At 38.4% G+C, this 247,240-nt stretch overlaps 5 protein-coding genes and 1 long non-coding RNA gene across 9 annotated transcripts; 3 read left to right on the top strand and 3 right to left on the bottom strand.

Moving 5' to 3' along the window:
- Nucleotides 1-7,447: 7,447 nt before the first annotated feature.
- Nucleotides 7,448-21,399, top strand: LOC137254167 (uncharacterized). The gene is made up of 5 exons (XM_067791899.1): nucleotides 7,448-7,481; nucleotides 7,545-10,796; nucleotides 10,859-12,322; nucleotides 12,380-12,433; nucleotides 21,230-21,399. Exons 1-5 carry the CDS (start codon nucleotides 7,448-7,450, stop codon nucleotides 21,397-21,399), a joined length of 4,974 nt encoding a protein of 1,657 aa, XP_067648000.1.
- A 7,345-nt stretch (nucleotides 21,400-28,744) lies between these two features.
- Cep135 (Centrosomal protein 135kDa) lies at nucleotides 28,745-192,738 on the bottom strand. 3 transcript variants are annotated; one of them, XM_067787681.1, is made up of 16 exons: nucleotides 192,197-192,737; nucleotides 180,612-180,738; nucleotides 180,397-180,543; nucleotides 179,599-180,339; nucleotides 178,874-178,954; nucleotides 175,245-175,369; nucleotides 170,443-170,993; nucleotides 170,166-170,376; nucleotides 169,983-170,098; nucleotides 65,180-65,305; nucleotides 64,898-65,051; nucleotides 40,571-40,677; nucleotides 35,612-35,702; nucleotides 34,160-34,336; nucleotides 29,281-29,466; nucleotides 28,745-29,207 (listed from the first exon to the last, which is right to left on the bottom strand). In XM_067787681.1, exons 1-16 carry the CDS (start codon nucleotides 192,368-192,370, stop codon nucleotides 29,046-29,048), a joined length of 3,276 nt encoding a protein of 1,091 aa, XP_067643782.1. In that variant the 5' UTR covers nucleotides 192,371-192,737; the 3' UTR covers nucleotides 28,745-29,045. The 3 variants fall into 3 exon arrangements, with proteins under 3 accessions (XP_067643782.1, XP_067643783.1, XP_067643784.1); XM_067787682.1 differs by lacking the exons at nucleotides 40,571-40,677; nucleotides 64,898-65,051 and having other exon boundaries at nucleotides 192,197-192,738; XM_067787683.1 differs by lacking the exons at nucleotides 40,571-40,677; nucleotides 64,898-65,051; nucleotides 65,180-65,305 and having other exon boundaries at nucleotides 192,197-192,738.
- Nucleotides 84,844-167,514, top strand: LOC137252249 (uncharacterized). 2 transcript variants are annotated; one of them, XM_067787693.1, is made up of 6 exons: nucleotides 84,844-84,984; nucleotides 129,205-129,664; nucleotides 148,834-148,993; nucleotides 149,055-149,232; nucleotides 155,747-156,452; nucleotides 162,936-167,514. In XM_067787693.1, the coding sequence occupies exons 2-6, from the start codon at nucleotides 129,222-129,224 to the stop codon at nucleotides 162,958-162,960; spliced, it is 1,512 nt and encodes a 503-aa protein (XP_067643794.1). In that variant the 5' UTR covers nucleotides 84,844-84,984; nucleotides 129,205-129,221; the 3' UTR covers nucleotides 162,961-167,514. The 2 variants fall into 2 exon arrangements, with proteins under 2 accessions (XP_067643794.1, XP_067643793.1); XM_067787692.1 differs by lacking the exon at nucleotides 162,936-167,514 and having other exon boundaries at nucleotides 155,747-156,579.
- mrn (general transcription factor IIH subunit 4 marionette) lies at nucleotides 84,859-211,934 on the top strand. Its single transcript, XM_067787694.1, has 3 exons — nucleotides 84,859-84,984; nucleotides 210,036-210,471; nucleotides 210,533-211,934. The coding sequence occupies exons 2-3, from the start codon at nucleotides 210,197-210,199 to the stop codon at nucleotides 211,731-211,733; spliced, it is 1,476 nt and encodes a 491-aa protein (XP_067643795.1). The 5' UTR covers nucleotides 84,859-84,984; nucleotides 210,036-210,196; the 3' UTR covers nucleotides 211,734-211,934.
- On the bottom strand, nucleotides 211,800-214,965 carry Ufsp2 (UFM1 specific peptidase 2). Its single transcript, XM_067787688.1, has 4 exons — nucleotides 214,806-214,965; nucleotides 214,313-214,729; nucleotides 213,664-214,260; nucleotides 211,800-213,603 (listed from the first exon to the last, which is right to left on the bottom strand). The coding sequence occupies exons 1-4, from the start codon at nucleotides 214,842-214,844 to the stop codon at nucleotides 212,800-212,802; spliced, it is 1,857 nt and encodes a 618-aa protein (XP_067643789.1). The 5' UTR covers nucleotides 214,845-214,965; the 3' UTR covers nucleotides 211,800-212,799.
- Nucleotides 214,966-235,198: 20,233 nt separating this feature from the next.
- Nucleotides 235,199-242,309, bottom strand: LOC137252142 (uncharacterized). Its single transcript, XR_010953455.1, has 3 exons — nucleotides 242,138-242,309; nucleotides 241,835-242,065; nucleotides 235,199-235,687 (listed from the first exon to the last, which is right to left on the bottom strand). It is a non-coding gene; the product is annotated as an uncharacterized lncRNA (long non-coding RNA).
- Between the last annotated feature and the right edge of the window lie 4,931 nt (nucleotides 242,310-247,240).

The raw sequence follows: 247,240 nt of genomic DNA, 5'->3' as shown, positions 1-247,240 counted from the left end.
TCCAATCACCTCCCAATTTGTTTTAGTAATGACGCTGTGGGAATGCAAGTGATTCCGATCAGCAACAGCAAATACCGGCTGAAAGTACCGAGTTCCAGCGAAATTTAGTTGTTGGAACGTTCTGGAATGACCGTTGGCGTCGGATTTTCGTTTCCTTAAAGCCGGATGCATTGTATTTTGCTGCTTCCATTCCCTTTTCGTTCTCCAGTATCGGATATGTCATGCAAAAATAGAGAAAAAAAACTTTATCTTATTACAAGGGTTTTACAGTGCTCCAATAAACTTCTTTTTAAAGTGTTCAAGTAATCAAGTTATGCACGCGCGTCTTTCCCCCTCCCCCCCCCCCCCCCTCCCCTTTAACTGAATAACAAGATGTGTTCAATTTTAATTGAATGATATCTGGCAATTCTTTTTATTATGAAAAAAATCTTGAGAACTTTTATTTTGATATAAACCGACGTGTCCTAGTTTTAAGGAAAAAAATGATAAGTCCCTTTTTCATTGCCGTTTTAGTTTCGTGCCGCACTCTTACGAATATATTTATAAGTTTCGCTTTTAGTCACTCTAAGGGCTTCATTCTGTATTGCGAACGATAGCTCAGACGAACGATTCGCCTCCAAACGATTTCGTCTAGCAATGGTACTCTTTATCATTTTCGTTCGGCCTTTACGGTTCTTACTTTATGTCAAACAGGAAGGCGGAGGCAATTGTCAAATGATATGTTACCATCGTTTAACATAGTGCAAATACACTTGCGATTTGTCTCTAAGGCGAAACGAACGTCCGTTTCGTAATAGAGAATGAGGGTCTAAAATAAATATGTAAATTTTGTATCGGTTATGGAGATGATTTATTGTGGAATTATTATGTCAGAAGAGAACAAAAGCTACTATTTTTGGCATCGGCATTAAAACCGTTATGATTATACATATTGTAAACAATGCAACACTAAATAAATACAAGCATTCATATATACTTATGTATGTACGTATATATGTAAAAGGAATTATTTTTTACAGTATTTATTTAATAATATCACAAAAGTCTGCAATTGGTATTAGAATATCCGCTTATGCCGAATCACATACGCTCGCTATTAAATTGCTTAATTAATAAATGTGAACTTTTAAAATAAATTAAAGCAATAAATGTGGTTGTTGTTTATGTTAAATGTATCCTTTACATACATACTTACATATGTAACTAGCAAACCACTTTGAATCATTGAATAGATAGACTTTGACCTTTCAACTCTAAGGCAGTTATAATTCAAACGTCAAAACATTATTTTGTAGAGATTCATCCGCAAGAAAAAAGTTATTTCCCGTTTTTCGAAATTAGCCTCCAAACCATATATGTATATGCCCATATAGGCTTTCGAAATTGAACCCGTCTAATATATGTATATTTTTTTGTTATTGTGTTTAAAAAATTAAAATAAAAATAAAATTGTAGGGAATGGGATTGGTTTTCCTAAGGGAAGCTTAATAGCATCTGCCGACAGAGCCACGAATGTCTTCTGTCGTCATAACAATTAGAAGGGCTGTGAAGAATAATAAAATACGCGCAAGCAAAATTATTAATCCTCTTTATTTGCCAGTGGTTGATCAACTGACTGATGTGCAAAATCTTTTTACAATGCAAAGCTCGAATTTAGCTAAAGAATTGAGTGCATATTCAAAATATGAAAATATGTTACCGTTAAGTTTGCATTCTTGAACGATAGTGGCGAATGTTATTAGGATTATAGCAACTTAATCTTCGTGTTCCAATGACACATGAACCAGATAGGGATAGAGATTTAACATGCAAATGCAACAACAATGTGAACCATATGGAATTTGCATGTTAAATCTCTATCTGGTTCATGTGTCATTTGAACACGAGGAATATTACATACAGTAAAGGTTATAAAAATTAACTTCCCGAGCGTTAAATGTTTACAATGCACAAATATCAATAGAACATAACAAAATATAACATTTGCTTAAATATTAATAATTGTATTTAAATAATAGTATGTGCCGTTAAAAAAAAAATTAAGCACTTCCTTTATATAAATGAACAAAAATCAGAAAAATTTCTCTTGCTTTCTTGTATTTTTGTTAAGCTTTGATTTTTAAATTTTGACATAGAAATTGTATTAACTCTTTATGAGAAGTAAAAATATAAATGTGGAGCACACATTAATTGGATTGGAAAGTTGGTAGGAAAGGAGATATTATTAGTCAATCAATTGCGCTCCACCTTTATATTTTTACTTATCATAAATATTTTTGCAATTTCTAAATCAAAATTTAAAAATCAAAGTGTAGCAAGAATACGTCTTTATATAAGGAGACACTTTTCGCTGATTTTTGTCCATTTATATAAAGGAAGTGCTTAAAATTTTTTTATTTTATTTTCTCCTTTTCTTACATTTTCTCGGTGTCTTAACCTATCGGTTAAGTTTGACGCTTGTAGCTCAATGAGTACTTACATAAAAATCAATCCCAAAATTCCCTCCGTTTCGTACGATTTTTCTAAATATCTCATCCCGTGCGCCCCTAGCGAATCTGTTGTCATCGACCTCTGAATTAAGTTTGAAATTTCAAGTCTCTAGCTAATCGAGAATTTACTTAAAAGCTGGTTTCAAAATTTTCAAATTCTTATATAATTATTTCGATCCGTGCGCCACCTAACGGATTTTTTGTTTGTTGCATAAAGTTTCACGTTTGTAGCTCAATGAGAAGTTACTTAAAAGCGATATCAAGATTTGTATGAAAAGCGGACAAACATTCAACCGACCTAATATAAAGGAAATAAAAAAATAAATAAGAGTTTTACGTTCGTTTATCGATCAAGTCAAATATTTGGGAGTCATTCTGGATAGGAAGCTATTATGGAGTGACCATATAGTGAAGCGATCCAAGAAGGCAGCAGCAAAGCTGTTCACCTGCAAGAGGGCAATTGGCACCTCCTGGGGATTCTCCCCTAAGGTGACCTACTGGATTTACACAGCCATTGTGCGCCCGATTCTTCTTTATAGTGCCTTGGTCTGGTGGCCTGCACTAGCTAAAAGTACATATCTTAAAATGCTTCAAAAGGTGCAACGGAGTTCGGAGCTCTGCATTACCGGGGCTCCCGGCTCCACTCCAGATTCCGTTACATACATACATGGATACAGTATGCTCTTTCGTAGATGTGCCATGCATCCACTTCTATCATTAATAAAGGAATGTGTTTTTCGCATTATGTGCAAGGTTTCAAATCTATGGCCATTTGGGCCGGTCATAAGTTCAATTGACCTTATGTCACCCCACCATCACATTAATGCATTGTCATTGAGCCTTGATACGTGCGCAAAGTTTCAATCAAACTTATGGCCATTCAAAGTGTTAATAAGGCCAATTGACCTTATGTCACCGCACCATCACATTAATGCATTGTCATCGAGCCTTGATACGTTTGCAAAGTTTCAATCAAACTTATGCCCATTCAAAGTGGCAATAACGTCAATTGACCTTATGTCACCACACCATCACATTAATGCATTGTCATCGAGCCTTGATACGTGTGCAAAGTTTCAATCAAACTTATGGCCATTCAATGTGGTAATAAGGCCAATTGACCGTATGACCGTTGACCTTATGTTACCGCACCATCACATTAATGCATTGTCATCGAGCATTGATACGTGTGCAAAGTTTCAATCAAACTTATGGCCATTCAAAGTGGTAATAAGGCCAATTGACCTTATGGCCGTTGACCTTATGTCACCACACCACCACATTAATGCATTGTCATCGGTCCTTGATAAGTATGCAAAGTTTCAAATTAATCAGACTTCTAGAAACCGGTGAAAATTAAGCTCAAAGATTCCGTTACGTACATAGATACAGGCCAAGCTAATAAAAGCTTGTCAAAAAGGAAAATGTAGGCCTGCTCGCCTTCTTTTCTTATTTCAGAGGTATATTTGTTTCTATTCAAGCTTATTTTAATACCTTGTCAAAGGATTAATTTAAAAGCGATGAATTACACAGCCGAACTCGAATCTCCTATAAGAATTGAACTATCGGGTCCAGTTCGACCGTACCCCCAAAACATGCTCAATCACCAACAAATTAAATGGTGTTAAATAATATTTAGAAAATTTAATAATTTCAATTGGAGTTCAATTGTAATTTTCTGAGCTTAAATTGAAAATTCTGGCCTTCAATTGTAATTGTAGCTAAGCTCGTCCAAAAATGTCGGCAGGAGTATCAAAAGACGCACTTTAATTTATTTTCAATCTTAAACGACGCGTGGACTCATTGCAGATTAGAGCATTTGTAAACGTTGTCTAAGACTATGTGAAAACTTAAACTAGACTATTTTCATTTTCATATTTGACTTCTAATCGTTAATTAAATAACTAGATTCCCCATATAAATGTTTTTTTTTTTTCGATAATCGGTAGTTATGAACAAATTTTAAGTATAGCGATTGTTTTTCCTAGTCTTAGAACAATTTAGGGTGTAATCTCTAAAAGGGAAACACGAAAAACAAGATAAACGTGAAAATTTTACAACTAAAAATCGAGTTCGTATTGTGAATTTTTGGTAGATTGGGGCATCTAAGACGGGACCACGTTTACACCTGCCCTAACCTACAATAACTCCTCAATAGGTAATCTACCTGATTAAATATGTTCCAGCCCAAGGATTTCGCACTTCCCTTTTATTTTGTGATTCCAGTTAGAGATTACACTCTACCGGGGGTATTTTTTCTATGAAAAAAATCCGCGTCTCTAAATTTGTTCTTACCCCTGATTATCGAAGTTGAAAATAGGAATCTAGTTATTTAATCAGTGATTAGGAGTTAGTACGAAAATGAAGATAATTTCTTATATGTAAACTATTTCTAACACTAACTCCAGAACGTTTTTAGCAATCGCAGAATTTTTTAAAAATTATAGTAATCCTATATGACACTACCTTATTTTTGCTTGGATTCCAACCTGAAAAAACTGACGAAACTTTATCGGAAAATCAAATTACAAAAACAATTTGCAACAAGAGAAAGAGAGACCAATATTGTTCACAAAATTAAATTATTTGGCATGTTTTTGTTTATTTTTTCATTAACATATTTCAAAACAAACACAATGCAAATAACACAGACAAATTATTTCGCGTTCTGGTGGGTCACTTATTTCACACGAAAATTCATTTTCAAACTAAAAACAAAATTTTGATTTGTAAGAAAATATTAAGAAAAAACAACCGAATGTCAAAAAACCTAACGAAATACAAACTGGTTCGATTGTTTTTAACCAACTAGATTGTATTTTCTTTGTTGAAAATTGAAGAAAAAATACACGAAAATAAAGCAGTGTCATATAGGTATAAAAAAGCGTTTCCAATAATCGAATCTGTCATTAATAGAATTCCAAGAACTAGTCGATGAATCATAATCGATTATTTTACTCAACAACTTTACGAATAGATTCGAATAGTCGATTATCAAGTGCTCTAGTACTTAACGAATTTTTCATATTTGTCCTCCTTTACCATTCCTGAAAATTTCAAACAGGCAAGGGTTCTGCCGCAGTTTAAACGTGTGAAGCCAAAAAGAAGAATAATATCCCTTCAGACGGTGTAGCCATGCCGATGCTTAAAAACCCTCGCAATGAGGGATTCAAATATATAGAGCATGTCTTCAACCTGTTTTTGTCCACCCTCGTCATCCCCGAAAAGGGATGAGACGAGGGGGGCACCGCTACTAAAGCCTGGTGAAGCAGCTAATGTATGAGACTCATATCGTCCGCTATCTCTCCTATCGCCAGTAGCCAAGAAACTCAAATCCTTCCTGCTCCCCTATTTCAACACAAACCTGCGACTTGCCAATCATCAGCACAGCTTACGAAAACTACATAGCACCATCACCGCGCTAAACCCCATCAACACACAGATAAATTGCGGATTGAAACAAGAACCCCACCACAGAAGATTACTCGCAGCGCTAGAATTATAAAAAGCTTTTGATATAGTTAGTCACTTCTAGACTTCGAATTCAGTACAATTCAGGAACGTAACAGCTAAGACCACAAGAATTAAAGGGGTGTTAAAAGGTGGTGTTCTATCCCCGCTTTTGTTTAAGTGCTACATATCGAAGCTCCGTTCTCCACCTGAAGCAGTTACTATTGTATACTACTCTGATGACTGGACGATAATGGCAGCAGTTCCCGACCCTCCCATAGATGAGCTATGCAATGAAATAAACGACTGTCTCTCCAGTTTCTAGACATTGAAACAAAAATAATCCTCGGCGACCTTTGGCCGGTCCCTTGTATGCTACGCGTCCCCAATATTGTCGCCGAGCCTAAGCGATATACACTGGAAGAAACGGCAGCTCTGTCAAAGCACCGCTCTCACAACTGATACGGGTTGTCTCCTTATGTCCCGAGAACAGCTTCTACTTAGTGAGGTGAAAGTACTCCCCATAAGGAGAGAAATGAAATGCTGAACAAATAGCTTCTGATGAGTACGCAGAAACCTGGGCATTCCAACATACCACTGATTGAAGAGGCCCCGCCTGCCAGGAACTTAAGAAGTCATCACCGCAAGCATCATGAGGAAATACGACCCCTTACAATTCAGCCGTATGTAGAAGAAACGCACAGTCCTCCGTGATATTCACAAAAAGGATTCGGACCTCTATTCCAGGAATTGCCCGGCGAACCCCATTCTCAAAGTAAAATATCAGTGGTAGAGGAAAGCAACCTCCACAGGGAGACGTGCGTCACTCTAACTCAACTTCGATCTGTATACTGTAACAGGGTAAACTCCGACTTATCCAGAATCAACCCCGACATACATAATGTATGTCCTGCTTGCAACGTGTCCCCACTTGACACCAACCATCTTTTCAATTGCTATGTGGAACGAACGCTTCTAACACCTCTTTCCATTTGGGCCACCCCTGTTGAAACTGCAAGTTTCCTCGGACTGCTTGTAGAGGATATTGATGACCATTAGTGAGTAGTCGTACCTATGGGATGAGGCGAAGCACTACCACACCAACAACGAAAATAATATCGACTGATATTTTAACATTACAGCGAAAATTGTGGAAAACAATTTAGCAGTAATCATTCGGAAATTCAGTACAATAAAACTTACCGGATGAATAGGTGTATCCATTCAATAATTGCTCCGAAATTATCAAAATTAAATCGAATTCTCTGATTTTACGATATACGTATGTTTACTTGAGTTCTATGTTATCTCCAATTTGTGTGACAATTTTGATTCAAAGAAAAATTTTTAAAATTTTATTCAGTTATTTTTGATTTGTTATATTTTTATTTGAAGAAGTCGGTTGGTGAAATTTAATTGAAATTTGTTTTGAACATCCATCGTTTATTTCTTAAGATTTCTTTGGATTTAAAGAAAAAATAAGAAAGATAAGTTAATTTTATGTGTTGATGGGCTTTCGTTATCAGGAGCTCAAAGAAAGGGGTAAGACTCAAGATTTTTTTTTTCTAAATCTCAATTATATTTCTAAATGATACGTACGTATAGGGGACAGCATTGAACTTGAGCGCAGGGAAAGCTTTACCACTGAACGTAGTCATAACGGGTATATAAAACGTAAGAAGACCGTCGTGCGTGAACGATTCCAACATCCGGATGCAAAAGAATTAAAAAATAATCGAAAAAAGCAAAGGCCGCAAAGTGAAGTTCTAACAACGCAACGGCGAGGTACTGAATCGGTACGAACCACCACCGAAACTTTCGGTTATTCACCGGACAGCAGTACGTTAATAAGTCATTGCCGTGATAAATCGCACTTGGAGCGTGCAGTCAATCGTACTTCAGTGCAATTGAAACGTTTGGCACATGAAATTGATAATGAAATTGCTAAATTGAAACGTGAACGCGACAAACTAATGTTAAGACCGCATCCGCATCCGTTGATGCGTAACGCAGCCATACAAAACGATCTACAGTGTGACATCGGATCAAAAACAGCAGCAACAACAAATGCAAATCTCAAACATTTTAATGCAATCGCTGATAATATTGAATTCACAGTAGAAAAATTCTCAAGTCAGCATAAATTTGTTTGTACCTCACCACGTTACGCACGCGACGAACAGACGTCGTGTCGACCGCGTATGCGTACCATAGGTTTGCAAAAGGATACACAACGTAATAGTAGTGTTTTCTGTGATAGCCTACAGAATCTCAAAGCAAAACTCGATACTGCACTGCAAAAGTCTGAGACCAATCTGGCCAATTTGAAGGCAAACGATGTACTCAATCCGGCACCACCAAATTTGTATGCTTTCGACTATGGTGGTACTGGTGATGGTCAAAATGCATTGAAAATTTATCATTCACAAAATTGTCGTTACGCCGGCGGATGTAATGCAAATGCCAATTGTGATTGTCAAAAAATTTGCGAACGCTATAATGCCGTTGGAAATTACAATGGAATGTTATGTAACAAAAATACCTATGTGGAGAAAGGTGTAACACCGTGTAGTGAGTATAATTATTGCCGCGATGAATATCACTACGACTATCCGAGACCGAATTTACCTTATAGACCATGTACGCCATGCCTACCATATCAACCAAGTCAGCAACCGTGTAAGCCGTGTGTTGTCCCCTGTTTACCACCTTGCCCAACATATAGTGAAACTCAACCATCGAAGCCTAAGATGCAAGTCATTTATGGACGTCGCATGAGTGATCTGAATACGGATGAGTTTTATCATCCCACCGGCGGTTCGTCACCTAGAAATACCAAGCATGGTACTGCGAAGCGTGCAAGCACCAAAGAGTGTATAACCGTTGATGTACCAAAAGATGGTCGCACAACTGTCGATATTGAGAGACACGGCCGTGCACCAAGCAAATCACGTCGAAAGCGTGCAGATGAAGATAGCATTAAGCAACGAGGTTCAAAATCGCATGAAGCAGGATCTCCGGATAACTCGAATGCCAAGCGCCCGACGCGTGAACGAAACACACGTCGCAAAAGTGAGTCATCCGGCAGTGCAGACTCCTCAGAAAGGTTGCGACACATAAGTAACAAAGGGAAATTACTCGAAATAACGTTCACAAAAGAGAGACGTCGCAAAGCCTCAACGGGTTCGGGTGATGAAGGTATACCCCACGAGCAGCCAAAATCAGTCCGTGAGTATACACGTGAAGCAAAACGTTCAATGAAGCAGATGACAATTACCGCATATAAACCATGTAAACCAGTGGAAAGCGAAGGCGAATCTGAAGGCGATAGAAGGAAAAGAAAAGCATGGAATAGTAGAGATAAAGCTGCTAATAGCAAATATGAAGATGACAAAACTTGGGATGAACGTTTAAGGCGCGGCGAACAACAACCTAGGGTTGAACAGCCTTATACAGATGAGGTTTGGAGAGAAGGTATTCCTACCATAACAGAATTTTATGATAACTACCGTGTGGGTGATACGTGGGAAGCTGAAGAAAGCAATGTAGCTCAGCAGCATTATGTAGGAGCTTATAGAGATAGTTTTCAAATATCAACACGTGACAGCTACGACATTTTACCGGTACAAAAAGATACCGTTCGAGATCTACCACCCTTACGCAGTCCAGTTCGTGGACGTCGTTTATACCACAATGAACAAAAAGATTCCAATGAAGAGAATATCATACACAGCTCGCAAACACCTTATGGTAGATATACAGCGGAAAGTAATATTGGACAAGATAGTCCAACAAGAGCTGGCATAAGATCGGATTCGTTATCCCACTCTTCTGGCGATAAAGCAAGACGAGGTGCTGCCGCAGTTGCAAAACATAAATCATATTTCCCACGCGAACACGATGCTGGCTACAAAAGTGACCAACGATATATGGCCGACAAAGCGTCACGTGGAGATCGTGAATCTATAACAGCCTCTAAGACTGTTTATGCACAAGATGAAAAGCCTCGCTCTGCTCGCGCTTATGATTATGGTGTTGGACCTGAGTCTAAAAAAAAACCTATGGAGGAGAGTTCGTTACGTGCAGACTACGAACAGGACAGTAAAACACTTTCCGGAACTATTTATGCTTCAGACACTAAGCCACGTTCAGCACGCAATTTTAAGACTGTTGATGAAAAACCGAGTTCAGCACGAGCCTACGATCATAGTAAAGGCTCTAAATCGGCCATCTATGCTTCTGACGAAAAACCTCGTTCACCACGACACTATGATGATAGTAAAGGTCCTAAGTCGAATAAAATTAATTTTGGGGAGAGTCTATCATTTGCACGCGACGAACCCAGTGGCATGACCAAATCTGGTGGACAGTCTATAGAAGCTAGGCCACAGACTGCTAACGGTACGCCGTATGAAACTGCCCCCGGTAATGAACAATTACGAAACGCTGATTTCAGCCCGACTACGAAGCAAACTTCTAAAAAAACGGAAGGGAAGGCTGCCGTGAGTCGCTTTCAAGGTGACAATTCTAATGACGGTTATGTTAAAGATGAGAAAACGCTTGAAAAACTCAATGAAGGAAAGAGTGGTAAGCCCCAAATCAAGGAAGGATATGCGGAAAAAGTTAAGGTAGCACCTTCAGGCGAATATGGAGCGAATGTTTCTAGTGCAGATGAGCATAAGAGGGAAGTTGAGAAAAGTAAATTAGTACCACAAGAAATGTCAGGTTTAAAAAGTGAAAAATTCGAAATAGATTCTACACGCGCTGGCAAAGATTTAGATTACCATGGTCCAAAAGTTCCGGATATACACATTGAAGACTCTGACGAAAGTGCCAGAAGTGGCAAAAGCGGAAGAGGTAATTTCGGCTTTTAAAGAATCACATTCCTTTATAGTCATTTGCAATTTTTCCTTACATAGACGAAAGTGCTAGAATAAGCTTGGCTGAACGAGCTAAATTCGCTATCAAAGGAGAAATGGTTTTGGAGCCAAAATATTCTCACGATGCAAATCAGCCAGAAAACACGGAAGATCGCACAACGCATGTTGGTAAGACAGGTAGTCCAAGTGGTTCGTATCGAAAACCGGATACTATTAGCGCAACAGGGAAGGACAGTGGAAGTTCTCACGATACCAATCAGCTAGCAAACACGGAAGATCGCACAAAGCAAGTTGGAAAGACAGGTAGTCCAAGTGGTTCGTATCGGAAACCGAATACTATTAGCGCAACAGGGAAGGACAGCGGAAGTTCTGCACGCCTTAAAAATACAGACACATTCGGTGACTCTCAGACATACGGTAGGATGTGTGAAACGACATATAAAGATAACCACCAACAACTAAGCCCATTTCCAAGTCTTGAATCACCAAGAATATATATGCGTCCACGTACTAAATGCCCAGATTATAGTACTGTATGCTTACCTCCAAGTGTTTGCATTAAAAAGTCAAGCGCACGTGGAAACTGCGTTGAGAATGCTGGGGATATATATATGTGCAAGCCAGAGTTATTCAACACTTGTCAGCCATTATCACCTCGTCCATGTCTCACGCCGAATCGTAGCTCTAACGAAATACCTTACGAGAAATTAGGCGACCAATACACCCATTCGCCGGTTAGACAATTAGCCGCAAGCTCACATTTAGCTGTCGCTTTACAACCAGACGCTGCGTCAGGAAACTTTATACCCTCGCCATCACCAAAAATGTCTAAAAACTGTATATATCTGCGATCGACCGGAACACAATATTCAGCGACAATTATTGAAAACCACGAAGAGCGGTGCGCCCCACAATATATTCCACTTCCGAAAGACTGTAGTCAAATGTCCTTAACAGAGCAAAAGGATCCGCCAACGCCAAGCCGCCCTCAATCATATGATGCTCCCTGTGAAAATTTTCAAACAGTTGCCAGCACTCCACAAAATAATTATAAATTTCTTTGTGACGCGGAATGTGAAGAGTATGATGATAAAACAAATCTCAACAATGATCAATGGTGTCAACGGGTAGAAATCACAAACTCTGGGAAAACACAGATTTGCATGGGATTACAACAAGCAAAAGACAATGTACCGCTGTTGGATTGTAAAAACTACTTTTTACCATGGCAGCACGACCAAAAATTTATTCCCGGTCAACCGATGAGCGATTGCGATGTGCAAGATGTTGGCATTAAACAACGTGCGCGCTATCAAAGCCTGACAGACCGACGAATGCCACGTTTCAATGCAACTATGCCGCCGCATCAGGAATTGCCCGAAGAAGAAGCTAGATGTGCGGAGGAAATACCACAATATAAGCCGCAGCCTCGTGTTAAATTTATGGAGCAGAGCTTACGGCACTACGAGAATTCTAATTCATGCTGTCATCCCCAAGCGGAAGGTGGTAATAATTGTATTATAAACTTTCTCCTTATAATTTTTTTTTCTTAATTCAAAGAATCAAACTTTCGAGCCGCACCATTAGAACCCACGCTTGAATATGGAGCAAATGGTAAGTTACAAAGACCTGTGAACTGTAGGATATTTTTGATCATTGCGTATACTGGGTTGGGTTCTCTCTTTTTTAGTTTTACGTAATAAAAACAGTTACAAATGTTGGCAAATTTATTTGCGTGGGGGAGGTTATGGCGTAGAAGGGTTAATGTGGTCATATAAATCGTTCCCGAGATGGTCGGGCTAGTACCATAATGTTGTTTTGTTACCGGAGCGTACCGGATCTATACCCGGCAAAGGACCATCAAAATGATAACACTCCCCAAAACCTTCGGGGAGTGTCTTTATCGTTAATACAACAACAACATCAACAGGAATCCCTCAAACAATGTCGAATCATATTCAATAACAGCTGCGCATCATAGAAAGATAGTGTGTTACCAAAGGATTGCCTATCAATCCTAACGAAACTCTTGTTGGTGTTTTTGTTGACGTAGCGATAAGGACACTCCCCGAAGGTTTGGGGAGTGTTATCGACGTTGATGGTTCTTTGCCGGATGCATATCCGGTATGGCCGGTAACAAGCACCATTAAGGTACTTGCCCGAGTCTCGGGAACGATTTAGTTTGACCACATGAAACCTTCTAGTCCATCCCGCCTCGCCAGAGCCTCGCCTGCTAAAGAAACAGGATTCGCAACGGGTAGGTGAGGTTGACAATCGGGTTGGAGAAGCTATAAATTGCACTGGCAACCCCTTGCCGCGGGTATATTTTAAGCCCCCTAATCCATTGGGTATCCTAGTGCCTTTTATACGGAGAAGAAAACTATCCATGCTAGAACCATCCCTGGGTGGCACAAAACCCATTTTTCAATGGATACAAAATACTTAGGGGTTGCAAGGACAAAACCTTCACCTGGCATTCTCATCTAGGTGCTACCGTGACCAAAGCAACAAGAGCTTTTTTTGTCTCCACTCGACTTCCTGGTAAAACATGGGGGTCAACTCCCAAAATGTTATACTGGACATTTAATACCATTGTGAAGCCAACACTCACCTATGCTTCCTTAGTTTGGTGGTGGAAGACCACGCATAGAACAGCAATAACAAAACTAAGCAAACTGCATCGACTAGTTTGTATTGGCATAACGGATGCGATGAGAACGGACCCTGCTGATGCACTTTGGAACATCTAGGGACTACCTCCCTTGCCTATTGTAGTAGAGAAAGAGGCAACGGTTCCCCCATAAATTCAGAAAACAAAAATTCAGAAACACATTTTTTCAGAAAACATTAGTCAGAACCCTTTTTTCAGAAAGCCAAAATTCAGAAGTCAAAACTCACAAACAAAAATTCAGAAATCAAATTTCAGAAGCCAAAATTCGGAAGTCAAATTTGACTTCTGAAATTTTACTTCTGAATTTTTTTCAGCCAGGAACACAGTAACGTCGCAAGAAAGCGTTATATTCAATCGAATTATGGAATATGTATAATATCACCAAATTCGATGAAGTCCGTACAAATAATTCCATCGAAAAGTGGCACAACGACACTCGAAGTGCGTTTGGGACACACCCTAACATATTTAATTGCATAAATAAAACAAGTAAGGACGGGACTGTCTTCGGCTGTGCCGAAGACTTCATACCTTTCATGAATCGGGCTGAACAATAATCTTATCCCGTTCGTAATCTCCAAATAATCGGATGTATAAGATAAATATAAAATAAACAAGTAAGGAAGGCTAAGTTCGGGTGTAACCGAACATTACATACTCAGCTGACAGCTATGGAGACAAAATAAGGGAAAATCACCGTGTAGGAAAATGAACCTAGGGTAACCCTGGAATGTGTTTGTATGACGTGTGTATCAAATGGAAGGTATTAAAGAGTATTTTAAGAGGGAGTAGCACATAGTTCTATAGGTGGACGCCTTTTCGAGATATCGCCATAAAGGTGCACCAGGGGTGACTCTAGAACAGGCATGCTTAACCAACGAACCGATATCATTTCGTTACGATAATTAACGTTAATAAACGAAACAAAGTCATTTCGTTTCGTTTATTAACGTTAAAAACGTCAAATTAGCGAAATGATTTCGTTTCGTTTTCTGCCATATCAAAACGAAATCAAATCGTTTATGTTGATTATTAATTTAAAACTATGCTGGCAAAGCTGATTGATGGCGGAGTCATTAAAGGTGAAAGCATTCGCCAAGCTGATTGCAACTTTTCTCATGAATTTTGACAGTACGAACATTTCTCAGAGTATTTTTGACATTACCACCAACGAATTACACAAACAAATTACATGGAGTTTGTGTGTGTATGTGCCCTCGTTGTTACCACCTTACGGCTTCACCATGGCTATAGCATTGCCAGCACAATTCAAACATAAAGTATCACGTTTTTGTTAACGTTTTTAACGTAAACGAAAGCTTTTCGTTTCGGTTAAAAACGAGATACAATTTATCTTGATAATTTCTTTATCGATAATATTTCGAAGTGTTTCAACGGAAACGGTGGAAATTTTTTGATAAACGATTAGCTTAACGTTAAGGTGCATCCCTGCTCTAGAATTTGTTTGTACGATATGGGTATCAAATGAAAGGTGTTAATGAGTATTTTAAAAGGGAGTTGGCCTTAGTTCTATAGGTGGACGCCTTTTCGAGATATCGTTATAAAGGTGGACCAGGGTTGACTCTAGAATGCGTTTGTACAATATGGGTATCAAACGAAAGGTAATAATGAGTATTTTAAAAGGGAGTGGGCCTTAGTTCTATAGGTGGACGCCTTTTCGAGGTATCGCCATAAAGGTGGACCAGGGGTGACTCTAGAATTTGTTTGTACGATATGGGTATCAAGTGAAAGGTGTTAATGAGTATTTTAAAAGGGAGTGGGCCTTAGTTCTATAGGTGGACGCCTTTTCGAGATATCGCCATAAAGATGCACCAGGGGTGACTCTAGAATTTGTTTGTACGATATGGGTATAAAATGAAAGGTGTTAATGAGTATTTTAAAAGGGAGTGGGCCTTAGTTCTATAGGTGGACGCCTTTTCGAGATATCGTTATAAAGGTGGACCAGGGTTGACTCTAGAATGCGTTTGTACGATATGGGTATGAAACGAAAGGTAATAATGAGTATTTTAAAAGGGAGTGGGCCTTAGTTCTATAGGTGGACGCCTTTTCCAGATATCGCCATAAAGGAGGACCAGGGGTGACTCTAGAATTTGCTTTTACGATATGGGTATCAAATTAAAGGTATTAATGGGGGTTTTAAAAGGGAGTGGTGGTAGTTGTATATGTGCAGGCGTTTTCGAGATATCGACCAAAATGTGGGCCAGGGTGACCCAGAACAGCATCTTTCGGGTACCGCTAATTTATTCATATATGTCATACCACGAAAAGTATTCCTGCCATGATTCCAAGGGCTTTTGATTTCGCCCTGCAGAACTTTTTCATTTTCTTCTACCTAATATGGTATGTAGGTGTCACACCCATTTTACAAAGTTTTTTTCTAAAGTTATATTTTGCGTCAATAAACCAATCCAATTACCATGTTTCATCCCGTTTTTAGTATTTGATATAGAATTATGGCATATTTTTAATTATTCGTTTTTTCGAAATCGAAAAAGGGGGCGTGGTCATAGTCGGATTTAGGCCATTTTTATATCAATACAAAGTGAGTTCAGATAAGTAAATATGTATCGATTTTTGCTCAAGTTATCGTGTTAACGGCCGAGCGGAAGGTCAGACTGTCGACTGTGTATAAAAACTGGGCGTGGCTTCAACCGATTTTTCACAGAAAAGAGTTATCGTCCTAGAATCTAAGCCCCTACCAAATTTCACAAGGATTGGTAAATTTTTGTTCGACTTATGGCATTAAAAGTATTCTAGACGAATTAAATGAAAAAGGGCGGAACCATGCCCATTTTAAAATTTTCTTTTGTTTTTGTATTTTGTTGCACCATATCATTACTGGAGTTGAATGTTGACATAATTTACTTATATACTGTAAAGATATTAAACTTTTTTTTAAAATTTGACTTTAAAAAATTTTTTTTTAAAGTGGGCGTGGTCGTTCTCCGATTTTGCTAATTTTTATTATGCACACATATTGTAATAGGAGCAACGTGCCTGCCAAATTTCATAATGATATCTTCAACGACTGCCAAATTACAGCTTGTAAAACTTTTAAATTACCTTCTTTTAAAAGTGGGCGGTGCCACGTCCATTGTCCAAAATTTTACTAATTTTCTATTCTGGGTCATAAGTTCAACTCACCTACCAAGTTTCATCGCTTTATCCGTCTTTGGTAATGAATTATCGCACTTTTTGTGTTTTTCGAAATTTTCAATATCGAAAAAGTGGGCGTGGTTATAGTCCGATTTCGTTCATTTTAAATAGCGATCTGAGATGAGTACCCAGGAACCAAGATACCTCAAAATTTACTCAATAAATCGTGTTAAAGGACGGACGGATGGACATGGCTCAATCAAATTTTTTTTCGATACTGATGATTTTGATATATGGAAGTCTATATCTATCTCGATTCCTTTATACCTGTACAACCAACTGTTATCCAATCAAAGTTATTATACTCTGTCAGCTCTGCTCAACTGAGTATAAAAATGGCAAAAAAACCCCTTATCTGAACGATCGGTTGTATGGGATATATATTATATATAGCTCCGATTGAAATGGTTTTTACAGGAAATCTTCTATGATATATTAGAATATATTACCGAGTTTCACGTTTATACTTTCTAAATTGCGGCAGGAATAACCAAAGTCGGCTTATCTGAACGATCGGTTGTATGGGAGATATATGTTATAATGGTCCGATACTACCGGATCCGACAAACGTCTAATATAATACAAAAATACATCCGTGTGCCAAAATTTCATTGAGATATCTCAAAATCTGAGGGACTAGTTTGCGTTCAAACAGACAGACGGACGGGCAGACGGACATGGCTATATCAACTCAGTTCGATGTTGCTGTTGTTGTTGTAGCGATAAGGTGCTCCCCGAAGGCTTTGGGGAGTGTTATCGATGTGATCGTCCTTTGCCGGATACATATTCGGTACGCTCCGGTAACACAGTACCAATAAGGTGCTAGCCCGACCATCTCGGGAACGATTTATGTGGCCACATTAAACCTTCAGGCCATCCCTCGCTCCCCACCCCAAGTTCCATGAGGAGCTTGGGGTCGCCAGAGCCTCGTATTTTAGTGAAACAGGATTCGCCGCGGATAGGTGAGGTTGACAATTGGGTTTGGAGAAGCTATATATTGCGCTGGCAACCTGGAGAGTTGCGCTACACAGCCCCTTGAATCTGGATCGCCCTGATCAATTCGGTATACTTAATGGTGAGTATATCTTCCATATTTCTCAACGTTATAAACATCGGACCAAAGTTAATATACCATTTGATGTTCATGAAAGTTATAATAAACAAGTAAATGTGTCTATGTTCGGGTGTAACCGAACATTATATACTCAGCGTGAGCTTCAATTGTATATTTCATTTCAGATAAATTACTCTTCCACATAACATGTGGCACCGCCCATTTAAAAAAAAAATTTCTCCCCATTTCCTTTTACAATAAAACTTGATAAGTGAAATATCATTGATTCAAAACAATTTTTTGCTAAGTTATAGCTTATTATTCTAGTCTACGACCCTTTTAAACTTGTTTTATATCTAATTTGCCGTGGTCTTTAACCGATCCCGTCCATTTTTACTAGAAATATTTTCTGCTATAAGGAAAATATATGTACACAATTTCATTACGATATGTTAATTTTTATTCGAGCTCCCGAAACATAGAAAATTGCTTAGTCATAAAAGGGGCGGTGTCCACCCATTTTCAAAAATTTTAGTGTTTTGAAATTTAATGTTGTAATTCAATTTAGAAAGTAAATTGCTATTGACACAAAGCTCTTTTTCGTCTACGGCCCTTTTTAAAAAGTTTTATATAAAAGTGGGCGTGGTCTTTAACCGATCTCCTCCATTTTTCCCAGAAATATTTCCTGCTATAGGGAAAATTTGTGTACCCAATTTTATTACGATCCGTTAATTTTTCTTCGAGTTATGGCTCCCGAAACATAGAAAATTGCTCTTAGTCATAAAAGCGGCGGTGCCACGCTCATTTTTTTGAAATTTGAAATTTTTCCTATTTATTGTTATAAATCCACTTGGGAAATGAAATACCATTGATATAAAGCTCTTTTTTGTAAAGATATAGCTTCTTTTATTCGTCCACGACCCTTTTAAAAATCTTTTATATAAAAGTGGGCGTGGTCTTTAACCGATTTCGTTCTTTTTCTTCAAACATTCCTTATAGTAAAGGCAACCTCTCTGCCGAATTTTGTTACGATAGGTTTAACGATTTGTGATTAATAATATTTGTAAAATTGATTTTATCATAATTGGGCGGTGCCACGCCCATTTTAAACAAATTTTTTTCAAGAGTCTCAATATCAGTCCACATGTCAAATTTCAACATTCTAGGTGTATTATTTACTAAATTATCAGGTTTTTTGTTTTCCAAAATTTTTTAAATATATAAAGAGTGGGCGTGGCTATCATCCGATTTCGTTCATTTTCAATACCAATCAATTTTGGGTCCAGATAAGCTAGTGTACCAAATTTGGTGAAGGTATATCAATATTTACTCGTGTTATCGTGCTAACGGACGGACGGACGGGCATGGTTCAATCAAGTTTTTTTTCGATGCTGATGATGTTGATATATGGAAGTCTATATCTATCTCGATTCCTTTATACCTGTACAACCAAACGTTATCCAATCAAAGTTAATATACTCTGTGTGCAAAGCACGCTAAGTATAAAAACGAACAGGCAATAATAGAAACAAAACTGCAAAATTTTCAGCTGGAGGAGAGCCATATCGGAAGCGCAAGAATAAATATAAAGACTTCGTTTTTTAATACTGTAAATTCAAAAGATCGCGGATTGGAATCGAGCTCAAGGCCTAACAATAACTATTTCATCATTATTATTGTTATAATTAATTTTTTCTTAGTTGAAACAACAAAAATTGTTAATACATCCCAGAGCACGGGGAAAAAGTGTCAATAAAATATGACACTATGGCATCATTGCCATGAAACAAGTCCAATTTTCACATCCATTCTGCAACAGATGTCGCAGTGCTGTGAATATCAATTGGCAAGAAACAGGGTAGAAGTAGAAATAATGAAGACAAACAAATAACCGCTGTGATAGCTGAATGGTTATAGCAGCGGCGCTTAAACGTTGCCGATGAAGGAATTTAGCAGTTCCCGAAATGGATCTATACAACGATCTTTGGCAGTTGTCTAAATTTTTTCTTTCTTCTATTCTAATTTAAAATTTTTTTAATTAAGAAAAAAATGTATCATAACAATAATAATGATAAAATAATTATTGTTAGGCCTTGAGCTCGATTCGTACCCGCGATCTTACAAATCAGTAGGCCGATATAACACCAAAAAATTGTAAATTCATTTGAAAAAGATAAACGCGAAAAAAAAATAATTAACTACATGCTTGCTATTGCATACAATTCAAAATTTTAGATTGTACTACTTTTTCTTTATACATAATTCCTTCCAAATAAATAAACGTTTTTGAATTTTGAGAAAAATTTTGTTTTTTCTGTCGTCTGATTACTTTCTGAATTTTGACTTCTGAATTCTGCCTTCTGAAATTTGACTTCTGAAATTAGACTTCTGAGATTTGACTTCTGAGTTTTGACCTCTGAATTTTGTCTTTCTGAAAAAAGGGTTTTGACAAATTTTTTCTGAAAAAATGTGTTTCTGAATTTATGGGGGCACCAGAGGCAACACTTGCTGCACTAGGACTTCAAAATATTTCTTAACTATAGAGCGGAGACATAACACGGCGCATGAGGGTTATAATAAAATGCATAGGAATTCCCATATAGGATGTATCGAACTTTGATGACGGAAAAACTGGAGCTGATGTCTATGGGTCGAAAATAAAGAAACCGATACCAATAGGATGCTACTCCACTATTTTTCAGGAAGAAATTCATTAGCGTCCTAAACGATCTGGGAGCCAAAAACAAAGCTTTTTAGGGTGGACTCCTGGGCATCGGCGACATGAATGTAATGAACAGGCAGATTAACTAGCCAAGCAGGGTTCTTTAACAGCATTCTATGGTCCAAAGTCCTTCTGTGGACTCACAAAGATACACACTAGGGGAACCATAAGTAACTGAGAAACAGAGCAGTTCAGACAACACCTGATTAATAGATCTGGGTAAAGACAGGCTAATTGTGTATACTTCCAGCAACAAGAGTATCAATCAAACTTATTAATCTAAGCAGAGAGGACCTACGAACTCTGAGTGGGAGCTATACAGGACACTGGCTCACTTTCGTGAACTTGAGGATGAAATCGCGGTTAACATTCAGAATTACTTCATTGCGAATGTGTCGCTATGGCAAGGCAGAGGCTCTCCCATATACGTTTCGCGACTCTTAATCCCTTCGTTATAAGCCTTATATACAATAATAGACTGAAAGGTCAAACACAATAGGTCGACATAAAGCTCGCAGTGCGTCGAGGCCTAATAATAATAAAATAAAATCTACGCCTAATGTTGAGCTTATTTTAACAAAAAATCTGGCTGCTCATATTAGTTTACAGCTCTAGAAAACTCTTTTGTTTTGTAAAATTGGTATCTATATTTTGAGTATTTTTGTCTCGAAATCATTGCGTTTTGGGAGTAATATTTGAAGAGTACAAAGTTGACAAATTTCATTTAATATATTTTCCCTAGTTCAACCTCACTTAAACTTTTCCACTCCTTTTTCTATCCTACAGAACGTCCTGGCTTTAATAACTGCCGTGAATTTCAACAAATACCTCAATTTACAGGGTGTCCTTGTATGTTTAAAACTTATCTGAATATGATAACGCTTTACTATCCAAATTGTCGTATTCCTGACGACGTTGCTGCTGAACATGAGAATGGTTGTTGTAATGTTGAATGATGCAGATAAGCACCCGTATATACATATATATGTTAGTCTTATGTATTTAAATGTATGTATGTAAATATTATCATCATATTAATTATTTCTAATTGCTGTTTTTATGTACGGGTCCCTTTTTCGCTCTTATTTGGAATCCAAATCTATAAATAAAGTTTTGGTTGTAAAGATATGTATGTAGATATTCGGGCTATTAAAGAGCTTTGGGCAATTTTGGTCGTAGTGCTTTTGTTTAGCTAAATTTTATTAAAATAATTTGTTAACAAGTAAGGAAGGTTAAGTTCGGGTGTAACCGAACATTACATACTCAGTTGAGAGCTATGGTGACAACATAAGGGAAAATAACCATGTAGGAAAATGAACCGAGGGAAACCCTGGAATGTGTTTGTATGACATGTGTATCAAATGAAAGGCATTAAAGAGTATTTTATGAGGGAGTGGGCCACAGTTTTATAGGTGGACGCCATTTAGGGATATAGCCATAAAGGTGGACCAGGGGTGACCCTCGAATTTGTTTGTACGATATGGGTATCAAATGAAAGGGGTTAATGAACATTTTAAAATGGAGTGGGCCTTAGTTCTATAGGTGGACGCCTTTTCGAGATATCGCCACAAAGGTGGACCAGGGGTGACCCTAGAATTTGTTTGTACAATATGGGCATCAAACTAATGGTGTTAATGAGTATTTTAAAAGGGAGTGGGCCTTAGTTCCATAGGTGGACGCCGTTTCGAGATATCGCCATAAAGGTGGACCAGGGGTGACTCTAGAATGTGTTTGTACGATATGGGTATCAAATTAAAGGTGTTAATGAGTATTTTAAAAGGGAGTAATCCTTAGTTCCATAGGTGGACGCCGTTTCGAGATATCGCCATAAAGGTGGACCAGGGGTGACCCTAGAATTTGTTTGCACAATACGGGCATCAAACGAAAGGTGTTAATGAGTATTTTAAAAGGGAGTGGGCCTTAGTTCTATAGGTGGACGCCGTTTCGAAATATCGCCATAAAGGTGGACCAGGGGTGACTCTAGAATGTGTTTGTACGATATGGGTATCAAATTAATGGTATTAATGAGGGGTTTAAAAGGGAGTGGTGGTTGTTCTATAGGTGGTCGCATTTTCGAGATATCGCCATAAAGGTGGACCAGGGGTGACCCTAGAATTTGTTTGTACAATATGGGTATCAAAAGAAAGGTGTTAATGAGTATTTTAAAAGGGAGTAATCCTTAGTTCCATAGGTGGACGCCGTTTCGAGATATCGCCATAAAGGTGGACCAGGGGTGACCCTAGAATTTGTTTGTACAATATGGGCATCAAACGAATGGTGTTAATGAGTATTTTAAAAGGGAGTGGGCCTTAGTTCTATATGTGGATGCTGTTTCGAAATATCGCCATAAAGGTGGACCAGGGGTGACTCTAGAATGTGTTTGTGCGATATGGGTATCAAATTAAAGGTATTAATGAGGGTTTTAAAAGGGAGTGGTGGTTGTTGTATAGGTGGTCGCCTTTTCGAGATATCGCCATAAAGGTGGACCAGGGGTGACTCTAGAATGCGTTTGTACGATATGGGTATCAAATGAAAGGTGTTAATGAGTATTTTAAAAGGGAGTAATCCTTAGTTCCATAGGTGGACGCCGTTTCGAGATATCGCCACAAAGGTGGACCAGGGGTGACCCTAGAATTTGTTTGTACAATATGGGCATCAAACGAATGGTGTTAATGAGTATTTTAAAAGGGAGTGGGCCTTAGTTCTATATGTGGATGCCGTTTCGAAATATCGGCATAAAGGTGGACCAGGGGTGACTCTAGAATGTGTTTGTACGATATGGGTATCAAATTAAAGGTATTAATGAGGGTTTTAAAAGGGAGTGGTGGTTGTTGTATAGGTGGTCACCTTTTCGAGTTATCGCCATAAAGGTGGACCTGGGGTGACTCTAGAATGCGTTTGTACGATATGGGTATCAAATGAAAGGTGTTAATGAGTATTTTAAAAGGGAGTAATCCTTAGTTCCATAGGTGGACGCCGTTTCGAGATATCGCCATAAAGGTGGACCAGGTGTGACCCTAGAATTTGTTTGTACAATATGGGTATCAAAAGAAAGGTGTTAATGAGTATTTTAAAAGGGAGTAATCCTTAGTTCCATAGGTGGACGCCGTTTCGAGATATCGCCATAAAGGTGGACCAGGGGTGACCCTAGAATTTGTTTGTACAATACGGGCATCAAAAGAAAGGTGTTAATGAGTATTTTAAAAGGGAGTGGGCCTTAGTTCTATAGGTGGACGCCGTTTCGAAATATCGCCATAAAGGTGGACCAGGGGTGATTCTAGAATGTGTTTGTACGATATGGGTATCAAATTAATGGTATTAATGAGGGTTTTAAAAGGGAGTGGTGGTTGTTGTATAGGTGGTCGCATTTTCGATATATCGTCATAAAGGTGGACCAGGGGTGACCCTAGAATTTGTTTGTACAATATGGGATTCAAAAGAAAGGTGTTAATGAGTATTTTAAAAGGGAGTAATCCTTAGTTCCATAGGTGGACGCCGTTTCGAGATATCGCCATAACGGTGGAGCTGGGGTGACCCTAGTATGCTTTTGTGCAATATGGGTATCAAATGAAAGGTGGTAATGAGTATTTTTAAAAGGCAGTGGGCCTTCGTTCTATAGGTGTTCGCCTTTTCGAGATATCGCCATAAAGGTGGACCAGGGGTGACTTTAGAATATGTGGTATCAAATGAAAGGTGTTAATGAGTATTTTAAAAGGGCGTGGGGCTTAGATCTATAGGTGGACGCCTTTTCGAGATATCGCCACAAAGGTGGACCAGGGGTGACTCTAGAACGAGTTTGTACGATATGGGTATGGAGGTTTTAATGAGAGTTTTAAAAGGGAGTGGTGGTAGTTGTATATGTGAAGGAGTTTTCCAGATATCGACCAAAATGTGGACCAGGGTGACCCAGAACATCATCTGTTGGATACCGCTAATTTATTTATATATGTAGTACCTGCCAAGATTTTAAGGGTTTTTTATTTCGCCCTGCAGAACTTTTTCATTTTCTTCTACTTAATATGGTAGGTGTCACAACCATTTTATACAGTTTTTTCTAAAGTTATATTTCGCGTCAATAAAACAATCCAATTACCTTACCATGTTTCATCCCTTTTTTCGTATTTGGTATAGAATTATGGCATTTTTTTAATTTTTCGTAATTTTCGATATCGAAAAAGTGGGCGTGGTCATAGTCGGATTTCGTTCATTTTTCATACCGAGATAAAGTGAGTTCAAGTAAGCACGTGAACTAAGTTCATTAAAGATATGTCGATTTTTGCTCAAGTTATCGTGTTAACGGCCATGCAGAAGGACAGACGGACGACTGTGTATAAAAACTGGGCGTGGCATCAACCGATTTCGCCCATTTTCACAGAAAACAGTTAACGTCATAAAATCTATGCCCCTACCAAATTTCAAAAGGATTGGTTAATTTTTGTTAGACTTATGGCGTTAAAAGTATCCTAGAGAAATTAAATGAAAAAGGGCGGAGCCACGCCCATTTTGAAATTTTCTTTTATTTTTGTATTTTGTTGCACCATATCATTACTGGCGTTGAATGTTGACATAATTTACTTATATACTGTAAAGATATTAAATTTTTTGTTAAAATTTTACTTTAAAAAAATTTTTTTTTTAAAAGTGGGCGTGGTCATTCTCCGATTTTGCTAATTTTTATTAAGCGTACATACAGTAATAGCAGTAACATTCCTGCCAAATTTCATCATGATATCTTCAACGACTGCCAAATTACAGCTTGCAAAAGTTTTAAATTACCTTCTTTTAAAAGTGGGCGGTGCCACGCCCATTGTCCAAAATTTTACTAATTTTCTATTCTGCGTCATAAGATCAACTCACCTACCAAGTTTCGTCGCTTTATCTGTCTTTTGTAATGAATTATCGCACTTTTTCGGTTTTTCGAAATTTTCGATATCGAAAAAGTGGGCGTGGTTATAGTCCGATATCGTTCATTTTAAATAGCGATCTGAGATGAGCCCTCAGGAACCTACATACCAAATTTCATCAAGATACCTCAAAATTTACTCAAGTTATCGTGTTAACGGACGGACGGACGGACGGACATGGCTCAATCAAATTTTTTTTCGATCCTGATTATTTTGATATATGGAAGTCTATATCTATCTCGATTCCTTTATATATGTACAACCAACCGTTATCCAATCAAACTTAATATACTCTGTGAGCTCTGCTCAACTGAGTATAAAAATAAACGATTGTGAGCACATAAAGAAATCTATATGTACTACTGCACTATTGTGAATATTTGCACTGGATTGCCGGCAGTTGCTATTGTACGCTAGATGGCAGCGCAAGCTGTAAGTTTTGATTGATTGATTGATAGAACAGCTGATTTCTGTTGATATTTGATAAGAGATTTTTATATTGGTTGCGCAAGATGCGCACGGGTCAGGCTCGTTTTAATGAAATTTACAAACAGTTTGCTCAGCTTACAAAGTTTTTTCACATTATTTTTGTTTTAAAAAATTTATAAAAACTAGGAAACATACAAAATATAAATATAAATTATTTAAGAGTAAAAAATATAAAGGTCGTATATTAACTCGGCCTTGAAGAACAATACTAACTTTGTTTAAAATCAGCTTTCGATTCGAGTTCCGGAAAAGGAAATTACTTACTCAGTTGGCGCTTAACCGTTAAAATGGTTATGGCCGTCCAATAAGTCGCTTCTTCGCTGTGCTAACTGGCGCCAATTGGTCACACCAAGGGAGTTTAAATCCACCTGGTCCTTCCAGCGGAGTGGGGTTGCCCTCTCCCTTTTTCTTTTGTAGGCGGGTTCCGATAAGAATACTTTGTAGGTGGTGTTTTAATTCGCTGGACTATGTAGTATCTGCGTGGTTTTTTGGTACCATTCTCTGCCTACCACACGGAAGATCCTGGGTTCGAGCCCTGGACAAAGCCACATCAATAACTTATAAACAAGTTTTTTCAATTAGAAAACGGATTTTCTAAGCGGGGTCTCCCCTCGGCAGTGGTTCGGCAAACACTCAGATTGTATTTCTGCAATAAAAAGCTTTTCAGCTGCCTTGGAGTCAGCAAAAAACATGTATGTGTTAAAAGGAGGAGAGTGATTTCAAGGCTGACGTTGTTGTTTGTGTTACTGATGGCTTTTACTATTTCAAAACTTTTGCTGCCAACAGTGACGTGGTTGCCAAGGCGCAAAAGCGTTGATTTTTTGCTTGATGACAGCAGGTACTTCATTATGTCCTCTTTCACCATCAAACCCATCTTTTCCGCTCCTTTTTTTCAGTTTGAAATAAGCAGAACTTACGGCGTGGGTGTTTAGGCTGATGATATCAATAGCGTCAATATACGACAGAATTGCACGCTTTCATAGAATATTGTTCCAGAGCCGGTAAGTTCTGCAGCCTTCTTCAACATCAAATTAAAGAAATCGTTCGTTGAGTTCCCAACGGCTAGTAGAGGTCCTTCCCATTTCTGACTGCGCTAATACTGTCGCTCAACGTCATTTTGCACAGCCGTATAAGTTGTGAGGGGAAATCAAACTCAGACATAGCGACATGTAGGCAGCTCTTTTTCGTGCTGTCGAAGGTGGCTTTTAAATCTACGAAGATGCAATGTGTGTCATTCATTGTTCGCAGATTTTTGCCAAGATTCGGCGCGAAGTGAAAATCTGGTCGATGGTCGATTTACTAGGTCTGAAGCCGCACTGATAAGGTCCAACTAGCCGATTCACGGTGAGCGTAAATTTTTCGAAAAAAACAAACGCTTGACAGGACCTTATATGCGATACTGAGAAGACTGATTCCACGGTAGTTGGCGCAGTTTGCCAGATTACCCTTTTTGTGGACTGAACAAAGAACACTTAGATTCCAATCGTCCGACCATATCTAGCATTTAAGTTGATACAAGCGCCTTACCTACTTCTCGCCGCCGTGTTTGAATAGCTCTGCAGGCAAATAGCGGCATTGTATTTTTTAATCTGGTTAGGAAGAAGTTTTCCTTCCATAATCTAAGCACCTCGGTTACCAGGTCGCCGTTTTCGTTTTAACGGGAGTTTGTCCCGGATTTAAAATTCTGTCTGTCGCCGATTTTTTTTGGTAACATTTGCGGGAGTTATTCCTGGTGGCTAGCAGTTCAAGCACCTCGCACTCACAACTTTCTGTCTCTTTCTTTTCTTCCTGTAAAGGCATCCTGCTTCTCTTTTCAACACGCGGTAGCGTTCGATCCTCGTTTCGCTCGCTTTTAACGTATCCATATAGGCAGCTTCTTTTCTTTCGATTGCAACGTGGTATTCTTCGTCGTACCAGTTGTTTTCCGAGGTCGCCGTGGTGCATTAGAGATATTCTCCCACTGATCATTCTGTCGGGTTAACTTGTGCCCTCAGAGTGTCAAGTTGCGAAACCATTGACAGTCTGTTGCGATTGCAGCCTTCGTCGTCTAACTTTCAATGGGATAAAACGAGTTTATTTTGGTCATTTTTTTTATTAAATAATAGAAAAATGTTACGAATATTAAAAAGAAAGTAGCAGCGGTTCTTAAAAGTATTAATGAGAAAATTATAGTTTTTGCCTTGAACTATTCGTTGCGTAGTTTGGAGTAAAGTATGGAGTAACCTGCACACTCCAGTAAATCTTGCAGATGTTAATGAGGGATTCTGTTTCGGAATTTGTTCTTAATAAGCTTCTTGTTAGAAAAGGCTGTTTTACAGGGTGAGAAGTTTCCATGCTAGCTTTTTTCAATTCTGGGTACTTAGTAGCACCGGCCAACTTTTTAAAAACTATTCTGTTTTTGGTTTTTAAATTTGTTTTTTCTTGGAAACGAACAATTTATAGCTCCGAGAGTATATCGACTGCCGAAGGAATTATCACTCTATCTCGGTTACCGTTTCGAATACGCCCTATCTCGGATAACCTTTGAATAACCTGCTTTTTGCTTCAAAAACGCCCTATCTTAGATTTTTTTATAAATACCAAAGATAATGCCAAAGTGTATTGAATTTGAGATCAAACAGAGAGTTTTCGGAACAAATTCTAGGATAGGGATTTCCTGAACCGAATTCTGAAATAGGGCATTTTTGAAACAAATTTTGAAATATTATTAATAAGTCTGGAAGCACTGCGACCTTTGTGCAATTTTGAAATAGGACGTTATTCAATAGTTTTCTGATGTAGGGCCTTTTCGAAACGGCAGCCGAGATAGGGTGATATTACACTCAGCTGTCGATATATTACTAAAGATTCTCAATATTTTTCAAAACCTGTAAAGGTTTTTCCAAATTCGGAATAAAGATCCTCAATGAACGTTTTATATTGGCCGGTATAAAGCTCGTACAGTATATTTTGACGTTTAAGATTCAGATGATTGTTTAAAAGTATCTGATAAAAAAGCAGTATACCTTTTCTTTAAAAAAAAAAAGAATATACTTGTTTTGTTAAAACAAGGCCCGCTAGAGACAGGTCCACGGTACGGAACCGGACCGCCGTCCGTCGTTTGATGACCCCTGTTCTAGACCTTTAGTACTTGCGATACAGCATTTGTTTTCCTCTTTTTGTCGTGAAAGTGTTATGGACGGATAAGACGTGACCTAAGAAGCTCACTCTTATAATGTTTGCGTTGGATAGCGCGGACTTTGTTCACGTGAACGTGCTTGTCGAAAGCGATCATCAGTGAGATTATGACGTAGCTCTTGATTTTGAATTTGATATTCTTGGGCTAATGTCTCTTGCTGATGACGACGTTGACGCTCAGCGTCTAGTTCACTCTGCGTGTAGAAGATATTAGTTAAAGAAGTTGAAAAACGTTTTGAGCGAAAAAAAGCTATTTATTAAATTTACCAATAGTCCATCGTTATGTTGCCGCAGACGGACCAATTCCTGACTCAATTTACTATCAACTTTAATTTGCTCCTCCAGGTCGCGACGCGTTTTACTTAAAAGTTCTTCGAGAGTTTCGGAGGAGACTTTTTGTCCATTTGATGTTTTCTCCATATCCGCACGTAATTTTTCATTATCACGTTCAAGCTAAGAAATAAAAAAAAACAAATAAAATCTCAGTTAGGGTGAATGCGAACATTATATTCCCAGGTTTGGTTTTAAACAACTCCTCACCCTGACTGGGTGGTATCATGCAAGCTTTTATAGCACAGTTTCAGCTTCAATTAATAAAATTAATTGCATATTTAGGTTCTTTGCTATTTACTTTTTAAGCATCTCAACTGGAAAACTGCAGCTTAAAAGATGCGGTACCATAAGATTTAAACTAAAGGCGCGAGTACCAAGTACTCGTGAAGCTCTATGTGCAAACATAAAGGTGTACGTCCAGGAGACTAATATTTTTCAGCAAAGTAGAGCTCGTCCAAAAGTAGAAGTTAAACCACGACAGAGGTAACTTTACCAAAAACAAGTAGTTTTGGGCGTTTTGAGAGGAGTTTCGTCGGCTTCTTATCGGTAACAACCTATACCGACAATTTATTGTTTTATTATCGGTTTATTATTGATAGCTAGTTATAATTATCGTGTTTTCGATTTGGTATCAGCTCATCATCGTCTTCTTGTTGGTTCTTCATCGGCTTGCTAGCGAAGTGTTACACATGTGTCATCGATTTTATATTAAAGCTTTTCAGGTATCTGTTTCATAACAAACCGATGAGTCTTCCTAAACAATTCCGTAACGCGCCGTTAGCAAATTTGCAACACCCGGTAATAAATGTATAGCTTCCTAACACAAATGTATATTCTTTTGATAACAAATCGATAACTTTTCGATACCTTTTTGATAACAAATCGAAAACTCCGATAGAAATTGACATCAATCTGATAACAAATCGATAACATATTGATAACATATCGATAATTTTTGGATGATATATCCAAATCTTTTCGATAACAAACGGTCAACTCGTTGATTAAAAATTTATTTAATTTAATTTTATTTTTATTTATTTATTTTTTATTTTATTTTTTTATTTTGCTTTATTATAATTTATTCCATTTTATTTTATTTAATTTTTTATTTTACTTTATTTTTCTTTATTTTATATTGATTTTATTTTATTCTACTTTATCTATTTTTATTTTATTTTGATTTATTTTATTTTATCTTATTTGATTTTAACTAATTTTATTTTACTTCTTTTATATTATTTAATTAAATATAATTTTTTTAACTTTTTTTATTTTATTTTGATTTAATTCTTTTTATCTAATTTCATTTCACTTTATTTTCTTTTATGTTACTTAATTTAATTTTAGTTGAATTATTTATATTTTTTTGCTTGCAATTTATTATCTCATATTAATTTAATATTTTTAAAAGATGTTACAACCGTAAAACGAAATAAGTTTAAATTTAAACCTGAATACCGTAATATGTGCCTCGTTTTTGCAAACACTTTGTGTATCAGTAATAAAAATAACGCATTTGCTTATGCATTATAACAAAACAGCCGTACAAACATTTATTCGTGCACTTGCATGCATACACATTGTGTATATGCCCAGATACTTTAATTTGTATGTAGGTGGCGTGTTTCCCTTGAGTTGCTGCGTCGCTCATATCAACTCTACCGAATACTTACATGTTCTGTAATATGTACTTCAAACAGTATACCTACACCACACTCCGCCTACGCTTACACATTCTCTAGTACAGTTCAGCCATACAGTAAAAAAATACACCACACTACGCCTGCGTTAACATTCTACATGTATGCCCCATATAGCTTACATTCAGGATTCCACCATACCTCGATCAAAAATGCTTACATATCAAAAACAAGTAAGGAAGGCTAAGTTCGGGTGTACCCGAACATTACATACTCAGCTGAGAGCTTTGGAGATAAAATAAGGGAAAATCACCATGTAGGAAAATGAACCTAGGGTAACCCTGGAATGTGTTTGTATGACATGGGTATCAAATGGAAGGCATTAAAGAGCATTTTAAAAGGGAGTGGGCCATAGTTCTATAGGTGGACGCCATTTCGGATATCGCCATAAAGGTGGTCCAGGGGTGACTCTAGAATGTGTTTGTACGATATGGGAATCAAATGAAAGGTGTTAATGAGTATTTTAAAAGGGAGTGGGCCTTAGTTCTATAGCTGGACGCCATTTCGGGACATCGCCATAAAGGTGGACAAAGGGACTCTCGGATGTGTTTGTACGATATGGGTATCAAACGAAAGGTATTAATGAGTATTTTAAATGGGAGTGGGTCTTAGTTCTATAGGTGGACGCCTTTTCAAGATATCGCCATAAAGGTGGACCAGGGGTGACTCTAGAATGTGATTGTACGATATGGGTATCAAACGAAAGGTGTTAATGAGTATTTCAAATGGGAGTGGGCCTTAGTTCTATAGGTGGGCGCGTTTTCGAGATATCACCATAAAGGTGGACCAGGGGTGACTCTAGAGTGTGTTTGTACGATATGGGTATCAAATTAAAGGTGTGAAGGTATGTGAAGACGTTTTCGAGATATCGACCAAAATGTGGACCAGGGTGACCCATAACATCATCTGTCGGGTACCGCTAATTTATTTATATATGTAATACAACGAACAGTATTCCTGCAAAGATTCCAAGGGCTTTTGATTTCGCCCTGCCGAACTTTTTCATTTTATTCTACTTAATATGGAGGGTGTCACACCCATTTTACAAAGTTTTTTCTAAAGTTATGTTTTGTGTCAATAAACCAATCCAATTATAATGTTTCATCCCTTTTTTCATATTTGGTATAGAATTATGGCATTTTTTTTTTCATTTTTCGTAATTTTCGATATCAAAAAAGTGGGCGTGGTCATAGTCGGGTTTCGGCCATTTTTTATACCAAGATAAAGTGAGTTCAGATAAGTACGTAACTAAGTTTAATAAAGATATATCGATTTTTGCTCAAGTTATCGTGTTAAGGGCCCAGCGGAAGGAGAGACGGTCGACTGTGTATAAAAACAGGGCGTGGCTTCAACCGATTTCGCCAATTTTCACAGAAAACAGTTATCGTCATAGAGTCTATGCCCGTACCAAATTTCACAAGGATTGGTTAATTTTTGTTCGACTTATGGCATTAAAAGTATTCTAGACAAATTAAATGAAAAAGGGCGGAGCCACGCCCATTTTGAAATTTTCTTTAATTTTTGTATTTTGTTGCACCATATCATTACTGGAGTTGAATGTTGACATAATTTACTTATATACTGTAAAGATATTCAATTTTTTGTTATAATTTGACTGAAAAAATTTTTTTATTTAAAGTGGGCGTGTTCGTCATCCGATTTTGCTAATTTTTATTTCGCACACATACAGGAATAGGAGTAACGCTTTTGCCAAATTTCATCATGATATCTTCAACGACTGCCAAATTACGGCTTGCAAAACTTTCAAATGACCTTCTTTCAAAAGTGGGCGGTGCCACGCGCATTGTCCAAAATTTTACTAATTTTCTATTCTACGTCATAAGGTCAACCCACCTACCAAGCTTCATCGCTTTATCGGCCTTTGGTAGTGAATTATCGCACTTTTTGGGCTTTTCGATATTTTCGATATCGAAAAAGTGGGCGTGGTTATAGTCCGATTTCGTTCATTTTAAATAGCAATCTGAGATGAGTGCCCTAGTGGAACCTACGTACCAAATTTCATCAAGATACCTCAAAATTTACTTAAGTTATCGTGTTTACGGACGGAAATGGCTAAATAAATTTCTTTTTTCGCCCAGATCATTTTGATATATAGAAGTCTATATCTATCTCGATTAGTTTATGCCGTTACGGATTACCGTTATGCGAACAAAGTTAATATACTCTGTGAGCTCTGCTCAGCTGAGTATAATAAGCAGGCGTGGTCGTCAAATGATTTTGTTGATTTTCACTAAGGTGTATATACCAGCAAGGACAATGTCCCTGGCCTGTTGTAAAAGTTTAAGCATTTCTTCTCTTAAAAGTGGGTGGTGCGACGCCCATATTCCAATATTTTACAAAATTGTGATTATTCATCATATCAGTTTTTGGTGATGAAATGTTGAATTTTTTAAATTTTTCGATATCTAAAAAGTGGGAAGTGGTTCGGTTTCGCTGATTTTCAAATTCCAGTCAACTCTTGCTCCAGTATACCGAATTTCGTAAAGATGTCTAAATTTTTACTCAAGTTATCGTGTTAACGGAGGGACATGGTTTAATCAAATTATTTTTTGATGCTGATAAATTCGATTCCTTTATGCCATTACCGTTATCCAATTAAAGTTATAATACCCTTAAGTACAAGTACACGCTGGGTATAAAAATAGAATAAAATAAATCATGAAAATAAAATGAAATGAAATAAAATAAAAAATAAATTAAATTGAATAAAATCGGTGTTTAATCGATGATTTGTACGTTTGTTATGGAAAATTTATCGATTTATTAACCAAAAGATACCGATATGCTATCAAAATGTAATGTATATATGGACTTATTTGTTTCTGGTAAAGTTACCGTTGTGGTTTAGCTTCAACCTTTGGGCGTGCTCTAGTTAACTTAAAAACTTTAGTTTCCTACACGTCCACCTGTATGTTTACACATCGAACTTCACGAGTACTTGGTGCTCACGCATTTTGTTTAGAGTTTTTCTGAGCAGGCATAATTTTTTGTCAAGGGGGTTACAAGTTTTCTCACATATAAAAATAAACCATCCTCCCAACAAGTTTGAATGAATCCCCTACCCATTTTTACTGAACTGTATAGCATACCTTTTGTTTAATTTCATTCAATTCTGTTAATTCAGCATTTAATTTGTCTTTCTCAATGTCCAATTTTTCGCAAAGTTCTTTGCGTGCAGCCAAGTCAACCTTCAGTAAACGCTGCTCATCGATAGCTTCTTCGAGTTGTCGTTCTAATTTTGAATTTTGCGTATTTAGCGCTGATATCTAAAAAAAAGAAAATGTGGTATATTTATGTTTGTGATCTTAGTTTTAGTTATACTGCGATTTTTGGGATCATATTTCATTTCATTCCTTCAATTTTCCCAGTGTGCCATAATTCCGATGCTTCCGTTCCATAATAATACATACCAGAGATTGTCGAGTGGTTGAAACTCAACTACTACGGACGGCACTATAACTCCTCTCCTCTCCTCACCTCACCACACCCCACTTCTCTTTCCACCGCCTCTAATCTATTGTGCTCCCCTCTCCACACCGCTCCTCACCTCTCCTATTCTTTCGACTCCTCTCCCAACCTTTCCTTTACTTTTCTTTCATTTCCTTTACTTTCGTTTGCTTTCCTTTCCTTTCACCCCCTTTGCTTTCCTTTTACTCAATTTTCTTTGCTTTCCTCTTCTTTTCTTACCTTCTTTTTCCTTTGTTTATTTCATTTTTTTATATTACTAGCTGACCCGGCAGACGTTGTTCTGCCCTAAATTTTGTCTATCTGCATACATTTTAATAAGCTTTTTCCGTCTAACTCTGCCCTCCCCCCTCTACACTTTTTCTTAATCTTTCTATTCACTCCTTCCTCCGTCTTTTTGCTTTATCTATCTCATCTTCTCATTCTATCTCTTTCTCAGTCTCCTTCTCTCTTTTCTCTTCTCTCAAGGACGTATGTAAATAGATATGTGGGTATTATTAATTCATGTCTTTATTTCGGCTTCGCATGCATATTTATCAGTTTTGCCAGGTTGATGCGACTAAATCGAATATCACAATGAAAATTACTTTAAAGCTCTCAGGAACAGCTTTCATTTGATATCCATATTCTATAAACACATTCTAGGGGTATCCGTGTCCACGTTTTGGCCTATATCTCGAGACCCCTAGTCATCCAGGGGTATGAAAATTACCCTCTACTAAAGCACTCATCAACAGCTTTCATTTGATATCCATATTCTATAAACACATTCTTTGGGTACCCGGGTCCACAATTGAGAAATCGTAAGGCGGGACACGAAAGAGAGAGGAATGGGGTTATAAAAAAACCTTTGGTGAAAGTTTGCCCCTTTCCTCCTTTCTTACATAATATTTCGTGTTTGTTGAACCTCGATTTTTTTTGTTTTTGTTACGAAACATCGATATTTGGTGGCGTTATATTGGCCGGTGTGATCAAGTATACAAACTTTTATAATTTTGATGGGGAAAGGTGCAATTTTAATTATTTGCAGTGTTCTAATGTTTTAAATATTTTTTGTATAAAAAGCGTTTGCTCACCTTATCCTCCAATTGTTCGATGACTGCATTTCGACAGCATATTTCCTGCTTTAGCGTTGCTATTTCATCTTCTAGTTCCGTGATTTGACGTCTTAAAATAAAACATAAAACAAGTTTAATAATAATAACTAATGTTTGGTGGCCAAATTTCTTCGAAGCTATCTTTTGGCTTGCTTATAAGTAATTTTAAATACAAAATCTAAATGAGTCAAAGCTACTTTTGTTTACTCTAATGCAGCTCCTTTAAACAGCAGTAACAACATCTACGTATGGAAATCAAGAAATTAATATAAATGATGAGGAAGAAGAGAAAATTAAAAAACTTTGCTTTATTAAATAACCAATACGATTCATTTCATTTCAAGCGCGGTATCCACATAATAAGAAAACGCTCAAAAAAATTTCATATATCGTTAGCTTAATGTGAAAATGTGCTAAGTCACTTTTTTTTGAAAAAATTGTATTTTAATGCAGTTTTAAAACTGAATTCAAAATACATCGATAATTTTTATTTTTCGCTAGTACGTGCTGTGGGCAATGATGTGTAAATGTGCTAAGTCGTCAGCTGTTTAAAAGAATGTGCTAAGTCAACCTGTCAATAATATCAATCTGAATTACTAGTCACTTCTTTGTGCGCACATTTTATTTATTTATTTAATTCATTCAGTCTAAAAGTACATGCTTTGTTGTTGTTGCATTAACGATAAAGACACTGCCCGAAGGCTTTGGGGAGTGTTACCGATGTTGATGGTCCTTTGCCGGATATACATAGATCCGGTACGTTCGGGTAAGAAAGCACTATTAAGGTACTAGCCCTACCATCTCGGGAACGACTTATATGACCACATTAAACCTTCTAGGCCATCCCGCCCTCCCCACCCCCTAGTTCCATGAGAAGGTGAAGTTGACAATTGGGTTGGGGAAGCTATATATTGCGCTGGCAACCTCTTGAGAGGGTTGCGCAACACAACCCCTGGATTCACCCCATTGAGATATGCCTTTGGTGTTTGATAAATGCTTTACGCTGACCATAATCTACTTCAATTCTTACATGTCGATAACTACATACTTTCTTACAGACTAGTTAAAAATAGAAAACGATTTAAACTTAAACTTATATAAGCTGTTATTAAAATTAATAACACTACTGAATCTATTTGTATAGGGGGTATTCCATCCCATTTCGACCAATTTTGAACCCGACCCCTTTAGAATTGGCTGAAAGTTTTTCTTCTTTTTCTAGCTTACGAAAGACGTTTTTCAGAATTTTTTCAAATTTTTTCATCCAACTCAAAAAAAGTTATGAATTTAAAAAAAAAAAACACCGTTTTTGTTTAAATAAACAATGGAAAATCTTGGAAAATTGGAGCAGATGTGGCAATTTCGCGCGTTCGTTGAACGAAATATTGACAATCTATTGATCATCGCTAGGAAATTAGCGACATTCCATCATCTAAGCAGCACTTTAGCAATGCTACTGTTATTATTTGGCTGCTCAAACACACCCATATTAATTGTGCATTAAATCTAAAATATAAAACTCAAAAATGACTCCGGTTGTTATGTCCGCAGCATTTATTTGGTTCAAATACACAACCAATAATAGCCAAAGCCATAATAATTTACACGGGTCATCAATTCTTTCTCTGATTCAAAAGCTGAACTACCAGCGCTAACGTCATCAGCTCAGTGTCATCATTGCCAGTAGCGCCAATAACACCAAACTCGTGCCTGACACACAAAAGTCGTTTCACTCAATAGCGCAAGTGAAATCTACTACGCACTCACTACTAAGTAGCGTCAAAAATTCGCTTGGAGTCATTGCGTCAATGAGCTACCATTGAGCTGGCACCGCATTGGCGCTGGCGCCATGCGATTTACATCACTAAAATTGCCCGAATGCCCAGGCTCATGACTTTTTTAATCCAGACGGTGAAAACGAAGCAGGGGCAAAACGTATGGTGTATTCCTGGCGCAGCCGTCCCACTTTGTGAAGAATGAACGACTCTACAATGCTCCCTCTTATTAATCTACTCTCTTTAGTAGTGAATTCCTCGCGCAGCCGTCCTACAAATTCCACAAAGTTTTACAAGTCTACAGTATACCATCTTATAATTTTTAAAATCTTTGGTAGTACCTTGAAAGAGCAGTGGGTGAACCAAAAAATGTTTTAACGGGATGGGAATGTGCGGGAGCAATACCGCAGATACCTACATTTTAAACAGATATTTTATTTTAGTTGATATACAAGTAGAGACTTGAATGTACAGTGAAGTTTTTCATTTAGATGCGTTCAACGCAATCTTATGCATTCCAGTAACACCGCCACCCAAAAACTCTGTACAATATAATTTCCGTATTTGACCTCAAGCTTTTAAAATGCCTCCGAGTGCTTTAAACAACACTATATTTTAATTGTCTTAATGCTGTATCCCCGAAATGTTGCAGAAATGGCTCACCGACTCCAGATCAGATAAATTGCAAATTTTCAATTTTAAAATTTTATATTTTATCTTTTCTCATTATCAATTCATATTTCCCATTATCCATTTATGTATTCTCAATATGAAGTAACATTTCTCACTATCAATTTATATTTTCTTAATAAGAAGATACGCTTCTCATTATCATATTTTATTTTCTCATTATAAAGTTGGATTTCCCATTATCGATTTGCATTTTCTCAATATAAACTTATATTTCTCAATACAAAGTTATATATTCTCATTATAAACTGGAAAACGTGTAGTGCGTAAACGAACTGTAAAATTTTGTATGAAAAATCATTTACAACATTTCATGGTGTAAACGCGATAAACTCAAAGGAATGCAACCTTGTAAACAAAATCCGTCATTTTCATGTGTAAAAATTCTGTGATACAACGAACGCTAACGCGGTTAGGCTGTTATCGGTAAGTGTTGCATACTTTTCTGCGCACTTGATTTTGTTTTACAGATTTTTGGCGATGGAATTTTAGCTAAGCGAAAGTTGGAATTTTATTTTAAAACAGATTTAACCCACAGAGCAGATATCTGCAATGAGTGGTTGTAAACTGAACGCGACATAGGCAAAGTCACAATAAAATATGATTTTAAGTTAGTTAACACTCGAATAGAAGAACTTGACTATTCAAAGTTGACTTCGAAGAAATCTTGTAATGTTGATGCATTAAAAGAAATGGATAGGTTGAGAAACGTTACAAATAACTAAGTAAAGATTACATAACTAATTTAAACAATATTTTACCCTACTAAAAATTAAAAAAAAATCATATTTAAATTAAATTTAAGAAAAAAGCTTTTATAAGAACAATCTTCTATTACTTGTTAATAAAACGAAATAAAAAGTAAAAAATAAAATTAAAGAAAAAACTTTTTTAAAAATAAGCTTTTATTATTGGTTAATAAAATTAACTAAAAAGTAAAAAATAAATTGGCTGTAAAGAAATATAACACTTTATAAATTCATTGCAACTTTAACGATAATTAGGCTTTTTCGTTTGCGACAAAAAAATTCTATATTGTACGTAATTATATATTTTTAACATTAAAACTTTACACCTAAATTATTAAATCTTACAGTTTATATTACAGTCCTAATTGTTCTAATAAAAGAGTGTTACATTATGATAGCAAGAAAAGGAGATCCTAAATGTTCTTAATTATACCATCAAAATTTAATAATTTAGGAGTAAAGTTTTAATGTTAAAAATATATAATTATGTAACACTACTTTTTAGTTAATTTTATTAATCAATAATAAAAGCTTATTTTTAAAAAAGTTTTTTTTTCTTTAATTTTATTTTGTATGAAAAATAAGTAGCAGCCAAGTATATAATTTTGATATTTTCTTTATCTCTCTGTTCTCCATGAAGCCGCGTCACTTCTCTGCAAGACACGAAAATCAGATATTGCAATGCATTAGAAGAAAATTTGTTAAAATTAACGTATTCGAATTGAAAATAGACCTAAGTAAGAATACATTAAAGAAGGGAAAAAGAAGACTTGAGCGCAAATATCATTGCAAATCGCATTCAAACAACTCATAAATACCAACAGTGTTATCCCTGGTATCTAATCGACTGTGTGCTTACCCTGCAAAAATTGTTGGATTACGTGTTCCATTTTCTTCATGTTGGAGTACTCTAACTATACTCCTTTGCAATGGGTTTGCGGACCACCATCAGCCGATCATTGCACGTTTTTTAACGACACGATGACGATCGAACAGAGTTGCCAAAAGTAAAATATTGCATACAAATAACTGATAATAAAATTTTACTATGGCAACTCTGATAAAATGCAACCGCGTACTGGTTTTATGTATACATACTATAATATAGAGAAATATTAGTTTCTTTATTCACGCAAATGCTAAATAACATAGAAATATTCGTAGTAAAAAATATAAAAGTTGTATTGCCCTCTTCATTTACTTTCATTTTAAATTAAATTCACTCCGATAATTCTTTCCGACACAATTCCTCTTTAGTACTTTGGAAAGTACTCTCACGTATGTACTGTATGGATTACTCACAAACAAAGCAAGAGTGGGATCACCTACTCCTCTCCTAGGACATCGCAATGGTAATTGGAGCACATTTTTTGTATGAATACAGATTAGTTTTGGAATACTCCTATACTCCCAAAGGAGTATTCCTTATATTATTTATGGAGTACTCGCGTTTTTTGAAGGGTATATATAATGTGACGCACATATATTTCTTGGCAAAACCAGAGCTCCTGTACTTAAAAATCTTTAGAAAAAGGTAGCAGAAAACGCATGAGTTTTCTTGGGCGGTTGATACTACTTGACAACCGAAATTTTCCTTGAACATTTCTGGAGCATTCTTTTGTATAGAATTTTTCATTTCTTGCCATGTGGATACCCCGCTTTAGTTAGTATTTATAATGTTGTAAATAAGGGCAATGATTGTTAACAATAGTTTTGGAAATTACTTGTGTTCGGCAGCTTCAACTTCTAGACTTTGATTATTGCCCTCTAAAATGACGGCGTCATGCGAAAGACTACAATAATGCTCCAGCATTTCTTCACGTTCTTTCTCCTATAAAATGTAGGCATTAGCAAAGAAATAATTTATTTGTAAAATAAATACTATCATTTGAAAGTGCATCATATTTTAGTTAATATATTTTTTCTCGAAAAGTATTCTGTCGTCCGAATAAGGAATATGGCTATCTACACCGAAAGAAATAAAGAGGGTAAATTAAAAAAATTGGTTTTCCGATCTTGAATTAACGAAACTTTCAATCGATTTTTTAAACGGTTTTATTTAGCTTGACTTGACAGGCTGGCTGGTTGGCACGAATTTTGTAATTGAAATTTAAGTAACTTGCCGATAAGCTACAAGCTTGAAACCTGGAATATAGTTCGGAACCCGATGACAAAGCAATAATAAGAAAAAAAACTCTGATAGGTGGCGCATGAATCGAGATATATCAAAAAATCGTATTAGTGGTACGATTTTTATCGATTTTGGAAGACATAGTACATATGTACATGAATAGAAAGCGATTGGGTCCATATTTGGAACACATAATACATACATGAATAGAAAGCGACCCATGAAAAAATCGCCGATAGGTGGAGCAAGGATCGAGATATTAAAAAAATCGTATTTGTGATCCGATTTGGCTCATATTTGGAACACATAATACACACATGAATAGAAAGCGATCTATGAAAACAAATCGCCGCTAGGTGGCGCAAGGATAGAGATATTCAAAAAAACGTATTTGAGGTCCGATTGGGTCCATATTTGGAACTCATAATACATACATGAATAGAAAGCGACCTATGAAAACAAATCGCCGATAGGTGGAGCAGGGATCGAGATATTCAAAAAATCGTATTTGTGATCCGATTTGGCTCATATTTGGAACATTTAAAACCAGGCATGCTTAACCAACGAACCGATATCATTTCGTTACGATAATTAACGTTTTAAACGAAAGAAAGTCATTTCGTTTCGTTTATTAACGTTAAGAACATCAAATTAACGAAATGATTTTGTTTCGTTTTCTGCCATATCAAAACGAAATCAAATCGTTTATGTTGATTATTAATTTCAAACTATGCTGGCAAAGCTGATTGATGGCGGAGTCATTAAAGATGAAAGCATTAGCCAAGCTGATTGCAACTTTTCTCATGAATTTTGACAGTACGAACATTTCTCACACTATTTTTGACATTACCACCAACGAATTACACAAACAAATTACATGGAGTTTGTGAGTGTATGTCCGCTCGCTGTTACCACCTTACGGCTTCACCATGGCTATAGCATTGCCAACACAGTTCAAATATAAAGTATCACGTTTTTGTTAACGTTTTTAACGTTAACGAAGGCTTTTCGTTTCGGTTAAAAACGAGATATAATTTATCTTGATAATTTCTTTATCGATAATATTTGGAAGTGTTTCAACGGAAACGGTGGAAATTTTTTGATAAACGATTAGCTTAACGTTAAGGTGCATCCCTGTATAAAACACACATGAATAGAAAGCGACCCGTGAAAAAAATCGCCGCTAGGTGGCGCAAGGATAGAGATATTCAAAAAAACGTATTTGAGGTCGGATTAGGTCCATATTTGGAACACATAATACATACATGAATAGAAAGCGACCTATGAAAAAAATCGCCGATAGGTGGAGCAAGGATCGAGATATTTCAAAACATCGCGTTTGGGGTCCGATTTGGCTCATATTTGGAACAAATATTACATATAGTCCGGCAGAAGTGACATCAAAATATTTTGGAGTTCGAGGAGGGACAAGCATACGTGGCGCAGAGTCGAGTAAAGTCTTTGAAGGGATTATGTATTGAGGACTTAGATTGTAACAAATTGTCAGGAAGGAGTCCGTGTAATAATGAGTGACTAATGAACTAAATAGAATGAGAAATAATAGGCAATTAAATAAAGACTAAAAACTTGAAAATAAAATAATTAAAAAAACATTTTTGGTTAAACTGTTTTATTGAAAACATACTTACATGAAGTAATAATAATACTAAAAGCTAGAAAATAATAAGGTAGGTCCTAGGTACTAGTCATCACACTCCTCATCAATCTAGGTCGTTGATCAGACAATTAAAGTGTTGGACGCGTCAAATTTCTATTGATAGTCATATATAAGACCAACTGAACTTTAATAAGGTTATGCTACGCATCACATTTTTAGAAATTTCACGCGCCCAAAGCTTTTATTTAATTGTCTGAACAACGTCCTAGATTGATGAGGAGTGTGATGACTACTACCTAGGACCTACCTAATTGTTTTCTAGCTTTTAGTATAATTATTACTTCATGTGAGTATTGTTTTAAATAAAACCGTTTAACTTAAACAATTTTTTTTAATTATTTAACTTGTCAAGAGAACAAATTTGTTTAATTATTTCAAAAGAAGGAAAAATGTAGGACCAAGTTAACAATTATCTGTAAAAATGACAGAGTCTCAATTAACCTAGCTGATTTTTCTGTTAAAATAACTTATTTCGTTGGTCATTTCAAAAGCGAAAAACTTTCAAGTTTAAAGAGAAACTTACGCTTACTACTTTCTTCTTATGACTGTTGTGCGATATAAATATCTGTCATATCAATAGCCACTGCTATATTTTAACAGATTTCATTGGTATTCTAAGGGTGTTATTAAAAATGGATAGTGCATTAGCGTGCTATGCGAAAAATCCGCGGCTCAAGGCTTGGAAAAAGCAACATAAAAATCTCTAGAAAAAATGTTTTGCAATCAAAAACAAGTAAGGGCGGGACTGTCTTCGGCTGTGCCGAAGACTTCATACCTTTCATGAATGGGGCTGAACAATAGTTTTATCCCGTTCATAATCTCCAAATAATCGGATGTATAAGATAAGAAATATATAGTGAACAGATGTACATACGATTTTAAGATAAATATAAAATAAAAAATAGGTAGGTACTTTGTGTGAGGATGCAAAGTTTCAGGTTTTTTGTGGTATGCGTGTAAAAACTATGACTACGAATCACGTATTTCAACAATATATGACGTAAACGTAACTATTTAATGAAATTTGATGAATTTTGAAGCACCTAGCCGTAAAAAACGGGCAAAAATGACAGTTTATATGGGGTATATAATATATATACCACCGATCTCTATGATTTTTTCAGACAACAATATATGCTATATACGTAAGCATTTGGTGAAATTTGAAGCTTCTAGCTGTTAAAATGGGGCTGAAATTGCGAAAATATATATATATATATATATATACTATATATACCACCGATCTCTATGATTTTTTTACACAACAATATATACTATATACGTAAGCATTCGTTGAAATTCGAAGCCTCTAGCTCCTAAAATAGGGCAGTAATTACGAAAAGTTTCTTATCTGAACAATCGGTTGTGGGGGATATATACTATATATACGATCGATCTCATCAATTTTTCAGACAACAATATGTGCAATATACGAAAGTATTTGGGGAAGTTTGAAGCTTCAATCTGTTAAATTGAGGAAGATATGACAAAAATCCTCTTTTCTATTTTCCTTTAAGGGCTTACAATTTTGGGTTTCGTGACGAAATTAATATACCATTTCATTTTCATGAAAGTTATAAAAAAATATCTGTGTGCGGTTGTAATATTGTATCTTTTTTTCATTAACACAGCTGTAGCTTACACACTCAAATAAGAGTCAACAATTTCTGTGTAGGTCGTTAAATAGCTATTTGCGATGGATAAAAATTGACAAAAATATCGGTTTAATAGACGCAGAATTCGGTTGATTCTACCAGCTTTCTTCATTCAGTGTACGTTTTAATGGAAACTGAGATATTTAACATTACGTGTTTGTATCTATGACATTCATTTGTAACAAATAAATAAATTAGATTAAGTTTCAAATTTAAATTTCTTATACGCGAAACTATCGCCTATGTAAATAACTAATTTTCGAAATATCCGACCATTCCGTGGAAAATCTTGAATTTTTCCTGATTTTCTAATTCTCCTTATTACTTCTCTCCATCTTGCCCGAACTCTTGCCATTTTTATGCCCATGTTAAAGAGCTCTGATTGCCTATTTTACTTCTCTGTTTTCTCTTTTCCCCCTTTTTATCCTCATTCACTGCCTATCACTAATATTTTTTACTCTAGTCTGTCTGCCTATCCCCATCTCTTTCCCTTTTTACACTTTTCATAAAATTGAGATGGTGTATTAATGTTTTTCCGTCTTCCTGAAATGACTGACGGTTAACGGGTATATTTCGGTGAACCCATACAAACGATTTTTCGGATTAGAGGGGTTTGTCATTTCTTCCTAACAGAAATTAAAAGCTAGAAAAAATTGTTTGGAAAAGTAGGCGGTGCTACGCCCCCTATTAGGAAAAATTTTAATTCGCTTTATTTCCGCAATTATTTGAAGAATGTATTCAAAATTTATAAGAGATTATTTATTTGAATGGGGTGGGAGTGATAGTTGGAGAGGGAGTGCGAGTTGGAGTTGGAGTTAGAGGGGGGGTGAATGTGGAAGGGAGAACAGGAGTAAGAGTTAGAGTGGGAGTGAGAGTGAGAATGCCAGTGGGAGTGATAGTGAGCGTTGGAGTATGAGTGAATTGAAGTGCGAGGAATGGAGTCTTTATACCAAATAGCGAACCCGTTCACTGACCGAGCGAGAACGAAAATCGACACTGATGATGGCACAACGCCGAAACCGGTTTGTCTCAAAACCAAATTTGACAAGGGACGACGGAAAATCGTTCCAATATACATGATTTCAATATCCTTGTTGGTATAAGCCACTGCGAATCTACATATATATATTAAAATAACCCAAGTTTAAAATCTAATTCAGGTTTATAAATACACTAGCCTTTACCCGCGGCCCCGTCCGCAAGGAGAAATTTAAATATATGGGCTATTCACGTTAGCCTGCTTATCAGGTTATCTGTTTAAAATTTTGTTTTCAGTCTAATGCATTTTATTTTTGTAATTGAGTAAAAAAAAGAACTAAATGAGCTGATAAACTGATAGGATCCCAAATGATCCCGAAATTATCCAGAAAAAGCTACGAAATGACCCCCACGCTATCGCGGACGGATCCCGAAAACCATCCAGAAATGCCCCGGAAGGGTCTCCAAAAGTTCCCGGAATAGTCCCAAAAAAACCCGAAATGACAACGACACGATTCTAGACGTATCCAGAGAACCACACAGAAATGATCCCCGAAGGTGTTCCAAAATGATCCCGAAAAGGTTCCGAAATGACCCTGACGGGCTCCCGGGCGGATCTCAAAAATCACCCAGAAAATATCCAGGAAGGGTCCCTAAATTATCCCGACATACTCCAGAAAAAGTTCCGAAATGGCTCCGAGGGGATCCACGACGGATCGCGAAAACCATACAGAAATGATTCCGGAAGGATCCCGAAATAGTCCGGAAATGACCCAGAAATGATCCCGGAAGGGTCCAAAAACTATCCCGGAAAAGTAACAAAAAACCCCGAAATGGCTCCTACGGCATCCCGGACGGATCCAAAAATGATCGCGGAAGGGACCCCAAATGATCCCAACATGGTCCCGAAATGACCCTGATGGATCCGGCAAACGATCAAGAATTGATGCCAGAAGGGTCCCCAAATGATGAAAAAGTCATGGAATGATCCCTAAAGGGTTCCCAAATGGTCCCGAAATAGTACCGAAAAAGTCCCGAAATTACCCTAATGGGTTCCCGTACAGATCCCAAAATCCATCCAGAAGTGATGCCGGAAGGGTCCCAAATGATCCCGTATTAGCCCGAAAAAGTCCCGAAATGACCGACGGAATCCCGGACGGTTCCCGAAAACCATCCAGAAATGATCCCGAAATAGTCCCTATGAAGTCCCGAAGTGTCCCTGACGGGAACTCAAAAGGATCCCTAACTGAACCTGACGGGATCCCGGACAGATCCCGAAATCCATCCAGGAATGATCTTGGCCCAAAATGATCCCGAAATAGTTTCGGAAAAGTCCACAAATTACCCTGACGGGATCCCGGACGAATCCTGAAAACCATGCTTAAATGATCCCGCAAGAGTCCCGAAATGACCCCGACGGGATCTCGAACGGATCCCAAAAACCATCTAGAAATGATGAAGGAAGGTACCCAAATTGATTCCGAAAAAGTTCTGAAATGACCCCGACGGGATTCCGGACAGATCCCGAAAACCATCCAGAAATGATGGCGAAAGGGTCCCCAAATGATCCCGTATTAGTCGAGAAAAAGTCCCGAAATAAGCCCGACGGTATTCCGGACGGATCCAGAAAACCATCTAGAAATGATGCCGGAAGGTACCCCAAATGATCCCGAATTAGTTTCAAAATGACCCCGACAGAATCTCGGACGGATCCCGAAAACCATCCAGAAATGATTCCAAAAGGGACCCCATAGGATCCCGCAAAAGTCCCGAAATGACCCCGACGGGATCCCGGACGGATCACGAAAACCATCCAGAAATGATGCTGCTAGGTACCCCAAATGATCCCGAAATGACTCCGTCGCGATCTCGGACGGATTCAGAAAACTATCCAGAAATGGTGCCGGAAAGGTCCTCAAATGATCCCCTAATAGTCCCGACATGACCCTGACGGGATCCCGGACGGACCCCGAGAACCATCCAGAAATGATGCCGAAAGGGTCCCCAAATGATCCCGTGTTAGTAGAGTAAAAGTCCCGAAATGACCCCGAGGGGATCCCGGACGGATCCCGGAAACCAACCAGAAATGATCCCGAAATAGTCCCTAAGAAGTCCCGAAATGTTCCTGACGGGATCTCAAACGGATCCCTAACTGACCCCGACGGGATCCCGGACAGATCCCGAAATCCATCCAGGAATGATCTTGGCCCAAAATGATCCCGAAATAGTTTCGCAAAAGTCCACAAATTACCCTGACGGGATCCCGGACGAATCCTGAAAACCATGCTTAAATGATCCCGAAAAAGTCCCGAAATGACCCCGACGAGATTTCGGACGGATCCCCAAAACCATCTAGAAATGATGAAGGAAGGTACCCAAATTGATTCCGAAAAAGTTCTGAAATGACCCCGACGGGATTTCGGACAGCTCCCGAAAACCATCCAGAAATGATGCCGAAAGGGTCCCCAAATGATTCCGTATCAGCTGAGAAAAAGTCCGGAAATGACCCCAACGGGATCCCGGACTGATCCCGAAAACTATCCAGAAATGATGCCGGAAAGGTCCTCAAATGATCCCTTAATAGTCCCTAAATGACCCTGAAGGGATCCCCGACGGATACCGGAAACTATCCAGAAAGATACCGGAAAGGTTCCCAAATGATCCCCAAATAGTGCCGAAATGACCCTGACGGGATCCCGGATGGATCCCGAAAACTATCCAGAAATGATGGCGAAAGGGTCCCCAAAAGATCCCGTATTAGTGGCGAAAAGTCTCGAAATGACCACGACGGGATCCCGGACGGATCCAGAAAACCATCTAGAAATGATGCCGAAAGGTACCCCAAATGATCCAGAAAAAGTCCTGAAATGACCACGACGGGATCCCGGACGAATCCCAAAAACCATCCAGAAACGATGCCGGAAGGGAACCCAAATGATCCCGAAAAAGTCCCGAAATGACCTCGACGGGATCCCTAACGGATACCGAAAACCATCCAGAAATGATGCCGGAAAGGTCCTCAAATGATCACCTAATAGTCCCGAAATAACCCTGACGGACCCCGAGAACCATCCAGAAATGATGCCGAAAGGGTCCCCAAATGATCCCGTATTAGTCGAGAAAAAGTCCCGAAATGACCCCGACGGGATCCCGGACGAATCCTAAAAACCATCCAGAAACGATGCCGGAAGGGAACTCAAATGATCCCGAAAAAGTCCCGAAATGACCCGACGGGATCCCTAACGGATACCGAAAACCATCCAGAAATGATGCCGAAAGAGTCCCCAAACGATCCCGTATTAGTCGAGAAAAAGTCCCGAAATAACCCCGACGGGATTCCCGACGGATCCCGAAAACCATCTAGAAATGATGCAGGAAGGTGCCCCAAATGATCCCGAATTAGTTCCGAAATGACCCCGATGGGATCCCGGACGGATCCCGAAAACCATCCAGAAATGATGCCAAAAGGGACCCCATATTATCCCGAAAAAGTCCCGAAATGACCCGGACGGATTACGAAAACCATCCAGAAATGATGGCGGAAGGGACCCCATATGATCCCGAAAAAGTCCCGAAATGATCCCGACGGGATCCCAGACGGATAACGAAAACCATCCAGAAATGATGACGCTAGGTACCACAAATTATCCCGAAATGACCCCGTCGCGACCTCGGACGGATCCCGAAAACTATTCAGAAATGATGCCGGAAAAATTATCCCCTAATAGTCCCGAAATGACCCTGATGGGATCCCGGACGGACCCCGAGAACCATCCAGAAATGATGCCGGAAGGGTCCCCAAATGATCCCGTATTAGTCGAGAAAAAGTCCCGAAATGACGCCGACGGGATCCCGGACGGATCCCGAAAACCATCCAGAAATGATTACGGAACGGACCCAAAATGACCCCGAAAGATGTCGTAGTGATTTCAGAAACCATCAAGAATTTATCTCTCAAAGGTACGCAAATGATCCCGAAAATACCTCGACGGGATGCCGGACGGATCCCGAAACCCATCTAGAAATGATGCCGGAAGGGTCCCCAAATGATCGCGAATTGGTCCCGTAATTATCCCGGAATGGTCCCGAATACGTCCCAAAATAACCCGACGGGATCCCGGACGGATCCCGAAAACTATACAGAAATAATCCCGGAAGGGTTCCAAAACGATCCCGAGATAGTCCCGAAAAAGTCCCGAAATGACCCTGGCGGGATCCCGGACGGATCCCGAAAACCATCCAGAAATGATCCCGGAAGGGTTTCGATATGAACCTAACCATGTAAATAAGGCAGCAGGCGCGTTGGAGCGAATGAAGAGTTACATAGAAACATACAGGTAAAGCTAATAAAAGCGTGCTAATAAAAACAATTGAAGGAGGGTGGATGGCGGGAGGAGAAGGAGAGGACCACTGATCGTTTTTCCAAAATTGTTTAGATCTCGATCTGTGTGTGCCAGATACCAAAAACTATTGATTTTGGAGAAAATTTATATTGAGTTATAACAATTTAAAGATTTTACACCAGAGGTGTTGAGAAGGGGGGAGGGGGGGCGGAGGTTGTCACTGCTCATTTTGTAAGCTCTCGACTTATTTGACCTATTGAGTTGTAATATTGGTGAAGATCAGTAAAGGTAAAATTATAATGTGTAAAAATCAGTAAAAAGGAATTGTTCGAAGGGGTCGTGGGATCCCCACCCCCATTTCCATGCTCGAAAAAAATTTCGCTAGTAGACTATTGTCTGTGTCCCAAATTTCATCAAAATCCGTGTAGCCGTTTTGGCGTGATTCAGTCACAAAGACGAAAACATACAATAATTAAATTATAACTGATCCTAGGGGGCGGGGACTTCTCCCCTTTTCAAAAAAATATAGCTAGTAGATCCTTCTAGACTATTGGCTATATGTGTGCAAAATTTCATCCAAATCGGTCCAGCCGTTCTTGTGTGATTGAGTCACAAAGACAAACGTCTGGACAAATATCCAAACATCTTCACATCCAAACTTTGCCATTTATAATATACTAGCCTTTACCCGCGGCCCCGTCCGCAAGGAGAAATTTAAATATATGGGCTCTTCGCATTAGCCTGCTTATCAAGTTATCTGTTTAAAATTTTGTTTTCTGTCTAATGCATTTTATTTTTGAAATTGAGTAAAAAAAAGAACTAAATGAGCTGATAACCTGATAGGATCACAAATGATCCCGAAATTGTCCAGAAAAAGCTACGAAATGACCCCACGCTATAGCGGACGGATCCCGAAAACCATCCAGAAATGCCCCGGAAGGGTCTCCAAAAGTTCCCGGAAAAGTCCCAAAAAAACCCAAAATGACAACGACACGATTCCAGACGTATCCAGAGAACCACACAGAAATAATCCCTGAAGGTGTTCCAAAATGATCCCGAAAAGGTTCCGAAATGACCCTGACGGGCTCCAGGGCGGATCTCAAAAACCATTCCGAAAATATCCAGGAAGGGTCCCTAAATTATCCCGACATACTCCAGAAAAAGTTCCGAAATGGCTCCGAGGCGATCCACGATGGATCGCGAAAACCATACAGAAATGATCTTGGGAGGGTCCCAAAATGATCCCGAAATAGTCTCGGAAAAGTCCAGAAATTACCCTGACAGGATCCCGGACGAATCCTGAAAACCAATCTTAAATGATGCCGAAAAAGTCCCGAAATGACCCTGATGGGACCCGAAAGTATCACGAAAACTATCCAGAAATGATGCCGGAAAGGTCCTCAAATGATCTCCTAATAGTTCCGAAAAGACCCTGACGGGATCCAGAACGGATCCCCACAACTATACAGAAATGATACCGAAAGGGCCCGCAAATGATCCCGTATTAGTCGACAAAAAGTCCTGAAATGACCCCGACGGGATGCCGGACGAATCCCAAAAACCATCCAGAAATGATGCCGGAAGGGACCCCAAATGATCCCGAAAAAGTCACGCAATTATTCCGACGGGATCCTGAACGGATACCGAAAACCATCCAGAAGTGATGCCGGAAAGGTCCTCAAAGAAAAGTGCGAACGTCAAGCTGTGAAGTTGTGTTTTGATTTCTACTGTGCCTTATTTTGTCTTAAATAAATAAATTTGTTTGTTTAAATAATTATTGTGCTAAAAATAAGTGTAAACACGTTGTGTACTGCATTCGCAATTTAAAGTTCTGCTTTCTTTACTAAAATAAATTGTATCTTAAAAATAATTGATAAAGTGTGTATATCCATACATACATACATATTTGCCGAGTCACTTTGCATATTTGTTGTTGCATTTGATTGGCATTTACATATTTTCAGTTTTCAATTGTTATTTGCTCGTGCACATTTACTTCATTTTCTTTTCACTGCCACAGCTGTTTGCATTGTGTGTTGTTAAGCGTCAGTTAATAGCGATCTTAAACTGCACATACAGTGATCTTCAAACTGCTCAAACAGTGATTTTCTTACTGTGATCTCCAAACTATTTTCACTGCCTCCGTCTGTTTAATCAATTTTACTTTAACTTATAATGTCTTGCAATTTTGTTAACTGCCAATTGAAAGGTGATACCGAGCGTTTCGTGTCGTGCTGGCTTTGTGATGAGCTTGCTCATATGAAGTGCGCTAGTTTGACAGCAAGGGTGTGTGATGCGATCAACGATAACAAGGGTGTGCGTTGGTCGTGCTTGAAATGCAGATCCACCGAAGTGGATCTTTTTAAGCTTTTCAAACATACCCGAAACGCATTCTCCGAAATCGGTAAGGAACTTTCTACATTAGGGCATAAATTCAAGTATTATGAAAACTTGTTTAAAACTTTCAAATGTATTACCGATTCAGCTGCTAATGCTAACAGCGACAGTCGTGACAGCAAACGAAAACGAACTGATGTCTCGGCTGGCGTATTGACCCTAGACCCCGTTCAAAACATCCAGAACCCAATCGTTCCTACACCTAGCACGATAGAATTAATAAACTTAGCATCTCCAAGTCCTCTTACAGTAGAGCCTTCAACATCAAAGGCACCTCCAACAAAACTAGCAGCTAGAAAAAATATTGAACCTGCAAACCGTTCTCAGGCGACTGAGCCTGGAACTAAGAAGTTGGTTGTAGTCCCTCCTAAAAAATCGATATTCGTGTCAAGATTCGACAGGGATACTACTGAGGAGGATCTGAAATCGTATATCTTCTCAAAAAGGAAAACCCATGACGTAACAATTCGGAAATTTAATTTTAGTTATGAAAGAAACGTATCTTCCTTTAGATTAGATGTACCTATTGACCATTTTGACACTATCTTGAGTAACGATTTTTGGCCCTCTGGGGCACTTGTGCGGGAATTTGAATATAGGCGGAATAAGAGTGTTCCAAACTTGGCAAAGATCCCTGTTAATAACACTGAGTCAAAAAACTGAACGAAAAATCTGCTTTAGATATACTTTACCAAAATGTTAGAGGCTTAAACACCAAGTTAACAGAACTGTTTTTAAAATCATTTAACTCAAGCTACGATATAATTGCTTTAACCGAAACCTGGCTGAAACCTCATGTTTTTAACTCAGAGATCCTCTGTAATGACTACCAGATATATCGAAATGACCGCCTGAACAGGGTTGGAGGTGGGGTTCTGCTTGCTGTACACTCTTCAATACCATCTGAAGAGATTTGCGTAACCGCCACCGATACAACTGAGTTCTTGTGCATACGCACACAACTAGCAAATATCCGCATTTATTTGGCCATCTGTTATATCCCGCCATCTTCTGAACTGTCCGTTTATATGAATCACATTTCCTTGCTAAGAACTGTTAATTCGATGCTAAAGCCTTCCGATTCCATTATTGTCTTGGGTGACTTCAATATGCCACACATATCATGGTGCATCTCTGACTTTAATATCGTACCAGTTTCGTCAAAGTCTTCCAACAATGAATTTCTAGACGGAATGTCTGAGCTGTGCCTTCAACAAATCAACATCCAATCGAATAAATTCGGAAGAGTGTTGGATTTAGCCTTTGTGGATGATGAATCTAAATATTCCATTAGTCGATGCGAACCCATTATTGAACCTGAAGATGCTTACCACCCTTCCCTCAAAATAGTTTACGAAGTTGTAAATTATGCTTGTAACAGCGGGAATAAACGATACGACTCCAGTTATCGCTTCGACTTTGCGAAGGCCAATTTTAAAAAATTAAATCGTGATCTATCTCGAATAGTGTGGCCAACATTTAATGCTGATGTGGAGCAAAGCGTTTCTCACTTTTACAATACCATTTACTGTCTTTTTGAAAAATACGTACCTAAGCGGATTTGTGTACATTCCGATACAAGCCAAGTATGGTTCACTAAAGAGCTGAAAATTTTAAAGAATAAAAAGTCTCGATCTTTCAAGTTGTTCAAAAAGACGGGTTTACATAACCATTACTTACAGTACTCGATTCTACGCTGCAAGTATTTTCAATTGAACAAAAAGTGTTACAAAGCTTATCTTTGTAAAATGAAAAGAAATATAACTTGCAACCCGAAGGCATTTTACGGATTCGTAAACTCTAAACGCAGGGTGAAAGGGTTTCCATCATCCATGAAATTCCAAGATAATATTTCCAGCGATGATCAAGAGATCGCCGACTTCTTTGCGGAATTTTTCAAATCAAATTACTCTATTGAGACCAACGTTCCACCTAATGAATACCCATACCATATTGATTCATGTTATTCAATCAGAGCTCCATTTATATCTTCAGAAGATGTATTATCTTATTTAAAAACTTTAAAAGTATCATATTCATACGGCCCCGACAGGATCCCGACACACTTTCTTAAAAAATGTGCCGCAAACATCTATCAGCCGCTAACAGATTTATTTAATTTATCTTTAATTTATGGCGTTTTCCCAACAATATGGAAGGAATCTTTTCTTATTCCGCTTCATAAAAATGGAAGCAGGTCTTCAATAGAAAACTACCGGGGCATAGCAAAGTTATCCGCTATCCCAAAGTTATTTGAGGCTATTGTTACCTACCACCTAACATTCCCTATTTCCCCCATAATTGCAAGCTCGCAGCATGGGTTCTGTAAGGGCAAATCACCTATCACCAATTTACTAGAATTTACCACCCACGTTTCTAATGGATTTAGAAAAGGCCTTCACACTGATGTAATTTACACCGATTTCAGTAAAGCTTTCGACAAAGTATCACACCCATTACTTATTCATAAGCTCAGTCAACTCGGTTTTCAACCCCGTCTTATATGTTGGATTTCTTCGTATCTTGGTTATCGTACGCAAAAAGTAATCTTTAAAAATACACTTTCTGGGGTCATCAATGTTTCTTCTGGTGTTCCTCAGGGCAGCCATCTTGGTCCGATTCTGTTCTTGTTGTTCATAAACGATATATCTGGTACAATTAAATACTCAAAAATCTTGATGTACGCAGACGATGTAAAACTTTTCAAATCATGTGCCTCGGCTGAGGAACATTCCTTGCTTCAAATGGATTTAAATCACTTGGTTACCTGGTGCAATGTAAATTATATGCCGCTCAATCTCAAAAAATGTAAATTCATGTGTTTTTCTCGGAGAGTTTCGCCACCAGCTTCATATACAATTAACAACTATAGTCTAGAAACTGTAAATAATTTTATTGACTTGGGAGTCATGATGGATTCCAAACTAAGTTTCAATCTTCATATTAATGCTACAGTGAATAAAGGTAAAGGTGTTTTTGCATTTGTTAAACGGTGGTCAAAAGAATTTAACGACCCTTACATAACTAAAGCACTTTTTACAACATTAGTTAGGCCAATATTAGAATACGGCTCGATAATTTGGAATCCGCGTTATCAAGTCCATGCAGACAGTCTCGAATCAATACAAAAACAATTTTTACTATTTGCCTTAAGAAATTTCCAATGGGACTCTTTAACTAATCTTCCACCTTATACTAATCGATTAAAGCTTATCAATCTTCCAACTCTTGCTAGTCGAAGGGAAATGCTTGGTGTGATATTTATGACAAAACTTTTAAATGGATCAATTTCGAGCCCATTCCTTCTGAATGAAGTGAACTTTTGCGTTCCCTCTCGGACATCGAGACACTTCAAACCTCTTCTGCTGAAACAATGTAGAACGAATTTCGAACAAAATGAACCTTTTCGGCGTTTATGCCAAGATTATAACTCTCACTCAAACACATTTGATAGCTCGGACTCCCTTTTTTCTATAAAAAAGATTGTTCTCACCTCTCTAAATTAATGTATAATACGTTTGCTTCTGTTCTCTTTAAGTATTACGCTTGGCTGATGAAATTTCTTCTGTAGCTGAGCAGTCTCAGATCGTGACGCTTGACAAACCGCTGCCCATCAAAGACTCGGCAAAATAAAAAAAAAAAAAAAAAAAAGTTATTATATATATGTATAAATCGATCGCGTGAACAGGATTAGCCTGGTTTCATTGGGCCACTTGAGGGCAGCGCGCTGCCACAACGTCCATTAAAAAAAAAAAAAAAAAAAAAAAAAAAAAAAAAAAAAAAATGATCACATAATAGTCCCAAAATGACCCTGACCGCATCCCGGACAGATCCCGAAATCCATCCAGAAATGATCTTGGGAAGGTCCCAAAATGATCCCGAAATAGTCTCGGAAAAGTCCAGAAATTACCCTGACGGGTTCCCGGACGAATCCTGAAAGCCATCCTTAAATGATCCCGGAAAAGTCCCGAAATGACCCTGACGGGATACCGAAAGGATTCCGAAAACTATCCAGAAATGATTCCGGAAGGTCCTCAAATGATCCCCTAATAGTCCCGAAATGACCGTGATAGGATCCCGAACGGATCCCGACAACTATCCAGAAATGATGCCGAAAGGCTCCGCAAATGATCCCGTATTAGTCGAGAAAAAGTCCCGAAATGACCCCGACGGGATCCCGGACGAATCCCAAAAACCATCCAGAAATGATGCCGGTAGGTATCCCAAATGATCCCGAAATAGTCCCGAAATGACCTCGTCGGCATCCCGGACGGATCCCGAAAATTATCCAGAAATGATGCCGGAAAGGTCCCCAAATGGTCCCCTACTAGTCCCGAAATTACCCCGACGGGATCCCGGACGGATCCCGAAAACCATCCAGAAATGATGCCGGAAGAGCCCCCAAATGATCCCGAAAAGGTTCCCAAATGACCCCGACGAGATCCCGGACGGATACCGAAAACCATCCAGAAATCATGACGGTAGGTACCCCAAATGATCCCGAAAAAGTCCCCAAATGACCCCGACATACTCCAGAAAAAGTTCCGAAATGGCTCCGAGGGGATCCACGACGGATCGCGAAAACCATACAGAAATGATTCCGGAAGGATCCCAAAATGATCCCGAAATAGTGCGGAAATGACCCAGATGGGATCCCGCACAGATCCAGAAATGATTCCGGAAGGGTCCAAAAACTATCCCGGAAAAGTAACAAAAAATGCCGAAATGGCTCCTACGGCATCCCGGACGGATCCAGAAATGATCTCGGAAGGGTCCCTAAACGATCCCAAAATGGTCCCGAAATGACCCTGATGGATCCGGCAAACCATCAAGAAATTATGCCGGAAGGGTCCCCAAATGATCCCGAAATAATACAGAAAAAGTCACGAAACGACCCCTAGAGGATCCCCAAATGATCCCGTAATAGCCCCGAAAAGGTCCCGAAATAACCCCGACGGGATCCCGGACAAATCCCGAAAACCATCCAGAAATGATGCCGGAAGGGATCCCAAATGATTCCGAAAAAGTACCGCAATGATTCCGACGGGATCCCGAACGGATACCGAAAATCATCCAGAAGTGATGCCGGAAAGGTCCTCAAATGATCACCTAATAGTCCCGAAATGACCCTTAAGGGATCCTGGACGGATCCCGTAAACCATCCAGAAATGATCCCGATATAGTCCCGAAGAAGTCCTGAAATGACCCTGAGGGATCTCGAAAGCATCCCTAAATGACCCTGACGGGATCCCGGACAGATCCCGAAATCCATCCAGAAATGACCTTGGGAGGGACCCCAAATGATCCCGAAAAAGTCCCGTAATGGTTCCGACAGGATCCTGAACGGATACCGAAAACCATCCGGAAGTGATGCCGGAAAGGTCCACAAATGATCACCTAATAGTCCCAAAATGATCCTGATGGCATCCCGGACTGATCCCGAAATCCATCCAGAAATGATCTTGGGAAGGCCCCAAAATGATCCCGAAATAGTCTCAGAAAAGTCCAGAAATTACCCTGACGGGATCCCGGACGAATCCTGAAAGCCATCCTTAAATGATCCCGGAAAAGTCCCGAAATGACCCTGACGGGATCCCGAAAGGATCCCGAAAACTATCCAGAAATGATGCCAGAAAGGCCCCCAAATGGTCTCCTAATAGTTCCGAAAAGACCCTGACGGGATCCCGAACGTATCCCGACAACTATCCAGAAATGATACCGAAAGGGCCCGCAAATGATCCCGTATTAGTCGAGAAAAAGTCCCGAAATGACCCCGACGGGATGCCGGACGAATCCCAAGAACCATCCAGAAATGATGCCGGAAGGGACCCCAAAGGATCCCGAAAAAGTCCCGCAATTATTCCGACGGGATCCTGAAAAGATACCGAAAACCATCCAGAATCCCGTAACCATCCAGAAATGATCCCGATATAGTCCCGAAGAAGTCCTGAAATGACCCTGAGGGATCTCGAAAGCATCCCTAAATGACCCTGACGGGATCCCGGACAGATCCGAAATCCATCCAGAAATGACCTTGGGAGGGACCCCAAATGATCCCGAAAAAGTCCCGTAATGATTCCGACGGGATCCTGAACGGATACCGAAAACCATCCGGAAGTGATGCCGGAAAGGTCCTCAAATGATCACCTAATAGTCCCAAAATGACCCTGACGGCATCCCGGACAGATCCCGAAATCCATCCAGAAATGATCTTGGGAAGGTCCCAAAATGATACCGAAATAGTCTCGGAAAAGTCCAGAAATTACCCTGTCGGGTTCCCGGACGAATCCTGAAAGCCATCCTTAAATGATCCCGAAAAATTCTCGAAATGACCCTGACGGGACCCCGAAAGGATCCCGAAAACTATCCAGAAATGGTTCCGGAAGGTCCTCAAATGATCCCCTAATAGTCCCGAAATGACCGTGATGGGATCCCGAAGCCATCCAGAAATGATACCGAAAGGGTTCCCAATTGATCCCGTATTAGTCGCGAAAAAGTCCCGAAATGACCCCGACGGGATCCCGGACGGATCCCGAAAACCATCCAGAAATGATGCCGGAAGAGCCCCCAAATGATCCCGAAAAAGTCCCCAAATGACCCCGACGAGATCCCGGACGGATCCCGAAAACCATCCAGAAATGATGCCGTAAGAGCCCCCAAATGATCCCGAAAAAGTCCCCAAATGACACCGACGGGATCCCGGACGGATCCCGAAAACCATCAAGAAATGATGCCGGAAGAGCCCCCAAATGATCCCGAAAAAGTCCCCAAATTACCCCGACGAGATCTCGGACGGATCCCGAAAACCATCCAGAAATGATGCCAAAAGGGTCGCCAAATGATCCCGTATTAGTCGCGAAAAAGTCCCGAAATGACCCCGACGGGATGCCGGACGAATCCCGAAGACCATCCAGAAATGATGCCTAAAGCGACCCAAAATAACCCCGAAAAAGTCCCGTAATGATCCCGGCAACCATCAAGAACTTATCTCTCGAAGGTACGCAAATGATCCCGAAAGTACCCCGACGGGATCCCGGACGGATCCCTTAAATCATCCAGAAATGATGCCGGAAGGGTCCCCAAATGATCGCGAAATAGTCCCGAAATGATTCCGGAATAGTCCCGAAAATGTCCCAAAATAACCCCGATCCCGAAAACCATCCAGAAATGATCCCACAAGGGTCTCGATATGACCCTTACGGGATTACAAATAAGGTGAAGCTAATTATAAAACCATGTTAATAAGGCAGCAGGCGCATTGGAGCGAATAAAAGGTTACATAGAAACATACAGGTAAAGCTAATAAAAGCGTGCTAATAAAAACAATTGACGGAGGGCGGATGGCGGGAGTAGAGGAGAGGACCACTGATCGTTCCTCCAAAATTGTCTAGATCTCGTTCTGTATGTACCAGATACCAAAAACTATTGATTTAGGAGAAAATTTAGATTGAGTTATAACAATTTATGGATTTTACACCAGAGGGGGAGATAAAGGGGGGCGGACGGAGGGTGTCACTGCTTACTTTGTAAGCCCTCGACTTATTTGACCCCTTGAGTCTGTGATATTGGTGAAGGCCAGTATACGTAAAGTTATAATGTGTAAAAATTATGAAAAATAATTTCTCGAAGGGTCGTGGGACCCCCACCCCTCTTTCCATGTTCGAAAAAAATTTCGCTAGTAGACTACTGTCTGTGTCCCAAATTTCATCAAAATCCGTGTAGCCATTCTGGCGTGATTCAGTCGCAAAGACGAAAAAATATAATTATTAAATTATAACTGTTCCTAGGGGGCGGGGACCACGCCCCTTTTGAAAAATATATAGCTAGTAGATCCTTCTAGACTATTGGCTATATGTGTGCAAAATTTCATCCAAATCGGTCCAGCCGTTCTTGTGTGATTGAGTCACAAAGACAAACGTCTGGACAAATATCCAAACATCTTCACATCCAAACTTTGCCATTTATAATATACTAGCCTTTACCCGCGGCCCCGTCCGCAAGGAGAAATTTAAATATATGGGCTCTTCGCATTAGCCTGCTTATCAAGTTATCTGTTTAAAATTTTGTTTTCTGTCTAATGCATTTTATTTTTGAAATTGAGTAAAAAAAAGAACTAAATGAGCTGATAACCTGATAGGATCACAAATGATCCCGAAATTGTCCAGAAAAAGCTACGAAATGACCCCACGCTATAGCGGACGGATCCCGAAAACCATCCAGAAATGCCCCGGAAGGGTCTCCAAAAGTTCCCGGAAAAGTCCCAAAAAAACCCAAAATGACAACGACACGATTCCAGACGTATCCAGAGAACCACACAGAAATAATCCCTGAAGGTGTTCCAAAATGATCCCGAAAAGGTTCCGAAATGACCCTGACGGGCTCCAGGGCGGATCTCAAAAACCATTCCGAAAATATCCAGGAAGGGTCCCTAAATTATCCCGACATACTCCAGAAAAAGTTCCGAAATGGCTCCGAGGGGATCCACGATGGATCGCGAAAACCATACAGAAATGATCTTGGGAGGGTCCCAAAATGATCCCGAAATAGTCTCGGAAAAGTCCAGAAATTACCCTGACAGGATCCCGGACGAATCCTGAAAACCAATCTTAAATGATGCCGAAAAAGTCCCGAAATGACCCTGATGGGACCCGAAAGTATCACGAAAACTATCCAGAAATGATGCCGGAAAGGTCCTCAAATGATCTCCTAATAGTTCCGAAAATACCCTGACGGGATCCAGAACGGATCCCCACAACTATCCAGAAATGATACCGAAAGGGCCCGCAAATGATCCCGTATTAGTCGACAAAAAGTCCTGAAATGACCCCGACGGGATGCCGGACGAATCCCATAAACCATCCAGAAATGATGCCGGAAGGGACCCCAAATGATCCCGAAAAAGTCACGCAATTATTCCGACGGGATCCTGAACGGATACCGAAAACCATCCAGAAGTGATGCCGGAAAGGTCCTCAAATGATCACATAATAGTCCCAAAATGACCCTGACCGCATCCCGGACAGATCCCGAAATCCATCCAGAAATGATCTTGGGAAGGTCGCAAAATGATCCCGAAATAGTCTCGGAAAAGTCCAGAAATTACCCTGACGGGTTCCCGGACGAATCCTGAAAGCCATCCTTAAATGATCCCGGAAAAGTCCCGAAATGACCCTGACGGGATCCCGAAAGGATTCCGAAAACTATCCAGAAATGATTCCGGAAGGTCCTCAAATGATCCCCTAATAGTCCCGAAATGACCGTGATAGGATCCCGAACGGATCCCGACAACTATCCAGAAATGATGCCGAAAGGGTCCGCAAATGATCCCGTATTAGTCGAGAAAAAGTCCCGAAATGACCCCGACGGGATCCCGGACGAATCCCAAAAACCATCCAGAAATGATGCCGGTAGGTATCCCAAATGATCCCGAAATAGTCCCGAAATGACCTCGTCGGCATCCCGGACGGATCCCGAAAATTATCCAGAAATGATGCCGGAAAGGTCCCCAAATGGTCCCCTACTAGTCCCGAAATTACCCCGACGGGATCCCGGACGGATCCCGAAAACCATCCAGAAATGATGCCGGAAGAGCCCCCAAATGATCCCGAAAAGGTTCCCAAATGACCCCGACGAGATCCCGGACGGATACCGAAAACCATCCAGAAATCATGACGGTAGGTACCCCAAATGATCCCGAAAAAGTCCCCAAATGACCCCGACATACTCCAGAAAAAGTTCCGAAATGGCTCCGAGGGGATCCACGACGGATCGCGAAAACCATACAGAAATGATTCCGGAAGGATCCCAAAATGATCCCGAAATAGTGCGGAAATGACCCAGATGGGATCCCGCACAGATCCAGAAATGATTCCGGAAGGGTCCAAAAACTATCCCGGAAAAGTAACAAAAAATGCCGAAATGGCTCCTACGGCATCCCGGACGGATCCAGAAATGATCTCGGAAGGGTCCCTAAACGATCCCAAAATGGTCCCGAAATGACCCTGATGGATCCGGCAAACCATCAAGAAATTATGCCGGAAGGGTCCCCAAATGATCCCGAAATAATACAGAAAAAGTCACGAAACGACCCCTAGAGGATCCCCAAATGATCCTGTAATAGCCCCGAAAAGGTCCCGAAATAACCCCGACGGGATCCCGGACAAATCCCGAAAACCATCCAGAAATGATGCCGGAAGGGATCCCAAATGATTCCGAAAAAGTACCGCAATGATTCCGACGGGATCCCGAACGGATACCGAAAATCATCCAGAAGTGATGCCGGAAAGGTCCTCAAATGATCACCTAATAGTCCCGAAATGACCCTTAAGGGATCCTGGACGGATCCCGTAAACCATCCAGAAATGATCCCGATATAGTCCCGAAGAAGTCCTGAAATGACCCTGAGGGATCTCGAAAGCATCCCTAAATGACCCTGACGGGATCCCGGACAGATCCCGAAATCCATCCAGAAATGACCTTGGGAGGGACCCCAAATGATCCCGAAAAAGTCCCGTAATGATTCCGACGGGATCCTGAACGGATACCGAAAACCATCCGGAAGTGATGCCGGAAAGGTCCTCAAATGATAACATAATAGTCCCAAAATGACCCTGACGGCATCCCGGACAGATCCCGAAATCCATCCAGAAATGATCTTGGGAAGGTCCCAAAATGATACCGAAATAGTCTCGGAAAAGTCCAGAAATTACCCTGTCGGGTTCCCGGACGAATCCTGAAAGCCATCCTTAAATGATCCCGAAAAATTCTCGAAATGACCCTGACGGGACCCCGAAAGGATCCCGAAAACTATCCAGAAATGGTTCCGGAAGGTCCTCAAATGATCCCCTAATAGTCCCGAAATGACCGTGATGGGATCCCGGACGGATCCCGAAAATCATCCAGAAATGATGCCGGAAGGGTCCCCAAATGATCGCGAAATAGTCCCGAAATGATTCCGGAATAGTCCCGAAAATGTCCCAAAATAACCCCGACGGGATCCCGGACGGATCCCGAAAACTATACAGAAATGATCCCGGAAGGGTCCCAAAATGATCCCGAAATAGTCCCGAAAAAGTCCCGAAATTACCCCGGCGTAATCCCGGACCGATCCCGAAAACCATCCAGAAATGATCCCATAAGGGTCTCGATATGACCCTTACGGGATTACAAATAAGGTGAAGCTAATTATAAAACCATGTTAATAAGGCAGCAGGCGCATTGGAGCGAATAAAAGGTTACATAGAAACATACAGGTAAAGCTAATAAAAGCGTGCTAATAAAAACAATTGACGGAGGGCGGATGGCGGGAGTAGAGGAGAGGACCACTGATCGTTCCTCCAAAATTGTCTAGATCTCGTTCTGTATGTACCAGATACCAAAAACTATTGATTTAGGAGAAAATTTAGATTGAGTTATAACAATTTATGGATTTTACGCCAGAGGGGGAGATAAAGGGGGGCGGACGGAGGGTGTCACTGCTTACTTTGTAAGCCCTCGACTTATTTGACCCCTTGAGTCTGTGATATTGGTGAAGGCCAGTATACGTAAAGTTATAATGTGTAAAAATTATGAAAAATAATTTCTCGAAGGGTCGTGGGACCCCCACCCCTCTTTCCATGTTCGAAAAAAATTTCGCTAGTAGACTACTGTCTGTGTCCCAAATTTCATCATAATCCGTGTAGCCATTCTGGCGTGATTCAGTCGCAAAGACGAAAAAATATAATTATTAAATTATAACTGTTCCTAGGGGGCGGGGACCACGCCCCTTTTGAAAAATATATAGCTAGTAGATCCTTCTAGACTATTGGCTATATGTGTGCAAAATTTCATACAAATCGGTCCAGCCGTTCTTGCGTTATTGAGTCACAAAGACAAACGTCTGGACAAACATCCAACCATCCAAACATCCAAACATCTTAACATCCAAACTTTCCCATTTATAATATATATTAGATTAGATATAGATTAGATTAGATAATTGATCCGATCTCCTGCTCGATAATATTACTGCATGCATTGTTACAACTCTCCCAGTAAATAGAGGCACTCCCTCTATTCTTTCCTCAATCTCCCTCTAACCTTCGTCTTTCTTTCCTCAATCTCCCTCTATTATTCTTCATCTCCTTCCTTTCACTTGCTTTCGCTTCTTCGTATCTTTCCCTCGCACTTTGTTGACATATTCTTTCTTCTTCCCCTCACCAATTCCTACTCCTATCTATTATTTTCCCTTTTCGAAAGGCTGCCTAAACAATACGTTTCAAAAGAATCGCACCATAAATCAGAATTTTTGGAATAGCTTGGCCCCTGGTCCAGATACCGGGAAGAGAGTTTTCCAAATATTAGAATGTCGAAAAGGAACCTCGTACTAAATTTCACGCAAATCGCCGAATATGTAAGATTGCGTCGGTAGTCGGTCACTGGTCCACTTCCAGGAAAGAAAAGTTTCTCAAATATTAAGCTAGATAAAAGGGTACCCCTTTACAGAACTTTAAGCAAATTACAACATAAATACGATTTATAACAATTGTCGAGTCCTCGTCCACTTTCCGGAAAAAAATTATAAGATAACCAAGGAGGTGTCCATGTACCGAATTTTAAACAAATAGCAACATAAATAGGATTGTTTGAAATAGGTTGGTCCACGGTCCACCGCCGGAAATAAAGCGTCCCAGGAGAAACCTTTGTACTAAATTTCAAGCAAATAGCACGTAAATACGATTTATTTCAGGTCGGGCCCTGGTGCACTTCACAGGAAGAAAAAATGACGCAAAAGTCGAATGTGTTCGGCTCTTTATCGTTTCACTTCTTACTTTGCTTGTAAATTTGAGGCGAATATTTTTTTTCAAAAAGAATTCTATATCCATACAAACCTTATGTGATAGCAAATCTTCTGCTTTCTTCACTTCGGCCACATACTGACGCAGTTGTTGTTTCAATTGCTCAATTTCAAAATCTGAATTTTTCAGTTTCTTTTTAAGCGTAAATATTTCGGCTTGACGTTCGGCTAATTCGTTAGATAGTCGGCTGAATAAAAATTTGTAATATTTGTAGTTAATATTAAAACACATGCTTAAGATAAATTATGTCCTTTTATTTTTTTATTAAATAAGCAAATAAATAATTATTTTATGTCTTTGATTCTTTTTACTCACCCATTTTCCGCGATGGCTTCATCTCGACTAATTTTCAACGCGGTAATTTGTTGACGCAAACTTTTGCTTTCCGTTGAGGTTTCTTGTAATTCAGCGTTATGTTCACGTGTCTTAACAGTTAACTGACTGAAATTAAAGTAATTAATGATTTTAATAATTTGATGAATAGTTCTTGCCTTAACGCGGTATCGACATAAAAAAAAAATTTAAAATTCCATACAAAAAAAGATATGTTCAAGAAAAGTTTCGCCTATCAAGTAGTACCCACCTCTCAAAAGAGTCAGTCACTTTCTACTACCTTTTTTAAACCTTTTTTAGCTAACTGTCACAGGGGATCCCTGATTTCTTAATTTCTTGGCAACGACCCTGTAAAAACACAGTCGGTTAAATGACAGGGATTACCGTGACTGCATTCATCAGTTTTTGAATGTAATTTGCATATATGTAATATGTATTTCTATATTGCTAGTACAGGCTGGGTACACTCGCAAACATCAGAGTGCCGATATATTGCTGTTTAAATGTTTTTATACTCAGCTGTGGACACTGGTCATCAACCAACTGCTCAGGCAATTCGATGAGGGACCCGTAAAACTTACGGCTTACGCAGATGACGTTGCAATTGTCATAAGTGGAAAATGCCTTCCAACGATTAGTTCTTTGATGGATCGGGCACTTCGGGATATTCATACCTGGGCATCTAATGTCGGGCTGAAAGTCAATGCGGAGAAGACGGATATGGTCTTGTTTACAAAGAGGTACAAGGTCCCAAATTGGACCAGGCCTTAGTTAGGAGCGGTGACCTTACAGGAGAAACCTTGCACGAAATATCTAGGAATCATCCTAGACAGTAAGCTGTCATGGAAGCTCAACTTGGAGGAGAGGGTCAAGAAGGCCTCAACGGCACTCTATGCATGTAAAAGAATGCTGGGGTGTACGTGGGGCCTATCGCCCTCTCTTTCTCATTGGGTTTTTACAGCGATTGTAAGCCCTATTCTATACTATGGAGTTCTTGTTTGGTGGAAAGCCACACAAAAAACAACATACCTCAAAAAATTAGAGGGGGTATGCAGACTATCGATGCTTTGCATTACGGGAGCCCTGAAAACAACCCCGACGGCTGCACTGTATGCCATTCTGCACATTCCACCTGTAGACCTGGTAGCAAAGAACAAAGCGTTAACGACCGCAACCAGGCTCGATGCTTCGGGGCAGCTTGAGCGCCGACCATATGGCCATAGTAGTATAGCGTCCTCAGTCACAAGACGAACAGACTACATGATTCCCTACCTGCACTTTGAGGGAGATCTTAAGGCCACAATAGAGGTGGACGGTTGGCGCAAGGGTGCGCAAATGGCGGACGAGGCGATACATGTGTACACCGATGGTTCCAAAATAGTGGAAGGAGTAGGGTCTGCGGTATACTGCGCTGATCCGGAATTAAGCAGATCCTACAGGCTGCCGGATTACTGTAGCGTTTTCCAAGCGGAAATATTAGCTGTAACCAAAGCAGTAGAAACCCTGGAAGAGAATAGCTTAAGCTGCAACCGTGTTAACTTTTATATTGACAGTCAAGCAGCAATTAAGGCAATAATCTCGCATAGCACAGCATCTAAATGCGTGTTAGAGTGTAAGCAGTCTCTGGAGAGAATCGGGACAGGGAGAAGCATACATCTATATTGGGTCCCAGGGCATATGGGAATAGATGGGAATGAAAAAGCGGACGAATTAGCTAAAAAGGGCGCATCCCTTGAAGCTTGCTCCGTAGACGTCCCAATTAGATTGGGCGAGATTAAGCGAATGCGAGAGGTGCACATGATCGACCAAGCAGAAAAGGCGTGGGTTCAAGCGCGGGGCTGTAAAGTGTCGAAGATTATGTGTAGGTCTTACAACCTTAGACTAACACAGTTGCTTCTATCATTAAAAAGAGAGGACTGTAGACTCATGACGGGTATTCTGACTGGACACTGCCTTCTGGCGTCACATGCCTTTAAAATAGGCTTGGTCAGTGATAGCAGGTGTAGGAAGTGCGGGTTGGAGGAGGAAACGATCGAGCACGTTCTGTGCTCGTGCCCTGCACTTGCCAGGCTAAGACTCCAGCTATTAGGAGTGATACAGCTGTCAGATCTAGAAGCAGCAAGTGGCTTAAGTCCTAGGAAGCTTCTAGTATTTGCCAAGAGGACGGAGTTATTTTATAACATAGGTCCTGGTTTTTGATAGGGTTTTTCAGTTTGGTCGTTAAAACAAACTTCTGGTAACACTACGGACTCATCAGTCTATGTGAGGTCCTCATGGACCGGCCAGTTCAACCTACCTACCTACCAGCTGAGCAGAGCTCACAGGGCATTTCGTACGCATAACGGTACCCTGTAACGGCATAAACTAATCGCGATAGATATGATATATAGAAATCAAAATGATCTGGGCGAAAGAAGAAATTCATTTAGCCATGTCCGTCCGTCCGTCCGTAAACACGATAACTTGAGTAATTTTGAGGTATCTTGATTAAATTTGGTATGTACGTTCCTGGGCACTTATCTCAGATCCATGAAACAAATCGGACTATAACCACGCCCACTTTTTCAATATCGAAAATTTCGAAAAACCGAAAAACTGCGATAATTCATTACCAAGGACGGATAAAGCGAAGAAACTTGGTAGGTGGGTTGACCTTATGACGCAGAATACAAAATTAGTATGATTTTGGACAATGGGCCTAGCACCGCCCACTTTTAAAAGAAGGTAATTTAAAAGTTTGTCAAGCTGTAATTTGGCAGTCGTTGAAGATATCATGATGAAATTTGGCAGGAACGTTACTCCTATTATTATCTGTGTCCTAAATAAAAATTAGCAAATTCGGATGACAAACACGCACACCTTTAAAAAAAAAATTGTAAGTCAAATTTTAACAAAAAGATTAATATCTTTACAGTATATATATAAATTATGTCAACATTCAACTCCATTAATGATATGGTTCAACAAAATACAAATATAAAAGAAAATTCCAAAATGGGCGTGGCTTCGCCCTTTTTGATTTAATTTTTCTAGAACACTTTTAATGCCACAAGTCGAACAAAAATGTACCAATCCTTGTGAAATTTGGTAAGGGCATAGCTGCTATGACGATAACTGTTTTCTGTGAAAATGGGCGAAGCCACGCCCAGTTTTTATACACAGTCGACATTCTATCCTTCCGCTCGGCCGTTAACACGATAACTTGAGCAAAAACCGGTATATCTTTACTAAACTTAGTTCACGTACTTATATGAACTCAATTTATCTTGGTATTGAAAATGGGCGAAATCCGACTATGAAAGTTATCGAAAAATTTAAAAAATGCCATAATTCTATACCAAATACGAAAAAGGGATGAAACATGGTGATTGGATTGGTTTTTTGATTCAAAATATAACTTTAGAAAAGTAGTAAGTAGAAGAAAATGAAAAAGTTCTGCAGGACGAAATCAGAAGCCCTTGGAATCATGGAAGGAATACTGTTTGTGGTATTAAAAAAAAATAAATTTAAGGCGCGATAACCTCCGAAGAGATCTAAGGCCGAGCTTCTCTTCCAATTTGCGTCGTGCTCCTCTTGATTTTCCCTACAAATTGGCCGGACGGGACCTACATGTTTTATGCCGACTCCGAACGGCATCTGCAAGGCAGATGAGTTTTCACTGAGAGCTTTTCATGGCAGAAATACACCCGGAGCGCTTGCTAAACACTGCCGAGGGGCGACCCCGCTTAGAAAAATTTTCTTCTAATTGAAAAACCTTATGGTATTACATATATAAATAAATTAGCGGTACCCGGCAGATGATGTTCTGGGTTAACCCGATCCACATTTTGGTCGATATCTCGAAAACGCCTTCACATATACAACTAAAGGCCACTCCCTTTTAAAAACGTCATTAATACTTTTAATTTGATACCCATATCGTACAAAAACATTATAGAGTCACCCCTGGTCCACCTTTATGGCGATATCTCTAAAAGGCGTCCACCTGTAGAACTATGGTCCACTCCCTTTTAAAATACTCTTTATTACCTTCCATTTGATACCAATGTCATACAAACACATTCCAGGGTTACCCTATGTTCATTTTCCTACATGGTGATTTTCTCTTGTTTTGTCTCCAAAGCTCTCAGCTGAGTATGTAATGTTCGGTTACACCCGAACTTAGCCTTCCTTACTTGTTGTTTTTGTATTCAATGATAGAATGTGCCTAAATTTTGATGTTTTCTTGTCGCACTTATGCTGCAACAATCACAAAAATTATGTGGGCTCTCTTTTTTTGATTTCGAATACAAAACTCATTACGAGAATATTGTATTGTATATTTTTTAGTGAATTCTATTTATTTTAAGGGTGTTTTCAATTCGCATATGTGAATTTCAAAAAATTTTCTCCCAATGCATTCCTGAATCTGACTTTTCGTGTCTTGCAGGGAAGTGACACCGCTTCAGATGTCAAAATTACTTGGTTGCTACTATTTTTCACACAAGAAATATATACGTAATTTATGCCTTACTAACGAAAGACGCGAACTTACATAAATATGCAGATGATAAATAGTATTGTGGTGAATATATTTATATATATTAACAATTCCGAGACATCACTATGCCGCTAGTAAATAAAATAAACATGTATACAGAAAAAAACGAGCGCAGACATTTTCCACACATACATATACACGGCTACAAAGAGCGCATATGCAATTGCATAAGCTACAGACACACTTATACATATGTACATATATAGAAAAAGCCAATATGAAATACAGAAAAGAGAAGTAAATAAGTAACTATTCCAGTGCACGGACTTTTAAAAAGAGAATGTTGGTAGACGAAAAATTAAAATAGTGGTAGAAGTTGGTAGATTTTTTTTCCAAGAAAACAATAGCTACAGTTTATAGTTGTACAAAACAATTCATATTTTATTGTAAAACTAATAAAGCACATTTCACGGAAATAACACTTTTAAAAAACATGTAACCAAAACAAAAAATACATGTAAATGTGTATATATGTACATAGCTTATGTCTATACTTGCTTTTTTCCTGTATTTCGAGCTTGAAATACTGACAAAAATTTACCGAAACGTCTAATTACAACAATTTCCCAATGTACCAAAAATACTGCCACAAAATAATCGACTTCGGCATGTTATCGTTTACTTAAAACTTTTTTTCTTTTCGTTCAAAATTATTTACAAAAAACTGATGAAAATAGCGCAGGAAAAGATTTGCATGCTCATTTACTACATCTATTTCATAAACAAATTTAATTCTTGTTTGAATTTGTGCACAAATTTTTCAAAATTGGTTAGTTTGGTTAGTGTCACCTCTTAATGTAATTGGGTGTGCTCGGCAATTAAATACGTTTACCTAATGATCGCAGTATTTGGTTTCAATGCGAATATATTGCAATGTTGGTAGATTTTCGGGCTTTGGTGGTAGAGGTGGTAGAAAATGAAAATGGGCTAAAAAGTTAGTAGATCTACCAATAAAGTGGTAAAGTCCGTGCACTGAACTATTCGGAAAAGCTGTTCTAGAGGAGCTGGGAGAAGGGCTAAGACGAAACAAACTGCGTGCTATATAAGCATCATAGTCTAGGAAGTAATCAGCCAATTTGATTTTAACACGTCATAAGTAAGGGTGGGACTTTTCGAATAATTTTGTTCGAATAAAAGAATTAAAAGTTCCATTATATCCTATCCATTAGCGGTACGCTATTCGAATAAATAAAATTAAAAAATACCTAGTTAAATATGGTAGGGATTTCTCGTCCACCATGAGAAGAAAATTTTAAATGTCACTGTCAATATTTTTTCCGAAGTCTGCCGATTCAAAACTTATTTAAGGTCTAAGTTATCTTAATTGAAAATTTTGGAACGAAATTTCATGAAATAAAATTTAAGTCAATCTATTTTGAACAAAAAACATTTCAGAATAAATAATCGTAAAAAAAAATCTAGTAGGACTAGTTTCAAAAATTGGTGCCTGTCTGTTTTTGCAGCCTTTTTAAATTTTGATCTTGGTCATGTGTGTATATCTATATACCTTAAATAATCCGGAATGAGAAAACAACTATTATTATATCCACTTCTAAAATTTTAATTCAACTAATTGGGTACAAAAAATTGGATTGTATTAATTTGGGTCACCTTAGTATCAAATTTATATTGCATGCATAATTATTATCAACGATAAATAAAAAGAAAATATGCAAAATCATAGTTCAATACCAAGGCTAAGGTGCATTAACATATCGTAAATGAACTAATAAAATCAAAAGTCAAAGTTTTACATATTAAAATAATAACAAGTCGATAAATAAATGTGAGTATAGCTCAAAAGATATACAACCCTGTAGGAAATTGAAGTAAACCACAAGTTCACTAAGCTGAAACTAGCTGTGACTCTGCTTCGACAACTTTTCATTGGCTTTAGCTGACTACTTTTGCATGGTGAATTCAATACTCTGCTCCCGAGAAGCCAGCTGACGGAGAAGTGAAATTCAGAAACATGTCCTAGTAACTAGTTTGTAAATAATTTTGTTATTTTTCTCTAATGTAAATATAAAATTTTAATGTAAGAATTTTTTTAATCTGAAACACTTGAAGACTTCGAAACTAATTCATAGTTAGTAGTAACGTGTCCCCACATGACACCAACCATCTCGTTAATTGCAATGTGTAACCAATGCCTCTAACACCTTTCTCACCCTGGTCCAGCCCTGTTGAAACTTCAAGTTTCCTTGGACTCCCGTTAGAGGATATTGATAACAATTTGTGAGTGGTCGCACCTATTGGAAGGGGCGAAGCACTGCTGCAACAACAAAATAACACCAAGTAAGTTAAATCTATCCGTTACACAATTCTGTCACTTTTGTGAGAGGGAGAATGAAAGGTCGGTTCACATCCTTTGTGAATGCGTCGCTATGGCGAGGCAGAGACCATCCCATCTAGGTGGCATGACTCTTAATTCTTTGTTGTTATTGTTGTTGTAGCGATAAAGTTACTCAGCGTAGGTTTTGGGGAGTGTTATCGATATAGATCTGGATTTAGATGCGGTACGTTACGATTTATTATGACCACATTGAACCAGCTATCCGCCATTCACTAGTTCCATTAGGAACTTGGGGTAGCCAGAGTCTCGCCTGCTAAAGAAAGAGGGTTCGCCACGAATAGGTGAGGTTTCCAGTTGGGTGGAGAAACAATAAATAGCGATTTGCAACACCCTGAATAGGTTGTGCTTCACAAACCCTTGAATCCCTAATCCCTTTGTGAAATGGAAAAAAACTTGAAGAAGTACTTAAACCCACTAAAAGCCCCCACATATAGTAATAGGCTGAAAAGTGAAGCACAATAGATATTTATAATGATCGCAGTGCATCGATGCCTATCCTTATTTTTTTCTAAATGTTGTTCCAAAAGCAAAGTGAAATAGAAGAGCTTTTGCCAGCAACCCCAGGGCTAAAGTGCACTACTCCAAGGTTTAAAAAAACTTGAAAAAGACCAGGCCTGACAGCTCTAATGTACACATATATACATACAGATCCAATAGGTTTTTAATTTTAGAGTTCATTCAATTACAGTCTTACCTTAGTTTCTTGGTTACTACAGCATGTACTAGCACTCATAAGTAATACTCGTCATTCCTCTATTCATGACGACAAACGTTCAGACAACCGAGCGAAAACGAAAATTCTCTATCTAGGCATTTGTATTTACTTTTATAATATTAGTTTAAGAACCATTTCAATGTGCTACCAAATGAGAGGTCGCATATTGGTGATGCCAAGCACGTTCGTCAATGCCAAATAAAACACGTGAACATACACACAAATGTTTTTTGTGTACATTAGAGTGCCACATTCTCCTTAAAAATTATAAATTGTATTTGTAGAAAAACCAACATGAGTTCAAGGAGCTGGAAAGTCAAAAGTCAACACATCCGCGCCAATTCTTGGCGATTTAAATCTATTCGATTTTAATTCGCCGGTTTAAATGATAGCCTCCCAACTGATTAGGGGCTTAAGCCAGTCACTTTATCGGCGGCGGTGGAGTAGGGTCCGTAGGATACCAACTGTTGCTCGCTCCAAAGGGCGCGCAAGATTTTACAGCTACAATCTCCGATGCTCGCGCAGTATAAATTCCGATCATCAGTCCCTACAGCACATCTCCCTTTTTTCAGCAGAAACATACGTGTGAGACAAGATCATAAGCACGTAGCCCCTCACACCTCGTGCACTGTATGTCCGCACAGAACTTATAGGACTGCGACGTCGGCATCAAGCCTTCGTTGACGTCACTTTCCTAAACGCTCTGAGTGCAGCTAAGAACTCTCCCAACGGATGTTCCGCAAGGCTACTAAGGTACGTAGCCTACAAGAGACTAAGCGCACCTCCTTACAAACACCTACAAATTTTAGGGAATAGTTATTCGGTCAGAGATGCCACCCGCGAAATCATAATCTGTCTAAGTGGATATCATTGCGTGACACGTGTGAAAATCATTAGTCCTCGGCAACTCTAATTTCAATTTTGCAGGAAGCGCTGTAATACCTTATGCTAAAATTTAATGAGACCCTAGATACATTATTCGAAATGAATGACAAAATTTGCAGACCTGTCTTCTTGTAAAACTTAAACGATATTTTTAAATGAAAAGATAAAAGTTTTGAATTGGATAATGTTATATTATTAGTATATGTTCAGCCCAAAATGTTCTGTCCAGCATTATAGTCCTGAGTCCATTATGGATGACCGCGTAACTTCGGTCTCCCGACCAGCCGGATTTTCCACAACGTTAGGGTAGTAGCACTACTGTGCACTTGAAGAAGGCTTAGATTTTACCATTTTTAGTCTTCTTGGGTACAGCCTGGTATACATATGTATGTATATGTCTACACATTCACATTTGTAATTGAAATGGTTAGGTCATATTTACACTTTGTTTAGGTAGAATATTGTAACGAATTTAGTGAAATTCCCCTTATTCCAAACTTCTGCTAACTTTCGAATCGCTAAACTGTTGAATAAATAACTCCAATATTCAATAATGCAAAATGGTCTTTATTAGACTACTTTGAGTGTACTTCACAATAACTCTTACTTCACAACTAATTGCGTGTTTAAATCAAACTGCTTACTGACTACTCAGCTTGTGCTGCTTTTATACTCTCTGTTACCTTGTCCGCATATTTCTCCACATGTCTAGACGTTTCTCCTTATAAATCTACTACTTGGTTACCAGCTATATGCATGTGTATTTGTATTTTATAGCCTCTCGCATAGTTGTTGTTGTTGTTGTTGTAGCAATGCTCGCCCCACCTAATAGCCGCGACCGATCACAAATTGTCATCAATATCCTCTAACGGGAGTCCAAGGAAACTTGCCGTTTCAACAGGGGTGGACCATAAGGAAAGGGGTGTTAGAGGCGTTGGTTCCACATTACAAATTACGCATAGTCATATGCGTGTGTATATGTGAGTAGGTTTTTTTTTTTGCGGGGAGGCTGAAAAATGCCTGATGCACCATAATGCTGCCGTCACAGCAACCGTGTGTCCGTAGACTAAAAAACAGCCCCGTTCTGGAACCGTCGCCCACCCCGGCACCACTTTCGCATTACTTCAGGGTGGCGTTCCATATTTCTCATTTTTTAAAAGCCTACTGTTGTCCCTGCGTCCAGGTTCCCGCTATTTGCTCTGAGTGTCCATTTAATCGCCACTGCTTCGCATGCGCATTTCTCTGCGCTCCATCTCAGCATCCATCAGGCGTGTCATTACTATAAATGCCATTTTGCTCACTGCAGTCCAGCACTCTTTCCTGTTGCACATATGTGATACTAAATTTCTCGTGGTAGGTTCCTCCCCAAAGACTCCATGCAAGGTGAATCTTTCTTCGTGGAAACGGGGGCAGTGGAACATGACGTGTTCTGCGTTTTCTAACTCCGTGGTACACATTGGGCAATGAGGATCTTCCTCTATCCTACGCTTCCATAAATACTCTTTGAAACCGCCATGTCCACTCATTATCTGCGTGAGATGGTAGTTCAGTTCGACGTGCTTCCGCTCATTCCATTGAGCTACGTTCCAAACTAGTGTGAAAGTCCAACGCCCTTTACTCGAGGCCTTCCACCGTTCTTGCCACTTAGCTATTGTTTGTGTCCTTGCTCTTTTCTTGTCTTCTTCAGATGGTCGCTCGATATTAGTGTTATACAGATCGGCCATTTCGCTTGCCAGTAAGTCCACTGGGATTTTCCGGGTTAGAACCAAGATCGCGTCGTCGGAAACCGTCCGATAAGCACTTGCTATTCTTAAAGAAGCAAGTCGGTACGCTGCTAATATATATTTTTGATGGGTCTGTTTAGATCCATACCACACTGGTGCTGCGTATAGTATTATTGAGCTGGTTACTGTGGACAATAGCTGACGTGTAGCTTCGCTCGGACCTCCAATGTTAGGCATTATTCGCATAAGTGATCCATTAACTTTGGTTATTTTCTCCCCCACCGCTCTGAAGTGCTCTTTGAAAGTTAACTTAGAGTCAATGTGCACTCCTAAGGAATCCTTTGAGGTGATTTGATGATCCGCGACAGTTAAGACTAACTCGTTCGCCGACCGTTTTGAGCTTACTAATACCACTTCCGTCTTTTGGCTAGCCAACTCCAGTCCCGTATTGGTCAGCCATTCCTTTATTCTTGCTACGGCGTCATTACATAATGCTTGAAGCAGGTCCAGTTTCTTGGCCACTACTACCACTGCAATATCATCAGCATATCCCACAATTTGCGTGTTTTCTGGTAGATCAATCTTTAGGACAAAGATTTTATTTGAAAAGGCCTACCTTAAAACACGGAGTCTGCAGCCGAAATCGGGAGGGTTGGCAGCCTTATTTAAGGTAACAGAACAATTGTATCTGGAAATAAAGTAATCTGTGTCAACCCTTTTAAAGGAAGAGTTACACAATTTTTTGCAGGGGATCAACGTGCAACCATGTAAATATAAAATTTTTAAATACGTATTTTAAGTACGTATATACGTCAACTGAACCTACTAATGGATTTTACATCAACGATTTCGCTGAAATTTTGACAGCCTTATTTTAGCCAAATTTTACCTAAAAATTCGGTGGCAGACGGAAGGTTTTAAGTCCAGGGCGAACCCCTGTAGGAACGACAACGGTGACCTTGTAACCGATGTCCAGAGTGTACTTAGATTATGGAGCGAACACTTATTAGCTCTCCTAAATGGAGACAGCGATGTACCGCCCAGGGATGATGAACCCGATCCCGCAATCGAAGATGATGGAATTAATGTCCCTCTACCCGATTATGACGAAGTCAAAATAGCAATAACCAAATTGAAAAACAACAACGCGAGGAGTTGGTAAAGGGCATGCATCAGCTTCGTTGTAAAATATCGTCGGACGTGTGCATGCCTGACGATTGGAATCTAAGTGTTCTTTTCCCAGTCCACAAGAAGGGGGATCCTTTAAACTGCGCCATCTATCGGGGGCCAGCCTTCTTAGTATAGCATATAAGATCCTGTAAAGCGTATTTAAGCCCACAGTGAATGGGCTGCAGGGACCTTATCAGTACGGCTTCAGGCGTGGCAAACCAGCCATCGACTAGATTTTCAATATGCGCCAAGTCTCGGAAAAAAACCGAAAAAAAGGACGTGTGGCATTCGGGGACTGCCGCGGTAAAGCTATTGCATATTATCAACTTATGCAATTATAATATTTATGCAACATTTTGTTTTCTTTGATATTAATTCAAGTTTTGTCTTTGATATTAATTCAAGTTACACTTTTTAAACGTGGTGACCGATAAGAAAACAAATTTTTTACTTTTATTGAATAAATGAGAAGTTAATATTGGTTAAAAAATTTTTATTATTATCTTAAAGATATGTACATACATAGGTTATTCAAAAATATTTATAATTGAAATTATAGGTTTAAGGTAACTGAAATAGGAAACATACGTTTGAGACTTGATATCCTCTAAATATCTTGAAAAATGGTGGTCCCATATTTTGTTGTGGATTCTTTTGGATCATTATTTATTTTCAAATTATTTTGCAAAAAGAAAACTTGTCAACCGCTCTGATTTTTTATCAGCGAAATTGATGTTGAAATCGCCGGCCAAGATAACTAATGAAACTTTAAGTTTCACTTTAACTTTAACTTTATTTTTAACTTTAACTTTAACTTCCACTTTAACTTTAACTTTCACTTTAACTTTAACTTTATTTTTAACTTTAACTTAAACTTTCACTTTAATTTTAACATTCACTTTAACTTTAACTATCACTTTAACTTTAACCTTAAATTTAACTTTAACCTTAACTTTAACCTTAACTTTAACTTTCACTTTCACTTTAACTTTAACTTTAACTTCAACTTCAACCTTAACTTTAACTTTAACCTTAACTTTAACTTTAACTTTAATTTCAACTTTAACTTTAACCTTAACTTTAACTTTAACTTTAACATTCACTTTAACTTTAACTTTAACTTTAACCTTAACTTTAACTTTAACTTTCAGTTTAACTTTAACTTTAACTTTCACTTCAACTTTAACCTTAACTTTAACTTTAACTTTAACTTTAAATTCAACTTCAACTTTAACTTTAACTTTATTTTTAACTTTAACTTTCACTTTAACTTTAACATTCACTTTAACTTTAACTTTATGATAGAGATCCAATTTTATGTATTTGGCCTGTTGCTAACACCGAACCTTCTTCGTACCTTTTCGAACCTTTTTTGACAAATATCCGTTATGGTTTTTTTTGATTTAGTCGCCAATCCCGCCATAAAATCTATGCAACAGCTTAAAAATTTTACACACATCGCCGCTTCGACGATTTGAAAGGCGACTTTGAGAGCACGAAAAAGAGCTGCCTATATGCCGCTATGAGTTGTACATTAATCTATCACTCTCGCCAGTAAATGTTACTTTGGACTAGGTAGGCACTTGCAAACGAAAATCATGTTCTACAAGTTACTTATCGTACCCGTCCTAAAGAAGATTTAATGAGCTGTACGAGCCTTACGTACACATCCACAAAGCGGCGACTACGCTGGCTAGGCCATGTTTTGGGAATGAAAGATGACACTCCGGCTAAGAAAGTATTTTTATCGGAACCCGCCTATCGAAGCAGAGGAAACGGGCTGCTCCCACTCCACGGGATGGACCAGGTGGAAAATGATTTAAATTCCCTTGGTGTGACCAATTGGCGCCAGTTAGCAGAGCGAAGAAGCGAACTGGACTGTAAACTTACGATGGGTATTCTGACTGGACACTGCCTTTTGGCATCACATGCTTTTAAAAAGCCCTCACCCTTGCATAGATGTCAGGAATCCTAATAAAATAAATAATATCTACAAAAATAAAGGAGGTAATTAATCGTGTTGAGCTAATTTAAGATTGCAAAGCTTCCTTTTCATTTGAGCTTACGCACGGTATGCTTATTCCAAGAAATAAAAAATGCCATACTAACTAAAGAAATGATCTAGAAAAATTTCGTTTGTCAAGAAAACTCATGCGCTAGCTGCTACCTCTTTTCAAATAATTATTATTACTTCCTTTATATTATGTCGGTTGAATGTTTGTCCGCTTTTCATACAAATCTTGCAATCGATTTTTAAGTAACTTCTCATTGAGCTACAAACGTGAAACTTTACACATAGGTTAGAATACCGTGACAATGCAACAAAACGGAAAAAAATCCGTTAGGTGCCGCACGGATCGAAATAATTAGATAGGAATATGAAAATTATCAAACCAGCTTTTAAATAACTTCTCGATGAGCTAGAGACTTGAAATTTCAAAATTAATTCAGAGGTCGATGACAGCCGATGAGACAATACAAAAAGTTTCGCTAGGGGGCGCACGGATTGAGATATTTAGAAAAATCAAACGGACCGGTGGGAATTTTGGCATTGATTTTTATGTAAGTTCTCATTGAGCTACAAGCGTAAAACTTAACAGATAGGTTAAGACGCCGAGAAAATGTAAGAAACTCTGATATTTAAATTTTGACATAGAAATTGCAAAAATATTTATGAGAAGTAAAAATATAAAGGTGAAGCGCAATTGATTGACTAATAATATCTCCTTTCCTATCAACTTTCCAATCCAAGTAATGTGCGCTCCACTTTTATATTTTTACTTCTCATGAATATTTTTGCAATTTCTATGTCAAAATTTAAAAATCAAAGTTTAGCAAGAATATGTCTTTATATAAGGAGACATTTTTCGTTGATTTTTGTCTATTTATATAAAGGAAGGGCTTAGCATTGTTATACTCAGTTGAGCAGAGCTCACAGAGTATATTAACTTTGATTGGATAACGGTTGGTTGTACAGGTATACAGGAATCGAGATAGATATAGACTTCCATATATCAAAATCATCAGTATCGAAAAAAAATTGATTGAACCATGTCCGTCCGTCCTTCCGTCTGTCCGTTAACACGATAACTTGAGTAAGTTTTGAGGTATCTTGATGAAATTGGGTATGTAGGTTAATGGGCACTCATCTCAGATCGCTATTTAAAATGAACGATATCGGACTATAACCACGCCTACTTTTTCGATATCGAAAACTTCGAAAAACCGAAAAAATGCGATAATTCATTGCCAAAGACGGATAAAGCGATGAAACTTGGTAGGTGGGTTGATCTTATGACGTAGAATAGAAAATTAGTAAAATTTTGGACAATGGGCGTGGCACCGCCCACTTTTAAAAGAAGGTAATTTAAAAGTTTTGCAAGCTGTTATTTGGCAGTCATTGAAAATATCATGATGAAATTTGGCAGGAACGTTACTACTATTACTATATATGCGCTGAATAAAAATTAGAAAAATCGGTTGAAGAACACGCCCACTTTAAAAAAAAAAAATTTTTTTAAGTCAAATTTTAACAAAAAATTTAATATCTTTACTGTCAATGTCAACATTCAACTCCAGTAATGATATGGTGCAACAAAATACAAAAATAAAAGAAAATTTCAATGTGGGCGTGGCTCCGCCCTTTCTCATTTAATTCGTCTAGAATACTTTTAATTCCATAATTCGAACAAAAATTTACCAATCCATCTGAAATTTGGCAGGGGCATAGATTCTATGACGGTAACTGATTTCTGTGAAAATGGGCGAAATCGGTTGAAGCCACGCCCAGTTTTTATACACAGTCGACCGTTTGTCCTTCCGCTCGGCCGTTAACACGATAAATTGAGCAAAAACCGATATATCTTTACTAAACTTAGTCCACGTACTTATCTGAACTCACTTTATCTTGGTACAAAAAATGGCCGAAATCCGACTATAACCGCGCCCATTTTTTCGAAATCGAAAATTACGAAAAATGAAAAAAATGTCATAATTCTATACCAAATACGACAAAAGGGACGAAAAATGGTAATTTGATTGGTTTATTGACGCAAAAAATAACTTTAGAAAAAACTTTGTAAAATGGGTGTGACACCTACCATATTAAGTAGAAGAAAATGAAAAATGTCTGCAGGGCGAAATCAAAAGCCCTTGGAATCTCGGCAGGAATACTGTTCGTGGTATTACATATATAAATAAATTAGCGTTACCCGACAGATGATGTTCTGGGTCACTCTGGTTCACATTTTGGTCGATATCTCGAAAACGCCTTCACATGTACAACTAAGGGCCACTCCCTCTTAAAACATTAATCATCAATACCTTTAATTTGATACCCATATCGTACAAACAAATTCTAGAGTCACCTCTGGTCCACCTTTATGGCGATATCTTGAAACGGCGTCCACCTATGGAACTAAGGATCACTCCCTTTTAAAATACTCATTAACACCTTTCATTTGATACCCATATCATACAAAAACATTATAGAGTCACCCCTGGTCCACCTTTATGGCGTTATCTCGAAAAGGCGTCCACCTATAGAACTAAGGCCTTCTCCCTTTTTCCACCTTTCATTTGACATCTATATCGTACAAACGCATTCTAGAGTCTCCCCTGGTCCACCTATATGGCGATATCTGGAATAAGCGTCCACATATAGAACTAAGGCCCACTCCCTTTTAAAATACTCATTAACACCATTCATTTCATACCCATATCGTACAAACACATTCTAAAGTCACCCCTGGTACCCGACAGATGATGTTATTGGTCACCCTGGTTCACATTTTGGTCGATATCTCAAAAACGCCTTCACATATACAACTAAGGGCCACTCCCTCTTAAAACCCTCATTAATACCTTTAATTTGATACCCATATCGTACACACAAATTCTAGAGTCACCCCTGGTCCATCTTTATGGCGATGTCTCGAAACGGCGTCCACCTATGGAACTAAGGATCACTTCCTTTTAAAATACTCATTAACACCTTTCATTTGATACCCATATCGTACAAACACATTCTAGAGTCACCCCTGGACCACCTTTATGGCGATATCCGAAATGGCGTCCACCTATAGAACTATGGCCTATTCCCTTTTAAAATGCTCTTTAATACCTTCCATTTGATACCCATGTCATACAAACACATTCCAGGGTTACCCTAGGTTCAATTTCCTAAATGGTGATGTTCCCTTATTTTGTCTCCAAAGCTCTCAGCTGAGTATGTAATGTTCGGTTACACCCGAACTTAGCCTTCCTTACTTGTTTTATTTTATTTTTATTTCTAATGCAATGTTGAAACTGACGTTCATGTCTTGCAGGGAAGTGACGCTGCTTCATAGAAGATAGAGCGATGAAGGAAATGTCAAAATTACTGGCCTGCTACTATTTTTCACCCAATAAATATATATGAAATTTTTCTTGAGTGTTTCCTTATGATGTGGATACGGCGCTTAAAAAGGAATAAACTTCAACTGTTTTGGGCTTTTTGTTCTCCACTTTCTGTGACACAAATGCAGGTAGGAATGTGATTCGAATTATGGCGGCCGCATTTATGCAAATGTGCTAATTACCAAAGCAAATACAAAAAGGCCAATAAAGAGACAGAAATTTGCGTGAATGGTCTTTTTTTAAGTAAATAAAGTTCAATCACCCCATGAAGGTCGAGTTAAAAGAAAGAAAAATATGTAATAAGAATAAAAATTTAATGCTTTATGTTGACTCCTCTTAGCCAATAGTGCGTGGCTGTCCAGACAAAAGTTAGTACTACCGAAAACCAAAATCTTGGTATTATTATTACTTCTCCTTTTATTTGGATCTATTTTGCTTAATCACAGAATGCTGCTAAAGCACTCTGCTTGTCATCATCCTGATGCTCGACAACCCATCCTAACAAAACTGGCTCCCACATCACTTATATGGATGATCTGTTTCCCAAAAAAATCTGTTCACAATCGACAACACCTCCGTGAGATTCCGAGCGTAGGGCCTATTGCAACACTGAATTTTCTATGAATTTTCTTATTGCTTTCTTAAGCCCTGTCATGTTTCCGCTTTTTATCTCAGAGATATTTTGAAGTTTTAGTGCAGCAGGAAGGTATTCCTACTAAGGCACTAAATGCATTCGCAGTGGTGCGATGATCTGTTATGCCAACACAGTCGATGCAGTTCGCTTAATTTTGTTATTGCTGTTCTTTGCATGGTCTTCGGCCGCAAAACTTAGAAGCATAAGTGACTATTGAGTTCGCAGCTTTATTTCTCCCTAAACGGCGAAAATGGTACGTAGATTCCTTCGCGGAACATTAAAACTAATATGTTGAAGCAAAACTGGGCAATGAATTTTACCATTAAGAACATTGAACGAAACCCCAAGTTAAAGAACTGTTCTTCGCTTTTCTACAGAGTCCAAATTAATAAGCATACGCCAAGTATCGGAACTGTATCCTCGAACCTAAGGAAACGTAATGCATATTTCAGAAAATCGTTTTGAACCCGCTCAATCCTATTAATCGAGAGTTGGTCATATGGTCGCCAGATCATACTACAAGTGTGACTGGACAAGGGAGGTAAAAAGTTGTTTATATGTATAAGGGTCGGCAAAATCAGACGAGTTGCGGCGAATGAAGCCCAGAAGATAATACGACCTTCAAAGAAAGACATTTATATGACTGTTGCAATTAAACTACGCTCAAATACAACTCCTAGATCCTAGATTCCAATATAGCATACGACGCTTATGCTTGCACTTAGAATTTATACTTACATTCAGGGTTCCCCCATACCGTTAGCAAAAATGTTAACACATCCAAAATTACTATTATAGTGAGTTGCTGGTATCGAGTGGGAAAAGTAGGGTAAGTCTTGTAAAAGAATCGACAATTTATGGTATGTATCGTGTTCCTACTCAGCGTGCAATTGCTGGCATATGCTGATGGCATTGATATCATCGGACTAAAGACCCGCCCCGTTAGGACTGCCTACTCCAAACTGGAAAAAGAAGAGGTAAAGATGGGTTTGATGGTGAATGAGGACAAAACGAAGTACCTGATGTCATCGAGCAACGAGTCAGCGCATTTTAGCCTTGGCAACCACGCTACTGTTGGCAGCCACAATTTCGAAATAGTAAAAGACTTCGTTAATTTGGGAACCAGCATCAACACTAGCAACAACATCAGCTCTGAAATCCAGCGAAGAATCACTCTTGCCATTAAATGCTACCTTGGTTTAGGTAGCCAATTGAAAAGTAAAGTCATCTCTCGGCAAACGAAAATCATTATCTACAAGTCACTTATCGTACCCGTCTTGCTATATGGTACAGAACCGTGGACGATGACATCATCAGATGAAGCGGCTCTGAGAGTGTGCGAGAGAAAAGTTCTTCGAAAGATTTATGGAACACTACGCGTTGGCGATGGCGAGTACCGAACAAGATTTAACGATGAGCTGTACCAGTTATACGTAGACATCAACATAGTCCAGCGAATTAAAATGCAGCGGCTGCGCTGGCTAGGCTATCTTATCCGAATGAAAGATGACGCTCCGGCTAAGAAAGTGTTTCCATCGGAACCCGCCTATGTAAGCAGATGAAGAGCGGGGCCCTCTCGTCTGGAAGGACCAGGTGGAAAACAATTTAAAATCCCTTGGTGTGACCAATTGGCGCCAGTTGGCAGGGAGAAGAAGCGACTGGCGCGCCTTGTTGGACGGCCATAACCGTTTAAACGGTTAAGCGCCATATAAGTAAGTTCCTACTTAGGGATATTCATCAACGTTACTTAAAGTCAGATTGTACTCGGCACATCAACTAATCGAATTTTTGTTAGTCCCCTCGTTGCATACGATTTTTACTGATTTGGCAAAAAAGCAATAACAAAAGAAAACAATCAGAAGAAACGTAACCATAACCATAACAGCAAACATAATCAAAATAACAAATTGTTGACAAGCAACCAACAACATGTGCAAGTGGAGTGAGACTAACTAAAATTACTGGTGAACTTTATTGGTAGAAGTTGATAGGAACTTCTGAGTAGGCGGTCGTTGAGTTGAGAGTTTGTTCATGGTATACATACCGATTTATATACCAAACCCCAAAAATACTCACCGCTTATTCAAAATGAACTACGTAATGCTTGTAGCTAGCTTTTCGTTTAATGAGAACCCGATTGAGTAAAAAATGAAATACCGAAAGTAGGTTGTGTATGATTTTTGAATTGGCCGGCTAACAGATCAAGCTAAGCGTTGATAGCCTACGGTGGCTTTTTGACGAAACGGCGGTTCGGTTGTTTAAATTGATGGATTTGATGAATTGAAATCGAGTTTTATGTTCGAGTGGTAGAAGAAAAATAATCGAAACAAGTAGAGGAAATTGACGTTAAAGTGCTTTGGATAAAAGTAAGGAGTTGATAAATAATAAATAATTATTAGTGTTTCTAAGATGACAAGTGATGAATTAAAATATTGAGCAACCTTTTAGTAATACATAGATTACATAGTTGTTTCAAAAAAATTAATTCGATGACGGTGCAAGTACATTTGTACATAAAAATAAAATTATCTCACTGGTTTTCCTATATTCACAAAGCATTGCTTTAAATTAAGTCGCTAAAGCTAAATCTCCATCGCCTAAAAACTTTAAATGCATTTTGACTCTTTTAGCGATTCCAGTCAGAGAGAATCTCCTAAAATCTCCATTTTTGTTTCATTTTTTGTGCACATTTTAACGGTGAACGAATGAATGCGCAAATGAATTATGTAACGTAATCAGCTGTTTTTGACAGTGCATTCTGCTAAAATTGCGATTCTAAAGCACTTACACTGAAAGAAAAAGACTGGTAAAATCAACCGAAACACGGGTCAATTCAACCGAAATTTCTGTCAATTTGTATACATCACAACAAGATGTTGAATTAACTGCGCACCAATCGTTGATTCGTAATTGACCGTTTTAGTAGTCAAATAAACAAAAAATTATACTTTACCCATAGTTTTGTTAAATTAATAATAATTACTGTCGCTCTAGGAATACCAATCAAAATTGTTAATATGAAAGGAATTTCTGTTCTTTTGAAATTACCAGTGCAAACTGTTAAATTAACAGAGTTTATTGTCGAAATGACACTACCCGTGAAATATTTTGAAATAACAGATATTTCTGTTTTTTCTAGATTAATAGCGCAAACTTTTATATCAACAGAGTTTTCTGTTCATATGACATTAATACCTGTGGAAAAAATAAAAGCCGGATAAATACATATATATTTAAACTTAGGAATTTTTTTTTTGTATAAATTACACATATGTACATTTCATTTCTAATGATTTTATTGCTATATTTAGTAATATTAATTAAAATAATAAGAGGTCGCATTTCGCTTGGAGAAGAAGTTGCAAAATTGTACCCGATAAATAGATAGGTGTCCAGGTATCGCATAATTTTTTGAAGTGTTATGCGCAGTAAATTCAAAAAAGGATTTTTTCGTTTTGTATTGATAACTGAAAAACTACTTTTTTGTTGTTTTCCCAATTTGTGTGTTTGTTTGATTTGGTGGCTTTCTTATTTTGGTGTTCTTTTTTTTAACAAGTGGCACCATCGTCATAAGTACAAAGTAGAGACCGCAGTGAGCGTAAAATTCTCTTTGATATTTGCTCATGCATTGACTGTTGTTCGCTTTGAAATGACCAGTGAGATCAGTTGTGTTAACTGAAAGATCAGTTAGATTGATTAGGAATCTGTCAATTTTACAGAATTTTGTTAACTTAAGAGCGAAATTTCTCTTCTGTTTAAATTACTAAACTGATTTGTTCGCTCGACAAAGAACTCTGTCGAATTAACCACAATTCGACCAATTTCACCGAATCTCCGTTAAGTCAAGAACAACGGAACCGATTTGTTGATTTTATTAGCACCATTTCTTTCAGTGTGATGGCTGGTTTTTCAGTAGTTGGTTAAGCTAAGCTTGCTTAAACTCTAGTCAAATTTAAACTCCAGTTAATCCACCTAGTAGTTTTTCAGTCACAGTTTAAGGTCGCCTTTGGGCTAAGCTTTTTTGTATGGCAACATTGGTTTTTTAGTATCTAGATAATTTGTAGATACGACAACAGCTGGATTTAGCTAACCCAACAAGCATTTAAAAGATATTTCTCCAGCGAAATATATATTTAGTTCCGAAGGTTATATCCAAGAGCAGTAATGAAGCATAATTTTTCAAATATAAATTATATATATTTTAGTGTATTTTCGAGGTATGCTAGTTATCAATATGAGCTCTAATAATGGTACTCAAGCCCAAATGGTTGTTGGGTATATTCGACGCCATTTCGAACGAACGCAAATCACCGATAGGTTAACTAGAGTTTCACCCGCCAGATCGGCCGCTTAAGCTCAGCTTAAACTTCAGTTAAAGTAGACCGAAAAATTGCAGAATAAGTTAAAGCCTAGCTTAACTGACAAACTGAGTTGAACTTGTACTGAAAAACCGGGCCTTAGACTAAAAGTCTTAAAAAGTTGGCGACGAAATAAAGTTGTTGCTAAAATAATGATTTGAAAGAAAATATTCGATATTCATATTCTTTTTTGGTTAAATACTTAAATATCCCAAAATTTGGCAATTAAAAGTTCAAACTATTTTTCTGTGGAGTATAAATGAGTGAAATTAAGAAATCAGCAAAATCTTATATATGGCCCAAGCTATTGCTATGTTAATTTTTGAATTTGGTACAGAGACACATTTTTAGTTAGGCTAATATTTGGAAATCTTTTCCTACCATGACGACCTCATATAGACCGAGTGGATCCATAGTGCTACCAGAAGTTGCTTTAACAACCAAACTGAAAAACTCTATCAAAAACCAGGAGCTATGTTATCAATATCACCCTCCTCTTGGCAAGTACTGGAAGACTTCTAGGACCTATGCCACTTGCTGCTACTAAATCTGACAGCTGTATCACTCCTAATAGCTGGAGTTTTAGCCTAGTAAGCGCAGGGCACGAACAACCCGCACTTTCTACATTTGCTATCACTGAGCATGCCGAATTTAAAAGCACGTGACACCAGAAGGCAGTAGCTAGTCAGAATACCCATCCTGAGTCTACAGTCCTCTGTTTTAAATGATAGGAGTAACATTGTTAGTCTAAGAGTGTAAACCTATATAGCCCCGCGCTTGGCTCCCCGCCTTTCCAACTTGGTCGATCATGTGTAACTTTCGCCTTCTCTTAATCTTGCCTAATCTAATTGGAACGTCTCCGTAGGGTGCATCCCTCCCGTTTTAGATAGCTTATCCGCTTTTTCATTCCCATCTATTCCCATATGCCATGGGACCCAATATATGTAGTTGTATGCTTCTCCCGCGGCACCGTGGTGTGATGGTAGCGCGCTCCGCCTACCACACCGTATGCCCTGGGTTCACACCCCGGGCAAAGCAACATCAAAATTTTAGAAATAAGGTTTTTCAATTAGAAGAAAATTTGTCTAAGCGGGGTCGCCCCTCGGCAGTGTTTGGCAAGCGCTCCGGGTGTATTTCTGCCATGAAAAGCTCTCAGTGAAAACTCATCTGCCTTACAGATGCCGTTCGGAATCGGCATAAAACATGTGGGTCCCGTCCGGCCAATTTGTAGGGAAAATCAAGAGAAGCACGACGCAAATTGGAAGAGAAGCTCGGCCTTAGATCTCTTCGGAGGTTATCGCGCCTTACATTTATTTATTTATTTATGCTTCTCCCTATCCCAATCCTTTCTTAAGATCGCTTCCACTATAACATAATTTAGATGCTGTGCTATGGGAGATTAAGCCATAATTGCGGCTTCGCTGTCAATATAAAAGTTGACGCAGCTGCAGTTTACAGTATACCTCTCCTTCCATTACTTTGGAATCATCGGTGTACATGTGTATCACCTCGTCCGCCATTTGGGCACCCTTGCGCAACCATCCGCCTCTATTGTGGCTCTATGAGCCCCCGTATATACGGAACCAGATAGTCTATTCGTCCTGTAGCGTTGTGCGAGGCACTGAGCCTCGTTGCAGATGTTAACTCTTTGTTCTTTGCCACCAGGTCTACAGTGGAGTATGCAGAATGGCATACAGCGCAGCCCTACGATAAGTACCCAATCGCAAAAACCAATATATTTTATATTGGATAAATAAATCTTATTTATAGTGCGATTTGTTTGAAATGACTTAAGTTGCCTTTCGAATAGGTAAATGTTTGGTATCCTTTTTTTTGGAATTTGGATCCGACTATTCTAAAAAAGATTAGAGAAAAAAGGGAGAGGGAGAAGTGAGTAGAGGGTGAAGGGAGAAGTGAGTAGTGGGTGAAGGGAGTGAGGGAAATCGATTGGAGATGAAGTGACAGAAAAAGGGGGAAAAGGTAGGCGACGCGCTGGGTAAAAAGCTAGTAGTTTTTTATATAATGATTATTTTCTTATTCTTTTAAGAGGAAATATTCGGCGTGAGGGACTGACTGCTCTTTTTTGAGTTCGATATCAATAAGTCGAAGGCGGAAATAAAAAATTGCCTCTTTCAAAAACTATTCACAAACAAGCACAAAATGGCCCTGCGCGAATTTTCTTCCTGTATATACAGCCTTCATATGATCTTTAAAAAAATATTTCTGGACACGGAATCCGCTTAGATGCGTGTCTGTACAAAAACATCATGAAAAATCCAACATCTAAAACTAATTTTGATACAGATATTTTTGCAAATATCTCTTGAAAGGGGTATAATTTTTTTTCGCTAGGAGGTTATTGATACCGTAACCACTACGAGTCTTTGGTACATCTCCCCACAGTTGTAGACGTGTTTAAGCAATAGAACCTTCATTTCAAGTGTTACCTTTATATGATGATGGCCAGGGAGGGACATAAGCGATGCGTACAGCTCCATAGGACCACCGCTGGATTACCACCTGAGGAAAATCGAGAAATATGATATTAGGGTAACTGGGATGATTGCGAGGTCTCAAGGATATTATAGCTATGTTTGGATAGAGAAGGAACTAGCTTCCTTCTCAAGCTAAACAAATCTGCAGTAAGAGTACTTACGGGTGTCATCAGAGGTCATTGCGCAATTGCACCAATGCTCCGACGGTATCGCATACCAACAAGCTACCTTTGCAGAACCTGTCAGTATGAGGAGTCGATTCATCACTATCTCTTCCGATGTACAGGACTACAAACAAGACGACTCAGATATCTGGGGCATGGTTTTTGCTGCTACTTAAGTTCATCGGAGAAAGCAAGTGATTAGAGCCGCCACTTGGCACCCACTAAAGGCACTCTTCAAGTGGAAGTGTGGAAAATTCTCACGCACGCCCTCCTAACGAAACCTTAACCAACAGCAAGCTAGAGCAAATGGTTTCAAGAAAAATACCAATAAAATGGCGCCTGGAGCGCGTAATGTCATAAGATATGTGCAATTCATTAAATCCAAACAAAAATTTTATAAAAAATATACATATAAATTTACGCCTAAAAAGCGAAATAAGGCCGTAAGCATAGTTGAATAAAAAAACCACAAAAAGCAAGATAAAATTCAAGGCCAACGAGAAGATTTTGCCGTAGTTCATTAATTAGGTGACAGCTGTTGTGGTGTTGTTGCTGCTCTTACTATTTCATTCAACTTAAATACGCTATCCGCAAGATATCATAATATCTGTGGTCACCAGCGATAACAGCCTAAGTCCACTTAGGAAATGTGCAGAGCGCAAGACTTATCTCCTCGCAGTTTTGTGAAACTTGTTTGGCCCTTATAATATTTTTTATAAGCTATTAAGAAAATTTTGTTGAGTTAAGTTCTCGCTTGCGGCCAGAAATATGTATTATCAACATAGTTCTGCGCTTTGGTTGTTGTTCCATACAATCCCAATCACCACTTCTCATTTGATTATTTGTCTTTATTAAAGTTAAGTTGTTAAAAATTTTAGTTTAAAAGCGTGAAAAGTTGAATAACCCTTTTGATAATAATTTAAAAAAAATCTATGCGCTTGATTGGCGAAGATTCTAATGAATTTTGGCAGCATTCCACGGTTGGTACGGGACAAATCTTCCGCAATTTTACAGTTTTCGACCTTAGGCGTGCGTGAGAATTTTCCACAGTTCGACTCGGATCAGTCATCTGCATCCGAAAGACTACATGAATGAGGAACTACTCTCTTCAGGACAAAATGCTTACACCAAGGGCAAGCCAGTCGATACTGCATTGCATAGGGTGGTCATGAATATAGAGAATGCCCTGGAGCACTAGGAATATGACCTAGGTGTTTTTCTGCAGATTGCCAATGCTTTCAGCAATGTCTCGTTACGAGCAATCAGGGACAGTCTCAACTCGATTGCAGTTCATACGGCCTTAACTAATTGGATCGGCTGCATGTTAAGCTGCAGAATTATCACATCGCAATGGGGCTATACGAGGCAGCAACATGTGGTAACAGAGGAACGCCGCAGGGTGGGGTTTTATCACCAATGCTATGGACGCTGGTTATAAACCAATTGCGTAGGCGGGTCGACAGTTATCATAAGAGGCAGATGCCTAACAGCAATCAGTCCTTTGATGGATCAGGCACTTCGGGGCTTACATGCCATTAACCGCCAACGCGGAAAAAACCGATTTAGTGTTATTAACTAGGAAATATAAGGTCCCTATTTGGACAAAGCCTAAGCTTGGAGGGGTACCCTACAAGGAAAATGTAGCACAAAATATCTAGCAGTCATCCTAGATAGTAAGTTGTCGTGCAAGCTTCATGTGGAAGAGAGAGCGAAGAAAGCTTCCGCGGCACTGTAAGCATGCAAGAAGATGATAGGATACACGTGCGGCCTATCACACAAACTCTCTCGTTGGGTATTTACGGCAATTGTTAAACCCATACTTTACTATGGGGTTTGTGTTTGGTGTACACCCACACAAAAAAAAAAAAAAAAATACGTATACCAAAAAACTAGAGAAGGTATGCAGGTTATCAATGGCCAGCATAACTGGAGCCCTAGAAACTACCACGACAGCAGCATTGCATGCCATTCTGCACATGCCGCCTGCAAACCTAATGGCAAAAAATATCGTAATTATCTTACACAGTTCTACATCAAGAAGTGTTCTGGAATGCAAACAAGCATTGGAAAAACTTCGCTCAAACCGAACCATACATCTATACTGGGTTCCCGATCATGAAGAGATAGAAGGCAAGAAAAAAGCCGATGTGTTGGCAAATGAGGGTGCAACACTCGCTGAAACGGCAATAGACGTCCCAATCCGTTTGGGAGAAATCAAAGGGAGACAGGAGTTGCATATGATCCATCAAACAGAAAAGGCGTGGACAAAAGCGAGGGGCTGCGAAATTTCTAGGGAAATGTGCAAATCTTACGACATTAGCCTCACAACCTCTCTGAAGAGAGAAGACTTAAGGCGATTAAGATGACGGGCGTACTAATTGGACACTGCGTTCGAGGTCACATGCCATGCGTTCAGGGTCACATGCCTCGTCAATAACAGCTGGCGAGCTGCAGGTCAAGGCTCTTGATTGGGGTTCTTCCGTTTGGTCGTCAAACAAATTCTGCTAACAGTATGGACAAATTCAGTCAATGTGAGGTTTTTATTGACCGACCAGTTCAACATAACGTAACTCGGAGATAATATTGTCCATTGAGAGTGCACCCAGTGAGTGCGGAACATTCGCCCAACCACTGGCTTTCTCTGATGAACTAAAGTAGGAGCGAAATATCCACATTCCCAAACTATGCCTCCCAATCTCAGACTGTGGAATAACCGTGCGCCCATAAATCTGAGTCGCCTTGTTTGCAGCGCTCTAACCGCTTCACCATAGAAATGAAATCGAGTCAAAATGAAAACGAATTGAAAATAATTCGAATCGATTTGCACTAAGCGAAATTGAGAACAACATCAGGATATCGACTCGGAATCAGCACGGTTTTACTTTTCATATCGAGTCGGAATTCAGAACAGGCCTGAATAATCAATTTTCCACATCGTACTTTATTTTTATGAGTCGGATTGAGCACAACATTACGAAAGCCACAAATAAACCAAGTGGTGGCATTAGTAACGTACTAAGCCAAATACATTTGCGTATTCATACATAAGAAGGTATGAAATGCTGCTCAACGCCAAGAATCGAACGAGATAAGTAACATAACAAGTACTTACAGCTAATTCAAATTTATTTTTAAAATGTGCACGGCAAGTGTTTAAAACCTGACGGACAAGGGCTGATATTTGAGACCACCTTCAGTGACACCCCGGGGGAGCCTATACATATAAGTTGTATGTATGTAGTACGTAGTCAAATTTATACATGTATTCTCCTCATGATGCTGGCTCAATAGAAGTGAATCATATAGCTATGGGCATGTAAATGGCACATTTTTTAAAGTCAAGTTTTGATATGCTATACGATTGATACAAATATAGAGAGGTAGTTCCACTTCTGCTTCTTCGCCATTGCCTCCATTTGACATAAACTGTGTTTTTTCATTTCCTTTTGAAACGGCGCTACCATAACTTTAAAAAATAAACGTCCCAAAACAACATCTTTGTTTGCAATTCTTTCAATTTTTTGGTCTATCTTTTGATGTTCAACTAGCTGTTCCGGAGTTGAATCCAAGACCTGTACAAGAACTGCATCTGCCGGAAAATATGTATCTTGATCATTCGTATTCGCTCCAAGCTTGACCCCAACGCAAAAATACATCATAGTTTTTGAAGTTATACTTCCTTAGGCGCATTTCGAAAAAAATTAGAGTTAAACTTTAAAAAATGTTACACAAAAGTCACAGATTGAAAGTGCAATTCGTGTGTATGTTCGCTGTGAATTGCACGAGCAAACTTGTTTTGAGTGGGATGTACATATATGGATGTATGAATGTATTCGAAAAAAGCCAGCATTTGATAAATCTATTTAACTTCGGGAGGGCATTATAGGTATGTATAGATGTATGTATGTATTGGCGGCCGCCCAACATATTGACGGCGGCCTAAGCTAGTATGAGGGAAGCTTACATATATGCCTAGTGGTAAATTTTTTGTGTTTAACAAATGTGGCTGTGTCCAAAGCGGTTTTTCCATGGATTTTTATAAAATCCTTCGAACGGGCACTACACTTAGGTCAGGGAACTGACATTTGGCTATTTTTAACTAAGCTCCAAATTTTCAATCCGTTTTATCATCGATTAAACGTTTCGGGCAGCCAATTTTTTTGACGATTCTTGAACTTTAAAGCTTAACATCTTTTAGGGGAGCATCCGATAGTATTTTGCAATTCACAGTTTCGACTTATTTTGAAATTTTTTTCTCTAAGTCTTTTTTCTATGGAGCAGTACTTGGAACGCCCTGTTATTTTGCAACCATGAGGCTTAAATTTATTTACAACAATTTGTATATACTAATCGTATCCACTTAATACGATAGTTTAAAATCCTTTTTTTTCAAATTATAAATATGCAATGGCGTAAGAACCATGTCACCAATGCTAAGTAATATTATGATCAGGGTACTTACAGAACCAAACATTCGCTGCTGGTGGCAAGAAATTCTGCTAACCATGTACAAGTCACCTGGTCTTAAAAACACATACTGGAAAAGTCTGCATGCCTGCTAAAATGCAGCAACGAGATGTCTCCTTATGACCCCCGAACACCACCAATTATTTTTTATTTTAGAAAAATTCTCAATGTGTTTTCAACCGAAAAGAAATCTATTTTGCTTAGCGTTTCTATATTGTGCGGCAAGCGTTGCCTTAATTGCTCTACTAATTTAATTATGAAGTCGCGACATATATTACGTATCTTTCTTTCAATGAATTCGTCTATAAATTTATCTTATTATTTAATTCGTATATATTCTTCAAAGGTTCATAAGGTACAGGATACAAAAATTTATTACAATCTGAAGTTAAAGGGTCGAAACTCTTAGAAGGTGACACTATGCTGTTGCACAAGCTGGAAAGAAAATATACAACCTAATTACACAGTTTATCGATTAAAGTTTTTGTTATCAGTTCAGTCCGAGTTGCCATCATAGATAAGGAAACAAACAAAATAAAACGACACACATAAAAAACACATTGGAAAATTTCAGAATACGTATTGCCGAAATAAATTTGGAGCCAAAAAGGGGCAAACATTTTAAAGAGGGCCAAACCGGAATTTTTGGAGCTACACGCAAAAAAGGGCTAGATCTGGCTCCAAAAGCACCAAAATGGCAACACTGCTACTTAGTGAGGCCAAAGAGCTCAACATTAAAGGGCACAACGAAGTGCTGAACAGACAGTTTTTGCTAAATTGTCACAAGCCAGGACATCCTAGCAAACAACTGCTTGATCTAGCCCCGCCTCCATGAGGGTTAAGGGAATAACTCCATTAGCACTATGATGAGCCAACACAGCCGTTTGATCCAGACAAGCATAAAACTAACTAATTTAAATAACTACATTTTTTTTAGAACCGAGCAAAAAACTGGCTCAGAGCTTTACATTTTTCGTTGTCACGGAGTCATTTTAAGAGATATAAAAAAATATTTGGTGTGGGTATAAAACTGAACCTCTTCCTCCTTCGACCCTTGATTCTTTTTGGACGCAACTCCTAAAATGTAGTGTGGAAGCTACGCCTCTGACACCAACTCCCCTATGGACCACCCCTGTTGAAAGCAGTTGCTACCCTGCTAGACAGAGCTGACGGAAACTACAACACATTAATAGAATTTTTGACATCACTCATACACTCGCTTAAATTGTTCCTTTTCTTCCTATGGAAAACCATGGTATGTACTATGTGTATGCATACACGTATAAAAAATGTTTACATCAGGTTTGTCATGTCGCCTCTAACAACCTGATAGAAACTTTGCTTTACGCTGTGGTGTAAATGTCCATCAGCCATATCTGTCAATTGATGCCTCAAATTACTGATAGATGTCTAGCAGGGTAGTAACCTTTGACTTCCGTTAGAGGACTTTGAAGACAATTTGAGGGTGGGCGCAGTACAAGGCACTGCTATTAAAGTAAAACTAAATTTTGTCATTTATTTACCCACCGAAGTTTGCAAAAAAACTAATAACTTAAACTAAACAACAAACCAGACAAAACGAAGCATTTTGGCGCAGCAAGTGTGGGAATTACAAAATGTTGCATTACGATCAATTTATGATTGTGAAATTATCACATTTACTTAATGTGACATTTTGTGTCATATATGTGTCCATAGCTGTATAAATTGTAGCTTATAAAAGAAGTCAAACAACTACATACAAACACTTACCGTTACACTTGGCTGCCACACCATGTTTTCATTTGGGAGTAAAATTCATCAAAAAAGAACCAAATCTCAAAGAAAACTACCAAATTTTTGTTTTTTTAATTTTAGAATATTTCCATGGTAACCTATGTATATACAGTAGACTGGGTCGATTTATTAACCGATATCGCGCCATCGATTTTTCGATAGGATTTGGGCTCAGAAAAAAAAGTTCCACTACGCATACCCAAAAAAATAATTTTGGGTTTTGGGGAGTGTTTTGGTTCACAAATTGACTCTTTCGCCATTTTTTTTTTTTTTTCGCAGGCTCGAAAATTATTTTTTTGGGTATACGTAGTGGAACTTTTTTTTCCTGAGCGAAAATCCTATCGAAAAGTCGATGGCGCGATATCGGTTAACTTTCGTCCATACAAATCGACCCAGTTTAATATACAGTTTTATTAAGTATGGCACATACGACGAATAGCAGTCTGTGCTTTATTTCAAACTGCACAAACTAAAAAGTGAAGTCTATGTCTTTCGCCATATTTTACGCAAACATTTTTTTTATTTTTTTTTATTTTGTTAAGAGTTAAGTTTTTTTAAATTTAATCCATTATATCAAATGAATTCGAATGAGAGTTAAAATCATGATACAAAACACTTCTCCGAAACAAAATTACTTTTGAATCTTCTTCAAAAGCCGAATAGAAAAATAAATTTATTTTAATCGCAATTCGTTGTTCATTTGCAAAGTTGTCGCTTTCCAGAAATATTTCTGCCTTGCCTCCAATAAAAATATGCATTGTGCGTTGCTAATACCACAAAAATCCTAGAATTTCTTGAACTCATTGAAATGCTTTGAGCTGTGTGAGAAAAATTTAAATATCGACGTGCCAACGAGAAGTAGCGCCTTCCAAATTTTTACATAGGACTTCTTTGTAAAAAATTTTGAAAGTGTTTCTTTTAGTTTGGTACCTCGATTTGTATATTCCCTCATAAACCCTCAAAAGCTATCGGTATGCTTAAACTTATATTTGAGAATTCATGAGCTTAACACCGGCTTATAATAATTGAATTTCAATTATTATATTTTCTAAGAGAAACTGAAAAGAAAGAAACATTTACTGGCATATTGCGATGGACCATTTCGAAAACCGCCAACGTAATCATCATCAGGCAATTTTGTAATGTTATCAAAGGTTTCACCGGGATTCGAGCCGTGAATCACATGGTGAAAATGCAGTAGCCTTTAACCACTAGGCCATCCTGCTGGTATTTGTTTTCATGCTTAATTCAGTTTTTCTCATTTCTACACTAACAACACAATTGAGACATTTTGTCTCTATATTGATTTGTGTGCCATGTAGCTTTGTTTTTGCAAAGTTCTTCTTCGTTGCGAATGAGAAGCTTTGTAAACTCGGGCTCAGTTGCACATATTTATGTATGTTTGTTTAATGGTGTGTTCAGTTTATACTTATATTTAAGAATTCATGAGCTTAACACCGGCTTATAATAATTGAATTTCAATTATTATATTTTCTAAGAGAAACTGAAAGGAAAGAAACATTTACTGGCATATTGCGATGGACCATTTCGAAAACCGCCAACGTAATCCTCATCAGGCAATTTTGTAATGTTATCAAAGGTTTCACCGGGATTCGAACCGTGAATCACATGGTGAAAATGCAGTAGCCTTTAACCACTAGGCCATCCTGCTGGTATTTGTTTTCATGCTTAATTCAATTATTATAAGCCGGTGTTAAGCTCATGAATTCTTAAATATAAGTATAAACTGAACACACCATTAAACAAACATACATAGGTATGTATGCTTAAACATAAATGAAGTGAGTGGCAAGTACACTTAATATAAAACAAATTAGTTTCTTTCTTTAATTTAGTTTTCAATTCATTTAACTTTCCCGCCATAGTAATGGCTCCAAAAGTGGCAAGCACCGCCGAATTTCTTGACCGCACACGTGCATTTGAAACAAATTTATTGAGCTCTACTAATGAAAAAAATTTATGACGAAGTTATAGATAGCCGTTGGAAATAATCAGCCACGAAAACATGATTTTCTTCTCATAAGTCCATTGTTTCATCATCATTTCTGTGATCACAAGTCATAATCGCCTACGTCGAGATATGATGATTCGCAAGATTAATTTTCGATTTAATTTTATACCTACTAAATTAACACTAAAGACTAAATATTTTAAAAATTTATAACGGTCCATATTGTGACAATTGATTTTGAATTACCGTTGTGTATATTTGACTTTTACATTCGAGATTTGAAAGCGTTTTATATAACCTTTTCGATTACGTTTTTTTAGACTTAGGCTGTTTTGACTTAGGACCACAGAATTAACGACAATGTGTTTGCCAAAATCCAACACTTTTCTTTTTAATGCCTCTCCTAAATTATCTCCTAGGTGAAATGCCATTGTTCTTCTGCATTTTATTGATTGGACAATTTTTTCCGTAAGAATTTCATTAAAGCAAATTGTAAAATATATTTATATGGGTAAATGCAAGTGTGGCAGATTTTGTGGGCAGGCAGTGTTGTGCATTTTTAAAATTGTGGCTACTGCCTTAAGAGGACCACTATTGTATAAAAGGGTCCAGTGGACCAAATAGGGTTATAATTGACCATTTTTGGTACAAATGAACCAATGAGGCAACCTTGGTTGAACAGCTGTTTGAAAAATGATGCAATTCAAACAGAGCATAGAGCGAGAGCAAATCACGCCAAAATATGCCGGTTTTGTTTACAAATAAAGGCTCCATTACTGATACTTAGCATAGACTTGACTTGGCTTGCGAACTGTCACTTACAGTTCTGTTAAATTAACATTGCATGTTACTGATTACTCAAAACTTAACTTGACTTAGAAGTCTGTTGAATTTTGATTTTCTATGTAAGTTCTAAGTGACGTTTACATTTTGAGATGCCATTTGTTTGTTTCCATTTCATTTTGACATTTGGTCATACAAATTGACATTTATTTAAAAATAAATTTCAACGCTGATTATGATGCCAGATTGTATGCGCCAAGTGGAGTATAATCGTGGCTAAGTTGCCAAGTTTACGCCAAGTCAAGTCAAGTCTATGCTAAGTATCAGTAATGGGAGCTTAAGTCAAGTACACTTTATTGTTGTGTTTTAGTTTACTTCGAAGCAGGCACGCTGCGACACATCTGGCTTCTTACTTCCTACCCCCTTTTTTGATTTATTTATTTACAGTTATGTAATTTTACACTGCGTACATATGTATAAATTGTTTGCATTTGCACGTACGTACATTAGACTCGGCAAAAAAAAATTGCAAAAGACAGACCTACAGACTAAATATAGGGAAATAGCGGGAATTCGGCTTAGACAAATTTTTAACGCGAAGTCTCACCGTGATAATATATTCAGAGAAAATTCCTAGGAGCTATGTAGGTAAATTGCTGGCTCGAGATCTGACAATTTCGGCGCCGCTAGCAGCGGGCGTTTTCCAGGTACATGGCATTTTTACTATCATTACTTAATTGGCGCTTAACTGGTTAAACGGTTATGGCGGCGACAGTTGCTTCTTCGTTGGGCTAGCTGGCGCCCCTTGGTTACACCAAGGGAATGTAAGTCGTTTTCCACTTAGTTCTTTCAAAGATCTTTCCTCTCGAACACTCACAGAAGTAGTATGGAAATGCTCGTTCTAGCCCAAAATGAGAAAGGAACAAGTAAGGACGGGACTGTCTTCGGCTGTGCCGAAGATTTCATACCTTTCATGAATGGGGCTGAACAATAATCTTATCCCGTTTGTAATCTCCAAATAATCAGATGTATAAGATAAGAAATATATAGTGAAAATACCTAAACGATTTTTAAGATAAATATAAAATAAACAAGTAAGGACGGGACTGTCTATGTCTAAGTAATCATAGATAAAGCAAGGTAAAAAAGAAAAAAAAACAACTAAGGACGAGACTTCATACCTTTCATGAATGGGGCTGAACAATAATCTTATCCCATTCGTAATCTCCAAATAATGCGCTGTATAAGATAAGAAATATATAGTGAACAGATGTACACACCTAACGATTTTAAGATAAATATAAAAAAAATGGCAAAAAAATCCCCTTATCTGAACGATCGGTTGTATGGGATATATATTATATATAGCTCCGATCAAACTATTTTTTACAGGAAATCTTCTATGATATATTAGAATATTATCACCGAGTTTCACGTTTATACTTTCTAAATTGCGGCAGGAATGACCAAAACCGTCTTATCCGAACGATCGGTTGTATGGGCGATATATGTTATAGTGGTCCGATCCTACCGGATACGACAAATGTCTAGTATAATCAAAAAATACACCCCTGTGCCAAATTTCATTGAGATATCTCAAAATATGAGGGACTAGTTTGCGTTCAAACAGACAGACGGACGGACGGACGGACAGACGGACATGGCTATATCAACTCAGTTCGTCGCCCTGATCAATGCGGTATACTTAATGGTGAGCCTATCTTCTATATTTCTCAACGTTACAAACATCGGACCAAAGTTAATCTACCATTTCATGTTCATGAAAGGTATAAAAATAGGTAGGTACTTTGTGTGGGGATGCAAAGTTTCACGTTTTTTGTGGTCTTCATGTAAAAACTATGACTACGAATCACGTATTTCAACAATATATGACGTAAACGTAAGTATTTGATGAAATTTTAAGCTTCTAGCCGTAAAAAAGGGGCAAAAATGACAGTTTATATGAGGTATATAATATATATACCAGCGATCTCTAGGATTTTTTCACACAACAATTATGCTATATACGTAAGCAACTGGTGAAATTTGAAGCTTATAGCTGTTAAAATGGGGCAGATATTGCGAAAAGTTTCTTACCTGAACAATCGGTTGTATGAGATATATACTATATATACCACCGACCTCTATGATTTTTCAGACAACAATATATGCTATATACGTAAGAATATGGTGAAATTTGAAGCTTCTAGCTGTTAAAATGGGGCTGAAATTGCGAAAATATATATATAAATAATATATATATTGTGACGAACACTAAGGGATACTATCATCTCTAAGCCGATACTAAGCAGTCACTTGTACCTACATAAACAAATCAATCATTATGTCTACACATATGTACATACGGCAGCGGAGAGTTACTCACAAAAGTATGCAATCATCAGCGAACTAGTAAATTCTAGAAATAGAAACGCCTAGAAATATGCCAACGAGGAAATCGAAGAGTATAAGCAGCACCAGCTGAGGCACGACCAATCAGTTTGATTTAAGCACGCTATTGGTTGCGAAGGATAAGTGTTATTGTGAAGTAGTGTAATAAAGACCATTTTGCATTATTGAATATTGGACTTATTTATCAACAGTTTAGCGCTACGAACGATAGTAGAAGGTTGCAAATAAGCGGAACTGCACTAAATTCGTTACAATATATACTATATATACCACCATATATACACTATATATATCACCGATCTCTGTGATTTTTTCAGACAACAATATGTGCAATATACGAAAGCATATGGTGATGTTTGAAGCTTCAGTCTGATAAATTGAGGAAGATATGACAAAAATCCTCTTTTTCTAAAAAATCGGTTGTATGGAGGATATATGCTATAGTGGTCCGATACGGCCGGTTCCGACAAATGTCTAATCGGACACCTAAATACACCCGCTCACCAAATTTTATCAAGATATCTCAAGACTTGAGGGACTAGTTTGCATACAAACAGACAGACGGACATGGCTAAATGAACTCAGCTCTTCGTCCTGATTATTTCGATATACTTAATGGTGGGTCTACCTATTTTCCTTTAAGGACTTACAATTTTGAGATTCGTGCCAAAGTTAATATACCATTTCATTTTCATGAAAGGTATAAAATGAGAAAGGAAAAGTATATACATACTGACATACACACATATATATATATATATATATATATATATATATATATATATATATATATATATATATATGTGTGTGTGTGCGTGTGTGTGTGTGTGTGTGTGTGTGTGTGTGAACCCGTATCGGTTCTGTGGGGGGTATTTTGGCAGGCCTGTATTGTTCTCCAGAGAGTAACCTTCAGGCTCGGCAACCATATAGGGGATGCAAAGAATGAAAGCGGTCGGCCAATTGCTTTGTAAGTGGGAATGTTTATCTCGTTATCTTTACCCCAAGTGTTGTCGGCAAAAAATTTTAGAATTAATGCCATCGACGTGGTTGTAAACAAGTTTTCCGATGAATAAGTCGGTGAATATATCAGGTTTCGCAAGGCGGAAAAACTGGGGAGATCAGATAGTTATTTATGTAATAGCACATCGATGGACTTATTTATTACATTAATTCCATCATTGGCGGTCGTCGTGGTGTGATGGCGACGTGCTCCGCCTACCATGCCGAAGATCTTGGGTTACGCCCGGGCAAAAAACATCAAAACACGTTTTTTAATTAGAAGAAAATTTTTCTAAGCGGGGTCGCCCCTCGGTAGTATTTGGCAAGCACTCCGAGTGTATTTCTGCCATGAAAAACTCTCAGTGAAAATTCATCTACTTTGCAGATGCCGTGCGGAGTTGGCATAAAACAAGTAGGTCCCGTCCCGCCTATTTGTAGGACAAATTAAAAGTATCGCGCCTTACATTTATTTTTTTTTTTTTTATTCCATCATCATCGATTGTAGGATCGGGTTCATCATCCACGTGCGGTACATCGCTGTCTCCATTTAGGAGAGCGGAGAAGTGTACCCTCCATAATCTAATTATTTCTGAACATCGGTTACAAGGTCGACTTTTTTGTTTCTACAGGACTGAAAACCTTCCGTCAGCTGCCGAATTTTTTGGAAAGATTTGTGGGCGTTATTCCTGGTGACGTCGCGCTCACTTTACACATATTAGGCGTATTATCTATATAGTGCATGCGTGCATTCGAAATTGATACTTTTTTGTATTACATGAAATAAAATTAAACAAGTAAGAAAGGCTAAGTTCGGGTGTAACCAAATATTATATACTCAGCGTGAATTTCAATTGTACATTTCATTTCAGATAAATTACTTTTCTACATAACACATGGCACCGCCCGTTTAAAAAAAAAATGTCTCCGCATCTCCTCTTACAATAAAACTTGATAAGTGAAATATCACTGATTCAAAACTATTTTTTGCTAAGTTATAGCTTATTATTCTAGTCTACGGCCCTTTTAAACTTGTTTTATATATAAGTTGTCCATTTTTACTAGAAATATTTTCTGCTATAAATATGTGTACACAATTTCATTACGATATGTTAATTTTTTTCGAGTTATGGCTCCCGAAACATAGAAAATTGCTTAGTCATAAAAGGGGCGGTGCCACACCCATTTTCAAAAATTTTAGTGTTTTCCAATTTAATGTTATAATTCAATTTAGAAAGAAAAATTCTATTGATACAAAGCTCTTTTTTGCAAAGCTTTAGCTTATTTTATTCGTCCACAACCCTTTTAAAAATATTTTATATAAAAGTGGGAGTGGTTCTTAACCGATTTTGTTAATTTTTCTTCAAAGCATTCCTTATAGTAAAGGCAACCTCTCTTCCGAATTTTGTTACGATAGGTTTAACGATTTTTGATTTATGATTAATAATATTTGTAAAATTGATTTTATCACAAGTGGGCGGTGCCACGCCCATTTTAAAAATTTTTTTCAAAAGTCTCAATATCAGTCAACATGTCAAATTTCAACATTGTAATATTTACTAAAAAATCTGGTTTTTTGTGTTTTCCAAAATGTTATATATATAATAAGTGGGCGTGGTCATCATCCGATTTCGCTCATTTTCAATACCAATCTATTCTGGGTCCAAATAAGCTCGTGTACCAAATTTGGTGAAGATATCTCCATATTTACTCAAGTTATCGTGTTAACGGACGGAAGGACATACGGACGGACGGACATGGTTCAATCAAATTTTTTTCGATACTGATGATTTTGATATATGGAAGTCTATATCTATCCCTTTATACCTGTACAAACAACCATTATCCAAAGTTAACATACTCTGCAAAGCACGCTGAGTATAAAAATTACCAATAACGCAATTACTAGTCATAATGAGGTTTCTGTTATGTGAGCCAAAGCAATTTGTGTAAAAACCACTGTAAACTATTGCAATGAAGGCAATAAAAGTAATTGCAATTACATATGTACATTTTGCTAAAATGTACAACCAAAAAATTTAAAGCAAAAAGTAACTAAAAGCCCCCTTACATAAGCAGTTTTTCATATAAATTCGTTTAACTCATTCTTATGCATTATGCGTAGATTACACGTTTTTTTATGGGGAACGGTAAATTGAGCGACACTGGCGACATCTGACATGAAAAAGTAGCCAACTTGCAAACTTTTGTTGCAAGCAAAGCATAAGAAGAATAATTTGACATTTGCTTTGGCTAAGGGTGCTGGCACACTTTGCAGATGAAATTATTTTTCCCACTCGTTGCTAACTTTTCTAATATTTTTCGCAATTAAAAACTGCAATATAAGAAATGAGTACGAGACAAAATATGTTAGCAAGTATTTTTGTTGTATAGGGAGAATGTTTCAAACAGTGCTTCGCGAAATTTTGTATGTCAATGGGCAAGGCGAAATAAACTTCAATTGCCAAGTCTGAAGTTTCTTCATATTTGTAAACGCAACATCTTGGTTGATTGTGGCGATGTTACTGGAGGGCATAAGGTTGTGTTAAACACATCTATATTAAAAATTTAAGTGTGCCCCGGCCTTAAGCAATTCAAACGCTATGTTGCACATATTGAATTTCGAAAGGCAACACATGATAGTATTGGACGATACAGCGATTTTGAGCTATCAGTGAAAATAGATTTGGCGATTTTTGAATCGCGGCTATTATTATATATATATATATTATTTTTTATAGAGATCGCTTTAATTTATTTTTAATAAGCGAATCTGCAATTAGTATACCTGGATAAAAAAATTAATGTTTAAGTTTGTTTACCGGAGTAGATTGAATGTTATACATTAATTTAATATAGAATATATGAACCAAAATTGGAATACGCATATACGTTTACGTTTGCGCGTAAAAAAAACGCTTATCCTCGCTTAGATAATGCTTACGAGACCCATCTAGCGGCAGTGGTTAAATAACTAGCTCACGGAACAGGGTGTACCTAAAATCAGAGACACAAACCTCTGGTGGCCATAATGTATAACATATAGCTGAATCAGTTGCGATGAATAGTGGACACGCATAGAATACATAGAATTAGTTTAGAGGGTGAAACACAGACACATATTGAAATTTAGAAGTACAAATTTTATGCGCAGCAATTTCGAAGGTGTATTTAAAGTTTGACGCTTAGCAGTCCATATAAAGTTTAAGCGGAAACGTCTATAGATGTAAAAAAAAAAACATGGCTATTATGATATATATTATTAACTGGCTGACGACATTATGTTCAGTCTCGTATTACACTCAATGAGATGAAACTAGCTGAAATAGATGTCTATGCATCTTTGTTTTATAAATTTTGCTAATTGAAAATGCTTTGATGATGAATCAACCCGAAATAAATCTGTATATGTAACACCATAAAAACATGATTTATTATTATTATTTTTATACTACACCGATATGTTCAGAAATACTCCGTATGAATTTATTCTGAAATTTGTATTTGGCTGCATAATGTTTTTATAGTAAAGTGAATTAATTTTTAATGAAAAATGCAGAGGAAAAATATAACAAATTCTTCAAACTATTATAAAAATATTCTTTGACAGAAAACTAGCCACCCACTTCAGTGCCCTAGAAATTAGCCAGAGAATTCAACCATATAATATGACAAAACTTGAATTGCATTCTCCCAAAAAACCTAAAGTTTCCGTTAATCTGTTTACAATAAGACGAGTGATATATATTTCTATAATTCTTTTATTTTTCCATCAAAAAAACAAATTGTATAAAACTACTAACGGCTACTGCCTAGAAGTATTAACTTAGGAACTACACAGGCAACCAATCTTACACCAAGTCTAAAGGCCCAGGTCTATTTGGCGTCATTTGTAATTAAAAACAAAAAAATTCAGTCATTCAATCTCTTTTATACACTTCATGAAATATTTATATGAACGGGAACTTTTACACTTATCACCGGGCTTTGCATGCGTTGCATTTATGGGCTCATAAAATTGCCACATTTCACTGCTTTTTATACAGAGTATATTAACTTTGATTGGATAACGATTGGTTGTACAGGTATAAAGGAATCGAGATAGATATAAACTTCCAATATCAAAATTATCAGATTCGAAAACAAATTTGATTGAGCCATGTCCGTCCATCCGTCCGTCCGTTAGCACGATAACTTGAGTAAATATTAAGATATCTTCACCAAATTTGGTACTCTAGCTCATCTGGGCCCAGAATAGATTGGTACTGAAAATGAGCGAAATCGGATGATAACCACTTTTTATATATATAAAATTTTAGAAAACACAAAAAACCTGATAATTTAGTAAATAATAAACCTAGAATGTTGAAATTTGACATGTGGACTGATATTGAGACTCTTGATAAAAATTTGGAAAAAATGTTTAAAATGATCGTGGCACCGCCCACTTGTGATAAAATCAATTTTACAAATATTATTAATCATAAATCAAAAATCGTTAATTTTACAAATATTATTAATCATAAATCAAAAATCGTTAAACCCATCGTAACAAAATTCGGCAGAAAGGTTGCCTTTACTATAAGGAACGCTTTGAAGAAAAATTAACGAAATCGGTTAAGAACCAAGCCCACTTTTATATAAAAGATTTTTAAAGGGGTCGTAGACGAAAATAATAAAATATATCTTAGCGAAAAACAGCTTTGTGTCAATAGAATTTTACTTTCTAAATTGAATTATAACATTAAATTGGAAAACACTAAAATTTTTGAAAATGGGTGTGGCACCGCCCCTTTTACGACTAAGCAATTTGCTATGTTTCGGGAGTCATAACTCGAATAAAAATTAACATATCGTAATGAAATTGCGTACACATATTTTCCTTATAGCAGAAAATATTTATAGTAAAAATGGACGGGATCGGTTAAAGACCACGGCAACTTAGATATAAAACAAGTTTAAAAGGGTCGTAGGCTAGAATAATAAGCTATAACTTAGCAAAAAATAGTTTTGAATCAATGATATTTCACTTATCACGTTTTATTGTAAGACGAAATGTGGAGGCATTTTTTTTTTTAAACGGGCGGTGCCATGTGTTATGTAGAAAAGTAATTTATATGAAATGAAATGTACAATTGAAGTTCACGCTGAGTATATAATGTTCGGTTACACCCGAATTTAGACACCTTTACTTGTTTTACTATAATTTGCTCTCATCTCTCACTCGGTATTAAAACGGATTTTTAATAAATTAATACAACCCAATTTTCGCAGCCAACCAGATCAAAACGTCGTTTATAAAAATATCAATTCAAAATAACGTCGCCTGAAAGAGCAAACTTGCTAAAAGTAAAGACAACCGAGTGAAGAAATATAGCTTCATGAAGAAATATCGCTTCATGAAGAAATATCGTTATTGGCGAAATGCTGCCAAAATGCCAATCACTGATATATTTGAATAGCTGGTAGCGATGAACGATATTTCACTATCGGTGATTGCATCGCCGCTATCACTACCCTGCAAAAATCGTTGGATCATGTGGTCCAGTGGAGTACTTACCATTATACTCCACTGTAATGCAGCAATGTACCAACTCATGTTTCTACACGAACATATTGTAAGCCAATCATTGCTCGTTTTTAACGATTGTAATCACTACACGATGTTTATTGGACTGTGGGTACTCCACGGATTACTCTGATGTAATGCGGAGCTGGAGTATATGGTCCTGTCCTAGGACATCGCAGTGTTAATTGGACCATATTTTTGGTATGAATTGTGGTTAATTTTGGAGCACTCGCTTGGTCAATAGCGAGTACTCCATACATGCATGCATGGAGTACTCGCGATTTTTGCAGGGGTATTAGTATTAGAATTTCATGCTGAAGGAAAATCGCCAATCACTGATATATTTGGATAGCAATTGCTATCGCTATTAGCGATTTTTCATTCACGGCGATGCAATCACCAATAGTGAAATATCGTTCCATCACTAACAAATGATGCAAAAAATAAAAAAAAGTCGAAATTGCGGTAGGTTGCTCTTGACATCTAGCAAGTGATTTTTGATTGTAATAGGAGCATCCATTTCGTTGAGTGGCTGCCTAGCAAGGCCCTGAATCAGCTACTGGCAATAAAACCTCACTTTCGCTTTCTTGTTCTTATCTTCTATAGCAAAGCTTAACACGTGGTTGTTAAAACCGTTCGCCTTTTAAAATTGTTCTATGCAAAAATCATAACTTTTGAACCATTGATTAGGTTAGGTTGAACTGGCTGGTCCGTGAGGACCCCACATAGTGTTGCCAGAAGTTTGCTTAACGACCAAACATGATCGATCGTTTCCTCCTTTAACCCGCACTTCCTACATCTGCTATCACTTACAAGGCCTAATTTAAAGGAATGCGACACCAGAAAGCAATGTCCAGTCAGAATAATTATCATAAGCCAACAGTTCTCTTTTTTCAATGATAACAATAACTTTGCTAATCTAAGGTTGTGAGACCTTTACATGATTTGCAACACTTTGCAGCCACACGCAATCTCGCTTGGTCGATCATGTGCAGCTCTCGCCTTCTTTCAATATCGCTCAATCTGATTGGAACGTCTACGGTACAAGCTTCAAGCGACGCGCCTTTTTTAGCTAGTTCATCCGCTTTTTCATTTCCATCTATTCCCATATGTTCAAGGACCCAATATAGGTGTATATTTCTCGCCATCCATATTCTTTCCTGGGATTGCTATAAGATATTAATTGTTGCTTGGCTGTCAATGTTAAAATTTACGCGGCTGCAGTTTCAGCTCTATATTTCCCCAGTGTTTCTACAGCTTTAGTCACTACAGTGATCTGGCAGCTTCTAGGATTTACTTTCCATTCTTTGGAACAATTGGTATGCACGTTTATCGCCTCGTCTCCCATTGGAGCGCCCTTGTGCCAACCTTTCACCTTTATCGTGGCTATAAAAGACCCATCGAAGCTAGGAAGCAAGGTAGTCTGCAAAAAAAAAGTTTTTTCGGGGTCGCCCCTGGAAGTGATTTGGCAAACACTCCGAGTGTATTTCTGCCATGAAAAGCTATTCAGTGAAAATTCATCAGCCTTGCAGATGCCGTTCGTGAGTGCTACTTCAGCCTTCGGCGAAAACCACCTTACATCATTTTGAATACACCGAAAAAGATCAAAAACTAAAAATATTTTTCAGTGTTGCAAATTTTTCAGTCTTTTTCGGCAGAGGCGCCATAGTACAAGATACCAATGTCTACAGTATACACCTGCATGCTCTTGTAAAAGCTTATTGCTGCAATTGCCCTGTAGGGACGTCAGCAACTGGTGATACCAATTTCTGGTTCAGAACTAGACCTAAAGTACCAAATAAGTACTAGTTCGATGGTAGATTTTCTCTAGTTAAAAAATCGGCAGTTTTGATTTTTATATATAATATCCGCAAGGAGAAATTTAAATATATGGGCTATTCGCGTTAGCCTGCTTATCAAGTTATCTGTTTAAAATTTTGTTTTCTGTCTAATGCATTTTATTTTTGTAATTGAGTAAAAAAAAGAACTAAATGAGCTGATAACCTGATAGGATCCCAAATGATCCCGAAATTATCCAGAAAAAGCTCCGAAATTACCCCCACGCTATCGCGGACGGATCCCGAAAACCATCCAGAAATACCCCGAAAGGGTTCCCAAAAGTTCCCGGAATAGTCCCAAAAAAACCCGAAATGATAGCGACACGATTCTAGACGTATCCAGAGAACCACACAGAAATGATCCCTGAAGGTGTTCCAAAATGATCCCGAAAAGGTTCCGAAATGACCCTGACGGGCTCCCGGGCGGATCTCAAAAACCATCCAAAAATATCCAGGAAGGGTTCCTAAATTATCCCGACATACTCTAGAAAAAGTTCCGAAATGGCTCCGAGGGGATCCACGACGGATCGCGAAAACCATACAGAAATGATTCCGGAAGGATCCCAAAATGAACCCGAAATAGTCCGGAAATTACCCAGATGGGATCCCGCACAGATTCAGAAATGATCCCGGAAGGGTTTGAAAAACTATCCCGGAAAAGTAACCAAAAAATCCCGAAATGGCTCCTACGGCATCCCGGACGGATCCAGAAATGATCTCGGAAGGGTCCCCAAATGATCCCAAAATGGTCCCGAAATGACCGTGATGGATACGGCAAACCATCAAGAAATTATGCCGGAAGGGTCCCCAAATGATCCCGAAATAATACAGAAAAAGTCACGAAACGACCCCTAGAGGATCCCCAAATGATCCGTATTAGCCCCGAAAAGGTCCCGAAATAACCCCGACGGGATCCCGGACAAATCCCGAAAACCATCCAGAAATGATGGCGGAAGGGATCCCAAATGATTCCGAAAAAGTCCCGCATTGATTCCGACGGGATCCCGAACGGATACCGAAAATCATCCAGAAGTGATGCCGGAAAGGTCCTCAAATGATCACCTAATAGTCCCGAAATGACCCTTAAGGGGTCCTGGACGGATCCCGTAAACCATCCAGAAATGATCCCGATATAGTCCCGAAGAAGTCCCGAAATGACCCTGACGGGATCTCGAACGCATCAATAAATGACCCTGACGGCATCCCGGACAGATCCCGAAATCCATCCAGAAATGATCTTGGGAGGCACCCCAAATGATCCCGAAAAAGTGCCGCAATGATTCCGACTGATCCCGAAATCCATTCAGAAATGATCTAGGGAAGGTCCCAAAATGATCCCGAAATAGTCTCGGAAAAGTACAGAAATTACCCTGACAGGTTCCCGGACGAATCCTGAAAGCCATCCTTAAATGATCCCGAAAAAGTCCCGAAATTACCCTGACGGATCCCGACAACTATCTAGAAATGATGCCAAAAGGGCCCGCAAATGATCCCGTATTAGTCGAGAAAAAGTCCCGAAATGACCCCGACGGGATGCCGGACGAATCCCTAAAACCATCCAGAAATGATGCCGGAAGGGACCCCAAATGATCCCGAAAAAGTCCCGCAATTATTCCGATGGGATCCTGAACGGATACCGAAAACCATGCAGAAGTGATGCTGGAAAGGTCTTCAAATGATCATCTAATAGTCCCAAGATGACCCTGACGGCATCCCGGAGATCCCGAAATCCATCCAGAAATGATCTTGGGATGGTCCCAAAATGATCCCGAAATAGTCTCGGAAAAGTCCAGAAATTACCATGACGGGATCCCGGACGAATCCTGAAAACAGATCTTAAATGTTGCCGAAAAAGTCCCGAAATGACCCTGATGGGACCCCGAAAGGATCCCGAAAACTATCTAGAAATGATGACGGAAATGTCCTCAAATGATCTCCTAATAGTTCCGAAAGACCCTGGCGGGATCCCGAACGGATCCCGACAGCTATCCAGAAATGATACCGAAAGGGCCCGCAAATTATCCCGTATTAGTCGAGAAAAAGTCCCGAAATGACCCCTACGGGATGCCGGACGAATCCCAAAAACCATCCAGAAATGATGCCGGAAGGGACCCCAAATGATCCCGAAAAAGTCCCGCAATTATTCCGACGGGATCCTGAACGGATACCGAAAATTATCCAGAAGTGATGCCGGGAAGAGCCTCAAATGATCACCTAATGGTCCCAAAATGACCCTGACGGCATCCCGGACAGATCCCGAAATCCATCCAGAAATGATCTTGGGAAGGTCACAAAATGATCCCGAAATAGTCTCGGAAAAGTCCAGAAATTACCCTGACGGGTTCCCGGACGAATCCTGAAAGCCATCCTTAAATGACTCCGAAAAAGTCCCGAAATGACCCTGACGGGATCCCGAAAGGATTCCGAAAACTATCCAGAAATGATGCCGGAAAGGTACTCAAATGATCCCCTAATAGTCCCGAAATGCCCGTGACGGGATCCCGAACGGATCACGACAACTATCCAGGAATGATGCCGAAAGGGTCCACAAATGATCCCGTATTAGTCGAGAAAAACCCCGAAAGGATCCCGGACGAATCCCAAAAACCGTCCAGAAATGATGCCGGTAGGTATCCCAAATGATCCCGAAATAATCCCGAAATGACCTCGTCGGCATCCCGGACGGAACCCGAAAATTATCCAGAAATGATGCCGGAAAGGTCCCCAAATGATCCCCTAATAGTCCCGAAATTACCCTGAACCATCAGAAATGATGCCCAAAAGGTTCCCAAATGATCCCGTATTAGTCGCGAAAAAGTCCCGAAATGACCCCGACGGGATCCAGGACGGATCCCGAAAACCATCCAGAAATGATGCCGTAAGAGCCCCCAAATGATCTCCAAAAATTCCCCAAATGACCCCGACGAGATCCCGGATGGATCCATCACGAATACATACATATATTTATGTGTGTATAGATGCATATGTGCGTATATTTTTGTTTGTTTGGGGGTTGCTTTGTTAATATTCATTTATTTAGTTATATATACGTAACCTAAGTCGTGCTTGAGTTTTAAGCTAGAAATGTCGGGGTCGTTATCCAATGTACTGATCATAGAACCTTGTTTATTAGTAAACAAGTGTGTAAATGTTCATACAAAAGTGTACATGTATTTTAATAAAAATAATATGGTAGGGATTTTTGTTTCCCATATACATACATATGTATGTATGTAAGTACATATGTTGTATGTAGGTGGGATTTTTATTTCATATCACCCTTTGCGCAGTTTCTTGAATTTACATATCTACCTATGTATATATAGAGTTACCCACATGCACTTGTATATGAATATAATTTCAAAGGAATCTGCAAGAAGACAACATGTACATATGTTAGAATATATTTATATGCACATTTGGGTATTTATATTACAGCGTTTAACGCGTTCAAGGACAATCAAAATTTTAAGGGGCGGCAAAAACAGACAGGAATTCGTTTTTGAAACTAGTCACTAGTTCCACTAGAATTTTGCTACGTTTAAAATGGATTGCTTGAAACTTTATTTTATGACATTTTTTTCCAAAGTTTTCAATTAAGTTAACATTAACCTTAAATAACTTTTGAATCATCAGGCTTCGCAAAAAATGTTTACAATGACATGTAAAAATATTTTTTTAATGGTGATCAATTAGATGTTTATACAAACCAAAAGATATCAAAACAAAAATTTTCCATACAACTTACATACATATGTATGTATGTATATGGGAAACAAAAATTCCTACCATATTATTTTTATTAAAATACATGTACATTTTTGTATGAACATGTACACACTTGTTTACTAATAAACAAAGTTCTATGATCAGTACATTGGATAACGACCCCGATATTTCTAGCTTAAGACTCAAACACAACTTTGGTTAAAAAATAAATAAATGTAAGGCGCGATAACCTCCGAAGAGATCTAAAGCCGAGCTTCTCTTCCAATTTGCGTCGTGCTCCTCTTGATTTTCCCTACAAATTGGCCGGACGGGACCTACATGATTTTATGCCGACTCCGAACGGCATCTGCAAGGCAGATGAGTTTTCACTGAGAGCTTTTCATGGCAGAAATACACCCGGAGCGCTTGCCAAACACTGCCGAGGGGCGATCCCGCTTAGAAAAATTGTCTTCTAATTGAAAACGTTACGTATATATCTAATATATATTATAAATGGCAAAGTTTGGATGTGAAGATGTTTGGATGTTTGGATGTTAAGATGTTTGGATGTTTGGATGTTTGGATGTTTGTCCAGACGTTTGTCTTTGTGACTCAATCACGCAAGAACGGCTGGACCGATGTGGATGAAATTTTGCACACATATAGCCAATAGTCTAGAAGGATCTACTAACTATATATTTTTGAAAAGGGGCGTGGTCCCCGCCACCTAGGAACAGTTATAATTTAATTATTATATTTTTTCGTCTTTGCGACTGAATCACGCCAGAATGGCTACACGGATTTTGATGAAATTTGGGACACAGACAGTAGTCTACTAGCGAAATTTTTTTCGAACATGGAAAGAGGGGTGGGGGTCCCACGACCCCTTCGAGAAATTATTTTTCAATAATTTTTACACATTATAACTTTACGTATACTGGCCTTCACCAATATCACAGACTCAATGGGTCAAATAAGTCGAGGGCTTACAAAGTAAGCAGTAACACCCTCCGCCCGCCCACCCCCCCTTTATCTCCCCCTCTGGTGTAAAATCTCTAAATTGTTATAACTCAATATAAATTTTCTCCTAAATCAATAGTTTTTGGTATCTGGTACATACAGAACGAGATCTAGACAATTTTGGAGGAACGATCAGTGGTCCTCTCCTCTACTCCCGCCATCCGCCCTCCATCAATTGTTTTTATTAGCACGCTTTTATTAGCTTTACCTGTATGTTTCTATGTAACTTTTTATTCGCTCCAATGCGCCTGCTGCCTTATTAACATGGTTTTATAATTAGCTTCACCTTATTTGTAATCCCGTAAGGGTCATATCGAGACCCTCCGGGATCATTTCTGGATGGTTTTCGGGATCGGTCCGGGATTACGCCGGGGTAATTTCGGGACTTTTTCGGGACTATTTCGGGATCATTTTGGGACCCTTCCGGGATCATTTCTGTATAGTTTTCGGGATCCTTCCGGGATCCCGTCGGGGTTATTTTGGGACATTTTCGGGACTATTCCGGAATCATTTCGGGACTATTTCGCGATCATTTGGGGACCCTTCCGGCATCATTTCTGGATGGTTTTCGGGATCCGTCCGGGATCATTTGCGTACCTTCGAGAGATAAATTCTTGATGGTTTCCGGGATCATTACGGGACTTTTTCGGGGTCAGTTTGGGTCCTTTCCGTAATCATTCCTGGATGGTTTTAGGGATCCATCCGGGATCCCGTCGGCGTCATTTTGGGACTTTTGCGGGATCATTTGGGGTCTCTTCCGGCGTCATTTCTGGATGTTTTACGGGATCCGTCCGGGATCCCGTCGGCGTCATTTTGGGACTTTTGCGGGATCATTTGCGGTCTCTTCCGGCATCATTTCTGGATGGTTTACGGGATCCGTCCGGGATCCTGTCGGGGTCATTTTGGGACTTTTGCGGGATCATTTGGGGTCTCTTCCGGCATCATTTCTGGATGGTTTACGGGATCCGTCCGGGATCCTGTCGGGGTCATTTTGGGACTTTTGTGGGATCATTTGGGGTCTCTTCCGGCATCATTTCTGGATGGTTTATGGAATCCGTCCGGGATCCCGTCGGCGTCATTTTGGGACTTTTGCGGGATCATTTGGGGTCTCTTCCGGCATCATTTCTGGATGGTTTACGGGATCCGTCCGGGATCCTGTCGGGGTCATTTTGGGTCTTTTGCGGGATCATTTGGGGTCTCTTCCGGCATCATTTCTGGATGGTTTACGGGCTACGTCCGGGACCCTGTCGGGGTAATTTTGGGACTTTAGCGGGATCATTTGGGGTCTCCTCCGGCATCATTTCTGGATGGTTTACGGGATCTGTCCGGGATCCTGTCGGGGTCATTTTGGGACTTTTGCGGGATCATTTGGGGTCTCTTCCAGCATCATTTCTGGATGGTTTTCGGGATCCGTCCGGGATCCTGTCGGGGTCATTTTGAGACTTTTGCGGGATCATTTGGGGTCTCCTCCGGCATCATTTCTGGATGGTTTACGGGATCCGTCCGGGATCCTGTCGGGGTCATTTTGGGATTTTTGCGGGATCATTTGGGGTCTCTTCCGGCATCATTTCTGGATGGTTTACGGGATCCGTCCGGGATCCTGTCGGGGTCATTTTGGGACTTTTGCGGGATCATTTGGGGTCTCTTCCGGCATCATTTCTGGGTGGTTTACGGGATCCGTCCGGGACCCTGTCGGGGTCATTTTGGGACTTTAGCGGGATCATTTGTGGTCTCCTCCGGTATCATTTCTGGATGGTTTACGGGATCCGTCCGGGATCCTGTCGGGGTTATTTTGGGACTTTTGCGGGATCATTTGGGGTCTCTCCCGGCATCATTTCTGGATGGTTTTCGGGATCCGTCCGGGATCCTGTCGGGGTCATTTTGGGACTTTTGCGGGATCATTTGGGGTCTCTTCCGACATCATTTCTGGATGGTTTACGGGATCCGTCCGGGATCCTGTCGGGGTCATTTTGGGACTTTTGCGGGATAATTTGGGGTCTCTTCCGGCATCATTTCTGGATGGTTTACGGGATCCGTCCGGGACCCTGTCGGGGTCATTTTGGGTCTTTAGCGGGATCATTTGGGGTCTCCTCCGGCATCATTTCTGGATGGTTTTCGGGATCCGTCCGGGATCCCGTCGATGTCATTTCGGGACTATTTCGGCATCATTTGGGGTACCTTCCGGTATCAATTCTAGATGGTTTTCGGGATCCGTCCGGGATTCCGTCGGAGTCATTTCGGAATTTTTTCTCGACTAATACAGGATCATTTGGGGACCTTATCGGCATCATTTCTGGATGGTTTTCGGAATCCGTCCGCGATCCCGTCAGGGTCATTTCGGGACTATTTCGGTATAATTTGGGGTACCTGCCGGCATCATTTCTGGATGGTTTTCGGTATCCGTCCGGGATCCCGTCGGTGTCATTTCGGGTCCATTTGGGGTCCATTCCGGCATCATTTCTGGATGGTTTTCGGGATCCGTCTGGGATCCTATCGGGGTCATTTTGGGACTTTTGCGGGATCATTTGGGGTCTCTTCCGGCATCATTTCTGGATGGTTTTCGGGATCCGTCCGGGATCCTGTGGGGTCATTTTGGGACTTTTGCGGGATCATTTGGGGTCTCTTCCGGCATCATTTCTGGATGGTTTACAGGATACGTCCGGGATCCTGTCGGGGTCATTTTGAGACTTTTGCGGGATCATTTGGGGTCTCTTCCGGCATCATTTCTGTATGGTTTTCGGGATCCGTCCGGGATCCTGTCGGGGTCATTTTGGGACTTTTGCGGGTTCATTTGGGGTCTCTTCCGGCATCATTTCTGGATGGTTTACGGGATCCGTCCGGGATCCTGTCGGGGTCATTTTGGGCCTTTTGCGGGATCATTTGGGTTCTCTTCCGGCATCATTTCTGGATGGTTTACGGGATCCGTCCGGGATCATGTCGGGGTCATTTTGGGACTTTTGCGGGATAATTTGGGGTCTCTCCCGGCATCATTTCTGGATGGTTTTCGGGATCCGTCCGGGATCCTATCGGGGTCATTTTGGGACTTTTGCGGGATCATTTGGGGTCTCTTCCGGCATCATTTCTGGATGGTTTACGAGATCCTGTCGGGGTCATTTTGGGACTTTTGCGAGATCATTTGGGGTCTCTTCCGGCATCATTTCTGGATGGTTTACGGGATCCGTCCGGGACCCTGTCGGGGTCATTTTGGGACTTTAGCGGGACCATTTGGGCTCTCCTCCGGGATCATTTGGGGTACCTAGATGGATAGTTTTCGGGATTCGTCCGGGATCCCGTCTGGATCGTTTCAGGACTTTTTCGGGATCATTTGGGGTATCTTCCGGCCAATTTTCTAGATGGTTTTCGGTATCCGTCCGGGATACCGTCAGGGTAATTTCGGGACTATTTGGGATAACTTGGGAACCTTTCCGGCATCATTTCTGGATAGTTTCCGGGATCCTTCGGGGATCCCGTCAGGGTCATTTCGGAACCCGCGAGTAATGCGGGATCATTTGGGGACCCTTTCGCCATCATTTCCGGATGGTTTTCGTGATCCGTCCGGGATACCGTCAGGGTAATTTCGGGACTATTTTGTGATAACTTGGGAACCTTTCCGGCATCATTTCTGGATAGTTTCCGGGATCCGTCGGGAATCCCGTCAGGATCATTTCGGAACTATAAGGGGATCCTTTCATTTTTCATCTTTCTTTAAGGGGATCATTTCACCTTCCAGCATCATTTCTGTATACTTTTGGGGATCCGTCCGGGATCCCGACGGGGTCATTTCTGGCCTATTTGGGGATCATTTTGGGGTATCAACCGGCATCATTTCTGGATGGTCCGGGATCCGTCCGGGATCCCATCGGGGGAATTTCGGGAATTTTTCGGGATCATTTGGGGTCCCTTCCGGCATCATTTCTGGATCGTTTTCGGGATCCGTCCGAGATCCCGTCGGGTTTATTTTTTTACTTTTTCGGGAAAATGTCAGGGAGTTTCGAGACTGTTCTTGGATCATTTGGGGATCCTTCAGGGATAATTTCTGGATGGTTTTCGGGATCCCGTCGGGGTAATTTCGGAACTTTTTCACGACTATTTCGGGATCAGTTGCCCTTAAAGATCATTTCTGGGTGGTTTTCGGGATCCGTCCGGGATCCCGTCAGGGTTATTTCGCGCCTTTTCGGGACTATTTCGGGATCATTTTGGGACCCTTCCGGGATAATTTCTCTATGATTTTCGGGATCTGTTCGGGATCCCTTCGTAGTTTTTTCGCGACTTTATCTGGGATAAATTGCGGACCCTTTAGAGATCAATTCTGGATGGTTTTCGGTATCGGTCTGGGATCCCCTCAAGGTCATTTCGGGACTTTTTCGGGACTATTTCGGAATCATTTTGGGACCCCTCCGGCATAATTTCTGGGTGATTTTCGGGATCTGTCCGGGATCCCGACGGAGTTTTTTCGGGACTTTTTCCGGACTATTTCTGGATTATTTGGGGACGTTTCAGAGCTCAGTTCTGGATGATTTTCGGGATCTGTCCGGGATCCCGTCAGAGTTATTTCGGGGTAATTTTGGGACCCTTCCAGGATAATTTCTTCATGATTTTCGAGATGGGTCTGAGTTTTTCGTGACTTTCGGGACTATTTCGGGATCATTTGCGGAACCTTCAGAGATCAATTCTGGATGGTTTGTGGACTTTTCCGGGATCATTTGGGGATCCCTCCAGAGTCATTTCTGGATGGTTTTCGGGATCCCGTCAGGGTCATTTCGGGCCTTTTTCGTGACTACTATTTCGGAATCATTTTGGGACTCCTCCGGGATAATTTCCGGGCGATTTTCGGGATTTGTCCGGGATCCCGTCAGAGTTTTTTCGGGACTTTTTCGGACTATATCGGGATCATTTGCGGACCGTTCAGGAATCAAATCTGGATGGTTTTCGGGATCCGTCCGGAATCCCGTCAGGGTCATTTCGGGACTTTTCTTAACTACTTCGGGATTATTTTGGGACCCTTCCGGCATCATTTCTGGATAGTTTTCGAGATTTGTCCAGGATCCCGTCGGCATCATTTCGTGACTATTTGGTGTCATTTAGGGACACTTCCGGGATCATTTTAGGTCTCTTCGAAACCGGTAATTCAGCACACATGGCCGTGGATTTACGGCAAATTATTCGTAATTAAAATTCGGTATGTTTTATCTTTAATATATCACAGCTTTTTCGTTCTATTTTTAAATGAATCCTGTAACGAACTATTACAACTATAATTAAAATTTATGTAATATTTTAACCAACTAAATACCCGAAAAAGCAACACTGCTTTCATTTAAAAACTTCTTTTTGGTTTTAGCTAATTGTAGTTTCACTCCTTTGTTCTATGAGTAGCAATTCTTTCACCCATGTCATATCAATTAATTTAACTTAGAAACAAAATGTATTTTTTTTAATTCGAAAAAAGTGTATTGTACTATTCATGTAAGCGTGCCCATCAGCTCAGTTAGTTCTTTTTTTTACTGTATTAAAAAATAAAATACATTGACAGAAAAAATTTTTAAACAGACAACTTGATAAGCAGGCTAACGTGAATAGCACATATATTTTATTTTCTCCTTGCGGACGGGGCCGCGGGTAAAGGCTAGTAAATAAATAAATGAATTTTAACAAAGCAACCCTAAACAAACAAAAATATATGCACATATGCATCTATACACACATAAATATATGTATGTATACATACATGTGCATGCTCATATGTACAAGCGATGAGCGTAAGATAAACAGATTTTTTTTATTTTACTATTCGAATAGTAATAGTACTATTCGAATAATAAAGAAAGGAATTCGAATAAACGAATAAAAAGTTCGAATAAATATTATTCGAACTATTTAAAACGAATAAATTTATTCGTTTATTCGAATATAATTCGAAAATAATCCCACCACTAATAAATATGCTATCTACAAAAAAAACCGATGCAAGCTTCAAGGAGCTTCGGCTTTGAGTAGGTATGTGTTCTTTTCTCTTACATAAACTTAATAGCACATACGTACGCAAATTGGCATGCAAAAATTCTATCAAGGAAATTATTTCGCGATAGATTTAGCATAGCACATTAAGGAAATGACAAACAACTTATATTTGAGTTCATAATAAACATGCCTAAGTCCTTCAGAGGGCAATTGGTTTAAAATGGATTGGGAATCCGAAACATTGTATCGAAACTCGAAATGGCGTTTATTATATAATCTGTGGAAAGAGGAACCAGTTTAAATATTTCGAAATTTCGCCTGGATCTGAACTATCTTAAAACGGGAGTAGATATTTCCATTGCAGATGTTTAATAAGTGGTTCAGAACTATCGCAGAAAAGAATAAAATCGTATAAGAAGCAACACGTAGAATTTCTGTCTGGTGCGGAATCAAGGAAACAGAACCAACGGGAGAACTATATTAACTGTAAATGTGTACACTAGTTCAGAATTTTCGAAAAAGTGCCAATAAAAAAACAAACGAATGCACCTGAAAGTTTTGAACAGGAAAAATTCCATAAAGGGAATTCCCGGTTTAATTTAAGGAATTGGAGAATACCTTAATATTATTTTTATTTTCATAGTATCGTATTTCCCTTACTACACATATTTGCATGCATGTTTTGCCGGTTTGCTTTGCTTTACTTGTTTTACGTAGGCAATCATTTTAGATCATGGTTAAGACCTGTCAAACGTGCTCTGCATTGTAAAGGTCTACAAGTAGGATATGTAGCAGCACGCATACACACAGCCACGCTCACCTGATAAAATGCTTGTTCTTGTTCGTTATTTTTGTGGATGCTATTTGGCACTGTTGTACTACTTAGATCCAAGAAAAGTGTAGTAGCTGCTAACGAAAACTGTGTAAACGTTTTATTGTAAAATTACAAAGAAATATCCTTATTTACTTTCAAACGAGCACTTAATTACATCTCTCTTTAAAATCCATATGTTTTGGACAATTTTAAATAACAAATTTTGATACTTTGTTACCGGGGACGATTGCTAAAACATGACCAAAACCGTCGGGGGAGGTATTAGTAAACGCGTTTTTGCCTCGCTTCCAATAATTCGAATACTTTTTCGCCTTTGGACAATTGATAACAAGATGCGTCTTTTCATTTCTCTTCGCACATTTTTAGACGGGTTATTGCAGTCGACCTCGGTTTCAAACTGTTTTTCGCGGAGAACTTTTGAACGGGTAGAAAAACTTAGCATGTATTCTTAATACTGGAATAACTACGCGTCCTCAGATAGTTCTGAACTTGTTCAATTGACCGGGTCTCTCAACTGAACAAGTGAACTACGCATGACGGAACGATACAAGGTGGCAGCATGGTGACATACCTACAAACATAAATAAAAATTCAATGTATTTTGTTTTTGTAAATTCGATGGACAAATGTCAAAATCGTACTGCGCCGAAAGTTGATGTATCAAATCAAATAAAAAAAGGGTATGATCAGCTGTCCCATGCTGCCACCTTGTATCGTTGCGCCATGGAACTACGTCTTCGATTTCGGTTCTATTTGTTTTTTGAGTTCGTTTTATCTAATGTTATTCTCTCTTCTCGTTCGCGAACATTGTAAATTCATACATACATACGTAAAAATTCACAGTGAGCACGAATGTCGATGATGCCACTTACACTAAAAATATACATACACAAAGAATTGCTGCATACACATCCCTATCTATGCTTGTTGACCTTTTTCGTGGGTGTCTGAGCAGCAGTGAACAAATTTGCTTGAAAAAAAAGAAACAGATGAACAAAAAGACAAACTTGTTCGTTCATCAGAAAAAGAACGAAAGAACCCAATCTCTGAAATGAACGAAAAAGCACAACTCTTTGTAGGACCCATATAGGTGAACTATATTTTTATACTAAATTCGTTCAAAAAAATTTACCATCACAGCAACCCATATCTGATATTCCGTTTTTTTTTTCCCTGCGTCGCTTTCCACGACAGCAACCCCTGTAATTTTGACACTTCGGTCAGTGTCAAACTATTGTGGAACTCAGTGGAACCTGCGTGCAACATGCGTTTGACACTGACTGGTGGCGTGCGGATCGAAAAAAATAGATAATAATTTGGAATTATTATTTGGGTTTTAAGTAACTTCTCGATGAGCTAAATGCTAAAAATTTAGAGCTTAATTCAGAGGTCGATGACAGCGGATGACACAATACAAAAAGGTTCGCTAGGGGGCGCACGGGATGAGATATTTAGAAAAATCAAACGGAACGGAGAGAATTTTGGGATTGATTTTTATGTAAGTTCTCATTTAGCTACAAGCGTAAAACAGATAGGTTAAGACACAGAGAAAATGTAAGAAAGGGAGAAAATAAAAATAATATTATAAAATGTTAAGCACTTCCTTTATATAAATGGACAAAATTCAGCGAAAAGTGTCTCCTTATATAAAGACATATTCTTGCTAAACTTTGCTTTTTAAATTTTGACATAGAAATTGCAAAATATTTATGATAAGTAAAAATATAAAGGTGGAGCGCAATTGATTCACTAATAATATCTCCTTTCCTACCAACTTTCCAATCCAAGCAATGTGAGCTCAACTTTTATATTTTTACCTCTCATAAATATTTTTGCACTTTCTATGTCAAAATTTAAAAAGCAAAGTTTAGCAAGAATATGTCTTTATATAAGAAGACACTTTTCGCTGATTTTTTTCCATTTATATAAAGGAAGTGCTTACAATTTTTGTATTTTATTTTTGTTATTTCCTTTATATTAGGGCGGTTGAATGTTTGTACGCATTTTCAATACAAATCTTGCAATCGATTTTTAAGTAATTTATCATTGAGCTCCAAACGTGAAACTTCACATATAGGTTACGACACCGATATAATGCAACAAAAGGGGGAAAATCCGTCAGGTGGCGGACGGATCGAAATAATTAAATGAAAACTTGAACCGGCTTTTAGGTTACTTCTCGATGAGCTAGAGACTTGAAATTTCCAACTTGATTTAGAGGCCGATGACAGTATAAAACGCATAACAAAAAGTTTCGATAGGGGGAGCACGGATCGAAATATTTAGCAAAATTGTACGGAACGGAAGGAATTATCATAATCGATTTTTAAGTATTTTCTAATTGAGCTATAAACGTGAAACTGCAGAGATAGATTAAGTCACCGAGACAATGACAAAAGTAGAAAAAAATTCCGTTAGGTGGCATGGTTCGAAATAACTATGACCATGAATGACTTATTTTAACAATATATGACGTAAGCGTAAGTCACATCGGTACATACGTTGTGTTGCCAAACTTTAGTGGGGAAACGGATCGATTAAAGTTCGGCAAATTGAATAGGAAAACTAATATAATATAAGATTTTTGCAGTATTTAATAAGATTTTCGGATACGTTTACGCATTTTTTGCTGTCTGGACATTTACCGCAAGACCCACTTTTTATGCCTCTTTATCTAATCCAGAGAACGCAGAAATTACGGCGCGTTGGTTGAGTACGTAAATGCGCCATCACGATTTAGTTCTGATGCTAGAATTATCTCCAAGATTGAAGCTGGTTTGTAGTCGACAAAAATATGATGACCGTCGATTCCCTTATCGTGAGCCTTCCACAGGATCTGCGGCATCGTGAAGATCTGGTTCTAAGAGCCACAATAGAGGTAAAATTCTGGCGTTAGGATGCCAATGGCTCCAAAGTAATGAAGTAGGGAGGATCTACGGTATACTGTACTAATCCGGTAATTATTAGATATTACAAGTTGTCAAATCACTGTACTGCCTACGGGCGGAGACAGTCTGGCTTGAGGCTACCATAGCGGCGCACAAAGGAGTTTACTGCAGGGAAAGCCCACAAACTTTAGTCTAGAGAACTTTTACATTGACAACAAGGCAGCCATTGAGGCGATAATCTTGCACGGTACATCATCTAGAAATGTATAAGTGCGAACAAGCGCAAGTGCAGGGAGAATCTTAGATCTAGATTGGGTTGCCGATAGTCTAAGAATAAGTGGTAGTGAAAAGGCGGACAGTTATGAAAAACCGTAGGTGGCTAAGTAGTTTGCAACCCTCGAGGCATATATATACACGACACCTCTCAATCAGATTGACCGATTGTTCAGCACCCGCTAGATTAAGATTCTAGCTATTAGTAGCTACACAGCCATTCGATCTTGAAGCCGATAGTCTAAGAATAAATGGTAGTGAAAAGGCGGACAGTTATGAAACACCGTAGGTGGCTAAGTAGTTCGCAACCCTCGAGGCATATATATACACGACACCTCTCAATCAGATTGACCGATTGTTCAGCACCCGCTAGATTAAGATTCTAGCTATTAGTAGCTACACAGCCATTCGATCTTGAAGCACGGTCCCAAAAAGGGTATCGTTATTTTATTGCATATATCCTCGTTCACATTAGGCGTTTTTTACTTTGTCGTCGAACAAACTTTTTGTAACACGTTATATTTGTGTGAGTTCCTTACACCCCCGGCAATTTAACCTAACCTATGCAGGGACGGGTAGTTTTCTATAATGGTTTGAAAAGGGTGTTCAACTGCGTCATTTTCTTGCTCAAATTGAAATCCTGAATAGTTATCTATGGGAATTCAAAATTTCTATTCCCATCGAAATGTTTTAGATTCAATCTTTTAAAAGTTACCATGCGCTTCCCAAGGCCGTCGGTTCTATGTACCGACTCGGAATATTTCCCGATCAAGGACTGCCATTTCAGTGTAACCCCATTTAATTTGTTGCGTCCCTCCCACAAATTCCCATCCTCCCAGCAGCTCCTCGCAGCGGGACTGCTACATATTCTCTTGCTCCATGAAGGTATCGAACCCAATCCGGGTCCGTCTCCTGACCCCGGTTCTGAGAAATGGTTTTGCTGCATCTGCCGGAAAAGAATCTTTTTAGGATGGTCAGACTCTTGTCAGTGTGTCTCGTGTAAGGGATGGTTGCATCGGACAGGTTGTTCTGGGCTAGATCCCAAAACCAGACGTCCACGTAACTTTTATAAATCTTTTGTGGCTCCTTCCTGTTCACGTCGTAGGACGTCCCGTAGTCTGTGCCTCAGCGCCCCCCCCCCCCCCGCTACCTTCCAGCAGACACAACAAATACCCGCTGTTGCACGCGCCCCACGGCGCCACCAACTCACACGGCTGCTCCCAATCATACCTACAATCTCCGTAGTGGAGTCGGGAGCAATGCCGAGCATCAGCCCCTGCCCCCGTCTTTTCCCCCCTCTTTTCCGGCAGCAATTGTGTAGGTCAGGGACTAGGACATACTCTTAGTTCCTACCTCCCTTTGCACCGTTTGCCAGCACAGAATATATACATTTGCGACATCCGCCCAATGCAGCTCCTGCCATGGGCGGTGCCACTTTCCTAGATGTTCTGGTCTCCGCGACGGCAACCCCCCGACGGGTTTCATTGCGCCATGTTGCCAGGTCGCATACCCAAATACACCGGGTACCCCAATGCCTACCCAAGGACGTCTAGTCCCAGGGCCACAAAAGCAATCGCGTTCTGGCCTTCCACAACCCAGGCGTAGTCACCCGTCACTTACTCCCAGAGTGACGACGTCTCCCCCTATGCACTTAAAAATTCTGCAGTTAAACTGTAATGGATTAACTGGGAAGATCACGGAGATAGTCGACTTCATGAAGCGGCACAACATCCGCATTGCTGCGATTCAAGAGACTAAACTTACAGCAAGATCTGCATTGCAGACCTGTTCTGGGTATTATGTCCACAGAAAAGATCGCGAGAGCGGAAATGTAGGCGGCCTCGCGTTTATCATACACGACGCTGTGCAATATCATATATTTGATCCCGACATCGACCGCAGGGACAGTGTCTTAGAACGTCAAGGATTATCTGTCCGGTCAGGCGATGCAAATCTAGAAATCATCAACATCTACATCCCTCCTGTCGCCTGTTGCCCCTGTGGATACCGCCCTGATATCAGCGGCGTACTCACTGGAAACAATCGCATTATCTTAGGCGATTTCAATGCCCATCACGATCTATGGCATTCAAACTTGCGGTTGGACAGTAGGGGTGAGATGTTAGCGGATCAAATAGAAGAAACGACGTTCTGCACTATAAACGGAGACGCCCCCACACGTATGGTAGGAAGCTGTCACAGTTCGCCGGATACTTCAATCGTGAGCGCAGAACTCGTAAACTGCGTCAACTGGCAGCCGATGGTAACATTGGCATCCGACCACCTGCCTATACTTATTTCGCTCGAGCGTCCCGCCGACTTCATCGTAGCAGAAAAACGCACTTTCATTAACTTTAAAAAAGGAAAGATGGACGAATACAAATCCTTTACAGACAGCCGCTTTGCTGCCCTCTCTATCCCAACTGATGCCCGCCAAGGGGAGCGTGCTTTCCGCAAGGTCATTGAATCCGCCTCGGCTCGTTTCATTCCCGCCGTTAGAATTCCCGAAATTCGGCCCCACTACCCGGCGGAGGCCGCAGGTTTAGCGAGAGAACGTGACCTTATAAGACAGCTCGATCCCGGCGACCCCCAAATAAGGGATATAAACCAACGCATCAGATTGCTTGTGGATGAACACAAGCGGGCGAGATGAGAGGAGCACCTAAGCGGTTGTAACCTCCCTGCCGGTGTAGGTAAACTTTGGTCCACTGTAAAGTCCCTATCGAATCCGTCTAGGCACAATGAGAAAGTTTCCATCGCCTTTGGCGACAAAGTGCTGTCGGATGCGAAAAAATGCGCGAGCGCTTTCTGCCGAAAATACATAATGTATTCTACGGTCGACAAAAATAGACGGAGGGCCAACAGACACGCACGTAAATATAAGTTCAGCGCGTCACCAATTACCATCACCGCCAAAGAGGTTGAGGATGCCATCGGTCATGCTAAACCATCCAAAGCAGTGGGCCCAGACGGCATAGCATGCCGATGCTCAAAAGCCTAGGGAAAGAGGGTTTCAAATATTTAGCACATATCTTCAACCTGTCTCTTTCCACCTTTGTCATGTCCGAAAAATGGAAAATGGCTAAGGTGGTACCGCTACTAAAGCCTGGGAAACCAGCTTCCATAGGAGAGTCATATCGCCCGATATCTCTCCTATCGCCAGTAGCCAAGACGCTTGAAGCCATTTTGCTCCCCCACTTCAAAGCAAATTTGCAGCTAGCCTGTCATCAGCATGGCTTTAGAAAACTCCATAGCACCACCACCGCGCTGAATGCCAGCACCCAGCACCAGATAAATTGTGGTTTAAATCAGAAGCCCCACCATAGAACAGCACTCGTAGCGCTAGACCAATCAAAAGCTTTTGATACGGTCAACCATTGCACGTTACTGCAAGACTTGGAAGGGTCTACCCTTCCCCCATGTCTTAAAAGGTGGACCGCAAATTATCTGGGTGGTCGGCAGGCATCGGTGCAATGCAGAAACGAAATATCAAAACCAAGAATAATTAAACAATGGGTGCCTCAGGGTGGTGTCCTATCCCCACTTTTGTTTAATTTTTACATATCAAAACTACCTTCGCCACCAGAAGAAATTACTGTCGTTTCTTACGCCGATGACTGCACAATAATGGCCACAGGCCCGGGCACAAAGATCGATGAGCTTTGCAACAAAATAAACGGCTACCTCCCTGATCTCTCCAGTTTTTTCGCCTCGCGAAACCTGGCATTATCACCAACTAAATCATCCGCGACCCTATTTACAACCTGGACGTCCCAAATGTCGACCATTTTGAACATCCACGTCGATGGCACTACGCTACCGACTGTCCTACACCCCAAAATCTTGGGTGTGACGTTTGATCAGGATCTACATTTTGGTGAACACGCAGCCGCAATTGTTCCGAAAATCCCTTGTCGTAATAAAATACTCAAATCCCTTGCTGGCAGTACTTGGGGAAAAGACAAAGAAACGCTCATTACCACATACAAAGCAATTGGCCAGCCGTTTGCGTGCTACGCGTCCCCTATATGGTCGCCAAGCCTAAAAAATACCCACTGGAAGAAGCTACAGGCCTGCCAAATACTGCGCTCAGAACCGCCGCGGGCTGTCTTCTTATGTCCCCAGAACACCATCTACATAATGAGGCGAGAATACTCCCCATCAGGGAGAGAAATGAGATGCTAACCAAACAGTTCCTGTTGAATACCCAGAAACCTGGGCATCCCAACAGACATCTGATTGATGAGCCAGCACCGCCTATGGACTTAAGGAGTCATCTCCGTAAGCATTTTGAGGAAATACGGCACCTGAGAACTCAGCCGTATGAAGCAAAAAAACACAAGCAGGTCCTTGGTGAACTCCACAAACAGGCGTCGGACCTTTATGCCGGGAATTGCTCGGTGAATCCAGTACTCGGGGAACAGTACCCAAAACTTGCGGAAGAGGAACGAATACTCCCCAGGGAAATGCGAGTCACTCTGGCTCAACTTCGTTCTGGATACTGTAACAGGTTAAACTCTTACATATCCAGAATCAACCCCGACATACAAAATGTATGCCTCGCTTGCAATGTGTCCCCACAAGGCACCAACCATCTCTTTAATTGTAATGTGGAACCAACGCCGCTAACACCCCTTTCATTATGGTCCACCCCTGTCGAAACAGCAAGTTTCCTTGGACTCCCGTTAGAGGATATTGATGACAATTTGTGATCGGTCGCTGCTATTAGGTGGGCGAAACATTGCTACAACAACAACAACAAAGTTACCATGCAACGAAAGAACTTTTGCGCACTCCTCCGAATGGGCAGATTGCACATATTTCCTTTTTATTTTTTTTGCATATATTTTTTCCATATATCACGAACCGGGGGAGAATTGCGAAAAATCGCTCTAAAATTGCCGCAGTCCATTCCGATCCCAATACTTTCCGTTGCCGATGATAGGTCTCAAAATTGGGTGCTTTCATTTAGTGCTATCCGGCAAATTGGCTCCATTTGGTCCGCACCCCCACAAAGCCCTGGACTCAACATGGATAATCAAATATGTAATATGTATTAACTTTCTTACAGCCCGCCGATCACACACAATGAAACGCCGAAAGCTGTTACTCTGTTGGACTGCTCTACACTCCAGTCTTAGCTTTATTGTCTTTCTCAATTTAATCCTAAACAAAACAACACAATCAGCAATCGTACCACCACCTTGGAGTGATCCGGAAAAGAATCCCTGTGCCAGCATGCCTGGAGGATGGCAGTTACTTTATTGGCCGCCACTTAAACAATGTTTCAAAATTTTCACCATCGGTTATCCATGCCCAGCTACAATGGAATTAAGTCCAGCGTTGATTGTAGGTAAATCTAAATCGGCACGACAAAATGCACCGGCAGCTCAATGTCGCTGTCCGCCGGGGACCGCATTAAGTGCGGATACAAATAAATGTCATGAGATTTTTAAGCGTGGCCCATGTGAACACGGTGCCTACTTTTCTCCATTACCTGAGGAGCGCACAGCCGTTGAAGCTGGGAAAAGGTAAATATTTACGATTAAATTATGTACATTGGAGCGTAACACTAAAAAAAAGTTGAAAATGTGCCCCGGGGTTTGAATATTACACCGAGATATCAAAAATTTAAAAAAGGCGTGAGTACCAAGTACTCGTTAAGTTAGGTGTGTAAACAAACAGGTGTATATCTAGGAAACTAATGATTTTAAGTTAACTAGAGCTTGCCCAGGGGCTGAAATTAAACCACGACAGAGGTAACTTTACCAGAAACAAATAGTTTCGGTAACAACCGATACTGACAAGTTATTGTTTTATTATTGTTAGCGAATAATAATCTTCGAGTTTTCGATTTGTTATCAGCTTGCTATCGATTAGTTTTCACCCTTTTTATGGTCATCTTATTGGTTTCATATCGACTTGTTATCGAAGGGTTACACACATGTAATCGATTTTATGTTGAAGTTTTAGGTATCTTTTTCATAAAAACCTGATGAGTCGTGGTTAACGTGCCGATAACTAATTGGTAACACTCCGATACGAAATCAAAAACTTTTCGATAACACACCGATAACCAGTTAATATCAATCCGATAACAAATCTTAAGTTGCCGAAAATAAATTGATATGCTTTTGATAACATAGTGATAACTTTATTTAAGCAATCGATAACTTTTTGATAGGAAATAGTAGTTTTCGAAATACTTCGATAACAAGTAGCTGACATATTGATTACGTATCGAAAATATTTCGACGATAAATCCAAAAGCTTTCGATAACAAATGGATAACTCGTCGATTAAAAATAGATTTTATTTTATTTAATTTATTTTATTTTGTTTTATTTACTTACATACTTAATTAAACGGTTATAGCTCTCCCACAAGGCGCGCCAGTCGCTTCTTTTCTCTGCCAACCGACGCCAATTGGTCACACCAAGGGAGTTTAAATCGTTTTCCACCTGGTCCTTTCCTTTCTCTATGCTTCCATAGCGGGTTCCGATAGAAACACTTTCTTGGCCGGAGCGTCATCTTTCATTCGCATAGCCAGCACAGTGATGTCTGCGTAGAGTTCGCACTGCTCATCGTTAAATCTTCTTCGGTACTCGCCATCGCCAACGCGTAGAGGTCAATAAATCTTTCGAAGAACTCTTCTCTCGAAGAGCCGCTTCGTCTGATGTTGTCATGGTCCATGCTTCTGCACCATATAGCAGGACGGTACGATAAGTGACTTGTAGAGCATGATTTTCGTTTGCCGAAAGAAGACTTTACTTTTCAATTGCCTACCTAGTCCAAAGTAGCATTTATTGGCAAGGGTGATTCTTCGCTGGATTTCAGAGCTGATGTTGTTGTTAGTGTTGATGCTGGTTCCCAAATAGACAAAATCTTTTACTATTTCGAAATTATGGGTGCCAACAGTAGCGTGGTTGCCAAGACGCATATGCGCTGACTGTTTGCTCGATGACATCAGGTACTTCGTTTTGTCCTCATTCACCATCAAACCCATCTTTACCGCTTCTTTTTCCAGTTTGGAGTAAGCAGAACTAACGGCGCGGGTGTTTAGGCCGATGATATTAATGTCAACAGCATATGCCAGTAATTGCACGCTTTTACAGAATATTGTTCCAGCGGTTAAGTTCTGCTCTGATGTGTGTCTATTCTTTTTTCGCGGGTTTATTTCCAAGATTTGGCGCATTGTGTAAATCTGGTCGATGGTAGATTTACCAGGCCTGAAGCCGCACTGATAAGGTCCAATCAGCCGATTCACGGTGGGCTTCAATCTTTCACACAATACACTTGACAGGACCTTATATGCGATATTAAGAAGGCTGATTCCGCGATAATAGGCGCAGTTTGCAGTATCCCCTTTCTTGTGGACTGGGCAAAGAATACTTAAATTCCAATCGTCGGGCATGCACTCGTCCGAACATATTATGCGAAGAAGCTGATGCAAGCGCCTTACCAACTCTTCGCCGCCGTATTTGAATAGCTCCGCAGGCAATCCATCAGCGCCCGCGGCCTTGTTGTTTTTCAATCTGGTTATTGCTATTCTGACTTGGTCATAATCGGGTGGGAGGACATTTATTCCACCACCATCGATTACGGGATCGGGTTCGTCATCTCTGTGAGGTAAATCGCTGTCTCCATTTAGGAGAGCAGAGAAGTGTTCCCTCCATAATCTAAGTTTGTGTTTTATTTATCTTTTTTAATTTTACTATACTTAAGGTGGCCGCCGTGGTGTGATGATAGCGTGCTACGCCTACCACACCGAAGATCCTGGGTTCACGCCCCAGTCAAAGCAACATCAAAAATTTTGGAAACAAGTTTTTTGAATTAGAAGAAAATTTTTCCCAGCGGGGTCGCCCCTCGGCAATGTTTGGCAAGCACTCCCAGTGTATTTCTGTCATGAAAAGCTCTCAGTGAAAACTCATCTCCCTTGCAGATGTTATTGGATGTCGGCACAAAACAAGTAGCTCCCATCCCGCCAATTTGTAGGAAAAACAAAGAGGAGCACGACTCAAATTGGAAGAGAAGCTCGGCCTTCAATCTCTTCGGAGGTTATCGCGCCTTACATTTTTTTGTTTTATATTTAATTTATTTTATTTTATTAGAGTTCGCCCAGGGGTGGAAATTAAATACCAACAAGTAAGGACGGCTAAGTTCAGGTGTAACCGAATGATATGGCTGGGTTTTGATGCCAACCATTTTTCCTTAGAAAAGGGAAATACTCACGCTGCTGGGCATGCAGCTCAATGTGCACACCCGCACCCACACACACAATAAATTTAGTTTCTTTTATGTTTGGTTAGATTTAGTTCGTCTTTATTAAAATAAATTTCATTTGTTCTTGTTTAAGTATTAATTTAATAAACGTTCATTGTTTGTGTTTCACATCACACTTTTGGTTATGATAAATGTTTGTTTTGTTCTTATTTTAGTAAATTTAGTTTAAGACTCTACACTTTAAAATATTTACTTTAATTTCCTTCACTAGTTAGGTTTTACGACCGAGCACTCCAACATGTCAAAACGAATTCAATTCGGTTCGTTTATCCCCCACGCTCAGCGGCCATCATTTTTCATCGCTGAATCTTATTACCCCTGCTGAGTGCAATTGGCATTGCTTTTCAGCAACAGCTGACGGCGATGCCACTTGCACGCAGGAATGCATTTTGTTACGTGCGTTTTGTTGCGTGCGTTTTGTTGCGTGCGTTTTGTTGCGTCAAGGCGGGTAACGCTGTGCGGTTATACCACCCTTCCTTAGAAAAAGAAGAATCTGACAAGTTGATCAGATTTGTCATATTCTTCTTGTTCTCTGACTTTCAAATTGTTTTGGTTGAATGAATGTATGATATTAGGGTGTTCCTCCCCTTTTTTCTCATTCGTTCAATCAGAACAATTTTTTCCTTTCACATATGAAATTTAGTTAATATTAATTTAATTACTTACATGTAATTTGTTTTCTAATTTCTATTGCACTAAATTAATGTATTATATATTTATTACAAATAATGCGGGCATATTAATTTTTGGTTTTATTTACATGCAAATTGAAAAAAATTTTTTTTTTTTTTTGTATATTAATATTAATATAAATTTTAATTTGATATTTCATGCTTTAATAACAAAGTAATGAAAATTTACAATTAGTTACAAGCTAGTTTGTAAATTTGTATGAGAAAAAATTTTTAATTTACCTTAATGATTCGGTTTTTGTGAACGGTTTTTTCCTTTTTATTTACTTCATCAAAAACCGTAACATTAACTCCATCAATTTTTGTGACTATATATGGTCCTTGGTAAATGCTTTCATGCTTATTTCTAGGTTCTTTTTGTATTACTACCTTATCGTTTATATTAATAGCTAACGGACGCGCCCTCTTATCATAAAGATCCTTATTTTTAACTTTATGTTTATTAATTAAATCTTTTGCTAATTTATGCGTTTTTTGTAGTCTATATTTTACTTCTTTTGCATAACTTTCAACATTGTAAATTGGATCGATTTGTTCCTTTTGAACTTCATTTGGTAAGGTAACATTTCTACCGAATACTAATTCGTATGGAGTGAATCCATTATCAAAAACTGTACTAGGAGTTGTATTATGCAAAAATGTAAAATATTTCAAATAAACGTCCCATTCGGGGAAGTTATCATTTAGAAAAGCTCGTAAATATTCATTAAACACCCGATGATTTCTTTCAATTGTACCTAGGGTTTCATGATGGTAAGCTGTAGAAAAATTATGTTCGATTTTTAGGAGTTTGGTTAATTCAGAGAAAATTTCGTTTTTATATTCGGTTCCTAAATCGGTTTTAATTGATTTCATTATGCCATAAATGAGGATGAAGCTTTCAAAAATGGCTGTTGCAATTGTTTTTGCTGTCTTATCAGGGACTGATATGGTAACAAGGTATTTGCTAAAGTCGCACATAATGGTAACCGCGAACCTATTCCCATTATTCGACTCAGGCAAAGGTCCTATTGTATCTACAACTACGACATCGAAAGGTTTGCAGGGTGTTGGTGTAAGCACTAAATTTTCTTTGGTTTTTGGCTTGACTTTATTCAAAAGGCATTTTTTGCAATTTTTGACGTATGTGGCAATATCACGGGTCATACCTTTCCAATAATATTTCGTACGTATTTTTGCGTAAAGCTTTTTATTTCCGCAGTGACCTCCTGATATCGGGTCATTGTGGTAAATTTCCATTAATTTAAGTTTCTTGTCGTTGTCTGTAACTGTTTCGACAGGTTCTATTAATAGTATTTTTAAATTTTTTAGAATTGAATTTCCTGTATTTTTAAAATTTGAAATAGAAAAATATTTAAATAACTGATCATCTTTTTGCCATTCTACTTTCTTAACGTTGTGTTTACCAGCTTCTTTTTCAAGCTTCAAAAGTAATTCATCTAATTGCATTATTTTGTTAGTACACACAATATTAAGTAACTCGAGTTTTTTATGTTTTAAATGCGCATATATTTTTAAATTGATTTTATCATTATCGTTGTCATGACATATTTGGCTTTTTATCCTATGGATTTTCTTGGAAAAATTATATGAAAACTTGTCGACTACCTGTAATTTGACATTTTCTTCGTTTACATCTTCAGCCGATTGTTGTAATTGTTCGTGACGTTTCGTCATAGACCTCGTCTGTGCTGCTAAAATTTGATTATTGGACTTTTTAAGTTCTTGAATTGAAATTCGCGATAATGCGTCTGCACCTACGTTAGATTTTCCTTTAATATATTCAATGGTAAAATTATATTCGGACAATTCCAAACGGATTCTGGAAAGTTTCGACGACGGATCTTTCATATTAAATAGATAAACTAGTGGACGATGATCTGATTTAACTTTGAAGTGAGTGCCATAAATATATGGACGAAATTGCTTTATTGCAAAATATATTGCCAAAAGTTCTAATTCTATTATTGCTTTATTTTGTTCTGATTTGCTAAAGGATTTTGAAGCAAAACAAATTGGCAAGTCGTTACCGTTATGATTTTGACTCAGTATCGCACCACACCCTAACTTTGAAGCATCAACCGTAATTAAAAATTCTTTGGTGAAATCTGGATATTGTAAAAGTTTTGGAGAAATCAGACTTTTTCTTAGTTTTTCGAAAGCTAACTCACATGCCGTATCCCAATTAAATTCAACCTTCTTTCTACTTAAACGATTCAGTGGAGCTGCTAAAGAAGCGAAATTTGGGATAAATCTCCTATAATAATTTGCAAATGCCACGAATCTTCGGACAGCATCTTTATCGCGTGGCTTAGGATACCTTTTAATTGCTTCAATTTTTGAATCGTCTGGTAGCAAACCATTTGCTGAGCATTTATGCCCTAAGAAAGTTACTTCAGGTCTAAGAAAATTACACTTTTTTGGGTTAAGTCGCAAGTTGAACTTCCTACAGGTTTCGAAAACTTTTTTTAGATTATTGAGATGATGTGCTTCGCTACATCCAATTACTATTATATCGTCTACATACATAAAGGCTTGGTTGGGTGAAATACCAGAAAATGCAATTGACATCATTCTTGAAAATGAATTTGGAGCTACGTTTAGACCAAATGGTAAAACCTTCCATCGAAAAGCTCCGCGGTCAGTACTAAAAGATGTTATGTCTCTTGAATCTTTGTGAAGTGGGATTTGGTGAAAACCCGAAAAAAGATCTAATGTAGAAAAGAATTTCGCACGGCCAAGGTTATCTAAAATATCGTCTACACGTGCCAAAGGAAATTTATCGGCAATTAACTTTTTATTTACAGCCCTAAAGTCTACGCACATTCTATACGATTTTTGGCCATTTAGGTCTTTTTTCGGTACCAAAATCAAGGGACTATTATAATTCGAACAACTATTTTCAATCAGATCGTTTTCCAATAATTTATTAACTTGTTTATTGATTTCTTCACGTTGAGAATACGGTAGGCGGTAATTTTTAATGTATACTGGCGTCGTATCGTTTAGTCTTAGTTTTTGTTCATAAAAATTGTTGATTGTCATCTTATCATTGTCTAGCGCAAAAATATCGGAATATTGTAAACATAAGTTAATAAGTTTGTTTTCAGCATAATTAGGTATTTGTTTTTCTAAAATGCTTTTAAGTTCTTTAATACGACTATCTTGCTTTACTGGATTATTAATTTTATAAACGTGATAATTAGAAAGTTTTTCGGTTTGAATGTTGTGGTTGTTTACGTATTTGACGCTATTTGTGGTGTTTATTACTTTAATGATCGGATTACTGGAATCAACTATACATTTCGCTGTGAAAACACCGTCGGAAATCTCTTGAGAATCCACGAAAAGTGGTTCTGAGTCTTTTTTTAAAGCGAAAATTCTATAAACTTCGCAACGAGGTGGAATAACAAATGTATCGCTTTCCATTCCGTGATGGATGGGAAGTGCGATCTTTTCATTGCCTATCCAGAAGGAAATGCAATTTGTTGCATAGCTGATATCGCATTTATTTGTTTTTAGGAAATCCTTACCAAGTATTCCATCTGATGGAATGTTGAAATCATTGTCTACCACATGCAACGTATGTTTGATATAAAAATTTGAAAAGTGTAAGTTAGTTGTAAAAGTACCTAATGTAGAAACTGTATCTGTAGTTACTCCAGTAATATTAATTGTATCATTGTTATTAATTGACAAATTTTTATTAAGAGAGGAAATTTTAATTAACGAAATGTCGGCTTGTGTATCGACTAGAAATGTACAAAATTTGTTAGAGCCAGTAATATTTATTTGTATAAAATCGGAATAATTTAAGTTAAGACAATAAATGTTTTTTGAAGAAAAATTGTGAGCTGAATCAGTTAGTAATTTGTCTCGTCCTCCCTCAGTGTTCGCTCCTGAGGGGCTTCCCTGTTTAAAGCCCGAACGTTTGCATTTCTAGCTCTATTATTGGAAGTGTTAGAACCGTTGTTATTGCTAGTACGACTATTGTTGCTATTATTATTATTATTATTAGGCTGATTCCTATTTCCGCCGCTGGAACGGAAATTTTGCCTTTGATTGCCGCGATTGAAGTTGTTGCCATAGTTACTGTTACTAAAGGATGGTCTATTTTGTCTATAGTTGTTAAAGTTACGATTTTGATTTTGAAAATTTCGACCTCGGTTATTATTTTGAAAATTTCTAAAATTGTTATTGTTCCGCGCCCTAAATGCTAAAACTTGACGTTCTTTTACTTCATTTGATTGCTCTACAATCAGTTTGGCTACTACGTCCTTGGAATCAGAAAAATTGGTTGAAGCAAGGATTGATTTTACTAAACTGGTTTTTGCGTTCAATCGGCAAACGTTAACTGTTTGCTCGATGGCCATTTCACGGGCTTTGGTCTGAGTAATCCCTTCGATAATGAGCGAACGCTCTAAAGCATCAGACAATTCCTCAACGCGTTTTGCAAAATCGGTGTAATTATTATTATTAACTTGCAAAGCTGCGAATTTTCCGGCCACAACTTTGGAGTTGTCGGGTTTTATACGGTTACGTAGTGCTATTTTTATATCGTTAACTGAAAGTACTTGAGTTGGTATCGCTTCTCGAGCTTTACCATCGAGTTTGGATTTAATATATGAAATACAAATGCTAGTTAAATTTTCGTCGACAAATTGTTCGATTAACTCAATTTTAGTAATGAAAGATTCGAGACCTAGGGGCTCACCGCTATAATTTTCACGCATAATACCAGCACATATGCCGATAAACGTTCTTTTTTCTTCAGGAGTCGCCATATTTGTATCGGAATTAGGAGGATTTGAAATATTAGTTTCGGCAATTCCTCAAATCCGTGAAATTCTCCGGACAAAGAGAGTCTAACAACAAGGTTTTTGATTGTATTGGGCGAATATGTGGTTGAGCCTTCGGAAACTGGGCTTTTAAAATTGAGATTTTCGGAATCGGAACTTTCGGAATTAAAATTTTTGGAATTGGAATCTGAATTTTTGGAATTTTCGGAATTTTCGGAATCTGAGTTTTGTTCTGAAATTCTAGGAACCACTTTTTGATTTCTAAGGAACATATGTAGTAGGAAGCAAAGGAAGAAATATTTAAATTGATTAAAGTCGAATTTGTAGAAATTGCTTACGAAAATTTAACAGAAGTTGAAATTGAATTGAATGTTGATGTAATATTGAAAGAATTATTCGGTAATTTAATTAGAGACTGAATATTTAATGATAAATTGAATGTATATTGAAGTAATTTAATTTAATTGCTTTTAAAGGAAAATATTTTAATTTGATAAAAGGACTTGGCTGTTGATAACGGACGCACCGCTTTATTAAAAAGATCTCAATGTGTTTGTGTAATAACGGACGCACCGTTTTTATTAAAATTGTATGGTTTTATTTTTATAGATACGGGCGCACCGCATCTTTCAAAATTTGTATTACGAATATCCTCGGACGCACCGGGATTAAAAAAAATTTACATTGGTTGTTTACGGGACCACCGTTTACGCAAAAAAAATATTTTTCATGTTATTTTTTCTCTTTGATGGAGCCCACTGTAGGGCAGAGTGGGACTAAAATTAGAAAAAAAAAGCGTTTATTGTGTTTTGGCAATTGTTTTAAGAATCAAAACGTTGAAGCAATGCAATTATGGAAAAAAAAAAAAATTTTCTGTTTTTGTCCGACCCTGTCCCACAGTGCCTACCTTCACACATTTTGCACACATCTATATGTGTATGTATACGTCGGGAAATTAAAAGTTTTTTTTTTTTTCTTTTTGCTTGTTTAATGTAATTGAATAAGTATGATTATAATGGTAATTTTGAAATTAGAAGTTTAATTTAAAATGTATTACTTTGTAGTAGAAAAAGGTTAATATGAAATAATTTTTTTTGATAGAAAATGTAAGAATGTTCATAAGAAATTGACAAAAATGTAAGTTTAATTTAAAAAAATATTTCATACCAACTGCTGCTGTTTCGATACCGTTTGCTCGCTTGCCGTTATGTTGCTGCTGCTAATGGACTGCTGCTTCGGTTGCTGTTTCGCTGTAGCTGCTGCGTTTGTGCTCTGCCATGTACTGCAAGGTGTTTGTTGCTACCTTTTTTTTTTTGCTTACGGTGGTTTGCCGCTATGTTGGTAGCGTGGCTAGGGCCGTTATATGTTGCGTGGCTAATGCCGTTTTTATAGTAAAAATTTTTGGTACAGTCATTTAAAGTTAGTGTTTTAGTTTCGAAATTTTTTTTGAATTTTTAGATTTTGTAGATTTTTTGTAAGTGTTTGTTTTTCAATTTTATAATTTTTTGGAATGTTTAACCGTTTTTTATTTTTTTTGGAATTTTCCACATATTGTAGGGTTTTTTCAAATTTTTGTAAAATTTTTTTTTTTTTTTTTTTGTAGATTTTGGAATTTTAAAATTTTTTTTTTTGTAAAATTTTTGCATGTTTATATTTTTTTTGTAGGGTTTTTATAAGTTTTGTATTTTTTTTTTTGGATTTTTATTTGGTTTTATGATTTTTTTTGTAGATTTTTTTTGGATTTTTATTTGTAACTTTTTCTTGTATCTGTGTATTTTCTTGTAATTTATTAATAATTCATTTTGATTCTCTTTGTAATTTTTGTAGGTTTAATTCATTTTCAGTTAAAAAAATTTTTTTTGATTTTAAATTTTTATTTGAAGTTTTTGCGTTTTTAAGAGGCCTGCCTCTTCGCCACTATGGCCGCCATTTTGAGGTCCTGTCACGGTCGCCATGATATGGCTGGGTTTTGATGCCAACCATTTTTCCTTAGAAAAGGGAAATACTCACGCTGCTGGGCATGCAGCTCAATGTGCACACCCGCACCCACACACACAATAAATTTAGTTTCTTTTATGTTTGGTTAGATTTAGTTCGTCTTTATTAAAATAAATTTCATTTGTTCTTGTTTAAGTATTAATTTAATAAACGTTCATTGTTTGTGTTTCACATCACACTTTTGGTTATGATAAATGTTTGTTTTGTTCTTATTTTAGTAAATTTAGTTTAAGACTCTACACTTTAAAATCTTTACTTTAATTTCCTTCACTAGTTAGGTTTTACGACCGAGCACTCCAACATGTCAAAACGAATTCAATTCGGTTCGTTTATCCCCCACGCTCAGCGGCCATCATTTTTCATCGCTGAATCTTATTACCCCTGCTGAGTGCAATTGGCATTGCTTTTCAGCAACAGCTGACGGCGATGCCACTTGCACGCAGGAATGCATTTTGTTACGTGCGTTTTGTTGCGTGCGTTTTGTTGCGTGCGTTTTGTTGCGTGCGTTTTGTTGCGTCAAGGCGGGTAACGCTGTGCGGTTATACGAACATTACATACTCAGTTGAGAGCTATGGAGACAAAATAAGGGAAAATCACCATGTAGGAAAATGAACATAGGGTAACCCTGGAATGTGTTTGTATGACATGTGTATCAAATGGAAGGTATTAAAGAGTATTTAAAGAGGGAGTGGGCCAAAGTTCTATAGGTGGACGCCATTTAGGGATATCGCCATAAAGGTGGACCAGGGCTGACTCTAGAATTTGTTTGTACGATATGGGTATCAAATGAAAGGTGTTAACAAATACCTTTCATAAATGGGGCTGAACAATAATCTTATCCCGTTCGTAATCTCCAAATAATCGGATGTATAAGATAAGAAATATATAGTGAACAGATGTACATACCTAAACGATTTTTAAGATAAATATGAAAAAAAAAAAATGGCAAAGAACCCCCTCATCTGAACGATCGGTTGTATGGGATACATATTATATATAGCTCCGATCGAAATGATTTTTACAGGAAATCTTCTATGATATATTAGAATATATATCACCAAATTTAACGTTTTTATTGGAAACTAAGGGAAAAATGGCCAAATATCGTTCTATCTGAACTATCGGTTGTATGGGATAGGTATTTACTATATACATACATATAGCTCCGATCAAAGTGATTTTTTCAGGAAATCTTCTATGATATATTAGAATAAATATCACCAAATTTAACGTTTTTATATTGGAAATTAAGGGAGAAATGACTAAAAATCTTTCTATCGGAACGATCGGTTGTATGGGATATATATTATATATAGCTCCGATCTAAATTATTTTTTCATGAAATCTTCTATGGTATATTAGAATAAATATCACCAAGTTTAACGTTTTTATATTGGAAATTAAGGGAGAAATTGACAAAAATCTTTCTATCTGAACGATCGGTTGTATGGGATATATGCTATATATAGCTCCGATCAAAGTGATTTTTTCGGGATATCTTCTATGATATATTAGAATATATATCACCGAGTTTCACGTTTATACTTTCTAAATTGCGGCAGGAATGACCAAAATCGTCTTATCCGAACGATTGGTTGTATGGGCGATATATGTTATAGTGGTCCGATCCTACCGGATACGACAAATGTCTAATATAATCAAAAAATACATCCTTGTGCCAAATTTCATTGAGATATCTCAAAATATGAGGGACTAGTTTGCGTTCAAACAGACAGACGGACATGGCTATATCAACTCAGTTCGTCGCCCTGATCAATTCGATATACTTAATGGTGAGTCTATCTTCTATATTTCTCAACGTTACAAACATCGGACCAAAGTTAATATACCATTTCATGTTCACTAAAGGTATAAAAAGGAGTGGGCCTTAGTTCTATAGTTAGACGCCTTTTCGAGATATCGCCATAAAGGTGGACCAGGGGTGACTCTAGAATTTTTTTGTACGATATGGGTATCAAATAAAAGGTGTTAATGAGTATTTTAAAAGGGAGTGGGCCTTAGTTCTTGGACGCCTTTTCGAGATATCGCCATAAAGGTGGACCAGGGGTGACTGTAGAATTTGCTGTACGATATGGGTATCAAATAAAAGGTGTTAATGAGTATTTTAAAAGGGCGTGGGCCTTAGTTCTATAGGTGGACGCCTTTTCGAGATATCTCCATAAAGGTGGACCAGGGGTGACTCTAGAATGCGTTTGTACAATATGGGTATCAAACGAAAGGTGGTAATGAGTATTTTAAAAGGGAGTGGGCCTTAGTTCTATGGGTGGACGCCTTTTCGAAATATCGCCATAAAGGTGGACCAGGGGTGACTCTAGAATTTGTTTGTACGATATGGGTATCAAATGAAAGGTGTTAATGAGTATTTTAAAAGGGGTGGGCCTTAGTTCTATAGGTGGGCCCCTTTTCGAGATATCGTTATAAAGGTGGAAGGGTTGACTCTAGAATGCGTTTGTACAATATGGGCATCAAATGAAAGGTGATAATGAGTATTTTAAAATGGAATGGTCCTTAATTCTATAGGTGGACTATAGGTGACTCTAGAATGTGTTTGTACGATATGGGTATTAAATTAAAGGAATAAAGGGTTTTAAAAGGGAGTGGTTGTAGTTGTATATGTGAAGGCGTTTTCGAGATATCGACCAAAATGTGGACCAATGTGTTCTGGGTCATCTGTCAGACACCGCTAATTTATTTATATATGTAATACCACGAATAGTATTCCTGCCAATATTCCAAGGGCTTTTGATTTCGCCCTGCAGAAGTTTTTCATTTTCCTCTACTTAATATGGTAGGTGTTAAACCTATTTTACAAAGTTTTTTTCTGAAGTTATATTTTACATCAATAAACCAATCCAATTACCATGTTTCATCCCTTTTTTCGTATTTGGTATAGAATAATGGCATTTTTTTTTTTTTCATTTTTCATAATTTTCGATATCCAAAAAGTGGGCATGGTCATAGTCGGATTTCGGCCATTTTTTATACCAATACAAAGTGAGTTCAGATAAGTACGTGAACTGAGTTTAGTAAAGATATATCGTTTTTTGCTCAAGTTATCGTGTTAACGGCCGAGTGGAAGGACAGACGGTCGACTGTGTATAAAAACTGGGCCTGGCTTTAACCGATTTCGCCCTTTTTCACAGAAAACCATATCGTCCTAGAATCTAAGCCGCTACCAAATTTCACAAGGATTGGTAAATCTTTGTTCGACTTATGGCATAAAAATATGCTAGACAAATTAAATGAAAAAGGGCGGAGCCACGCCCATTTTGAAATTTTCTTTTATTTTTGTATTTTGTTGCACCGTATCATTTCTGGAGTTGAATGTTGACATAATTTACTTATATACAGTAAAGATATTAAATTTTTTGTTAAAATTTGACTTAAAAGAACATTTTTTAAAAGTGGGCGTGGTCGTTCTCCGATTTTGCTAATTCTTATTAAGCATACATATAGTAATAGTAGTAACGTTCCTGCCAAATTTCATTATGATATCTTCAACGACTGCCAAATTACAGCTTGCAAAACTTTTAAATTACCTTCTTTTAAAAGTGGGCGGTGCCACGTCCATTGTCCAAAATTTTACTAATTTTCTATTCTGCGTCATAAGTTCAACTCACCTACCAAGTTTCATTGCTTTATCCGCCTTTGGTAATGAATTATCGCACTTTTTCGATTTTTCGAAATTGTCGACATCGAAAAAGTGGGCGTGGTTATAGTCAGATATTGTTCATTTTAAACAGCGATGTGAGATGAGTGGCCAGGAACCTACATACCAAATTTCATCAAGATACCTCAAAATTTACTCAAGTTATCGTGTTAACGGACGGACATGGCTCAATCAAATTATGGATAATTTTGATATATGGAAGTCTATATCTATCTCGATTCCTTTATACCTGTATAATCAACTGTTATCCAATCAAAGTTAATATACTCTGTGAGCTCTGCCCAACTGAGTATAAAAACATAAGTAAAAGCTTAATTGCGCTGCATTCAAAGGATGGTCAAAATATATTTTTGATTTATTTTGAAATATATTGTAAAGAATTTAGGGAAATTCCGCTTATTTGAAACCTTCTGCTAACGTTCGAATCGCTAAACTGTTGAATAAATCACTCCAATATTCTGTATTGCAAAATCTTTATTAGACTGCTTTGGGAGTACTACAATTATACTTCACAATTATACTTCACTTCGCAACTGATAGCGTGTTTAAATCAAACCGATTCTGATTACTCAGCTTGCGCTGCTTTCATACTCTCCGTTGCTTCATTCGCATATTTCTACTAAAGTCTAGACGTTTCGCCTTGTAGAACTGCTGTATCTCCTGCTTGTCTATCTTATAGCCATATGCGGGTGTATGCGTGATGATTAGATGTGTTTGTGGGTATCTCTTTGTTGCCTTGTATGTATGTGTGTAAATAATGATTGATTTGTTTTACGTACACAAGAGTGGCAGCTTGCTTTATTGTTGTTGTGCCTTTATTTATTTAGTATCAGCTTAGTGATGCTAATATTCGTCACAATATTTTTGATGTACATATTATGAACTCCTCGCACATTTTCAAATTTTTTTACCTCATACACCGCAATACACTTTAATTTACATACATATATGTATATGTACATTAAGCTGGGTCGATTTATTAACCTATATCGCGCCATCGATTTTTCGATAGGTTTTGGGCTCAGGAAAAAAAGTTCCAATAAGCATAACCAAAAAAATAATTTTCGAGCCTGCAAAATTTGAGTTTTTTGACTTTTTTTTTCTTTGATTTTTAAAGTTTTTTTCATGACCTACTTAAAAAATTTTCATTTGATTTTAAAATTTTCATGTCCTGTTCATACCCTGTCCGACTCAAAATTGTCCGCTAGAAACTTTGGCGATAACAGGTTTTTGGGTTTTGAGGAGTGTTTTGGTGAAAAAATTTATTTTTTCGCCATTTTTTTTAACCGTTTCTTCAAAAACATGCAAAAGTGTTGCCGATGAAAACGAATTTGTCTCATAGTTCCTATCCCACTTAAAATTATGCGATAAAAACGTTGGCATTAACAGTTTTAAAAAAAATTTTTTTTTTGTTTTTTAGGACTTGTATTGGTCGAAATCGATTTTTTTCATTTTCAAGGCTCCAAATAATTTTTTATGTATGTGTTTCCGTTATACCCACCAATAAGTTTACCAAAATGATCAGGGGACGAGCTAAGTTGATTTAGCCATGCCCGTCTGTCTGTCTGTCCTGATGATTTTTTCAGACAACCATCTATGCGCAATACGTAAGCTTGTGGTAAAATTTGATGTTGCTAGCTGTTAAAATGAGGCAGAAATGGGGCAGAAATGGCGAAAACTCTCTTATTGAACAATCGATTGTATGGGAGGTATATGCTATAGTGGTCCGATCCGGTCGATTCCGACAAATGTCAAATCCCCCATCAAAATATGCCTGCTTACCAAATTTCTTCAAGATATCTCAAAAATTGAGGGACTAGTTTGCGTTCAAACAAACGGACGGACAGACGGACATGGCTACATCAACTTAGCTCGTCCCCTGATCATTTTGGTATACTTATTGGTGGGTCTAACGGAAACATATACATAAAAAATGATTTGGAGTCTTGAAAATGAAAGAAATCGATTTCTACCAAAACAAGTCCCAAAAACCAAAAAAATTTTTTTTTTTAACTGTTAAAGCCAACGTTTTTACTCAGTTGAGCAGAGCTCACAGAGTATATTAACTTTGATTGGATAACGGTTGGTTGTACAGGTATAAAGGAATCGAGATAGATATAGACTTCCATATATCAAAATCATCAGTATCGAAAAAAAAATCGATTGAGCCATGCCCGTCCGTCCGTCCGTCCGTACATCCGTCTGTCCGTTAACACGATAACTTGAGTAAATTTTGAGGTATCTTGATGAAATTTGGTATGTAGGTTCCTGGGCACTCATCTCAGATCGCTATTTAAAATGAACGATATCGGACAATAACCACGCCCACTTTTTCGATATCGAAAATTTCGAAAAATCGAAAAAGTGCGATAATTCATTACCAAATACGGATTAAGCGATGAAACTTGGTAGGTGAGTTGAACTTATGACGCAGAATAGAAAACTAGTAAAATTTTGGACAATGGACGTGGCACCGCCCACTTTTAAAAGAAGGTAATTTAGAAGTTTTGCAAGCTGTCATTTGGCAGTCGTTGAAGATATCATGATGAAATTTGGCAGGAACGTTACTCTTATTACTATATGTCTGCTTAATAAAAATTAGCAAAGTCGGAGAACGACCACGCCCACTTTTTAAAAAAAAATTTTTTTAATTCAAATTTTAAAAGAAAAGTTAATATCTTTACAGCATATAAGTAAATTATGTCAACATTCAACTCCAGTAATGATATGTTGCAACAAATTACAAAAATAAAAGAAAATTTCAAAATGGGCGTGGCTCCGCCCTTTTTCATTTAATTTGTCTAGGATACTTTTAATGCCATAAGTCGAAAAAAAATTTACCAATCCCTGTGAAATTTGGTAGAGGCTTAGATTCTAGGACGATAACTGTTTTCTGTGAAAAAGGGCGAAATCGGTTGAAGCCGCGCCCAGTTTTTATACACAGTCGACCGTCTGTCCTTCCGCTCGGCCGTTAACACGATAACTTGAGCAAAAATCGATATATCTTTACTAAACTCAGTTCACGTACTTATCTGAACTCACTTTGTATTGGTGTAAAAAATGGCCGAAATCCGACTATGACCACGCCCACTTTTTCGATATCGAAAATTACGAAAAATGAAAAAATGCCATAATTATATACCAAATACGAAAAAGGGATGAAACATGGTAATTGTATTGGTCTATTGACGCAAAATATAACTTTAGAAAAAAACTTTGTAAAATGGGTGTGACACCTACCATATTAAGTAGAAGAAAATGAAAAAGTTTTGCAGGGCGAAATAAAAAGCCCTTGGAATCTTGGAAGGAATACTGTTCGTGGTATTACATATATAAATAAATTAGCGGTACCCGACAGATGGGGTTCTGGATCACCCTGGTTCACATTTTGGTCGATATCTCGAAAACGCCTTCACATATACAACTAAGCGCCACTCCCTTTTAAAACCCTCATTAATGCCTTTAATTTGATACCCATATTGTACAAACGCATTCTAGAGTCACCCCTGGTCCACGTTTATGGCGATATCTCGAAAAGGCGTCCACATATAGAACTAAGGCCCACTCCTTTTTAAAATACTCATTAACACCTTTCATTTGATACCCATATCGTACAAAAAATTCTAGAGTCACCCCTGGTCCACCTTTATGGCGATATCTTGAAAAGGCGTCCACCTATAGAACTAAGGCCCACGCCCTTTTAAAATACTCATTAACACCTTTCATTTGATACCCATATCGTACAAACAAATTCTAGAGTCACCCCTGGTCCACCTTTATGGCGATATCTTGAAAAGGCGTCCACCTATAGAACTAAGTCCCACGCCCTTTTAAAATACTCATTAACACCTTTCATTTGGTACCCATATCGTACAAACAAGTTCTAGAGTCACCCCTGGTTCACCTTTATGGCGATATCTCGAAAAGGCGTCCACCTATAGAACTAAGGCCCACGCCCTTTTAAAATACTCATTAACACCTTTCATTTGATACCCATATTGTACAAACGCATTCTAGAGTCACCCCTGGTCCACGTTTATGGCGATATCCCGAAAAGGCGTCCACCCATAGAACTAAGGCCCACTCCCTTTTAAAACACTTATTAACACCTTTCGTTTGATACCCATATTGTACAAAAGCATTCTAGAGTCAACCCTGGTCCACTTTTATAACGATATTCCGAAAAGGCGTCCACCTATAGAACTAAGGCCCACTCCCTTTTAAAATACTCATTAACACCTTTCATTTGATACCCATATAGTACAAACAAATTCTAGAGTCACCCCTGGTCCACCTTTATGTCGATATCTCGAAAAGGCGTCCACATATAGAACTAAGGCCCACGCCCTCTTAAAATACTCATTAACACCTTTCATTTGATACTCATATCTTACAAACAAATTCTAGAGTCACCCCTGGTCCATCTTTATGGCGATATCTCGAAAAGGCGTCCATCTATAGAACTTAGGCCCACTCCCTTTTAAAATTATCATTAACACATTTCATTTGATACCCATATCGAACAAACAAATTCTAGAGTCAAGCCTGGTCCACCTTTATGGCGATATCCCTAAATGGCGTCCATCTATAGAACTATGGCCCCCTTCCATTTGATACACATGTCATACAAACACATTCCAGGGTTACCCTAGGTTCTTTTTACAACATGGTGATTTTCCCTTACTTTGTCTCCACAGCTCTCAACTGAGTATGTAATGTTCGGTTACACCCGAAATTAGCCTTCCTTACTTGTTATCGCATAATGTTAAGTGGGATAGGAACTATGAGACAAATTCGTTTTCATCGGCAACACTTTTGCACGTTTCTGAAGAAACCCGTAAAAAAATGGCGAAAAAATAAATTTTTTCATCAAAACACTCCACAAAACCCAAAAAATATATATATTTTTTTTTTTCAAAAAACTGTTATCGCCAAAGTTTTTAACGGACAATTTTGAGTCGGACAGGGTATACATGAAAATTTTAAAATCAAATGAAAATTTTTTAAGTAGGTCACGAAAAAAACCTTAAAAATCAAAGAAAAAGTCAAAAAACTCAAATTTTGCAGGCTCGAAAATTATTTTTTTGGGTATGCTTAGTGGAACTTTTTTTTCCTGAGCCCAAAACCTATCGAAAAATCGATGGCGCGATATGGGTTAACTATTGTCCATGCAAATCAACCCAGCTTAATGTTCATACATAGAAAATTCTTAGTACCAAAATTATTATCAACATTAGGCCTAGCAATCGTTGGGGAATCTGTAAAATGACAAAACAATGTCCAATGGGCTTGATTTATTGGCCAAAAGATGGCAAATGCTTTACACAGTACACTAAAGGACCATGTGTGAAGGGTAAACTGTTAGTAGTAAACGATGACGGCCTTGGAGAATGCAAGGTACGTAAGTCCATAGAAAAATTCCTGTACATAAATATAATTTTTTTTTAATAATTTTCAGTGCGAAGCAGAGGGTCCATTACGTGATTACTTTTATGATGAAGAAGAAACTTGTCATGAACTCTATTCCAAGGGTCCTTGCTTATCACAGGGTGATCTTTTTCTACCAGGTGGTCGCTGCGATTGCCATCGACACTTGCCACAGTACAGCGATGAACATGAAATGTGCTATGAATTAAGTACGAAACGATCTTCTTTTATAATTTAATTACATGTAATAAGGACGATATTTTACCTACATATTGTAACGAATTTAGGGAAATTCCGCTTATTCCAAACCTTCTGCTAAGGTTCGAATCGCTAAACTGTTGAATAAATAACTCCAATATTCAATAATGCAAAATGGTCTTTATTAGACTACTTTGAGAGTACTTCACAATAACTCTTACTTCACAACGAATTGCGTGTTTAAATCAAACTGCTTAGTCATGCCTCAGCTTGCGCTGCTTTTATACTCTCGGTTTCTTCGTTCACCCATTTCTCCTAAGGTCAAGTAATTTCGTGAACTTCATGCTTGGTTACCAACCATATACATGTATATTTGTAGTTTGTAGCTATATGCGTGTGTATATGTGAGTACTACGTTGGCTGATGATGATATGCGTTATGATTAGCTCTCCGCTGCCTTGTATGCATGTGTGTAAATGATAAGTGATTTGTTCACATACGAATGGCTGCTTAGTATTGGCTTAGTGATGATAGTATCGCTCAGGGATGCTCCATTTTTCCATTTTTACTGCACATAAGGCAAGAGTGTGAGAAGCTTGAGCTGCTAGCTACAAGGGATAACGCCCAAAAGGTTTTATGTCGGGGGCAAGCTTTTGTAAGAACGAAAACGGCGACCTTGTACCCGATGTCCAGAGAGTACTTAGACTATGGAGAGAACACTTCTATGCGAGCTCACTTGAGTCTAGGCAACCACGCCGTATTTTCGGAACAGTAAAAGACTTCGTTTATTTCGGAACCAGGGGCTAAAACGTAACATTCGTGATCGTATGACTCGTCATGTAAAAAAATGGTTTTGGCATTATAGCAAACGTGATCGTACTGCTTGATTCGAATTCGGCATGATGATATACGTGAACGAGTAATTGAAAGTAATCGGTGAGCTGGTTATTTTTGGGTGTTTGTACAACCAGTTCGACGTTTTAATGTCTATTTTCACTACAAAAAATATGTTCCAAGGTATTACTGTTCGGCCCCAGCCTTAACAATGTCAGACTTGAAATCCAGAGAAGAATCCCTCTTGCCACTTTTAAACTACATAAGTAGGCAATTGAAAAGTAAAGCCCTCTCTCGGCAAACGAAAAGTACCGAAGAATATTTAGTAATGAGCTGTATGAGCTTTACTCAGACATCAACATAGTCCAGCCAATTAAAACATAGCGGCTACGCTGACTAGGGCATGTTATGCGAATGAAAGATGATACTTCGACCAAGAAGGTATTCTTATCCTAACTCGTCTACCGAAGCAGAGGAACGGGGCGGCCCCCACTCCGCTGGTGTTAAATATTGGTGCCGTTTAAAGTGAAAGTGAGTAGGTAATAGGGGGATAATGTACACTTGACCTCGTCGGGGACCACACAAAAACAAGTTTTAGATTAAGCCCCCCCCCCCCCCCCCCCCCCTCCTAGGACGATAGCGTACTTTAGGGTGAGCTTGGATTGATATAAATTTTCGTTCAGTGCTAGTCCTAATAACAGCCAAAGCCGTCGAGAGGTTATGGTAGTGTTATATATTTCTTCTCGACGTGTTACGGGTTTGGTCGGTGTTATCGACGATGTGAACACCAGTTTCGATTTGTTATCGTTAGGTGGTTCTTATCGATAATAAAGCTTATCGATGAGTTATAGATTTAAAATCGACCAGTTATCGGTCTTTTTATCGAAAACTTTCCGATTTGTTATAGCAAAGTCATGGATTTATTCTCAAAGGTTGTTCCGATTTGTCGATATGTTATCGAAAAATTATCGATTTATCATTGGAGTGTTACCAACTGAACACTGCCTTCTGTCGTCACATGTTTATAAATTAGGCGTAGTCAGTACACATGTAGAAAGCCCGAGCTACAGGAAGAAACGGTTGAGAACGTTTGTGTTCGTGTCCTGCGCTCGCGTGGTCAAGCAAACGAATTCTGGTAGCACTATGGACACATTTAGTCTATATGGGGTCTTTATTGACCGCCAGTTAAGCCTAACCTAACCATTTTCTCAAACAGCCCGAAATTCTTTGTTTTTGATAAAATTCACGTCTGATGTGGTTTAATTTCAAGCTTTTGGCTTACTCTGTTAACTTAACAACATTAGTTTGCTTTATGTACAGTAGTATTTTTACACATCGAACTTCACGCCATATTTATAAGTTTGGTCCGAATCCCGAAAGTTTTACGTCCTTAAGGGAGATATATCCACCAATACGTATACCGAAATGATCAGGATGACGAGCTGAGTGTATTTAGCCATGTACGTTTGTCTGTCTAGTTGAACGCAAACTAGTTCCTAAATTTTTGAGATTTCTTGGTAAAATTCGCTGATCGGGTATATTTAGGTATCCGATTATTCATATGACAGAACCGATCGGAGCATATATTTCGCATGCAACCGATTTTTCGATTCCTCATTCTATTAGCTAGAAGCTTGAAATTTCACAGGATGCTTGCATATAATAAGGCATACATTTTTGTCTGAAAAAGCTGTCAAGATCTATATGTTGTTGTTGTTGTTGTAACGATAAGGTTGCTCCCCGAAGGCTTTGGGGAGTGTTATTGATGTGATGGTCCTTTGCCGGATACAGATCCGGTATGCTCCGGTACCACAGCACCATTAAGGTGGTAGCCCGACCATCTCGGGAACGATTTATGTGGCCACATTAAACCTTCAGGCCATTCCCTCCCTCCCCACCCCCAAGTTCCATGAGGAGATTGGGGTCGCCAGAGCCTCGTCTGTTAGTGAAACAGGATTCGCCGCGGATAGGTGAGGTTGATAATTGGGTTTGGAGAAGCTATATATTGCGCTGGCAACCTGAAGGGTTGCGCTACACAGCCCCTTGAATCTGGTATTTTAGTCGCCTCTTACGACAGGCATACCTACCGCGGGTATATTCTGACCCCCTAACCCGCTGGGATCAAGATCTATATAATATATGTTTATACAGCCGATCGTTCAGATAAGAGGTTTCGAGTCATTTCTTACTCATTTTAACAGCTAGACGCGTTAAGACCTCCATTTTATCGCAATACCCTGATTTCTGACAACGATTTAAACATTCGAAACGCACCCAAAAAAAAACTTATGAAATATGACTTTGACTGTTATGGCTTGTTGCCATTCATGGCATAGCAGCGAATTGTTCCTGTGACGAAAGCTATGTTTCAGCCTGTGATTGCTATTATCGATAAACGTTATCGGGCACGGAAAGCAGATGCTGTGACAGTCAGTCACACGGTTATTCCTTCCAAGCTGTCAGTGAAATTTACAGTGATCGCTCAGCAGCTGTGACTATTTTTTTTATTATTTTAGTTTAAATTATATTTATACTCAGCTGAGCAGAGCTCACAGAGTATATTTTATGTTTGTTCGCATAACGGTAATCCGTAACGGCATAAGCTAATCGAGATAGATATAGACTTCTATATATCAAAATGATCTGGGCGAAACAAGAAATTAATTTAGCCATGTCCGTCCGTCCGTTCGTCTGTCCCTTAACACGATAACTTGAGTAAATTTTGAGGTATCTTGATGAAATTTGGTATGTAGGTTCCTGGACACTCATCTCAGATCCCTATTTAAAATGAACGAAATCGGACTATAACCACGGCCACTTTTTCGATATCGAAAATTTCGAAAAACCGAAAAAGTCCGATAATTCATTACCAAAGACGGATAAAGCGATGCAACTTGGTAGGTGGGTTGACCTTATACCGCAGAATAGAAAATCTGTAAAATTTTGGACAATGGGCGTGGCACCGCCCACTTTTAAAAGAAGGTAATTATAAGTTTTGCAAGCTGTAATTTGGCAGTCGTTGAAGGTATCATAATGAAATTGGCAGGAACGTTACTACTATGACTATATATGTGCTTAATAAAAATTGGCAAAATCCGATGACGAACACGCCCACTTAAGAAAAAAAATTTTAAACTCAAATTTTAACAAAATATTGAAAATCTTTACAGTATATAAGTAAATTATGTCAACATTCAACTCCAGTAATTATATGGTGCAACAAAATACAAAAATAAAAGAAAATTTCCAAATGGGCGTGGCTCCGCCCTTTTTCATTTAATTTGTCAAGAATACTTTTAATGCCATAAGTCGAACAAAAATTTACCAATCCTTGTGAAATTTGGTAGGGGCTTAGATTCTAGGACGAGATTCTAGGGCGAAATCGGTTGAAGGCACGCCCAGTTTTTATACACAGTCGACCGTCTGTCCTTCCGCTCGGCCGTTAACACGATAACGTGAGCAAAAATCGATATAGCTTTACTAAACTTAGCTCACGTGCTTATCTTCACTCATTTTATATTGGTATTAAAAATGGGCGAAATCCGACTATGACCACGCCCACTTTTTCGATATCGAAAATTTCGAAAAATGAAGAAAAGCAAAATATATACCAAATACGAAAAACGGGATGAAACATGGTGATTGGATTGTTTTTTTTTAAGCAAAATATAACTAGAAAAAACTTTGTAAAATGGGTGTGACACCTGCCATAATAATAATCAAAAGCCTTTGGAATCATGGCAGGAATACTGTTTGTATCACATATATAAATAAATTAACGGCACCCGACAGATGATGTTCTGGGTCACCCTGGTCCACATTTTGGTCGATATCTCGAAAACGCCTTCACATATACAACTAAGGATCAATCCCTTATAAAACCATCTTTAATACCTTTAATTTTATACCCATATTGTATAAACACATTATAGAGTCACCCCTGGTCCACCTTTATGGCGATATCTCAAAAAAGCGTCCACCTATAGAACTAAGGCCCACGCCGTTTTAAAATACTCATTAACACCTTTCATTTGATACCCATACCGCATTCCAGATCGTGAAAATTCTAAAAAAAAAAAACTTCCGAACTTAGAAATTTAAGGAACCTCCTGATAACCCAGTGTACTGAAACTTTTGAACATAGCTTTGGGCTTTATTACGTTGTAATATTTAGGACAAAAGTTGTCTAGATGGGACAAGGATCGAGATATTTTGAGATATTTAGAAAGTCCATTTACATGTAGAATCTTGCCACCGCTATTTGATTAACGTCCCGTAGAGCTACATTCTTGAAACTAGGAACATACTTCAGAACTCCATGACAATACAACCTGAGGAAAAAAAATTGTCGCTAGGTGGTCTGCTGATCGTGGAAATTGAAAAATCATCTTATTTATTTTGTTTTGTTGATTTTCTGACAAGATGGATTATTGATGTATATTGAAACGATTTTCCATCATTTCCCTTCATCCTTGTCAAATTTGGTTTGGACACAACCCGATTTCGGCGTTGTGCCATCTTCAGCGAAATAGTGTGTCATAGGATTTGCACATGACCCTAGAAATTTTGTTCAGACCTTTCCTGCTTGATGGTCATATGCAACTAATGTTTCCTTTTGATTTCTCCACAAAAGGATTGGGACGTCTACCGTCGATTCAGCGTGTGCTTCCGGCCTGAGCGAAGATTTACCGATGCTTTTTTGCATTCCAGGACACTTCTTGATGAAGTACTGTGTGAGGTTATTTCCTAATCGCCACCTGACTATCAACATATATATTGATGCGACTGCAGCTTAAGCAAGATTCTTCCAGAATTTCTGCTGCTTGCTTCACGGCTATAATTTCTGCCTGAAAGACGCTGCAGAGTAAAAAGCAGACCCGACCCCTTCAGATAATATAGAGCCGTCGGTACACTCGTGTATAGTATGTTCTGCCATTTCTGCAACCTGGCGCCAACCCATCAGCTCAATTATGGCCTAAGATCTCTTTGGAAGCACAGGCACGGGACCATATATTCCGTTTGCCGCTTGATGGTGCTTTTGTGCTATGGCCATACAGCCTGCACTCAAGCTGCCCCGAGGCCTTAAGACTTGTTGCAATGCCGTCTGGGTAGTTTCTACGGCTCCTATTAAGCTAATCATTGATAATCACTATACTCCCTCAAGTCTTTTGGTATACATACTTTTTTGTGTGGCTGTCCACCAAACAAGGCCCCATAGTAAAGAATGGGTTTGACAATGGTCGGAAATACCCAATGAGAGAGTTTGGGTGAAAGGCCTCACATGCATCCTAGCATCCTCTTGCATGCATACAATGCCGCGCAGGCTTTCTTCGCTTTCTGTTCCACATGGAGTTTCTACGGCAACTTATTATCTCGCATAATTCATAGATACTTTGTACTGTCCTTTTCTTGTAGGTTTACCAAGCTTACGCTAAGTCCAATTAGGAGCCTTACATTTTCTAGTAAATAATAATAGATCGGTTTTTAAGGAGGTTAATGCACTATATAGCTTGTCTGAAAAGGTTATAGTTTATCTTTAGTTAAGGCCGAAAACTGAAAGAATGCATACGATTCGTACGTGGACCAACCGTGGAATGTTCCTAGTATTAATTTTTAAATAGTGGATCACATGTTGTTGGTTGTTACTATGTATCATGCTATGCAAAATAATTACTTTATATATAATTTCAGACACTCCAGGGCCATGTCCGCCTGGCCACATTTTCACCCTACCCGACAACTTCACCGCAGCGAACGTACAACGAGCCCAATGCCAATGTAAAGATGGTTATGTGCCATGGAATGATGGCCTCTGCTATCGCTTATATACGCGGGGCCCGTGTGGTCCCAATGAATTCCTTATCAACGCAACCGATTGTGTACGAAATGTTTGCGGTAAAAGTCGTCTTTATTTTCCTGATCAGAATACATGCTATCGTATTGGCTCTCAAGGCCCATGTTCTCTGCATCAAGTGGTAGTTTTTGATTTCACCGCACGCCCATCCGTAGATGGAATCTCTTACAATGGTATATGCGGTTGTTCAGGTGTTATATGGAATCTTGATAAGCAATGTTCGGATGTAGGTGGTGGCGTTGCTGCAGATGAAGAAAATACTTGTGAATCTACACCTGGTATGGTGGAAATTAATGGCAAATGTTACAAGTTATATACGAGAGGACCATGTGGACCGGGACAATGGCTAGAACCACTTAAAACAAATACAATCGGCCCTATGCAAGCACAAGCACAACGAATCTTGGGAACCAAAGCGAAATGTGTTTGTCGTCCGGGTTATACGCTTGCCAACGAAGTGGAAGAGGAAGGAAAAGTACGCAAGTTTGAAGTATCACGACCTTATATAACGCGCTGCAATGCACCAACTGTAGGATTAGCGAGGTATTTGAAAAAGCAACGTGAGAATTCAAAATTTCCGGTCAACTTGCCTAATTTTCAATTTTAAAATACTAAAAAAGAGGCATTTAACTTGTGTTTGCACTCGCATGTCAGTATGTATCTACTTAAGTACGCAATCTATGTTGAATATAAAAATCTATAATACTTCTACTATCTCAGCACTTGATCCCGCTTATAAAGTCTGTCCAAATCGTATGCGTCTACTTACAGTTTTGACCACTGAAATGGCAGTGTCCCATTGCAATTTGCTTTTTATATTCAGCGAGTACTTGTACACAATGGCATTATAACGTTGATTAAATAACGGTAGCACGTAATTGTATATAAGAATCGAGATAGATATAGACTTACTTAAATCAAAATTATCAGCATCGACACAAAATTTTATTGAGTCATGTCCCTCCGTCCTTCCGCCCGGTTGTTCACACGCTAATTTGAGTAGAAATTGATATATTTGGTATACTGGATTATCCCGAACTATAATAGGTTAGGTTAGGTTGAACGGGCCGGTCAATAAAGACCTCACGTAGACCGAATGTGTCCATAGTGTTACAGAATTTGTTTTACGGCCAAACGACGAACCCCAATCAGGTACCAGGACTTATGTTACAGAAGATCTCGAGAGCGCAGGTAACGAACACAGAACGTGCTCAACCGTTCGTTCAACAGTTCGTATGCCCATCGTGAGCCTTAAGTCTTCTCTCTTCAGAGATATGAGTCGCTAGGTGAGTCTGAGTGAGATGTCGTAGGATTTGCACATTATTTTAGAACTTTTGCAGCCCCGCGCTTCTGTGCAGGCCTTTCCTGCTTGATGGATCATCTGCAACTTCTGTCTCCTTTTGATTTTTCCCAAACGGTTTAGGACGTCTACTGTCGATTTAGCGAGTGGTGCCCCTTTTGTCAACTCATCGGCCTTTTCGTTACCTTCTATCCCTTTATGACCGGGAGCCCAGTATAAATTTATGGTCCGGCCTGATCGAAGTTTTTCCAATGCTTCTTTGCATTCCAGGACACTTCTCGATGAAGTACTGTGTGAGATTATTGCCTTAATCACCGCCTAAATATCAATATATATACTGACGCGACTGCTTAAGCACACTTCCTCCGAAATTTCTGCTGCTTTCTTCACGACTATAATTTCTGCCTAAAAGACGATGCAGTAATCAAGCAGTCTGTAGGGGGTTACCCCCTTTATCTCCAAAATCTAAATCCCCAAATCAAAATCGCCAAAATCAAAAACCCATAATCAAAATCCCCTACACGAAATCCCCATTTTCTGTGTGAAAAAAATTCAAATTAGGTTTAAAATCGCCGTGATTTTAAACCTAATTTTAATGTTTTTCACACAGAAAAAGGATAGTTATGTTTATTCTATGTCCAAATTAACACATCAATAACTTATAAATACAATGAATACAGTATTTACATAATAAAAAAATGCAAAGTTCATTGCATTTTATTGGGGTTGGGTTCAAAATTCTGGTTTTTTGGAAATTCTGCATTCATAATTCCGGAAGTCGAAACACCGGAAATCAATATTCTGGAAAAAACCGATCCAACACCGGCTGCGCCATGCACAGTAATTCTGCGTAGAACACCTTTCTGCATAGGCGGCCTTCGGCCGCGCTTATAAAAAATAACCCTGTGCTACGCCATTTTGTGTTCGAGGTTATTTGATATTTCCTCAAAAACGGTTTGGGGATTTAGCCCCAAAAAAAGTGCATTTTGTGTTGGGGATTTTGGTTATGGGATTTTAAATTTGGGGATTATGAATTTGGGATTTTTGTTTTACCTGGGGATTCTGTGTTTGGGGATTTTTTTGGGGGGGATTTAGGGGCACTCCCGTCTGTAGGATCTACTTATTTCTGAACTGACACAGTAAACAGCAGACACGACACTTGTTAACGTGGATCCATCTGTATTGTATGCTCTGTCAATTCTTCACCCTGGCGCCAACCCTGCGGCTCAATTGCGGCCCCAGAACTCCTTCGAAGCACATGCACAGGACAATATATTCCGTTTGCCCGATATTAGATGACGCTAAATTGCTATGGCCATACGGCTTGCACTCAAGCTGTCCCGAGGCCTTAAGCCTTGTTACAGTTGCTAATGCGATATTTTTGGCCATTAGGTCTGCAGGCGGGATGTGTAGAATGGCATGCAGTGCTGCTGTCGGCGTAGTTTTTAGGGCTCCCGTTATGCTAATCATTGGAAGAAAATGAAAAAAAGGGCACTAATATTTTAACGAAGAACGGTAAAATGATAAAGTTGACATGTCTTCACTGTGTGGCGATAAATAAAAATTTTGATAAAATTTTGCCCCGCCACAGCCCACATTTTGAAGAAGAAACTTTATAAGTTTTTAAGCTGTGAATCAAAAGCCGCTGAGGTCTCATATTGAAATTTGGCACCGAGGTAGTCATCGCTATTATATGTTCCACTGTGTGAAAATAAACGGCGGCCGCCGTGGTGTGGTGGCAGAGTACTCCGCCTCCCACACCGAAGATCTTGGCTTCAACTCCCGGGCAAACTAACATAAAAAATTTAGAAAAAGTTGTTTCAATTAGTATAAAGTTTTTCTATGCGGGGTCGCTTTAAAGTCGCCAAATTTGGTAACATCACCCAAATACTCTGAAGATGCCATCTCAATGAAAAAATGTTTTGGAAATAACACGGTAACGGGTTATACCCTAGAGATCATGATTTAAAAAAAAGTTCAACCTTCATTGCATTTGACAATTATATACTACTATTTTAGTGAGCGCAGCTGTACACATCGATGCCAGAGTACAATATCGCAATGCATCTGAGGCCAATTAGAAAACGCCCCCTCTCAGATCAAATTCTTAGATTGGCCGATCTTCAATTTCGCATTCTGAAAAAGAGCGTTATGTGGTAGCATTGACTTCAAACATATTGTGATAAAGGGCGTTTTTTAAAAGTTTGTGCATATAGGTTTTCTAAACCGTACGCGGGATATGATAATATTCAACTTAGCAGTCGATGAACATCAAAATTAAACTGAGTCACAGCAGTAGTTTAGCAAGACCTTAGGCGCCTACTTTGAATCTGGGCAATGTAAAAAGCCCGTTTTGCGCGTTAGGTCACGACAGAAGGATACAGAGATAAATAGAAAGAGAGCTTCAGTGCACCTACACGGACATATTCTACACCGCAGAAGCAACCACTTACTTAATTGGCGTTTAACCATTTAAACGGTTTTGAGCGGCCAACAAGTCGCGCCAGTCGTTTGGCTAATTGGTGCCAGTTGGTAACACTAATGGAATTTAATGCGGCTATGTTTTAAATCGCTGGGCTATGTTGATAACGGCGTAAAGCTCGTACAGCTCATCATTAAATCTTCTTCGTTACTCGCCAATGCGTAGAGGTCCGTAAATCTTTCTAGGAACTTTGCTCTCATCAGATGTTGCCAGTGTCCATGCTTCTGCGCCATTTTTTGGGATGGGTATGATGAGTGACTTGTAGAGCATGATCTTCATTTCGCAGGCAATCTAGCAGCGCCCGCTGCCTTGCTAATTTTTAATCTGGTTAATGCTATTCTCACTTCGTCAAAGTCGAGTGAGGGAACATTAATTCTATTATCCCTGGGTTTTTCATCGATTCTTCCATTTATCTAAGCACTCTCTGGACATAGGTTACCAGGTCACCGTTTTCGTTTTTACAGCAGTTTTCCCGGGCTTAAAACCTTTTGTCTGTTGGCGAATGTTTTGGTAAAATTTGCCGGCGTTATTCCAGATGGCTAGCAGCTTAAGCTCCTTGCACTCACGCGTTTTCGGAACGCACTTGTCAACCTCGTCTATGCGAGGCGAATCCTGTTATAAACATCAATGTATCATACACACATATTTAGCAGGCATGGCTCTGGGGATCCTAAGTTTCTCCCAGAACTAAGGGGTGGGGGCGGGATGGCCAAAAAGGCTTAATGCGCTCATATTAAATCGTTTCCGAGATGGTCGGAGTAGTGCTTTAGTAGTGCTTGTTACCGGAACGTACCGGATCAATATGCAGCAAAGGACCATGAATATCATTAACACTCCCCAAAGCCCTCGGGGAGTGTCTTTACAGCCACAAAAAAAAACAAAAACAACGCGTTTCTGCTTCTGCCGTTTTCAGCATGCAACTTGCTATAAAACCGTGGGAATCATTTTTAAACCCGCAGCTCGAGTTTTATGTAAATTAGCAAGAAAAGGAATTATAATTAAAAAAAAATAAATTACGATGCAGCTATTCGCAATGAATCATATCGTCAACGGCGGTAAAAGCTGCCAACTGCACTTTGACTCAAAAGTACCTTTTGTCACTGCTGGAAATGTTCCCCCTATTTATGCACCTGGTGGTTCAAAACAAGCTGGTTTTTGGTGTTCCAAATTGGTTACAACTTTTCATAACTTAAGCTGGTATGTCAAAAAAAAAATTAAATCATGCCAAGGCGAATTCAGTAAGGTGGTGTTATCCCAACAGCTGATTGCTTCTTCTTGATTATTTTCCATACCACGCCTTGTACTACAACATGTCAGTTAATCGAAATCAATGAAAATTTTCTTTTGACTTGACATTCTTCTGCACGGCGAATTGGTTGAATGCGCTTTGTCACCACCTGGTACGGATTCGCCTTGAATCATGTTCTATTCTATTCCAAGGCGAATTCGGTACCAACAGCTGACTCTTTCTTCTTGATTATTTTCCATACAACGCCTTGTACTTCAATAAGTTGAAATCAATGAAAATTTTATTTTGACTTGACATTCTTCTGCCATCACCTTGTACATATAGGTTCGCCATGGTGTCAGCTTATCGAAATTCATTCTAATTTCTTTCGACTTGACATCCTTCAGCACGGCAAATTGGGTTGCATTCGCTTTACCATCACCTTGTATAGATTCGCCTTGCCTTGTATAGATTCACCTCATGATTCAATCACAAGAGGTTTGCTCGACTGACAAATTTTTTGACAATTGCAGCTATTTTTCTCCCAAATCGATTTGACATCCGTTAACTGTGTTGTTTCTTTGCAATTTTTCGAAAAATGTTAGTAGTAGAAATAGGAAGAATCAGTTTATAAATACCCGATAAGTGCTGAACTGCATAATTCCTTAGAACATTTATTTTAATTTTATGATGAATTTATTAACTATGCCATGATCTATTAGTGTGGCTAAACATAGGTTTTATGAAAAGTACGGACACCAAGGAATCGGGCACTTTCGTAGACCTATGAACATACGAAACCTAAAACAATTCAAAATTCATCGTTCAACGTCAAAAACTCGACTAGTAAATCGATTCACGTAAAAATGAATAATGGAGATGCCATAACGACATGTACTCATTGAGCATGTTAACTTATTCATTCCGTATGTTCGGAACATTCGTCTCCATTTAAGAATTTGCGGAATCGGTTTATATTTGGAATATTATGTATGTATATTCGGACCTCGTGAGGTAGTATCAAACGAACGTGTTCCGAATATTCTAAATTAACGGTGTATCCAGAACACTTCCATGAATACTTAACGTAAAAGAGCTTTCCGAAATTTCAGAATAAAAAGGTGAATACTCCCTGTGTAGCAGGACCGCATAAAAGCTGAACTCTGACTGAAAGTCAAGACCGGAATATAAAGTTCTAAGACAATGAGCCATTTTCTTTCTTTTTTTTTCAGACCATGTGGGCTGCCTTTTCAATATCGTCCTATCTTAAAATATTTTTCAAAAACTTCCCATTTCATGATTTGTCACAAAAACGCCCTATATTAGAATTAGATTAAAGAACGCCCCAGAATGCTTTTCAATAACTCCCTCTTATGTCAAAATGCATTGAACTTATGCTCATATAGGGAATTTTTGAAACAAATTTTGGTATAGTGTATTTTTGAATAAAATTCTAACCAACATAGCTCTTTATCAAATCGCGAAATATTTTGTAGAAATAGAATTATTTCCTCCAAAACCTGTTGGCATTTACAAATTTATTATCACTACTAATATACTACTAAAGGTACTTTTCTACTACAATTTTCGCTAAAGGGGATTGAATTATTATCCGCTTTCCTTACTTCGTAAAAGCAACCCGTCCAATTTTTTTGATTTGGGAGTGTCAAAGCTCTGCCGTCATTGAAGAACCAACCTCTAGTAATTGAATCATGGATTCACCTCGATTCTATTCATTCATTGAGTTTGAGTGAAATTTTCTTTAAATTGAGTTCTTTTTTGAATGGTGTTTGAAGTTTTTACCGCCGAAATATAATCCTAATCGTACTTTGTTGTTGACTAAAGTTATTTTAAATACTTAAATAGTTGCTTTTAATTCACTTCCGAAACTTTTCTCTGCATGTTTCTATGTTTCAAGCCATGATCTGTTTCAAACATCTGGTATTCTTTGACGATTGTAGATACAATTGAAATTGAAAATATTTTTCGATTTGCTTATTCTTTCTATCATTTTAGATGGTTCTTAGATATTTTCGGATAACACGGATAAATCAGACATGTATGACAAACTAATAATTAATACTTATATGTGATTATCAAGCAGAATATAAATGAAAAGTTTGTAATATAAACTTACCGTTCTTTTGTAACATTGCATTAACTAAGAATTGTAATTAATTTAAAATAAATTGTTAAGCATAAAATTATTGTTATTGTGAGTTTGCGATTTTCGTGCCATTTGAAATAAAATATATACTATATAAAAAATATTCTTAGATCTATTAAACTAACGCAAGCGATGCACTCGTGTTATACATATTGTGGCGAATGTTGGCATCACTAGGCTAGTTAATAATCACGCAACAACAAAAACATGAAGCAGCCACTCTTATGTACACGTACACATTAAAGCTAGCCACACTTATGTACAAGACAACGAAGAGATACCTCACCCACACAGATGTAGTCGTCAGCCGAAGTTTTTACTCACACATACACACGCATATATGTAGCTCAATTACCAAGCAGGAGATACAGCAGTTCTAGAAGGCGAAACGTCTATACTTTAGTAGAAATATACGAATGAAGCAACGGAGGGTATAAAATCAGCGCAAGCTGAGTAATCACGAATCGGTTTGATTTAAGCACGCTATTAGTTGTGAAGTATAAGTGTTATTGTGAAGTACTCTCAAAGTAGTCTAATAAAGACCATTTTGCATTACTGAATATTGGAGTTATTTATTCTACAATTTAGCGATTCGAACGTTGGCAGAATGTTTCAAATAAGCGGAATTTCCTTAAATTCGTTACAATATGAATATCGCACGCGACAAGTTGTTTTGTAGAAAATCCAAAAATCGGGCTAACTAGATCTTCATCATCGATTCTAGTAGGGGTACCCTCAAAAGCTTCATAGAGCTCCAAAAAAGCTATTCGATTTTAACATACATTTCGGGTGAGAGCAGCGACTAAGATTCGGTAAAGCAAGCAGATAACCAGATTTCGCTCGCACTTCAGACATTTCTTTTTTTACCATCACGCTATTAACACTTAATGAGCTTTGTCCACTTTCAGCTCATTCAAATCACCAGAAGCATGGGGTCTATCCCTGTATGTAACTGCAGAGAGTAAGCCATATAGCTCCATCCTATATAAGGCATCTCTACTTCTCGGTTAAATTCCAAACAGGTGGCCAGAGGTTAAGGTGGCATTCACACAAAACCCGAGCAACTGCACTCGTCGTATCGAGCCTCAGTTCGTTTCTCCTAAGCTAAATGATCTCGAAAACAAACACAAGGTTTTGTTAGGATGAGTTCCCGGGCATCAAGGACATAAAGGTAATGAACAGGCAGACTACCGAGCAAAGCGGGGTTCTATACGGGACACCTCAAATCTCTTGCTGGCAGTACTTGGGGTAAAGATAAAGAAACGCTCATTACCACTTATAAAGGAATTGGCCAGCCGATTGCATGCTACGCGTCCCCGATATCGTCGCCAAGCCTAAAGACTACTCACTGGAAGAAGCTACACGCCTGCCAAAATACCGCCCTCTGAACCGCTGCGGGCTGTCTTCTTATGTCTCCAGAACACCACCTACATAATGAGGCGAGAATACTCCCCATTAGGGAGAGACATGAAATGCTAACCAAACAGTTTCTGTTGAACACCCAGAAACCTGGGCATCCCAAACATCTGATTGATGAGGCTACACCACCTAGGGACTTAAGGGGTCATCTCCGTAAGCATTATCAGGAAATACGGCACCTGAGAACACAGCCGTATGAAGCAAAAAAGCACAAGCAGGTCCTCAGTGCAATCCACAAACAGGCGTCGGACCTCTATGCCAGGAATTGCCCGGTGAATCCAGTACTTAAAGAATATTGCCCAAAACTAGCAGAGGAGGAACGCCCCCTCCCTGGGGAAACGCGCGTCACTCTAGCTCAACTTCGATCTGGATACTGTAACAGGTTAAAATCTTACCTATCCAGAATAAACCCCGACATACAAAATGTATGTCCTGCTTGTAATGAGTTCCCACGTGACACCAACCATCTCTTCAACTGTATTGTGGAACCAACGCCTCTAACACCTCTCTCATTATGGCCCACCCCTGTTGAAACAGCAAGTTTCCTTGGACTCCCGTTAGAGAACATTGATGGAATTTTGTGATTGGTCGCACCTATTGGATGGGGCGAAGCACTGCTACAACAACAACAACGGAACACTTTAGTCTACGATATCAACTAAGTAAATTAAATCTATCCAATACACAAATCTGTCGCTTTATGAGCTGGAGGATGAAACAACGGTTCACATTCTCTGCGAATGCTTCGCTCGGGCAAGGCCTCTTTCTCTCTCATTTAGGTGACGTGACTCTTAGTCGTGATATGGAAACAGTTAAAGGCAGAAAAGTCAAGCACAATCGATCTAAATAAAGGTAGCAGCGCATCGAGGCCTAACGAAAACATAATTACATCTCGATACTTTTAAATTGTAAAAATACTCCGTTATCATATTAGGGCCTGCTTTTTTACTCGATGTTTTCTCAAGGTATTTCCAAAAACCGGAATTACTCAAATATATAACATGCGGTTAACCAAAACTTGCCAAAACTTCCTTGAGAAAATATTCGGCATGAGTTGGTTGCTTCGTTGATGCCAAAGCATCGAGTGACGGCTCTTATGAATAAATACTTTGTTGCTGATACAAAATTTTCAAAATGGGAATTACATATTACTATTTGAGCTAAATTTTAAACCTGAGATTAATGTTATTTATGAAAGGTTAGTCAGAGATTTTTCCACCCATTACACCATGAGACAAAATCAACTTTTTTCTGCGTATTGGACCAAGCCCACTTTTTTGTAGAGATTGAGGCTTGTGTAGACAAAGTACTATCTCCGTTTTTCGAAGTTAGCCTCCAAAAAATAGATATCGGCTTACGAAATTCTACATTTCGAAATTTTATTTTTTTAACGCGTTCAGCAAATTAAAAAAGTAAAAATGTGGTCGTGGTCCGCTCTTTTCCCTTAGTTGAAGGCTTGAATTCTTTTTTTGAGAAATTTATTATAACAGCTGTTATACGAGGTGAAAATTCAGATAGTCCCATGAAAATGTCTGCACATACTCTGCACTGGAATTGCTCAGACTGTAATTTTTCAAAAAAAAGAAATCAGCCATTCAAATAAAAGAAAAAGGCGGACTACGACCACATTTTTTACTTTTTTAATTTGCTGAACGCGTTAATAAAAAAAAATTAAATAAAATTTCGAAATGTAGAATTTCGAACTTCGAAAGCCGATATCTATTTTTTGGAGGCTAACTTCGAAAAACGGAGATAGTACTTTGTCTACATAAGCCTCAATCTCTACAAAAAAGTGGGTTTGGTCCAATACCCAGTCGGCCGTTGCACAGTGTTATCGTTAAAATTACTGATGGAGGGTAATGATTATAAGCCGACGATATGATAACCTAAACGAATTCCTTATTACCTGCTTAAACTTTTTTTGCTGTTACATATATCGGCCTACTGATTTGTAAAATCGCGGAATCAAATCGAGCTCAAGGCCTAACATCTTTTTATTGTTATGGTACATTTTTTCTTAAATGACAAAAAAAATTGTTTGTTTTTGATGAGGTCACCTACATACAGTTATAACGTGCGTAACATGCCTCAGCTAATGAACTCGAAATTGCAATAACACGAGTTGTGAAGGAGATCCTTCAGATGCTAAAATGACACCCTCAAAGGAAATTGTTGGTCTTTGTATACGTGGTTTGGCAATTAAGTTCTGGGAATTCAGTTATAATTTAAAACTGGTAATGTTCGAATTATGGTTAATTCGACTGAGCTCTCTGTCAAGCGAACAAATTAGTTTAGTCATTTAAACAGAAGAGAAATTGCCACTCTTATGTTAACAAAATTCTTAAAAAAATTACAGATTTCTAAACAATCTAACTGACTTTTCTGTTAACACAACTGATCTCACTGGTCATTTCAACAGCGAACAACAGTTAATGCATGAGCAAATTTCAAAGAGAATTTTAGGCTCACTGCGCTCTCTACTTTGTACTTATGACGATGGTGCCACTTGTTAAAAAAAACACCAAAATAAGAAAACCACAAAATCGGGAAAACAACAAAAAATTAGTTTCAAATGAAATTTTTTTAGTAGGTCATGAAAAAAACCTTAAAAATCAAAGTTGAAAAAAGTAAAAAAATTAAATTTGGCAGGCTCAAAAATTATTTTTTTGGGTATGCGTAGTGAAACTTTTTTTCCTTAGCCCAAATCCTATCGAAAAATCGATGGCGCGATATCGGTTAATAAATCGACCCAGTCTAATGTATATAGCAAACATATGTGTAACAATTATGCGTATTTATGTATTCACATATTTACGTATATATATGGCAACATACTTTCGTACAAAGCTGTCGATGGTAATTCGGAACAAGTTTTGTTTATTTGAATTCAGATTTAAATTATTATTATATTAATTAATATTGCTAAATATAGCAACAAAATCATTAGAAATGAAATGTACTTATGTGTAATTTATACAAATAAAAAAAACTACGCAGTTTAAATATATATTTATCCGGCTTTTATTTTTTCCACAGGTATTAATGTCATATGAACAGAAAACTCTGTTGATGTAAAAGTTTACGCTATTAATCTAGAAAAAACAGAAATATCTGTTATTTCAATAGATTTCGCTAGTAGTGGCATTTCACTAATAAACTCGGTTAATTTAACAGTATGCACTGGTAATTTCAAAAGAACAGAAACCCCTTTCATATTAACAGTTCTGATTGGTATTCCTAGAGCGACAGTAATAATTGTTAATTTAACAAAAGTATGGGTAAAGTATAATGAAACAACTTTTTTTGTTTATTTGACTACTAAAACGGTCAATTACGAATCAAGATTTGTGCGCAGTTGATTCAACATCTTGTTGCGATGGATAAAAATTGACAGAAATTTTGGTTGAATTGACCCGTATTTCTGTTGATTTTACCAGTCTTTTTCTTTCAGTGCATGGCATCATTCACAGTGAATATGTTCCCGCTAGCCAGGCAGTGACTGGAAAAATCTACGTTGGCGTTTTGGAGGCTACCCTGCAAAAATCGTTGGATCATGTGGTCCACTGGAGTACATACCATTATACTCTACTGTAATGCTGCAATGGACCAACTCATGTTTCTACACGAACATATTGTAAGCTGATCATTGCTCGTTTTTAACGATTGTAATCACTACACGATGTTTATTGGACTGTGGGTACTACATGGATTACTCTGATGTAATGCGGAACTGGAGTATATGGTCCAGTCCTAGGACATCGCAATGTTAATTGGACCATATTTTTTGTATGAATTGTGGTTAATTTTGGAGCACTCGCTTGGTCCACAGCGAGTACTCCATACATGCATGCATGGAGTACTCGCGATTTTTGCAGGGTGCGGGCACGTATTTTTCGGGGCTCGATATTGCATCACGACAATTCACAGGCCCATTCCTCGTTCGTTGTGCAAGAGTTTTTGGCAAACAAAGGCATCCCAACGTTGCCTCACCTACCCGATTCCTGCGACTTTTTTCTATACTTCAAGATGAAGTCGCTCCTCAAAGGAAATGGAGGTATAATAAGCTATAACCGTGATGCTAAACGGGCTAACTTCGGAGTACTACCAAAAGTGCTTCCATTCTAGCAGACACGTTGAAATCCCTGTGTACAATTAGAGGGAGACTTTGGTGCAGGTTGATAGTAACATTTTTTCTAAAACTTCATTTTCTTGTTTTTTATACGCAAATTATTGTCCCCGGCACTTAATTGTCATACCTCGTGTACTATATATGAAGCAAGGCGAATCCATACCAGGTGGTGGCAAAGCAAATTCAACCAATTCGCCGTGCAGAAGAATGTCAAGTCAAATAAAATTTTCATTGATTCCAATGAACTGACATGTTGTAGTACAAGGCGCTGTATGGAAAATAATCAAGAAGAAGCAATCAGCTGTTGGGATAAAAACACTTTGTAATGAATTCGCCTTCATATGAGTGTTTTTATTGAAAATACACAAGGCGAATTCAGTACCAGGTGTTGTTATCCCAACAGCTGATTGCTTCTTTTTGATTATTTTCCATACAACGCGTTGTACTACAACCAAGGCGAATTCAGTACCAGGTGTTGTTATCCCAACAGCTGATTGCTTCTTCTTGATTATTTTCCATACAACGCCTGGTACTACAACATGTCAGTTAATCGAAATCAATGAAAATTTCCTTTTGACTTGACATTCTTCTGCACGGCGAATTGGTTGAATTCGCTTTGCCACCACCTGGTATGTATTCGCCTTGACTACATGTCAGTTAATTAGAATCAATGAACATTTTCTTTTGTTGACATTCTTCTGCACGGCGAAATGGTTGAATTTGCTTTGCCACCACTTGGTATGGATTCGCCTTGAAAATACATGTCCATGACCAAACAGCAAGGCAAATCCATACCACATAGTTGCAAAGCGAACTCAACCACCTCGCCGTGCAGAAGAATGTCAAGTCAAAAGAAACTTTTCCTTGATTTCGATTAAGTGACATATTGCTGCACAAGGCGTTGTATAACAAATAATCAAGAAGAAGCAATCAGATGTTGGGACAACAACATCTGGTACTGAATTCGCCTTGACCAAACAGCGCAATGAATATAGATTAAACAGCGTGTTTTCACACGTTTCCGTACAAATATTTTGAAAACAAGAACCAACTTAGAAAAAACTTAGAAAATTTAACGCCAGATTCGGTGCACAGAAAGCATTTAGAAAAGTATAGGCTCATTTGTGGGTACAAAATTTGTCGGAATATGTAAAGGATATCATTTATGTAGGTTGTGAAACTGAAATGTACGTACATATGATTGAGAAACCTGAGTTTGGGCACTGAGGGTTTCCCAACATATAACGCCTAGTTTGTGCGGTATACGTACACTGTACGTCGTACAGATTTGATGTGGTAAGGCGAATTCGGAACGCAACCAAATTTTGAGCTATGAATTATAAATTACCTTAATTTCTCTTCCAAATCTCTGACTTCCTTCTCTAACGCAAAACGTTTTTCTTTGCATATTTTAAGATCGAATTCCAATTGGTACACTCGTTCAGTTTTAGCATCCAATTGTATCTACACCCAAGGCAAAAATTAAACACTTGTATTTGAACACGTTCGAATGGTAAATGAAATTACATACCAAAAGTTTATCTTTCTCATTCTCTAACGACACGTAAGTCTTTTTTAAAGCAGCAACCTCGTTACGTAGCAGTGTAGCTTCACGGTTTGTGGTCTCTCTATTTGTATCCAAATCATTTAACCGTGTATCAGCGGTCTGTAGCTGATGCTCAGCTATGGTTAACTTACTCTGATATTCCTGCAGCGTACGTTCTGTTTGCTCATTTAAAATCCTTAATAAAAAAAAAAAAGCAAGTACGTCAGCTGGCGTTTTCTATATTCTCTGTGAAAATAATCACTTTAACTGATTTTGTGTTGTGCGTAGCTTAGAATTTTCTTCCTGTAATGCGAAAAGTCGCCGCTTTAACTCGTCAATCTCCTCCTTCAATAAGACAATATGCGTTTCACTAGGCAAACGTGCCGAATTCAATTCACGATTCTCGCGCTCCAATTGTCTTATACGCGCGTTCAATTCACTAACATGGGTTTGTGATTTTTCTGTTTCCCTCGCTTGAGCTTGGAGCATAGATACATGCTTTTCGCGCAACGTATCACGTTCACATCGCACACGTTCCAATTCAGCTCGTACACAATCACGTTCACGCGCAGCACGCAAAACTACCGCTTGTACGCAATCACTGGCCGCAGCACTATTAGCTGAGTTTGTAGAAGGATTTGAACGTTCGCTAATTGGTGGCACTTGCGCAAAATTGCAACGTCCAATGGATGTAGTTTTTGTAGCGACATTTGTTGTGCCTAGGCGTTCTTGTTGGCGCAGGCAAAGCTCGGCGCGTAGCAGACGAAGTTCATCGTCCTTGGATTTAATTTGTGATTGTAAAAATTCTACTTCCTGAGTGTGGGAAAGTGATTTAAATGGTTATTGTGTAGTACGTATGTATTAGGGTGTGCCTTATTTACCCACTTCGATTTTTTCGAAACGCCCTTATCATTTTAGTTCAGTGGTGTACAACGCGAGTACAAACGCTACTTTTTTTGTAGTGTGTACATATATGGAGAATTTTTGAGCTCAGAATTCACGCATGGGTGCTTGAAGTACAAGCTAAAACTGATTGACTCCTTGCTTTACCTAATCTCTGTTTCTTCGTTCACACGACATGAACGCCGATTATTTTTCCGAAACTCAATGAAGCTCTCGAGTACACAACTGTTTTGGTTTAAAGACTCAAAAAGAATTATTATTCCAAGTCTGGAGTTAGGGGTCAAAAAACCCTAAGCCCAGATTTGGAGGGTCTTTTCAAAATCCTGGATATGTACTTTTTCTAAACTCGTAAGTATATTAAATTTTTTTTCACACAGAGTAATTTGTTTTTAATCTTAAAAACAAAAAAAAAAACAAAAATGGGTAAAAAACGGACACCCTAATATGTGTGTATGTACATTAAGGGCGAATTAATGGTGACTTATAACCATAAAGCCATAACCAGATAAAACAGCTGATCGAACCTACCGTATGGAAATCAATGTAATCGAGTTAGCGTTATGGTATGGCACCATTGTCCAGTTACATTGATTTCCATAAGGTTGGTTGGATCAGCTGTTTTATATGGATATGGATACGTCAACTTTGCCAGGGCCTTTAGAGCGTATTACGACATATTTGAAGATATTTCCAAAGAGAGTCACTTGCCTTAGGAGAATTTCGAAACCAGAGGGAAATTGCTTTCGATACCTTATACGCCCACAATAATGGCCTTTCTCAGCCAAATTCTCATTTTGTCTAAATATCTTTTTGCCTTCAAAAACTGAACCATTCACAAAATTCTACATGAAATACAGAAATTATTATGAAAATTAAATCATGCTGTTTTTACGCGGTACAGAAAAGTATTTTTGCTCATTTATGATAGTAAAGGTCGCAGCACAATTAAATTTTTAATATAAATGTGTTTAACACAAGCTTATGCATTCCAATAACATCGCCATAATCAACCAAGATTTTGCGTTTATAAATATGAAGGAACTTCAGACTCAGCAATTGAAGTTTATTTCACCTTGCCCATTCACATACAAAATTTCCCGAAGCACTGTTATAAACATTCTCCCTATACAACAAAAATACTTGCTAACATATTTGTCGTTTTTTTTACACGCGTATGCTTAGTAGACCCATCTAGCGGCAACTAGTTACCGAACATGTTGTACCGAAAAGCGCAGACTCAAACCTCTGGTGGCCATAGTGTAAAACATATAGCTGAATCGGCTGCGATAATAGTGGACACACACCACTTGTAGAGGTGAAACATAGACACATATTTCAGTTGCATCTGAGTATAATGCGTATTGAAATTTGGGAGTACTAATTTTATGCGCAGCAATTTCAGAAGATTAGATAAAGTTTAACGCTTAGCAGTCCATATAAAGTATAAGCGTAAACGTAGAAAGCTTCATTTCTTATATTGAAGTTTTTAATTGCGAAAAATGTTAGAAAATTTAGCAATGAGTGGGAAAAATAATTTCACTTGCAAAGTGTGCCAGCCCTCTAACCAAAGCAATTGTCAAATTCTTCTTCTTATTCTTTGCTTCAACAAAAGTTGCAAGTTGGCTACTTTTTCATGTCAGATGGCACCAGTGTCGCTCAATCTACCGTTCCAGTGGCGGATCCAGAGGGGGGATGCGAGAGGGGCAATCGCCCCCCGCTCTGATCTGGAACTTATGAAATTTATAAAAGTTTGTTTTAATTACATATAAAATTTTTAAATTTTTAGCTTTTATGTGCGTATAATCTATAAGATCGTCCCAATCGCCCCCTCCCCCCTCCCAAGATGTGCAATTTATAATATTTCGGTTGAAATATTTTGTGAAATGAATAGTTTATATATATATTCATTTCCAATTTCCATTTGTTTCGCTGTGGGTAAAAGCAGCAGAAAAAATGTACCATTCTGGTATTTGAAGAAAGAACTGCGTACTTTTCGCTGAAATTTGGCAGCCTTGGTCACTATTTCATGATCACGTTTGCCACACCACATCTTTTTTCTGCACAAAAATTCCTTTTGAAAAAACAAAAGGAGGACCAATATTTTTAAAATGTCACAAAAAATGATATATATAGGCCTTCGCGAATTTCAGTCCCTACATCGCGTTAATGTGTTACTATTTGGCAGCAGTAATACATTCACGCCAGGAAATCTCCATTATTTTGGGAATTGTGGCACGCTCTGACTTATACTATACATAATTCTACATAAAGATAAAAAAATATGTAAAATTGAGTCAACCTATAGTTCTTTGGGCAGCTCTTAGTAGTTGATGGAACCTATCCTCCTCCTGTCCGAAATTCGGTTAATGCAGCAGAAATTCTTTGAAAGTCGAGGGCTCTTACTTTATAAACAATGTGGAGAGTTGCTTAAATGTGGAAAAATTAGTATTTTTCAGCTAAGATAACTAATAAAAATATTCGTGAATTAGCCTAATCGACACATTTTTAATGTTTCTAAACCTGTATAAGAGCTTTCAATACACGACACGAAAAACGGAATAATAAGATATCCTTTCCAACAGGTTGTTTAGGGTTCACAATAAGTGTAAATTTTTCATGAAATATAAACTTTCTCATCAAGATCAATAAAAAATGAGGGTTTTCCCAAAACAAAGTGAATACTTGTTACTTTCATCTTATAATTAATTAACCGGAATTTAAGCTTAACTTATTGCTTTTGCTGGTTCAAGACTCTGGCGGCGCCGTGGTGTAGTGGTAGAGTACTCCGCTACCACACCGAGGGTGCTGGGTTCAAGACCCGCGCAAAAGCAACATCAAAATTTAAGAAACAAGTTCATTCAATTACAAAAAAGCATTTCTAAGCGGGGTCGCCCCTCGACAGTTTCTGCCATTAAAACCCTTCTCAGTGACCCTTCTCAGAACCCTTCTGCCTTCCAGGTGCCGTTCGGAGTCGGCATAAAAAATTAAAGCCCCGTCACGTATATTTGTAGGAAAAACTAAAAAGGTGCAAACTTGAAGCGAAGCTCAGCCTAAATATTTTCTGAGATAAATCGCGCCAAGTATATATTTGTTTTTATTTATTTTTTATCGCGGTTCAGGCCTGCTTATTCAATCGTTTATTTGTCAATTTAGCAATGTCTGGATCCGTCTTAAAATACTGTGATAATTATTTCTTTGTGCTAAAAAATCTGAGAACGTGTGTTAAGTGATCCTATTGTTTCATAGTTTTGATATCGGCTGAACTTCAGCTAAAGAGCCGCCTGAATATGCATTGCAATGTGATATCTTGGAGAAAAATCTATAATTTTGTAAATCGGTCTTGGTTTAAGTATATATTTTAGTGGCGCAAACAAATCTATTTTTTTATCACTTTTGCTCTCGCTTCCGTACAAAGAACCAGACTGGAGGAATTTGGCTCGACCTAAGTTATTGTCGCTATTTTTATAAAAATATGTATTGTTATATAACACCAAAAATCCAAATAGAAACTTAAAACTTTTTAGAAAATTCAGGAAAATTCCGCGAATTTTCATGCAAATTTTCAGCTTTTCGGTAAGAATTTTTAGAATTTTTCTGAGAGATAAATTCTAAAAATTCTTACTGAAAGCTAAAAATTTGCATGAAAATTCGCGGAATTTTCCCGAATTTTCTAAAAAGTCTTAAGTGTATATTTGGATTGTTGGTATTATATTATAATACATATTTTTATAAAAATATCAAAAATAATGAAGGTCGAAGCAAAACTTAGTAAAAACTGGAAAAATCTGAGTGATGATGACTTTTGTAAACGAGTGCAGATATGCATATGTGTTTGTATGAAAAATTTTAAGGTCACTTTATCTTACTTAAAAAGTTGACTTAAATCTCCCCCTCCCAAATCGTGCTGGATCCGCCCCTGTACCGTTCTCCATAAAAATACGTGCAATGTACTCATAATGCATAAGATTGAGTTAAACGCATCTATATGAAAAACTGCTTACGTGATGGGGCTTTAAGGTCCGCTTTTTCGGTGAAAATTTAAACTACGTTTGGCTAGAGTTTAACCTTGTCACTTTGGCCGCTTGGGCTGCGAAGAGCACACAAATTTTTTTCCGTGATACGCTCTAATGTCCCCTGATCTATGTATGTACATCGATTTACCTTTTCTGAGCCAGCTTTGCTTATAAGGCGCAAATATTCTTTTTGGAAAAAGTCACGTTCAGCCTTTATTCTTAATTTTTCTCCATCCATTATTTGCTCTTTTTGTTGTAAATTGTCTTGAAGCTCTTTTTGCGAGTGTAATGAACGAAGAAAATATGATTGAGGTAATAAGGAAGGTATTAGACTATATATGTGTATTAGGGTGGGTCAAATTTATCGTTGAAAAGGCATATCCAGTTTCTGAATCTATGGGTCATACTGAGTAATATTGTCCATGGGGCCATAGGTCTGAAATTAATTTCGAGCCTCCTCAATTTGGTAGAAAGTTTTATATCCCAATCCGAATAGCGGCTCTCGCAAATAAAATACATGAAAATAAATGTCAAATTCGGATTCGGATTGGGATATAAAATTTTCTAACAAAATTAGGGAGGCTCGAAATTCATTTCAGACCTATGGTCCCATGGACAATATTACTCAGTATGCCCCATGAATGTGCACCTGAAGTTTTTTCCCCCATTTTTCCCCATACAATTTGACCCGCCCTAATGTATATACTATATGTATAGGTGCTAGTGGGCATTTGCGTAACAAGCTATGCAAGGCTAGTTGACTTGTTTCATTGGTAGGAGCTTTAACGTGGTGCGTTCAAAACCCATTACACGGCTACAGGATTTGGATTTAATTCACCTTTTACGACAGGCAAACTTACTTCTGGTATATTCTAAGCCACTTACCAACATGATCTTATAGAAAAAAGATACATAAATCAAATGTGATTTGTGTAAAAAAAACACTTACTTCCTTTTCCGTCTCTACGCAGTCAGTTCTTTTTCCATTCCCTCTACTTTTCTCTCTCTCCCTCCTATCCCCATCTCTTCCTCTCCCTTAATGCCAAAAGGGCCATCAACGTCGATAACACTCCCGAAAACCTTCGTGTCTTCATCACTGCAACAACAACATGCCCCGTCGTTCTTCGCCTAGCATCCACTTTAATTTCAACTCAGCACTATATAATATCGGTACAATTAACATAGCCACTGAGATGGGAACTTTCTTTTAGACTAGAAAAAAGTAGTAATTTCGCCAGGTTTTACATAATTTGGCTCTGAAAAGGCGATGTTGCGCATTATTTTTCGCAAAAGTCGGTTCACCAAACTAAAGACGGAAGCTTAAACAAATGACCGGCATCATCTGGATCTATCTCGTTCAAATCGCTCTTATTGCACTAACTCGCAAAATGGTTTATCTGGTACATACAGTCCAAAATTTCAGTACCAAAGCATCATATCCTTTTCGTTGTTGTTGTTGTTGTAGAGATAAGGTTGCTCCCCGAAGGCTTTGGGGAGTGTTATCGATGTGATGATCCTTTGCCGGATACAGATCCGGTACGCTCCGGTAACACAGCACCATTAAGGTGCTAGCCCGACCATCTCGGGAACGATTTATATGGCCACATTAAACCTTCAGGCCATCCCTCCCTCCCCACCCCCAAGTTCCATGAGGAGCTTGGGGTCGCCAGAGCCTCGTCTGTTAGTGAAACAGGATTCGCCGTGGATGGGTGAGGTTGACAATTGGGTTGGAGAAGCTATATATTGCGCTTGCAACCTGAAGGGCTCTTGAATCTGGTATTTTAGTCGCCTCTTACGACTGGCATACCTACCGCGGGTATATTCTGACCCCCTAACGCGTTGGGGGATATTCTTTTCGTAGTTTTAAGAGATTCAAAGCTATAAACATCGCATTTTTAACTGTATTTTTATATTGAAGAAAATTATGCAATCTAACGTCCTTTTAAAATCAAAGATCTTTGAACTTCTGAATTCAGATTACCACTCAAATTACCTTCCCGCTCCCCATCATTCCTCAAAAAAGGTCAAAATTTTATGGACAGGTATGCCAAGTGTTTGGTTTTGTGCGCGGGTTGTTGTGTCGTTTTGAAAAGGCAGTAGTAAAAGATCGATATTTCATATTGGGCTTTTTCAGCAAATACAACACTTGATGAGTCGTTGAGTGATGACTTTCTGGACGCACCGTTGATCCACTCTATGGTTGGGTCAAACTATTCATAACCTATCAATAAATATTGTGTTCACTGAAAGCTCCATTGATAACTTTAACCATATTCGAGTTAAGAATTGTTTTAAAATTTTTGTAGTAAAGCACATTTCACTTCGATAAGGAAATTGTTATTCTAACATTGTTGTGTATGCTCGATTGAATCAGTTAACCATAGTTTGCTATGTATGAAGCCGGATTTAGTGACTCTGCGGTAAAATTAATGATGAGCTACTTGGGGGGTAGAGCGCAGCGTGTTAAGGTTGGGTTGGAATTATCTGATATTAGGCCATTGCTCGCTGGTGTACCCCAAGGTTCTATATTGGGACCGCTATTATTTTTTATTATCATTTATAAATAACATCTTCAGCACTTGTCAGCATACGCAAATACATACCTACGCAGATAATAGCCAGATCTATATGTCAGCGATGCTGGGCAAGCCTCTGAACTTTGTGCCAAGTTTAACAGTGACCTGTCATCCTTATCCCATTGGGCATCTACGAATCTCCTTGCCCTTAACAGTGCTAAATCGTATGTACTTCCAATTTGAAAAAAGCATATTAACTTTCAGGATCTACCAAATCCTTACATTAATGTTAACTGTCTGAAATATGTTTCCAAAGGGATGAATCTGGGGTTCGTCATAAATTCTAGTCTGTCCTGTGTTGATCACGTTAATTCCGTCATCAGTAAAGTTTACTATACCCTACGAAACTTAAGAGTATCGGCGGCCTTTACCCCGCTAGGAATAAGGAGAAAGCTGGCTATACAATTAATTTTACCAATTATTTGTTATCCGGAATGTGTATACAGCAAACTAGATTCCAGGTCTGCACACAAAATTGATGTAGCCTTCAATCATGTAACGCGATATGTTTTTGGCTTAGCATGATTTGACCATGTATCTGAATAGAGGACTCGTCTGTTAGGTTGTGATGTCTCTGATTACCTTAGAACGAGAAACTGCATTTTCCTTTATCGTATGATGGCAGATAAAGCGCCCAGTTACTTATATATCAAGTTGACTCTCTCGCAGTCTGCTCGCATATGTGACATAATTTTACCAAACTATAACTATTTGAACTCTGCAAGGATATTCTTTGTCAATGTATCCGCATATGGAACTCCATTACGAACTCAATTCGCAATAGCTTAAGTAAAGGCAACTTTAAAAATGTTATATATTCGTTCTTTCGTCAATGAATGTCTTGATTTGAAACTGAGTTTACCTACATATCTTCTAGTCAATTATTATTATTTTTAATACTAAGTTTATTTTTATTTTCTTAATTGTTTTTCGTAAGCGTTGGGAGCGAATATTTGCTAATGTTAAACTTTTTTTCTTTTTGAATTGTAATGACCATTTCTATTATGAATCTGTTTTGGTTCCATCATATATTATTTTATATACCTTAAAAAGGTTTGGTTAATGTTTTAAATTTAAAGCTTGAATGTTTTATTATCATCCTATTATTTAATGTCTGTTGTACTATAAAAGATCATACATGATCTTGGTGTGCTAATATTTATTTCTTTTAATAAATGAAATGAAATGAAAAATATCTAACCTTTCTGCATGCTATGTATTTTTCCTTTCAGTTTCTGTATTTTCTTTTGAAGCCGATCATTTTCATCTCTTACTTCAGCATCTGCAAAATTAAAGGTTTTAATATAAATATTATTGTATACATAAATATTGTAACTACCCTGCATCAAAAGAACTAATTGCGAGGTAACTATAAGTTTTCGCTTAACACATCCAATAAGCTGTTGTACATTATTATTTGATTATTTTCTTTGAAAATAACTGACCATTTCATGGCGATTGCCGAAAAAAATTCTGAGTTCCATTACTTGGCAACTAATTTAATTGCAAACTTTTTATAGTTGACTTAACGTTACGTTATTTTGGGCGTTTCCGTAAAATAGCCAACTTTCAGCGAGCTTATTATTTGTAATTGCTAGTTTATTTTTTTGTAGGGTAATCATGAAAAATGAGGATACATGTATGTATAGATGAAGCTGCTGTGATGTAAAATTTAAATTTTAAGAATGTAGGGTTTTAAGCCTTACATCTTCATGCTAGCATATTACCCACTGCGTACAATATTATTAAAACTTCCATTCCATAGTGGATGTCCACACCAAAGCATAACATTTCAAAAATTAAAAAAAATTTGCACTACTTTCTAAAATATTTCATATAGGGGATGTAAAATATGCAACCAAAAATTACTTAACTAAACTAAATTTTCATCCATAAATGCCTTTCAATATCATTTAAGCTCCATACCTCTTTGTGTAAGTTCGTTAATCCGTTCATTTAAACGTCTTTTGTCTGCCTTTAAAGTTGCAACAGCTTCCGAATCACTTCCATTTCCCATTTCATCGCCAGCAGCCCCCCCAAAAACTTTACGACTATAAGGCAATCTATTGTCATCCACTGTCTCTTGTCTGGTACGTAAATTTTTCAACTCTTTTTGTAATTCTTCCAGCTCGTGTTCACGTTGCGTTATTTCAGTATTTGCTTGTGTCTCTACAGCCAGGGCTGCTTCTTTGAGTTCATCAAGTTCCTTGTGTAACTGTTTATTTTGCGTTTCCAGCGTAAGGGCACGTTGCATAGCTTCGTGCATTTGTTCTTGGTATTCACGTAATCTATGCAATGTCTGTGATTTTTCTCGTTGAAGCATTTCGATATCTTCAGACATACCACGCACATCTTTGAAACAGCAATCCTTGGCGAGAGCAGCTGGCGGACGACCTCCGCTTAGTAATTCGTTTAAACGGCGTATCTCGCGGTCACGTGATTCAATTTTTCGTTTATAAAATTCGACTTGTTCTGTTAAATCTTTTACTTTATCTTCAAACTTGTCCAACTCCAATTTTAATGAATTATTTGTTCCACAATTGGAACCATTCGTGGTTTGCTTTGGCGTAGTTTGTGCATTACATTTGGTGCAACGAATGTTTTCGTTATTCATTAATGCGGGTATACGTTCTCCAGAGCGCACTGTTGTAATAAAAGGCTTTTTTGCTACAAGAAAATAAATAAAACTAACATTATATTTAATATGTAAACTTGCGTCATTACCTTTCTCTTTTGCACTTTTCATATTGGGAGCGATATTTGCGTTCTGCTGTTTAGCTAAAAAAGATGCAAGTTGCTGCTGCAGCTGATCGCAGTGCTGCTCCAAGTGGACTTTATCCGTAAAGAGATTACGGATCTTTTGATTAAGTTCTAAAATAAAAAAAATTAAGAGAAATACAGTTCATATTTTATATAGAACATGAACTTGATCGTTGTACCACAAATGCGTTGCTCATAGCTTTCGCGTTCTCTCAAAATTTGCTGATGAAGCTGATTGCACTCAGCTAAAAGGCGCGAATTGTTACACTTGTATGGCTCAACTCCTAATTCCCAACAGGATTTTTCCTAAATCAAGTAGAAAGATCAAATACCACACGAGAGAAACATGTATGTGTTTTGGTATGGCACAAATTGCTAGCTATCCGTTTACCATGGCAACAGTTCGTTGTAAGTATATACATATATATGTTTTTGGTAAGTCTAGTTGAGGAGTCGACTGCTAATACACTACCAAAAATATCGAGAAAGGTGTCAAAAGACACGTATTGACCTCGACAACAATAATCCGAAGGCGGAAAAGAAAAATTGTATCCCTGTCCCGAGATATTTGCAGTTGAAGTTGGCGATTTTCATGTGGTTGTTGTTGTTGTAATGTTGAGTACCCACAAAAAAAAATTTTGAACATAAGTCCTTTGCGTGGATATAGTTTTGGTCTCCAATAGTGTTGGACCCATCCAGGGTAATTTTTTATAAGCGCGGCCGAAGACCGCTAACGCAGAAAGGTGTTCTGCGCAAAAATACTATGGATGCCGCCTCAAGTTTCGGAGGGACCCGCGGGTCATTTTTCGGTTTTTCGTAAATATCTTTTGAACGAGTTAAAATTTTTATATTCCGCCTTCGGATTATTAATACTGATGTCAAGACGCGTCGTTTGACACCTCTCTCGATATTTTTGATAGCGTATTAGCAGTCGACCCCTCAACTAGACTAATACCAGCATAAGTGTGACAAGAAAAAATTTAAATTTAAGTACATTCGATTATTGAATACAAAAACAAAAACGTTTAAACAGCAATATATCGGCACTCTGATGTTTGGGAATGTACCTAGCCTTTTGTAGCAATATAGGAGTATTACATATATGAAAAAAAGCAAATTACAAATATTTCAACATCTCTGTTCCGAAAATTGTCATCGTTCTAAATAAGTGTAGCCAATGTGCCATATAAAAGGCTTGCATTAAAAAGTACTAGCCTACATTTGCACGTCCTCAATTGGTGATTAAACAATTGAAGAAAAGGCAATACATTAGCTGTGTTTTTTATACACTCGTATACGTTTACGTTTGCGCGTGTAAAAAACGCCTATCCTCGCTTATATAATGCTTAGGAGACCCATCTAGCGGCAGTGGTTAAATAACTAGCTACAGCAACAGGGTGTACCGAAAAGCGGAGACACAACCCTCTGATGGCCATAGGGTATAACATATAGCTAAATCAGTTGCGATGAATTGTGGACGCACATATAATATATAGAATTAGTGTAGAGGGTGAGTATAATGCGTATTGAAATTTAGTAGGACAAATTTTATGCGCAGCAATTTCAGAGGTATTTAAAGTTTGTCGCTTAGCAGTCCATATAAAGTTTAAGCGTATAGACGTTTACGTGTACAAAAAAACACGGCTATTATAAAAGCTCTTAAGTTCCTCCATATATTCTTCCTAGCGGTATATCGTCAAATACTGTATCTATACTGGTTTGTGAGTTTGCAAATTGCAATATCCTATTTTCTAAGAAAAATATTCTTCTAAACACAATAGTTTGTAATTACAGTCATTTAAAGTAGGCTCTATAGGTAGTTGTAGCTTTTTTGATAGCAAGGAAATTAACTTTGAATACAAATCTGCTCAAGTAAGATAGAATTCAACCAAAACAATTTCAATATTTTACCAATGCTGTGCAAATAGGCAGAGAGACTATTCTCAACCACTTGGGTCTTATATTTATATTCCGTCAAACACTGTTAAAATATCAGCTGTAAAAAAACTGTAGTCCGATGGAGCCAGTCAATAACCTCTGAAGAGTTTCTCCAAATGGAAATTTTTTTTTTGTGGCACAGATGAAGGAAAACGGGGAAGGTGAATCAGGTGAATAGAAAAAGCCTGAATCACCGTAGGACGTTGCCATGGAAATAGACATATGTTTATCGAAATTCTCGGAACTAGGGAGCTCTACGAAATCGCCGATGGGCTTATGCACTTTAATGTATTTAAATGTTTTAAACTCAAGTATCTGTTTTTGTCACATTCAGACCTGTTAAATAATGATTACTAATGCTAATGATTAGCCGTTCCCGCTTCCCAAGGCAGTCGGTTCTATGTACCGGAGCGACTCGGGATTTTTCCCGACCAAGGACTGTCATTTCAGTGTGACCCCATTTAATTTGTTTCGTCCCTCCCACAAATTGTCATCCTCCCAGCAGCTCCTTGCAGCAGGACTGCTACATATTCTCTTACTCCGGGAAGGTATCGGACCCAATCCGGGTCCGTCTCCTGACCCCGGTCCTGAGAAATGGTTTTGCTGCATTTGCCAGAAAAGAATCTTTTTAGGACGGTCATACTCTGTTCAGTGTGTCTCGTGCAAGGGATGGTTGCATCGGACAGGTTGTTCTGGGCTTGATCCCAAAACCCGACGTCCACGTAACTTTTATAAATCTTTTGTGGCTCCTTGCTGCTCACGCCCAAGGGCGTCCCGTAGTCTACGCCTAAGCGTATCCCCACTACCTTCCAGCAGCTTCGCTGCTCAGCAAGCCACAACAAGTACCCGCTGCTGCTCGCGCCCCACGGCGCCAACAACTCAAACAGCTGATACCACTCATAACTACTACCTTCGTAGTAGAGCTGGTAGCAATGCTGAGCATCAGCCCCTGCCCGTCTTCTTCTCCCCCCCTCTTTTCTGGCAGCAATCGTGCAGGTCAGGGAAACAGACTCTTAGTCCCTGCCTCCGTTTGCACCGTCTGCCAGCACAGAATATATAGGTTTGCGACATCCGCTCAATGCAGCTCCTGCCTTGGGTGGTGCCACTTTCCTAGATGTTCTGGTCTCCGCGACGGCAACCCCTCGACGGGTTTCATCGCGCCATGTTGCCAGGTCGCGAACCCAAATCATCCGGGTACCCCAATGCTTGCCCAAGGCCGCCCAGTCCCAAGGCCACAACAGCAATTGCGTCCTGGCCTTCCACAACCTAGGCGTAGCCACAAGTCACTTACCCCTAGAGTGGCGGCGTCACCCCTCATGCACTTCAGAATTCTGCAGCCAAACTGTAATGGACTAACTGGGAAGATTACGGAGATAGTCGATTTCATGAAGCGGCACAACATCCGCATTGCTGCGATTCAAGAGACTAAACTCACAGCAAGATCTGCATTGCAGACCTGCTCTGGTTATAATGTTCACAGGAAAGACCGCGAGAGCGGAAATGGAGGCGGCCTCGCGTTTATTATACACCACTCTGTGCAATATTATATATTTGATCCTGGCATCGACCGCAGGGACAATGTCTTAGAACGTCAAGGCCTATCTGTCCGGTCAGGCGATGCAAATCTAGAAATCATCAACATCTACATCCCTCCTGTCACCTGTTGCCCCAGTGGATACCGCCCTAATATCGAGGCCTTACTCACTGGCAACAATCGCATTATCTTAGGCGATTTCAATGCCCATCACGACCTATGGCATTCAAACTTGCGGGCGGACAGTAGGGGTGAGATGTTGGCGGATCAAATAGACGAAACGACGTTCTGCACAATAAACGGAGACGCCCCCACACGTATGGTAGGAAGCTGTCATAGCTCGCCAGATATCTCAATCGTGAGCGCAGAACTCGTAAACTGCGTCAACTGGCAGCCGATGGTAACATTGGCATCCGACCACCTGCCCATACTTATTTCGTTCGAGCGTACCGCCGACTTCATCGTCACCGAAAAACGCACTTTCATAAACTTCAAAAAAGGAAAGTGGGAAGAATATAAATCTGCAACAGACAGCAGCTTTGCTGCCCTCCCTATCCCGACTGATGCCCGCCAAGGGGAGCGTGCCTTCCGTAAGGTCATTGAATCCGCCTCGGCACATTTCATTCCCGCCGTGAGAATTCCCGAAATCCGGCCCCACTTCCCGGCGGAGGCCGCGAGCTTAGCGAGGGAACGCGACCTTATAGGACAGCTTGATCCAGGCGACCCCCAAATAAGGGATTTAAACCAACGCATCAGATTGCTTGTGGACGAACACAAGCGGGCGAAATGGGAAGAGCACCAAAGAGGTTGTAACCTCTCTACCGGTGTAGGTAAACTTTGGTCCACCGTAAAGTCCCTATCGAATCCGACTAAGCACAAAGACAAAGTTTCCATCGCCTTTGGCGATAAGGTGCTGTCGGATGCGAAAAAATGCGCGAGCGCTTTCTGCCGACAATATATAATGCATCCTACGGTCGACAAAGATAGACGGAGAGCCAATAGACACGCACATAAACACAAATTCAGCGCGTCACCAATTACCATCACCGCTAGAGAGGTTGAGGACGCCATTGGTCGCGCTAAACCATCCAAAGCAGTGGGCCCAGACGGCATAGCCATGCCGATGCTTAGAAACCTAGGGAAAGAGGGTTTCAAATATTTAGCGCATGTCTTCAACCTGTCTCTTTCCACCTTTGTCATACCCGAGAAATGGAAAATGGCCAAGGTGGTCCCGCTACTAAAGCCTGGGAAACCAGCTAACGTAGGTTAGTCATATCGTCCGATATCTCTCCTATCGCCAGTGGCAAAGACGCTTGAAGCCATTTTGCTCCCTTATTTCCAAGCACATTTGCAGCTAGCCCCTCATCAGCATGGCTTCAGAAAACTCCATAGCACTACCTCCGTGCTAAATGTCATTAGCACCCAGATAAATTGCGGTTTGAATCAATACCCCCACCATAGAACAGTACTCGTAGCGCTAGATCTATCAAAAGCTTTTGATACGGTCAACCATGGCTCGTTACTGCAAGACCTGGAAGGGTCTACCCTTCCCCCATGTCTTAAAAGGTGGATCGCAAATTATCTGGGTGGTCGGCAGGCATCGGTGCAATTCAGAAACGAAACATCAAAACAAAGGAGAATTAAACAAGGGGTGCCACAGGGTGGTGTCCTATCCCCGCTTTTGTTTAATTTCTACATATCTAAGCTACCTTCACCACCGGAAGGAGTCACAATCGTTTCCTACGCCGATGACTACACAATAATGGCCACAGGCCCAGGCCCAGAGATCGATGAGCTATGCAATAAAATAAACGGCTATCTCCCTGATCTCTCCAGTTTTTTCGCCTCGCGAAACCTGGCATTGTCACCGACTAAATCTTCCGCGACCTTATTTACAACATGGACGCCCCAAATGTCGACCATATTGAACATCCACGTCGATGGCACTACGCTACCGACTGTCCTACACCCCAAAATCTTGGGTGCGACGTTTGATCAGGATCTACATTTCGGTGCGCACGCAACCGCAATTGTTCCAAGAATTCAGAGCCGTAATAAAATCCTCAAATCCCTTGCTGGCAGTACCTGGGGAAAAGATAAAGAAACGCTCTTGACCACATACAAAGCAATTAGCCAGCCGATTACGTGCTACGCGTCACCCATATGGTCGCCAAGCCTAAAAACCACCCACTGGAAGAAACTACAGGCCTGCCAAAATACTGCTCTCAGAATTGCCACGGGCTGTCTCCTTATGTCCCCAAAACACCATCTGCATAATGAGGCGAGAATACTCCCCATCAGGGAGAGAAATGAGATGCTGACCAAACAGTTTCTGTTGAATACCCAGAAACCTGGGCATTCCAACAGACATCTGATTGACGAACCAGCACCGCCTAGGGGCCTAAGGAGTCATCTCCGTAAGCATTTTGAGGAAATACGGCACCTGAGAACCCAGCAGTATGAAGCGAAAAAACACAAGCAGGTCCTTGGTGAACTCCATAGACAGGCGTCGAACCTTTATGTCGGGAATTGCCCGGTGAATCCAGTACTTGAAGAAAAATATCCAGAACTCGCGGAAGAGGAACGCATACTCCCCAGGGAAACGCGTGTCACTCTTGCTCAACTTCGTTCTGGATACTGTAACAGGTTAAACTCTTACCTATCCAGAATCAACCCCGACATACAAAATGTATGCCCCGCTTGCAATGTGTCCCCACATGACACCAACCATCTCTTTAATTGTAATGTGGAACCAACGCCTCTCACACCCCTTTCCTTATGGTCCACCCCTGTTGAAACGGCAAGTTTCCTTGGACTCCCGTTAGAGGATATTGATGACAATTTGTGATCGGTCGCGGCTATTAGGTGGGGCGAGCATTGCTACAACAACAACAACAACATTATCCGTTCCATTGATTATTTTCTTTAACCGCCATTTAATGATTACTTGCCATTATTTTCTATTTTTAATGATTACTTTTCAATTAATTAAAAAATAATCAAAAAAAAAAAATCATGATTTTTTACGATTATTGAAAAAAATCATAACAAAATCTAAAATAATCAAAAGTAATCAAAATAGGCCTTTTTGATTACTTTTGATTTTTTCCATTATTTTAAATTTTTTTTTTTATTTATTTTTTTTTATTTTTTTCCGCTTTGTTGAAAGAAAAATTCTTGTTTGTTGCATGCACGGAATAATTTCTACATATAAGTACAATTTAAGATGCAATATTAAATCGTAACCGCTTATTGAGGCAAATATATACATGCAACATATAGGGCGAATGGTATATGAGCGTTGATCTAAACATATTCTCCGGTATGTATATATATGTGCATAATTTGCTACACTCATTATATAAAATAATACAGATCCTCTATGGTTCATCCTTAAGTCAAGCCAATTTTGTTTTGTGTACAAAATTAATATATCCACTATTTTGGATTACGTTATGGCTATGCACTGATTGTTTTGTAATTAAAGTTTATCATATTGTTCCCTTTATTTTAGTAATATTGGTTTCATATCACCGCCAGTGTGGGGCAGTGTTCTCCAAAAAAAGAAAAATAATTAAAAACAATAAAAAAAAATCAAAAATAATCGAAAAAATCAAATATAATCAAAAGTAATCAAAAACGCCTTTTTTGATTACTTTTGATTATTTTTTATTTATTTATTTTTTTTTATTTATTTTTTTTTTCAATAATCGGAAAAAATCATGATTTTTTTCTTGATTTTTATCTAATGGTAATCAATTAGTAGTTGCTTTTTATGGAAAACAATTGAAATAATCATTGGCCATTAAAATAGACATCTAATTAATTCAGGGGCTGAAACTGTTATTCCTTTTATAATATAAGTCCTTGCAAAACTATTAATTTTGGACTTTAAATATATTTGGATCAAGATAAAAATTATTTTCGGATTTTTATTTTTTAAGTCCGATAGAACTAGTTAAACTCGGACTTTTAAAAATAAAAGTCCCGAAATAAAAGTTAAATCAAGACTTTTATTTTTTAAGGCCGAAATAAAAGTCCCGCTTGATAACAAAGAAACGGCTTATCCGAATTAAAAAAATTTGGTACCAATCGATTCTTCTGGATTCCTAAAATTCAAAACCTTATGGACTTTTGAAAATTTCTGTTAATAATACTAGAAATTAATCATAAACAAACTAGATCGAAAATCTCGTAGTATAAATGGTGAACTTGCAGTGGATTTTTGCAATAAATTTCGTTCCAATACAACTATTAGAGTGAAAATTGGTTAACCGCATTCTGCTATGATAGGAAAGCTTTCCAAAAAAAGTCAGTAGCCACGCCCTTTCCTGTATATAAAAATTTCCGCACAGAACATACGATATTTGAGTATCTAAAGAAGCCACGTTATTTAAATTTGGCACGTAAATTACTGACATTTCATGTAGTTGATCCACATAATTTTTTTGGACAATGGGCGTGGCACCAACTACTTTCCAATAAGATTTTTGGACTTTCAAGTGCGATAACTCGTACATACTTTGAGCAATATTTTTGCAAATTGGTAAGCGAACTTCCAAATAAGATTTTTGGACTTTCAAGTGCGATAACTCGTACATACTTTGAGCAATATTTTTGCAAATTGGTAAGCGAACTTCATATTTGAATTTGTACATGCCGACGGAAAAAGTTTTAAAATCGAATTAAAGTCACACCCATTTGTATATAAAAATATCAAAACTGGCTACTTGAATTCATTGCTAACACAGCTTTTTCGTTCTATTTTTGATTATTTTAAATGAATCCTGTAACGAATATTATAGCTATAACTACACTTTTTGTAATATTTTAAACAGCTAAACACACGAAAAAGCAACACTATTTTCATCTAAATAATTCTCTTTGGGTTTAGCTAATTGCAGTTTTACTCCTTTGTTCTATGAATAGTAATTCCTTCACCCCTGTCATATCAATTAATTTAACTTAAAAACAAAATTCTAACTTCTTGGTTAGTTATTGAGCTCAAGGCCGCAAAGATAAATAAAACACCATATATTTTGTGGTATTATAATTTATATAATTGGTCGATATTTCGGTTTCAATCTGAAACCATCCTCAGGACTAGAAAAACACAAAATTACGAATAACAAACATTAGGCATTTGTAGCAAATCCATGGCCATAAAAGCTCATAAATTAAAAAATCATGTGTGCTGAACTACCGGTTTCGAAGAGTCCTTAAATGATTCCGGAAGGGTCCCAAAATGATATCTAAATAGTCCCGAAATGATCCCGACGGGATCCCGAACAAATCCCGAAAACTATCCAGAAATTATGCCGGAAGGGCCCCAAAATCATCCCGAAATAGTCCCGAAATTACCCTAACGGGATCCCGAAAACCATCCAGAAATTATACCGGAAGGATCCCCAAATGATTCCGAAAAAGTCCCAAAATGACCCTGACGGGATCCCGACAGTCATCCAGGAATGATACCGGAAGGATCCCCAAATGATCCCGCAATAGTCCCGAAATAACTCCGACATATTCACGTACTTAGCAATGAATTCAAGTAGCCAGCTTTGATATTTTTATATACAAGTTGGTGTGACTTTAATTCAATTTTAAAGCTTTTTCCGTCGGCATGTACAAATACAAATATGAAGTTCGCTTACCCATTTGCAAAAATATTGCTCAAAATATGTGCGAGTTATCGCACTTGAAAGTCCAAAAAATCTTATTTGGAAAGTAGTTGGTGCCACGCCCATTGTCCAAAAAAATTATGTGAATCAACTACATGCAATGTCAGTAATTTACGTGCCAAATTTAAATAACGTGGCTTCTTTAGATACTCAAATATCGCATGTTCTGTGCGGAAATTTCTATATACAGGAAGGGGCGTGGCTACTGACCGATTACGACCATTTCTTTTTTTGGAAAGCTTTCCTATCATAGCAGAATGCGGTTTACCAATTTTAACTCTAATAGTTGTATTGGAACGAAATTTATTGCAAAAATCCACTGCAAGTTCACCATTTATACTACGAGATTTTCGATCTAGTTTGTTTATGATTAATTTCTAGTATTATTAACAGAAATTTTCAAAAGTCCATCAGGTTTTAAATTTTAGGAATCCAGGAGAATCGATTGGTACCAAATTTTTTTAATTCGGATAAGCCGTTTCTTTATTATCAAGCAGGACTTTTATTTCGGCCTTAAAAAATAAAAGTCTTGATTTAACTTTTATTTCGGGAGTTTTATTTTTAAAAGTTTAACTAGTTCTATCGGACTTAAAAAAATAGAAATACAGATTTTACTTTTATATGTGTACTTTTATGGAAAATGTTCGAAAAATAAAAAGGATGCATGATTCGTCATGATATTGCTATAGGGGTGCCTGGGAACTCAAACATTTTCACCTAGGAGAATTTTTTGACCAGGACTTTTTCTACTCCGAAAAAAAAATAATTATTATTTTCCGTCCCTGAATTAATTGATTACTAATGCTAATTCAAATTTAACAGGTCTGGTTATATTATCGACAAAAAATATCCACAATTTACTCTATTTGGTCAATGCACAATGTGTTCATTTAGAAAATCCATTTTACAACAATAGCAAAATAAGTAGTAACATTTTGACATATAGCGAGAAAGCAATAAATTGTCTTTGCGAAGTTTCAGCCAAATTCGACTATAGCTTCATGTCTTTTGAATACTTTATATAATCAAGAGCCCTATGGTTTTATGTAAGCGAGTTATCCGCGAGATTTGCGTTAAAAGGAAACCAATCAACTCACAAGAGCCTAGCATTTTTTGATCTCACACGATTAATTAAAAAAAATCAACCCAATTACGAAGTATACAAAATCTGCTATGAAGTACTATTTCTTGTATGTCTTATGTTCGCACACCATGGAGATGATTTAAGACTTTCCTGGTTAATAATTAACTAATTGTTTGTTTGTTTTCGAAATGATACCATCGCAATATACCAGTAAATGTTTCTTTCTTTTCACAAACATAATAATTGATATTCAATAATTATAAGCCGGTGTTAAGCTCATGAATTCTTAAATATTAAGCTACTTGCATAATTAGAAGGGGCTATTTTTCTTATTGACCAATTTTACGCCTTTTTTGCACCCTACTCCTAAATAGATTTATCATATCTGATGGCAATGAAAGTATACAAAAAACAAATAACCTTGGGGAAAAAGTATTTAGTACTGAATGGAAAAAAGTGTGCATTCATTTCAAGTTTACATTCATTAAAGATTGGGAATGGCTCCTACATTCACACTCTATATTGAATTATATTTTACCATTCAACTTTAGCTTTGAGTTGAAGTATTTTAAGCCATTCAGGGTAATAGTGCAGTTTACGGTACCCACCGAAATTTGGGCCAAAATTTTCGAGTGATGTATCAAAAGACGCGTATTCACGTCTAGATCAAGAATCCAAAAGCGGAAGTTAACTTTTTTTGGTAATAGCGCAGTTTACGGTACCCACCGAAATTTGGGCCAAGAAGATCGAGTGAGGTATCAAAAGACGCGTATTAATCTCGAGAACAATAATCCGAAGGCGGAAAAGAAAAATTTTATCACTATCCGGAGATATTTGCAGTTGAAGTTGGCGATTTTAATGTGGTTGTTGTTGTGTTTATACCCACAAAAAAAATTGTGTATCACCGTGGCGGTAACGGGTAAAAAAAGTCACTCGAAAATTTTGGCCCAAATTTGGGTGGGTACCGTAAACTGCACTATTACCCTTTTTTTACCCGTTCAAAAGATATTAAACCGAAAAAAGACCCGCAGGTCCCTCCGAAACTGGGGTGGGATCCATAGTATTTTTGCGCAGAACACCTTTCTGCGTTGGCGGCCTTCGGCCGCGTTTATAAAAAATAACCCTGGGCTACGCCATGCCAAGTCCGGGTGTGTGGTATAACCGTGGCTACCGCCACGGTGATGCACAATTTCTTTTGTGGGTACCTACACAACAACAACCACATAAAAATCGCCAGCTTCAACTGCAAATATCTCCGGACAGAGATACAGCGTATTAGCAGTCGACCCCTCAACTAGACTATTACCACACTTTTTATTTTCCGCCTTCGGATTATTGTTTTCGAGATTATTACGCGTCTTTTGACACCTCTCTCGATATTTTTGGTAGCAGTCGACCCAACTAGACTTTTACCCAATCTTTTTACAGCTCTGGTCGTTGGACACCCCTCGATATTTTTATAGAGTATTTTACGTGTTCACACACATATTAGCGGTATATTCTTAATTCAATATTTTCTTGATTTACCTCCAAAAGGTCAACAATTTTTTTTTTGGCATCTCTCAGACTTTCCGTCGATTTGAGCAAATCCTCGAATAGGGCCCCAACCAACGGTAAACCGGCCAATGGCAATGTTTGTGTGTAACCCAAGACATCAAGTTTTTGTCGTAAATTTTTAAATACGCCATCACTTGCACTCATACTGCAATTGGAAAATCCTTAAAAAACTTTGAATTCTTTTACAAGGCTCAATAATCCATATATCCCGCGTCCAGTTGTCAGTGGATTAAAAGCACTACAAGGCGAACGCATGATAAAAAACTTCAAGGTAGAGCCGCATTGTAAAAGTTCGTGCACACCAAGGGGATCGATATCTAGCGGCAGCGCTTGCTTGCATGCAGCGTTTGACAAATTATTTAACAGTGCTAGTCATGAATAGCATGAGCTTTACGTCATTTTCCTTCAGCTCTTGTTTTTTTCTCACTCTCTTTCATTCGCTGAAGCAGTCAAGTGTGACGTATTTGCGCAGAACGAAGCAATTTTGAACTCGTGAATGCAAAATTTTCTGTGTGTGATTTGTGCAGAAAAATAAGCTCGTTACCTAATCGATTACTTAATCGTCACCGATAACTTGGTCATCAATTATCGTCTTAGTCACTTTTACATTTGCCGTCTTTCAGTGAGTTTTACAGCTCCGGCTCACTCTCAATTCTCACGGGAATGCTCTGGATCATTCAGAGACTTGAGAAGCAGATGTCGTGAAAATTTCGCACAAGTGAAATGTGATAGGCAGATGTCGCCGCTGTTTTTCATTTAACTCACACGGCGAAAGGCTAAGCAGCGACATCTATTTTGGAAAAAGTGGGTATATTAAAGGCCGCGTTGCCAACCTAAAAAGAAGTAATTAACAACTTTTCTGGCTCACAAATTGAACCAGACTTCTATCTGGATTTATCTGGCTCAAATCGTTGTTGTTGCATTTACATGCAAAATTATTTATCTGGCTCAGAATTTTGCCACCGGATGATAGCTATTATTTGGTGAAACTGTGCAAATGTATGTTTTGCGCATGCGCGGGCTTTGTTAGTTTAGTGAATTGTAGTAGCGTGTGTAAAAAAAGTATTAAAGGGGTTGCAACGGGTCACTATCCCCTTTACCCAACTTCTGCATACTAACTGTTATAAAATCTCTGTTTAGTCGATTAAACAACGAAAAGGCCAACAAATACAATACCAGGCTTGATGTATTTATTATTTAAACATGGGCTGCAGCCATACAAAGTACATTATTTACATAAAGGTAAAAAACAAGGCGAGGAATTCATATTTTTGAAATGAAATAAATATAAATATACAAGTATAAAAATATACACTCTTCTAGAATTAAATTTCCCATCCCAATTGAATAAAAATAACAGCGTTGTATATTAACTTGGTTTCAGTTTAATAAAATAAACATAAATTAAAATAAATAGTAATTCATTTTACATTTTTTTAAATAACTTAAAAGTATTTAAAAATTTTAAGTAATTGTAATTCATTAATTAGATTCTTACAAAATTTTTAAAATTGTTTGCACCAAAGCTGAGATATTTTTTTCGCGCTCAAAGCATCGAGAAACAGAAAAATGTGGGGGTCAACCGGAGAAATTCTGAGATAATTGAAGTTATGTACGCGAAAAACGGATTTCTCCCACTTTTGAGATCTTGTACAGCGTACAAAAATTTTTGGTGATTTCTTTCTCCAATAATATCATTTAATACTATTCTTAGCCTTCAATTCAAGATGTTACGATCTTAATTACGAACTCTTTTCGTAAAGTTACAGCTATTTTAAGTTATGTATCAAATTTCAATGCACTTTTCATAATTTAAAATAGCCAAATGAATTGAAGGCTAAGAGTAGTACTAAATGATATGATTGGAGAAAGAAATCACCAAAAATTTTTGTACCCTGTACAAGATCTCAACAGTGGGAGAAATCCGTTTTTCGCGTACATAACTTCAATTATCTCAGAGTGTAACTGGTCACAAGAAGTTGACCGCTCCCAAGAAGTTGAAAATATTTTTTCAAAACGTTTCGGGGTTGAGAACTAAGTCTAAGCCACTATTCGCATTGAGCTCAAACCTAGATTATGATATTTTCGTATTCGTTGAAACTTGGCTAAACGAGAGCTTTTACGACAGTGAATACTTTGATACTAATCTCTACAATGTGTTTCGGAAGGACCGTGATTATACTAAAACTGGTCATAGTAGAGGTGGAGGTGTTTTAATCGCAGTCAAAAGGAAATACCGCTCCTCACTGGTTATGTTAGACAATAATGATACACTCTTGGATCAGCTATGTGTGTCAGTTAAAGGCGTTTCAAATATCACTATTTGTGCTTCGTACATACCTCGTTCTAGTGATGATGTGCTTTATAGAGCACATGTAGATAATATTCGGGACATTGCATTTAATCTTCATGATTATGACTGTATTTGTGTTCTTGGTGACTTCAATCTGGGAAATATTGATTGGTCCTATATTGATGATTGTAATCAGCTTTTTGCTAATAATATCAGCAGCATATCCGAAATTTATTTGATAGATAATCTAATGAGTTGCGGTCTTACTCAGATAAATAGCTTTTCTAATCAACTATCTCGTATCTTAGACTTAATTTTTGTTAATGATAACGTAAATTATGCAATTTCTGAGTGCCTTGATCCTCTTTCCACTCCTGGTATTCACCATGTACCGTTAATTCTAAAGATAGAATTCTATGAGTTTATTTCTATTTGTGCCGTTGATGAATCTATCAGTTATCGCTTAGTTCTATTTGTGCCGTTGATGAATCTATCAGTTATCGCTTTAGAAATATGGATGCTTATATGGTAAATTTTGCAGTTGATTCCATTGACTGGATTACATTATTTTCCCATGTTGAAGTCTCCAACTGTTATGAAATTTTTAAGCATAAGATTAAGGAAATTTGCAAAGCACATATCCCTGTTCTTAAAAAATACAGATACAAAGTTCCTTGGCACACCAAAGAGCTGTTAAAACTTAAAAATTTGAGAAATAAATATTTCAAGAAGTTCAAGCTGTCAAATTCCGTGACTCATAAAGAGATATATTTACGTTATTCAAAGCAATTTAATTTTTTGAACAAGGATCTTAAGCGTAGTTATATTCGTAAGTTTGAAGCGAATATAAAATATAGTTCTAGCTCATTTTGGAGGTATGTCAACTCCAGAAAATCTTGCTCAAGTATTCCGTCTGTGGTTTATCTCAATGATGCTCAAGCCCAGTCTACTGCTGAGGCTCCTAATCTCTTTGCCCAGTTCTTTAAGTCTAATTTCGAAGCTGACACTGACGTGAATGCGGAGTGTTTCGCGAAAATTGGTTCCCCAGTAAATCTTGGATCATTAACTTTAACGCTTGATGATGTTGAAGAAGGGATCCGACAGCTGAAGACATCTACAAATACTGATGTTGATGGGTTGTCATCATATCTTTTTAAAAGTTGTTCTGCATTCGCTGCCCGTCTGCTGCTTCTGTTCAATAAATCACTAGAGCGGGGTCAGTTCATTGATGCCTGGAAGGTAGGCTCTATTAATCCAGTATTTAAAAGTGGCAACAAGAATAATATTGCCAATTATAGACCAATCGCTAAGATATCCTCCGTATCAAAATTATTTGAGACTATTGTAAAAAATAAGATTTATTTTGCAGTAAATAGGTTTATCTCCATTGAACAGCATGGTTTCGTAAAAGTTCGTTCAACGGTCACAAATCTGGCAGTGTTTTCGGAATATTGCAACTCAGCGTTTCAAAGCCGACTTCAAGTTGATACTGTATACACAGACTTTTCAAAAGCTTTTGACAAAGTAAGTCCCAAAATTTTAATATTGAAACTTAGAGCTCCACCCTTTTAAATTGGTTTGAATCCTATCTCTCGTGTCGTAAATGTAAGGTCGTTGTTGATGGGTTCTCATCGGATTCGTTCATTGCGACGTCTGGAGTTCCTCAGGGTAGCATATTGGGTCCACTCCTTTTCATTATCTTCATAAATGATATATCCAGTTGTTTCAAGTACACTAATTTTCTTTTGTATGCTGATGATTTAAAGTTGTATTTGTCAATTACAAGCAAGGAGGACGTGTCGAATCTCCAATCTGATTTAGATAATGTCGCGATTTGGTGTAAACGAAATAAACTAAATTTAAATATTAAAAAATGCTCACATGTCTCCTACTCTAAGTCTCGCTGTCTTCTGCCTACATCTTACAATATTGATGGGCTTCCACTATCCACTTTAAGCGAAATTATCGATCTAGGTGTTGTATTCGATTCCAAATTTCTGTTGCACAGACATTTGAGCTACGTAATTGCAAAGGCATATTCAACACTTGTATTCATTAGACGTTTTGGCTCTGACTTTTCTGATCCCTACACTTTAAAATTGCTGTACACCTCACTTGTACGTTCCAAATTAGAATACGCTGTTTTTATCTGGAGACCATACTATGATTGTCATATTAAGAGGCTTGAGCGAGTTCAAAAAGTGTTCGTCCGCTTTGCGTTGCGGTCATTAAACTTCATAGACCCGATTCCCCCTTATAGGAGTCGTTGTTTGCTTATTAGCTTAAAGTCCTTAGATACTAGACGGTCCATTCTGTCCCTCACTTTTGTGTTCGACTTAATAAGTGGATTAATTGACTGTCCCTTCTTGCTTGAGAGAATACGTTTTAATATCCCACAGAGCAGTTTACGGAATCACGATATTTTCTGGTTGGACTTTGTTAGAACTAATTACGCAACTAATGCTCCGATTTTTAGAGCTTTGAAAGAATTTAATTCGCTTATGAACCCTGGAAATATTGATTTTTCCTCTACGAAGGAAGTATTTAAACAAAGATTAAATGAACTTTTTCTTAGCTAATTAGTTTTTAAGTTAAAATAATAATGGTTGTTATTTTTTTAGATGCTTTTCTTCTTGTAATCTGTGTGAAAATTTTTTATATTTTCTAGATTAATCTAATCTAATCTAATCTAATCTAATATATATTATAAATGGGAAAGTTTGGATGTTAAGATGTTTGGATGTTTGGATGTTTAGATGTTTGGATGTTTGGATGTTTGGATGTTTGGATGTTTGGATGTTTGGATGTTTGTCCAGACGTTTGTCTTTGTGACTCAATAACGCAAGAACGGCTGGACCGATTTGGATGAAATTTTGCACACATATAGCCAATAGTCTAGAAGGATCTACTAGCTATATATTTTTCAAAAGGGGCGTGGTCCCCGCCCCCTAGGAACAGTTATAATTTAATTATTATATTTTTTCGTCTTTGCGACTGAATCACGCCAGAATGGCTACACGGATTTTGATGAAATTTGGGACACAGACAGTAGTCTACTAGCGAAATTTTTTTCGAACATGGAAAGAGGGGTGGGGGTCCCACGACCCTTCGACAAATTATTTTTCATAATTTTTACACATTATAACTTTACGTATACTGGCCTTCACCAATATCACAGACTCAAGGGGTCAAATAAGTCGAGGGCTTACAAAGTAAGCAGTGACACCCTCCGCCCGCCCCCCTTTATCTCCCCCTCTGGTGTAAAATCCATAAATTGTTATAACTCAATCTAAATTTTCTCCTAAATCAATAGTTTTTGGTATCTGGTACATACAGAACGAGATCTAGGCAATTTTGGAGGAACGATCAGTGGTCCTCTCCTCTACTCCCGCCATCCGCCCTCCATCAATTGTTTTTATTAGCACGCTTTTATTAGCTTTACCTGTATGTTTCTATCTAACTTTTTATTCGCTCCAATGCGCCTGCTGCCTTATTAACATGCTTTTATAATTAGCTTCACTTTATTTGTAATCCCGTAAGGGTCATATCGAGACCCTTCCGGGATCATTTCTGGATGGTTTTCGGGATCGGTCCGGGATTACGCCGGGGTAATTTCGGGACTTTTTCGGGACTATTTCGGGATCATTTTGGGACCCTTCCGGGATCATTTCTGTATAGTTTACGGGATCCGTCCGGGATCCCGTCGGGGTTATTTTGGAACATTTTCGGGACTATTCCGGAATCATTTCGGGAATATTTCGCAATCATTTGGGGACCCTTCCGGCATCATTTCTGGATGGTTTTCGGGATCCGTGCGGAATCTCGTCGGGGTCATATGGGGACTTTTTCGGGATCATTTGAGGGCTCTTCCGGCATCATTTCTGGATGGTTTTCGGGATCCGTCCGGGATATCGTCGGGGTCATTTGGGGACTTTTTTGGGATCATTTCTGGATAGTTTTCGGGATCCGTCCGGGATCTCGTCGGGGTCATTTGGGGACTTTTTCGGGATCATTTTGGGGCTCATCCGGCATCATTTCTGGATGGTTTTCGGGATCCGTCCGGGATCCCGTCGGGGTCATTTCGGGACTTTTTCGTGACTAATACGGGATCATTTGGGAACCCTTTCGGCATCATTTCTGGATCTGTGCGGGATCCCATCTGGGTCATTTCCGGACTATTTCGGGATCATTTTGGGATCCTTCCGGAATCATTTCTGTATGGTTTTCGCGATCCGTCGTTGATTCCCTCGGAGCCATTTCGGAACCTTTTCTGGAGTATGTCGGGGTCATTTTGGGACTTTTTCGGGATCATTTGGGGCTCTTCCGGCATCATTTCTGGATGGTTTTCGGGATCCGTGCGGGATCTCGTCGGGGTCACTTGGGGACTTTTTCGGGATCATTTGGGGGCTCTTCCGGCATAATTTCTGGATGGTTTTCGGGATCCGTCCGGGATATCGTCGGGGTCATTTGGGGACTTTTTCGGGATCATTTGGGGGCTCTTCCGGCATAATTTCTGGATGGTTTTCGGGATCCGTCCGGGATCCCATCAGGGTAATTTCGGGACTATGAGGGGATCATTTGTGGACCTTTCAGGCATCATTACTGGATAATTATCGGTATCCGTCCGGGATGCCGACGAGGTCATTTCGGGATTATTTCGGGATCATTTGGGATACCTACCGGCATCATTTCTGGATGGTTTTTGGGATTCGTCCGGGATCCCGTCGGGGTCATTTCGGGACTTTTTCTCGACTAATACGGGATCATTTGCGGACCCTTTCGGTATCATTTCTGGATAGTTGTCGGGATCCGTTCGGGATCCCGTCACGGTCATTTCGGAACTATTAGGGGATCATTTGAGGACCTTTCCGGCATCATTTCTGGATAATTTTTGGGAATCCTTTCGGGATCCCGTCAGGGTCATTTCGGGGCTTTTTCGGGATCATTTAAGGATGGCTTTCAGGATTCGTCCGGGAACCCGTCAGGGTAATTTCTGGACTTTTCCGAGACTATTTCGGGATCATTTTGGGACCTTCCCAAGATCATTTCTGGATGGATTTCGGGATTTGTCCGGGATGCCCTCAGGGTCATTTTGGGACTATTAGGTGAGCATTTGAGGACCGTTCCGGCATCACTTCTGGATGGTTTTCGGTATCCGTTCAGATTCCCGTCGGAATAATTGCGGGACTTTTTCGGGATCATTGGGGTCCCTTCCAAAATCATTTCTGGATGGTTTTTGGGATTCGTCCGGCCTCCCGTCGGGGTCATTTCGGGACTTTTTCTCGACTAATACGGGATCATTTGCGGGCCCTTTCGGTATCATTTCTGGATAGTTGTCGGGATCCGTTCGGGATCCCGTCAGGGTCTTTTCGGAACTATTGGGAGATCATTTGAGGACCTTTCCGGCATCATTTCTGGTTAGTTTTCGGGATCCTTTCCGGGTCCCATCAGGGTCATTTCGGGACTTTTTCGGCATCATTTAAGATTGGTTTTCAGGATTCGTCCGGTATCCGTCAGGGTAATTTCTGGACTTTTCCCAGACTATTTCGGGATAATTTTGGGGCCCTCCCAAGATCATTTCTGGATGGATTTCGGGATCTGTCCGGGATGCCGTCAGGGTCATTTTGGGACTATTAGGTGATCATTTGAGGACCTTTTCGGCATCACTTCTGGATGGTTTTCGGTATCCGCTCAGGATCCCGTCGGAATTATTGCGGGACTTTTTCGGGATCATTTGGTGTCCCTTCCGGCATCATTTCTGGCTGGTTTTTGGGATTCGTCCGGCATCCCGTCGGGTTCATTTCGGGACTTTTTCTCGACTAATACGGGATCATTTGCGGGCCCTTTCGGCATCATTTCTAGATAGTTGTCGGGATCCGTTCGGGATCCCGTCAGGGTCTTTTCGGAACTATTAGGTGATCCTTTGAGGACATTTCCGGCATCATTTCTGGATAGTTTTCGAGATCCTTTCGGGGTCCAGTCAGGGTTATTTCGGGACTTTTTCGGGATCATTTAGAGATGGCTTTCAGGATTCGTCCGGGAATCCGTCAGGGTAATTTCTGAATTTTTCCGAGACTATTTCGGGATAATTTTGCGACCTTCCCAAGATCATTTCTGGATGGATTTTGGGATCAGTCCGGGATGCCGTCAGGGTCATTTTGGTATTAGGTGATCATTTGAGGACCTTTCCGGCATCACTTCTGGATGGTTATCGGTATCCGATCAGGATCCCCTCGGAATCATTGCGGGACTTTTTCGGGATCATTTGGGGTCCCTCCCAAGATCATTTCTGGATGGATTTCGGGATCTGTCCGGGATCCCGTCAGGGTCATTTAGGGGTGCGTTCGAGATCCCGTCAGGGTCATTTCGGTACTTCTTCGGGAATATATCGGGATCATTTCTGGAGGGTTTATGGGATCCGTCCATTACCCCTTAAGGGTCATTTCGGGACTATTAGGTGATCATTTGAGGACCTTTCCGGCATCACTTCTGGATGATTTTCGGTATCCGTTCGGGATCCCGTCGGAATCAATGCGGGACTTTTACGGAATCATTTGGGATTCCTTCCCGCATCATTTCTGGATGGTTTTCGGGATTTGTCCGGGATCCCGTCGGGGTTATTTCGGGACCTTTTCGGGGCTAATACGGGATCATTTGGGGATCCTCTAGGGGTCGTTTCGTGACTTTTTCTGTATTATTTTGGGATCATTTTGGGACCCTTTCGGCATAATTTCTTGATGGTTTGCCGGATCCATCAGGGTAATTTCCGGACCATTTTGGGATCATTTGGGGACCCTTCCGAGATCATTTTTGGATTCGTCCGGGATGCCGTAGGAGCCATTTCGGGATTTTTTGTTACTTTTCCGGGATAGATTTTACACCCTTCCGGGATCATTTCTGGATCTGTGCGGGATCCCATCTGGGTCAATTCCGGACTATTTCGGGATCATTTTGGAATCCTTCCGGAATCATTTCTGTATGGTTTTCGCGATCCATCGTGGATCCCCTCGGAGCCATTTCGGAACTTTTTCTGGAGTTAGTCGGGATAATTTAGGGACCCTTCCTGGATATTTTCTGGATGGTTTCTGAGATCCGTCTGGGAGCCCGTCAGGGTAATTTCGGAACTTTTTCGGGACTATTTCGGGATCAATTTGGTACCCTTCAGGCATCATTTCTGTGTGGTTATCTGGATAAGTCTAGAATCGTGTCGTTGTCATTTCGGTTTTTTTTGGGACTACTTCGGGAACTTTTGGAAACACTTCCAGGGCGTTTCTGGATGGTTTTCGGGATCCGTCCGCGATAGCGTCGGGGTCATTTCGTGGCTTTTTCTGGATAATTTCGTTATCATTTTGGGATCCTATCAGGTTATCAGCTCATAAAGTTCTTTTTTTTACTCAATTACAAAAATAAAATGCATTAGACAGAAAAAAATTTTAAACAGATAACTTTATAAGCAGGCTAACGTGAATAGCCCACATATTTCATTTTCTCCTTGCGGACGGGGCCGCGGGTAAAGGCTAGTATATATTATAAATGGGAAAGTTTGGATGTTAAGATGTTTGGATGTTTGGATGTTTGTCCAGACGTTTGTCTTTGTGACTCAATAACGCAAGAACGGCTGGACCGATTTGTATGAAATTTTGCACACATATAGCCAATAGTCTAGAAGGATCTACTAGCTATATATTTTTCAAAAGGGGCGTGGTCCCCGCCCCCTAGGAACAGTTATAATAATTATATTTTTTCGTCTTTGCGACTGAATCACGCCAGAATGGCCACACGGATTTTGATGAAATTTGGGACACAGACAGTAGTCTACTAGCGAAATTTTTTTCGAACATGGAAAGAGGGGTGGGGGTCCCACGACCCTTCGAGAAATTATTTTTCATAATTTTTACACATTATAACTTTACGTATACTGGCCTTCACCAATATCACAGACTCAAGGGGTCAAATAAGTCGAGGGCTTACAAAGTAAGCAGTGACACCCTCCGCCCGCCCCCCTTTATCTCCCCCTCTGGTGTAAAATCCATAAATTGTTATAACTCAATCTAAATTTTCTCCTAAATCAATAGTTTTTGGTATCTGGTACATACAGAACGAGATCTAGACAATTTTGGAGGAACGATCAGTGGTCCTCTCCTCTACTCCCGCCATCCGCCCTCCGTCAATTGTTTTTATTAGCACGCTTTTATTAGCTTTACCTGTATGTTTCTATGTAACCTTTTATTCGCTCCAATGCGCCTGCTGCCTTATTAACATGGTTTTATAATTAGCTTCACCTTATTTGTAATCCCGTAAGGGTCATATCGAGACCCTTATGGGATCATTTCTGGATGGTTTTCGGAATCGGTCCGGGATTACGCCGGGGTAATTTCGGGACTTTTTCGGGACTATTTCGGGATCATTTTGGGACCCTTCCGGGATCATTTCTGTATAGTTTTCGGGATCCGTCCGGGATCCCGTCGGGGTTATTTTGGGACATTTTCGGGACTATTCCGGAATCATTTCGGGACTATTTCGCGATCATTTGGGGACCCTTCCGGCATCATTTCTGGATGATTTTCGGGATCCGTCCGGGATCCCGTCGGGGTACTTTCGGGATCATTTGCGTACCTTCGAGAGATAAGTTCTTGATGGTTGCCGGGATCATTACGGGACTTTTCGGGGTTATTTTGGGTCGCTTTAGGCATCATTTCTGGATGGTCTTCGGGATTCGTCCGGCATCCCGTCGGGGTCATTTCGGGACTTTTTCGCGACTAATACGGGATCATATGGCGACCCTTTTGGCATCATTTCTGGATGGTTTTCGGGATCCGTCCGAGATCTCGTCGGGGTAATTTGGGGACTTTTTCGGGATCATTTGGGGGCTCTTCCGGCATCATTTCTTGATGGTTTTCGGGATCCGTCCGGGATCCCGTCGGTGTCATTTGGGGACTTTTTCGGGATCATTTGGGGGCTCTTACGGCATCATTTCTGGATGGTTTTCGGGATCCGTCCGGGATCTCGTCGGGGTCATTTGGGGACTTTTTCGGGATCATTTGGGGGCTCTTCCGGCATCATTTCTGGATGGTTTTCGGGATCCGTCCGGGATCCCGTCGGGGTCATTTCGGGACTTTTTCGCGACTAATACGGGATCAATTGGGAACCCTTTCGGTATCATTTCTGGATGGTTTTCGGGATCCGTCCGGGATCCCATCACGGTCATTTCGGGACTATTAGGGGATCATTTGAGGACCTTCCGGAACCATTTCTGGATAGTTTTCGGGATCCTTTCGGGGTCCCGTCAGGGTCATTTCGAGAATTTTTCGGGATCATTTAAGGATGGTTTTCGGGATCCGTCCGGGATCTCGTCGGGGTCATTTGGGGACTTTTCGGGATCATTGGGGGGCTCTTCCGGCATCATTTCCGGATAGTTGTCGGGATCCGTTCGGGATCCCGTCACTGTCATTTCGGGACTATTAGGGGATCATTTGAGGACCTTTCCGGCATCATTTCTTGATAGTTTTCGGAATCCTTTCGGGATCCCGTCACGGTCATTTCGGGACTATTTCGGGATCATTTGGGGACCTTCCGAAGATCATTTCTGGATGGATTTCGGGATCTGTCCGGATGCCGTCAGGGTCTTTTCGGAACTATTAGGAGATCATTTGAGGACCTTTCCGGCATCACTTCTGGATGATTTTCGGTATCCGTTCGGGATCTCGTCGGAATCATTGCGGCACTTTTTCGGAATCATTTGGGACCCCTTACGGCATCATTTCTGGATGGTTTTCGGGATTTGTCCGGGATCACGTCGGAGTTATTTCGGGACCTTTTCGGGGCTAATACGGGATCATTTGGGGATCCTCTATAGGTCGTTTCGTGACTTTTTCTGTTTTATTTCGGGATCATTTGGGGAGCCTTCCGGCATAATTTCATGATGATTTGCCGGATCCATCAGGGTCATTTCGGGACCATCTTGGAATCTTTTGGGGACCCTTCCGGGATCATTTCTGGATCTGTGCGGGATCCCATCTGGGTCAATTCCACACTATTTCGGGATCATTTTGGGATCCTTCCGGAATCATTTCTGTATGGTTTTCGCGATCCGTCGTGGATACCCTCGGAGCCATTTCGGAACTTTTTCTGGAGTATGTCGGGGTCATTTGGGGACTTTTTCGGGATCATTTGGGGCTCTGCCGGCATCATTTCTGGATGGTTTTCGGGATCCGTTCGGGATCCCGTCGGGGTCATTTCGGGATTTTTTCTCGACTAATACGGGATCAATTGGGGACCCTTTCGACATCATTTCTGGATAGTTTTTGGGATCCGTCCGGGATCCGGACGAGGTCATTTCGGGACTATTTCGGGATCATTTGGGGTACCTACCGGCAACATTTCTGGATGGTTTTCGGTATCCGTCCTGGATCTCGTCGGAGTCATTTGGGGACCTTTTCGGGATCATTTGGGAGCTCTTCGGGCATCATTTCTGGATGGTATTTGGGATTCGTCCGGCATCCCGTCGGGGTCATTTCGGGACTTTTTCTCGACTAATACGGGATCATTTGCGGACCCTTTCGGCATCATTTCTGGATAGTTTTCGGAATCCTTTCGGGATTCCGTCAGGGTCATTTCGGGACTTTTTCGGGATCATTTAAGGATGGCTTTCAGGATTCGTCCGGGAACCCGTCAGGGTAATTTCTGGACTTTTCGAGACTATTTCGGGATCATTTTGGGACCTTCCCAAGATCATTTCTGGAAGGATTTCGGGATTTGTCCGGGATGCCGTCAGGGTCATTTTGGGACTATTAGGTGATCATTTGAGGACCTTGCAGGCATCACTTCTGGATGGTTTTCGGAATCCGTTCAGGATCCCGTCGGATTCATTGCGGGACTTTTTCGGGATCATTTGAGGTCCCTTCCGGCATCATTTCTGGATGGTATTTGGGATTCGTCCTGCATCCCGTCGGGGTCATTTCGGGACTTTTTCTCGACTAATAGGGGATCATTTGCGGGCCCTTTCGGCATCATTTCTGCATAGTTGTCGGGATCCGTTCGGGATCCCGTCAGGGTCTTTTCGTAACTATTAGGAGATCATTTGAGGACTTTCCGGCATCATTTCTGGATAGTTTGCGGGATCCTTTCGGGGTCCCATCAGGGTCATTTCGGGACTTTTTCGGCATCATTTACGATTGGGTTTCAGGATTCGTCCGGGATCTCGTCAGGGTAATTTCTGGACTTATCCGAGACTATTTTGGGATCATTTTGGGACCCTCCCAAGATCATTTCTGGATGGATTCCGGGATCTGTCCGAGTCATTTTGGGACTAGTAGGTGATAATTTGAGGACCTTTTCGGCATCACTTCTGGATGGTTTTCCTTGCGGGACTTTTTCGGGATCATTTGGGGTCCCTGCCAAGATCATTTCTGGATGGATTTCGGGATCTGTCCGGGATCCCGTCAGGGTCATTTAGGGATGCGTTCGAGATCCCGTCATGGTCATTTCGGGACTTCTTCGGGACTATATCGGGATCGTTTCTGGATGGTTTACGGATCCGTCCAGGGCCCCTTAAGGGTAATTTCGGGACTATTAGGTGATCATTTGAGGACCTTTCGGGCATCACTTCTAGATGATTTTCGGTATCCGTTCGGGATCCCGTCGGAATCAATGCGGGACTTTGATCCCTTCCGGCATTCTTTCTGGATGGTTTTCGGGATTTGTCCGGGATCCCGTCGGGGTTATTTCGGGACCTTTTCGGGGCTAATACGGGATCATTCGGGGATCCTCTAGGGGTCGTTTCGTGACTTTTTCTGTATTATTTCGGGATCATTTGGGGACCCTTCCGGCATAATTTCTTGATGGTTTGCCGGATCCATCAGGGTCATTTCGGGACCATTTTGGGATCATTTGGGGACCCTTCCGAGATCATTTCTGGATCCGTCCGGGATGCCGTAGGAGCCATTTCGGGATTTTTTGTTACTTTTCCGGGATAGTTTTCGGACCCTTCCGGGATCATTTCTGGATCTGTGCGGGATCCCATTTGGGTCATTTCCGGACTATTTCGGGATCATTTTGGGACCCTTCCGGGTTCATTTCTGTATGGTTTTCGCGATCCGGCGTGGATCCCTTCGGAGCCATTTCGGAACTTTTTCTGGAGTATGTCGGGATAATTTAGGGACCCTTCCTGGATATTTTCTGGATGGAACCAGTCATGATCATTTCGGTTTTCGGGATCATTTTGGAACACCTTCAGGGATCATTTCTGTGTGGTTCTCTGGATACGTCTAGAATCGTGTCGTTGTCATTTCTGGTTTTTTTGGGACTATTCCGGGAACTTTTGGAGACCCTTTCGGGGCATTTCTGGATGGTTTTCGGGGTCCGTCCGCGATAACGTGGGGCTCATTTCGTAGCTTTTTCTGCATAATTTCGGGATCATTTGGGATCCTATCAGGTTATCAGCTCATTTAGTTCTTTTTTTTACTCAATTACAAAAATAAAATGCATTAGACAGAAAACACTTTTTAAACAGATAACTTGATAAGCAGGCTAACGCGAATAGCCCATATATTTAAATTTCTCCTTGCGGACGGGCCGCGGGTAAAGGCTAGTATTGAAATAAATAAATAAATAAATAAATAAATAAATTTTTCGGGTTAACCCCACACTTTTTTTACATTTTTCTGTTTCTCGATGCTTTTAGCACGAAAAAAAAATATTTCAGCTTTGGTGCAAACAATTTTTAAAATTTTGTAAGAATCTAATTAATGAATTACAATTACTTAAAATTTTTAATGATTATTATGGAATGGAAACATAAAACTTAGCAGTTTTTATATGTGTAAGTAAAATGTTGCCAATGTGTTGGTTTCATTTTGAGTTTGCCATCTCCTTTTGACAATCCCTTCGACCATGCAATGACATAAATAAAATCAGCTGATGAGATGAGTCAACCTGTACATAATTGAACCATGGAGTGGAAGGCACTCGAATTCAGTGAAAGAGACACAAGAATGCAGTGGAATGAAGAACAGTAGGAAGAGCAGAGTTGCATTGGATCAATGATTGCATTAATATTAATGAAAAATTTAGAAAAAATAATTAAAAACTTGAGTATAAGCAAACATTTTCTTTCAATTACTGCAATTAAGGTGTCCTAGGTGCTATATATTCAAAAATTATAACATTTTATGTCTGTTGAAAAATTTAACTTCGATTTCCCTATGATTTCCGTAATATGGCCATTAGTGATGTTTGTGTGTGTGTGTAAATTTTAGCGATCAGCTGTTAGTTGCGCTACTTGGTAAAGTTTACAATGATCGAAATTTGTATCTCCACCCGTCACTACGTCATATCTTTTTTTTTCTGTTTTGGGAATTGAATCTTTCAATTCCAATAAATGGCAAGAGGACCTTTAAATTGCCTCTTAAATCGCCAGGTTAACAGACGTATAAGGGTAATATACTTGCAACATTTAGACGTGCATAAGCAGCTAACATATGTCGCAAAGTAAACACCCGTAGCACAAATTTTCTCCTTGTAATTGCTAAATATATGGCTTGTTGCCATGTGCTTTTTCAAACTACATCATATCCATTGTAAACTTTACCAAGTAGCGCAACTAACAGCTGATCGCTCAAAATTTACACACACACACACACACACACACACACAAACATCACTAATGGCCATAATACGGATATCTTAGGGAAACTGAAGTTAAATTTTTAAACAGACATAAAATGTTATAATTTTGGAATATATAGCACCTAGGACACCTTAATTGCAGTAATTGAAAGAAAATGTTTGCTTATACTCAAGTATTTAATTATTTTTTCTAAATTTATCTTTAATACCCTTCAAAAAACGCGAGTACTCTATAAATAATGTAAGGAATACTCTTTGGGAGTATAGGACTGCTCCAAATCTAATCTGTATTCATACAAAAAATGTGCTCCAATTAACATTGCGTCGTCCTAAGAGAGGAGTAGGTGATCCCACTCTCGCTTTGTTTGTGAGTATTCCATAGAGTACATACGTGAGAGTACTTTCCAAAGTACTTTCACTGTAGTACTCCATGGAGCACCCACAGAGGATCATATGCCAAAGTACTAAAGAGGAATTGTGTCGGAAAGAATTATAGAAAGGAATTTTATTTAAAATGAAAGTAAATGAAGAGGGACAATACAACTTTTATATTTTATACTACGAATATTCTTATGTTATTTAGCATTTGCGTAAATAAAGAAACTAATATTTTTCTATACATACTATAGTATGTATACATAAAACCAGTGCGCTGTTGCATTTTATCAGAGTTGCCAAAGTAAAATTTTATTATTAGTTATTTGCATGCGATATTTTACTTTTGGGACCTCTGTTCGATCGTCATCGTGTCGTGATCACTGTCGTTAAATAACGACGAAGGAGTATTGTTAGGTACTCCAACATGAAGAAAATGGAACACGTAATCCAACAATTTTTGCAGGGTATTGATGCAATGATTGATCCAATGCAACTCTGGTCTTCCTACTGTTCTTCATTCCACTCCATTCGAGTGCCTATTTTCACGGCCTGCGAGTGCCTTCCACTCATGGCGGAACGATACAAGGTGTCAGCATGGTGAGATGTCTACAATAATAAACAAAATTTCCATGTATTTTGTTTTTGTAAATTCGATTGACAAATGTCAAAATCGTATTGCGCCGGAAGTTGATGTATCAAATCAAATAAAAAAAGTTTATAATCAGCTGTCCCATGCCACCTTGTATCGTTCCGCCATGCTTCCACTCTATTCGCAACATAACCTCAAATTAAGCTGCCAATCTATATAGTAAACAATGGTGTACACTATGGGCACACATTGTGATATGTAGCTTAAGTAGAGGTTATGTTGCGAACAGAGTGGACTAGGCAGTCGAATGTCATATAATAGGGGAACTCATGTAACCGTATAAATGCCTTATAAAGTGTGTAAACGTATAAATTTATCTAGTTTACGCACGAGCTGTCAAATTTTGTATGAAAAATCATTTACACAATTTGTATAAATTTACGCGCATATTTCATTGCGTAAACGCGGTAAACTCAAAGTAATGCAACCTTGCAGACATTACAGACGGCATTTTCATCAAAAATCTCCAACATCAGCAAGTAAAGGCGTTTTAGTTTTGATTTTTCACTTAATCTTGGTATTTTTTAATTTGTATAACAATCAAAAAAATTTTTTGGAAATAATACAGCTGAAAAACAATCAAGTTTATCAAGAGTATTACTAGGTGCGTTCATATAACCGCGTGTGTAAATGGATATAATTTCACACCTTATAAGTTTATATGCTCTCATGAGTCCCCCTAATGAAGGAATGGTGTTCGGAGTTTTTTCAAAGTTAAAAAAAAAATGATAAAAGCTTTAATATAAATCTATTGTTTTAATAACGAAAAAAACGCCATATATATTCGGTATACATAAATTTGTAAGGATTATCTCACTTTAAAATTTGAATTAAATAATCTAAATTTTTTTTTTGAAACTGAGTCGAGAACTGTGCGTGTGAATGTGCGAATTTTCACCGATCAGCTGTTAGATGCGCTACTTGGTAAAATTTACAATGGTGTACACTATGGAAAAATGATCAAGTAACCGCTTTAGAGGACGTCTTTCACGAAATATAGCTATTCAAAGGTTCTTCGATCAAAATGTCAGAAGCAAAGTCGGGGCGGTCTGGACCCACAACATCAACATATGCGCTAATACCCAAACCGGCCAATTTGCAGTGCATGGATCTGCAACAGTATCTGCGTACACGAACACCAGAAACTTTGGAAAAATTATACAACTACCCCACAATTTGTTTAGCGGTCTATAGAGAACTACCGCAAATTGCACGACAGTTTGTTATACGTATACTTTTTGTCGAGCAGCCAGTACCACAAGCTGTTGTAGCATCATGGGGATCTCAACATTATGCAAAGTGAGTATGTACTTTTATGTTGTCCTTAGATTCACTTTTAAAGATTTTCGTTACTCTTAAGAGAGCAAGCTGCATCTGCGACCTGTCTTAGCGAACTTAATGTGTGGCGTGTAACAGCTATTCCAGGTGGATTATCAGCCTGGGAGCTCTGTTCAACTTTTAAAAAGAACTTGAAAGTTGCCTTGTTAGGTGGCGGTAAACCTTGGTCAATGTCACATACATTGGAAAAAGATTCAAAACAAAGAGATATTGCTTTCCTCGATACATACGCTATGGCTCGGTGGAGATGTGTCCTGCATTATATGGTCGGTACGGGTAGTTCAAGCAAAAGTCAAGACAGTGAAGGTATTAGTCCAGACGCAGTACGTATTCTATTACATGCCAACCTGATGAAGCGTGATGAGCGTGATGGTATAACAATAACACGCCAAGGTTTTCAGTTTCTTTTACTAGACACACAAACGCAGGTGTGGCATTTTATGTTGCAGTACTTGGACACCTGCGAAGAACGCGGTCTTTCTTTGCCTGAATGTCTTTCCATGTTGTTCCAATTAAGTTTCTCTACATTGGGAAGAGACTACAGCTCAGAAGGCATGAGCCCAAAAATGCTAACCTTTCTGCAACATTTGCGCGAGTTTGGACTCGTATTTCAACGCAAAAGAAAGGAAGGTCGTTTTTATCCAACACGTTTAGCACTAAACGTAACAAACAAACATGCCACTGTACCAGCTGTGACAAACGAGGAAGAGAAAGTACAAGAAAGTGGCTACATAGTAGTCGAAACAAATTATCGCGTGTATGCATACACTGACTCACCATTGCAAGTAGCTGTGTTGGGTTTATTCACAGAACTGCTCTATCGTTTCCCCAACTTAGTAGTTGGAGTACTTACGCGTGACTCCGTACGTCAAGCTTTGCGTGGTGGTATCACGGCAGATCAAATTGTTAGCTATCTTGAGCAGTATTCTCATCCGAACATGAAATTAACTGAAACCGCGATTAAATCAAAATCTCCACTACCACCAACTGTAGTTGATCAAATCAAGCTATGGGAATTGGAGCGTAATCGTTTCACATATACAGAAGGTGTAGTCTACAATCAATTTCTATCGCAAGCAGATTTTGTAACGTTACGTGATTATGCACAATCCATTAATGTGCTCGTACATATGAATGAACGAACGCGCACAATGGTTGTCACAAAAAATGGGCACGATGATGTCAAACGATTCTGGAAAAGATACTCTAAGAGCGGTGGGTAATTGTAAGATGACGAAAATAAATAAGTGATAGTAGAAGAATAACTTACATTTGAAATCCAAATATGTGGCTCATTAAAGCAGTTTGTATGTATATGTATAATTTTTAATAAAAGTACGTACATGTGTGCTTAATTCGTACTGGCTTTTCTAATAAAGTTACAAAAACATAAAATCATAAAATAAACAGGAATTTTCGACAAAGCATACAGTTTTCTAATTTCAAATTCACTATAAATTATTAACACCTCACAAGAATGTATTACCGACAATGTACATATAAAACTAAACATTGGAGTATTGAACTAGACTTTGAGACGGAGGATCTTTCATCGTAAAAATGTATTCACAAATATATTCAATTGAAGTATTTCGTATCAATTCAAGCCCCTTGTTTCAATGGATTCGAATATTTTTTATATTAGTTATATTAAAACTACAAAAAATTGGGATAATCGCAGTTTTTTATGATTTTTCCCTTTAACCATGCAGCAATATGGAATTAAAAAGTGAATAACAATATTAAAACAGTATTTTATGATACCAATTCGCCATTCCAAAAGTTGTCTTGAAAAAAATAAAGCATTTTTTGCACATTTTAAATGCAGCGTCTTATAAAGCAAACATATTGATTTTGAAGTTTTGCTCTTATAAGTATCTCAATCGAAAACAAAAGGAGAAAGTTACATAAGAACTTAAATATAATGAAAATTTGCATAGTTGAGGACTTTAAAAATCTTAGAACGATCAAGAGGTGTACATTTAGCTGCTCTTGCTAGTTGGGTCAAGGGTATTTTTCAAAGAAAACTTCGAAAAGAAGGGATTGAATTGTCATAGAATACTTAACATATGTATATATATATACTTAACTGCGAAGTTTTTTAAAGTAGTTAAGTCGGCTTATGAAAAGTTCTTCGTATTTTATTACTTGTTTAATGATATATGTCTGCCCCCTTAAATATGGAATAAATCTTAAGTATCTTTTGCGTAAGTCGATTTAAGCTACTTTAAAAAAATGTTGCAGATATTCATTTTTTTCTAAGCAAAGACAACATCCAATTCAGCGATCTTAAAACATTATTGGCCTCTGAGGCATGCATAGATTATAATAGCTCTTTTTATCCCAAAAGTCTCCACCCTTCCAACCACACCAACCTTTTGCTTGTATCGCTTGTAAATCATCGCCACCCGTGTAATGAGGATCTAATATCAAAAATTTTACTTTTCCTGTTTGTGAGCAGTAATCAATGCCGATAATAGTATGTGCCAACACACCACCACCTATCATAATTGGTGTACCTTGTGTTTGGAAATGCATAGCTAGGTCGGAAGCTAACGTTGCAACATCGGCACCAGAAGTAACATGTTGTATACGTGAATCAATATTTAGAAAACCCTGGAGACACATGCTAACCTCTGTTGAGCCTATCCATTGCGACGAACCGACAAAATTTGCTGGCTTATCGCCAATCTTAACCAAATATTCTTGAATTTCACGATGTGTTGGCACTGGTTTTTCTGTGTATCCTTGTAAACGAAACCATGAACATATAGTTTGCAAGGATCGGTATGCACAACCCCAGCCTTTATCTTGCATTTGCTGCTGAAGATAATGATAGTATTGATAGTTTCCTTGAATAAGATATTGTTTGCCGTCAATAACATCACTAGGGCGCAACCCAATATGTGTGTTCACTAAGGGTATTGATTCTCCCAATTCATTACGGAATATACATCGGTTGGCACGACGAAAATATGGGCGTGTTACGGGTAAGCCAAAGTGACGGTGCAGCTTTTTACGTTTTTCCAGTATCACTGGTTCATCATCCGATACACCATCCAAGTAAGAGCACGATAAAAAGTGACCAAATTCCTGCGTTAAATTTAAAAATAAATTTAAAAAAAGGAACTATAGTAGGTACTAAATACATACCTGAGGAAAAAAATGATACCCAGAGGGTCTAAGTAACTGTGGCGTTTCTGTAGTTTCTTCCAGCTTTTCTACCATACTTTGTTCGAATAAACGTAGCGAACGACATATGCTCTCAATAAGTATATCATACAGTCGGCTTATTTTTGTATTTTTGCAAAGTATAGCCATTGCTTCGATTTCTAGTGGTACGTAAACTTTGTCTGCTTCTCGTTTTACACACATAGCAACTGCCGGTGGCGGTGTATCTATGCTGCCGTTCCCACTGTCTGCAATATTCCGTTCTCGTGTCTTGCAGCGAAGCACATTGATACTTAAAATATCATAAGCACAACCTAATGCTCCAAAAACGCTTGCTAGTGGTAAAATCGCAGTTCCGCTTTTCTTTTTATTTTTCTTCTCCGAATTTTCGCTTGTACCATCAGCACTGCTGATTGCTTTACTAACTGCCATCACTAAATCAGTTATGAAGGTATCATTGGTAATGCCCTGGCCCTGGGCTCCTGAGCTTGTCAAAAAGATTTTAGTAGATTCCAGGCAAAAGGCTAAGCTGCCACCTGAAAGAATTTTCCGCAAAATATGCATTTCGCGCCGTACATCCTATAAATAAAAAATTAATGAGTGCATGGTATGTAAGTATCTCTATTCTTACCTCCACTCTTTGTTGTGTATAAAAATCTAGACTACATTTCAGTCTTGTGAAGCAGAAATCTCGATATAACTGTTCTGCTTCCATTACTTCATAAGGCACCTCCTCCAATTTAGTGTGCATAAAAACTGATGCACGTAGTCCCACAAGTGTACCCAGCTCGCAGTGCAATAATATTGGATTGTCTGTAATGTCCACGTCTTTTAATATTTCTGTTAAATGCGCTTCGGCATCTGTGCAATCTCCGAATTTCACCAACCCACATAGATCCAATTCTGCGGGAAACTTGATTTGGATTTGTTCATAATTCAAATGGCCGATTGTAGATTCAACATTAAATCCCATAAGTAACAATGTGCCTTCTCCATAAAGTACTCCAAAAAGGCATCCGCTGCATTGTTGCTTGATGCGTTCCAGACGCTACAACAAATAAACGATAGTGTCAACTCGATTAATCCAATGTTCTTCCATTTTCACATCATAGTAAGATACTTGCCTTCATTAGAAATGCGGATATTTTCAGCTTTGGTAGCATGCTTCTCAAATATTTGCACAAAAACAATTTATGTGTTGGCAAATTAGAGCCGTCAAATTGCTGAGGAAGAAAAAATTTTATAGGGAAAGAAATGTCAAAAATGGTTCAGCTATGATGATCATCATTAAAAACAATACAAGGTATAACCGTACTCTCAAGACGGATTTACATAGAACGCCTTGTCGTATTCATTGTAAAGCCGGAGTCATTGGTGCCGTACGTCGTACCGCTGTATTTGTATCAGTAACGTAATCAGCTTTTTATCGTTACGACGGTAAACCAAAAACCAATTGGTTGGCTACGATACGGTTCCGACCTTGCGGCACCAATAATCGATTGCATTGATTCCCATAAGGTTGGTCGAATCAGCTGTTATAAGGCTACCGATACGGTCACCGATAAAGCACCAATGTCTGCAGCTTAATAATCGATTGCATTGATTCCCATGAGGTTGGTCGAATCAGCTGTTATAAGGTTACCGATACGGTTACCGATAAAGCACCAATGTCTGCAGCTTAAACTTTACCAAGTAGCGCAACTAACAGCTGATGGCTCAAAATTAGGGCACACACACAAACATCACTAATGACCATATTACGGAAATCTTTAGGGAAATTCAAGTTAAATTTTTAAACAGACATAAAATGTTATAATTTTGGAATATATAGCATCTAGGACACCTTAATTGCAGTAATTGAAAGAAAATGTTTGCTTATACTCAATTATTTAATTATTTTTTCTAAATTTATGTTTAATATTGATACAATGATTGAAGGTCTATTAATCCAATGCAGCTCTGCTCTTCCTACTGTTCTTCATTCCACACCATTCTTCTTTCACTGAATTCGAGTGCCTTCCACTCTATTCGCAACATAACCTTAATTTAAGCTGCCAAACTATATAGTACACAATGGTCGTATTTCTTCCTCTTGATAATTTTCCTAATGTTATCAAAGTGGTTTCGTTTCGATAAGTTAATGTTGATTTTTAACGATGCACAATGATTTCGTTTCGTTTGTTTACCTTCCTTGACAGAAACTCTTTGCCATTGTGAATACATACAAGTGAAGAATCTTTCTCATTGTAAATTTTACCAAGTAGCGCAACTAACAGCTGATCGGTGAAAATTCGAACATTCACATGCACAGTTCTCGACTCAGTTTCAAAAAAAAAACTTTAGATTATTTAATTCAAATTTTAAAGTGAGATAATCCTTACAAATTTATGTATACAGAATATATATGGCGTTTTTGTTGATATTAAAACAGTAGTTTTATTTATATTAAATCTTTTATCATTTTTTTTTTTTTTAACTTTGAAAAAACTCCGAACACCATTCCTTCATTATATGACAATCGACTGCCTAGTCCACTGCCTTCCACCCTATTCGCAACATAACCTCTACTTAAGCTGCCAAACTATATAGTAAACAATGATCTTTCTATTCCTCCATTGCCATACCTATCTGTCAAATAATAGCTGACAGAGAGAACGGCTGTCGAGAATGGCCAGAGAATGGAAGAAAGGTTTGTTTTTTTCTCTCGGTAATTAAATTGAAGTGCCATGAATTGCTCATTTGTGTTTCAAATCAGCTTTTCTTTTCTTTAAAATGTAGTTAATAGATTAAATGTGAGCAGCCAGTTAAGCAAACAATTTAAAATATATAAATAATGCAATATAACAGTCGTCTATAAAAATGTTTGAAAAACACTATTGAGCGAATGATTTAAGTAATCGAACAGCAATTTAACAGGTGTTCGAGGCTGTATACTATTGTGAACGTTTTTGTCAAACATTCGCCACTTGTATGAATTCACAATGCTCTTTACTTAGAGAAAAAAGGTAACGACAAAAGAGTATCGAGTTCATCTTCCTGTAAGCACATTACCCACATCGCACATCGAAAATTCCATGCAAAAAAAAAGCTCAAGATGTAAAGTAGCACCCACCTCTCAAGAGAACTCATACCCTTTCTGGTACCTTTTTCTACAGATTTCGACAAGAAATATATGTGTATCTCACTTCGCGCTCCAATGGACAGTGATTCAGATCCCGATAGAAATATAACATGCAAACCCTGATCCCGAATTCTGGGATTCCTGATCCATTTTTCCATCCTGGTATTATATATATTAAAATCCCTGTATTCCGAGATTTTCTTGGGATCTCATGTTGCAAATTGAAAAAAATTTAACTGATGATTGATGTCCCGGTTTTTTATTTTTGCATGACCTATTTTTAAATAAAAGAAAGCCGTTTCGAGCAATGTATAGCCTTCGTTAGAGTTACAAAATTCAATTATTTGATTATTTGATTTCAAAGAAAATAGACCTTTTCCGTTCTGTGGATCTCGTGATATACATTTAGAACTGTCAACAATTTCCCCTATAAGCGTAAAGTCTGAAAGATGTTTCCAACTTTTAGTTAGATGTGTAACAAGTTAAAATCTAGTCTTTCAGATGAAACTTCCTTTGCATTAATACTATGACTGTACTTTTTAAAATAAAGAAGTGTTTTAATGGGTTGAACTTGCGTTAAAGTGTACAAGACAAAATATATTACTCAGTGTGCTTTGCACACAGAGTATATTAACTTTGATTGGATAACGGTTGGTTGCACAGGTATAAAGGAATCGAGGTAGATATTGAATTCCATATATCAAAATCAAAAGTATTGAAAAAAAGGTTGATTGAGCCATGTCCGTCCGTCCGTCCATCTGTCCGTTAACACGATAACTTGAGTAAATTTTGAGGTATCTTGGTGAAATTTGGTATGTAGGTTCCTGGGAACTCATCTCAGATCGCTATTTAAAATGAACGAAATCGGACTATAACCACGCCCACTTTTCCGATATCGAAAATTTCGAAAAACAGAAAAAGTGCGATAATTCATTACCAAAGACGGCTAAAGCGATGAAACTTGGTAGGTGGGTTGACCTTATGACGCAAAATAGAAAACTAGTAAAACTTTGGACAATGGGCGTGGCACCGCCCACTTTTGAAAGAAGGTAATTATAAGTTTTGCAAGCTGTAATTTGGCAGTCGTTGAAGATATCATGATGAAATTTGGCGGGAACGTTACTCCTATTACTATATGTGTGCTAAATAAAAATTAGCAAAAACAGATGACGAACACGCCCACTTAAAAAAAAAATTTTTTAAGTCAAATTTTAACAAAAAATGTAATATATTTACAGTATATAAGTAAATTATGTCAACATTCAACTCCAGTAAAGATATGGTGCAACAAAATACAAAAATAAAATAAAATCTCAAAATGGGCGTGGCTCCGCCCTTTTTCATTAAATTTGTCTAGAATACTTTTAATGCCATAAGTCGAATAAAAATTTACCAGTCCTTGTGAAATGGTAGGGGCATAGATCCTATGACGATAACTGTTTTCTATGAAAATGGGCGAAATCGGTTGAAGCCACGTCCAGTTTTTATACACAGTCGACCGTCTGTCCTTCCGCTCGGCCGTTAACACGATAACTTGAGCAAAAATCGGTATATCTTTACTAAACTTAGTTCACGCACTTATATGAACTCACTTTATCTTGGTATTAAAAATGGACGAAATCCGACTATGACCACGCCCTTTTTTTCGATATCGAAAATTTCGAAAAATGCCATAGTTTTATACCAAATACGTAAAAATGGATGAAAAATGGTGATTGGATTGGTTTTTTGACGCAAAATATATCTTTGGAAAAAACTTTGCAACATGGGTGTGAGACCTACCATATTAAATGGAAGAAAATGAAATAGTGTTCTGCAGGGCGAAATCAAAAGCCTTTGGAATCATGGCAGGAATACTGTTCGTGGTATTACATATATAAATAAATTAGCGGTACCCGACCGATGATGTTCTGGGTCACCCTGTCCACATTTTAGCCGATATCTCGAAAAAGCCTTCACATATATAACTAAGAGCCACTCCCTTCTAAGACCCTCATTAATACCTTTAATTTGATACCCATATCGTACAAACACATTCTAGAGTAACCCCTGGTCCACCTTTATGGCGATATCCCGAAATGGCGTCCACCTATAGAAATATGGCCCACTCCCTTTTAAAATACTCTTTAATACCTTCCATTTGATACCCATGTCATACAAACAAATTCCAGGGTTACCATAGGTTCATTTTCCTACGTGGTGATTTTCCCTTATTTTGTCTCCAAAGCTCTCAGCTGAGTATGTAATGTTCGGTTACACCCGAACTTAGCCTTCCTTACTTGTATATTTTTGTTTATATTCTTTTTTATTTCTTATTTATAAAATTTTTCTGGAATTATTTTTAAAACATTGGACTGAATATCTAATATATAAAATTCTTCTGTCACGGTGCTAGAGGCTTAATTCCTCCGAAACGGCTGAACCGATTCTCATGAAATTTTGTGAGCATATTAGGTAGGTCTGAAAATCGGCCGTCTACCTTTTTTTCGCTACGTGCCTAGGGTATTGAGATCAAAACGTGGACCCGGGTACCCCTAGAATGTGTTTATACAATATGGATACCAAATGGAAGATGTTGATGAGTGTTATAGTACAGGATAATTTTCGTACAACTGGGAGGCTGGGGTCTCGAGATATGGCCCAAAACGTGGACCCGGATAAACCTAGAATGTGTTTTTACATTATGGGTATCAAATTGAAGATGTTGATGAGTGCTATAGTACAGGATAATTTTCATAAAACTGGGAGGCTAGGGTCTCGAGATATAGCCCAAAACGTGGACCCGGGTACCCCTAGAATGTGTTTATACAATATGGATATCGAATGAAAACTGTTGATGAGTGCTATAGTACAGGATAATTTCCATACAACTCGGAGGCTAGGGTCTCAAGATGTAGCCCAAAACGTCGACCCGGGTACCCCTAGAATGTGTTTATACAATATGGATATCAAATGAAAGCTGTTGATGAGTGCTATAGCACAGGATACTTTTCGTACAACTGGGAGGCTAGGGTCTCTATATATAGCCCAAAACGTGGACCCAGGTACCCCTAGAATGTGTTTATACAATATGGATATCGAATGAAAACTGTTGATGAGTGCTATAGTACAGGATAATTTCCATACAACTGGGAGGCTAGGGTCTCAAGATGTAGCCCAAAACGTGGACCCGGGTACCCCTAGAATGTGTTTATACAATATGGATATCAAATGAAAGCTGTTGATGAGTGCTATAGTACAGGATAATTTTCATACAACTGGGAGGCTAGGGTCTCTATATATAGCCCAAAACGTGGACCCGGGTACCCCTAGAATGTGTTTATACAATATGGATACCAAATCAAAGATGTTGATGAGTGTTATAGTACAGGATAATTTTCGTACAACTGGGAGGCTGGGGTCTCGAGATATGGCCGAAAACGTGGACCCGGATACACCTAGAATGTGTTTTTACATTATGGATATCAAATTGAAGATGTTGATGAGTGCTATAGTACAGGATAATTTTCGTACAACTGGGAGGCTAGGGTCTCTATATATAGCCCAAAACGTGGACCCAGGTACCCCTAGAATGTGTTTATACAATATGGATATCAAATGAAAACTGTTGATGAGTGCTATAGTACAGGATAATTTTCATACAACTGGGAGGCTAGGGTCTCGAAATATAGCCCAAAACGTGGACCCGGGTACCCCTAGAATGTGTTTATACAATATGGATATCAAATGAAAGCTGTTGATGAGTGCTATAGTACAGGATAATTTTCATACAACTGGGAGGCTAGGGTCTCTATATATAGCCCAAAACGTGGACCCGGGTACCCCTAGAATGTGCTTATACAATATGGATATTAAATTAAAGCTGTTGATGAGTGCTATAGTGCAGGATAATTTTCATCCAACTGGGAGGCTAGGGTCTCGAGATATAGCCCAAAACGTGGACCCGGATACACCTAGAATGTGTTTTTACATTATGGGTATCAAATTGAAGCTGTTGATGTATGCTTTAGTACAGAGTAAGTTTTACACCGCTGGGTGACTACGGTCTCGAGATATAGGCCAAAACATGGACCCGGATACACCTAGAATGTGTTTTTACATTATGGGTATCAAATTGAAGCTGTTGATGTATGCTTTAGTACAGAGTAAGTTTTACACCGCTGGGTGACTACCGTCTCGAGATATAGGTCAAAATATGGACCCAGATACCCCTAGAATGTGTGTGTATTATGGATATCAAATGAAAGCTGTTGCTGAGAGCTCTAAAGTCCATTGTGATATTCGATTTAGTCGCATCAACCTGGCAAAACTGATAAATATACATGCGAAGCGGAAATAAAGACAAGCATTAATAATACCCACTTACCTATTTACATACGTCCTATTCGATTTGCCTGAAATTTCGTATATAAACTTGCCTATATTAGTATTTACGATGCTTTTTTCCGGGAAGTATACCATAGACGGACTGGGACTGGGACTGGGATTAGGACTAGGACTGGGACTGAGACTGAGACTCGGAGTGGGACTGGGACTGATACTCGGAATGGGACTGGAACAAAATACATACCACCCTCTGGGACTGGCAATAAGAGATGAAAAAGAAGGAAAAAAACTTGAGAGAAGGGAAAAGAGAGAATGAGACTGAGAAAGAGATAGAATGAGACGAAGATGGAGATGAAGCGAAAAAGACGGAGGGAGGAGTGAATAAAAAGATTAGGAAAAAGTGTAGAGGGGTAGGGCAGAGTTAGACGGAAAAAGCTTATTAAAATGTATGCAGACAGGCTAAATTTAGGGCAGAACAACGTCTGCCGGGTCTGCTAGTGTATCTATATATATAAAAGAAAGTCGTGTTAGTTACACTACGCATAACTCAAGAACGGATGAACCGATTTGGCTGAAAATTGGTGGAGAGGTAGCTTAGAACCATTAATGGGCATAGGATACTTTTTATCCCGTTCTGGCTAGGGTCTTGAAATCAAAACGTGGAACTGGGTAATCCTGGTATGTGTTTGTACAATATGGGTATCAAATGGAAGCTGTTTATGAGTACTTTGATACTGGGTATTTTTCGTACCCCTGGGTGACTAGAGTCTCGAGATATAGGCCAAAACGTGGACCGGGTACCCCTAGAATGTGTTTATACAATATGGATATCAAATGAAAGCCGTTAATGAGTGCTTTAGTACACGGTAGTTTTCATACCTACTGGAATCAGGGTAACACTAGGATGTGTTTTTACATTATGGGTACCAAATTGAAGCTGTTCATGATCGCCTTAGTGAAGGGTATTTTTCATACCTATTGGTGACTAGTACAGAGTAATTTTTATGTCGGTGGTGACTAGGGTCTTGAGATATAGGCCAAAACGTGAACCCGGATACCTCTACAATGTGTGTGTAATATGGATATGAAATGAAAGCTGTTGCTTAGAGCTCTAAAGTAATTTCCATTGTCATATTCGATTTAGTCGCATCAACCTGGCAAAACTGATAAATAAGCATGCGAAGCCGAAATAACGACATGAATTAATAATACCCACTATAGTGTTAACTACTTTGTACTCTTTACTTTAATTTTTAAAATAATTTTTATTGAGTTTTCGTGTTAACTTAAAATTTTTGAATAACTTCAAAAAAAGAAAATTCTAATTAGTTTTTGAAAATATCTGAACTCAAAAATAAACAAAATATAAATTTTTAAAAATAAAATAAATATTTGGTTAACCACCAAATATATTGGCGATTCTACCAACGGACCTAAATTTTTATATAAGTCTATACGTGATACAATTACTAAAGGTGACGCTTTACGTATCGCAAAACTAACCAATAAAATACCGCAAATAAAAGTGTAACTAAGTGACGTGCTATCAAAGAAAATTTGTTTTAGTTACCTGAACCAACTTATGAAGAAATAACTTAATTGGATATACATATATATTACGTCTGATGGGTCAAGTAAAAACACCATCATCACAATACATCAGTGCTATGACAAAAAGCTCTAACAAACAAATATGTGATTTTTAAATTAATATACTAGAAAATAAAATAAAACAGATTTAATATTTACAAGAATTATTGAATGCAAAAATCAATGAATTTAAATTAAACTGCCGCTTAATTTTAATAAAAGATACCAAAAAATTGTGTACCTAAACGAAAATCGTGTTTATTAATAACAAAACTAAGAAGCTTAAAGTAATTTTAAAGAACTACTGACCCATTGACAAAATATTTTCACTTCCTATCTGATATTTAAATCAACATATACTCTTGGCATTGAAGAAGTGAAAGAATATGCGAAAATGTTTGAAGTCGACTTACGCACATCATTTACTGTCGTATATATTAAACTCAAAATTTATTAAGATAATACCGCTAATTCCTTCCTACAATTCATTTATATATCGAAATAGTTTAATATTCAACGAAACATCGTCATTTTGTATACCATTTGTTGGAATCATTCGTAACCTTTAACGTCCTCTTCACTAATTACAAAGCCATTGCATAACAAAACCATTGCATAACAAAGCCATTGCATAACAAAACCATTGCATAAACAGCAACAACGATGTATTTAATTGTCATCACATCAAAAAAACGCAATTGATTCGCTTTACAATCATCAATCAACTACTTATTAATTTTAATATTTTTTTACTAATTTTATTTTATGTAAGTATAATTTTTATTTTAATATATTGAAAATTTTCCATTTATAATTTAAATTAAAATTTTAAACCTTTTAAACTTTCAAATTTATTTTAAGATTATTTTTATATTTAACAATTTTAATATAAATATAAATTATTTAAATTTTTTATATAAAATTAAATATTTTATTTAAATTGTTAACTCCCTTTCCAAAAAAAAATCTTAAATATTTCCTAATTTTCAAATTTTTCATTTAATTTTTTTTTTTCATATGGTTCTACGTTCACCAATACGAACCCGTAAGTTTACAAATTCGGAAAATCAAAACAACAATTATACAAATAACACAATGACTCAAAATACAACTCAAAATTCTAACATTAATACAACACAAAACAACATCTCTAATATAACACAAGATACTTCAACACAAGATAACTTTACAAATTTTCCTTCTACTAAATCTATTAAATTACCACAATTTTGGCAAGATTGTCCTGATGCCTGGTTTTTACTTGTTGAAGGACAATTTGAAATTAATAATATCACTGATGATAATTTAAAATTTCAAAATGTTCTAATTACTCTTCAACGAGATACTATTTCTAAAATTTTAGATGTTATTAACCCTCCTCCTCTTTTTAATAAATATGATACAATCAAAAAAATTCTATGTGAAAGATTTTCTCTTAGCGAAGAAAAACGATTAGAACAATTATTTTCAAAATCTGAACTTGGTGATCGTTCACCATCTGAATTATTCAGATTTATGAAATCACTTATAGGTTCTGACTCCATAGTTAGCCAAGAATTACTCTTTAAATTGTGGATTCGTAAATTACCACAAGAAATACAAATTCATTTGACTTCCAATAATAATCAAAACAGAGATGAAATTATTTTAGCTGACAAACTTTTTGATTTAATCAATAACCTCATTTTTCCAAATCTCCTGTAGTCTCAAGTATAAATAATAATATTTTAGAACAATGCGTTAAAAATTTAACTGAATTAACCACGGCTATTTTTCAAAATTTAAATAAAATTTCTAATGATATTAATCAATTACAAATCCGTTCAAGATGTAAAGATAGAAATAGATCTAAATCTCGAAATTTTTCAGGATCAAGAAATTTTTCAAACAATCGTAATTTTAATTCACAAACTATTTGTTGGTATCACAAAAAATTTAAGAATAACGCTCTCAAATGTATACCCCCATGCAATTTTAATCAAAATCATAATTCAAATTACGAACAAAATTTAAACTGAAACGATCCATTATGACGGTGACGGATAATGGAACTATTATTAAACCTACTCGTCGCCTATTCGTATTTGATAAATTCAATAAACTTAATTTTCTTATCGATACCGGTGCAGTTGTATCAGTTATTCCCTTTTCTAAATTTAAAATTTATAAAAGAAATTCGGATCTTACTTTGACTGCAGCAAACGGTTCTTCAATTGAAACTTTCGGTGCAATTTCCATTCATTATTGCGAATATTGATACACCAATTTTAGGAGCAAACTTTTTAGAAAAATTCGGAATTATTGTCAATATTAAAAATAAAGAAATAATGGATTCTACTACATAAATTAAAGTTGCTGGATCTTCTGGATTTTCTGATATTTTCTCACTCAAAATTCCTATTGTCGAAAATAAGTTTTCAAAATTACTTAATGAATTTCCATCTATTACCTGCGAACCAGATTATACTAAAAAAGTTAAACACCATACGGTTCACAGGATAGAAACAAAAGGTATTTTACCATTTTCGAAACCCAGGCGTCTTGATCCAATCAAACTTAAAATTGCTAAAACTGAATTTGAATTTTTAGTTAAAACAGACCCTCAAATTCTCCTATTGCATCTCCACTTCATCTCGTTCCTAAAAAAGAACCAAATGATTGGAGACCTTGCGGAGACTATCGAAGAGTTAATTTTATTACTACACCAGATCGGTATCTTTTACCACATATTCACGATTTAACAATTGATTTAAAAAACAAACAATTTTTTTCCAAAATTGATCTTGTGCGTGCCTATCATCAAATTCCAATGGCAGAAGAAGACATTCATAAAACTGCAATAACTACCCCTTTTGGAATGTTTGAATTCGTAAGAATGCCCTTCGGTTTACGAAACAGTGCTCAAACTTTCCAACGCTTTATTAATGAAGTATTTTCTGATTTCGATTTTGTATTTACATACATTGATGACATTCTTATTGCCAGTGATAATGAAGATCAACATATAAATCAGTTTTCAAAAGACCTGAAGAATATAATTTAAATATTAAACCTTCAAAATGTACTCTCGGTGTAAATAAATTAAATTTCTTAAGTTACGAAATTTCAGGCGAAGGTATTAAACCATCTTTAGATAGAATTGAAATCATAGCAAATTTTGAAAAACCAATTTCTATAAATAAATTACAAAAATTTTTAGGTATGATAAATTACTATCACAGATATATTAAAATGTTAGCAACAGAACTTAGTCCTCTTCATGAAATGTTAACACATGCAATTAAAAACAAACTCAAACAATTAAATTGGACAAATGAAACCACAACAGCTTTCGAAAATGTTAAAAAACGTTTTGCTAAAAATACTTTACGTACACATTTCGACAAAAATGGTACTTTATCATTAGCAGTAGATGCATCAAATGTTGCTATTGGAGCAGTTCTTCAACAAACTAGCAATAATATACTAGAACCTTTAGCTTATTTTTCAAGAAAATTAACTACAACAGAAACTAAATATTCAACATTTGATCGTGAACTTTTGGCAATTTATAATTCAATTAAACATTTTATACATTTTCTTGAAGGTAGAACTTTTACAATTTATACTGATCATAAACCTTTAATTCATGTTCTAAATTCTAAAGTGAATAGATCTCCTCGTCAACTACGTAATCTTGAATATATTGCTCAATTTACAAATGATATTCAATATATATGTGGAAAAGACAACATAGTTGCCGACACACTTTCCCGTATTCCAGAAATAAATGCAATTTCAACTCAAGATATAAATTTAGAAACTTTATATAAAGAACAACAAACTGATACATTTTTACAAAAAACCATTTCTGATCCTAATTCTAAAAATAATTTAAAAGAAATTTATATTCCAGTTATTAATTTAAACATATGGTGTGATGTTTCTCTACAACCTTTTCGACCTTATGTTCCACATTCTATGAGAAGAATTATATTTGACAAAATTCACTCATTATCTCATCCAAGTATAAGAACAACTAGAAAATTAATTCAAAATAAATATTATTGGCCTAACATGCGTAAAGAGATTAACGATTGGACTTCATCTTGCATCAATTGTCAAAAATCCAAAATTTTAAAACATACTAAATCTCCTATCCAAAAAATTCAAATACCATCAGGCCGGTTTGAACATATTCATATGGATATTGTTGAACCTCTTCAAGTTTCAAATGGAAATTGTTATATTTTAACAATTATTGACAGATTTTCACGTTGGCCTGAAGCTTATCCGCTTAAAGATATTTCAACAAATACTATAGTAAAAACTTTTATTCAAAATTATATACCACGATTTGGTATACCATTAAATATTACAGTAGATCAAGGTTCACAATTCACCTCAAAATTTTTTACAGAATTAACTAAACTTTTAGGTTCTCATAAAATTCATACATCTCCTTACCATCCCCAAGCAAATGGCATGATAGAGAGATTTCATCGAACATTAAAAGCAGCAATTATAGCATCAAACGACTCGGTTCATTGGTCTGACATTTTACCATTCATTCTACTTGGTTTACGAACTTCTATTAAAGAAGATTTAAAATGTTCATCTGCTGAACTTGTTTATGGCCAAACACTTAGAATACCTGGTGAATTAATTATTTCAAATAGTAATAAAGAACATGATTTTTCTAATGACGCTCTTCATAAAATAAGAGAATATTTTTCGCTTGTTCGTTCTAAAGTTTTTCATCATAACAAAGAAAACTTTTTCGTTCCTAAAAAATTGTGAGTATGTTTTTGTTAAAGTTCTTCGTAAATCTAATTTAGAATCACCTTATGAATGACCTTTTAAAGTTATATCTAAGAAACATAAAACATTTACAATTCAATACAAAAATACTATTAAAAATATTTCAATTGATTTACTTAAACCAGCAAACATACTTATTAACACTAATTTAAATACAAATACATTAAACAACAAAAAACAAAAAAAGGTTACATTTAATATTAATTAATAATTTGTTTGTTTCAAATTTTCTTGGAGGGGGAGTAAATATAGTGTTAACTACTTTGTACTCTTTACTTTAATTTTTAAAATAATTTTTATTGAGTTTTCGTGTTAACTTAAAATTTTTGAATAACTTCAAAAAAAAGATAATTCTAATTAGTTTTTGAAAATATCTGAACTCAAAAATAAACGAAATATAAATTTTTAAAAATAAAATAAATATTTGGTTAACCACCAAACCCACATACCTATATACATATGTACGTCCTATTTGATTTGCCTTAAATTTGGTGTTTTAATTTGCCTGTATTATTACGATCCTTTTTTCCGGGAACTAGACCAGAGACGGACTGGGATTGGGATTAGGACTAGGACTGGGCTGAGACTCGGAGTGGGACTGGGACTCGGAATAGGACCGGAACAAAATACATACCACCCTCTGGGACTGGCAATAAGGGATGAATAATAATGAGAAGAACTTGAGAGAAGAGAAAAGAGGGAAGGAGAAGGAGACTGGGAAAGAGATATAGTGAGACGAAATAGAGATAGATGAATCGAAAAAGGCGGAGGGAGGAGTTAATAAAAGGATTAAGAAAAATATAAGAGGGGGGAGGCAGAGTTAGACGGAAGACGCTTATTAAGATGTATGCAGATAGACCAAATTTAGGGCAGAACAACGTCTGCCGGGTCTGCTAATATATATATATATATATTTTAATTCAAAAATAATGATGTAACGTAAATGCATACCAATAGTTAAAAACACACATATATATATATATATATATATATATATATGTGTGTGTTTTTAACTACTGGTATGCATTTATGTTACATCATTATTTTTGAATTAAAATTTAAAAGTAACAGTCCTTGGATATTTCCAAAAAATTAACAATAATGTTAAATTTTTCAGTGCGAGTTTAAACTCTAATTAAAATTGACCAGAGTTTAACCTTGCCACTTTGTTCAATAGCATAACATTTTGCTGCTCATCTCAGCTTAAGCGGCCGAAGTGGAGTTTAAACTCGCGCCGAAAAACCCGACCTAAATCTTTAATATATAACCTACGTATTTACATATGTTACATCCCTAGGAAGTTTATTTCGTGCTTCCAATTAGAGATTACGCTATAGAGGTGATTTCTTTTTCTATGAAGGAAAAAAAACGGCATCTCAAAAATTTGTTCATGAGCAGCGTTCCATTGACTTATCGAGCTATGGCTCACGACCAAATCTCATTGGAACGATCTGGATCAACTTAATAGGAACTGGTAGCACTAATATAAAACATCTGTTTTGTTGAAAATAAGAAAAAGAAACTTGTTCATGAGCAGCGTTCCATTGACTTATCGAGCTTTGGCTCACGATCAAATCTCATTGGAACGATCTGGATCAACTTAATGAGAACTGGTAGCACTAATATAAAACATCTGTTTTGTTGAAAATAAGAAGAAGAAACTTGTTCATGAGCAGCGTTCCATTGACTTATCGAGCTTTGGCTCACGATCAAATCTCATTGGAACGATCTGGATCAATTTAATGAGAGCTGGTAGCACTAATATAAAACATCTGTTTTGTTGAAAATAAGAAGAAGAACCTTACACAAAAATTGAAGATACTATGGGGACTCATTAAAGCATATAAATTTATAAGGTGTAAAATTACATCCATACGCTGTTATATGAACGCACATAGTAATATTCTTGATAAACTTAATTTTCGATCAGCCAAAAAAATTTTTAATTGTTATACAAATTAGAAAATGCCAAGATTAAGTGAAAACTCAAAATTAAAACATCTTTATTAAGAAATTCTTGTAAATGACTTGCTGATGTCGGAGATTTCTGATGAAAAGGACGGTAATTATGTTTGCAAGGTTGCATTCCTTTGAGTTTACCGCGTTTACACCATGAAATGTGTGCATAAATTTATACAAATTTTGTAAATGATTTTTCATACAAAATTTGACGGTTCCTTTACGCACTAAATAAATGTATACGTTTACACACTTTATAAGGCATTTATAAGGTTAAATGAGTTCCCCTACTGATAGAATTATTAACATTTACATTTTCTTCAGGTTGTTTACTCTTTCCGTGTTTTTGCTTTTAAATATGGCGAAATCTTTTATGTATACACATTTTTTTTTCGGTGCTACCATGGCTCAACTATATGGTTGGCTCATCTCATCAGCTGATTATATTTTTTTCATTTCACTGGATTAGGCATTGTCAGAAGGAGATGGCAAACTCAAAATGAAACCAACACATTGACAACATTTTCTTACTACACACAAAAGATGCTAAGATTTATGTTTCCATTCCATTACATTCGTCTACGCTGATTTTGACAATCTGAACAAAGGTATGTTGTTGCTGTAGAGATGAGCCAACCATATAGTTGAGCCATGAGTGCTACCAACTCAAAGTGGTTCGCTGTCAAAAAATCTACTACAGAAAACGAAACGAACAGAACTGCTATGCGGATCAGAAATTGAACCAGGCAAATATCAGGGCCCGAATTAACTATTCCGTGAACTGAACACTCGTCTCTTAAAAGTACTTATTTGGTATTACGAGATACGTGAACGAATAGCTGCTATCGAAATTCGGTATTATGTGTTCAGTGAACGTACACAACAAATCGTAAACGTCAAAAAATTTCATACGATAGCAAAGAGACCTTCGAGTGCATTTAAAATTGGTTGTAGTTTGAAAATTAAACGAATTAATTTATAGTTCTTACGTTTTAAATTTGTTTTTAAAAAAGTAAAGTGATCTTTGCACAACTAAAAAGGAAAATTTTATCAAACTGTGAGCAATCTACAATTATAAAAAGGAAAATTTCGAAATTAATAATGTAAGTAAATAAATATAAAATAAGTAAAAGTATTTATAATTATATATTTTAGATCCATTATCGCGAATCTGAAAACGGAAGCAGACAAATTTGCCTTTGAGATTAGCAGAAGTTGTTTTATTATTTTAACGGTGAATGTGTCATGCTGCCGCATAGAATTGGTCTAAAATTCCATTCGTGCACCATTAACGATTTCGGACAATATTACTTTATTGAATTTATTAGGTTTAAGTAAATTAAAATTGGTCCGAGCAAAAACTAGAAGCATCAGTAAAATAAAAACTTTAGTTTTGGCAACTAGGAGGAACCCTCTTCCACCTCTTTTTTATATTTATTATTAATTGTGCACTCATCACTATAATTACCTGTGTTAATTTCTTTGTAAGCACTTCTTTTCCCCTTTTTTCCTTTTAAAAGTTGCTTAGGAATTTATTCCACAATGTAAGTAAATAATTTTTCTTATTTACAATTAGAATATCACATTTAACTGTCAAAATATCTATTACAAAGCACCATTCAATCTATTACTGCCTGTCATAAATTACGATACGTTACTGAACGTACCTCATAATACCAATATTGCCATTCGTACGATCAGTCACGTAATCTTTATTCGTTCGATTGCAGTTTCGATCACGGAATATGTAATTCGAGCCCAGGATCACAACGTTGTTGTTGCATTTGCATGTTAAATTTCTATCCGTATCTGGTTCACGCGTCATTGAAACGTAACTACGATTACCGATTATCGAAGGAAAATATTTATGGAAATGTAGTGATTTAAGTAACGATAAGCGGCCTTATTCCGAAAGTTACCGGTAAATTTGCTATCTGGGTATTCTGTAACGGAAAATCGTTACCAGTTAATGAAGACGTTTTCTATTCGCGTTTACTTACTTACTTACTTAATTGGCGCTTACCCGTCTAAGCGGTTATCGCCGTCCAACAAGGCGTGCCAGTCGCTCCTTCGATCCGCTAACCGGCGCTAATGGGTCACATCAAGGGAGTTTAAATCGTTTTCCACCTGGTCATTCCAACGGAGTGGGGGCCGCCCTCTACCTCTTTCATAGGCGGGTTCCGATAGAAACACTTTCTTGGCCGGAGCATCATCTTTCATTCGCATAACATGGCCTAGCCAGCGCAGCCGCTGTGTTTTAATTCGCTGGACTATGTGGATGTCTGCGTATAGCTCGTACAGCTCATCATTAAATCTTCTTCGGTAATCGCCATCGCCAACGCGTAGAGGTCCATAAATCTTTCGAAGAGCTTTTCTCTCGAACACTCCCAAAGCCGCTTCATCTACTGTTGTCATGGTCCATGCTTCTGCCACATATAGCAGGACGGGTACGATAAGTGACTTGTTGAGTATGATTTACGTTCACCGAGAGAGGACTTTACTTTTCAATTGCCTACCTAGTCCAAAGTAGCATTTATTGGCAAGATTGATTCTTCGCTGGATTTCAGTGCTGATGTTGTTGCTCATGTTGATGCTGGTTCCCAAATAAACGCGTTTACTTTTATAAATTTTCTTGAAAGCAAGCAGAGAGAGGAGATCGCAAGAAAAATTTAAAATTGTGGTACGGATGCCGTTGTACTCTTCTTACCCCATCCGCCAATGTCGCGGCAGCCTCAAACTCAAGAATTGAATGGTATAAAATGGCACTAACTATTTTTTATTGTACCTACATGGCGGTTGAGGAGTTCTAGTCTAGTTTAGTCAATCACCACTACTGATTTACGGTTTTTTTATATGCCGGCTAGATGCCTATTTTTTGTGCAGTTGTAGAGACTTAGTCACCAAACTACAACAATAACATATGCACGACGGCGGTAATTCTTTACTTTAGCTCACAACTGCTAAAACTCGTCCAAAAATATCGGAGGTGTCAGAAGACGCGTTTTCTTTATGCATTGGCAGCCTTCGACCGCGCTTTTAAATAATTGCCCTGGGTGGGTCCAACACTTGTTTGGAGACCAAAACTATATTCGTGCAAGACACTTTTATCCACAGTTTTTTTTTTTTGTGGGTTCAACAAAATCATCAAAATTACAACAACCACATGAAAATTAAAAATTTTGTTTGCAAATATCTCCGGATAGAATTAAAATTTTCAATTTCCGCTTTCGGATTCGTGATCCTGGGTCAAAGCGCGTCTTTTGTCACTTCTCCCGATATTTGTACGAGTTTAAGCTGTTGTGAGCTAAAGTTTACCACAAACATCACGTTCTCACCTTTCAATTGCATTAAATTATTTTTTTAAAGACACATATGAATATTTAAAATCACTTGCACAAAAGACTTGAAATATTATATCGGCACTCGCGAAAACACAAAAGTACCTTTACTTATATCAGTTATACAGCTAGAGATGTGCAACTTTGAAATGGTCATTATTATTGGTGATGGGTGAGTTTGCGTCGATATTTGATGACAGATTTCTCTTTAATGCCAAAAACGTCGTTGACCAATGTAACCCGAACGACGAAGCTACCACGGTCTCCCTACCCATAAAAAAAATGTAAAGAAGTGTTTAGCGCTTACCCTGGGTGGGTAGAACTCCGGGTGATGCTTTATAAGCCTGCGTATTGGCACATCTTTATTGTTGTGTTAACACTATGTTACCAACGACAAGACCGGTGTCAACTCAGTGAGTTATCACTATAGCATCAAGCGAATATTTGACGCTGCTTAGCAGTGAGTTGATGGCATTACATTGTAGGTATTATCGATTGTTTTGCCAACTTTTAGAATTTGCGCTTGTAAAATGATTTTGCGTGCTTACCAATTGTAGGACTCACCAATTGTAGGTATCACGTCGGGGTCAATAATTGTAGTGTTGATTATTACCCAACAATAAAAGAATGCATTGATTTCTTATAAAACACTATATTTGATCAATACAAATTAAGAAATCTGCTTTACACAAATTCCAGAGAACACTAAACTATCTTCCGATAACTACAGAAAATCCAGTACAGATAAAATTCAACTTAACTTACGAAATAGATTGAAAAGGAATCGATAATACCTACAAATCGATTCAAATGACGTTGGTGTGTGACATAATCAGTTTTTAATATAGATGCGGTTAACATAATTGTATACATTATGAGTAGATTGCACGTATTTTTATGGAGAACGGCAGATCTAGGGAAACGAGCGCCGTCTGAACAAAAGAATAGAACACAAAATATCCCTACAAGACAGGTACCCGTTACCTACTCGATTACTTAATCGTTACCAATAACTTGGTCACCAATTATCGTCTTAATGACTTTTACATTGCTGTCGTGAAAAAGGTAACACATGCGCTCTCTCAAAATAGTGTACGTGTGACTCGCTTTCTCGCTCTTACCTATTGTGTTTTCGACATTCCTTCTCGCTCGATGTTATTTACATTTTTAAGTTACTTCATTAGGTATGTTTTCGTTATCGCTAACCAAAACATATGCAACAACAACAACACGGGTAACTAGCCTATCGGTTACCCGTACCCATGATACAAAAAAGAAGGTAGTTCCACTAAAAATTTTTTGACGTATTTGGGGATTTTTGAAGTTTCATAATGCTTGTTGTTTTGCCAGAAGCGTTGCCATACCGTTACTGGTTAAGGCGAAATTGTGGATGGAAATTTCCTTTTGGATGAAAACGCAATGGTCATCTGAGACAATAATAATATGCCTTAGCACCATTTATGTGCATATATATTGATTGAGAATACAGTAAAATATGCAATTTTATGGAATAATAGTGGATAATGACTCATATCTTTATGACAGCTTGACCCCTATACAGAAAAAAATACACGAAAAATCCTGTTGTTCTAGCATGGCCCTATTATCATGCCCCTACAGTGGATATTTCTCAAGGCATGTTGAGAAAAAGTGTACCTCCAAAGTCTGTACATCTATGTCAATGCTAAAAGGGCACATAATGTGTATAGGCGGGGCTGCCCCAAAGGTGATCCCGGGTACAACGGGCAGAAACACTCTCCTAACTAGTGGCTAACCTGCAGAGCTACAGGGTAATGTTCTCCCTAAAAAATAGTTTAACAATTCCCTCCTAAAGCGCAACGCTTGAATTATACAATAAATAAAAAAATAAAAAATGTGGACTTGTAGGCCAATTTATCAAGAAATTGCGGTGTGGGTTTATAAGGACCTCCTTTGAGCAAGCAATTGACAAACGTGTATGTTTTGTCAAAATGTTCGGAGCAAACGTACGGACACTTAAGAAGGCTATATTCACTTGCTTTGCATACTTCGATCCATGTTTCTTCCGCCAAAACAATTTTCAGGAACTCGAAAAACTTATTAAAAACCTTCTTTTCTATGCTGATATTTCGTATTAAAATATTTCCAAGGCTCATTTTTTTCTTTTTTATTTAAAATAACTATGAAAGAAATTTAGTCGTATTCGTTATTATGAAATCCATAAAAACTAGAAAAATTCGTAACATTTTTCAATCTGGTAGCTTGTTTTTGGTATAATTTTCATTGTCCCCGCAAAAGTCAAGTGGCTAACGTCACACTAAATGGAACTACCTCTATTTTTTGTATCATGCCCGTACCGGTTACCTTCTGTCAATTCGCTTTTTATATGAATGAAACGCGTCCCTTTTGTTTAAATAATATTTAATTATGAAAAAATTATGTATACAATGGTTTTTACAAATAATTTCCTTAATTTTCTAGTAAACCTTACATATGTGCATATTTATATGTACAAACTACATATGTAAAGACATAAACTCATTCGTAGTCGTGCCCTTTCTGAAACCATTTTGAGTTTCGAAGCTCACACTGATGGTGCTCAATTTTTCCTGCGCGGGTGGTGTTGTTAGTATCAGTTTGCATAGATATGAGTGTTGTAGATATAATACCGGAATATATGCAGCCCCATTTCGTGCTATCAAAGTCGATTTGCAGGTGATGTTGAGCCTTTGAACTTGACCTTTTCCCATAATATGCGTGGTAGGGCCTTATATGTGATACTAAAAAGGCCGAGGGACAGTTGTCGCAGTTTTCTTGTAGTTTGAGCAAATGTACGTTCTTCTTACAGCCACAGCTGGAATATTGCTATGCCCACATCGTCAAATCGAATTACCTAGAATGAAAAAGAAACGAATATCAGTAAGGATAGATAATAAGTTTTTAATATAACCGGAAGTGCTTAATAAATATAAGATACTCAAGGGGATTTCAGATAACCAGAATCAGGACCTGTAAAGTAAATTCAAGTGAACCTCCACCATGCCAAGGCATCTTCCGGTAGTGGGGGTATCCGAAGATTATAACAAGGGATAATTGATAGATGTTGGGGTAATAGATAGTAAATTAGGCGTGCTACAAAAACAAAAACGAATAAATGCAGATGGCTGTTTAATCCATTATGCGAAGTTCTTTGAATGGATGTGCAAATTGAAACGGACAAAGTACTGCTAAAACTGCTTTCCCAGAGTAACCCGGGAACGAATTGATATGACTACGTCTATTCTCCTTTAGCAGCAGTGCCGAGCACCAATTCCTTTTTGGACAGGAAAGTAAACGTTTGGTTGTCTGCAAGTTTATGATATGCCAGTACAGAACATACTCGCTTGCTGGATCTCAGCAGTACATCTAATTTTCCCAAATTTTCTGGGCTCAACGAGGGTATCCTCCTGAATGGTGCATGTGTACCCTGCTGCCTTGCCTGGCCGCTCACCCAACAACACCAGGCACGACGGAACTTGCCTTGCGACACCCAAAATGCACTCACGCCTCTCATGGCTCCAGCGGGTTAGTGGGCTTAGAGTATACCCGTGGTAGCTATGCCCGTCGTAAGAGGCGACTAAAATACCAAATTGATTCAAGGGGTTTTGTAGCGCAATCCTTTCAATGGGTTGCCAGCGCAATATATAGCCTCTCCAACCCAATTGTCAACGTCACCTACTCGTGGCGAATCCTGTTTCTTTAACAGCCGAGGCTCTGGCGACCTCATGTTCCTTATGGATCTACATTTGAAGGCGCTTAGTTAGCTGACATCGCTTACTTAACCGGTAGATTCTAAAGTAAAAACCAAAACACAAAATATAGGTTAAGTTGAAGTGGCCGGTTCATAAGGATCTTACATAGACTGAATGAGTCCGTAGTGTTACCAGAAGTTTGTTTTAATGACCAAGCTGAAAACCCTATCAAGAACCAGGACCTATGTTATAAAAAAAACTTCGTCCTCTTGACAAATACTAGAAGCTTCCTAGGACTTAAGCCACTTGCTGCTTCTAGATCTTACAGCTTTATCACTCCTAATAGCTGGAGCCTTAGCCTGGCAAGCGCAGGGCACGATATTTCTCAGGGGCCCGGTATTTCTCGGGGGGCCCGCGATTTAGAGGTACTAAGAAATTTTTTTTTAATTCAGGAGAGTCTTTAGTTGTTCCATGTGGAAATTGTAAGCCGAATTTCAAAAGCAACGAATATTGATAATGATTTTTTACCTGGTTCCTCGAACAGTGAGGAGACAATAAAAACATCAAACAAAAATATATGTTTACATGAATCCGAAATCGTAAAGTTTTCGTGGTACCACTGATGAAGGTTCATCTTCAAAAAGCCTTCCAACAATACCACCAACTCTGTATCAAAGTCTAGATTATTTAAACGACTTCGATATCGGTACCGTGAATAATGAGTTTTTGCGATCTGAAGAAGTCAACGAAATAATTCGTCGAGGTCATCAAAAGTGCCCTGTTATTTTTCCACGTGATTGTCATGACGAGGCATTTCCTACCTCGTTGTTAAACAGAATCTTGCCAAATGGAGAGAAAGTCGAGCGTCACTGGTTGGTGTGGAGTGCCAGTAGCAATGCTTTTTATTGCCTACCATGTCGTCTGTTAAGCACCAATACTTTAAATGGACCTAAAATTTGTTGTCCTGGCGAATATTCGAAATTCCAGGTATGGAAGAAGCTATACGCTAAACTGCCATCACACGAAAATACTGAAGATCACATTAAATATTATATTCAATGGCGATCTTTACAAAACCTAATTCGAAAGGAGGCTACAATTGATACACTTATCAATGAACAGCTAATCACTGAAACTCAAAAGTGGAAAGAAATTTTATATAGAATTTTGGACACTATTTTTTTTTTCAAAAAGCGAAAGGATGGACATTTTTTGGGCATCTAAGATCTCATAAGCCATTATGATCCGATACTTAGAGATCATTTGGAGAAAGTTAGGATTTCACAATAGCAGCACAAACGCTTACAAGTTAACTATCTTTCCCCAGACATTCAGAACGAGTTTATAGAAATTTGTGCAAAGCATGTGAGGGAAACTATATTAGATCAAGGCAAGAAAGCTAAGTATTTTGCTATTGTCGTTGATGCTATGCTTGATGCTAGTCACGTTGACTACGTTCATTTTGCGCTCACTCCATTTCAATTCGAAAGCAACAAATTTACAATTCCAGAACAGATTTTGCTTTCGTGAATTGTAACCAAAAAACTGCTCAGAAAATCGCTGATCTAATTTGCCATACATGATTGAAGATTGTCGTGCACAAGGGTACGATAACGGCGCCAATATGAAAGGAGCTTACAACGGGGCACTACGTCACATTCTCGACAAAAACTCGAATGCTGATTACTCGCCTTGTGCAACCCGCAGCTATGATAGCGTTTTCTTTTCTGGATAAAGTGTTACGCAAGCGTTGTTGTTCTATTCTAAAAAACAGGCAACGCCTTTACGGGGTATTTCGTTCTTTTGTGAAAATTCTTGCCTGCTCGCAACGCAAAAGCGTTACACTTTTACCCTGTATAAAATGGCGGTGTGGCAGTGCAACTTTGTGAAACTCTCAATTCGCTCTTAAGTTCCACATATACTCTGTTAATATGAGTGAATTTGGTGAGTTGAAATGTTCTTTGTATGCACTATAAATGTTGACCATTTTCTGGGGTAGGAGTAACTCTATTGTTGTTGTTGTTGTTGTAGCGATAAGGTTGCTCCCCGAAGGCTTTGAGGAGTATTATCGATGTGATGGTCCTTTGTCGGATACAGATCCGGTACGCTCCGGTACCACAGCACCATTAAGGTGCTAGCCCGACCATCTCGGGCACGATTTGTGTGACCACATTAAACCTTCAGGCCATCCCCTCCCTCCCCATCCCAAGTTCTATGAGGAGCTTGGGGTCGCCAGAGCCGCGTCTTTTAGTGAAACAGGATTCGCCGCGGATAGGTGAGGTTGACAATTAGGTTTGGGGAAGCTATATATTGCGCTGGCAACCTGCAGGGTTGCGCTACACAGCCCCTGGAATCTGATATTTTAGTCCCCTCTTACGCATACGCCAGGCATACCTACAGCGGGTATATTCTGACCCCCTAACCCGATGGGGTAGAGTATTACCATTTACTTAGGCAACAATTTATTTCAGAAAAGAAAACGCTATCAATTTATGTGGTGTTGATGCTGCAGAATGTTGTACGGCTGCAATTATTTTCTTCGGCAGCACTCCACAACGATGTGACATCCTCAAAAAAATGTACCTAGCTCTCTTCATAGTCTTTCAGCCAAAAGCCAAATTTGACTGCGCAAGCATACGGCGATGTTACCGGCATTCTCAAGTACATCAACAAGTTCGAATGTATCTTGATGTCCTCAATTTGGTTCAAAACCCTACCATTAATGAAAGAAGCGTGGTCCTCCAAGCGAGAGACACCACCACAGATGTTGAGGTCCGACATCTAGATGCCTTATTAGCTGATTTGAAGTTGATCAGGAACCAATGGGAAACAATTTTAAACGAATGCAAAACAGTTGCTATTCAATTGAACATCTCGCCAAAGTTTCCGGACATTCGAAAGAGAATACCCAAAAGGCGTTCCGAAGATAATTTAAATGAGATCATTACGGATGATTCAGAGTCTGATTTCAAAAACAATACATTCTTGGTGATCGTTGATTCGGTAATCACTGGCATTACTGAACGATTTGCAGCTATGAGAAATTTGAACGAAAAGTTTTCCTTTTTGTGGCAATTTAAGACATGGATGAAACTACGGTTTGGGCGAGCGCAGCAAAATTTGTCGAAAAATACAAGTCGGATATTTCTCAAAGCTTAGAATGTGAAATAGTTCACTTGAAACACATTTACGAAGCAAATTTTGATAAAGGTCTGTCGCCATTGGAATTGCTAAATGCCATCTATGTTCAAAATCTGTATACAATTTTCCCCAACATTGGTGTTGCTTTACGTATCTTTTGCACTATACCTGTCACTGTAGCTAGTGCAGAACTTGCTTTCAGCGTCCTTGCAAGAATCAAAAACTTTCATAGATGGTGTTCATCTCAAGAGCGAGTTTCAGGACTTCCCACGCTTTGTGTTGAATCCGTTTTGGCAAGACAGTTAAATTTTGATATTATTATAAAAATTTTGCAGCGAAAAAAGCAAGTAAAGCCACTCTTTGATATCCGAACATTCTATATTGAATAATTAAAATTTATATTCATCATTAAATTTATCAGAAATGTATGAAAATGTTACCAAATAACTAGAAAAGATTATTTGAAATAATATGTGGCTGTTAAAAGAGAATTTTATTTCTACGTTTCAATAAAATAATACAAATAGTAAATATTCTGTGTTAATTTTATTGTCAGCTCTTAGCCAAAAATCATTTAGTTGATGTGGCAAAATTTTTTTTTTATGTAATCCATCAATAATGATTTATTAATGAAACGTCATTAATTCACGTTAATCAAATGTATTAGTGGATTTTTTATAGGGGGCCCGTAAATTTTTTTAGTCCCGGGCCCGGATTTTCTCTCTACGGCCCTGGTTCGAAGACGCCAGAGGGGATTGAAGTCAGAGTCTCCGGACCCAGAGCCAAAATATCAGTACCTCTAAAAGCACATACGAGCAGCTTTCAAGCGGAAGTATTCGCCATATGTTGGTGCGCTAGGCTGAACCTTCAGCGCTGATACTCCAATGAAACAATTGACATACTCAGTCAGACAGTCAGGCCCCACTAAAGGCTATTGTGGCGTTCGAAATAAAGTCAGCACTGGTCCTTGGGTGCACAACGTAGTACTGTTGCACTGGGTCCCAGGCCGCAGGGGAGTAGAGGGTAATGAGCAGGCGGACTCTAGAGTTTAGTTTGTTGCGTCCCTCCCACAAATTATCATCCTCCCAGCAGATCCATGCAGCGGGTCTGCACCATACTCTCCTCCTCCAGGAAGGTATCGAACCCAATCCGTGTCCTTCTCCTGACCTCGGTCATGAGAAATGGTTTTGCTGCGTTTGCCGGAAAAGAATCTTTTTAGGACGGTCATACTCTTGTCAGTGTGTCACGTGCAAGGGATGGTTGCATCGGACAGGTTGCTCTGGCCTTGATCCCAAAACCCGACGTCCTCATAACTTTTACAAATCTTTGTGGCTTCTTGTTGTTCACGCCCTCATTACATTATGAGAAAATACGGCACCTGAGAACACAGCCGTATGAAGCTGAAAAACACAAGCATCGATTTTGTGATCGATCAGAAGACGGCGGACCATATCCTCCAAGAATACGAAGCAATCTCAAAACGTAGGGCTAAGTTTATGGGCTCACCATGGCCAGTGCATTCCCACATTTAATCCCTCAAGCCAAGAACTCTGCTAGGGTTCATCAAAGAAGTCCGCTACGATGAGGTGCTGTGAAGGAGATGTGCAAGTCACTGTGCAATCCTAAATAAATTATCTATCTACGTTCAGGTAACAAGCACCATTGAGGTACTAACCCGACCGTCTCCGGACCTATTGATATGACTACATTGAACCTTCTAGGGATTGAATATTAATAATGACCGCAATGCGAAAGTCTGCTAAAATTTACCATTCTCCATGGAATGCTACATATATAACTTCCCACGTTTTGAATCAGTAATGAAAATACCAAAATTTACTAAAATTTTAACTGGTTGTGGGTAAGGTGTTGATGTCCTCCTTTAACGCAATGTAATGGCAACGGCGACGCAGGGAAAATAATAAAAATCCTTTAAATCTACTGATCATAATTAATTAATCCCTCCCTTTCTATGCAGTTGTATGCATACATACATATGGGCTTTGTTCTCCAAACGCTATTTAAAGAAATCAATTGAAATTTACATGAACTTCGAACTCTTTGGTATTTGCCTTCTTCAGTTGATTATCAACAAAAGCAGAACAAATTATCACTAACAAATTTATACATGTTGTTTATATATTTAATATGGTAGGCAATTTACTTACCCTTTCTGGTGCGATGATCCTGGACAATCGGGCCTGACTAGACGAGATTTATTTTGCTTTAACATAGCGTGCTTAACGCGAACCATTTGATGTTAGGGCACAATTTCGATTATGCAACCAATCAAAGAAATGTCGTGCTTGTAATACTGCTATGATAGCAGCAGCAGCTCCCGGTGGCGGTACATAAACAACAGCTGCATGCGGATCAGTTGCATTTTTTGCTTCGGCTACCTATTCAATTTTAATTCACATTACATTATCTACTATTGCAATTTTTAATCAATACAAATCAATATAAATTACCGAAGCAAATACTGGCAAACCAAGATGTGTAGTTCCACCCTTTTTTGGGAAAATACATCCAACCAATTTTGTACCGTATTCCAAAGCATGTTGGTTGTGGAAAGTACCTTGTTTACCGGTAAATCCTTGGCAAATGGCACGTGAATCTGCATTTAATTGTAGGTTTCTTATTGTTTTGGCATATCCTGAGCTGAATCGCACCCCGGCAGAGATGATATATATTAGAATAATATAACATTTGTTTTATTATTCAGCCCTATTCTGCATTTCGACTTGGATTGGAATTTTTTCGATTTGGCAATTTTGTTATTCTGTGTTCCAATCTCTTTCGATCCAACTTCGAATCGTTCGATTTTGTGTATTCTGCATTTCGATCGTAGTTCCGTTTTTCTAAGTTGCAAATTTGTTGGCGGAAAATTATTTTCTTTTTATTTTTTTTCTTAATTTATAACAGGATTTTAACAAAAATGTAGTAAAACTTGTTGAGAAACGTAAAAGGCTTCATGGTGATTGTTTTTTATGTTTCCAACACAAGTTCAGTATGAGACGTTGGCTAATTTAATCGCTACAAAGCGGGATATGATGACTCCTGGGAAGCTTGCCTTCGCATAAAATTCTTGCTTCGCTTGTATATTCTCCTCTTTACTTTGTTCAAATGTTATCCACTGAGGGCATAATTTTGGTTGCATTACATCCAGAAACATAGACAGTGACTTTGACACTGTTGACTCTCCCATTCCTACATTATAATCCGCCCCTATTTCATGCTGGTGGCCACCGTGGTGTGATGGTAGCGTGTTCCGCCTACCACACCGTATGCCCTGGGTTCACACCCCGGGCAAAGCAATATCAAAATTTTAGAAATAAGGTTTTTTAATTAGAAGAAAATTTTTCTAAGCGGGGTCGCCCCTCGGCACTGTTTGGCAAGCGCTCCGAGTGTATTTCTGCCATGAAAAGCTCTCAGTGAAAACTCATCTGCTTTGGAGATGCCGTTCGGAGTCGGCACAAAACATGTAGGTCCCATCTATAGTGGCCACTCTGCCAGAATAGAGAGGGTTCAAAGAAAATTCATTAGATTTTGCTTAATTTCTATTAACTTTGACGATCCAACCCCATCCTATTACTCGCGATGCATGCTTATCAATCTCCAGTCTCTTGAAATCCGGAGAGCTGCGCATCTACTAATGTTTGTTTATGATCTCATCACTGGCTCTTTGGATTGTTCAGCTCTTCTAGCTAAAGTTAATTTTAATGTACCTAATAGGTGTCTTCGTACTTTCTTGCCCTTTTACTTGCGTGTCGGTAGAGCTAACTATTGCATGTTTGACCCGATTTTCCGCGCATTTACCGTATTTAATAGACTCTCAGGGAGTTTCCTTCTTGATTTCTCTTTGTCGAGAAGTACGTTCAAGTCTTCTCTGGATTTGTGGCTGTAATTTATTTTTATTATTTATTCATCTCATTGTTATCTTTTTTCTTTTTTATTATTTACACGGTAATTAATATATAAGTTTGACTATATATTTTTTATATCTTTCTATTCATTTGTATCTAGCCTGTAAGATTCTTTTCGTTCATAGACTTAATAAACATATACAATATACAATACAATACAATATTACCGTCTGGCCAATTTGTAGGGAAAACCAAGAACACGACGTAAATTGGAAGAGAAGCTCGGTTTAAGATCTCTTCGGAGGTTATCGCGCCTTACATTTATTTTTATTTTATTCCATGCTGGTAACTGCCTTCTGCAAAAACTCTCAAAGCAGCTAAAACAATATTAAAGGCATATGTCGATGCCGAAGTCCTTGGACGAATTTGCCCCGCGAAAGTATCTAACACATACTTGAAAGCATCCTTATTAAGACGAAAGTTTTTTTTGAACCTAAATAAGAAAATAAGTCATTAAACTCTACCACTTTTAAGTTCAATTTCTTACAATTCGTCACTCATCTCAAATGGATTACACAAATCTCGCAATATTTGCCTTTCCATTCTCGCCTGGCCATTTTCGTATGCGTTGCTTTCCAACTCCACAAATAATGCCGCGGCTATTGATTCCATTATAATAGACAGCTATAATTTGTGTCTGTTCGTTGGGTCCAGTTATATGCCAAAGCAAGCTGCCGGAGTAGAGGAAGGTGAAGCGAAAACGTAAACAATCCTTGCGGAGAGAATAAATAAATCTTTATAAAGCATTTTAGGTCAGTGCAATGAAATTAGCATCCATAAAATTCAGAAAATGTCAGCTATAATCGTGCAGGAGTCCGTTTTAACAAAACTTGGTGGCCACGGCAGGGGATTGCCCAAAAGAACGACAAAAACACACTTACAATTATGAAAGCACTTTACTCAAAAAAATGTAACACTGCGGCAATATATTCTATTGCTTTTTTTTTTTGTACAAAATGGCGTGGATAATGAAATATAAACATTTTTCAGTGTTTTTTACAAATTTTCTTTAATTTATTTTGTTCCAATGTTCACACATTCCGTACAAACAGCTGATTTCGAAAAATCATTTGGTCTTCCTCTTCTCGTTACGATTCCGTCGTAATGCAGAATACCGAAGTTCGATTAAAGCGGAGCGTAAAACGGGAACGTAATCGAAATGCAGAATAGAGCCGGAGTCATTGGTGCCGTATGTCGTATCGCTGTATCCGTATCCCTAACGTAATCAGCTGTTTATCGTTACGACGGTAAACCAAAACCCAATTGGTTGGCTACGATACGGTTACGACCTTAGCGGCACCAATAATCGATTGCATTGATTCTCATAAGGTTGGTCGAATCAGCTGTTATAAGGTTACCGATACGGTTACCGATAAAGCACCAATGTCTCCAGCTTATGCGGCAGTTACCCACCGACGTGTGCCGTACGTACGGACGTTTGTCGTACGAAGCACGTTTGACCGAACTCTCAAGCCCGTAGGAATCAATGTGTGCGTCTGTGTACATGTACATAACATATTTGTGTGTGTGTTGTTTAGAGCAAAGCACTGTTGCCATTGACCAGTTTGCATGTATGCTTATGGAAACATCAACTTTTTCCAATTTAATTTTTGATATTGTAAAAGGCCGGAATACATATTAAATAAGTATAGATAGATTACATATTTATAATCAGCACTTTTACATAATTATTTCGAATTATTTTCACAATTTTTCAAACTTTAATTAGGTGTTTTTGCATAAAATTGCAAACGGTCAAAAATTAGTGCACAAAAGTTTACTAGGCAACTCTGTCTAGTGAGAGAGCGATCAGCTGACACGTTCTTACGGAAAAAATCAAAATTGTTTTGATTTCTACGTTCCGGGCTACGTACGTACGGGCGTTGCACGTCGGTGAGTTTTCGTTTACATTGCGGACTCATAACATAGGTCGTGTCAGCTGACACGTTTTTTCTACGTACGTTCGTGAGTAACCACGGCTTTAGGGGTGATTTAAAAATACACATACGTATGAATGAAAAGCAGAGAGTAAATAATGTTGCTTTGGTTGTAGCGATAAGGACACTCCCCGGGAGCGATTTAGTATGACCACCTGAAACCTTCTAGGCCATCCCGTCGATTCCATACAACTTGCAGATTCTAAAAACGGATCTCGTCACGCGTCTTTTGATACCACCTTTGTTTAGGTTGTGCACTGTCTTGAAAACGTTACCTTTTTTAGTTTTGGAAATCGAATCTTCCAATTCCAATTGGTGGCAAGAGGACTTGGCTGCCTCTAGTTAATGCGCCAGGTTAATTTAGAAGTGCCTAAACAGCTAACACACGTCACACCTAAAAGCCCGTAGCACAAGCACTTTTTTAGTTTTTTAGTTTAATTACCACAATTATAGTTTTTCATCGTTTTAAAATGTTTCCCGGAATAATTAATAAATTGTCGTATTAAGATGACGCTGTCATTTCGATGACAGCAAGAAACGTCGATGTGTTACTGGAGAGCGAAAAAAGCTTTGAATGTGTGGGTGAACTAGTTACCTCCGTCTTGTAGGGATGTTAACAAGTATTTTTCTTGTATTGTGAGAGCGTTTATAACAGTGCTTCGCGAAATTTTTTATGTGAATGGGCAAGGCGACACAAACTTCAATTGCCAAGTCTGAAGTTCCATTATAATTACAAACGTAACATCTTGGTTGTTGTGGCTATGTTACTGGAATGCATAAGATTGCATTCAACTCATTTATATAAAAAACTTCATTGTTGTTCCGCCATCAGGGACGCATTTGGTGTTATTGGCACTACTGGCGATACTGTGTTCATGACGACACTCATGGCAACTCAGCATGTGAACATGAGAAAGCAATAATCGCCTCAGTTTTATGCTAAGGTTGTAATTTTAATTATTGCGCAGCACTTGTCTATCTAGCTCTATCAAGATATGGTGCTCCTAAAGCTTTTGGCAGTCATGGGGGAAGTCAGTTGAAGGCTGCAAGCTCATTAAGAGTTTTTACTGGTCTGGTGTTACTGGCGCCATATTGCGCCGCGGTGTCGCGAAATAGTGTGTTAGCACCAATAACTCTACCATTGGTCTCAAGTCAATAACTCAACATCACACGGAGTTACACAGCCTTAATTCATTACTTTAGCTCACAACTGTTAAAACTAGTCCATAAATATTCGGAGGCATGTCAAAAGACGCGCGTTGGATCCAGAACTAAGAGTCCGAAGCAGAAACTGGAAATTGTATTCCTGTCAAGAGATATTTGCTGAAAAAATTTAAAATTTTCATGTGGTTATAATTTCGATGATTTTGTGGTACACACAAAAAATATTGTGAAAAGGGTTTGCCCATAATTTTCTCTTGAACATATCTCTTGACAGACGCAAAATTTTTGACTTCGAGTTCGCGATTCTGGGTGCAAAACACGGTAATTCTATACGACAGCATGATACTGATAATACGCGTCCAAAAATATCTCGAGAGGTGTCAAAAGACGCGTATTGACCTCGACAAAAATAATCCGAATACGGAAAAGAAAAATTGTATCTATATCCGGAGATATTTGCAGTTGAAGTTAGATATTTTCACGTGGTTGTTGTAATGTTGTTGTACTCACAAAAAAAATTGTGAACATAAGTGTTTTGGGCGGATAT

Source organism: Eurosta solidaginis, chromosome 5, assembly GCF_040869045.1.
Source record: "Eurosta solidaginis isolate ZX-2024a chromosome 5, ASM4086904v1, whole genome shotgun sequence".
NCBI lineage: Eukaryota > Metazoa > Arthropoda > Insecta > Diptera > Tephritidae > Eurosta > Eurosta solidaginis.
The sequence above is the reverse complement of the archived record's forward strand: the minus strand, read 5'-3'. Positions and strand labels throughout refer to the sequence as shown.

Excerpts from the sequence above, each read along its gene's own strand:
- LOC137254167 (XM_067791899.1), top strand. The coding sequence starts at position 7,448 with ATGGGCTTTCGTTATCAGGAGCTCAAAGAAAGGG. Across the intron at positions 7,482-7,544 it reads TCAGGAGCTCAAAGAAAGGG|GGGACAGCATTGAACTTGAG; the intron begins GTAAGACTCAAG and ends ACGTACGTATAG. Across the intron at positions 12,434-21,229 it reads GCTTGAATATGGAGCAAATG|AACGTCCTGGCTTTAATAAC; the intron begins GTAAGTTACAAA and ends TCTATCCTACAG.
- LOC137252249 (XM_067787692.1), top strand. The coding sequence starts at position 129,222 with ATGAAACGCCGAAAGCTGTTACTCTGTTGGACTGCTCTACACTCCAGT. Across the intron at positions 129,665-148,833 it reads GCCGTTGAAGCTGGGAAAAG|GCCTAGCAATCGTTGGGGAA; the intron begins GTAAATATTTAC and ends TATCAACATTAG. Across the intron at positions 149,233-155,746 it reads TGAAATGTGCTATGAATTAA|ACACTCCAGGGCCATGTCCG; the intron begins GTACGAAACGAT and ends ATATAATTTCAG.
- Cep135 (XM_067787681.1), bottom strand. The coding sequence starts at position 192,370 with ATGAGTGCAAGTGATGGCGTATTTAAAAATTTACGACAAAAACTTGAT. Across the intron at positions 175,370-178,873 it reads AATACATAGCATGCAGAAAG|AGCTTCAAGACAATTTACAA; the intron begins GTTAGATATTTT and ends ACTCGCAAAAAG. Across the intron at positions 65,052-65,179 it reads GAAGCCATCGCGGAAAATGG|CCGACTATCTAACGAATTAG; the intron begins GTGAGTAAAAAG and ends ATTTTTATTCAG.
- mrn (XM_067787694.1), top strand. The coding sequence starts at position 210,197 with ATGTCAGAAGCAAAGTCGGGGCGGTCTGGACCCACAACATCAACATAT. Across the intron at positions 210,472-210,532 it reads GGATCTCAACATTATGCAAA|AGAGCAAGCTGCATCTGCGA; the intron begins GTGAGTATGTAC and ends GTTACTCTTAAG.
- Ufsp2 (XM_067787688.1), bottom strand. The coding sequence starts at position 214,844 with ATGCTACCAAAGCTGAAAATATCCGCATTTCTAATGAAG. Across the intron at positions 214,730-214,805 it reads TATCCGCATTTCTAATGAAG|CGTCTGGAACGCATCAAGCA; the intron begins GCAAGTATCTTA and ends TATTTGTTGTAG. Across the intron at positions 213,604-213,663 it reads GGTATCATTTTTTTCCTCAG|GAATTTGGTCACTTTTTATC; the intron begins GTATGTATTTAG and ends AATTTAACGCAG.